The following is a 253,706-nucleotide window of genomic DNA, read 5'->3' as shown; positions in this document are numbered from 1 at the left end:
AACCATTGTCAGTAACTACAGTTGGTCGCTACATCTGTAAGTGCAATTTAAAACTCTGCTATGCAAAGCAAAAGCCATTTATCAACAACACCCAGAAACGCCGCCCCCAACAAGATGGACTGATGCAAAGTGCTAAAGTGTTCTGTGGTCTGACGAGTCCACATTTAAAATTGTTTTTGGAAACTGTGGACATTGTATCCTCCGGACCAAAGAGGAAAATAATCATCCGAATTGTTCTAAGCGCAAAGTTCAAAAGCCAGCATTTGTGATGGTATGGGGGTGTATTAGTGCCCAAGGCAAAGGTAACTTACACAACTGCTGCACCATTAATGCTGAAAGGTACATACAGGTTTTGGAGCAACATATGTTGCCATCCAAGCAACGATATCATGGACGCCCCTGCTTATTTCAGCAAGACAATGCCAAGCCACGTGTAACAACAGCATGGCTTCATAGTAAAAGAGTGCGGGTACTAAACTGGCCTGCCTGTAGTCCAGACCTGTCTCCAATTGAAAATGTGTGGCGCATTATGAAGCTTAAAATACCACAACGGAGACCCCCGGACTGTTGAACAACTTAAGCTGTACATCAAGTAAGAATTGGAAAGAATTCCACCTAAAAAGCTTCAAAAATGTGTCTCCTCAGTTCCCAAACGTTTACTGAGTGTCGTTAAAAGGAAAGACCATGTAACACAGTGGTAGAAATGCCCCTGTGCCAACTTTTTTGCAATGTGTTGCTGCCATTAAATTCTAAGTTAATGATTATTTGCAACAAAAAAAAAAGCTTATTAGTGCCAACATTAAATACCTTGTCTTTGCAGTCTATTCCATTTAATATAAGTTGAAAAGGATTTGCAAATTATTGTATTCTGTTTTTATTTACCATTTACACAACGTGCCAACTTCACTGGTTTTGGGTTTTGTATATATATATATATATATATATATATATATATATATATATATATATATATATATATATATATATATATATATATATATATATATATATATATATATATATGTATATATATATATATATATATATATATATATATATGTCATTAAATATATATATTTAATTATATGTATATAATTAAATATGTATATATATATATATATATATTTGCATATATATGTCAAATAATAGGATGTGTATATTATTATTATTGTGTACGCTGCATGTCTAGTTGGTAGGTGATGATGAAGTTTTGTTGGCATAGTGCTAAAAATAGTAAGTAGTGTACATCGCAATCACAGCCTTATTGTTCATCATTGTTGTTGTGCCTTCTTTATTTTATCGTCACATGACTGACAAGGCAGGAAGAAGGCAGCGACGTTGTCATGCTGGCGGTTTCCTTCGCCGTACGTAAACGACAAGGCGGGGTTTCAAATATGTTAGTTTCAGACCTCCTAGGACACCGTTTGCGTGGGCACAAAAGGCTGAAACGGCACATTGCTTCACCGTTTTCACTTAAAAAAGGTCCAAAATATTTTACTATTTAATGGGGAACTGCACTTTTTTAAAATTTTGCCTATCATTCACAATCATTATGAAAGACATGACCATTAATGCATTCTAAATATTAAATAAAGGTAAATAAAAGTCTGCTTACAGCGGAGCCAATGGGAGGTCCACTATAAAATCTGAAAACTAAAAAAAAGCGCCAACAATACTCCATTTACATTTGGTGACTTGAATATTAACAAGTATTAGTGATATTCTTATTATATTTCTAATAACAATATAGCGTTTGCTACCACAGACAAAACTATTTGTAGCGGCGACGTGATCACTTCCTGCGTGCCTATGTTTACATCATCGAGTGGTCTGCTGCTTCCTTGCTCCCTGTAACTTTATTGTAACACAAAAATCATGTATCTCACCTGGAAAGTAGATGGCTGAGAATATAATCCAACAAGTTGGGACACTTTGACAGCCGTTTCGGACCTGGAACTGGCGAGGACGACACGAAAAAACGCTTGGCTTTGGCAATTGCGCATTGTAAGCAGACTTTTGATCGCTTTTATTTTATATTTAATATACAAAAAAGCAAACAAAAAAAACATCCCTTGTCATATCTTTCAAAATGATTGTGAACGACAGGCACAATTACCCCAAAAGTGCAGTTCGCCTTTTTCAGAATAATTGTATCTAAGTTATCTCAAAACTTTGTGTTGTCATGAGTTCCCGGCGAGCAGACAAAAGCTGTCTTTGATCCGACCAAGCAAAAGGCTTGTAAAACTCCACTGTGTAGGATGGGAAGCAACATGAAGGTGTTCTGTTTCTTTCATGTATTGTAATCAACAGAAAGAGATTGTCTTGACCCAAGAACTACAAAGTGAAGAGGAAGCAGGACCTGACTCCCCTCCAGGGACCTCTTCTTTGAACTGCTTTACGACCTTTTCTTTCAATCAATCAATCAATGTTTATTTATATAGCCCTAAGTCACAAGTGTCTCAAAGGGCTACACAAGCCACAACGACATCCTCGGTACAGACCCCACATACGGGCAAGGAAAAACTCACCCCAGTGGGACGTCAGTGTGAATGACTATGAGAAACCTTGGAGAGGACCGCAAATGTGGGTAACCCCCCCCCCCCCCTGTAGGGGAGACTTTGAACTGTTTGTGGCCAAAGGCAGCACTTGTTTACGACCCACGTCCCTTAGAAACAGCTGTTGCCATGTAATCAGGGAAAGTCCAAATAAAAGAGGAGGTGTACAATCTTTCGCCAGAGCGGGATGAAGACTGTACAAGAGTACAGCCCAAACACGCTCTCCTCAATTGAGCCAAATTTAATTCTGTCTCTGTTTAATTCCTTGCTTCTTGTCTTGTCGACCCTAGAACATTGTTAGCCACAGCCAAACTGCAGACTTGAGCAGTGACAACGGCTGGATGGAGGCTGGATGGAGGCGTCAGCCACCGTCTGACCGCACCAGCCCGTGATGGTGCTCATCCTTTGTCTTGCAGGAAGGTCACAAAGAAGCGATTGATGGCAGCAACCCAAAGGTCTTTGAGCTAGGTCTCAGAAGCACTTGCTACATATTGATTGCACACACAACAAAGACAATGGTTTGTATGAATAACAAAACAGAAATTAAAGCTGCAACTGGGGGTTCATGCGTCAGGTCACATGCTTCCAATGCACCATCAAAGATCCAGAAAACCTCCGATCAGTTTGGAAGGACAACTGATCATTGGACCTCGAGGAGCACTCGTTGCCGCCATACAGGCGCCACCCACTACCAGTGGGTATCAATAGGTACTGACATTTCAACTGTTTCTTATCATAGCTTCATAGCTTCTTTAGCGCCGTGTGTAATGTTCTATATTCTCAATGGAACATTTAAAGTTTTGGTGTTGTTTACTGGCGTCATATTGCAGTCTACACGTATTTCTTATGTGTGACTGCCTGGTCACACTTATCATTACACCATGTACCAAATAAAATAGCTTCGAGGTTGGTAAGCACAACAAAAATTATTACGTAGTCCGAAAAAAACAGTAAGTTACCTGTGCGACGTCCACATCCAACCACCTGGCCAAAACCCCTTCACAATTTATGGTGGCCTATCAGTCCAGCACGTCTCATTTTGACCCTCATTTGGTCAAGGTCGTTAAAGTACGACCCCTGTTTTTGGCCTCAAAATGGTTGACGGAAACCAAGATGGCCGACTTCCTGTTTGTTTTCAAATATGGATTCTCTGGACTAATAAATTGCAAACAAATGTTGCCTACGCCATAAGATGTGAGTGTGGCCGATGATTCGCCACAAAACACGAACTGTTACTAACTCAGCTCCAGACGTTCAGATTTTGATCATTTTTTTTAGAAATTATGTTGATGATGCCCTGAAGTCCCTGATGGGTCAGTACCTGTTCATGGCCATTCAAAGTGGGCGGAGCCTGGCAGCGAAATCTGCCCCACGCCATTACTGCACTTTAGATGATCGGATCTTCTCCCTAAGGTCTGATCATGTCTACACGACAATTTCCACACTACAGTTGCCCCCTTGTGGTGAAAAATTATAACCATCATAACTGTCTTCCATATGCTCAGATCTTCCTGAAATGATGGTGGATAACGGTATTGGGCGGGATGAAACTGCTGCAGCGCCTTTATCACCCCCTTGTGGTGAAAAAAACTATAACAGTAATAACTTCCTTACACATGCGCCGAGCTTCCTGCAATTTTTGATGGTGGATCAGGGTGTTGGGTGGGACGCTACTGCTTGACTATTGTGCAGTCCTTATCACCCCCTTGTGGTGAAAAACCCTAGCAGTAATAACTTCCTTAAACATGCTCCAACCTTCCTGAAATGTTTGATGGTGGGTCAGGGTGTTGGGCGGGGCGCTACTGCTTGACTATTGCTGCGCCTTTATCACCCCTTTGTTGTGAAAAACTGTAAGAGTAATAACTTCTTTCCACATGCACCGAGCTTCATGAATTTTTGATGGTGGGTAGGGGTGTTGAGTGGGACGCAACTCTATGCCTACTTAGGATGATGTTTGATAAGAAATTATCGAGTTCGAGCCCATTATCGAATCCTCTTATCGAACCGATTCCTTATCGATTCTCTTATCGATTCCAGATAGGTTGTTGTATATGGAAAAAACCACAATATTTGGTTTAACAAAAGCTCACTTTTATTTTATAAGAAAAAAATAAAATAACATAAATAAATAAATATTGACTGTTACCCCCCTAAAAAAATTTAAAATTAAAATATTGACTGTTGTTACCCAAAGTATATTAAGTGGGATTTTTCAGAAAAACACATACAGTATATACAGTAACACAAAAACAACCTGTCTCAGTGATCACTGTAGGTCTATAAATAATAATATTAAATAAAATCAGTCCCTTGGGCACAAAACTGAAAATAAAACAGCTCTCCAAAAAGTGCACTTCTGCTATTGGAACACACTAACTACACACACTATGACACCAAGAACACCACAGTCATAAATCAACAATTCTTCTTCCCTTACATGAGAGCGAAGCCTGGCAATAATTGCATATTGCCTGTTTTGCCCTCACTATACGTGTTGAGGTTATACAGCTTGGCAGACAGCTAACAAACAATCCAAGACGCCTAATAAAGTTCCAAAGCAGATTAATCCATTTAGGATCTTTATTGTTGTTGATCTTGCTTTGTCTTTTCCTATCTTTACTTTTGTCTTGCACTGGACTGTTATTTTTTTTATTTTTTTTAACTGAAATACTCACAATGACAAATGTATAAGCTATGTGATTCAATTAACATACTGAAATGTAATACACAATATGTAAATATTAGCTTCACACAAATATACAGTACTATCATCAAACAAATACTTCTGAGTGTTGAAACTATTTCGATGGTGGAAATACACGACTGGCAGCCATTTTAGGCCCTCAAAACATCCATTGAAACAGTGCACAAAAATCGTTTTTCAATAGACATCTTACTATCAAATTGAAACACTTTCCACCTTAATATTGTGTTATATAAACAAGTTAAACAGTTTACTTACAGACTTATCTTTTCCGAGGCCTATAGGAGCTAACACAACTTGTCTACTTCTCAATTGTCTCAACCCGAAAGTGCCCAAACTAATGACGCGTAGTATTTTCATATCGCCACAAGGTGTCAGTAAGAGTCTACAATCAAATGGGCATAACATTGCGTCCCACGGGGCAATTCCTGTGGGAAGGGATTCGTTCTCAGGGATTCGAATAAAGAACCAACTCTTTTTCTTTACTATTGTGGTCTCGATAATGGGTACCGGTTCTCAAAAAGGGATTCGAGTCTGAGGACTCGGTTCTTTTCTTATCGAAAAACCGGTTGTGAGCATATCCCTAATGCCTACTGCAGGGCTTTTATTGCCCCTCAGTGGTAAAAAAAACTTCAACAGTAATAACTTCCTTACACCTGCTCCAAACTTTTCTGACATTTTTGATTTTGGGTCGGGGTGTTGGGTGGGACGCAACGGCATGACTACTGTGGCAGCATTATCGCCCCCTTGTGGTGAAAATGTATAACTGTCCTAACTTCCTTCCCTTTGCTCCAATCTTCCTGAAATTTTTGGTGGTGGGACAGAGCACTGGGAAGGACGTGACGGCATGCGTCATGCGTGACCATCGATTCACGTTAACCCCGCGGTGCAAGGAGGGGATGAGGTCCTGTTGGACGCTGCTTGCAGCTTTAATTTGCTTTCACATCCTAACCACCTGAGCCTCTGGGGGACCTACGATGGCTCTTGACCTCACTTAACCCTTCACCATCGATATATGTTGTGTGTGCAATTGCCGTAGAAACAGCTTGCTTGCATGAGAGCGCCTTGTTGCAACTCCCAGCTTAGCACATAACTCAAATCACAACAAACATCTAACAAACAAATGCCTCCTGACCTCTGAAGTCTGCAAGGCCCACAAACCAAAGTGCTGCACAGTTTGTGGAATAGGTCTTCATTTGGGGTCATGCACAACTTATATACTGTATATATTATATCAAACATGTGACGCGGACAGTCACATAATATGCTCCAATGCTTGCTTTCTTTTCCCCCCTTCAAAGTACTTGAGCACCGTGAGAACAGAGTGCCAACAGCCAGCAGCCCAAGACCGGTTCAAACCTGTACGGGTAAGACACTTCCTCTGGCAGGTGCATCATCAACCCAAATCCAGAAAAAGCTGGAAACCATATGTTGGGTCCTACTGACTGTTGAGTAGCCTTTAAGACTTACATAGGGGGAAGGAAACAAGGGCAACCTGGTGTTGCGTTTACAGTCCTAAAGAATAATCATCAAATTGCATTCCACAGTCTGGTGTAACATTAGTAAGGAAGTATGTTTGTAACATTAGTTTTATTTTCCAATAAGGTGGAAGACACACAGCTGTCCACACATGTGCCTGTCAAAAGCAGTATCTGTAGAGCTAACGATTATGCCGCATAATCAGTATTCATATTTTTCATCTATTTTCTATATAACTGAGCTGGAACCTATCCCAGCTCCATATAGGACACGTTGGCCTAAAAAAGGTTTTTGGGATGTGTAAGGAAGCTGGGCTACTGTGGAGAAAAACCATGCAAGAAGATGTAAACATGGAGGGACAAATGCATTATCAGTATCATGTTTCAAACCCCAAAATGTGCTCATTGTAGCCACTAATCTTTTCTTCCTCATATTGTTAAAAAAAATCAGCAGAAATATATTATTTATTTTTGTTTTGTCGGTTAAAGTTTTTAATGTATTGTGCTCCTGTGTTAAATTTGTGATCAATATGAATTTATTATATTTATTGAGTTTATTTATTTAATTTTTCGGTATCAAATGGTTCAAGTCGGCCACAAAACGTCTACAGTTTAAATGAGGATTTTTTTGGGGGGCAAATATTTTCTGTAAGAGTCTAAAAACAATGTGAACAAGTGTATTCTTTGTTGTATAGGTTGACTTTTTTTTCCCTTTTTTTTAATAGTAATGAGGATACAATGTTATGCAGAGGTGTACTTATAACAATTTTATAAACAACTAATACTATTTATAATCGCGGTGGGGTGTGGGGGGAGGTCGCAAAATGTTTTCTTCTTTATATGATGGCGAAGAGCAGTTTTCACTGCCAGGCTCCGCCCACTATGAATGGGTACAAAAAAATAAGGGAGTCATCATCATTTTCGGGAACCAATTCTGATTAAGATCTGAATTTGTCAAGACAAATTATTCAAGTTTTGTGTTAACATTTTGTGGCGAACCGTTCGATCAAAGTTTGGCTCCAGGCCACACCCACATCGTAGGACGTACGCAAATTTCCTTTACAGTCCTTCCTATCATCGACCATCTGTTTCATATCTTTCATTGCGGCTCATTTGGTCAAAGTCCCTTGAAGAACTTTGTTAAAATACGACCTGTTTTTATCCTGAAACTGCCTGACAGAAACCAAGATGGCTGACTTCCTGTTTACTTCCAAACATGGCTCCTTGGGACTTTTATGATAGACGTCTTCAGTGATTTTCGTGATGACACGTGAATATGGTAACAGGGTGTCATTTTTTCACATTTTTAAGGAGGCGCTACTGAGTCAAATTTAAAATATTAACATTTATCTGGACTTTTTGCTGCTCGGGCCCTACAAAGCTTCCAATTGTTATCAATTAAACATCCAATAATGTTGCATTGGATGGTTTAGAGTTCATAAATGTAGGAAAATAGAAATTCTATTCTTTACCCAGTTATATTTAATGCGTACATGTACAAAAATCCTACCAATAGTTAAACAATTTTGTTGCGTATGAGGTGGAAAAACTGTGTTCTGCTAACACGGAGGTCAGCAACCAGCGGCTCTATTTAGCGCCGCCCTAGTGGCTCCCTTGACCTCTTTCAGAGATGTGTGAAAATGGAAAAAGATGGAAAAAAAATAAATACATTTTGTTTTAATATAGTTCCTGTAGGAGGACAAACATGACACAAACCTTCCTAATTGTTAGAAATCCCACTGTTTATGTTATACATGCTTCACTGATGAGAGTATTTGGCAAGCACCGTTTTGTCCTACTAATTTCAGCGATCCTTGAACTCATCATAGTTCGTTTGCATGTACAAATTTCTCTGATGCTGCCACAAAAAGACGTGTTTTATGCCACTCCTTCTTTCTCATTTTGTCCACCAAACGTTTTATGCTGTGCATGAATGCACAAAGGTGAGCTTCGTTGATTTTATTGATTTGTTGGAGTGCTAATCGGGCACATTTGGTCACTGACTGCAAGCTAATCGATGCTAACATGCTATTAAGGCTAGCTGTGTGTACATATTGCATCATTATGCCTCATTTGTAGGTATATTTGAGCTCATTTAATTTCCTTTACTTATGTCCTCTGTGTATTTAATCTATATTTGCATGTCTCATGACACATTATCTGTATGTAATATTGGCTGCATTTCTGATAGTTGATAGTGTGCCATTTTGTTCCAGACGACAGCAAACGTTACCCTGCTTGCAAAGATTGTAATAAATCCTTTAGACTAAGACAGCCTGCCGTTTCCTTAAACTTGGACACACACATCTTTACCTTTGGCCATTCTGAGCGAGTAATTTCCAGAAGTTATCTCATCCTGTGAGAAGCCTCCATTTTACTAACAATTTCCAATGTTGCAAAAATGATACAACATTTCTGTCAACGAAGATTTACTTCAGCCTTTGATAGTAGGCTAATATAGTTAAAGTTAAAAGATAAAGTACCACTGACAGTCACACACTAGGTGTGGTGAAATTATTCTCTGCATTTGACCCATCCCTTTGTTCCAGCCCCTGGGAGGTGAGGGGAGCAGTGAGCAGCAGTGGTGGCCGCGCTCGGGAATCATTTTGGTGATTTAACCCCCAATTCCAACCCTTGATACTGAGTGTCAAGCAGGGAGGTAATGGGTCCCATTTTTATAGTATTTGGTATGACTCGGCCGGGGTTTGAACTCACAACCTACCGACCTCAGGGCAAGCAGGGAGGTAATGGGTCCCATTTTTGCTTTTTTTGGTGTTACTCGGCCGGGGTTTGAACTCACGACCTACTGATCTCAGGGCGGAAACTCTAACCACAGCTACCATAGACACTTACATCATGTGTTGCTTTCATTAGAACACTTATGCATGGCTTTTGATTTTTTGCGGCTCTAGACAGTTTTTTTATTTTTTTATTTTTGGTCCAATATGGTGGGGTCCCCAACCTTTTTTGCACCGGGGACCGGTTTAAAGTCGGCATTATTTTCACGGACCGGCTTTCCACGTGTGCCAGATAGCAAATAAGTGCATGAAAAATGACTACATTAAAAAAAATCACCATAATGTTGAATTAGTGCATTTAGTGGGAGCCCCTGGCCTTTTCCCTTTGCAAAAAAGCTTTCCATAGACTTTTGTATTTTACTCATTTTTTCTAGTAGTTGTAGTTTTTTTGGCTTTAGTATCTAATGGGTTATAGGTGATACAGTACATCACATTCAAGGACAAGAGCATGAATATACGTATATTATAAAGCTAGAAATACTTGCCAATAGATCCAATAGATTTCTGTGGGTTTCTATTTCCATTCTAAAAGTTATGTATTCATATTTTGTGCAATATTTCATACGTAGATACACTGTTAGCTTTTTTTGGTCCAATTTTCCATGTATAAATACATCTGTTATTGCAGGGGTGTCCAAACTTTTTCCACTGAGGGCCGCACGGAAAAATTAAAGCATGCGGGGGCCATTTTGATATTTTTCATTTTCAAACCATAACAAAATATATCGATTTTGTTTGTTTTTTACCTTTAGGGCTCCCGGGGACCATAAAGGGTCTAAGTCATTAAAATGTTAAAAACAAGTCAAATTATTATTATTTATATAATAAATGGGTTATACTTGTATAGCGCTTTTCTACCTTCAAAGCGCTTTGACAGTATTTCCACATTCACCCATTCACACACTGATGGCGGGAGCTGCCATGCAAGGCGCTAACCAGCACCCATCAGGAGCAAGGGTGAAGTGTCTTGCCCAAGGACACAATGGATGTGACTAGGATGGTAGAATGTGGGGATTGAACCCCAGTAACCAGCAACCCTCCGATTGCTGGCACGGCCACTCTACCAACTTCGCCACGCCGCCACGCTCACAGTAAATCAGCACAGTATATCAACTTCAGGTTGATATAAAGTTTAAAAAAACAAAAAGGTTTTATGCCTTTTCTGTCAAAGACAACTTAGTTTTTTATAATAAAACTGAAATATTCAGTATTCCCCCCACTGCCCAAAACATTCAGAAAGCAATGTTTGATGTGAAGTAATTAGAGCCTTAAAAATATCAATAGTGCAGGACACCATTGATTTTAATTCATTATTATTTTTGAGTAATCACAGTGAAAAGATCAATAAAATCCCATTAAATATATTTGGAATCCAAAAGGTGTCCCACTCAGAAAGTGATACATTTTTATTCGTTTTTTTTTTACTTTCAACACTTAAGTTACGAGCTCAACTTCAGATATATCTGTCGATTTTACGTTTGAACTATTATTTTGTTTGTTTTATGCTCTTTTGTCAAATAAAATGTTGATGTTTTTGTATGGCAACCACACAATATATGCAATATTTCCCACATAAAACATTTTAAAGTGAAATATTTGAAATAATTGGAGCCTTGAATAGGTCAATAATACATTATAACATTGATTTTTTTTTTTTTTTGGAGCAATGGCAAAAAAAAGAAAAAAGAATGATAGACAAAAGAAAAAAAAGCCTGCATGGTAGCTTTGTGTCAACATTGCAACTTTTTCTAGTTAGATTTAACCTCATTAAATGTTTTTTTAATCTCTGCAATAGCATTTCCAGAATGTGTGGCGGGCCGGTAAACAATTAGCTGCGGGCCGCAAATGGCCCCCGAGCTGCACTTTGGACACCCCATGTGTTATTGCTAACTCCTTGTGTAATAGGACAATGTGCAATAATACCAGCACTTTAACTTACTAGGCCAAAGGAGATGTGTATTTCCTTCCTTCAGCACAAGTATTATATGCAACAATTTAACCCTTCTCCATCTGCCTTATGCACTTTAACTACTATGGTCACTTTGTTCCTGATCCACCTTGATCTTAGGTCATCAACCTGCAAATGGAACCTAGCTTTTGGCTAAAATTTGGCACTTTTACATTTTTTTATGTTTATTAATATGCATTGTCCCATGTAACGAAGATGTGACAAATATAGCAAATGGCGACTTCCTATTAGGAGTTTTATAATACATCTATGAACAAGCTTATTGGTGTGTCTTGTGGGACTGTTGAAATTTAAGTAGGAGAAAATGCAGCCCGGTAGCAAATGTGTCACGGACCGGTCCCGGCCCCCGGACCGGTGGTTGGGGACCACTGCAATATGGCTCTTTCAACATTTTCGGTTGCCGATCCCCATGCTAACAGATTTACACTGTATGAACATTTTTTTTTAAAGGAATTTTACCTTTGCAACCTCATTATACTATTGGCTAAGTTCTATATACATAAATGTAAGTTCCTCAATACCCAACCTGTTTTTTTTGCCTTTAAAAAAGATTTACAACTAGAGATGTCCGATAATGGCTTTTTTGCCGATATCCGATATTCCGATATTGTCCAACTCCTAATTACCGATACCGATATCAACCGATACCGATATATACAGTCGTGGAATTAACACATTATTATGCCTAATTTTGTTGTGATGCCCCACTGGATGCATTAAACAATGTAACAACGTTTTTCAGAATAAATCAACTCAAGTTATGGAAAAAAATGGCAACATGGCACTGCCATATTTATTATTGAAGTCACAAAGTGCATTATTTTTTTTAACATGCCTCAAAACAGCAGCTTGGAATTTGGGACATGCTGGAGGTTGAGGTGGGCGGGGTTGATGTGAGTGGGGGGCTGGGGGGGGGGGGTTAGCGGGGGTGTATATTGTAGCGTCCCGGAAGAGTTAGTGCTGCAAGGGGTTCTGGGTATTTATTCTGTTGTGTTTGTTGTGTTACGGTGCAGATGTTCTCGAAATGTGTGTCATTCTTGTTTGGTGCGGGTTCGCAGTGTGGCGCATATTTGTAACAGTGTTAAAGTTGTATATACGGCCACCCTCAGTGTGACCTGTATGGCTGTCGACCAAGTATGCATTGCATTCACGTGTGTGTGTGTGTGTGTGTGTGTGTGCGTGTGCGTGTGTGTGTGTGTGTGTGTGTGTGTGTGTGTGTGAAAAGCCGTAGATATTATGCGATTGGGCCGGCATGCATAGGCGCTCTGTACTTCTCCCTGCGTCCGTGTACACAGCAGTGTTTTTAAAAGTCATAAATTTTACTTTTTGAAACCGATACCGATAATTTTGAAACCGATCATTTCCGATATTACATTTTAAAGCATTTATCGGACATCTCTTTTTAGAACTCTACGTTAAAACACTCTCTACCTCTAACAACCAAAAAGCTGTGAAAACAATGATGCTGTGTTCCAAATTTAAATGATTTACTGAACTTGTGTGAGCCTATGGCTTTGTACTTTGTTATATATATTATTATTTTTTTGCATTTTATTTTAGTTAGTTTATTGAGTTTACAACCCCCTGGCGCTGTTTTGTACTGTTTTTGTACTTAGTTTGATTATTATTATTTCTCAATTGTTTGTAAAAGTTGCAATTTATAATTACAGGTTTATAAAATAAAATTAAAAAAGCTAACAGGTGTCTGTCGATCCTCTTATTTACGTTTGAACTTGAACGCAGCAAGGTAGCAGGCGGCGGCTTCTTCAGGAAGTGGCCTTCGCTCGAGCAACCAATCAGAAGCGAGCAAAGCACAACAACGGCTCCATGTTGGATCAGCCTCCTTCCTTCACCCACCGGAGCTCCGTGTCGAGTACGCACATTTCCCCCAGGCTTTCTCCCCAAAACAGCTCGGCTCTGAAGGATGTAGCCGTACTACCACCAGAGCCACACCTGAATGCTGCGTTCGCACCGGAGCGTTTTGACAACTGTGGCATTAGCGGAGTGAAATGTGACATGCAGGCTGAGGAAGGAATAACTGTCCACGCCACACCGGCAGTAAGTACTTTACTTCTGTATGCATGATCATCGCAGCCTCACTCAATCGTGTATTGTAAATCAGCAAAGAATGCCTTAAAAGACTACAATAGTTTCCCTGCAACAAGTCACCTGACTTGTGTCCAACAAGACATCATTTGGGGGCACCGGGAGATGTCATGTGAGGGAAGAGTCAATCAGTTCTTGCAATTTCGGGTTTTAAAGTCTGTCCGGTTAGAAAGAAGACAAAAATTGGTCAACTATGTCTTGCCCCATAAGCCTGATTTTAATTTCTCGAATTAGTGATTGTACTGTTTAAAAAAATAATAAAAAAGATTACTCAATATGTCTGTATGTATTTTTTTATTTTTATTATTTACTATCTGTTTATATTATTTTATTCCATTCGTATTATTATTATTTTTAACTTGTTTTTTTTAATTTAATTGATTTATTTGGAAATATTATTATTTTGTTTTCTTGCTGTTTCTTTCTTTGGGGACGGGGGTGGCATCACTGGGATATAAACAAAAAACATATTTTGACATTTAGGGCAGACAACAAATATATGATGTATGTAAATATGATGTAATGGATAGGAAAGTATGATGCTATGATGATGTCAAAAATTAAATGAAAAAAAAAAGAAAGACAACCACTCTGGGTCACTTTATTGATTACCTCTAATGTACATGGATGGGTACATACTCACATTTTTTGATGCTTTACGTTTATATTGACTGCTGATTTCTAACATGTATTTAAATCCATCGCGAGTTATGCTAACTACTATATTGTAGCTGATAAACATTTTTTTTTTAGTAGCGATACCTGCCTTATTGTTACCAATGATGTTGAGACTTTGTCATGCCGCCATCATTCAATGCTGCGTTCACTTGACACCGGAATCTAGGAGACTGCAAATAGTTTCAAGACAGACACGAGGTGCATTTGTTTTCTAAACCCCCCTAAAATGGCTAAAGTTGTACACATCTGCCCTTTAGCACTTTGGAATAACTGGCGTCGTTGGATTTTGGTTTACAAATGAAGAGCTCGTCTGACGACCAACGAGCTACATCTCGTCCGAAAGGGCCCAAACAAAGAAGACGCGTGCACGTGAACGTCACATACGAAAGTATTGTGTGATGACACATTTTTAAGCGTCCTTGTTTTCATTGATGGAGACGATAAAAAAAAAGCACACACTTTTTTTTGGCCGTTATTACGTCTCGCGAAGACATGGGGTATGTTGCTTTTGTTTACATCTCTTATTCAAATCGATTTGTTTTAACTTGAAGTCAGTATTTATTTAATTTGGTGGTTAATAAGGACGAAATTGAAATTTCGTATCGCGGTTACTGTGGACAAAATCATTACGATTATCATTTGGTATTGTTGAATGTGCTCTTTTGATCAAGTTATTTTTTTGAATAACTCACTATTTTGCATGATTTGTGTTTCTTATGCTTCACTGATAGTGTTTAGTCTTAGTATTTTGTCAGTTTTTTGGGGGGGGCTAAGCTTTGTACTAGGGCTGGGCGATATGGCCTTTTTTTAATATCTCAATATTTTTAGGCCATATCGCGATACACAATATATATCTCGATATTTTGCCTTAGCCTTGAGTGAACACTTGATACATATAATCACAGCAGTATGATGATTCTATGTGTCTACATTAAAACATTCTTGTTCATACTGCATTAATATATGCTCATTTTAAACTTTCATGCAGAGAGGGAAACCACAACTAAGTCAATTGACCAAAACTGTATTTATTAAACTGTTATTAAGTAGTGGCACAAACATTCATGTCATTTCCAAAACAGAATGTGCAAAATTGTCAGTCATTTTAAAATAAGCTATTAGTGCACTTTTGTGCATGATGTCACTAAGATGCATACTTGCTAACCTTGAGACCTCCAATACCGGGAGGTGGGGGATAGGAGGTGGGGGGGGGGGGGGGGGGGGGGGCGTGGTTATTTACAGCTAGAATTCACCAACTCGAGTATTTCATATATATAGATTAAGATTAAAGTACCAATGATTGTCACACACACACTAGATGTGGTGAAATTTGTCCTCTGCATTTGACCCATCCCCTTGGGGAGCAGTGGGCAGCAGCGGCGCCGCGCCCGGGAATCATTTTGGTGATTTAACCCCCAACTCCCCCCAACCCTTGATGCTGAGTGCCAAGCAGGGAGGTAATGGGTCCCATTTTTATAGTCTTTGGTATGACTCGGATATATATATATATATATATATATATATATATATATATATATATATATATATATATATATATATATATATATATATATATATATATATATATATATATATATATATATATATATATATATATATATATATATATGTGTGTGTGTGTGTGTATGAAATACTTGACTTTCAGTGAATTCTAGCTATATATATATATTTATTTTATTTACAAAGAAAAAAGAAAAAAATACTTGAATTTCAGTGTTCCGGTGGCTATCCATTAGATGGCAGTATTTTCCTGTTTAACTTCTCCGTTCATGATGAGTATATCATTTCGGCCACCGTGTTCAATGGAGAAGTCTGTTCTACAGAATTTACAGGCAACATACACCTTCCCCTTCGAACTGTCCTGGATGAACTGAAATTCTTGTTTCCATTCGTTTTGGAACTTGCAAGCGTATTTCTTCATCTTGGTCGTCGACGGCGTCGCCATGTCTGTAATTTCCTCGTTCTTCTGCTTCGTCTCCTTGTTGTGTGCGCAGTTGTGCACTCTACTCTCTAAAAGTCCTAGATGTTATGACGTCATTGGGCAGGCAAGCTGTTTATATTGTGGGAAAGCGGACGTGAGAACAGGCTGTCCCCACTCTGTCTCAGGTCCGCATTGAGCTGGAGGGGGCGTGGCCTCCAGCTCCGGCTGAATACCGGGAGTTTGTCGGGAGAAAATCTCTGCCGGGAGGTTGTCGGGAGAGGCTAAAAACGTGAGGGTTGGCAAGTATGCTAAGATGACATACTAAACAACACTAAATTAAAGTGCACTTTTTGTACAGAACGCCACTACAATAGTTTAAAACAAATAAAGTGCACTTTTGTGCATGATGTCACACAAGATATTTCAATAAGTGTCAAATAAAAATGAGCTGCATAATAGGAAATCAAATAGTGTACGTCCTTCGCTATGTGGTAGGTTCCTGCAGACGTTATCTCCTTTTGTTGTTGACAATTTTTTTCTTGTTGATCTGGAAATGTTTGCCTCGGCATTTTGATGGTGTGGGCGTGTGGCACCGAACGGAGATGTTGACATGCGGAGTATAGCAGGTGACTTTTCAAATGATGCTACATATTAGCAGTAATGCTACTTTTTGTAGCAATGCTTTTTCCCCACACTTGACAAATTGCGGTTGTCTGTTCAACATATTCCCACTTGAAGCCAAACCACCGCCAGACGATGGACCCCCTGCTGTTTTTCTTGGGAATTAATTCTTCCTTCATTAGTTACCAGATTCGCACCTTCTTTCTCTCGTATTACCGCTCGCACCACTCCGCTAGCATCACAGCTAACGTTACCCATGCTGCTACCTCTCTGCTCCGCGAGGGCGTATACGTATGTGACGTATGACGTGACAGTATGTGACGTATGTAAGAAGGTGCGCTTGCTGTCTGTGAGAAGGACAGACAAGAAAGAGTGGGAAGAGCCTGTAGTGTAATGCCCGCAGCTAAAAGCAACTGCGTAAGAACGTATACTCGAATATCAGGATATAGTCATTTTCTATATTGCACAGAGACAAACCCGCGATATATCGAGTACCGTATTTCTTTGAATTTCCGCCGAGTATGCGCATGCCTAGAATTACAGACGGGTCAAACTCGTTTCGCAAAATAATTAGCACATGCTTAGCATTACCGCCGGCTCAGGATTAACGCCGGGTCAAACTTGTTTCGCTAAATATTATTTTTATTAGGGCATGTCTAGAATTTCCGCCTGGTCAAACTCGTTTCGCAAAATAATTAGCATATGCCTAGAATTTCCGCCGGGTCAAACTCGTCACGTCACGAGTGACACTTCCCCTGTCATCATTTTCAAAATGGAGGAGGCTGATTTCAATAATTTAAAGGCCTACTGAAACCCACTACTACCGACCACGCAGTCTGATAGTTTATATATCAATGATGAAATCTTAACATTGCAACACATGCCAATACGGCCTAACTTATAAAGTGCAATTTTAAATTTCCCGGCAAACTTCCGGCTGAAAACGTTTCGATATGATGACGTTTGCGCGTGACGTCAACAGTGGATGCGGAAGTATTCGGAGCCCATTGATTCCAATACAAAAAGCTCTGTTTTCATTTCAAAATTCCACAGTATTCTGGACATCTGTGTTGGTGAATCTTTTGCAATTTGTTTAATGAACAATGGAGACTGCAAAGAAGAAAGCTGTAGGTGCGATCGGTGTATTAGCGGCGGACTACAGCAACACAACCAGGAGCACTTTGAGGATAGCAAACGCGCTAGCCGAACGACCTCACCTTGACTTCCTCCGTCTCCGGGCCGCCAACCGCATCGGTGATCGGGTGAAGTCCTTCGTCGTACCGTCGATAGCTGGAACGCAGGTGAGCACGGGTCGTGATGAGCAGATGAGAGCTGGCGTAGGTGCAGAGCTAATGTTTTTAGCATAGCTCTGTCGAGGTTCCGTAGCTAAGTTAGCTTCAATGGCGTCGTTAGCAACAGCATTATTAAGCTTCGCCAAGCTGAAAAGCATTAACCGTTTATTTACATGTCCAGAGTTTGGTAGTATTGTTGATCTTCTGTCTATCCTTCCAGTCAGGGACTTATTTGTTTTGTTTCTATATGCAGTAAAGCCTGATGCTATCACGTTAGCTCAGTAGCTAAAGAGCTTCACCGATGTATTGTGGTGGAGATAAAAGTCACTGTGAATGTCTATTTCGCGTTCTCGACTCTCATTTTCAAGAGGATATAGTATCCGAGGTGGTTTAAAATACAAATCCGTGATCCACAATAGAAAAAGGAGAGAGTGTGGAATCCAATGAACCCTTTTACCTAAGTTACGGTCAGAGCGAAAAAAGATACGTTCTGCACTGCACGCTAGTCCTTCACTTTCACGTTCCTCATCCACGAATCTTTCATCCTCGCTCAAATTAATGGGGTAATCGTCGCTTTCTCGGTCCGAATCTCTCTCGCTGCTGGTGTAAACAATAGGAAAATATGAGCAGTCCTTCCTCCGGTGTCGTCACGCTACTTCCGGTAGGGGCAAGGCTTTTTTTATCAGAGACCAAAAGTTGCGAACTTTATCGTCGTTGTTCTATACTAAATCCTTTCAGCAAAAATATGGCAATATCGCGAAATGATCAAGTATGACACATAGAATGGATCTGCTATCCCCGTTTAAATAAAAAAAAATCATTTCAGTAGGCCTTTAAAATCGCATAAAGGGAAGAAGATAAAGAGCTATTCAGTAGGATTTAAGGTCCAAGCTATTGAATATGCTAAAAAGAACAGTAAGCAGCTATGTTTTATTAATATACCGTAGCTGCGTGTGTCAAATATGAGTCATTAAATGACTCCCGCCTCCTGGTGGTAGAGGGCACTAGTGATCCTTCTTGCGACTACTCGGCTGCAGAAGAAGTGACAACAAGCAGCAACAGTGAGCAGCGATCGTTTATTTTTTCCTCTCGCTTGCACTTTTAACATGGAAGATTCCATATCTAAAATAAAACAGTTTTCTAAACTGGACTTTCAATTGAAGCAGGAGGTAATAATTAAAGGAATATCTCCATCGAGACAGAGAGACTTTTAAAACTGAAGAAAGATAAGGAAGACTTCTATAAACAAGTTATCGATGCTTTTGGTCAGAAGGAGCTGCGCATGGACTTCATTTATAAGTAAAGGTAAGACCATAATAACGTTTTTTTTATTAAATGTGCTATTCATGATGGTATCCTTACATCACACTCAAAGCGCAGGCCTAAATTTACCGCATGCCTTTGGTAAACGCCGGAGTGAGAAGAGGTTTTAAAATAATTAGCGCATGCTTGCATTTACCGCATGCCTTTGGTAAGCGCCGGAGTGAGAAGAGGTTTTAAATTAATGACCGCCCGGCGGCAAATCAAGGAAATACGGTATATCGATATATCGCCCAGCCCTACTTTGTACTGTAACACTTATTTACAAATAAAATCTATTAACAAATAAAACCTATTAATATTATCCTACTCTGTTTAGCGAACACCTTGTTTCTTTTTTCTTATTTCTTTGCGTATTGAACAACGACTTTGTTCTAATAAAGCACAGTTTGTTGGTTCAATGTGCACAATTGAATATTGTAGTTGCTCAGACAGTAACGTGTCTAGAGAATGTAATCAAAGTTTATTTATATAGCCCTTTAATCACAAGTGCCTCAAGGGGCTTCACAAACCACAGTGACATCCTCGGATCTGAACCCACATCCAGGCAAGAAAAAAACTCAACCCAATGGGAACCATGAATAACCTTGGGAGGGGCCGCAGACGTGGGGACCCCCCTCTCTCTCGGGTGACTGATGTAATGGACGCCGAGTGGGTACGGTTCATAATGTGAGAGTCCAGTCCGTAGGGAGGTCAGCATGTAGACACGTCGGCAGCGCAGAGACGTCACCGACTGATGTGTATATAGAGCAGACCTGGGCAAATTAAGCCCCATTAAGCTTTTAAAGCTGGCCCGTCGGACATTCCTAAATCATTTTTTAGATCTTTAAGATGGAAACTGTAGCTGCCATTATGATGTGCAGTGATGTTTTCAAATTACCGTGGGTCTTGAACTATACAAAATATTTCAATGGTTGGAATCTGCGCTTTTGCATGATATACTAGTTACTATGGTAATCTACGCCACAGCAGCTCAGACGAGGCACCAAACAGTGTGGGTGGGGAGTGTTTCCACAGAGTGTTTCCAGAGCGGCCAGCCTGAAATGCAGGTGTCAGGGACAGACGCGGAAGGAGATTTTTACAACAAAGATCCAAAGCTTAGTGATGTATCAGATATATCAGATTGTAAGTGTTTGTTTTTTTTACCCTACGCGTTTATATTTCGCTGTTTGTAGCATTTTTGTTGCGTTTCGCTTGATTGTAAAATATGTTGATCGAGAGGGGGTGTGACGTTCATATGTTGTCAATATTCAGTGTTTTATGGTTCGTAGTTAATATTGTAAACCCCGCATTCTTTATTTTCATGTACTTTCTGGGTGTCTCATTCAGTAAAAAAATTAAATTTCCTTTCCGTTTTTTAAGGCGGTCTGTCATAATGTTTTTAGAATTCAATCAGACATTATTGTAAGGTTTTGTATTATTATAAAAATCTGATATACCAGCCCCCAGACACATTTTTTCTGTAAATGTGGCCCCCAAGTCAAAAGAATTGCCCAAAGTATTGGCCCACTGGTCCCGACTTGGAACGTTAAGCGCCTCCTTTTGTGGAAACTGATCCGTGGCCACCTGATAACCTCTACACGCAGATGACAGGGGCAGAGCAGAAAAAGAGAAGCAGCAGATCAACTGGTCTAAAAAGGGGTCTATTTAAAGCAAGGGTGTCAAACATACGGCCCGCAAACAAGTTTAACCCGGCGCCCACAAAATGAGTTTAAGTATAAAAACGAGCTGCAATTTTTTTAATGAAAGAAACTGCTCTTCTAAATATGTCCACTGAATGTTGCAATATAAATTCCAGTTCAACCCACAGCACACATCGCACTATTTAAAGATGACGTGTCAGCTGACTTTAAGCTGCCGCTTCTCCAATCAGCGCAGGTGCAAACAATCAGCTGCTCCTGTTGTGGCTGGCACAATACCTTTTTTTTAATTGTAAATTATCCACTCAACAGATAAAATAACAAAATGGTAAGATGCAAAGACTTAACATGAACATGAACATCATCTTTGTAGTTAGTTCCGTGCAGCACGCCACGATGTGCAACCTGAACTCCATTTGTAAAAATTTGTTTTTACGTTTGTTGTTTGTTCTATTTTATTTTAGGCTTAAATCTAATATTTTCACATTGGTTCAGTTTGTAGTTATGTTACCTTTTAATTTGGCTTTTATAGTGTCATCATGACAATTGTTTTCTTAATATATTATAATTGTAATATTTGAATGATGATGAATGAATGTGTTGTGGCAGTTGTGGATGTCATAATGCGACAGTTGAGGAAACATTTGGTGGCTTTTCCAAACATGTCTTTTTGAACTGCTATCATGAGAATGCTAAACAAGATTTGCTTAAAATTTAATGGCTTTGTAAAAACACAGAGACAAAATCTACGTTTATTGTTTTCTTTATGGTGTTTTGAAAACTGCACCAATTTTTTTCCTCAGAATTTTCAACTAACTTGAAGTGTTTTGCCAAGAGGATTATTTGTGATCTGTACAATTTCAGAATGTGCTTGTTCTATTTTTGGCCAAAGTAAGACAAAGAAATTGGCAATTTTGAAGGTGTATTTATTTTTTAACTATTATGCCATGATTTTACCAGTCCGATTCGCGTGGGAAGATTTTCCTCTATGCGGTTTGACACCCCTGATTAAAAAGGCTTATTTTGGAGAGCATTTTCCGTCATATATACATTCGTATCTGCGTTAATAGAACCCAGTTGTAGCTGAGATGTGTTATCTTTAATCTCCTTTCTAATGAGTTACATTTTTTTTAGTAAAGACTTGCATACATAGGTCACCAGCTGAGTGGGTGGAGCTACTGGGGGAAGTCCCTTGTTGGGTTAGCAATGCTACTTTAAAAAATGTTTAGGATCTTTTTTATTGAGGAGAATGAGATTGGAGTAATAATTTGTTTTAGCCAGCTAGCGAGTGAGGGAAGGGTGGATTGCGAGATCGACAGGCGGATCAGTGCGGCGTACCATTCGTGGTTTAACAGAACATATATACCATGCTTTTTTAAAAATGTTTTGAATCCTCCATTCATTTTCTACCTGGAGCCTATCACATATTTTCTTTGCTAATGGCCATAATGCAATAGTTTAAAACAAAAACAATCAAACACACTAAGGTGTGTTATTGTTTGTGTTATGGCGCCGTCTTTTGGATGAGTTCTCTCACTACAGGTGCTGCAGTGTCTTTCCATCTAATCCTTTCAACTGGAAGTAGAAGGGCCGTTCAGTCTTCTATCCGTCCATAGCGATCCTACTCGTATGGATTCTCCATTCGTCAGTCCAAGTAACTGAGTTTTACAATATAACTTAAATTGTTTATACTTACTAAAGCGTCCCATATGTGATGTCAGTAGAGTGTTGTCATGCATATTTGTCTGCGCTATCGTGATGTAATGAAGCTGGCGTCGTTAGCATTGGCTAATATGCTAACATGTTTACAAGTGTCTGTGTTAGTATTATTATGGTAACTTACAATGGCATTCGTTTTGTATTGTTTCAGTTTCACAAATTCCTCAGTAAATTCACGAAAACGTCACCGTGGACTTAAAGAGCCTGTTTAGCTCATATATGACGATGACTTCTGTTTTGTTCGATCAGCCGTTTTACTGCCGTGTTACAGACACCATTTGGAAACAAATTATGTAAATAAACATTTACAAAATCTGTCTGTGTAAACATTTAATTTCACAATGTATATATATCTGCGACTTATAATCTGGTGCGGCTAATATATGTAAACATTTAGTGGGTACTGTTTATATACCAGTGCGCTCTTTAGTCTGGAAAATACGGCACATATTTTAAAGTAAAATGATTAAAAAAAACATGATTGATAGTAGGGCTGGGCGATATGGCCTTTTATTAATATCTCAATATTTTTAGGCCATGTCACGATACATGATATATATTTCGATAGTTTGCCTTAGCCTTGAATGAACACTTGATGCATATAATCACAGCAGTATGATGATTCTATGTGTCTACATTAAAACATTCTTGTTTATACTGCATTAATATATGCTAATTTTAAACTTTCATGCAGAGAGGGAAATCACAACTAAGTCAATTTCCCAAAACTGTATTTATTAAACAGTTATTAAGCAGTGGCACAAACATGAATGTAATTTCAAAACAGAAAGTGCAAGATTGTCAGAGACATTTTAAAACAGGCTATTAGTGCACTTTTGTGCATGATGTCACTAAGACGAGGTATCACTACAACACTAAATTAAAGTGCACTTTTTGTACAGAACGCCACTACAATAGTTTAAAACAAATAAAGTGCACTTTTGATATTTCAATAACTGTAAAATAAAAATTAGCTGCATAATAGGAAATCTAATACTGTATGTCATTCGCTATGTGGTAGGTTACTGCGGACGTTATCTCCTGTTTTTGACTATTTTTTTCATCTGGTGTTGATGTGGAAATGGTGTTGATGTGCAGGTTGCTTCGGCATTTTGTTGGCGTGGCACCGGCCGAGATGTTCACATGTGGAGTTTCAAGCACTCTTCATTCTTTAGCGGGTGACTTTTCAAATGATGCTAGTAGTGCTGCTACTTTTTGTAGCAACGCTTTTGCCGCATACTTGACATATTACGGTTGTCTGTTCAACATCTTCCCGCTTGAAGCCAAACCACCGCCAGACAATGAACCCCGTGCTGTTTTTCTTGGGAATTAATTCTTCCTCCATTTGTTACCAGATTTGCACCTTCTCTCATTACCACTTGCATCGCTACGCTTGCACCTGCCACAGAAGTTAGCTGCCACAGCTAACTTTACCTATGGTACATTCCTCTCTGCTCGGCGAGGGCGTGTAACGTTGCACGCGCGACAGTATGTGACGTATGTAAAAAGGTGCGCTTGTTTTATCTCTCTGTGAGAAGGAGAGACAAAGAGTGAGAAACGCCTGTCGTCTAATGCCTGCAGCTAAAAACAACGGCGTGAGAACGTATACTCGAATACTCACGATATAGTCATTTTCTATATCGCACAGAGACAAACCCGCGATATATTGAGTATATTCGATATATCACCCAGCCCTAATTGATAGCGGCACTTCGATAATCTCCCGGACAGACTGGCGCTAGCTCGCTAGCTTAAATTTGAACATGAATAGGCATTAACATCTTTCCCCATTACGAAAGGACATACCTAAATGTAAACTTGTCTGAGCAACTATCTTACCAGAGTGATTTATATATACTCGGAGGAATGTAATTGGAGTTGTTTTTACGGTGCGTTCAAGGACCGCTGAATACAGTAGGGTGCCACAACACCCACCAGAACATTTATCAAGCATAAGATACCCACAACATGCAAAATAGTGGACTTTCTAGCAGTGGGTCTAGCTATTTCAGTTATTTAAAAAACTAAAGAATTCAGTGTCTGTCATACTTGCCAACCTTGTGACCTCCAATATCGGGAGGTGGGGGGTGGCGGGGGGTGGCGGGGGGCGTGGTTGGGGGCGTGGTTATTTACAGCTAGAATTCACCAACTTGAGTATTTCATATATATATATATATATATATATATATATATACAGTATATATATATATATATATGTATGAAATACTTGACTTTCAGTGAATTCTAGCTATATATATATATATATATATATATATATATATATATATATATATATATATATATATATATATATATATATATATATATATATATATATATATATATATATATATATATATATATATATATATATATATATATATATATATATTTATTTATTTTATTATACATATAAATAAAATAAATACTTGAATTTCAGTGTTCCGGTGGCTATCCAGTAGATGGCAGTATTGTCCTGTTTAACTTCTCCGTTCATGATGAGTATATCATTTCGGCCACCGTGTTCAATGGAGAAGTCTGTTCTACAAAATTTACAGGCAACATACATACCCCTTCCCCTTCGAACTGTCCTGGATGAACTGAAATTCTTGTTTCCATTCATTTTGGAACTTGCAAGCGTATTTCTTCAACTTGCTCGTCGACGGCGTCGCCATGTCTGTAATTTCCTCGTTCTTCTGCTTCATCTCCTTGTTGTGTGCGCAGTTGTGCACTCTACTCTCTAAAAGCCCTAGATGTTATGACGTTATTGGGCAGGCAAGCTGTTTATATTGTGGGAAAGCGGACGTGAGAACAGGCTGTTCCCACTCAGGTCCGCATTGAGCTGGAGGGGGCGTGGCCTCCAGCTCCGGCTGCATACCGGGAGTTTGTCGGGAGAAAATCTCTGCCGGGAGGTTATCGGGAGAGGCGCTGAAAAACATGATATTGCCAACCCTCCCGCTAAAAACGGGAGGGTTGGCAAGTATGGTGTCTGTATAAGTACTTTTTGAGCGCATTCAACAGTACCCCGATAGTCATGATAACCATGGTCATTTTGCTCACGATAACCGTGATTTGAAATGTTTGCTGAATCTCTCTTATTAGCTGACCACTCACAAAGCTAATGCGTGTGCATTTTGTATTATTTTATCACTCAATACTTCTTTACTAAATTTTAGAAAATGTAGAAAACGCTTGACAAGAACAAGATGACGTAATGTCGATTATTTATTGACATTTTCACACATTGTACTTACAGCTTGAATAAGTGACTTGATTTTAGTGGAGGAGCAATGGCCCTTCACCCTCTTGTGGATTTAAAGCTGACAGCTTTAACTTTCTGACCTGGTTTTTACCTTTTTCCCCCCCTATAAGATAAGACTAACAAAAACAGAAGCGTGCTGAACAGGAAGGATTATCATGTTTGAACGTAAGTAACATTGCACTTTACAAAGATGTCAGTTGAAACCAGCAGTGTAAATAACATCCATTGCAGTACCACACATATCTGCAGCATTCTGGGAATTGAAATGAAATAGAAAATGATTTGTTCCAAAGTCCAACCTTCACCGTCATAGAACCTTTATGAACTATGGAGGATAGAGGTCTTCATCAGGGGTCCGCAACCACCAAAGTCATGACACTTTTGGTTGATTAAAATCTTTTTCCCAATATATATATTTTTATTTTTCCATGCAGTTTTTCCACATAAACCTTAAATACCCATGAACATTGATCCAACATACTGTATTATAGGATCTATTTAAGTAACCATAAAAAAACAATCTCTGTTGGTTTAAAGCAGGATAAAAGAAATCCACAAATTGGTGGGGTACCTACTGTAGCGTTGGGATGTAACGACTATAGATTTTGACTGTACGATATAGTCTGAGTAATAATCAGGGTTTCATTATCATGCATTGATTAATTTCGCTACAAAAAATGTATAAAATCACATAGACATTCTTTAGAGATTTTGATGTGTTATTTAATATTGTCAGATACAACACTAATCAAATAACATAATAACAGTACAAAATAATGAATATAAACAAAGTATTAGTAAATAATTGTTTAAAATAATAATTGTATTAATAATATAAAACTAATCAACTTAAGTATTAGTGGCATCAATTGTCATTCGTGCCTATTTATTAAATTTTAATAATTGTTATGCTGTGTTAAAAATAAATTAAATGCACATTATTGGATCTTATGGTATAGTGCTGTTATTTTACCAGCTCCTGGTGTTATTTAATGTTTTTACACTAACTGTATGAACATGCAATGCCTATCTATAGTTTATTCAACACAGACAGGAAGAGGCAATCTCAAATATTTTATGGTCACAGAATGACAGGAGTAGCAGTTGCTGATGGATTACACTGACTTTACTCATCGCTAAGCTACTGATTGTGACATGTTTATATTTAACTAAATTCTTCATGAATTCAACATCTTCATGAATATGATATACTGTATATATGTATATATATATATATATATATATACAGGTATATATATATATATATATATATATATATATATATATATATATATATATATATATATATATATATATATATATATATATATATATATATATATATATATATATACACTATATATATACTATATATATATATATATATTATATATACATATATATGTATATGTATATATATATATGTATGTGTGTGTATATATATACAGTATATGTATATATATAAACACACATACATATATATATACAAACCCTGTTTCCATATGAGTTGGGAAATTGTGTTAGATGTAAATATAAACGGAATACAATGATTTGCAAATCCTTTTCAACTCATATTCAGTTGAATATGCTACAAAAACAACATATTTGATGTTCAAACTGATAAACTTTTTTTTTTTTGCAAATCATTAACTTTAGAATTTGATGCTAGCAACACGTGCCAAAGAAGTTGGGAAAGGTGGCAATAAATACTGATAAAGTTGAGGAATGCTCATCAAACACTTATTTGGAACATCCCACAGGTGAACAGGCAAATTGGGAACAGGTGGGTGCCATGATTGGGTATAAAAGTAGATTCCATGAAATGCTCAGTCATTCACAAACAAGGATGGGGCGAGGGTCACCACTTTGTCAACAAATGCGTGAGCAAATTGTTGAACAGTTTAAGAACAACATTTCTCAACCAGCTATTGCAAGGAATTTACGGATTTCACCATCTACGGTCCGTAATATCATCAAAGGGTTCAGAGAATCTGGAGAAATCACTGCACGTAAGCAGCTAAGCCCGTGACCTTCGATCTCTCAGGCTGTACTGCATCAACAAGCAACATCAGTGTGTAGAGGATATCACCACACGGGCTCAGGAACACTTCAGAAACCCACTGTCAGTAACTACAGTTGGTCGCTACATCTGTAAGTGCAAGTTAAAACTCTCCTATGCAAGGTGAAAACCGTTTATCAACAACACCCAGTAACGGCGTCGGCTTCGCTGGGCCTGAGCTCATCTAAGATGGACTGATACAAAGTGGAAAAGTGTTCTGTGGTCTGACAAGTCCACATTTCAAATTGTTTTTGGAAACTGTGGACGTTGTGTCTTCCGGACCAAAGAGGAAAAGAACCATCCAGCTTGTTCTAGGCGCAAAGTTGAAAAGCCAGCATCTGTGATGGTATGGGGGTGTATTAGTGCCCAAGACATGGGTAACTTACACATCTGTGAAGGCGCCATTAATGCTGAAAGGTACATACAGGTTTTGGAGCAACATATGTTGCCATCCAAGACCCAGACCCCCGGACTGTTGAACAACTTAAGCTGTACATCAAGCAAGAATGGGAAAGAATTCCACCTGAGAAGCTTAAAAAATGTGTCTCCTCAGTTCCCAAACGTTTAATGAGTGTTGTTAAAAGGAAAGGCCATGTAACACAGTGGTGAACATGCCCTTTCCCAACTACTTTGGCACGTGTTGCAGCCATTAAATTCTAAGTTAATTATTATTTGCAAAAAAATAAAAATAAAGTTTATGAGTTTGAACATCAAATATCTTGTCTTTGTAGTGCATTCAATTGAATATGGGTTGAAAAGGATTTGCAAATCATCGTATTCCGTTTATATTTACATCTAACACAATTTCCCAACTCATATGGAAACGGGGTTTGTATGTATTTATGTATGTGTATATATATATGTATGTGTGTATATATATATATATATATATATATATATATATATATATATATATATATATATATATATATATATATATATATATATATATATATATATATATATATATATATATATATACACACATACATACATGTATATATATGTATGTATATATATATATATATATGTATGTATGTATATGTATTAGAGATGCGCGGATAGGCAATTATTTCATCCGCAACCGCATCACGAAAGTCGTCATCCACCCGAACCAACATTTTATAAAAAACCACAACCGCCCGCCACCCGGGCGGTATTTATCATTATTATAATATTATTGTCATTTCCATTAAGAAAGTGTTGACTATTGTTGCCAGGAGTGCGTTCCTCACACTTTGTGTGCGCAGTTGCAGCAAGCTTGCTTTGATGCTTTTAAGAAGTTAAAAAAATGTTTTAGAAAGACAAGGCCTATATTTTCGTTAGGTAAAAAAAAAATGTTCTGAATTTATTTCAATGAATATTAACTTGTTAACGTTAAAGTGCTCAAATAGGGACGAGGGCGGGGTGCACAGTGAAACAGTGAACAATTTTGCGACAAAGATGAACCTTTATTGATTGATCTGCAGCCATGACAAAATATCAGACAATCTCCATTGTCAACGACAGGCAGAAAAATAAAGATGAACACATAGCCTGTGTTGTAGGCATAGGCATAGGCTCATACGTTTTTAAGTTGAAATAAAAAAAAAATAAAAAAATGTGCCTATAAGCCTTAGGCTGTCAATCATGCGCACACACTTAAATTATACAACAACATATGTATGTCATCCCTATTTAAACAAAAATAAATTAAATAAATAATAATAATAGAATTATAATGAAAATAGACGGTCACGACAAACAAAGCAGGCTAAATGGCCTTACATTGTAGCCAATCGGAGATGCGCTTCACTTGAAAGCGAGGCCAAATAATTAACACACAGTAGTATATCTCCAATAGGAAAAAAAACACAATAAACAACGCAATTACCTTAATTCCTTTGCATTGTAGTGCGCCCAAACACGTAACCATCAAAATTATTCAGCTGACCGAACTCAATATAGGTTAGACATGGGCTTATTTGGTATAGCATAGGTAACGTAGACTAATTCGTTTAACATATCCAACCGTATGTCTACTTACTTTTTTTTTTAGCACCATGCAGGAATAAAATGGCATCTACAGTGCCAGGATTCATGCAGGCGAGAGCGCCTGGCCTCTAAAATGCGCCCTGCTGCGCTGAAGGAGCGCTCACTTGCGGCACTCAATTGTTGCTGAGACACATAGGATTCTCTTTATACATTTACTATGTTTATATATTTCCGAATTGGTTCAACCGCCATCCGCCCGAATCTATTTAAAATCTATTTTTTTCGTCATTCATCCGCCCGACCCGCAAGAATTTGCCATGTTATTGAATATTGAATATTCAATAACATGGCAAATTCTTGCATCCAGCACACCTTACAACAGTGGTAACAAAAGATGCAACCTATGCTTAAAAGAGAAACTGTTTATCATATACCGTCCAGAGTTGTCATCCCTCAACAAACGCAGCGAAGTTGTATCAGCATGCCGTCACAGAAGGAAACACCTCCTAGGTAACACATGAGCCAATCACCACGCCCCCATGCCTGCCTGTACCCACCCGCTCTGTGCCCTATATAAACCATGGTATGTGAATGCTTCCATTAAAATCTCCTGAGGATTGAGGAAACCCCTCATGAAACAGGCCTGTAGAGATGAAATAGTCTTGTGATTTTTTTCCCACACATACATATTACGCTCTACCACGGTATCGAGCACTATTTTTTGGATAATCTAATTAAGACATATATATATATGTATGTATATATATATATATATATATATATATATATATATATATATATATATATATATATATATATATATATATATATATATATATATATATACATATATATATTATATGTATATATGTATGTATGTGTGTATGTATATATATATATATATATATATATATATATTTATATATTTATATATACATATATATGTATATATGTATGTATGTGTGTATATATATATATGTATGTATGTGTGTATATATATATATATATATACATATATATATGTATGTATGTATGTATGTATGTGTATATATATATATATATATATATATATATATATATATATATATATATATATATATATATATATATATATATATATATATATATATATATATAGTTGCTGCCATTTTTCCTCAAGTCTAACGGGGCTAGTGCGCATACGCCGGTGCTGCGTTACCGTTTTCAGGAAGTAAGTAGTGTTGCCTAAAATGCATAATATATATTACGTTTTTTTTGGTAATTAAAAATTGTAATGGTATTACTAACCGCCTGGTATTTTATATATATATATATATGTGTGTTTATGAAGTCATTTGAAAAGTAGCTCGTCTGTTAAAAAAGTGTTGGCATGTAGTAGAGCCTTTGCAATTAAATAACTGACATTTTTAATTATGGTTATTGTTTAAAAGTACAACCAGTTATTTTTACATCCCAAATGTTGCGTAGTATACTGTAAATAGGGCATTGCCTTGGGCAACATATAAAAAAGGGAAAGGTGGCCTTTGTTATTCTTTAGTAAGTTGCCCTTCTTAATGTTTTGATGATGTTTGAAAATAATAAGTAGGTCTAATAAGAGCGCTAAGTTCATTGAATGCCATTTCTTCTGTTGCAGTAATGTTCACAGTTACCGAGTTTGCGTCCTTGAATGACGTACAGCCGACATACCGAATCCTGAAGCCATGGTGGGACGTCTTCATGGACTACCTGAGCCTGGTCATGCTGATGCTGGCCCTGTTCGCCATGACCATGCAGATTACCAAAGACCAAGTAGCTTGCCTGCCTTTATTGGAGGAACCGCGTCAGGTAAAGGACTCCCCCCTCATACATGAAGTTGCAACCGCAGCGGTGTCCACCATTGCTTTGGGCTCCCAAGACCGCAGACAAGCAAACACATACAAAAATTCGCCATCTGCTTCTGGGATCAACACCAATCTGGACTTTCAGCAGTATATGTTTATCAACCAAATATGTTATCATCTTGCCTTGCCCTGGTATTCCAAATACTTCCCTTACCTCATCCTCATCAACACTATCATCCTGATGGTCAGCAGCAACTTCTGGTTCAAATTTCCAAAGACCAGCTCAAAAATTGAGCATTTTGTCTCAATCCTGTGTCGATGTTTTGAGTCTCCTTGGACAACAAAGGCTGTGTCCGAAACGGCCTGCGAAGACTCTGAGGAGAACAAGCATAGGTTGAGCGGCACTTCTTTTGCACATAAGGCGTCTTCAGAGGGGACGGAGGATAATTCAAACGCCCCCGCCAGCTCCACTGTGCACGAAGGGGTTGTCTCTGCTGATATGCCAATTGCAGAAGCCCCTATCAGTAGTATGCCAATCTTGGATAAAAAGGACGGAGAGCAGGCCAAAGCCTTGTTCGAGAAAGTGAGGAAGTTCCGCGCTCACGTGGAGGACGACGATTTCATTTACAGGTTTTACGCAGCGCAGACTATTTTCAAAACGGTCACGTTCATGACCATGATTTCCTACACGTCAAGCTTCTTGGTTCAAATTGAGTTCATACACATCTGTGAGGTGGACGTCAAAACCTTGGTAGGGTACGAAAGGTTTTTTTGTACGCATAACATGGCGTTCATGTTGGACAAGATGCTCATTTGCTACATAGCTCTGATGATCCTGTATGGGATAGTGTGCCTCTACTCTCTCTTCTGGGTATTCCGAGGACCTCTGAATGAGTATTCTTTTGAGAAGGTCAGGGAAGAGAGCAGCTTCAGTGACATTCCCGATGTCAAAAATGATTTTGCATTCCTCCTTCACATGGTTGACGAATATGATCAGCTCTACTCCAAACGCTTTGGCGTCTACCTGTCAGAGGTAAGCGAGAACAAGCTGAGGGAGATTAGCCTCAATCACGAGTGGACCTTCAAAAAAGCCAGAAAGTGCGTGACGCGTAACGCACAAGACCAGCAGGAGCTGCATCTTAAGAATCTCTTCGGTCTACCGAATGTGGTTTTCGACCTCACAGACTTGGAGGTGCTGAAGCTGGAAAAGATCCCTGAGGTGAGATTCTCTGCTAAGGTGTCTCAGATGACCAGCCTGAGGGAGCTCCATCTCTACGAGTGTCCGGCCAAAGTGGAGCAGACCGGTTTTGCGTTCCTCAGGGACCATCTATACTCTCTGCATGTCAGCTTCACGGACGTCGCTGAGATCCCGACATGGGTCTACTTGCTCAGGAACCTGCGAGAGCTTAACCTCATCGGGAACTTGATCTCGGACAGCAACAGGACGGTTGGTCTGGAGTCTATGCGGGACTTGAAGCACTTAAAGACGTTACATCTGAAGAACAACCTCACCAAATTACCCACAAACATTGCAGATGTGTCGCAGCACCTTATTAAGTTAGTGGTGCACAATGACGGCACTAAACTCCTGGTGCTCAACAGTCTTAAAAAGATGATCAACCTCATCGAACTAGAGCTGCTTAGTTGCGAGTTGGAGAGGATTCCTCACGCCATTTTCAGCTTGGTCAACCTGCAGGAGCTTGATCTGAAATCCAACAACATCCGAAACATAGGGGAGATCGTCAGCTTCCAGCACCTCAAGAGGCTAACGTGTCTCAAACTGTGGCACAACAAAATAACCGCAATCCCCGCATCCATCGGCCTAGTAAAGTCTTTGGAGTCTCTCCACCTCTCGCACAACAAACTGGAGACCCTGCCCGAGGCCTTGTTTAAGCTCCCTAAACTCCGACATTTGGATGTGGACCACAACCTCATCACGATCTTCCCGCAGGATGTGGGTCTCCTGCTGGACCTGCAGCATCTGGACATCACTTCCAACAAGCTGGAGGTATTGCCCAAGAATTTGTTCAAGTGCACCAAGCTGAGGGTGTTATGCGTGGGCCACAACGCCCTTACAGACCTGCCAGAATCCGTGGGCGAGCTGGTTCAGCTCACTCATCTGGAGCTGAAAGACAACTGTCTCAACAGGCTGCCTTCACAGCTGGGCAACTGCCGCCGGCTGCGCAGAAGCGGCCTGCTCGTGGAGGACCACATCTACGAGACGCTACCTGTGGAAGTTAAAGAGAGCATCAGCCGAGACTACAACCTGGCCAGTACAAGTGTCTTATAGCACCGTAATGGGATGGCTTGCGGCAGTTTTGTGGCGATAAGTAGTCCTTTCACGACCATTGTTTTTTACGATAGCTACACAAATTATTGCACATTTTATTATTTCAAAGGCTTGTTTTAGTTGCTCACTGTATGTAAAAAGAAAATGAATGTGCACCTGGTGTTTTATAACCGTAACATTGTTAGCTTGAAACCAAACCTGTGTGAATCACTTTTAAAATGTAGAGCCTCTCAGGTATATTTATATACTGCGTCATGTTGTTCACAGTGGAACTCAAAAAAACAACACTTTTCCATTTTGTTCTGCACACACAATTGAAGAATGTTTTCCCTTTTTTCACTCCCTATTTGTCAGGATTCAGGATTTGTTTGGTGGCATCGATATCCTAGGAAAGTAATTTCAGAATTCACTAAAGATGAATGTTATAGAAATGGTCGTTTATTTGTACGTTGAGGCCAGTGAACGTCTTCCTTGACTGGCAAAACATTAGGACTCAAGCAGTAAAATGTAAACCCATGTACTAGACGTGTCTTAGATTAAAGGACTAATAGTGCTAGAAGAATGAACTTGAATGGTAAACCTGTACGCCTTTTATGTCTTTTAGTGTCTGTTTATATGTATTGTTGGTCGATGTATTCTTCTTCAGAGCTGCTAACAAGTTCAAATCTTTTATGGCTCAATAAAATACTTTTCATAAGTATTTATTGTCAGTTCTAGGATAACAGGTGAGCTTGAAGGAACGTTTTCCATGTACGATTGTGAAGCCACATTTAAAGTACATTTTAGTTATAAAGCGCTTTTTACAGATAAAAATCACAAAGTGCTGTACATAACATAGGTCAATTGAAACAACAAGTGCAACATCATAAAAAGGATGAAAAAGTGTTTTTTTAAAAGAGCCTACAGCAGACCTGGGGATTCTGCGGCCCGCGGGCCACATCCGGCCCATTGTGCGTCCCTGTCCGGCCAATCATAAATTACAAAATAAATTTGAAAAAGTATCTATGTCGAGTGTGCAATACAATGGTGCTGCTTTTGTTTTGAAAAGCGTTATTTGTATTACTTCCGTGTGGACGTATGCGCGTGCGTGATTGTGAGTGAATGTGAACAGCTGCAATCACAAATTACAAAATAAAGTTGAAAAAACATTTATGTCGAGCGTGCAATACAACTGTGCTGCTTTTATTTTGAAAAGTGTTATTTATGGGCGTATGTCCGTGTGTAACCTGTGAGTGAAGGTGCACAGCGACAAGTGATGCACGGTTTACACCCGAGACGCTAAAAACAGAAAAGTTGATGATGAATGCTGTGTTTCCAACTAGACATGGACTGCCAAGCAACGTTCCCTCTCAGGTGCGCGCATGCGCAATTGCGCACTGCTCAAGCGTCCTCTGCGCACAGCAAATATATGCCGCGCACCAAATCAAATCCCATCTGAATTCTAAACAAAATAAACACATTTATTCTGTGTAATTTTGCAATGCAACTTTGAGTGACAGTGACAACAAGCGGCCCTAACGGTGTTCGTCAACACCGTTCAATTGAACACCGTTCAATTATAGTAACGTCTATCGAAATGCTTCGAGGCCAGGAATTATATCAATCACTTTATTGAGCAAAACTGTTTATATTCGGCCATAACCACACCAAAAACATGAGTAAAACACTTCTATCTCGAAAAACTAGTCATTTTCTGCCGTACAAACCAGGCCAAAACCAACTTGTCATCTGTCACCAACACGCATACCACTAAGCCACTGGTGCGTTTATCGCCACACAAAAAGTCGGACAACTCAAACACCACACAAAGTTACACTATGACTCCTCAGTCATATGTGTGCTTATTTTACTGTCATTTATTATTAATGTTAATTTATTTATATTAATCATGGAATGCTGTTATTAGAGAAAGTTACAGGAATGCACACTTCATCCTATGCTTACATTTCATTGTGCAACATGAGGATGTTTAAGGGGAACTAAATGTGATCTCTGAAAGGGGTACAAATGATTTCCAAAGCAGTGCTTTTGGTATAAAGTTAAGTTTGGTTAAATGAAAGTATTATTATTAATTATTATTATTATTATTATTTATCTTACGGTATATATAAAAAATAATATTGAGCAAAATTTTATTGAAATATTGTCGATGTGGCCCTCCAGCAGTGCTCGGGTTGCTCATGCGGCCCCCGGAAAAAATTAATTGCCCACGCCTGGTCTACAGCATCAAGCTCACAGAGGGACTTGTGCAAGTCATTCCAGATTCTGGGGGCTACAGCCTGGAATGCCACCTCTCCCCGTGTTTAAAAATGAGTTTCTGGGATCCTTAGGAGACCTGGGCCTGAAGACGGAAGGCTGAACCCTGAAGTGTAGGGGCACAACAAATCAGCGATGTACTGAGGGGTCCAACCATGCTACGCACAGTATGTTGGGACTAAAATCTTAAACTCTATGTGGAATTTGACCGGAAGCCACAACGAGGGTAATGGGGGCTGCTCTGGGTGCACCCGTCAAAAGTCTGGCAGCCGCATTCTGTACAGTCTCTTTAGAGTTGACTTGTTGAAATAAGTGACAACATAGTTACAATGATCAACGTGAGACAAGATGAACAAGTGAATGATCATTTTGAGATCTGATTTCGACCAAAAACCTTTCACTTTAGAGATATTTCTCAGGTGATAGAAACCGTTTTGTTCAGTTGACGACAGTGACGCCCCAAGGACAATCCCAAGGTTTCTGAGGTTGGTTTTAACAGATGCACTTAGGGGGGGGGGGGGTGTATTTTAAAAAAAATATTTATTTTTATTTTTTTACATAAATAAATACAATCATGTGTGCTTACGGACTGTATCCCTGCAGACTGTATTGATCTATATTGATATATAATGTATATATTGTGTTTTTTATGTTGATTTCATTTTAAAAAACTTTTTTTTTTTTTTTTTTTTTTAAAATTACTTGTGCGGCCCGGTACCAATCGGTCCGCGGACCGGTACCGGGCTGCGGCCCGGTGGTTGTGGACCACTGACCTAGAACACCGATGATCAGGGGGATCTTTTAATCGGGAGCAATGATCAGAGTTTCCAATTTTGCAAGAATTTTGAAGACAACCAGTTTTTGATACAGGATACACATTGCCACAGCAGTTTTTAATTTAGTTATAGTCCACACATGTCAAAATCAAGGCCCAGGGGCCAGATCTGGCCCGACACGTCATTTAACATGGCCCGCGAAAGCCTGGGAATAATGTGCGTACTTCATCTTTCTTATTAAATGTTTTCATTGTTTCCATTTTGACGGGAAAAAAATGTAATACAGGAAATTTCATAGGTTTTAAACTTTGATATTATCTTTGGGCACCTTGTCATTCGATTCCGGGTGAGGATTTGAGTCATAAATGATACTCAATTCAACACAATTCTCGATTCAAACTGATTTTTGCAATGTATTATTTGGTATAATAATAACACCTTAATAAAACATCGTAGAGGTTACAAAACCTCCTTTTTGGATGCTGACGTATCACATATACCAAGTAATTAAATTGTTTTTTAAAAATAATTTGTCAAAAAAAATAAAACATTTCGATTTTTGAAAATTATTAATCAATTTACAATCAAGATGAATAAGAATCGTGATTAAAAAATATTATTTAGCACCCGTAATTATTGTATACCGTATTATAAATATAACAATAAATACTTAAATATATGCTTATCATCTTGACTTACAATTTCAAAGCAAGTTATCCATCAATTGTATGTACACAAATCAAATAACCAAATGCATAAGCAATTGTGCAATAATATAATGAGGCGATTATACTTTTATATTTTTACATCCATTGTTACAAGCGGCACTTTCAGGGCAGCCATGACTGCGATGTGGCCCTCAATGAAAATAAGTTTGGCACCCCTGTTGTAGTCAGTCTTTTGACGAAAATTGTGTTTTAGTTTTAGTCATATTTTAGTAATCTAAATCAAATTAGTTTTAGTTGACTAAATTCCTCAACATTTTAGGCAACGAAAATTACAGTACCTTTTGTCGACTAAAATACAAAGTATAACGGTTAAAATATAAATGATAAATGGGTTATACTTGTATAGCGCTTTTCTACCTTCAAGGTACTCAAAGCGCTTTGACAGTATTTCCACATTTACCCATTCACACACTGATGGCAGGAGCTGCCATGCAAGGCGCTAACCAGCAGCCATCAGAGGCAAAGGGTGAAGTGTCTTGCCCAAGGACACAACGGACGTGACTAGGAAGGTAGAAGGTGGGAATTGAACCCCAGTAACCAGCAACACTCCAATTGCTGGCACAGCCACTCTATCAACTTTGCCACGCCGTCCCGACATCTTCTAAATATCTTTGAAGATGTCTTGAAACCACTTTTATTAGGGTTATTACAGAACATCCATCCATCCATTTTCTACCGCTTATCCCTTTTGGGGTCGCGGGGGGTGCTGGAGCCTATCTCAGCTACAATCGGGCGGAAGGCGGGGTACACCCTGGACAAGTCGCCACCTCATCGCAGGGCCAACACAGATAGACAGACAACATTCACACTCACATTCACACACTAGGGCCAATTTGGTGTTGCCAATCAACCTATCCCCAGGTGCATGTCTTTGGAGGTGGGAGGAAGCCGGAGTACCAGGAGGGAACCCACGCAGTCACGGGGAGAACATGCAAAATTCACACAAAGATCCCGAACACAGGATCGAACCCAGGACCTTCGTATTGTGAGGCAGACACACTAACCCCTCATATATCTCAAAACTAAATTCACAAGACATACACTACATGAATATTTCAATAAGTATATTTTACACTAACTTTACTTTGCTTGTTGAACTGGAGCCTGCGGGTACACCCTGGCCTGGTCGCCAGCCAATCACGAGGCGCGTAGACCAAACAAAAGTAACCACGTATGAACTTTTTAACCAACCTAACAAGCGAACCATTGACTTTGAGGCCAACATGAGGTCAAGGCTGGTAAAACATGATTCATTAAGAAATATTCAACTGGGAGCGTGCACAAGTATAACCAATGCCATCTGGACAATTATTTACATGAATGAGGATCAATACAAGAGGAATTCCTAATGGAAATGGAATAAGTTTATTTAGTTCAGCGTGAGAACAAATAACTAATTTTTATTTTAACCTGTTGGTAAATGCAAAAATTCAACTGCATCTTAAAACATGCCGAGGGTTATGGGTCCACAGTCGTAGACTCCGAAAAGTGTAATCTGAACTACAAAGGAGGAGTTTGTCCCTGAAAACATCCTCTACCCAAATTAAAAACCCTTAATCATGCTGCTGCTCCATCTTTGCACAGGTGAAATTATTTTTGACATATGCGGTTATTGATATTAAGCTGCAAAATAAATATTATCCATCCATTCATTTTCTACCGCTTGTCTATTTCTGGGTTGGGGTTGGAGCCTATCCCAGCTGCATTGGATATATACATACAGTCAGGGGCGTCACTAGCTTTTAAGGACAAGGGGGGGGGGGCTTAGCAGAGGTGAGACCAAGTCATTGTTTTGCAAGTCACAAGTAAGTCTCAAGTCTTTGCCCTCAAGTCTCGAGTCAAGTCCCGAGTCAAGACAGGCAAGTCCCAAGTCAAGTCCAAAGTCAAGACTGGAAAGTCTCAAGTCAAGTCCCAAGTCCTGCATTTTAAGTTTCGAGTCCTTTCAAGTCCTTTTAACCACAGACTAATATATTTACACAGATTGTGTATGCTTTTAAAACGCTGTATTTATTTATTAAAACAAGTGCATTTAGAATTGCAGGGACTGTATCCCTGCAGACTGTATTGATCTATATTGATATATAATGTAGGAACCAAAAATATTAATAACAGAAAGAAACAACCCTTTTGTGCGAATGAGTGTGAATGAGTGTAAATGGGGGAGGGAGGTTTTTGGGGTTGGTGCACTAATTGTAAGTGTATCTTGTGTTTTTTATGTTGATTTAATAAAAAAAAAAAATAGTAATAATAATTTTTTGTATTTTTTTATTTCTTGTGCGGCCCGGTACCAATCGATCCACGGACCGGTACCGGACCGCGGCCCGGTGGTTGGGGACCACTGTGTTAAAGTATTTGGCAGAGGTTTTTATCCAAAGCGACATACATAAAAAATACATATAAAACAATCACTGTAAACATGATCATTTAAGGGAAGAATGTAATACAAAATATCAATACAAAGTGTCAAGACATAATAAACTCTGCTGTTGCAGCAACAGAGATACAGTCTATAAGATATATAGATATCTAATGTATTCATACATTGTTTATGTAGAATATACGCATGTTTATATAACCTAATCATATTGTTTCTTCAATTTAAAAATAGCTGACTGTTTTCCCCCCTTCTCTGGGATTATATTCCCAGTTTTGATCTCGGACATCTGGTCACTTATAGCATATAAGAATATTTTATTACTGTTAAACTATTAATAATAAAACACGCCAAAACATGTGTCCTTTATCATAACTACACGTATGACAAAAAAGCGCGTGAAAATCAGTGGTATTCAGTGAGGTAAAATGAATTAAATGCGCTGACAGTTCATTGCTCCTGCCAAATGAATTGCACTGAGTGGAGAGGATCACCACTCCAAGATGGCGGCCCCGCGTCTCGTCCGCGCCAGTAGGCAGTAGCGGTCGATGCTGCGTACCCTTATAAGATGTCTATGGTTATAACGTTAGCAGTGAGTTTACAGCCTCACTGATTTAAATACACAGCAAATAAAAGTCACGTTACTTAGCCAATAAACGTTAGCTTACATTCAAAACGTACCGTTCTGTTTGCAACTTCAAATGTCGAACGAAGTTGGAAGTTGTTGCAATTCGTTTTTTGTTGACCAAGTCGTAGTTTTAATACCCGAACGAAACTATATTTGACGTAATTTTTCCTCACTGGCGCGTTGTTTGAGAGCTATTCTTCGTTGGTTGTTCTGCAATTTGATTGGATGAATGCCGTGGGATGAAAACAATGTGGATCTACTTTGATTGGCTGTTGTACTGACAGACACACACGCTGAGAGAGCGCACACTCCCTGACAGACACACACGCGTACACTTTGGAAGATACGGAGTGCTCCCGAATAACTTTTTAATCGTTGGGTTTTGGGGAAAGTAGCAAGTCTTGTCAAGTCAAAAGGCTCAAGTCCAAGTGAAGTCACAAGTCATTGATGTTCAAGTCCAAGTCGAGTTGCAAGTCTCTTTACATTTTGTCAAGTCGAGTCTAAAGTCATCAAATTCATGACTCGAGTCTGACTCGATCCAAGTCACGTGACTCGAGTCCACACCTCTGGGGCTTAGCCCCCAGGAGATGCACAGGATGCGAGCGAACTTAGCGCACAAGCACAAAACTTCACAAACGGCTAACAAAGACTTAGAAGTTATTCATTGTTATTATTTAAAAAAATGCAAGGGACGAAATGAAATGCTCCCCGGGACGATGGCTTTTAACCATTTTTTTTCTTTTTCTTTTTATGTTTTTATTCATTTTACATTTAATATTAAATGTCTTGGTTTTTCCTCCCTCTGAAAATCCTATGAAATGTTTAACAAGCCAGGCGTGGCGAAGTTGGTAGAGTGGCAGTGCCAGCAATCGGAGGGTTACTGGTTACTGGGGTTCAATCCCCACCTTCTACCATCCTAGTCACGTCTGTTGTGTCCTTGGGCAAGACACTTCACCCTTGCTCCTGATGGCTGCTGGTTAGCGCCTTGCATGGCAGCTCCCGCCATCAGTGTGTGAATGTGTGAATGTGGAAATACTGTCAAAGCGCTTTGAGTACCTTGAAGGTAGAAAAGCGCTATACAAGTATAACCCATTTATCATTTATTTATCCTATAAATAGTCGCTCGCATCCTGTGCATCTCCTGGGGGCTAAGCCCCCCTGTCCTTAAAAGCTAGTGACGCCCCTGGTCCCAGCCTTATTCCAAAATGTAATATATTAATTGTTGTCCCCAAAATTACACACACAATACCCCACAATGACGACGTGAAAATGTTTTTGTTTTTTTTGCTAATTTATTACCAATAAAAAAATGGCATGGCCATAAATATTAACAGCCTTTGCTTATTACTTAGTTGATGCACCTTTGGCAGCAATGTTCACACTGTCATTATGGGGTATTGTCTGTAGAATTTTGAGGACAAAAACGTATTTATTTCATTTTGGAATAAGGATGTAACAACAACATGTGGAAAAACTGAAACGCTTTGAAAACTTTCCGGATGCACTGTATTTAAGTAAACACGGACTGAAAATCCTCTACCGACATAAATCTTTCGGAGTTAATTTTGTTTTAACATCTGGTTACAAATGACCAGACACATGTCTGCCAGCTGTATTTACGTTCAGCAGGAGAGAGGAGACATGAAAAAATGTAAACAAACGGACGCCATATTGGATGCTTTACCGCTCAAGTCAAATCCGGAAGTGGCTGTAGTCACGTGGTTGCAACCCAGGGTTCCCTCTTCCGTCGTGTGATCCACTTGATTTTCTCCCTCTTATTTTGTAGCTGCACTGTAAGGTTAATTAACGATGAATCGGCAAGCGCACGAAAGAGGAACCACAAAGGTTGTTCGAGTAGGACTAAAAACAGGAACCACAGAGGTTGTTCGAGTCGGACAACGCAAAGAGGAACTGTCTCACAGGTAATAATGTACCGTCGGAACCATTATCCAGTTACTATTAACCTACGTTTTTTCGACCATATTTTAAATAATACCACTTTTCCTAACTAACTCGTACTTGTGTTTGATGTAATGTGAGCAGATCACTGAAGTGCTTGTGTTTGTAGCTTCGCGGCTAACGCTACTTATCTTCGCTAGCTTGAAACTGTTGATGAAACGACACCCACCGTGAATATCTCAACGCATTGTGACGTTATAGCTGTTGTTGTGACATTTTCTTGGTTTTTATTCATGCCTATAATGTGTAGTTTTCTTGACAGAGTACCCCTCGACTTGAAAGAAGGCGCGGTACACATTGCAGCTGCTGGGAGAAACGCAGGTAACGGTTTGTCCACGCCGTCCCGATACGTGCACGACGTAAATACTGTGGGTTAATTTGGCGTAAAACTGAACCTTTTTCGGGGGGCTAACGAACCCTCTAGGGGTGAAGATGTGATATGACACAATTATAGTAATAAAGGTAAATAACTCCTGAGTGAATGTATAAGACCAAGGGCAGTTGAAATGAGGAGCTCTTGTACACTATATTGCCAAAAGTATTTGGCCACCTGCCTTGACTCACATATGAACTTGAAGTGCCATCCCATTCCTAACCCATAGGGTTCAATATGATGCCGGTCCACCTTTTGCAGCTATTACAGCTTCAACTCTTCTGGGAAGGCTGTCCACAAGGTTGCGGAGTGTGTTTATAGGAATTTTTGACCATTCTTCCAAAAGCGCATTAGTGAGGTCACACACTGATTTTGGTTGAGAAGGCCTGGCTCTCAGTCTCCGTTCTAATTCATCCCAAAGGTGTTCTATCGGGTTGAGGTCAGGACTCTGTGCAGGACAGTCAAGTTAATCCGCACCAGACTCAGTCATCCATGTCTTTATGGACCTTGCTTTGTGCACAGTCATGTTGGAAGAGGAAGGGACCTGCTCCAAACTGTTCCCACAAGGTTGGGAGCAAGGAATTGTCCAAAATGTTTTGGTATGCTGGAGAATTTAAAGTTCCTTTCACTGGAACTAAGGGGCCAAGCCCAACTCCTGAAAAACAACCCCACACCATAATTCCTCCACCAAATTTCACACTGCAGTCCGAAATGTACCATTCTGTACCAAAAAGCGTGATTCATCACTCCAGAGATCGCGTCTCCACTGCTCTAGAGTCCAGTGGCGACGTGCGTTACACCACTGAATCCGACGCTTTGCATTGGACTTGGTGCAGCTGCTCGGCCATGGAAACCCATTCCATGAAGCTCTCTGCGTACTGTACGTGGGCTAATTGGAAGGTCACATGAAGTTTGGAGCTCTATAGCAACTGACTGTGCAGAAAGTCTTTGCGCTATGCACTTCAGCATCCGCTGACCCCTCTCTGTCAGTTTACGTGGCCTACCACTCTGTGGCTGAGTTGCTGTTGCTCCCAAACTCTTCCATTTTCTTATAATAAAGTCGACAGTTGACTTTGGAATATTTAGGAGCGAGGAAATTTCACGACTGGATTTGTTGCACAGGTGGCATCCTATGACAGTTCCACGCTGGAAATCACTGAGCTCCTGAGAGCGGCCCATTCTTTCACAAATGTTTGTAGAAACAGTCTCCATGCCTAAATGCTTGATTTTATACACCTGTGGCCAGGCCAAGTGAATAGGACACCTGATTCTGATCATTTGGATGGGTGGCAAAATACTTTTGGCAATATAGTGTATGTCTGGGTCTTTTAACTGGACAACACAACATGTACACAACCTGAAGCACAGTATTTTTAAAGTACTAGTATAGTGCAAAAAATCGAGTTGCCTCTATATTCAAGCTATTATCATCTATATATGATTTCATGTACAAAACCCAAAACCAGTCAAGTTGGCACGTTGTATAATTCGTAAATGAAAACAGAATACAAGGATTTGCAAATCCTTTTCACCTTATATTCAATTGAATAGACTGCAAAGACAAGATATTTATTATTCGAACTGAGAAACTTTTTTTTTTTTGCAAATCATCATTAACTTAGAATTTAATGGCAGCAACACATTGCAAACAAGTAGGCACAGGGGCATTTTTACCACTGTGTTACATGGCTTTTCCTTTTAACAACACTCAGTAAACGTTTGGGAACTGAGGAGACACATTTTTGAAGCATTTCAAGTGGAATTCTTTCCCATTCTTCCTTGATGTACAGCTTAAGTTGTTCAACAGTCTGGGGTCCCCGTTTTGGCATTTTAGGCTTCATATTGTGCCACACATTTTCAATGGGAGACAGGTCTTACTATGAAGCCACGCTGTTGTAACACGTGGCTTGGCATTGTCTTGCTGAAATAAGCAGGGGAGTCCGTGATAACGTTGCTTGGATGGCAACATATGTTGCTCCAAAACCTGTATGTACCTCTCAGCATTAATGGTGCCTTCACATTTGTGTATGTTACCCATGCCTTGGGCACTAAAACACCCCCATACCATCACAGATGCTGGCTTTTGAACTTTGGGCCTATAATCCGGATGTTTTTTTTCCTCTTTGGTTCATGGAAGGTGATTTTATACCCATTCATGGCACCCACCTGTTCCCAATTATCCTGTTCACCTGTGGGATGTTCCAAATAAGTGTTTGATGCGCATTCCTCAACTTTATCAGTCTTGTTTGCCACTTGTGCCAACTTTTTTGAAACATGTTGCAGGCATCGAATTCCAAATGAGCTAATATTTGCAAAAAATAATGTTTTCCAGTTTGAACGTTAAGTATCCTGTCTTTGCAGTCTATTTAATTGAATATAGGTTGAGAAGTATTTACAAATTATTATATTTTGTTTTTATTTACGATTTACACAACGTGCCAACTTCACTGGTTTTGGGGTTTCTATGTATCATATATATCTGGAAAAAGAAAGATGATTCAGAACCTTCTATTTTTGAGCCTATTTTTTGTGTTGTTCTAATGCAAACAAAAGAAATAAACATGTGAATACCAAAGCATTTGTAACTTCAACAATTTTCTGGGAGAAGTGGGGCATTATCTGACAGAAATGCAGGGGTGCCAATATTTTTGGCCATGACTGTACGACTTCGAATGCATAAAATAAAGAAAATGTCTTACATAGGGATTGTAAATAATAAACAGCACATCTCTTTCCAATGTTTGTGTATTTCCAGTATGACTGATCTTCTGATACAGTCAGAATGCAGACGAGTTCCTACCGTGATGTCATCCCACCCTGTATTTACAGTAATTGACAAAGACATTCGGAGTAGAATATTTAAAATGGCAGACTAAAATTGAGGAATTGTGTGATGTTTAGATGTTGCCAAAAGGGAAATGTTTTCTGAGATTTTTGTTATATTATTTGACATGATGTTAATAAATTATCTACTAAAAGAATTTGTGTTACATTACATGGTACATGTAAGTGTCAAGAAGACAACCAAAAGAGACTGGAGGATGAGAATAAACCTAAATGTAAAATATTGTGTAGAAATGCTCCCATTTACAGAAAATGTAGTCTTGATTTCCCCCCAAAAATTTGGGGACTTGCGTAGCAGCACTTCGTGGCAACTTTCCTCTTTTTTTACGTCAGTTTGACTTTTTTTCCCCTCACATCCCATATCTTTATTTGTAAAATTCTGTTTTTTCCATAGAAGAGCTGATCTTAACTAGCCAATATTTCGCTTGTGATATGTTTTTGTCACATATAGCCAATTTGCTACAATCACAATCCCAAATAAAAACATTTGTAAGTCTTATTTTGTCGTCTTAATATCTCTCTGAAAAATGGATAAGTATGAATGAAAAAACAACGTTAATGTCCAATCAGTTAAGATAACGTGTTCTTCGTTATTTCTGTTTAGCACGAGCCTCTGAGAAATGGAAGTCTTCGTTCCAACCAGCAGACGGTAAAAATCCTGAAGTTGATTTCCAAGAAAATAGCAGGTATGTAGAAATGTATATCTATACAATACATACTGTATGTGGATTATACAGACAGTTGTGCTTAGGGATGATGTTCGAAACCGGTTCTCCCGATTGTTCGATGAGAAAAGAACTGATTCCATGGATTCTAATCCCTTTTTGAGAACCGGTTCCCGTTATCGAAGCCACTATGCCGTATTTTCGCGACCATAGGGTGCACCGTATTAAAACGCGCCGTGTCAGTTACGGGTGCGATTTCTGTATTTAAGGCACAGCGTAGTTTTGGGCGCAGGCATGGTTAAACATACGCTAGCTTAAAACATGGACGCTGTTTTAAAAAGGCAGCAGGAGCAAAGCTGAGTTGGGTTGTACTTTATTGAAGTATTTATCAATGTACTCACATTATTTTTTGATCGATCCTCATCCACACATCCATCAAAGTCCTCATCTTCTGTGTCCGAAATGAACAGCTGGGCAAATTATCCATCAAACACGCCAGATTCGCTCTCCTCATTTTCAAAGTTAGTCTCGTTGTCCATTAGCATAGCAAGCTAGCACAACAGTAAAAGCCGACTTCTCTTGCCCCGTTGTGCGTATGAATTGGCTACCGTGCTGGTCCCCTTCTTCTCCACAGTGTGCTTCACCGGGATGTCGAAAGTGAGCGGCACCTCGTCCATGTTGGTGATGTTTGTCGGCACATAGCAGCACTATATGCTTACTGGGGGCGTGCTAGCGTCCTCTCTCACCTGAAACCTTCACCCTATAGTGGCCGCATGCTGTCCTCAGTCACGTCCGCTTTTCCTCCATATAAACAGCGTGCCGGCCCAGTCACATAACATCTATGGCTTTTGGAACTCAGTGCACACACAACAACCTATCTGGATTCGATAAGGAATCGGTTCGATAAGAGGATTCGATAATGGGCTCGAACTCGATAATTTCTTAACAAACATCATCCCTAGTTGTGTTTACTTAAAATAAACACATTTTAACTAAATTAAATTGCATATAGAAGGCTTTTGTAGTTGTTTAGCTTCTCCCAGCAGGCCCCAGTTATTTACACCGGATGCCCTTCCTAACACAACCCTCCTGTTTATTTGGATTTGATGCCGGCGCTGGAGAGCTCCAATTGCTGGCAATTAAACCTGCACCAACGCCAGTGTAGATGATGGGGGCTATTAATGCTTGTAAAAATCTTATATCAACCATTGACACTTATTTCATAGTTCTGGACCTAAAAATTGTGTCTACAGGTAAAATGACCTCCAAATTAGACACAGTCGTGAATTTAGAATTCAAGTTGAGCCTAAACAGAGATGCCACAAGGGAGATTGGAACCTTTGGTCTCCTGACTGGGCCTGCTTTGTAGGATACTGTCTAATAAAAGTGTTTTACTGCATTGTTCCAGCCCACAGCACATGAATGCCAATGTTTTGAGAGAAAATGACACTAACAGTCATCCTTCCTCTGTCACCTGCAGGGGTGAACTGTATGACCCCTTTGACCAGAAGACATATGAATCGGTCAATGACAGCTTCCAACCTGAGCAGGCTAACAGCCTGGAGCAACACCAACGCTTGTCCCCGGGCAGGACCTGCCGTGACGCGCCCCCATGGGAGTTAAGGCGGCCCCTTGACCTACACGGCGAGGGCAGTCCTGTTGACGGACTGCCCAAATGGCGGCACTACTTCCCGGACAAAGAATCACTGGAGCCACCAGCGTATGGATCCATCAACAGAGCTGTCAGGCTTGGCGACAATTCATCGGGTCTAGAGTTGCCTGCACGCTATGGAGGAGAGAGGACTCATGGAGATGAAAGGATGACATGGCCAGAGCAGAGAAGCACGGTATATCATCGGTGTCAAAAATGGTTCTGTTTACAGTCAGTGTGAGCATGATAAGACAACACATGACATATTGTAACGGTGATAATAATGGATTAGATTTATATAGCCCTTTTCAAGACACTCAATGCACTTCACAGAGAAGTGAGAACCCATCAATCATTCATTCACTCACATTCCCACCTGGTGGTGATAAGCTACATTGGTAGCCACAGCTGCCCTAGGGTAGACTGACGGAAGCGTGGCTGCCAGTTTGCGCCTACGGCCCCTCCGACCACCACCCATCATTCATTCACCAGTGTGAGCAGCACTGGGGGCAAGGGTGAAGTGTCCTGCCCAAGGAGGGGAGCGAACCTGCAACCCTCAAGTTTCTGGCAGGGCTGCTCTACCCACCAAGCCATGCCGCCATCCACGATGCAGATCAATTAAGTTTTCCACCATTATTCAGCTTTCACCCTTTAGACCATGGGTGTTGACTGCATATATATATTTATATATATAAATGTATGTGTATATGTATATATATATATATGTGTATATATATAATATTACTCAAACTTGTTTCGGGGCTCCAACATAAATAGAAGAAAAAAGTTAAGACCATGGTTGAGAGCACCGAAACAAGCTCGCTAGTTAGCTAACCATCCGGCTAGCTTACTTGTTGTCGCCTCCGCTTGCTCTGCGAGCCACAACGTTGACAGATGTCCTCTTTGCTGCTAATCATTGGATAATTACAATCCGAACACTGTTAATTCCGAACCGGTTGTAGTTCTAGAGTATTTATTAGTAACCAGCGAGAAGGTAGTTTTTGACGTGACGGATTTTAAACAGAGGTCACGACACCGGGGGTATATTACCCGAAGGGGCGCGGCTTAAGGGTAGAGATGCCAAATGAGAAACCATTTCCGAGTTCTTTGTATACATGTTATACAAACCCCGTTTCCATATGAGTTGGGAAATTGTGTTAGATGTAAATATAAACGGAATACAATGATTTGCAAATCATTTTCAACCCATATTCAGTTGAATATGCTACAAAGACAACATAATCGATGTTCAAACTGATAAAAAAATGTTTTCTTGCAAATAATCATTAACTTTAGAATTTGATGCCAGCAACACGTGACAAAGAAGTTGGGAAAGGTGGCAATAAATACTGATAAAGTTGAGGAATGCTCATTAAACACTTATTTGGAACATCCCACAGGTGAACAGGCAAATTGGGAACAAGTGGGTGCCATGATTGGGTATAAAAGTAGATTCCATGAAATGCTCAGTCATTCACAAACAAGGATGGGGCGAGGGTCACCACTTTGTCAACAAATACGTGAGCAAATTGTTGAACAGTATAAGAAAAACCTTTCTCAACCAGCTATTGCAAGGAATTTAGGGATTTTACCATCTACGGTCTGTAATATCATCAAAGGGTTCAGAGAATCTGGAGAAATCACTACACGTAAGCAGCTAAGCCCGTGACCTTCGATCCCTCAGGCTGTACTGCATCAACAAGCGACATCAGTGTGTAAATGATATCACCACATGGGCTCAGGAACACTTCAGAAACCCACTGTCAGTAACTACAGTTGGTCGCAACATCTGTAAGTGCAAGTTAAAACTCTCCTATGCAAGGCAAAAACCGTTTATCAACAACACCCAGAAACGCCGTCGGCTTCGCTAGGCCTGAGCTCATCTAAGATGGACTGATACAAAGTGGCAAAGTGTTCTGTGGTCTGACGAGTCCACATTTCAAATTGTTTTTGCAAACTGTGAATGTCGTGTCCTCCGGACCAAAGAGGAAAAGAACCATCCGGATTGTTATAGGCGCAAAGTTGAAAAGCCAGCATCTGTGATGGTATGGGGGTGTATTTGTGCCCAAGACATGGGTAACTTACACATCTGTGAAGGCGCCATTAATGCTGAAAGGTACATACAGGTTTTGGAGCAACATATGTTGCCATCCAAGCAACGTTACCATGGACGCCCCTGCTTATTTCAGCAAGACAATGCCAAGCCACGTGTTACATCAACGTGGCTTCATAGTAAAAGAGTGTGAGTACTAGACTGGCCTGCCTGTAGTCCAGACCTGTCTCCCATTGAAAATGTGTGGCACATTATGAAGCCTAAAATACCACAACGGAGACCCCCGGACTGTTGAACAACTTAAGCTGTACATCAAGCAAGAATGGGAAAGAATTCCACTTCAAAAATGTGTTTCCTCAGTTCCCAAACGTTTACTGAGTGTTGTTAAAAGGAAAGGCCATGTAACACAGTGGTGAACATGCCCTTTCCCAACTACTTTGGCACGTGTTGCAGCCATGAAATTCTAAGTTAATTATTATTTGCAAAAGTTTGAGTTTGAACATCAAATATCTTGTCTTTGTAGTGCATTCAATTGAATATGGGTTTAAAAGGATTCGCAAATCATTGTATTCCGTTTATATTTACATCTAACACAATTTCCCAACTCATATGGAAACGGGGTTTGTAGAATTTTACATTACATTTTCAGTAGTAAAAATGTCAGTAAATGAACTACTAATGAAGCTAAAAACGATGTAGTACATTACATGTGACGTGTCAAAAAAACAGCCAAAAGAGGTTGGTTGATGAGGATAAATCTAAAGTTAAAATATAGTGTAAAAATGTACCCACAATAAAAAAAATAAAAAGTCGTCTTGATTTAAAAAAATATATATTTCAGGGTTTGCGTGGCAGCACTTTGGGCTGATAGAAATCTTCCTCTTCTTTTTCTCAATTTTCCTATTTTTTCTTCCTCAATGGGTGCTTACATCCCTAGATTTAAACGAGTGTACTCAGTGGACTAGTGGTTAGGGTGTCCGCCCTGAGATCGGTAGGTTGTGAGTTCAAACCCCGGCCGAGTCATACCAAAGACTATAAAAATGGGACCCATTACCTCCCTGCTTGGCACTCAGCATCAAGGGTTGCAATTGGGGGTTAAATCACCAAAAATGATTCCTGGGCGCGGCACAGCTGCTGCCCACTGTTCCCCTCACCTCCCAGGGGGTGAACAAGGGGATGGGTCAAATGCAGAGGACAAATTTCACCCTACCTAGTGTGTGTGTGACAATCATTGGTACCGTACTTTAACTTAACTTAATTTTGAATTATGTGTTGTGCTTGGACATTTTTTATAATATCCACAATGTTCAGTGAGCTAGTTGTTTTGTGTGACCCTGTGTGTCATCTTTTTGTGTTAGTTTATCTGCGCGGTGAATGCGAAAAGTTGTTTGGATGGCATGTATAAAAATGCTGTGCACTTCAAAGTGCAATTTAAGGTCATTAACCTGAATTACTCATGATGTCCATAAGGTAGCGGCAAAGATGCATCAATTATTCTGTCAGATATTTAAAATTAAGTTACTGCCACCCCGCGGGCCAGAGTCCTTAATAAACTTGTGACGTCTCGTGAGCCAAAATGAATACGCTGGTGGGCCGCACTTGTCCTGCAGGCCATAGTTTGGACACCCTTGCTTCAGACCCTTTTATGGTTCATGTACTGATACTACAGTGGAACCTTGATTCCCAAACGTAATGGTTCGTAAATCGAAAAGTTCTTATCGTGGAGCAAAGTTTTGCATAAATAATTAAATAATGTGAACATGAATATTTGTTTCTAGCCTCGACAAAATCTCTATTTTAGTAAGATAATGCAGACTTTGATGACACTATAATGTATTATCAAACAAATATATCGAGGGGGTGATGGATGAACAATCTCTTTATCAAAACAACAAGGCACGCTGATCTGTCAATGCACACACAAAAGTCCATTTGGTGCTCTAAAAACATTTAACAACCATGTTGCTACAATATTTACAGTCAAAAGGTCTTTAAGTTGATACCCGTAAATGTTTCTGGCATGCACACTACAAAAGAGGGCAAACGCATTCAAGGCAGAGTTTTGATATGGAGGAAAGAGAGAGAGAGAGTGGAGGTGGCAGGGAGGAAGGGCAGCGTGTTACTTTTCTGAAGGAGAGTCCCTTTCTTCTGGGGTTTTGTTCTTTTTTCTCTCCTCTCTAAGACTACTGTAATTCCAAGGCGATTCCCTTCATTCCAGGCTGGTTTGTTGGCGTTTTTGGACCAATATTGAGTGAGCAAAATACAGTAGACAAAGCTTGGTGAATGGCGGGAAAAGAAGCACTGAGATGTGGCGACCGAGTAATGGACATCCTAAATAGGATGTGGCGTAAGGGGGCTGCGCTTCTCCAAAATGGCCACGCCCTGTGTGTACTGTATTGCGGCATGGAAAATAAATAAATGAATGAATGTAGCTTTCGCAAACAGAGGCATGTTTGGCACATTCTAAAAGTTGGCAAACGGGGGTTCGTAAATGGAGGTTCCAGTGTGCTCTGAACCAATTACTGCCTCTTCTCCTCTGCAGATAGTCTCACGTGTAAGACTGTCCTCACCCAAGTTGCAGCCAGACCATCAAAAGGTGGCGCCTGTTGAAGAAGGTAAAAAAACTCTTATTTTCAGTATGATGTTTACACATGAACATGATGTACAGATTGTCATTATTAGATCACAGATGCCCCAATGAACACCTGAACTCAGTTAACTTTGGTGTCTATGAGAGCAAATCATCCCCCAAAAAATTGTCTGTAGGCAACTGCCTGTTGCAGTTTTTGTAATAACCCCACAAGATGGCAGTTGCTGCATTTGAAGTACAAAACCCAAAACCAGTGAAGTTGGCACGTTGTGTAATTCGTAAATAAAAACAGAATACAATGATTTGCAAATCCTTTTCAACTTATATTCAATTGAATAGACTGCAAATACAAGAACTGACAAGACCAAATTTTTAAGCTTTTAGGTGGAATTCTTTCCCATTCTTGCTTGATGTACAGCTTAAGTTGTTCAACAGTCCGGGGTCTCCGTTGTGGTATTTTAAGCTTCATAAGGCGCCACACATTTTCAATGGGAGACAGGTCTGGACTACACGCAGGCCAGCCTAGTGCCCGCACTCTTTTACTATGAAGCCACGCTGTTGTAACACGTGGCTTGGCATTGTCTTGCTGAAATAAGCAGGGGCGTCCATGATAACGTTGCTTGGATGGCAACATATTTTGCTCCAAAACCTGTATGTAAGTTACCCAAGCCTTGGGCACTAATACACCCCCATATCATCACAGATGCTGGCTTTTGAACTTTGCGCCTAGAACAATCCGGATGGTTCTTTTCCTCTTTGTTCCGGAGGACACAACGTCCACAGTTTCCAAAAACTATTTGAAATTTGGACTCGTCAGACCACAGAACACTTTAACACTTTGTATCAGTCCATCTTAGATGAGTTGGGGCCCAGCGAAGCCGGCAGCGTTTCTGGGTGTTGTTGATAAATGGCTTTTGCTTTGCATAGTAGAGTTTTAACTTGCACTTACAGATGTAGCGACCAACTTTAGTTACAGACAGTGGTTTTCTGAAGTGTTCCTGAGCCCATGTGGTGATATCCTTTACACACTGATGTTGTTTTTTGATGCAGTACCACCTGAGGGATTGAAGGTCATGGGCATTCAATGTTGGTTTTCAGCCTTGCTGCTTACATACAGTGATTTTTCCAGATTCTCTGAACCTTTTGATGATTTTACGGACGGTACATGGTGAAATCCCTAAATTGCTTGCAATGGCTGGTTGAGAAATTTTGTTTTTAAACAATTTGTTTAGGCATTTGTTCACAAAGTGGTGACCCTCACCCCATCCTTGTTTGTGAATGACTGAGCATTTCATGGAAGCTGCTTTTATACCCAATCATGTCACTCACGTGTTCCCAATTAGCCTGTTCACCTGTGGGATGTTCCAAATAAGTGTTTGATTAGCATTCCTCAACTTTCTCAGTCTTTTTTGCCACTTGTGCCAGCTTTTTTTTAAAACATGTTGCAGGCATCAAATTCCAAATGAGCAGATATTTGCAAAAAATTACAGTTTTCCAGTTCGAACGTTAATGGATGACCATGTGTCCAAAGAGAGCTAGGTTTTCCTTTCCACCCTCCTATATACACCAAATCATTAACATTTAAAGGATTAAGGTGTCTCTCTCTTAATTGATTGATTGATTGATTGAGACTTTTATTAGTAGGTTGCACAGTGAAGTACATATTCCGTACAATTGACCACTAAATGGTAACACCCGAATAAGTTTTTCAACTTGTTTAAGTCGGGGTCCCCTTAAATTGATTCATGATACAGATATATACTATCATATATACTGTCATCATAATACAGTCATCACACAAGATAATCACATTGAATTATTTACATTATTTATAATCAGGGGTGTGGAGGGGGTGGGGGGTAAGATATGGACAGCAAGTAGTGGACATATAGAGAGAGAGAGAGAAAGAGAGCGAGAGAGAGAGAGAGAGAGAGATCAGAAGGCATAAGAAAAAGTATCTGCATTTGATTGTTTACATTTGATGATTAGCAATCCGGGGAGGGTGTTAGTTTAGGGTTGTAGCTGCCTGGAGGTGAACTTTTAGTGCGGTTTTGAAGGAGGATAGAGATGCCCTTTGTTTTATACCTGTTGGGAGCGCATTCCACATTGATGTGGCATAGAAAGAGAATGAGTTAAGACCTTTGTTAGTTCGGAATCTGGGTTTAACGTGGATAGTGGAGCTCCCCCTGGTGTTGTGGTTATTAACGTCATACTTGATGATAGGCGAACACACGTCTAAAGCTCTAAGTATATCTTGTGGCGTATTCCAGAGATCAATACCACGACCAAAATGGTTGAATCTCTGTATAAACAACATTTGTCAAGTGTCAAAGAACTTAAAGTTAGAACCATTTGCATACAACACAACCACATGTTAAGGAGAGGAGAGAACACAAAGAAGCTCATACAAATAATAACAGAAGAAGAGATGGTTTGACAAAAACAGTATCTTTCAATCCTACTAAAACTAAAATAATGTTATTCACTAACTGTATGAAAGAAAGTCAGAAATACAAATAGATGGAGTAGATGTGACGATTCTTATGATTTGACATGTGTGAGTAAACAATATCTCTCTAATTATCGCCTGCTTTTAACTTTTCGCAGTTTAGGTAAATAAATGTAGTAATATGTGGTAACCTAATACTTAAATCACGCGATCTAAACTAAAATAACACCCATGGAAGATGTATACTTGGAGGACTGTGTATTATAGGGGGAGTTAGCTGTCTAATGTGTTTCAGAGAGTCTGAAGCTCTTGCATCCACTACCTTAGGACACTGTGGGCCTGATTTACTATGGTCCAAATACCATGCAGTAAACATCGCGTGCAATCTTTAAAATAGTTTGTATTATTAGAGGGTGTATTGTGTGCGATTTTCTCACACTGCGTGTGCAATTGAAGAGTGGGACCACTTCATTTACTGTATTTTTTGGACCTTAGGGCGCACCGGATTATACGGCGCACTCCCGATAAGCGGGTCATTATAAGGCGCATTTAAGGGGTCATATCATGATTTATTTTTTTTACTACATATAAAAGACCTCAATGTGGTCTACATAACATGTCATGGTGGTTTTTGGTCAAAATGTTGCGTAGATTATGTTTTACAGACCATCTTCAAGCTGCTTTCGGACCGTCTCTTCAGGATGTGCCGTTTTGTGGGCGTCTTATTTACATGCCTCCACTTCGACAGTGTCTTTTCCCCGTCATCTTTGTTGTACCGGTAGTTTTTAGCGCTTCCATTGTGAGTCTACTGACAGATATACAGTCATGGTCAAAAGTTTACATACACGTGTAAAGAACATAATGTCATGGATGTCTTGAGTTTCCAATAATTTCTACAACTCTTATTTTTTTGTGATAGAGTGATTTAAGCACATACTTGTTTGTCACAAAAAAACATTCATGAAGTTGGGTTTTTTTATGAATTTATTATGGGTCTACTGAAAATGTGACCAAATCTGCTGGGTCAAAAGTGTACATACAGCAATGTTAATATTTGGTTACATGTCCCTTGGCAAGTTTCACTGCAATAAGGCGCTTTTGGTAGCCATCCACAAGCTTCTGGCAAGCTTCTGGTTGAATTTTTGACCACTCCTCTTGACAAAATTGGTGCAGTTCAGCTAAATTTGTTGGTTTTCTGACATGGACTTTTTTCTTCAGCATTGTCCACACGTTTAAGTCAGGACTTTGGGAAGGCCATTCTAAAACCTTAATTCTAGCCTGATTTAGCCATTCCTTTACCACTTTGACGTCTGTTTGGGGTCATTGTCCTGTTAGAACACCCAACTGCGCCCAAGACCCAACCTCTGGACTGATGATTTTAGGTTGTTCTGATGAATTTTGAGGTAAACCTCCTTTTTCATTGTCCCATTTAAAGCACCAGTTCCATTGGCAGCAAAACAGGCCAGGAGCATAATACTACCACCACCATGCTTGACGGTAGGTACGGTGTTCCTGGGATTAAAGGCCTCACCTTTTCTCCTCCAAACATATTGCTGGGTATTGTGGCCTAACAGTTCAATTTTTGTTTCATCTGACATCACATGGACGAAGATAAGACCTAATGGAGGAAAGTTCTGTGGTCAGATGAAACAAAAATTGAGCTGTTTGGCCACAATACCCAGCAATATGTTTGAAGGAGAAAAGGTGAGGCCTTTAATCCCAGGAACACCAGTGACCAAATATTAACATTGCTGTATGTATACTTTTGACCCAGCAGATTTGGTTACATTTTCAGTAGACCCATAATAAATTCATAAAAGAACCAAACTTCAAGAATGTTTTTTGTGACCAACAAGTATGTGCTTCAATCACTCAACCACAAAAAAATAAGAGTTGTAGAAAGTATTGGAAACGCAAGACAGCCATGACATTATGTTCTTTACAAGTGTATGTAAACTTTTGTTAACGACTGTATGAACAGTGTATATGATATGTTGAGTTTATTGTCTTCTTATGCTCTCACAAATGTATCAAATGTTCTTACCTTTTGTCAAACTCGTTTTCATTTTGGGCCACATCAAAATTATGGCTGCCATCAGAGGGCTGCTTATAACAGTGAATAATGTATGAATTTGCCTCTGGATTTCATTATTATTTATATAAATGGTTTTAAGTAGATTGTCGATTTTACGGTAAAAACTTTACATTTACAACATTTTACTGTAAAATACTGTTTTTTATTTTATTTTTTACAAGGGGCGGTATAGCTCGGTTGGTAGAGTGGCCGTGCCAGCAACTTGAGGGTTCCAGGTTCAATCCCCTCTTCCGCCATCCTAGTCACTGCCGTTGTGTCCTTGGGCAAGACACTTTACCCACCGGCTCCCAGTGCCACCCACACTGGTTTAAATGTAACTTAGATATTGGGTTTCACTATGTAAAGCGCTTTGAGTCACTAGAGAAAAAGCGCTATATAAATATAATTCACTTCACTTCACTTCACAACATTTTACGGTCAATGGAAACACTGTACCACTGTTTTTTTTGTGTTTTTTTTTTTAATGGAAAAAGCATACAGCTTAGTTACCAGAATTTTTGTGTTAAATTTACATTGCAGAGGTAGAATAATTTAAAATAACCTTTTGTATATAATGTAAACATAAATAATGCCTCAAAACAGGTTAAGTAAATTTAAACAAAAAACAGCAGACAGACTGCACAGCTGTTTTGTGCTTTGTAGTGTCGATATGGGCTTGTAGATCTTTATTTGCCACAGATATATACGTTCCTGCTTTGCACAAAGTGCATTCTGCTTCCCATGTGTCACGGCCAGGACGAAAACACGGATACCTTTTCCGCAAATCATCCATGAAGTTGCATTTACGTTTCGACATCTCTCTTGTGTCCTGACTCTCTCGCTCTCTGTCTCTGCCCCTCCCCCACGAATGCTGCTGCGTGTGCTGGCCTCCGCAATTTGTTTCGTTTTTAACCCGTTCTTAACCCTGAACGAACATTGAAAATACATGCAACCCTAACTCAAAATGCCGGACATTTGAGGCATTTAAGAAACCCCGCCCGGACAGCCCCGCAAAAGAGGACATGTCCGGGAAAAGAGGAGGTATGGTCAGTCTAGCTAAACACCTTTCTGCTCACCACACCGCAGTAACACTGACTCCATGCGCTCTGAATATGCACTGCTGATTGGCTGTTACATGCGCTCTGAATATGCACTGCTGATTGGCTGTTACATGCGCTCTGAATATGCACTGCTGATTGGCTGTTACCGCTCTGTGTGTAACCAATCATGGTTCTGTGGGTGGGACAATGCTGGGTGCTGCAGAGATGTACTGACAGAGGCAGAGACAGAACTAAGCTGAGCAGCTTGTTAAGACTTTAGTTGAGGCGGTGGCTCTTTGTTGTTAAGCGCTGTGGGAAACCCTGAGATGAGAGGAGATGTGGCCGTGGTCCATATAATTTTTCGAGGGGCAATAAGAGCCTCGGCTCCTGTGAAATTCCTGCTCTGATTATGGCTATCATAATTAGCAACCCTGTTTGGAACATCCCTGGTTGTAATTTTTGGCTCGTGTGTGTCTCCTTTGGATCCAAATGTCATCACGAGTGTTTGCTTTGTCTGTCCTTCATAGAAGAGGAAGACAGCGCACCTTCAAGTAGTATGAAAAGGTCAAAGACCAAGTCCGTACAAATGGATCAGTGAGTTTCACTTTGATAGTATCTCTCCAAATGACTTGTGAAAGTGAAAAAAGCAACAGGATTTGAAGGACAAAAGCCTAATAATAAAAAATGTGATCAAATTGTGTCTTGAAGGATAACCATCAACTGTGACCTTTGCGACATTCAAGTGAGCAACGGGCAGGAGCTGGAGGAGCACTTGGAGAGCAAACTTCACTGGGACCTAATGGCACACATCCAGCTGCATAATCATTATGACGATATCATTATGGCCTTCCTGCAGGTAAACCAGTCACTCCCTTTAGAAGACCAAAGTCAGTCTGACTTTTCTTGGAATGTTGCCTATCATTCACAATCCTTATGTAAGACAAGAACACATATTGTTTTTCTTTTTTTATGCATTCTAACTAGTAAATGCTGGCAAAAATAGCTAACAATGGAGTCGCTCTATTCCGCCTCTAATAGACCTGGGTAATTATTTTTACTCGGGGGCCACATTGGTTGGTGTGTGTGTGTGTTTGTGTGTGTTGTCACACAATCATCAGTCACTCCTCTGTTATACAGAAATATCCTGCTGATATCAAACTGACAGTGTCATGTTAAAGATCAGAACTGAAAAAATAAGACCAGTAAATTTTGTCACACAATTATCAGTCAGTCACTCCTCTCACACAATCATCAGTCAGTCACTGTGTATATGAGGACAGACTGGCTGATGATTGTCATCACAATACAAACACTCACAATACGACTGATAGAATGCTAAAAATATTATGACAGACCACCACCAAAAATTTTATGGAATTCTACAGCCGTTTTGCTGAGTAAAAGAATGTACATAAAAATAAATAATGTGGTGTTTGTAATATTAACTATGAATGATAAAACACTGAATATGGAGAACATATGAACGCCTCTCGTCTTTACTTCTCAGACGATTGTCTGGAGATCGATCTTTTACAGATTTGCAACAAACATGGCGAAACATGAACTCAACAGACAAAAAACACCCACAGATCCATATAATAATAATCCATATAATAACATTTTGCTGCAAAACAGAACTTGGTTGTTGAAATCTGCTTTCGTGTCCCTGACACTCACATTCCAGGCTGGCTGCTGTAATCAAACCCCGCTCACTCTGCTTCTTGCCTCGTCTGCATGGAACTGCTCGGCGTAGATTACCGTGATAACCAGTATTTCACTCAAAAGCGCAGTTTAGATGGGGAAGTTTTTAAAAAATAATTTGGATACGTCTGGCGGGCCGGATTGAAAAGCTTAACGGGCCGTAATTTGCCCAGATCTGCAAAGAGGATATAGTCTGTTATGTGAGAAGAATAATGATAGTAATAATAATAATAATGAATTTACATGTATATAGTGTTTTTCTATCAACTAGACACTCAAAGCGCTCACAGAGATCCATTTTGCGTCTTCACTAATATGCAGAACATATGCTGTTCATTAACACGCCCACAATACTGGGAAAAGATACAAGTATAATTATTTAGCACACACGATGTGATTTATCAACACTCATCACCGTTTTGGGAGCACTAATTGGCGTTTTATTTAGCACATGTGAGAAGTACGTGTAAACTGACAGTTCCACAAATGCGCTGCACAGACAGATGATGGACAGGCTAGAATCCTTCGTCCAATGTGTGTGTGTCAATATTTTGGACTGCCAGAAATAAAAAATATTAGACATACTGTCTTTTCAGCAACATCATTTAATAATTTTACAGCTGCTAGAGGACTTAAAGGCCTACTGAAACCCACTACTACCGACCACGCAGTCTGATAGTTTATATATCAATGATGAAATCTTAACATTGCAACACATGCCAATACGGCCGGGTTAACTTATAAAGTACAATTTTAAATTTCCCGCGAAACTTCCGGTTGAAAACGTCTATGTATGATGACGTTTGCGCGTGACGTCAATGGTTGAAACGGAAGTATTCGGACACATTGTATCCCAATACAAACAGCTCCGTTTTCATCGCAAAATTACACAGTATTCTGGACATCTGTGTTGGTGAATCTTTTGCAATTTGTTTAATGAACAATGGAGACTGCAAAGAAGAAAGCTGTAGGTGGGATCGGTGTATTAGCGGCTGGCTGCAGCAACACAACCAGGAGGACTTTGAGTTGGATAGCAGACGCGCTATCCGACGCTAGCCGCCGACCGCATCGATGATCGGGTGAAGTCCTTCGTCGCGCCGTCGATCGCTGGAACGCAGGTGAGCACGTGTGTTGATGAGCAGATGAGGGCTGGCGTAGTTGGAGCGCTAATGTTTTTATCATAGCTCTGACGAGGTTCCGTAGCTAAGTTAGCTTCAATGGCGTCGTTAGCAACAGCATTGCTAGGCTTTGACAGGTGGCACAGCATTAACCGTGTAGTTACAGGTCCAGTGTTTGGTTCGGTGTCTCCTGATAGTAGTATTGTTGATCTTCTGTCCATCCTTCCAGTGATAAAAGTCACTGTGAATGTCCATTTCGCGTTCTCGATTCTCATTTTCAAGAGGATATAGTATCCGAGGTGGTTTAAAATACAAATCCGTGATGCACAATAGAAAAAGGAGAAAGTGTGGAATCCAATGATCATCCTCGCTCAAATTAATGGGGTAATCGTCGCTTTCTCGGTCCGAATCGCTCTTGCTGCTGGTGTAAACAATGGGGAAATGTGAGGAGCCTTTCAACCTGCGACGTCACGCTACTTCCGGTATAGGCAAGGCTTTTTTTATCAGCGACCAAAAGTTGCGAACTTTATCGTCGATGTTCTCTTCTAAATCCTTTCAGCAAAAATATGGCAATATCGCGAAATGATCAAGTATGACACATAGAATGGATCTGCTATCCCCGTTTGAATTAAAAAAAATCATTTCAGTAGGCCTTTAAGGGGCTGATTAAAACAAATTAAATTGATACGTTTTGGAGTCATTCAGTATTTTTTAATGATGTTCGTTTTTTCCCACACAGAATATATATTGTTAAAATATTTCTTTTATAAAAAAACTTATTTGAGTATTTTTATGCGTCTTGAGACAGAGTAAGTGCAGCCTCTCTTCCATGAACATTGGCCGTAAAAAAACATGTTGTCAATGTAGACGCACTGGATGGCTGCTTATAAAATGTCCATAAAAAGTGGTAGATGTCTGCTGCATGTTTGAAAACATAGCAAACACCACAGATAGGAGCATGATAATATGAATGTGCAGTAAATGAGTGTCTCCATGGTGATGCCCCGTATAATTCACACAAAGTCCTCCGCTATATAAGTCACATACATGCCCACTAATGACACACGCTAGTTTATATTTTGGACACATGGTATTTGGATTAGAGATGTCCGATAATGTCTTTTTTAACGATATCCGATATTGTCCAACTCTTAACTACCGATTCCGATATCAACCGATACCGATATATACAGTCGTGGAATTAACACATTATTATGCCTAATTTTGTTGTGATGCCCCGCTGGATGCATTAAACAATGTAACTTTACCATGAATTGATTAACATGGACCCCGACTTAGACAAGTTGAAAAACTTATTTGGGTGTTACCATTTAGTGGTCAATTGTACGGAATATGTACTGTACTGTGCAATTTACTAATACAAGTTTCAATCAATCAATCAAAAACAAGGTTTTCCAAAATAGGAGAACAGCTTCAACTCCAGTTATGGAAAAAAGTGCCAACATGGCACTGCCATATTTATTATTGAAGTCACAAAGTGCATTATTTTTTTTAACATCCCTCAAAACGGCAGCTTGGAATTTGGGACATGCTCTACCTGAGATAATCCTAATACCCACTACAACTATGGGAAATACTATACTTTGACTTTCACAAAGTGCATTATTTTTAATTTTTTTTAAACATGCCTCAAAACAACAGCTACAAAAACAATGAAGGCACACAGCTTCAGTCCAGAGTATACTAGAGCATACTTGCCAATTATTATTCGGGAGATGTGGGCGGGGGGGGTTGGTGGTAGCGGGGGGTGTATATTGTAGTGTCCCGGAAGAGTTAGCGCTGCAAGGGGTTCTGGGTATTTTTTCTGTTGTGTTTATGTTGTGTTACGGTGCGGATGTTCTCCCGAAATGTGTTTGTCATTCTTGTTTGGTGTGGGTTCACAGTATGGCGCATATTTGTAACAATGTTAAAGTTGTTTATACGGCTACCCTAAGTGTGACCTGTATGGCTGTTGACCAAGTATGATTGCATTCACTTGTGTGTGTGTGTGTGTAGAAGCAGCATATATTATGTGACTGGGCCGGCACGCTGTTTGTATGGAGGAAAAGCGGACGTGACGACAGGTTGTAGAGAACGCTAAAGGCAGTGCCTTAACGCCCCCAATAATATTGTCCGGGTGGAAATCGGGAGAATGGTTGCCCCGGGAGATTTTCGGGAGGGGCACAGAAATTCGGGAGTCTCCCGGGAATATCGGGAGGTTGAAACCGATACCGATAATGTCCGATACTGCATTTTAAAGCATTATCGGCCGATAATATTGGCAGGCCAATATTATCGGACATCTCTAATTTGGATCTTAGTGAATCAGGCCCATAATGATGTTCTTTTTGGTTTGGAGAGAGACCTTCTCCTCAGGAGGGTGTGAAACCACTCTATGGGGACGGCGTGGCAAAGTTGGTAGAGTGGCCGTGCCAGCAATCGGAAGGTTGCTGGTTACTTGGGTTCAATCCCCACCTTCTACCATCCTAGTCACGTCCGTTGTGTCCTTGGGCAAGACACTTCATCCTTGCTCCTGATGGCTGCTGGTTAGCGCCTTGCATGGCAGCTCCCGCCATCAGTGTGTGAATGGGTGAATGTGGAAATACTGTCAAAGCGCTTTGAGTACCTTGAAGGTAGAAAAGCGCTATACAAGTATAACCCATTTATCATTATAACAGCTGAACAAGTTCTCGTCTACACCACAAGTCCCATCAGGGTGGCCATACATGGAGCAGGATGTTATCACCTGGTCTGCACCACACTCAGTGGAAGCCATACCCCAGTTATGCATGGTTGGGGGGAAGAACGGCAGTTGGAAGGCGGTGAGACCTGACCCAAGTAACTTCTCGGTGGTGATGTGCTGACCTCTGCGATAAAAGCATGGAGTCTGGAAGAGGTTTCACGTTCCATTTGTAATCCGCCCAGTTTGCTACCATGGCCCTTAAGGTGCAATGTCTGCTCCCACGTAGATGACAACTGATGGGATGTTCGTATTTCCCCGTTTAGATGAAAGATTAATCTTAATCCTCATGAAGATTCGTGTCTTACTCGCCATCTCCAGGTCTAGTTCAAGTTGACCAACTTCTGGGTTTATGGCTACATGGTTCTTTTCCTCTTTGTTCCGGAGGACACGACGTCCACAGTTTCCAAAAACAATTTGAAATGTGGACTCGTCAGCCCACAGAACACTAACACTTTGCATCAGTCCATCTTAGATGAGCTCGGACCCAGCGAAGCCGGCGGCGTTTCTGGGTGTTGTTGATAAATGGCTTTCGCTTTGCATAGTAGAGTTTTAACGGGCACTTACAGATGTAGCGACCAACTGTAGTTACTGACAGTGGTTTTCTGAAGTGTTCCTGAGCCCATGTGGTGATATCCTTTACACACTGATGTCGTTTTTTGATGCAGTACCGCCTGAGGGATTGAAGGTCACGGGCATTCAATGTTGGTTTTCAGCCTGTGATTTCTCCAGATTCTCTGAACCTTTTGATGATATTACGGACCGTAGATTGGGAAATCCCTAAATTCCTTGCAATAGCTCGTTGAGAAATGTTGTTCTTAAACTGTTGAACAATTTGCTCACGCATTTGTTCACAAAGTGGTGACCCTCGCCCCATCCTTGTTTGTGAATGACTGAGCATTTCACGGAAGTTGCTTTTATACCCAATCATGGCACCACCTGTTTCCAATTAGCCTGTTCACCTGTGGGATGTTCCAAATAAGTGTTTAATGAGCATTCCTCAATTTTCTCAGTTGTTTTTGCCACTTCAAGTAATTGTTTGAAAAATGTTCGTGTTTTGACATGAATTTAAAAGATGTTGGGGTCTTTTTTAAATTCATTTAAATTATGCATAATTTACTGCAGTTGATACAAATTAAAAAGTAAGATTACTCAGATTTGTTTTTATATAGTTTAACAGTGGGGGTGTCTGGATCCGATATTGATATTGGACAGCTAGTATTGGATGATGTTGACTTGCATCTAGCTGAGATATTAGTTCTGACACACACAATTGTAGTGTGTTTACTTGTGCAAACATTATTTAACATCTAAATGTCTTCCAGTAAGCACACAAGTTTGATCTTATTTTTTGTTTTACTAAAGTTATTTACAACAGATAAACATGCTAGACTACTAGGAGCTAAGCACATATTAGCACACAAGCTAGACATGGGTAATAATTGTCCATAATTGAACAATATTGCAGTGTTAAAGGTGACATTTGTCATTATAAAGGAGTATCAAATCATTATAGTTGCATATTACACATACAAAGTGTCTAAGGCAGAAGCTTATTAGAAAGTATCCAGTAAAGCCTTCAACTTCCTGCGTCGGGCCTGAAGGTAATGGACTAGTATGACCGCTAGATGTCGCCAAAATATAAATTAAGCAATTTATTTTGGCGAGCAGGAGGTGTTTGATCTCTGTGACAGATGTTTGCTCACATTCAAGAACAAATACTGTAATCTTACATAGCATTAATTCTTTATTTGAATATTACACACAATCATAGTTTTTAAGTATATTTTTAAAATCGATTGCCCAATGGTTTGCCAATTTGTGACAGAAAATTTGGAATCAAAAGCTGCAGTGTAAACTTGCACCTGAACAAACTCATTGCTTTGCATCCAACAAAAGGAACATAAATTAATGTCATAGCTCACACTGACCTCCCTTTTTGGTATTCCCTGATTGGAGGTGTAACCTGTCACATAAGGACACGACTCCCTGGGACAACGAAAAGTGAAACCCGATTAAACCGCAAAGGTTGCTGCAGTGGAAAAAGAGTATGAGAGTGTCAACCAAAACTGAGCATTATTACCATTTGTAGAGACAAAATTACTTTTAAAGTTTTTGAATTGGAATATTGACGTACTTAATGTTGTGACAGATGATCCATGTTGTATTAAGTATATAATATTTACAGTGCATCTAGAAAGTATTCACTGCGCTTCACTTTTTCCACATTTTGTTATGTTACAGCCTTAGCCCAAAATTGAATTAATTCATTTGTGTCCTCAAAATTCTACACACAATACCCCATAATGACAATGTGAAGTTTTTTTTTTAATTTTGCAAATGTATTTACAATTTAAAAATGACCTGTACATAAATATTCAAAGCCTTTGCTCAATACTTAGTTGATGCACCTTCGGCAGCAATTCCAGCCTCAAGTATTTTCGAATACAATGCCACAAGCTTGGCACACCTATCTTTGGGCACTTTCAACCATTCCTCTTTGCAGCACCTCTCAAGCTTCATCAGGTTGGATGGGAGGGTTTTCATCCAGGATGTCTCTGTACATTGCTGCACTCATCTGTGGGAGGTGACCAAGAACCCCACGGTCACTCTGTCAGAGCATTCCTCTGTGGAGAGAGGAGAACCTTCCAGAAGGACACCGCCAATCAGGCCTGTATGTTAGAGTGGCAAGACGGAAGCCATATCTTAGTCAAAGGTTTGCCAAAATGCACCTAAAAGACTCTCAGACCATGAGAAACTCAATTCTCTGATTTGATGAGACAAAGATTGAAGTCTTTGGCGTGAATGTTTGGAGGAAACCATGCACCGCTCATCACCAGGCAAATACCATCCCTACAGTGAAGCATGGTGGTGTCAGCACCATGCTGTGGAGATGGTTTTCAGCGGCAAGAACTGGGAGACTAGTCAGGATAGAGGGAAATATGAGTGCAGCAATGTACAGAGACAGCCTGGATGAAAACCCTCCCATCCAGCCTGATGAAGCTTGAGAGGTGTTGCAAAGAGGAATGGTTGAAAGTGCCCAAAGAAAGGTGTGCCAAGCTTGTGGCATCGTGTTCAAAAATACTTAAGGCTGGAATTTCTGCCAAAGGTGCATCAACAAAGTATTGAGCAAAGGCTTTCAATTTATAAATAGTTGATTTATATAGGCTAGTAAGGTAAAGTTTTGTACCTGACAAGTTTCGGCTATCTTGCTTCTGCAGCCTTCCTCAGAGGTGTCACGTGATGTTAGTGTGACGTCATCTGTGACGTGTTATATGGATTGTTCCATCCCACCTGAGGTGGTGGGATGGCGGTGTCCCCTGGTGTGCGTCGGGGGTAGGGCGGGGCGCCCCCTGTCGTCCGGATGTCCACCAAACGGCCGGGGGCGGCCCTGCAGGACTGTGTCCCAGGTGTGGGATAGTTGGTAGGCTCCCTCGTCCCTGTTGACAGTCTTTGGGGCCCGCTTCCTGATTTCAACCGCCTCTTTGATCCACCGATGGAATTTGTTGCTTTCCATTCTAATTACCTTGGCTGCCTCCCAGTTCATTAGATGGTTTTCCCTCTTGCAGTGGTCTGAAATGGCTGATTTCAGATTTTCCTGCGTTGCTTTCATTCTCGTTGCACGGGTGAGCGTTCCAGATGTTTCCTTTTCACATTCTTTCTGGTGTTCCTTTTTTCGTGTGCTGAACTGTCGACCTGTCTCTCCTATGTATGTTTTATTGCATGTTAGGCAAGGGATCTCATATATCACATCACACTTTTTCTCAGGGGGGATCTCATCCTTAGCGTGTACTAGGATTTGGCGAAGCTTGATGTGCGGCTTCACTGGTGTGCTGATGTGGTGTTTCCTCATCGCTCGCTGTATGCGTTCTGTGACACCCCTGACGTATGGGAGGGTGACCATGCCCAGGTTCTCAGGCCTAGAACCTTTCTTCTTTTTTTCCTCCTTGTTGTTCCTTTGGACCTCTCGTTTGCCTTTGTTTATGGCCCAGTTTGGGTAGTTGCAGGCTTTGAGCGCCTGTTTTATATGGTCCTCCTCCTTTTCTCTGTCATGGTTGTCTGTGATCACCTTGGTGCGATCATATAGGGTGCGGACTACTGACAATTTGTGTGCTGTGGGGTGCTCTGATGTCCATAGTAAATATTGATCTGTGTGTGTGGGTTTTCTGTATATTGTTATCTTGATGCTTCCATCCTCAGTGTGCTTGATTTTCATGTCCAGGAACGCGATGGATCTGTGCTCTTCCTCTTCATGAGTAAACTTTATGTTTCCCGTCTCATCTATGGTGTTTAAGTGGTCTGTGAGTCTTTGTGTGTGGCCGGTCTTAATTTTCTCCAGGATGTCATCCACATAGCGCCTCCAGAGGGACAGTCTACATCCTTCGGGAGCGGTGGCTATGGCTTTGGCCTCCAGGTCCTCCATGAAGAAACCACTCATGATGGCTGAGAGGGGGTCCCCCATGGCAAAACCCTCCTTCTGTCTGTATATGGTCCCTCTGAACAGGAAATATGTAGACTTGGCTACGAATGATAACAACTGGACTGTGTCTTCAACTGTTAGGTTTGTTCGTTTCCGGAGTGTTGAATCTGCTTTCAGGCGGTTCTGTACTATGTTTATTGTGACGTCCACTGGTGTTTTTGTGAATAGGGAGACTACGTCGTGAGATATGAGTATCTCGTCTGATTCTACTTTTACAGTGCTTAATTCTTGTGCCAGCTGCTTTGAGTTTTTGCAGTGTTGCTTCGTCTGGCCTAGGAGAGGTTTTATTATCTCGACTAGGGCTTTCGAAAGGTTGTATGTAACTGAGCCTATACTGTCAACAATTGGGCGGAGTGGAACGTCTTTTTTATGTATTTTGGGGGTGCCGTATATTCTAGGGGTGATACTGGCTGTCGGTACTAAAAAACTGTAGTTGTCCTTGTCTATTTTTCCCTCGTCCACTAATGGTTTTAGTAGAGTCTTCAGTTTTTTCTTTTTGTCTTCTGTCGGGTCCTTTTTTACAACTTCATATGTGTCTTTATCCTCCAGCATAGCTATCATTTGGTTTTCATATTGTTTTGTGTCCATAATGACTGTTGTCCTTCCTTTATCTGCAGGTAGTATTTTGATGGTTTTGTCTTTGGCTATTGACTGTATAGCTTTCCATTCTTCCCTACTGGTGTTTTTGTGTGTTATTTTGGCAGTCTTCAGTATCCCTGCTACCTCGTTGCGCAAAACCCGCTTTGTCGCCTTGATTTGTTAATTTATGACATGCTATCTCTGTTGCTACGATGAATTCTTCGTATGGGATGTTTATTGGGGTTGTGGCAAAGTTAAGACCGCGAGACAACACCTTGTTTTCCGTTACTGTTAATTTGCGTTGTGAAAGGTTACATACCCATTTTTCTCTTTTTTCCGTGTGTTCCTCCTCCTTTTTCGCTGAGGTTAGCTTCTCAAGTTTTCTGATGTGACGGTATTTTGTTGTCTTGAATTCCTTCTCGTGCTCACGTTGTAGGTGTTCATTCATTATTCGTTCGGTTTCCGTGTCCAGGGGGAAACGTTGTTTAAATCCACTCCTTTTTTCGGTTAACTGCTCTTCTATGTTGTTGATCTTATTCACCGTGCATCGTATTCTTTCTCTCACCAAGGCATTCCGTGCTTTTCTTACAATTCGTTCCGCGTTCATCGTCGGAATTGGGTTTTTGATCCCCAAGCTTGTTGGAACAACTCTTTCATCTCGGCAACGTAATGTGAATCTCAGGTGGTTGCGGAAGCGGGCCAGTTTGTGTTCCAGTTGTTCCAAACAACGGAATTCTTTGACACTGCACTGTCCATGACTTATACGTAATATGTTAAAGAGGTTCATTTAGCCTACTAATGTGTATTTATAAATAGTTGATTTATATAGGCTAGTAAGGTAAAGTTTTGTACCTGACAAGTTTCGGCTATCTTGCTTCTGCAGCCTTCCTCAGAGGTGTCACGTGATGTTAGTGTGACGTCATCTGTGACACCTCAGGTGGGATGGAACAATCCATATAACACGTCACAGATGACGTCACACTAACATCACGTGACACCTCTGAGGAAGGCTGCAGAAGCAAGATAGCCGAAACTTGTCAGGTACAAAACTTTACCTTACTAGCCTATATAAATCAACTATTTATAAATACACATTAGTAGGCTAAATGAACCTCTTTAACATAAAAGGCTTTCAATACTTATGTACATGACATTTTTGAGTTTTTTATTTTTAATAGATTTGCAAATATTTCTAAAATAAATGTTTTCACATTGTAATTATGGGGAATTGTGTGTATAATTTTGAGGAAAAAAATTAACGTCTTCTATTTTGGAATAATAAGATACCAAAATGTGGGGAAAAAATTAAATGCTGTGAATACATTCAGGTTGCACTGTAAATTAAATCTAACACAAATCTGAAATATATCAGTGTTAGGTTGTGAGTGAATAAAAACAGTTTTAGTCATCTGTTGACACTTTGTCTTCTGGGCAACACTAAGGCACACCTCTGGTGCCTCCAGCGGGCGCACAGTCCCACGAGACGCTACCAGCCAATCTGTCTTTGTTGTTCTGGTTTTTGCTGTGGGCACAGGTGCCCACAGCAAATAGTAATGAACGTCACTCAAATACTTTCTGGCTAAATGTATTTTTTGTTTTCATTTTGACGGCCAAAAAAGACTCCTATAATGCGTGGGAGTCTTTAGGGTTCATGGTTCAATTGTGATTCTTGGGATGACTGTTCAATCCTCCATTCAACACTATTCTGGTAATGTATCATTTGGTATGTAAATTATGGTAAACCTCTTGGGAAAAAAAAGGCTACAAAAAGCTCTTTTGGCCTAAAAGATTTATTTTTCCAATTGTATTGACAAAACTCTGAGACTGTTGATGCATCTAATGAAGGAACATGGAGCAAGTCCCACCTAATTAAGTAAAGTCCCACCTAATTAAGTAAAGTCCCACCTAATCCCACTTTTACAAAATTTAGGACAGAAATGTACAAACCAACTGAGAAGACCTACAAATACAATATTTAGTAAATACAACACTAAAAAACGACAAAACATTTACAAAAGCAACAGTATCTCTAATAATGAAAATATAATTACTAGTTGTTTCATGTTTTATTCCAAAAAATGATTCTTTTAAAAAAAAAATATATATATATATATATATATTATATATATATATATATTTTGGCCACACAATTATTTTTTTTAATAGATTCTGGAAAATTATAAATCGATTTAGAATCGGTTCAATTAAAAATCACAATTTGGATGCGAATCGATTTTTCTTTTGAGCACCCCTACTGTGTCTTTGAAACTGAAGTGAGATAAGTGCAGGGGTGGGCAATTAATTTTTACCGGGGGCCGCATGAGCAACCCGAGCACTACTGGAGGGCCACATCGACAATATTTCAATTAAATTTTGCTCAATAATATTTTTGATATATACCGTAAGATTAAAAAATATATATATAATAATAATAATAATAATTAATAATAATAATAATACTTTCATTTAACCTAACTTAACTTTATACCAAAAGCACTGCTTTGGAAATCATTTGTACCCCTTTCAGAGATCACATTTAGTTCCACTTAAACATCCTCATGTTGCACAATGAAATGTAAGCATAGGATGAAGTGTGCATTCCTGTAACTTTCTCTAGTAACAGCATGCCATGATTAATATCAATAAATTAACATTAATAATAAATGACAGTAAAATAAGCACACACATGACTGAGGAGTCATAGTGTAACTTTATGTGGTGTTTGAGTTGTCCGACCTTTTGTGTGACAATAAACGCACCAATGGTTTAGTGGTATGCGTGTTGGTGACAGATGACAAGTTGGTTTTGGCCTGGTTTGTACGGCAGAAAATGACTAGTTTTTCGAGATACAAGTGTTTTACTCATGTTTTTGGTGTGGTTGTGGCCATATATAAACAGTTTTGCTCAAAAATGATCGATATAATTCCTGTCCTCGAAGCATCTCGATAGACGTTACAATAATTGAACGGTGTTCAATTAAACGGTGTTGACGAACACCGTTAGGGCCGCTTCTTGTCACTGTCACTCAGAGTTGCATTGCAAAATTACACAGAATAAATGTGTTTATTTTATTTAGAATTCAGATGGGTTTGATTTGGTGCGCGGCATATATTTGCTGTGTGCAGAGGACGCTTGAGCAGTGCGCAATTGCGCAGGCGCGCACCTTAGACGGAACGTTGCTTGGCAGTCCATGTCTTGTTGAAAACACGCCCTTCGTCATCAACTTTTCTCTTTTTAGCGTCTCGGGTGTAAACCGTGCATCACTTGTCGCTGTGCACTTTCACTCACAGGTTACACACGGACATACGCCCATAAATAAGACTTTTCAAAATAAAAGCAGCACAGTTGTATTGCGCGCACGACATAGATGTTTTTTCAACTTTATTTTGTAATTTGTGATTGCAGCTGTTCACATTCACTCACAATCACGCACGCACATACGTCCACACGGAAGTAATACAAATAACGCTTTTAAAAACAAAAGCAGCACCGTTGTATTGCACACTCGACATAGATACTTTTTTAAATGTATTTTGTAATTTATGATTGGCCTCACGCGGGCCGGTCAGGGACGCACAAAGGGCCGGATGTGGCCCGCGGGCCGCAGAATGCCCAGGTCTGGATAAGTGCATGTAGAACCATTGTCAAACATTCTTGGGTTTATCAAAATGAGATAAGTGCATGTAGAACCATTGTCAAGCATTCTGTGTTTGTTGCATTTTTATTGCATTTCGCTTGATTGTAAAATATCTCGATCGAGTGGGGGTGTGACGTTTATATATAGTCAATATTCAGTGTTTTATCGTTCATAGTTAATATTGTAAATCACAAATTTACACGTACATTTTGGGTGTCTCATTCAGTAAAAAAATGTAAAATTCCATTCCGTTTTTTTAAGGCTGTCTGCCATAGCGTTTTTAGCATTCAATCAGACATTATTGTATTAGTGTTCCTAAAATAGATATACCAGCCCCCAGAGACATTTTTTCTCTAAATGTGGCCCCCTGAGTCAAAATAATTTCCCAGGCCTGGTGTAACATTTTAAACAGTTTAAGGGGCAAAGTGTATAACATTGTCACCGCTTCGAAGGACCTGACGCCTGCAGACCAAAGTGTCTTGTGTGATTTGACAAGTGTGTCCAGTTGTGGCCCAGGAGTGTGAGGGTCCTGGTAATGTTCTGGTCCTATGTTCTCATGTTGCAGGACATCTTGCTGTACAAAAGCATAAAGTGCAGCCCGCCCGTGGATGACCGCGATCTTCCAGGTAACCAAGATGTCTTCATGGAAAGTCCACGCACGCTACCTGCACAACAGTCTTTGCATCATCATCATCATCTTCATCATCAGCTCTGCAGGAGAAGGAGCACATGACCAAGGTGGCGTTGTTCCACTGCGCCGCGTGTCAGCTGCTCCTACCCACGACGACGGAGGCGGTGCAGAATCACATGAGGTCTGCGGAACACCTGGCCAGGGCGAAGGTAGCGTTCGTGTGCTCGCTGTGTGCGGCCTCCGTCTGACGTGGACTTGTTTGACTTCTCCCAGGAGTTTGGAGCGCAGCAGAAACATGCGTCACTTGACAGGGCCGAGACCATCATGAAGGAGCTGCAGCCTCAGTTTGACGACTTCCTCAAGGTATTCTCCATCGGCTAAACGTCCACATCATGTCCGACCAGGCCCTCATCTGAAAGAACACATGTGCTATTTCCTTTCTTCTTCTTCTAAATATATTTCACTGAATAATTCTACTTTTCCTCCAGAAAACAATGCAAAATCATTACAAATTAACATTTAACATCACCTTGTGTTGAAGACTCTTGCTGGCCATGAATTTAGTGTTTATCACCTTTTTATCCAAATCAAGAGTTATATTTATATAGCACTTTTTCTCTAGTGACTCAAACCTGTACCCATTATCTACATGTAAGCTATGTGGCTGAAGTGTCTTGCCCAAGGACACAATGGCAGTGACTAGGATGCCAGAAGCTGGATTCGAACCGGTAACCCTAAAGTTTCTGGCTGGCCATTCTACCATCTGAGCCACGCCTAGAGATGGGCCAGACTTTGTTGGCATCGCCCGAATATGGCTGGTCTTACCAGGCACCGATTCACCCTAAAACCCAGCAGTGCCACGTTTGGCTAGCTGGGTTGCTCGTGACGTCACGTCACTCGGGATGTTTTAACGAGGCATGTAATGATTAACGATATTAGTAGTAACTAATTAGTAAAACTCCCCACAGTTAGTATTAGCGTTTAAAAAGTGATCGGAAAAAACGTGATTGATAACTGCACTTTGATAAACACAAGGACTGACTGGACTTAAATGCTAACATGAAAACAAGAGACATTAATGTCTCTCCCCATTAAGAAAGGACATAGCCCAATGTAAACTGACAACACATTAATGTCTGAATAACTAAGATGTTCAACAGTGCACATTAAAGTCATGGCACAAAATGATTGGAGGGGTTTTACGCAGCGTTCAAGGACCGCTGAATAGAGTAGGACAACCAAATCTTAGAACGCCCAGTAGAAATTAATAATAATAGATTTAAATTTTCAAAGCACTTTTCATTCAAATACATCTTCAAGTGCTAGAGCACAAAGTAATATTTAAAGGCCTACTGAAATGAATTTTTTTTATTCTAACGGGGATAGCAGATCCATTCTATGTGTCATACTTGATCATTTCGCGATATTGCCATATTTTTGCTGAAAGGATTTAGTAGAGAACATCGACGATAAAGTTTGCAACTTTTGGTCGCTGATAAAAAAAAAGCCTTGCCTATACCGGAAGTAGCGTGACGTCGCAGGTTGAAAGGCTCCTCACATTTCCCCATTGTTTACACCAGCAGCAAGAGCGATTCGGACCGAGAAAGCGACGATTACCCCATTAATTTGAGCGAGGATGAAAGATTCGTGGATGAGGAACGTGAGAGTGAAGGACTAGAGTGCAGTGCAGGACGTATCTTTTTTCGCTCTGACCATAACTTAGGTAAAAGGGCTCATTGGATTCCACACTTTCTCCTTTTTCTATTGTGCATCATGGATTTGTATTTTAAACCACCTCGGATACTATATCCTCTTGAAAATGAGAATCGAGAACGCGAAATGGACATTCACAGTGACTTTTATCACTGGAAGGATGGACAGAAGATCAACAATACTACTATCAGGAGACACCGAACCAAACACTGGACCTGTAACTACACGGTTAATGCTGTGCCACCTGTCAAAGCCTAGCAATGCTGTTGCTAACGACGCCATTGAAGCTAACTTAGCTACGGAACCTCGTCAGAGCTATGATAAAAACATTAGCGCTCCAACTACGCCAGCCCTCATCTGCTCATCAACACACGTGCTCACCTGCGTTCCAGCGATCGACGGCGCGACGAAGGACTTCACCCGATCATCGATGCGGTCGGCGGCTAGCGTCGGAAGCGCGTCTGCTATCCAACTCAAAGTCCTCCTGGTTGTGTTGCTGCAGCCAGCCGCTAATACACCGATCCCACCTACAGCTTTCTTCTTTGCAGTCTCCATTGTTCATTAAACAAATTGCAAAAGATTCACCAACACAGATATCCAGAATACTGTGGAATTTTGCGATTAAAACAGAGCTGTTTGTATTGGGATACAATGTGTCCGAATACTTCCGTTTCAACCATTGACGTCACGCGCAAACGTCATCATACATAGACGTTTTCAACCGGAAGTTTCGCGGGAAATTTAAAATTGCACTTTATAAGTTAACCCGGCCGTATTGGCATGTGTTGTAATGTTAAGATTTCATCATTGATATATAAACTATCAGACTGCGTGGTCGGTAGTAGTGGGTTTCAGTAGGCCTTTAAAACAGTAAAAGACAGATGAAATACTAAGACTGAAACACTTTCAGTGAAGCACAAGAAACACAAAACATGCAAACTAGTGACTTTTCTGTCTCTATTTTAGTTCTTAAAACAATTGATTTGTTTTAAGTACTTTAATACTGTGATTATAATAATGGTGCTAATTTTTGGTCATAATAACTGTGATATAAAATGTTTATATCTTTACATCCCGAACTCTAACACTTGGTGAGCACTCCAGCAGCACTGAGAGCAAACTCTCTACTGCCTCTAGGTAATGTAACAATTTCCAATGCCAACAGAGAAACTAACTCAGAAATGTAATTAATAAAACAATATATAACAAGTTAACTGGACAGAAGTTATTATCAGCTCATTTTTAAATGTTACAATTAAACATTTGATTTGATCATTAAAAATAATGCATATATATTTACACACACAAAAATACCGAAGATTCAAATGTAAAAAGTATCCATCGCCCCGGAGTGCTTGCACTTCCAACTTTCTTTGACACCATTGGTGGCTCTTTTTCCAGAACTATAGTGGCAACCTGTGCTGAGGTCCAAGGGGGGTGACCTACACTATATCACTTATATACATTATCCACACTGTTGGACTCAGGCGAACTATTGATAACGCCACAATGATACACAATACTTTGTTGCATGCATGCGACTACTTCAGACTGTGGACCAAAAGTCTTCCGTACAAAAACTGAGGTACCACTTTATTTGCATTGTGACATTTCAACACACAATAAACAAAAATAAATGTACGTTAAGTATTTAGAGCCTTTGCTCAATACTTAGTTGATGCACCTTTGGGAGCAATTCCAGCCTCAAGTCTTTTTGAATACGATGCCACAAGCTTGGCACACCTATCTTTGGACACATTCAACCATTTGTGTTTTTATTTTTAATTGCTTTTATTTACAATAAATTTGCAATTCAAAAATAACAACTTTTCACATTGTCATTATGGGGTATTGTGTGTCAAATTTTGAGGACAGAAATGAATTTATTCCATTTTGGAATAAGGCAGGAACATAAGAAAATGTGGGGGCGGGAAATACTTTCTGGACACACTGTAGGTGTTCCTTCCCCATGTAAAAAAAAACATGGTCTTTTTCAGGGGTTTGGCAAGCTGGACTGAAGACCCCCAAACATCTGCTGCTGTCTGCCACAAGTTTGCCGTGGACTTGACTAACTTTCACCATCACACGCATTTTGAAGCTTTTCAGGTATTTTTTTAAACAATTAAAGCAGATTGTTCTTACTCAGAAGCTGAAATGTTCTTATTGTAGAACGTGTGTGTGTGTGTGTGTGTTGTATTTCAACCCTTCTTGAAACCTCAACAAGGAAAAGTACCTTACACATGAGGACCGGTGAAGAAGTTAGGAATTAAATTACGGAAAACCATTGCATTTGGTGGTGAAATCTATCAAAATTAGGGTGGTCCCAAAAAGGAGGGATTTTTCAAATTGACTGTGTGTCTGTTTTAAAAGTGCTCCTCCTTTGGTCAACATATGAAATAACAAGTATGTGTAAACATTTGAAGTGCTCCCCCTCTGGCCAACATATGTAACAAGTGTGTGTAAGAAATTGAAATGCGCCCCCTTTGGCCAAAATTAATTAAAATAAAATAACATGTATATAGAGACATACTGTAATAACTTGAAGGAATTAATGAAAATTCAAAAACAATTACAAACAAAAAATTCAAAAACATTTTTTTTTTACCATAACCTTACCTTTTTTATATTTGCATAGTATGTATATATTATTAATGTTGTAAATACAAATCTTTATATATCTAGAAAGGGTGGTCCTAAAAAGGTAGGCATTTTTCGGAGGTCTCAAGAAGGTAACAAATACAAGGATGTGTGTGTGAGACACACGGGAGAAAAATCAACTTGTGCATTTATTTTAATTTTGAACACAAACGTTTTAAACATTGTATTTGTGATATAATACATTTGAAATCAAGTTATTGAAAAAGTGTCATTGTTAAATGTTGTAGACAAGGATGAAGGGAGTGGCTAGTAGTTGTTGTTTACCATTTGACAGTAGAACCTGTAAAGTGAAACACACCCATTGAATAGTTTTGGCCATCAATGTGAAAATATGCCTCCAAAATCAAAACATTGCTTTTGAAGTGGTCATCATGCAGAACGTTACATCATTCCATTGTTGTCATTTTACTAAGCAAGATTAAAGGAGCCATATGTAATAATGTGGCCAGAAATGGTACTGCAATCAAAGTCAAAATTCTGTAGTCCCCGGCTTCTCTCCCTGACTGCGGTTGCGAGATACGTAGCCGAATCCAGCTCGATGGACTGGGCTACTCCAAGGAACTTGAAACTTCCACTGCCTCTTACTAGGGGGTTGAGGTGCTGCGACCATAATAGCTGAACAGACACGCGTTCTGTCAATAACAAATCTCTAACCATCACATTTTACACATAAATTAGGCTATTTTGAATAAGTGAAGTGAATTACATTTATATAGCGCTTTTTCTCAAGTGACTCAAAGCGCTTTACATAGTGAAACCCAATATCTAAGTTACATTTAAACCAGTGTGGGTGGCACTGGGAGCAGGTGGGTAAAGTGTCTTGCCCAAGGACACAACGGCAGTGACTAGGATGGCGGAAGCGGGGATCGAACCTGCAACCCTCAAGTTGCTGGCACGGCTGCTCTACCAACCGAGCTATACCGCCCCCAAGAAGAAGTATGTCATGCCTGCATACAATACAACAAATATCAATCATATGGTTATTGTCAGTACTTTAAGAAAACAAAAGACTAAAAAAAACTACAACCAACGCTAGCAATGGTTGTACTGGTGAAAATAAGTAGAGCATGCTTAGCAGCCTAATGTACGCTCAACACTAAAGAGGATACATTTTACCGAGGTATGCCTTTAGGCTACAGCAGGGGTCACCAACCTTTTTGAAACCAAGAGCTACTTCTTGGGTACTGATTAATGCGAAGGGCTACCAGTTTGATACACACTTAAATAAATTGCCAGAAATAGCCAATTTGCTCAATTTTCTTGTTATTATTAATAATTAATGATATTTATCTTTGTGGAAACACTGATAATCTTAATGATTTGTCACAATAAATATATATAGAAGCAGATAAATATCAATATGCAACACTTTATTTTTATATTTTCTCTAAGTGCACATTTTTCAAATTGAACATTTTCAAATGATCACTTCTAAGAGTCTTGTGAAATCACAATATCCCATTTTAACTAGCTAGCCACTAACATGTTTTAACAAATCATGAATTACTTTGCACCATGTTTGTACAAATAATAACTCATGTAAAATACAAAAGTCAACTCTCAAATTTTTAAATCATGTCACACTTTGAACTGGACACTAAATCTGTTGTCTGTTTCTTTGTCAGTTAGTGAAGACCAAGTCTTTAAAATATTTTCTTGGATTTTCAAATCCAAATCAGTTTTGTCTCTCTTAGAATTAAAAATGTCGAGCAAAGCGACACCAGCTTGCTAGTAAATAAATCAAATTTAAAAAATAGAGGCAGCTCACTGGTAAGTGCTGCTATTTGAGCTATTTTTAGAACAGGCCAGCGGGCTACTCATCTGGTCCTTACGGGCTACCTGGTGCCCGCGGGCACCGCGTTGGTGACCCCTGGGCTACACGAATGAGGAATTGTTTTATCATGTGATTTGGCTGTCTCCATACCTTTCACATTGCCATGATGCCAGCCGTGCTAATGTTGGAACCCATTTCCTCAGCGTATCAGCATATTGAGAAGGAAATAGGCACTGACACTACCCATATCCACATAGGTTTTATTTGTCGAAAATATATTTTGCCCTGGCAGTTGGATGACACATCGACATACAGGCTAATGTCGACGTGTCATTGACCGGGCTAGCATGCTAAGCATTACACTAGGAGCTGAGCACCATCACACTAAGCATTCGTTGCACGAACATACTAGCTTTGTTAGACAAGATCATAGACTGTATATAACAATATAGTTTACAAATGAAAGGTCCATTTCCATTTATTGCAAGTAATAATAAAACCTAAATGCCTGAGGAGGAAATGATCAAGTTTGGCTTCAGATGAAAAAATCGTCTCCATCTTTCAAAGGCATCCCCGATACAAATCCTTGTTTTGTTTCTGGCTTTGTCATGAATAAGTTGAGAATGGGAACGAGGCATTTTAGATTTACTAAGGTCTGACATGTTTAGTAACTTTACCAGTGGCAGTAGCTCGACAAAGATGAACCTGGATGTGACACATTCGGACTTTCTAATTGGTCAAACGGTGGATGGCGGGGCATCGAAATGAAAACAATATTTCGGGGCTGTAAATCTAATTTTGAAATGAGCATATCCCGGCTGAACTACTGTTATCATTTATAGAGGTTTTGGAAAAGAACATGATTTATTAATGCCTTTCGACATATCAGGGCCATTTAATGACGACTTGACATGAAATTATTACATATGACTCCTTTATATAGCCTATTTAAAACTAACTTTACTATATATACTGTAAACTTTTTATACATGAAGTAAGTCATGAAATGGATTGTTTTCTACTTCAAAGGTTCCACTCGATCGTTGAAAACAGAACCAAAAAATAAAATATTTAGTATAAGTTTTTATTTTTGTCATGTTGGATACTAAGTGTGCATGAAGATGGGGTAGAAGAAAGCAGGTTTTCATACAAGTGCTCCTAACTTAGAAGAAAAGGTTGATTGGATTCCGAGTCTGAGGTAAAGGTTGTCTTCCTTACTGCAGTGGAACTCTTCTTCCACGGGGGGGAAATATCCAAAAATCATTGTCAAAAGTCTCCATGTATACGGCAATCTGAAAGATGCAGGTTGTACTTTTGGCCTGTACGTCCTAAAAAAAAGTGAAAAAACATCCCATGTACATAAAGCAAAGTTCAGGTTGTGTTCAGGAGGTGGCAATGAGAGTGTTCTCCTGGTCGCTCTTGACGCCAGCCAAGTCTGCGGAGGGGGATATGGCCTCGACCATACCCAGCCCAGTGTGAGGGACTCCAGTGTTCATGATGTGTCTCTGGAGGTGCTTCACCCAGTCCTCCTGGACCGACAAAGGACCCTGGAAGACCAGGTCACAGAACCTGCAAGGAGAAGATGTCACCATGTGGTCAAACGGCACCCGCGCTCACCCGCCATGAAGACGTTACCTGCACGTGAGTCTGTACATATCCTCGGGTGTTTGGGTCAACGGCAGCGTCTTCTTCTTGGAGCTCTGCCGTAAACGCTGCCTCCTCGCTTTGCAGTCAAACGCTGAAAGACAATTAGTGGGAGGACTTTGTTCATGTGTATCTTCAGCTCAGACCTTCTTGCTTCTAATCTATGCTTCCTTCCTGCCGTCGTCCAAAAGCAAACATATTAGGCTTAGCCCCCTAATTGGATATTGTTCTGGGAGCCACCTTTCCAGAATGCTAAGGACCGGACTTCCTCCTTCACTATTAGCCCAATTTTGTTTATTCTGGAAACGCAGCGTCCTCTACAGTAGAAATTGTATTATTTTCTCCGTTACAGGAGCGCTCTGCTATTTTTAGGGACCTTCTGCAAAAAAGCTACTGTGAATTACAGACTATAAGTAGCTTTGATTGATTGATTGAGACTTTTATTAGTAGATTGCAAAGTACACAGTACATATTCCGTACAATTGACCACTAAATGGTAACACCCGAATAAGTTTTTCAATTTGTTTAAGTCGGGGTCCACGTTAATCAATTCATGGTCCTTTTTTTTTACACTTTGAACCCTGCGGCTCATAAAACAGTGAAGATAATTTATGGATTTTTTTAATAATACAAAAAGCTAAAACAAAACAAAACAAAACAAGCAAATGCATTAAAAGTATGTTTTATTGTTTGTGCTGTGGTGCCATCTTTTGGACAAGTTTGCTCACTGCAGGTGCTGCAGTGTCCTCCCATTTACTGCTTTCAACGAGCACTAGAAGTGACGTCTGGTCTTCCAATCGTCCATAGCGTTGCTACTTGTAATGATTCTTCATTCATCACGCCAAGCAACGTTTGTAAGTTTTACAATATAACTAAAACAAGTCATACTTACTAAGCCGTTCCATGTGTGACGTCTGCAGGAGTGTTTTCATGCATATTTGTACGTGCTATCGTTACGTAATGAAGCTAGCGTCGTTAGCATGAGCTAATATACTAACACGTTTAAGAGTGTCTGTTTTAGTATTATTAACTTACAATGGAATTATTTTTGTATTGTTTCAGTTTCACAAATTCTGAGTTATTGAGTCGGTTTAGCTGATTGTAGAGCTAGCTTGTGCAGCTAGTGGGTCCATGACCATGACTTCTGTTTTGTTTGATCAGCCATTTTACTGCCATGTTACAGACACCGTTTGGAAACAATTAAGGTAAGTAAATACCTTAATAACAGTGATTCTCAAAATGTGGTACGTTATGCCAAAGACCCACTTAAAATTATATTCCAACACAGTGTTACTGTTCAAACTGTGTGTAATGTTACAGTGGCCTAAAATATGAAATGTACTTTGCCTTGTTTTTAATGACTACTTAGGCCTACTTTATTTAATAATGGTCATTGAAGAGGCAAGTGTTTTCTGAGGTGCTATTTTGAAAAGAACCACTGATCTACAATTACAGTGTTGGGATTGTAACCATCCAAACATGATGAGCAGCAACGTGGACAGCGACAAGTAAGTAAGCTAGCTAGATGGTTAAAGTTAAAGTACCAATGATTGTCACACACACACTAGGTGTGGTGAAATTTGTCCTCTGCATTTGACCCATCCCCTTGTTCACCCCCTGGGAGGTGACAAACTAGCGAGCTTGTTAACCATGGATCATAAATCGTCTCCTGGTTCTGCAACTCAGTGCTGAGTTTAGGCAAGAGGACCAGTGAGTACCCGTAGCTGAGGCCAGTGTTCAACAAAGTGTGCTTATTTATTTTTATTAAAATATTTCATTTTAAAAACACTAAAGTTACATGTTGACTGATTTCCGCGTTTCACATGTTGGCATTTTGTTGTTTTTTCTTCTCTACCTGCTCACTTTTACCACACTTCAAACCCCAGCGCTTTATACAACGCTGCAGGTCATTTATAGATTTTTTTTTCAGGTTTACGAGCTTCACATGCGGCCAACAATTTTAGCCTGGTCACATCAGACCGATGAAACTGAGACGTTCAGTCAACCATTTACTGTACCGTGTGATGGACGCCATCAGGGAGAGAGGAAACCACAAAATGCACACGACTCAGCCCCAAAGCCGAAGACAATCGGCCCAGTCATGGAAAAAGGAAACGGGGCCCCCAAAAGGCCAGACTATAGCGCAGAGGAGGACTTTAGCGGTTTCAGCGCTCAGGAGGGAAAGGATGAAGACCACGCTCAATAGTCTTTCCGGTAGGCAATATTGTTCTGTTACATTTGTCAATGAAAACATTTCATCTTTCAATGTAACAACATGTGGCAATTAGACTTGTGTGGTCAACATAAGTACAAAATAACATTTGTCCAAATATTTGTGGCTTATAGGTGCTCGGAAATTATGTTACCGTATTTTTCGAACCATTAGGCGTACCTTATTATAAGGCGCATTAAAGGCAGGGTTTTTCCTGCGTTCAAAATTGCGTGGCGGCCGCCTCCAGCTAATTTTGTGTCAATGAGAGGTCCTATACGCCACCCATTAAATCCGATAAAAAACATCCAAAAACTGCCAACTAGTGCTGCAACTAACAACTAATTTGATAATCGATTAATATGTCGATTATTACTTCGATTAATCGATTAATAATCGGATAAAAGAGACAAACTACATTTCTATTCTTTCCAGTATTTTATTGAAGAAAAAAAACCAGCATACTGACACAATACTTATTTTGATTATTGTTTCTCAGCTGTTTGTAAATGTTACAGTTTATAAATAAAGGTTTATTTAAAAAAAAAGCCTCTACGCATAGCTTAGATCCAACGAATCGATGACTAAATTAATCGCCAACTATTTTTATAATCGAGTAGTTGTTGCAGCCCTACTGCCAACAATACTCCATTTACATTTGGTGACTTGAATATTCACAAGTATTAGTGATATTGTTATTATAAGTGCTAACGCAGACAAACTATTTATAGCCAGCATTGTGATTACTTCCTGTGTGCCTATGTTTACATCATCGAGTGATCTGCTGCTTCCTTGCTCACTGTAAATTTATTCTGGATCATAAATCATGCCTCTCACCTGGACAGTAGATGGCTGAGAATATAATCCGACAAGTTGGGACACTTTGACAGCCAATTTAGACCCGGCATTGGCAAGAAAAACACGAAAATACGCTTGGTTCCACCCCCCTTTACTTGGTGAGGATTATGAGTCATTCTTCATCAAAATAGGAATATATGAACATCCTAGCAGTCTGCATCCTAATGACAGCAGACCTTGTACAGTAAGTGATGTTTTATTATGTTTGTTGGCTCTCATGAAGTTTGCAGTGAGTAATAATCAGTGATGTTGTTAAAAAAGAAAGCGAAAGTTGCGATGCGTTTTTGAAATGCCGAAAATGATCAAAATAGGTAAATAATAAATGTTACTAGATTACATATATTACTTAAGGTACATCATGTATATAAAACCCTAATAGAGGTGTTTGGATGTTTTTTAAGGGATTTATAGGCAGAATAGAACGACTCACATAGGCTCCATTTTTACTGACTTTTGATCGCATCTATTTAAAATTTAAAATGCATTAAAAAATGTATCCGTCATGTCTTTCATAATGATTGTGAACCATATGCACAATTTTTAAAAAAAGTACAGTTTCCCTTTAATTGAGCGACATGCTTGTGTTGATATTCAGAATTCGGGTGTTGATGAATGCACTTGGCCATGATTTTGTTTTCATAAATTACACTTATTAGAAGAGTTGAAATATTTTCCTGTCATTAAAAAAGGGTCTATGGCCCAGCTGAAATACATACTAAGCAGCTAGCAACACAAACATAGACATCAATGGAGGGAGAGAGAGAATGGAAAATAACTATTTTAGTCAACTGTAGATAACAGGGTTTTTCCTGCGTTCAAAATAAATTTGTGCCGCCCCCGCCAGGGCGATTGATATCGCTCAACACAGCATAAAGCTCCGGCTGTGTTGATTGATGTGCCTCTGCGGCAGCTACGTATTTTAACTGCAGTTGCAGCGTTGCGCCACTATAGAGGCGCTATAAAGACAGCAGTGCACCGAAAAGACCTGAAGCAACTACCGAAGAAGAAACAGATCGAATGGCGTTTTTTCCCACTACTTGGTGCACAACGTTGACAAGTGGATTTCTGCCATACAGAGCGATCACTAAACTCCTACAGAACACTCCAGACTGTTCTGTGAACATTTGGTCTCTGGTAAGTGAACACAGCTAGTAGTGTTAGCTTTGTTTCCAACCTTTTCTGACTAATTATAATAGATCGATTGACTGAAGAATTTATTAGAAGTTCGCATAGGATCAGGTAGTTTCATGACGATACAGATTGACTGGTACAAGGTCAACTAAAAGGAGTTACCCCAAGAAAGCATAAGAAGCATGTCGAGTTTATTTTTTTAAAAAAGTTTCCTCCGTGTCAGAGTAACGTTTGTTTTTTAGCATTGCCGGTATGTCAGACAAAATCAGCCACAACTTAAAAAAGCGATTTCGCGAGGAGGAAAGTCAAGAGTCCAGGTGGAACAGAGCAGAGAAATGAACATAACAGGCAGTTAAAATGTAATACTTCATGGTGGTGACAACATGGAAATTTTTGTCCACAGAGCGCTGAAAGGTTGATTCAAAATCATCTGAGTGTCTCAAGCAAAAGTGGCCCCACCACTAGGGTTGGGTATCGAGTATCGATTGGAACCGGGACTAACTTTCCGATTCTCCCGGAATCGTTCAAAAGTTTAAATTTCGATTCCTAGTTTCGATACCCAGTCCGCCGACCGGAAAAAAAGAGTAAGTCCGCCGACCGGAAGAAGAAGCCGCTGAACACCAACGAAGAAGCGCCCACCGCCATTTTGTCCACAAGCGATGCTGAGATCATTATCCATGCGTTCGTTACATCTCGTCTCGATTACTGTAACCTTTTATTTTCGGGCCTCCCTATGTCTAGCATTAAAAGATTACAGATGGTACAAAATGCGGCTGCTAGACTTTTGACAAAAACAAGAAAGTTTGATCATATTACGCCTATACTGGCTCACTTGCACTGGCTTCCTGTGCACCTAAGATGCGACTTTAAGGTTTTACTACTTACGTATAAAATACTACACGGTCTAGCTCCTGCCTATCTTGCCGATTGTATTGTACCATATGTCCCGGCAAGAAATCTGCGAGGCAGCTAACAAATTAGCCTGCATATTTTTTCATAGACAATTTACAAGCTGCTAGCCAGGCTCCGCGATGTGCTCAGCGTACTCCGTTCACCATAGCGGCAATGGGGAAGATGTCGGTGCCACAGATGGAAGAGTGCCACAGAAAGGTCACTGCACACATAGTCAAAAGACTGCATCCCTTTTCAGAGGTGGAATCTCCAACATTTAGGTTAGTTAAGCAATAACGTTAGAGCTAAGCTAATTGATACTGGGCTAAACAGTAACAGCAACATTACATGTTTGTTTGTTTGCAGGGATATGGTGAAAACTCTCAACCCAAAATACATACCACCTTCCAGGAACCACGTGTCAAACACATTGATCCCGGCAAGGTACAAGAAGAATCGGAATCGAAACAAAGAATTGGAATCGTTCGAATTCAAACGATACCCAACCCTACCCACCACACAAGCTATGAGCCCATCATTCTCTTATGCAAGCGCTTAGGCCACAGGTGTCAAACTCAAGGACCAGATCTGGCCCGCAAACACCTGGAAATGATTTGTGTCAATAAAGTACTGTATTTTCCGCACTGTAAGGCGCATCTAAAAACCTCCAATTTTCTCAAAAGCTGACAGTGCGCCTTATAATCCGGTGCGCCTTATATATGGACCAATATTGAGCCACAACAGGTCTCGCAACTACGGTAAGCAGCCGCCGACTTCATTTTCCCCGTAGAACAGTGGTTCTTAACCTTGTTGGAGGTACCGAACCCCACCAGTTTCATATGCGCATTCACCGAACCCTTCTTTAGTAAAGAATTTTTTTTTATTTTTTTCAGATTCAAGACAAAAGTTATGTTTTTTTTAATGGTGAACAAAATGAACTGTGCATGAACATCACCTTGTTCAAAGAACAAAACCAACACAGTGCATGAACTCACAACAAATTACACACCTGCAAATTAGAACGGAAAATTAGAGGGAACACACTGCAAAAAGTCAGTGTTCAAAAACAAGAAAAAAAACCACAAAAATTAGTGGTATTTTATTTGAACTAAGCAAAATTATCTGCCAATAGAACAAGAAAATTCGGCTTGTCAAGACTTTCCAAAACAAGTAAAATTAGCTAACCTCAATGAACCCACAAATACCTTAAAATAAATATATATTCTCACTAATAACAAGTGCACTTTTCTTGGTAGAAAAAAAAAGAGACCTTTTTGCTCAATATGTTGAAAAATATTCTTAAATTAAGTAAATGCTAGTGCCATTATCTTGACATAATGATATGCGCTCGGCATCATGATTTTTTTTCATGCTTGAAGTGAGAAATTATTACTTTAAAAAAGTAGTTTTATACTTGTGAGTGTTAATGACACAGCTTTGCAACAGTTGATATTCTAGTTTCAAGCATGTTTTACTCAATATAGGTCATAAAATCTCAGCAACAAGCTGTAATATCTTACTGAGGTCATTTAGGACCAAAACCCTTAAAACAACTAAAATTAACATAAAATCTGCTTAGTGAGAAGAATTATCTTATCAGACAGAAAATAGGCAAATATAACCCTTATTTGAGATATTTCATCTTACTTGGATTTCAGTTTTTGCAGTGCATTGTTTGGGGGTATCCATAATACGCCGATAGGGAGAAGTTTTTATCTACACGAGTCGGGTGTGTCTTGACCTCTGCGGTGGAGGCTCCGCCGAACCCCTAGGGTTCGATCAAACCCAGGTTAAGAACCACTGCCGTAGAAGAAGAAGTGCGCGGTGCATGCTGGGATATATGAGGAAGGCAGGAATTGTCACTGAACTGATAGACAACAGCAGCGACACTGACTCGATTAATGACGACTTCGATGAGACGGAGCCTGGCATGTTGGATGCCTTATCCGCTCAACTGTTTAATTCGGACACTGAAGAAGAAGAATTGGAGGGATTTGTGGATGAGGAATAACTTGATAGAGTGAGCTTTACATGTTTATTTTGTGTGTTGTGTGACATTAACGTTTGAGCAACATTGAGTTATTGATATATTGTTATTGCTCTGCAGTATTTCGAGTGTTACTATATTGTGATTGCAGTAACGTTTGATTTACCGTAACAGTATCACTGTTTTTTACGTGTTTATTGAATCAGGGAAAAGTTCCCCTCCACTATGTGATATAAATGTTGCACTACATGTTATACCTTGCTGTTGTTAAAAGATAAACAAAACACCACGTCACTGACTTTACCTCGGGGAAAATAATAAAACAGCGGTTTATTCATTTCGGGAGTGAACAGAGTTGTCAGAACGCTGGTTTGTAATCTACTAATAAAGTTTGACTGACCTATTTGACTATTTTGTTGACATTCCCTTTAGCGCAGCTCCATCTAATGGATGCATAACGTAACCCCAGCCTCTACAGTAGCGTCTATTCTATGCGCCTTATAATGCGGTGCGCCTTATATATGAACAAAGTTTAAAAATATGCCATTCATTGAAGGTGCGCCTTATAGTGCGGAAAATACGGTACTTAATATTTTCTCACTAAATGTAATAGATTTTTTTCATTTTGACAGAAAAAAATATATATCCCGCTTGAAATTGCATACCTTTTTAAACTTTAACAATATCCAATATTGCAACAAATATTAAAGTATATTATAATACTTTCCAAACTTTTTGTCTAAATAAAAATAAATACCTAGATATCTTCTTGACTTATGATTTTACAGCAAACTACCCATCAAATTAATAAAAATGACAAATGTTAGTGTTCTTTACAGCATATTACTGTAAATTGAAAAAAATATATTTTGCGTAAAAATTCTGGCGCATGATCAGGATTGTATCACCTCTGCCTCGATTTGAGCCAGAAAAAACCCTGATTAAAAGGGGTCATATTATAATTTATTTTCTACATTTAAAAGACCTCAATGTGGTCCACATAACACATACTTGCCAACCTTGATCTGCAGTTAAGCACGATGCTATCACGTTAGCTCCGAAGCTAAAGTGCTTCACCGATGTATTGTTGTGGAGATAAAAGTCACTGTGAATGTCCATTTCGCGTTCTCGACTCTCATTTTCAAGAGGATATAGTATCCGAGGTGGTTTAAAATACAAATCCGTGATCCACAATAGAAAAAGGAGAAAGTGTGGAATCCAATGAGCCCTTGTACCTAAGTTACGGTCAGAGCGAAAAAAGATACACCCTGGCGTCCTGCACTGCACTCTAATCCTTCACTCTCACTTTCCTCATCCACAAATCTTTCATCCTCGCTCAAATTAATGGGGTAATCGTCGCTTTCTCGGTCCGAATCGCTCTCGCTGCTGGTGTAAAAAATGTGCAGATGTGAGGAGCTCTTCAACCTGTGACGTCATGCTACTTCCGGTACAGGCAAAGCTTTTTTATCAGCGACCAAAAGTTGCGAACTTTATCATCGATGTTCTCTACTAAATCCTTTCAGCAAAAATATGGCAATATCGCGAAATGATCAAGTATGACACATAGAATGGATCTGCTATCCCCGTTTAAATAAGAAAATCTCATTTCAGTAGGCCTTTAACTTACAATGGCATTCTTTTTGTATTGTTTCAGTTTCGCAAATTCCTCAGTAAATTCACCAAAACGTCACTGATTGGAGAGCCAGCTTGTGCAGCTAGTGGCTCCATGACGATGACTTCTGTGTTGTTTGATCATCTGTTTTACTGCCGTGTAGACACCGTTTGGAAACAATTAAGGTATGTAAATAAACATTTATAAAATATTTCTGTGTAAATAACTAATTTCACAACGTAAATGGAATTTTAAACAATTCTAAAATTTAGTGGGTACTGATTATATTCCGGTGCGCATTATAGCGCATGACGTTAAAGTGCATCCGGCAGTGGAGGCTCCTCTATGGGGTCTTAGGGCACTAGGAGGTTAACCCCTTTACTACTGTTACCCCAGGTGGTCCTTGGCAAAGGCCTAGTACCTGACTGCCCCCTAGCCAGGGATACGGTGAAGACCTCAACGGTGGAGCAGGCGGAAAACGGTAGATGTAAGAACCACCACAACGGCTGCGATGGCGGAAGAAGGCCCCCCCCCCACATCCATGTGGGCCCAGTTATGGGGAAATAACAACCCAAGACAACGGTGGAACAGGCGGAGGATGACTGCTAACCCTATGGAGCGTAACCGGCTGGGATGGCGGATGAAGGCTGCAGCACAAAAGGGTCCCCAGTCGCCTTGGACTCCATGCCACTGGACCCTGACCCGATTCTGTCAAGAATCGTGTGGTGACTGTCTATGCACCAGTCTCCCCACGTTAAACAAAGTCACGCACAGGCATCCTCCATAAAAGGATACACCCCTACCAGGAGGATCGTCATACTCGCTTCGAGTGACCGCAGATGATGATGATGAGTCCGGAAAATGCGGTACAACGTACAACTGCTGCCCACTGCTCCCCTCACCTCCCAAGGGGTGATCAAGGGTGATGGGTCAAATGCAGAGAATAATTTCGCCACACCTAGTGTGTGTGTGACAATCATGGGTACCGTATTTTCCGCACTATAAGGCGCACCGGATTATAAGGTGCACCTTCAATGAATGGCATATTTTTCAACTTTATTCATATATAAGGCGCACCGCATTATAAGGCGCATAGAATAGACGCTACAGTAGAGGCTGGGGTTACGTTATGCATCCATTAGATGGAGCTGCGCTAATGGGAATGTCAACACAACAGTCAGATAGGTCAGTCTAACTTCATAAATAGATTACAAACCAGCGTTCTGACAACTCTGTTCACTCCCAAAATGAATGAACAGCTGTTTTATTATTTTCCCCGAGGTAAAGTCAGTGACGTGGTGTTTTGTTTATCTTTTAACAACAGCAAAGTGTAACATGTAGTGCAACATTTATATCACACAGTGGAGGGGAACTTTTCCGATTCAATAAACACGTAAAAAACAGTGATACTGTTACGGTAAATCAAACTTTAGTGCAATTACAATATAGCAACACTCGAAATAGTGCAGAGCAATAACAATATATCAATAACTCAACGTTGCTCAAACGTTAATGTCACGCAACACTAGGGATGATACTCAAAACCGGTTTTCCCGGTTGTTCGATAAGAAAAGAACCGAGTCCGACTCGAATCCCTTTATGAGAACCGGTACCCGTTATCGAGACCACTATAGTAAAGAAAAAGAGTTGGTTCTTTATTCGAATCCCTAGGAATGAATCCCGTGCCGACCAGAAATGCTCCGTGTGACATCACAAGAAATGATGTCACGTAGCTCAGTCATTAGGCGCAGATAGCGAAAGCAGGAAAAAAATGGACCGGAAAAAGCGCTCCAAGGTGTAATAAAGTTCAAAACAAAAGGTACACTACCGTTCAAAAGTTTGGGGTCACCCAAACAATTTTGTGGAATAGCCTTCATTTCTAAGAACAAGAATAGACTGTCGAGTTTCAGATGAAAGTTCTCTTTTTTCTGGCCATTTTGAGCGTTTAATTGACCCCACAAATGTAATGCTCCAGAAACTCAATCTGCTTCAAGGAAGGTCAGTTTTGTAGCTTCTGTAACGAGCTAAACTGTTTTCAGATGTGTGAACATGATTGCACAAGGGTTTTCTAATCATCAATTAGCCTTCTGAGCCAATGAGCAAACACATTGTACCATTAGAACACTGGAGTGATAGTTGCTGGAAATGGGCCTCTATACACCTATGTAGATATTGCACCAAAAACCAGACATTTGCAGCTAGAATAGTCATTTACCACATTAGCAATGTATAGAGTGTATTTCTTTAAAGTTAAGACTAGTTTAAAGTTATCTTCATTGAAAAGTACAGTGCTTTTCCTTCAAAAATAAGGACATTTCAGTGTGACCCCAAACTTTTGAACGGTAGTGTATGATCCAATGAATAACTTTACTGAGAGATTTGAGCAGGGTACAAACACATGACGAACACTTTTACGACCAACCGGAAACATAGTAACCAGGCTAGCAACGCACCTCCTTTATGGCAGCTGTCGCAACGTTCTTAAAGCAACCGCAGCACATACTGTACATATATTTACAACACATCTCCCTTTTTTAACTTTTGTTTTTCTTTCCTTGTAAACAAAACAAAATCACACTGTATATGTGTTGTCTGTCTAATTATAAATAATGCAGACGAGGTGTGTTGGCTGAGTTCTTGACGTTTACTTTCACAGCGTGCTCATAACCTCATTCTTAGCTCCCGGGTGGCGACATGCAACAACACTTTTCGGGGCTACCGCGCATGCTCGTCACTCCCGTTGCATGCTGGGTAGTGTAGTTGTTATATTCCCTAGCTCAGGGGTCGGCAACCCGCGGCTCCGGAGCCGCATGCGGCTCTTTGACCACTCTGATGCGGCTCAGCTGCATACTTGCCGACCCTTCCAATTTTCCCAGGAGACTCACGGATCTCAGTGCCTCTATTAGAAATCTCCCAGGGCAAATATTCACAAATTTTCACCCTAACAACTAATTTAAGGACGTGCCGTGTTGGCACTGCATTTATTATCCTCTATAACCTGATCAAACAGCGTGCCAGCCCGGCCACATGTTGTATGAAGAGTTCACCTACACACGTAGGAGACATCAAGGCATACTTCATCAACAGCCACACAGCTTACACTGACGGTGACCGTATAAAACAACTTTAACACTGTTACGTTACAAATATGCGCCACACTTTGAACCCACACCAAAAAAGAATGACAAACACATTTCTGGAGAACATCCGCACCGTAACACAACATAAACACAACAAAACAAATACCCAGAATCCCATGCAGCCCTAACTCTTCCGGTCTACACTATACACCCCCGCTACCACCAACCCCCCCCACCCCCACACATCAATCCCCCTCCCCACCCCCCTCCGTGTGTCGGTTGAGGTGGGCGGGGTTTGGTGGTAGCGGGGGTGTATAGTGTAGACCGGAAGAGTTAGGGCTGCATGGGATTCTGGGTATTCGTTCTGTTGTGTTTATGTTGTGTTACGGTGCAGATGTTCTCCATAAGTTTGTTTGTCATTCTTTTTTGGTGTGGGTTCACAGTGTGGCGCATATTTGTAACGTAACAGTATTAAAGTTTTTTTATACGGCTACCGTCAGTGTAAGCTGTGTGGCTGTTGAGCTAGTATGCCTTGCTGTCACCTTCGTGCTCAAGCAGAAGATTCAATCAACATGTGGCTGTGCGGGTACGCTGTTTGAGCAGGCTGCAGAGGGCGCTTCAGGCAACGCCATCACGTCCTGACCTTCGGGTGTGTCCCGGAAAACTTGGGTGTGTCGACAAGCATGACGCTGTCAAGCGCCATTCTTGTAAAACTCGCGGGCCGCACTAACATTAAATTGTCATGTTAAGGTGCGGGCCGGGGCGCGTGTCTGAGACCCCTGGTTTAAACATAGCACAAAGCAAAAAAAAGATCTGTATGCAGTATTATTTCATTTTAAATTTCAAAAGAGTTTTGTGGCTCCCATTGTTATCTTTAATTTGTGAAACTCGTCAAAATGGCTCTTTGAGTGATAAAGGTTGCCGACCCCTGCCCTAGCTCATAACATCACATATTTCCACCTATAAAGAAATAATGTTAACTCAATAAAGTGTATTTCTTTTTTTAGCTTTCACTTTTCATTTTTTAGCATTGTAACCACATTTGCAAACAACTTTTCTCTTCATAGAATTTTATTTCAATAAAGAAATAAAGAGCAAAAATGCCAAAGCATCATAACAGTTATGTCAAATAGCAGCAGAAGTGCACTTTTTGGAGAGCTGTGTTATTTTAAGTTTTGTGCCCAAGGGACTGATTTTATTTATTTATTTTTTATTATTTATACACCTATAGTGATCACAGGTTGTTTTTGTGTTACTGTATATATTTGTTTTTCTGAAAAATCCCACTTAATATACTTTGGGTAACAACAGTCAATATTTATTTATTTTATTTTATTTTTTTAGGGGGGTAACAGTCAATTTATTTATTAGATTTTTTTTTTTTCTTATATAATAAAAGTGAGCTTTTGTTAAACCAAATATTGTGTGTTTTTTTTCCATATACAACAACCTATCTGGAATCGATAAGGAATCGGTTCGATAAGAGGATTCGATAATAGGCTCGAACTCGATAATTTCTTATCAAACATCATCCCTAGACAACACAACACACAAAATAAACATGTAAAGCTCACTTTATGAAGTTATTCCTCATCCACAAATCCCTCGAATTCTTCTTCTTCAGTGTCAGAATTAAACAGTTGGGCGGATACGGCATCCAACATGGCATCCGTCTCGTCGAAGTCGTCATTAATCGAGTCAGTGTCGCTGCTGCTCTATTCCCGTGTTCTACTGCGTGACTGATCGTCTTAAGTTTAAACTCTGCGTCGTAAGCGTGTCTCTTAATAGGAGCCATTTTTGGGGTCTTTACATAAACAAACAAATGGAAATAAAACGGCACGCCTCGCGCAGTCATATATCCCAGCATGCACCGCAACGCTTCTTCTTCTTCTACGGGGGAAAATGAAGTCGGCGGCTGCTTACCGTAGTTGCGAGACCTGTTGTGGCTCAATATTGGTCCATATATAAGGCGCACCAGATTATAAGGCGCATTGTCAGCTTTTGACAAAATTGGAGGTTTTTAGGTGCGCCTTATAGTGCGGAAAATACGGTACTTTAACTTTAATTAGGCGTACCGGTTATAAGGCGCACAGTTGATTTTTGAAAAAAGGAAAATATTTTAAATGTGTTTTATATATAGGGTAATCATATTTTTTAAATGTGCAACTTACGGCACTCTGCGCAGCCCTGAGTTCCAGAGTAACATGCTCTACGTGTTTGAAAGGCACTTACTGTTTCCTTCTAGTGAGGCGGTTTTTTTCCGCTTCACACATGCTCGCACATGATTGGACAGGCTCACGCCACTGTGGAAACTTGCGTTGCAGTGGACACACGCTTTCCTGTTGAATTCACCTTTCTCTGCAAGAGGAATAAACAATCACACATCAAAGTCAGTCACCACAACACAGAGTTGCTGCTGCACTACCCATCATGTCTGGGGAACAGCTGTTGGAGTTCAGGTGTGCACACATTCTATGCTTTACCTGCCCGTTACTTGTGTTGTTGTTCTTTCCACAGCCTTTGAGGACTACTGCTGCCGGCTGAGTGTTGCCCAAATAAAGAGGGGACTGTCATGCTCTTGCACTAGTCAAAGTTTGAGCAAGATGGCGGCCACTGACTGCAAGGTCAATCAGCTAAGTGCCCAACAGCAACTCGTAGATTGTCCCTGTTCACTTATGATTCTCTCATCTCTCCCCCAATCAACCGCTTCATCCTGTCTTCTGTCCCTCATTTACTCTCACTTTGCTCCAGTGGTGTCCAAATGTTTCCAGCGAGAGCCACTTACAAAAAACAGAAGGATGCGTCGTCCATTTTGATCCATTGTGTGCATAAAAGAGGCTCAAATTAATCCACGGTATACCGGTACTGGTATAGTATCGCTGTACTAAAGAATCAAAAACGGTACTATACTCTATTTGAAAAGTACCGGTCCCCGGGCATGACGGTGCGTCGTGACATTGCTGGTTTTACGAACAGAGGAGCATGTTCGGCAGCGCACAATCACAGAGTACTTACAAGCAGACACAGTGTGTAGACAGAAAAGGGAGAACGGACGCATTTTGGCCTAAAAACTAAAGATAAAGGTGAAGTTATAACACTGAAACGCCCTCAGGAAGAGGTGCTTTAAGACATGGCCAGCTAGCTAGCAGCTAACATCCATTCGCAGTCGTCAGTGTTTTAGCTACTTCTAAATCACTAATCCTCGCCTCGATGGCGACAAATAAAGTACGTTTCTTACAAGTATCATCCCTGCAGGACGAGGAATAGCTAAACATGCTTCACTACACACTGTAGGAGGATACAATAGCTCACTGGCGTCACAATGTAAACCAACACCATTGGTAGATCTACACCTAACATCCACTGTAATGATACCAAGCACAATAGCGTATCAAGTCGATACTATGATTACATCAATATTTTCTATCGTCACAATCTTTTTTCCTTTTTTTAAAAATTCATTTTATGTTTATAAAGTCAAGAAATATGTTCTTAGACCAGTGGTTCTTAACCTTGTTGGAGGTACCGAACCCCACCAGTTTCATTTGCGCATTCACCGAACCCTTCTTTAGTGAAAAATAAAATGTTTTTTTTTTCAAATTCAAGACAAAGTTATATGTTTTTGGTAACACTTTAGTATGGGGAACATATTCTAAGTAACAAAGACTTAATTTAGAGTTTTTTGGACACTAGGGGAACATATTCTAAGTAACAAAGACTTAATTTAGAGTTATTTGGTTAGGGTTAGAGCCAGGGTTAGAGGGTTAGGGTTATAATAAGGCCATGGCGAATAAGGCATTAATAAGTATCATTTACTTAATAATGACTAGTTAAGAGCCAATATGTTACTAATTTGCATGTTAATAAGCAACTAATTAATGGTGAATATGTTCCCCATACTAAAGTGTTACCATGTTTTTTTACTTGTGCACAAAATGAACCGTGCATGAACATCACCTTGTTCAAACAACAAAACCAACACTCACTACAAATTACACACCTGCAAATCAGTGTGACTTCTGCTATTGCCGTATCCGTAACACGCCAAAAGGGAGAAGTTTTTATTTACACGATGAGTCGGGTGTGTCTTGACCTCCGTCGAACCCCTGAGCCCGACTCACCGAACCCCTAGGGTTCGATCGAACCCAGGTTAAGAAGCACTGTCTTAGACATATGAGGACTTTGAATATGACCAATGTATGATCATGTAACTACTTGGTATCGGATCGATACCTAAATTTGTGATATCATCTAAAACTAATGTAAAGTATCAACAACACAAGAATAAGTGATTATTACATTTGAACAGAAGTGTAGATAGAACATGTTGAAACGGAAAATAAGCTGATATTAACAGTAAATGAACAAGTGGATTAAGAATACATTTTTACAGCTTGTCCTTCATAATTTTTACAAAATAGAATGATAAATGACACAATATGTTACTGCATACGTCAGCAGACTAATTAGGGGCCTTTGTTTGCTTACGTAATACTAAAGACAAGTTGTCTAGTATGTTCACTATTTTATTTGAGGACAAAATTGTTCTTTGATTGCAATAAAAAAACATGTTTAATGTACCGTAAGATTTTTAGTTCAAATCAAGCCAATATTGCAATTTGTTTGTGGTCCCCCTTATTTAGAAAAGTACCAAAAAATATCGAAATACATTTTGGTACCGGTACTAAAATATTGGTATCGGGACAACCCTAGTGTAGATCACTACATACTAATATTTCTCAACTAAACCTCCACATAAAGGAGCGCCGTCCTAGACTTGTCCTAAAGTGCCTCGGGATAACTTTTGTTGTCAATTGGCGCTGTACAAATATTTTTAACTTGTCGAGAATGGCAGCAAAAAAATTGTCGGTAATAACTCTTTGCAAATACAAACAGTCGGTACTTGCTTGGTGGATGCTTCTTTGGTATGGAGGTTGGTGACCCTCGCCCCATCCTTGTTTGTGAATGACTGAGCATTTCATGGAAGCTGCTTTCATACCCAACCATGGCACCCACCTGTTCCCAATTAGCCTGTTCACCTGTGGGATTTTCCAAATAAGTGTTTGATGAGCATTCCACAACTTTCTCAGTCGTTTATGCCACCTGTGCCAGCTTTTTTGAACATATTACAGGCATCAAATTCCAAATGAGCTAATATTTGCAAACAAATATCTTGTCTTTGCAGTCTATTCAAGTGAATATAGGTTGAAAAGGATTAGCAAATAATTTTATTCTGTTTTTATTTACCATTTACACAACGTGCCAACTTCACTGGTTTTGGGTATTGTAGATTAATATTTGCCCATTTCTAAAAATAATCGTACCCCCCTGGGAACCCTACTTGAGTGCTTACATGACGTCAAGGCCTGGTTGGCGCAGAACTTTTTAAAGCTAAACGAGGAAAAAACTGAAGTTGTGCTGCTGAGCAAAAGTGATTCTCTGCTGGACTTGGACTTTCTTAAGAACTCTGTACGTCCCACAGCCACCAGCCTTGGGAGTCATCATAGACCATGGTTTTAAATTTGACAAACAAATCAACGTCGTTGTTAAATCAAGTTTTTATCACCTTCAGCTTTTATCAAAGATTCAATCTTTGTTATCTTTTAAACAATTTGAACAGGTCATGCAGGTTTTTATCTCATCAGGTCTGGACTACTATAATGCACTTGACACTGGAATAAGTCCAAATGCACGGTCACGCTTACAGTTGGTCCAGAACTCTGTGGCACGACTTTTAACAGGAACCAAATAATTCTCGCTTCTGTGCATTGGCTTCCTGTTCGTTTTAGAAATGATTATAAAATGTTACTGTTTGTTTTCAAAATTTTGAATGGACTGGCCCCAAAGTACATCACTGACCTCATCTACATTTATGCTCGCGCATTGAGGGCCAGTTCCAACATGTGGGGCCTAAAACGAGGCTTAAAACTACAGAAGACAGGGCCTTCTCTGTTGTGGGCCCTAAACTTTGGAATGTTCTACCCCTTCATGTCAGAATGGCCCCTACTGTTGAATGTTTTAAGTCTCGTCTTAAAACCCACTTTTATTCTCTGGCTTTTAAATCGGTGTGAGTCTTGTGGTCCTCTGTGTTTTTTATTGCTTTATTCTATTATATTGATGTCTTTTACTATTTTATTCTATTATTTGTTTGTTTATTGTTTACTTGTTTCATTTTAAATACTTGTAATTTCATTACTTTTATTGTTTTTTTTTAATGTGCAGACAGTTTTGTTGTTAATAGTGCTGTATAAATGAAGGGGATTGGATTGCATAGTTGTGGAATAGTAATACAACTGGAAATTATGAACTATGTTACCGCATACTTCCACAGCTAAATTAGGAGCTTTTGTATCCTGTTTTGGATTGGTTCTATTAAACCAAATAATATCCTCACATACAGCAGTGTTTCCCACACATTCATTTATTTGTGGCGGCCCGCCACGAAAGAATAACGTCCGCCACAAATAAAAAATAAATTATTATTATTTATTTATTTTTTTTGTCCTTTCCAGCTTCTCAGGCAAATCATATAGTTGATGTAGATGCCCATATAGGCTGTTCAGATTTACTTTACAAAAGAGAAGTGTAGGATACTTCTCTTGTTGCCTTATTTGTATTTGACCACTACTGTTTTCTGTTTATTTGTTACTGACTGTGGCAGGACACCTCTGCCTCTGTTTCACTTTATGTTGCTGGTAAATAATATGGTTGTAGTAGTAGGCTAAAGTTAAATTATTTAGTATGCACTAATTAAAGGGGCAGAGCTTTAAGAGACATTTTAGCTTTTATATTTCATAAGATATATTTTTTGTAAGAACCAAAATTAATAAATATATTTCAGGGAATAACTTATTGTTCAAATCTGTATATAAATATGTACATAAAGTATTGTAATTATATTGTAAAATGGATGGATGGATGGATGGATGGACGTTTAAAACAAAACTGTTATTATTAATTAGTAAGTATACATTTTTTGAGCCTTTTTAGAGAAAATCATATTATTGTAGTAAATTATGCAAATTAATCGATGTCATGGTGACCATGCCCATAGCCACGCCCCCACCGCCACAGGTATCTTGGCAGTTTATGGGAAACACTGTACAGTTATGGTAAAAAATATTGGCACCCCTGCATTTCTGTCAGATAATGCACCACTTCTCCCAGAAAATTGTTGAAATTACAAATGCTTTGGTAGTCACATGTTTATTTCTTTTGTTTGCATTAGATGCATTGGAACAACACACACTAAAAAAAAGCCAAATCTGATATTATTTTACACAGAACTCCAAAAATGGACTGGACAAAATTACTGGCACCTTTTCAAAATTGTAAGAAATATTTCTTAGCATGTGATGCGCCTTTATTTTCTAATTAAACTCACCTGTAGCAAGTAACAGGTGCTGGCAATATAGAAATCACACTTGCAGCCAGTTAAAATGGAGAAAAGTTGACTCAACCTTTGTGTTGTGTGTACCACACTGCACATGGAGAAAAGAAAGAAGAGCATAGAACTCTCAGAAGATTTGAGAACGAAGATTGCGGAAAAGCATGGACAATCTCCAGGCTACAAGTCAATCTCCAGAGATCTAAAGGTTCCTGTGTCTACTGTGCGCAATGTCATCAAGAAGTTTAAAGCCCATGGCACTGTAACTAACCTCCCTGGGTGTGGACGGAAGAGAAAAATTGATGAAAGATTGCAACGAAGAATGAGGCTGTAGAGTTCTGAAATGGCCATCAATGAGTCTAGATCTAAATCTTATAGAACATCTGTGGAGAGATCTAAAAACAGCAGTTGGGAGAAGGCACCCTTCAAATGTGAGAGACCTGAAGCAGTTTGCAAAAGAAGAGAGGTCCAAAATTCCAGTACCAAGGTGTAAGAAACTCATTGATGGTTACAGGAAGCCATTGATTTCAGTATTTTTTTCCAAAGGGTGTGCTCCTAAATATTAAGTTGAGGGTGCCAATAATTTTCTCCAGTCCATTTTTGGAGTTCTGTGTAAAATATAATACAATATATAATAATAAACAAACATGTGAATTAGGGGTGTAACGGTACACAAAAATTTCGGTTCGGTACGTACCTCGGTTTAGAGGTCACGGTTTGGTTCATTTTCGGTACAGTAAGAAAACAACAAAATATAAATTTTTAGGTTATTTATTTACCAAACAATGGCATAACTTACATATACACACAGGGTCCATTGCTAGGGTTAATTAGGTCAACATACAGTATATAAAATAAAAACTAAATAAGATAAGGCTCAGAATGGTTTCTTAACAAAACTTTTCTACATATAAAGTGCTTTTTTTGATTGATTGATTGAGACTTTTATTAGTAGATTGCACAGTACAGTACATATTCCGTACAATTGACCACTAAATGGTAACCCCCGAAAAAGTTTTTCAACTTGTTTAAGTCGGGCTCCACGTTAATCAACATTAAACTGCCTCAAGTTGTTGCTCAGATTAAATAAAATGACAAAACTTTTCTTCTACATATAAAAAGTGCAACATTAAACAGTTTCAAGTCAACTCAGCCTCAGATTAACTTTTCTTCCCCCCCCAGCCTGGCTAACAATGGCAGTAAGAGTATTATGGGCTCATTGTTCTTCCACCATAGAAGTGGGTCAAAATCTAGTTTTTAATGCAATATGGACTTATATCTGCTGCTATAAAAACATTTGTTATTGCTTTAGCCCTGCCTGATTTGCCGAGGAGAGGCTGCTTGAATGCGGTGGTGACGCTTCAAATGAGTTATGAGAGTAGCGTATGTGTGTGTGTGGCCCTTTAATATGTGACAGCATGTGAGGTGAGTGTGTGGGCGAGCGATGTGAGGGAGCGGTAGCATGAGTGCGGGGAGTGGCTAATGTTTTGTTGGATTGGCTGTGTGCAAGACCTCAATAAAGCCACGATTAGCAACTAATCGCCGGACTCGTCATTTACCCTGGAGTCCGGAGCTGTGGAGACCCACTGCCGGGTAGAGTGAAGGGTGTTGCCCCTGAGAATACATCGGCCCTGGAGGAGTGTCTCCCCTGCGCTCCTCGGCTACGGTCTGGGAGCCGGAAGCAGGAAAGGTGCAACATATGTTTGACGTTTTGTCAGAAGCAGCTGCTGAACAATGTCGGCAAACCTCCGTTATCCATTGTTATATCGTGCAGCCAAAGTGTTCCCAAATGGGAGATCTTAATGAGGCAGGAGGGTCTTCCAGCTCTGGCTTTTACATGTTGTCTTAGCCCGGTCGCTGCTAGCATGTGTACTCGTTCGGTACACCTCCGAACCGAACCGAAACCCCCGTACCGAAACGGTTCTATACAAATACACGTACCGTTACACCCCTAATGTGAATACAAAAGCATTTGTAATTTCAACAATTTTCTGGGAGAAGTGGTGCAATATTTGACAGAAATGCCAATATTTTTGGCCATGACTGTATATCATTATTGCAAGAGGCTGCAAGACATATTTGAGACTTTTGTCAAAAAGTGTCCTCAGAGTCCTAACCATTTGTTGTTACATAAACATCACTATATATTCCAAATCAAACACACACAAAAACGTGATAAAGATTAAAAAAAACATCCACAAATCACATTTTTATGGCGACTTGGATGCGGTCACTTACCCGACACAGGGACTGGCAGTGAAGCGGCCACTTTTGGTCCAGGACTGTGTTCGCTGTTTGAGGAGACCGCTACAGGAGACCTGGATACATGTAGAACTCCCTTGGGTTTGGAGTCTTCCTGGCACTTTCTCTTCTTCAGAATTCCTATCAATGCGGTGGTGTCGGAAAGAGAATGTCTGTCATCAAACTTGGTCTGTATTCGCCTTTTGTCATCGTCCGTTTCCAGGAATGAAAACACAGGCAGGTGTTTGGGTTTGACATCCTCGCACACGCTTGAGTCCAAGTTAATCTGAAGGTTTTCAAAGGAGGCTGGCGTGAAGCGACCAGCTCCCTGATGGAAATGGTTTTGTTTTTTTCCGAGAATCTCAACGGCCCTCAGGTACTCCTTTTTGTTACGCATCAACTCCTTGAACGCGATTAATGGGGATCTGTTCTTTGATAAGTAGCCTCTACCAATCTTCTTGAGGTGGCCACGTACGTGGTTGGACTGTCCTTTCCTATTGTTAAAAAAGTCCCCACATAACGGACAGGAATGAAGACCTGGGTCCTCAGAATCTGGCGGCAATTGCAACACTGCAAAACAACACAAAGAAAGTCAGCATTAAACTGTTTCATCCAGTAGAACATTCAAAAAGTTCAAGTCCGTTCAATCACAACGAGGTGATGGCATCATAAAATGTACCAGTTTCCTGTAGACTATCACTATAAAACTATTTTCTCTTAGGTCTAGAGATTTATATGCAAACCCCACTAGCAAATCAGAGCTTTTCTTCCTGTCACTCACACACACCACAGACCCACTCCGATAAAATAACCCACCACCACTAACGGGCCCCGGACTGCCGCAAGGAGAAGAGAAAGACGAAGACTGCTCACTGATCTCTCTGGTAGGCTAGTGAAGGGATTATACTTGTATACTTTTCTACCTTCAAGTCAATGCTGTGGCTTTTGTTACATTCGTCCAGAGGTGGGTGTGGCTTATATTTTGGTGCGCTCAATAGCCCGGAAATTACAGTACTCAAATCTTCTCACTAATCACAACAATGCTGTTTTATCACCCAGCAGCTAAAAAAAAAGAATATATAACCAGTACCTGTTTTCAGTTTCCGGAACGTTGTGATCTTCTGTGGGATTTTGGGCTTGCGGTCTTTACAAGCCACTTGCTCAGGAGTCAGAACATGGCGCGCTCTATAGGTCAGTCCAACCCTGTGAAGATGTCCTCTCACGTGATTGGACAACCCCACTCCCGACTTGAAGACTGCAGAACAGTAGGGACAGCTCTTTTGATCCAGTTCCAACTCGGCCGTGTCTTCTGCTATGGATTCTTGCAAAGCCACCGGATGAGAGTCGTACACTTCTGTTTCGATGCACTCTTCTTTAATGGTAGGTTCACTGTACTTCTGCTCGTCATTCTTCGTTTCCTCAAAAATATGTTTTGATGCCTGCATAGCATCATGTATCGACATACTTCTGCTGTAGGTATAAATTAAATTGTGATTCTCTGGATTGACACCATCGTCATCCGAATCTTTAAGACGGAAAGTGTCTTTTCTGTCATATTCGTCTGCGTCTCCTTGGTTTAGTCTCTTTGGGCTTGGCGAAGGTTTTGGCGAGATGAAACGTGAGTCTTGGTCCGGCGTGTTGCGATATGGGGTTGACATCTTTCTTTTAGATGGCGACTTCTTGATCGGCGATTGAGCTGGGTTGCAATTGGGAACTCTATCAGCGTAATGGGACGATCCTGTGAGGCCATTTGAAGATAATGTCGTATCTTCCTTAACGGTAGGGGGCGCTACCTGATCAGAACCTTCATTTTCATAGTTGGAAGCAGTTACAGATTTAGTCTTCTTCACATGATTTTGCCGGGACAGCAAAACATTAATGGATTTGTCCAGTTTGGATTCAGTTAGTTCAGAATTGAAACCGCTCCTGATCTTGTTACCTTTAAATAAATCAGATATGTCGTTTGACTCGGCAGGCCTTTTTGAGGAGACTTGATTTTTAATCATAATTTTTGATGTTAGCTCTGCATCTTGTATCGATGTGCAAAAAGGAATGTGCTGCTTTTCGAATGGTTGTGCATTGTTCTCAGCATACCGCGCAAATTCATATTCCTCATACTCTTGCTGATGGCGACGCACCAAGTGATTTTTAAAAACTGTTTTGCTAAAAGTTTTATAAGGACAAATGTTACAGGAGAGGGTTTGAGAGTTATTGCCCCAGATTTGCTTGCTGTAAACTGTTTTTGCTGTATGCTGTATGAGACTGTGTCTGCGAAGATCGTAGCTGTTCTCAGTCCTGTAGCTACATTTGTCGCATTTAAACTTTCTCTTATCGTGGGTTTTTGCATGTTGAACAAACGTGTTGGGGCAGTTTGTAACGAATGGACACTGCGGGCAGAAAAGTTTTGTGTTTTTCTCCTCGTTGTTCTTGTCCGTGCATCCTTTGAGTTTGCCGGGTAGCCGTGATCTATTTTCATGGTGTACGGTCATGTGCTCGATAAGAAGATTACTTTGTCTGAAAGAATCTCCACATTCTCCACAGGTAAAAGTCTTTGGCGAAAGATTTGGTGGCTTTTCGTGAGTTTTCATATGACGCTGCAAATGGGACTTCTTGAAAACGAGCTTACATTTTGGGCATGGGTAAAAGGACGCTTTCTCCTCTGAATGAGAATTTGGTGTGAGCCTGTCCTTCAACAATGAAAGGCCACAGCTTGGGTTGTCTTCATGCGACTGTCTTTCCGGTACATTGCGAAGAACTTGCTTGATGGCTTTCATGGTTCCGTTGGGATAACTCAGAACATTTACTGTCTTGGATGTCTGCAGCTTGGAAAAAGTCCTTGACTGTTTGACATCTTTAAGAGGAATGGAGCCCACTTGGTCTTCTGTATGAGAATAATCCTCAGATGACTTGTGATTCAAATCAGGGTGCATGTCCTCTGAGGGGTCCGCCATGGCAACCATGTCCATTTTCCGTTTTCTTCTTCCCTTGCTGTTTAGAGAGTGTAATACCTCTATAGGTTCCTCACTTGAGGAATCATTGTGTTTCTCCAAGAGAAACTGCATAAACTCTTTATGAGGATCCCATTGGACATCACTGGGGCTGCTGAAATCATCTGATGAGTTTTCTGGAGATTCCACATCAAAACCCCAAATTTCTGCAGTATCTATTTCCTGCACTGTTTTCAACTGGGTTATGCTTTTCCCCTCATCTTTCTCTATGAGCATACTGTTGAGTTCATCAGCCTGTGTGGCCTCATGTAAAGAAAGTCCATTGCCTAAGCCAACAGGAGACAACATGTCTGTGTTTGACAGAACATCTAGGACACTGGATTGCTTCAGAGTCAGACTGTGAAAAGAGTCATTGCCAGAGGTTGATTCTTCCGCCATTTTCACTGATTCTTGCAGAAGGACGAGGGCGTTAATGTCCGGATCTGCATCTTTGTCATCTCCATCAACACCAGTCAGACATACATTTCAGCTGCCATGACCTAAAGAAGGTAAAAGAGGTAATATTTTTCAGTTTAGTTTTTTTTTGGAGCAAAACCTGTATGACTGCAGTGATGAGACAGTAACACATTTCATGAGCAATGTTCAGTGGTTCACATTAGAAGGTTCTGGGTTTGAAGTAGCTCAGGTGGCTGTTTGCATGTTGTGTGTGAGGGGAGTTGTATGGGTTTTTTCTGGGTTTCCCTTCCAGAGTCCAAAAACATTCTACATACATACTTTGTCGGTTGGTGGTTCTTTGATCAAATTTAGCATAGGTAATGTTTTACAGACCGTTTGAGCCGCTCTCTGACCGTCTCTTCAGGATGTGCCGTTTTGTGGGCGGTCTTATTTACGTGGCTCCACTTGGACTGCATCTTCTCCCCGCCCATTTTGTTGTAGTTTTTAGCGCTTCCATAGCGAGTTTTATTTTTATTGGTTTGATTTCAAATTTTCGGGACTTATGCAGATCCCAAACAAACAACAGCAGGTACTAATAGGTAAGAAATTTGGTTTTGCATAATAGGGCCCCTTTACGACAGCCATAGATCGACACAATCTGCACCTCTAGTTTACAACTAAACAAACAACTATACAGTCATCCATTTTCTTCCGCTTATCTGAAGTCTGCAGCCTAAGCAGAGGAGCCCAGACTTCCCTCTCCCCAGCCACTTTGTCCAACTCCTTCGGGGGGATCCTGAGGCGTTTCCAAGCCAGCTGGGAGACAGTCTCTACACCATGTCCAGGTTCATCCCCGTGGTCTCCTTCACCTACCCAAGAAAGCGTTCGGGGGGCATTCTGACAAGATGCCCGAACCACCTCATCTGGCTCCTCTCGATGTGGAGACGCAGCGACTTTTCTCTGAGCTCCTTCCAAATGACAGAGTTTCTAACCCTATGTCTAAGGGAGAGCCCCGTCACCAGACAGAGGAAACTCATTTCGGCCGCTTGTACCCGTGATCTTGTCCTTTTGGTCATAACCCAAAGCTCATGACCATAGGTGAGGATAGGGACATAGATCTACCAGTAAATTGAGAGCTTTGCCTTCCGGCTTAGCTCCTTCTTCACCACGACGGACCGATACAGGGTCCGCATCACTGCAGATGCTGCACCGATCCGCCGGTCCATCTCACGATTCACTCTTCCCTCACTCATGAACAAGATCCTGAGGTACTTTAACTCCTCCACTTGGGGCAGGATCTCCTCCCCAACCCGGAGATGGCACTCCACCCTTTTTACGGGCGAGAACCATGGACTCGGACTTGGAAGCACTGATAGTCATCTCAGTCACTTCACACTCGGCTGTGACCCGATCCAGAGAGAGTTGAAGATCCTGGCCAGATGAAGCCAGCAGGACCACATCATCCGCAAAAAGCAGAGACCTAATCCTGCAGCCACCAAACCAAATCCCCTCAAAGCCCTGACTGTGCCTAAAAATTCGGTCCATAAAAGTTGTAAACAGAATCGGTGACAAAGGGCAGCCCTCCACAGGACTTCCCGAAGGACACGGTCAAATACCTTCTCAAAGTCCACAAAACACATGCAGACTGGTTGGGAAAACTCCCATGCACCCTTAAGAATATTGCTGAAAATATGGAGTTAGTCCACAGTTCCACAACCGGGACGAAAACCCTTATTGTTGGTGTGCACCAGCAGGTTCTGAGATTACCGACCACCTTGCGGCTACAGCTCTGATCGGCTGCCTCGACAATAGAGGCACGGAACATGGTCCACTTGGACTCAATATCCAGCACATCCCTTGTAACATGTTCGAAGTTCTCCCATGTTGGGAATTTAAACTGTCTCCGACGGAAGACTTTGCCAGCCGTTCCTAGTAAACCCTCATGGGTTTGGGCCAGCATCCTCCCCCACTATCGGAGCTGAAGGCTGAAAGCTTCGCCCCTCTCTTGTGTCCAAAACATGAGACCGCAAATCCGATGATACGACCACAAAGTCGATCGAACTGCGACCTAGGGTGTACATTTGAACATGATGTTTGTTATAGACCAGGGGTGACCACAGTTTTTCTGCAGGCGAGCTACTTTTCAATTGACCAAGTCGAGGGGATCTACCTCATTCATATATATCATTTATATGCATTTATTTTTGAAAGAGACGTTTTTGTTAACAAGTTAAAGGTGTTTAATGATAATACAAGCATGTTTAACACATATAGATTCCTTTCTTTCATGAAGACAAGAAAATAAGTTGGTGTATTACCTGATTCTGATGACTTGCATTGATTGAAATCAGACAGTGGTGATGATAACGTCCACATTTTCAAATGGAGAGAAAAAAATACTACATGAAAGTGGTTGGTTTTTGGCATTTTATTTGTCCAGCTTCCATACTCGTTTTTACACACTTTACAAGAAATATATTGACGGCAAACTCCGTGTCTTGCTAGCTTGTGCACGCCAGCTTTCTGAGACTCTTATTTTGTTTGCGCAGGCAGGATGAAGCAGTGCTTTTATTGTGAAGATAGGAACTGTGCAGTCGGTCTTTAGAGTTTTGACGGCAGGTACGGCGTGAGAGTCTGTTGAAATAAAAAGTGTTTCTCAACTAATTTTTTCTTAATAATCTCACAAGACCCTCGAGTGCCGTGAATGTCAATAAAGTGACGTATTGGTAAAGATTAATGAGCGCTCATCTTTAGGTCTATTTTTTTTATTTTTATCCCTGGCTGGCGAGCACTGACACATCCTCCGCGATCGACCGGTAGCTCGCGATCGACTGGTAGCTCGCGATCGACGTAATGGGCACCCCTTTTATAGACAATCTGTGACGAGCACAAAAGTCCAATAACAAAACACCACTCTGGTTCAGATCAGGGCGTCCGTTCCTCCCAATCACGCCTCTCCAGGTCTCAGTCGTTGACAATGTGAGCATTGAAGTCCCCCAGCAGAGCAAGGGAATCACCTGAGGGAGCACTCTCCAGTACTCCCTCGAAGGACTCCAAAAAGGGCAGGTACTCTGAACTGCTGTTTGGTGTGTAAGCACAAACGGTCAGAACCTGTCCCAACACTTATAGGCGGAGGGAAGCTACCATTTGGTCCACCGTGTTAAACTCCAACGTACAGGCTCTGAGCCGCGAGGGCAACAAGAGGTAAGAGCCTCTCACTGCTGGCAACGCCAGAGTGGAAGAGAGTCCAGCCTCTATCGAGAGGACTGGTTTCAGAGCCCTTGCTGTGCGTCAAAGTGAGACCGACTAGATCCAAATGGAACTTCTCTACCTAGCGCACCAGTTCAGGCTCCTTACCCCCGCGAAGTGACGTTCCACGTCCCAAGAGCTAGGTTCTGCAGCCGAGGATCGGACCGCCAAGTGACCTGCCTTCGACTGCCGCCCAACTCACAAAGCACCCGACTGGGACAGGCCCATTCACCAAGTTCTCGCTATCGAGCCCCACCCCCAGGCCTACCTTATGTTGCCACTAGTGGTTTAACCAAACAAATCTGTTCTAAAACAGTCTAGATTTTTCAAAATTACTAAGTTTATGTAATTTTTTACCAACCCAAATATGCCTCAACACGTACACGCAGGAAGCGTGTGCACACATACAAAAGAAGTCCAAGAGAAGCAATGAACAATTGCAGTCATGTTGTTGTTATGATAGAATATACATTCGTGACAGCAAATGCCAACTATCCAAATTGCTATTATTAGCTAACAACAGCTAAAGCTAATGCGCGTGCTTGTGTTACGTACATAACTAGTTATGTCATTACGTCCTAGAAGAGGGCGGGATATAACGCTTAAAACACAGTGGAAAGTTAGCGCCCTCTACGCATCTGTGTAAATGTTGCAAACAGCCCCTTTAACCATAGAGCCAGGGCCCATTGTTGGGCCGCGAGAGAATCCTAGAGGCCCGTCCAAATAACACATACTTGCCAACCTTGAGACCTGAGGTGGGGGTGGGGGGCTTGGTCGGGGGTGGGGGGCGTGGTTATTTACAGCTAGAACTCACCAACACGAGTATTTCATATACATATATATATATATATATATATATATATATATATATATATATATATATATATATTCTTACATAAAAGAAATACTTGAATTTCAGTGTTCCGGTGGCTATCCATTAGATGGCAGTATTGTCCTGTTTAACTTCTCCGTTCATGATGAGTATATCATTTCGGCCACCGTGTTCAATGGAGAAGTCTGTTCTACATATTTACAGGCAACATACACCTTCCCCTTCGAACTGTCCTGGATGAACTGAAATTCTTGTTTCCATTCGTTTGAATTCGTTAGGCAAGCTGTTTATATTGTGGGAAAGCGGACGTGACAACAGGCTGTCCCCACTCAGTCTCAGGTCCGCATTGAGCTGGAGGGGGCGTGGCCTCCAGCTCCGGCTGAATACCGGGAGTTTGTCGGGAGAAAATCTCTGCCGGGAGGTTGTCGGGAGAGGCGCTGAATACCGGGATTCTCCCGCTAAAAACGGGAGGGTTGGCAAGTATGAAATAACAGCTGTGGTCCGTATGTTGTAATACACTTGTCCACCACTTGTGGCAGTAATGGCAAAATCAAACAAACAGAAGAAGTCAGGAGCTAAAGTCAGAGAAGTGCAAAAATGACGGCTAAAGTAGTGAAGCTGTTTTTTCATTTGCTCTTTAATTTTATTGACAGTTTTAAGAAACATAATCATTATTAATTTAGTTTATTTCAGCACTACATAATTGTTATAAATGTATTTTTCGCCGGTTATCTATGAGTCTCTTCAGAATCAGAATCAGAAATACTTTATTAATCCCCGAGGGGAAATTAAAATTTTCAGCACAATCCCATTCAAGATCAGACAAACATTACAGGGAGACAGAACAGGATCGCTGACGGGTCTGCTAACTTATGCAGTATATTTGGTTAGTGCTTTTAATTTGACATGGTTGTTAAATTAAAAAAGTAGATGGGAGGGGACCGTCTGTAGTGGAAAAGTTGGGCCCCGAAGACAAAAAGGTTCAGAACCCCTGTTTTACAGTAATAGTGAGCACACTTGTCATGTACATGAACACATTAAAACCAGTTTGTATGCACCCATTGGTGTTTGTGTCTATAATGCAAGGGTTAAGATGAAGTTATTCAAGCGTTAGTGGTTCAATAATACATCATAGATGTCATTTGCTTAGAGGTTTCATTAAAAACAACTATTTAGGAAGGGCACAAGTAGCTATATAAGTGTCACAACAAGGGAGTGCATTCAACGTTCAAAACAATAACACACCAGAGACAAAACTGAGGGGTCAAAGACAATAATGCATGTTGACAATCGCCTGTGAATTGAGTGTAAAACTTTCGCCGGTGTAGTTTACAAATGTAAACCCGGCTGACATTTGTATGGAGCGGTCTTGATCATTGTTTGGTAATATTTTTGCCATTATTATTAGCATGTGTTGTTGGATGCTGCTCTCATGAGCTGCAGACCATTCCAACAAGGTTGTTCCATACCAAAGAAAACCCATTACCCGGGCTGAACTGGAGCCAATGACAAACACCACTCACAAGATTCGACACGGGTGGCAATATAATGTTAAAAAAACCCCAGCACACATTACCTCCAAAAGGTGCAGATGGAGACTGGACGCGAGGAAAACGGAGCATTTGATAATTTCTGACTTTCGTCGTCCATCTACTTCACAGTCGCCATTTTCCGTGGCGGTCTGGTGTGGCACAGATCATTTATTTTCTTAATGGCCAACCGGGCGTACATGTGCTCGTAGAGACCCGAAACCAACACAACGGACATGAGGAGACCTTCGATACGCCAACAACTTGTGCTTAAGCTGCGAATCAAAGTTATTGTCGAGGTGGATTTAACCACGTAATGTTAGGAGTCCAAGTATGCACCCCCGCGGAGATCTCAGAATGGTACGTTCCACATAGGAGGCATAAAAAGGAGTTAATGAACGCTTCCTTTAGGTGGCAGATTTTTGATGGCTCCATGGTGAATAACCGTCGTAAACTAGTTTAATTGGTATTTAAATTAAATTACCAGCTGTGGTTTAAAAAAACTGCAGGACACAATGATTTGGGTATAGAAACTTCGCTGAAGAACACAGACGCGATGTTACCATTAAGCCCCCATGGCTGCCTTCGCATTGCTCTTTGTTGCACCGCCAACGTGTTCAACAGCGATATGGTCTCTAAATTAATCAGGGGACACAAAAGTATGGATGTAAATTTGTGTATTTATTACGAAAGATTGTTTGACACTGGAAATTGTGAAACTGGATTTTTTGCGTTTATATTTTTTGAACTGAATTTTTTTTTTACATCGAATCATGCTGACAATATAATTGAGTTTTTTTTTTATCAGTTTGTTGAAAACAGTGTTTTTAAAATTCAGTGTGTGAAAATTCCCTGTAATAAAATCCAGTGCATAAATATATGACTTGCTTCAAAACTAATTTCCGGTTGACTCGGGTCACGCGACTTCAAACTTAACATGTCATTGGCTGCTTCATAAAACATGATCGCTCCAATCTCAATTTACCGGAAGTGGGTCTTGAGTTTTAAAGCAACAAATAGTTCTTCACTGAATTTTTTTTCACACTGAATTTTAAAACACGGTATTTTAAATACACATGTTGCTCACACATTTTTATCCAATGAAATTGGCAGCATAAAATTTAAAAAATCCAGTGCACAAAATTTAATTTAAAAAATGTAGTTACATAAATTCAGAGTCCAATAAATCTTTTGCAATAAAGACAAAAATTCACTTCCACATAAACAAGTCTCAACAAAAATAATCAGTGGACCCCAAAGGTGTCATTATTTTGTCATGACAAGCGGTAGGAAATGGATGGATCGGCTAAACTTTCTGCATAATAATCGGTTAAACGTGAAAGGAGGCTCTGGATATGCCTGATTTTCTCCCCTCACTACATTAAAAATGACATTATTATTACCACAATAATATCGCCATTATATTTAATAAAAGTGCAATTACTGACGTTAAAATGAGTAATGTGCAGACATAATGAGTTTGGTAGTGATTTGAAGTTGTGTTTTATCCAAAACTGGCAATGAGAGAGACTACTAAAAATCCCCATGGTCAGATTTAATGACTATGCAATGGCCGAATTGTATTAGCAATGTAACAATTTGAAAGTAATGAGCAAAGGTGGGTACTCAGAAAAAGATAAAAGTAGTAGTTGAAAATGTATTATGAGTCTAATTTAACTAATATATTTTTAAAAATGCTATATGTAGGGCATTCATAAGGCTATGATATTAGCTTAGCTCTCATGCTAACCATTAGCAATGCTAAATAGTTAATTTGTTCCTCAACAAACTGATTTTGTAACAGAATAAATACAACGTTTTAAAAAAAATGAGAATTTAACATTTGCAATGACATTGAGAGAAACTAAAGCACAAAAGTGTCTGATTTGAACATCCAATGTTAAAAAATGCAACTAATGGAAAATGTGTGGGCATCATTTGCTGAACTGAATCCATGCCGGTAAATGTGACCCAGACACATTTACAAGCACATACTGTTTATATCAGTATATTTGCCTTCTTAATGCACAAAGAGAAATATTTGGAGCACAGACTAGTGCAATTCCAACAGCTATGGCTAAAATCAGTAGGGTTCTAATTATCTGCATGGAAAAGTAGTCAATATTGCTAAAACCACGGGTACAGAAGAATAAAACATCATTTCTCAATGCCTATGTGATCTTGAAAAGCAAAATACTATAGTTCATGTGTTTAATTTCAACGTTATTATTAACTGGTAGTGACACCCCTTAAATCGACAATGAATGAGACATTCAACTCAGATGACTACACCTTGTCCTTGGACAATCTATTTTTTGTGAAACCCACTGTCCACACAATGTAAGTACAAAGAAAATGCACTGAAACATGTTCTCATCACTCTAAGTTTAGTTACCATTTTGGGTTGCCATCAACAGAAAGCCACTACATGGGGAGGCCGATCCATGGCAGCTGAAAGCACCTCCGTCTCTTTCACAGATTCCAGCCACTCAGGTTATGCAGGAAGAGGCTGAGTCGTTGGCTGCCCTGTACAGTATGTCATGTTCTGGATTAAGGGGTAATTCCTTTTCACTTAATTTGCATAAAACTGTATAAAATCATACTAAATTGACGCACAAACATTCCTGCTTGATTAGGCTTGAAAGCTTTTTACTTTCCATAAAAAACATAACATCAATACAAACCTCATGTCAAACTCTCCTTTACAATTCACAGGTTTCCCACTAAAACAAGGATCAGCTGGCATTTTCCGCAGGTTACACGGCGCTGAGAAAGACAACGAGGACATCCAAGATGGCAGCTGCAGTACTGTCGGATACAATGGCCTTTGGGGAGGTGAAGGCTTTGACGCCATAGCTGAAGATGAAAGTCTGCCGGACGCTGATCAAGGATCCATCGGCATTAAATATTTATCTGTGGGCAATAGTAAAGATTCACCTCTGCGGAGAAGGCAAGTGGCAGTGCATATTAATTCCACAATTCAAAATTACATCCTCCTTCCAATGCACATATTGGCAAATGTGTTACTTTTGGGGAATGGGGATTTTTTTTGACTGTTTTGATTTATTAATGTATTTGCTACTGCAATAGCTGGGTTGTATATGACGTCACGTCCGTCTTTCGATGGTCGAGCAGCTTGAGCGTAGCATTAAAACAAGTGAGAGTGAGTGTAGAGTTTAGTTAGGTTGCAATCAAGTGACCTAGAGGCACTTCCAGGTTTCAGGCGATGGTCTAGAGCAGACCTGGGCAATTTAAGGCCCGGGGGCTGTAGCTGCCATTATGATGTGCAGCGATGTTTTCAAATGACCGTAAGTCTTGAATTATACAAAGTATTTGAATGGTTGGAATCTGCACTTTTGCATGATATACTAGTTACTAGGGGTGTAACGGTACACAAAAATTTCGGTTCGGTACGTACCTCGGTTTAGAGGTCACGGTTCGGTTCATTTTCGGTACAGTAAGAAAACAACAAAATATACATTTTTTGGTTATTTATTTACCAAATTTGTAAACAATGGCATAACATACATATACACACAGGGTCCATTGTCAGGGTTAATGTGGTCAACATATATAAAATAAAAACTAAATAAGATAAGGCTCAAAATGGTTTCTTAACAAAACCTTTCTACGTATAAAGTGCTTTTTTTGATTGATTGATTTAGACTTTTATTAGTAGATTGCTCAGTACAGTACATATTCCATACATTTGTCCACTAAATGGTAACACCCGAATAAGTTTTTCAACTTGTTTAAGTCGGGGTCCACGTTAATCAACATTAAACTGCCTCAAGTTGTTGCTCAGATTAAATAAAATGACAAAACTTTTCTTTTACATATAAAAAGTGCAACATTAAACAGTTTCAAGTCAACTCAGCCTTAGATTAACTTATCTTCCCCCCCCCCATTCTGGCTAACTTGGCAGTAAGAGGATATATGGGCTTATTGTTCTTCCACCATAGAAGTGGGTCAAAATCTAGTTTCTAATGCAATATGGTCTTAAATCTGCTGCTATAAAAACATTTGTTATTGCTTTAGCCCTGCCTGACTTGCCGAGGAGAGGCTGCTTGAATGCGGTGGTGACGCTTCAAATGGGTTAGCATGTTTGACGTGTTGTCAGAAGCAGCTGCTGAACAATGTCGGCAAACCTCCGTCCTCCATTGTTGTATCGCGCAGCTTAAGTGTTCCCAAACGGGAGATCTTAACAAGGCATGAGGGTCTTCCAGCTCTGGCTTTTACATGTTGTCGTAGCCCGGTCGCTGCTAGCATGCCGTGTGTTGTGCCTCGGTGTGCATTGTTTACACAACGTGCGGTACGCTACTTAATATGTCCGTGTGGAAACTCATTCGGTACACCTCCGAACCGAACCGAAACCCCCGTACCGAAACGGTTCAATACAAATACACGTACCGTTACACCCCTACTAGTTACTATGGTAATCTAAGTCACAGCAGCTTAGACGAGGCACCAAACAGTGTGGGTGGGGAGCGTTTCCACAGAGTGTTTACAGAGTGGCCAGCCTGAAATGTGGGTGTCAGGGACAGACTCGGAAGGAGATTTTTACAGCAAAGTTCTAAAGCTTAGTGATATATCAGATGTATCAGATAGTAAGTGTTTTGTTTTTTTACCCTTCATGTTTATATTTCGCTGTGTTTGTTGCATTTTTGTTGCGTTTCGCTGTAAAATATGTCGATCGAGAGGGGTAGTGACGTTCATATGTTGTCAATATTCAGTGTTTTATCGTTCATAGTTAATATTGTAAATCCCACATTCTTTATTTTCACGTACATTCTGGGTGTCTCATTCAGTAAAAAAAAATTAAATTTCATTCCGTTTTTTAAGGCGGTCTGTCATAACGTTTTTAGCATTCAATCAGACATTATTGTGATGTTTTCTATTAGTGTTCCTAAAAATCAGATATGCCGGCCCCCAGACACATTTTTTTCTTAAAATTTGGCCCCCCGAGTCAAAATAATTGCCCAGGCCTGGTCTAGAGCCCCCTTAGATTACTGTTTATTTCCCTGCATCAGTGCAGATTTTGGCGTATTTTGAAAGGTTTAGAGGCAAATATAAAAGTGATCATAAAAAAATATTTAGAGTAGAGTGGATTTATCTGCTCACTGGCTCAACATACTGTAGCTAGTTAGCGCGCTGTGATCAATGCGCCGCTAAAAATAGGACCTTCCTGATAGCGCTTACAATGACAATATCTCTAATACTTGGCTGATATTCAGGTCTTAGGCTGTTTTGTTAAAGGGCTTTATGAGCGGAATAGTCTACTCCCATTAGCTGCATTGTTAGCCATCTCGTACTTTCCGTATTTTACAAGTTAGAATGCATCAAATAAGGGAAAACATATGTGTTCTTGTCTTACGTAAGGGTTGTGAATGAAATTCCCCCAAAAAGTGCAGTTCCCCTTTTGAGATGGAGCCTGTTTCAGATTACTTTGGGGGAAAGATGTACACCTTGGACTGGTCACCAGTAGAGATGTCCGATAATGGCTTTTTTGCCGATATCCGATATTCCGATATTGTCAAACTCTTAATTACCGATTCCGATATCAACCGATACGATATATACAGTCGTGGAATTAACACATTATGCCTAATTTTGTTGTGATGCCCCGCTGGATGCATTAAACAATGTAACAAGGTTTTCCAAAATAAATCAACTCAAGTTATGGAAAAAAATGCCAACATGGCACTGCCATATTTATTATTGAAGTCACAAAGTGCTTTTTTTTTTTTTAACATGCCTCAAAACAGCAGCTTGGAATTTGGGACATGCTCTCCCTGAGAGAGCATGAGGAGGTTGAGGTGGGCGGGGTTGGTGGGGGCTGGGGGTGTATATTGTATCGTCCCGGAAGAGTTAGTGCTGCAAGGGGTTCTGGGTATTTGTTCTGTTGTGTTTATGTTGTGTTACGGTGCGGATGTTCTGCTGAAATGTGTTTGTCATTCTTGTTTGGTGTGGGTTCACAGTGTGGCACATATTTGTAACAGTGTTAAAGTTGTTTATACCTTCACCCTCAGTGTGACCTGTATGCATTCCATTCCCTTGTGTTTGTGAAAAGCCGTAGATATTATGTGATTGGGCCGGCACACAAAGGCAGTGCCTTTAAGGTTTATTGGCGCTCTGTACTTCTCCCTACGTCCGTGTACCACTCCGTACAGCGGCGTTTTAAAAAGTCATAAATTTTACTCTTTGATACCGATACCGATAATTTCCGATATTACATTTTAAAGCATTTATCGGCCGATAATATCGGACTGCCGATATTATCGGACATCTTTAGTCACCAGTCAATCACAGGGCACATATAGACAACTACAAAATCATTCACTATTGCGATTCTCTGTTTTTGGACTACGGCCGGAAACCTGGCTATTTCTGGATTTACATGTAGAAAATATAAAAAACACATAATTTGTATATGCCTAGTTATTTTTGCATTCATGAAGAGGCAACCTTTTCCAGGTTACTACTCTTGCACGAGGCCTGCTGTCAAATAACGTTTAAACTCAAGGTGACAAAATAGTATTTCTCTTCTCTGGTCCCTCCTACAACAGCTTGTTCACGGTTCCTGTGCTGAGCAGCGGAGGTGACACGTCCAACCCAAACGACCTCTGTAGCAGCGGTAGCAGCGGTCGCCAGACAACATCCAGACCTCAAACTTTCCCCCCTGTGGTTACCATGGTAACAGCGCCCCCGCCTCCTCATCAGCCACCGCGGGTGACATTTAGCCAGGCCGCTCCTCCTTCCCCCTTGAAGCCACCCATCCTCCCCCCGCCCCTGGGCCCGTCTGCATGGAGTCTCAACCCCCCCCAGCAGGCGGCATATGCAGAAGTGAAGGGCACAAAGAGAGCCTTGGTAACGGCCATGACGCCTCAGCCGCTCCATATTCAAGGTGCTGCACTGCAATGACACACACACACTCTACAAAAACACTGTAGCCCTGTATCGCTGTCGAGCATGTTAGTGCAGTGAGAACAATAAGCCTTTGGTGTGACGAAGTGGTTGGAGGTGAGCTTCCCTCGTTGACTTCATGGTTGTAATACCACACACTGGCCACACGGTGGCAGAAAAGAACACTAGAGAGCAGAGCTGTGTATAGAGTGAGTATGGCCAACTTGCTTTCAAAGTTGGGACCAAACTTGGCACCATGTAGTCATGTGAAGGGCTTTTGACCAATCAGACTGACTCCTAAATCAAGGGTGTCCAAACACAGTAAAATTAAAGATGCGGGGGCCCACACAGTAAAATTAAAGATGCGGGGGCCATTTTTAAAAAAAACGATACAATATATATATTTTTTTAACCTTTAAGGCTCCTCTCAGGTTTGGTCCCGGGGACCTGGAAGGTGTCTCAGTCATAAAAATGTTTTTAACAATTTATATATATTTTTTTCCTAACGCCTACATCTCTAGGCAAGGCAAGGCAAGGCAACTTTATTTGTATAGCACTTTTCATACACAAGGCAGACTCAAAGTGTTTCACAGCACAACATGTGGTACAACAAGTGAAATGAAAGAAAATAAAAGCAAAATTAAAATGAAAATAAAAACATTGCGGACGTTAAAAGATAAAAAGATTTAGCTGAACGCTAAGGTGAACATAAAAGTTTTCAGTCTAGTTTTAAAAGTAGTCAGAGTTGGGGAAAGTCTGACATCTTCAGGAAGGTTATTCCAGCTATTTGTTGCATAGTGACTGAATGATGCTCTCCCTTGATTTGAGTTTACTCTTGGAACCGCTAACAGATTGGTCTCAGAAGATCTTAGTGATCTAGAGGGCTTATATAGTGGGAGCACATCGGTGATATACTTCGGCCCTAGACCATGTAGTGATTTATATGTGAGCAGGAGGATTTTTAAATCAATTCTCTGATGTACAGGGAGCCAATGTAAGGATTTAAGAATTGGTGTAATGTGCTCACATTTTTTGGTCTTTGTTAGAACTTTAGCAGCAGCGTTCTGAACAAGCTGTAGCTGCCTGACAGTTTTTTCTAAGTCTTGAGCTGATCTCTAGATCAATGCCAAGTCTATATGTCAATATAAAGTTTAAAAAAAAGTTTTTATGTTGTTTGTGTGGAGTTTGCATGTCCTCTTTGTGACTGCGTGGGTTCCCTACGGGTACTCTGGCTTCCTCCCACCTCCAAAGACATGCACCTGGGGATAGGTTGATTGGCAACACTAAATTGGCCCTAGTGTATGAATGTGAGGGCAGTACAGGGGTTAGTGCAATACGAAGGTCCTGAATAGTCCTGGGTTCAATCCCGGGCTCGGGATCTTTCTGTGTGGAGTTTGCATGTTCTCCCCGTGACTGCGTGGGTTCCCTCCGGGTACTCCGGCTTCCTCCCACCTCCAAAAACATGCACCTGGGCATAGGTTGATTGGCAACACTAAATTGGCCCTAGTGTATGAATGTGAGTGTGAATGTTGTCTGTCTATCTGTGTTGGCCCTGTGATGAGGTGGCGACTTGTCCAGGGTGTACTCCGCCTTCCGCCCGAATGCAGCTGAGATAGGCTCCAGCACCCCCCGCGACCCCAAAAGGGACAAGCGGTAGAAAATAGATGGATGGATGGATGGTGTGAATGTGAGTGTGAATGTTGTCTGTCTTATCTGTGTTGGCCCTGCGATGAGGTGGCGACTTGTCCAGGGTGTACCCCGCCTTCCGCCCGATTGTAGCTGAGATAGGCTCCAGCGCCCCCCGCTGGGAATAAGCGGTAGAAAATGGATGGGATGGATGACCTTTTTGTCAAAACCCTGTTTTTAAAGGCAAAATGCGCAATATATTCTCCCCCCCAAAAAATTTCCAAAGTGGAATATTTGATGCAAAGTATTTGGAACCCTAAATGGGTCAATAATTCATAACGTTGATTTTAATTCATAAATTTTTAGAGCAATGACCGTTTAAAGAAAAAAAATCCCACTAATGTTATTGGGGATCCAAAAGGGCATAAAAGTGTTCATTTCCTCTCTCTAGATCAGGGGTCGGCAACCCAAAATGTTGAAAGAGCCATATTGGACCAAAAAAACAAAAAAAAATCTGTCTGGAGCCACAAAAAATTAAAAACCTTCTATAAATTATATAATGAAGTCAACACAGGATATAAGTGTTTATATTAGCCTACTATCAAAATGACTTTAAAAGTCTTATATACGTGTTATAATAAAGGCAACATATGATTTAAGTGGCTATATTAGCCTACTATCAAAATGACTATGTGTCGCAGGCTGACACAAATCTTTGTTGGCAGAAATGTTGAAATGTAATATTTATTCTACACGTTTTTACAACATTGGAAAACATTAGTAAAACGCAGGCTTCTCAGGGGGTGAGATAACTCCTCTAAATTACTGCCTTAGAATGGCCAAAGGTATAGATATGTGTGTCCAAGTTATAGGAAACGGCAGGTTGTCTTCTAATGGATTTATAACAATCTATGCAAGCTGGGTTACGCTTGCTGTGGTCTATAACGGCACACAAACTACTATCAGAAATGCAGGCAATATTACATACAGATAATGTGTCATGAGAAATGCAGATATAAATTAAATACACAGAGGACATAGGAAATTAATTGAGCTCAAATATACCTACAAGTGAGGCATAATGATGCAATACGTACATACAGCTAGCCTAAATTAGCTTGCAGTCATGCACTGACCAAATATGGTTGATAAGCACTCCACACAAGTCAATAACATCAACAAAGTTCACCTTTGTGCATTCACACACAGTATAAAAAGATTGGTGAACAACATGAGACAAAGAATGAGTGGCATAAAATATGGCTTTCTCTGGCATCATTGAAGAAAGTTATACATGTAAACAAACTACGGTGAGTTCAAGGACAGCCACAATTAGTAGGACAAAACGGCGGTCGCCAAATACTCTCATCAGGGAATCATGTTTAATATAAACATTGGGATTTCTACCAATTAGGGAGGTTTGTGTCATGTTGTCATCCTACAGAAACCCCATTAAAACAAAAATATAGTTTTCCCCCATCTTTTTCTATTTTTATACATTTTTGAAAAAGCTCCAGTGAGCCACTAGGGCGGCTCTAAGCCGCAGGTCGCAGACCCCGCTCTTGAATAACTTGAAATAAGTCAAATATAAGTTGCTGTTTTTTTCGTTTTATGCCGTTTGTCAAATAAAACTTTCTTTTATACGGCAAACACAAATATGCTATATTTTCCCCCCAAAATATATTGAAAAGGGGAATTTTTGAAAAAAACGGCCTGCATCAGGTTTGTGTTTTCATTGTCAACATTGCATCTTTTTCTCGTTACATTTGACCTGTTTGCTCTTTTATTCTACTTCTGGTTATTTTTTTGTTAGCATTTGTTGAATGTGCCCCGGGCCGTTAAAAATCAGCTGCAGGCCGCAAATGGCACCCAGGCCACACTTTGGACACCCCTGTCTTAAATGATTGGTCAAAAGCACCATGTTTGGTCCCAACATTGAAAGCCGGTTGGCCATACTCTCTCTGTATAGAGAGCGAACTAAAGTTGACATTTGGACGCTTGGAATGTGTGCTTTCCAGGGCCTTCGGGATCGGACATTTTGCGGCCAGTCTCTGAAATCCGTATCCTTTTTCAGTGAGAAGAAAAATTATAACAACATCTGAATTAACTTGTAGGATTTCACAAATATTTCCTGAAGTGTGCTGGCACAGCTGCTAAGTTCAGACCTGTCTTTAGCGAGTTCCCCTTTTTCAACTATGTCCAGTCCAAAGCTCTCGATGATGTAAGTAGTTTTACCGTCTTGTATCACCTGGAAGGCTAATTTTATTTTGAGAGGGGTATCTTTTTTGGTCCATAGGTTCTTTATACGGACACAAACTTTGTTGCATGTGCCCCGACTGGATCTGGTAAAACAGTACTGTTTGAACTGGCCATCATTCACCTGCTGATGGAGACCTCAGAGCCCTGGAGGGACGTCAAAGCTGTTTATAGTAAGCTTCCATTTGACAATTGTCCAAAAAGAACTGTGCTTGTGTGGGACAATTAGCGTTCTCTCTTGAAACACTTCCATCCATCCATCTTATTCCGCTTATCCGAGGTCGGGTTGCGGGGGCAGCAGCCTAAGCAGGCAAGCCCAGACTTCCCTCTCCCCATCCATTTCGTCCAGCTTCTCCTGGGGGATCCCGAGGCGTTCCCAGGCCAGCCGGGAGACATAGTCTTCCCAACGTGTCCTGGGTCTTCCCTGTGGCCTCCTACCGGTCGGACGTGCCCTAAACACCTCCCTAGGGAGGCGTTCGGGTGGCATTCTTACCAGATGCCCGAACCATCTCATTTGGCTCCTCTCAATGTGGAGGAGCAGCGGCTTTACTTTGTGCTCCTCCCGGATGACAGAGCTTCTCACCCTATCTCTAAGGGAGAGCCCGCCACCCGGCGGAGGAAGCTCATTTCGACCGCTTGTACCCGTGATCTTGTCCTTTTGGTCATAACCCAAAGCTCATGACCATAGGTGAGGATGGGAACGTAGATGGGCCGGTAAATTGAGAGCTTTGCCTTCCGGCTCAGCTCCTTCTTCACCACAACGGATCGATACAGCGTCCGCATTACTGAAGACACCACACCAATCCGCCTGTCGACCTCACGATCCACTCTTCCCTCACTCGTGAACAAGACTCCGAGGTACTTGAACTCCTCCACTTGGGGCAAGATCTCCTCCCCAACCCGGAGATGGCACTCCACACTTTTCCGGGCGAGAACCACTTGTCATAGGTAATAAATAATATAGACTTTTCTTAAAAGAACATCATAGATTTGATTGTGGACTGGTAAATAACCAATGTTGACTTTGTGCTTCTTTCTCTGCAACATCAATGTTTATCTAAAACTTCACTTCTGACAAATTCATCTAATGTGAGCTCAAGTCCATTCTAAGGATTTCACAGGATTGAATATCACCAGAAAAGTGTGTGACATGAAATATGTAAGGCTCAAATGTATGTCCATACTGTAAATGTCAAAAGTAGCCAGCCTACGCTTGCCCTTCTAGTCAACTCTTTAGACAAGTGAAGGAAAGAAAGATGATGAATTTTGAATGAACTTACTATTCCGCCTTTTTTGTCTGATCTTTTCTCCCTAATTTTTCAGTTGATTCAAACCACTCTCCTTCTAAATGTTCGGCTTATTCATGGCACGGGTGCTGGCAGTTTTTTCATTCTTCAAAAAATTCTTGCATTTCCAGCAATTTCACATTTTCCGGAATTTTTTTTCCATTTAAAATGAATGTTAACATTAAATCAATTGCTAGCATGCTAACCTTATCACATTAGCATTTTTTGGCTAACTTCTGTAGGTATACACTTCAGAGTCATACATTTTGTGACTTAACACATGCTTATGGTTAACTTTTTAAACTATTTTTGCAGATATACACTCAGAGCCGTATATTTTAGTGCTTGACACGTGCTAACTGTTAGCATGTTGACGTTAACATGCAAGCAGGGTAACATTATCATGCTAACTTTTTTGACACATTTTGTAGGAATATACTGTATTTTGATACTTGACGCATGTCTACTGTTAGGATGCTAACAATTGTTAGCATTTTTGTCAGGTTCAATCACTGATGACATCTATTAAACAAGACAAGAAGCAAGGAATTAAACAGAGACAGAATTAAATTTGGCTCAATTGAGGAGAGACGTCTGGGCTGTACTCTTGTACAGTCTCCATCACGCTCTGGCGAAAGATTGTACGCCTCCTCTTTTTTTTGGACTTTCCCTGATTACATGGCGACAGCTGTTTCTAAGGGACCGGGGTCGTAAACAGCCATTACAACAGTTCAAAGAAAAGGTCGTAAAACAGTTCACAGAAAAGGTCCCTGGAGGGGAGTCAGGTCCTGCTTCCTCTTCGCTTTGTAGATCTCGGGTCAAGACAGTATCTTTCTGTGGATTACAATACATGAAAGAAACAGAACACCTTCATGATGCTTCCCATCCTACACAGTGGAGTTTTACAAGCCTTCTTCTTGGTATGATCAAAGACAGCTTTTGTCCTCTCGCCGGGAACTCATGGCAACACAAAGTTTTGTGATAACTTAGATACAATTATTCTAACATTGTTAGCTTTTGAAACTTTTTTATTGCAGGTATACACCTTAAGAGTCATACATTTTGGGTACTTGATTGGCAACGTTCCATGCTGGCTTTTGTCGCTCATTTTGCAGGTATACACGTGAAGTTGTTTTTTTGTTACCTGGCGCGCTATCTGGCTAGTCTGCTACCTGTTAGTGTTATGGTTTGACTTCAGCTTTTCAGTATTCGAACACAATTTCTACTGAAATAGCTTTTTGTAGTTTTTTATGCTTATGGTTAGTGTGGTAACATTGGTTAGCATGTTAGCTGTTTAATCTATTTTTGCAGATATACACCTCAGAGCTATATATTTTGATGCTGACGTTTACATGTAAGCAGGGTAACATTATCATGCTAGCTCTTTTGATGAATTTTGTAGGTATACACCTCAGAGTCATATACTGTAACAATGGTTAGCATATTAGCTTTTTTTAAACCTTTTTGCAGGTATACACCACAAGAGTCATACATTTTGGTACTTGATGAATGCTAACTTTTGGAAATATTCCATTCTAGCTTTTGTAGCTCATTTTGCAGGTATACACCTAAAAGTTGTATTTTTTGTTTGACATTGTTGACGTTAACTGGCTAGCGTGCTACCTGCGTTACCGTTTGGCTTCCGATTTTCAGCATTCAAACACAATTTCTACAGAAATAGCTTTTTCCAGTTTTCTATACAATCAACATTGACTTTTTCTGCTTGCCAGTGGCTCCCATCAAAGCTCTCTGCAGTCAGTGCTTTGAGAGCTGGACGAAGAAGTTTGGTCCTCTGGGGCTCAACTGCAAGGAGCTGACGGGCGACACGGAGATAGATGACTTCTTTGAAATTCAGGACTCCCACATCATTCTCACCACCCCAGTGTGTGACAGCAATGCAACATAAAAGACACAAGTACCATACATGATATAAGGAGGATCTATTTGTCCCACAGGAAAAATGGGACAGCATGACAAGAAAGTGGAGGGATAATTGTCTGCTGCAGTTGGTCAGACTCTTCCTTATAGATGAGGTCAGCGTATTTATCCCACCTTTAAAAAAGATAAATACATGTGCTAATGGGATGCTGTTCATTTGAATGCTAGAAAATGTGTTTTTATAGGTTCATGTCGTCAAGGATGCAACTCGTGGTGCCACTCTGGAAGTGGTGGTTAGCAGAATGAAGGCTGTGCATGCATACAGGAAGGCCCAGAACCCAGACACAGAGCTCTCCATGAGGTTTGTGGCTGTGTCAGCCACTATACCCAATATTACGGATGTAAGAACATAATGAATAAAATATGTATATATATATACAATATGTAGCATGTGACTAATCCCTTCCTATTATCTCCTAGATAGCAGACTGGCTCTCCAGTGACACGGGTCCAGCGACGTGTTTGGAGTTAGATGAGAGCTACCGCCCGGTGAAGCTGAGGAAAGTGGTGTTGGGATTCCCCTGCAGCACAAACCAAACCGAGTTCAAGTTCGATTTGTCTCTCAACTATAAGATGGCCAATGTTATACAGACGTATTCTGACCAGAAGCCCGCTCTAGTGGTGAGTCAGATTATTATTTTCATGTAATATACACTATATCCTGACTACTTGCGCTTCAGAATTTGCGACCCCACGCATATTTCTTTCCAGTGCTTTAAATGAAAGATCATTCCTTTTTTAATGGTATCTATCCATCTATCCATTTTCTACTGCTTGTCCCTTTCGGGGTCGCGGGGGGTGCTGGAGCCTATCTCAGCTGCATTTGGGCGGAAGGCGCAGTACACCCTGGACAAGTTGTCACCTCATCACAGGGCCAACACTGATAGACAAACAACATTCACACTCACATTCACACACTAGGGCCAATTAACTTGACTAAAAAGTGCGTTGATGGCGCCATCTGCTGTGGAAAAATAGTGCTGCAGCAGGTAATCTAGCACAGGGTGATGCATTCAACATGTTCTAGATCAGGGGTCTCAGACACGCCACCAATTGCGGCCCGCGAGACGTTATTTTGCGGCCCGCACCTTAATAGGAAAATTTAATGTTAGTGCGGAGAGTTTTATATGAATGGCGCTTGACAGCGTCATACTTGCCAACCCTCTCGATTTTTCCGGGAGACTCCCGAATTTCAGGGCAACCATTCTCTCGAATGTCTGCCGAACAACAATATTAAGGGTGTGCCGTGATGGCACTGCCTTTAGCGCCCTCTACAACCTGTACAAACAGCCTGCCGTCCCAGTCACATGTTGTATTTAGCTGGGTTCAATTCCCACCTTCCACCATCCTAGTCACATCCGTTGTGTCCTTGGGCAAGACACTTCACCCTTTGCCTCTGATGGCTGTTGGTTAGCGCTTTGCATGGCAGCTCCCGCCATCAGTGTGTGAATGTGTGTGTGAATGGGTAAATGTGGAAATACTGTCAAAGCGCTTTGAGTACCTTGAAGGTAGAAAAGCGCTATACAAGTATAACCCATTTATCATTTATTCTGTACACACAGGTGAGTGACTGCAAGACATACTTGATCAACAGCCACACAGGTCACACTGAGGGTGTCCGTATAAACAACTTTAAGACTGTTACAAATATGCACCACACTGTGAACCCACACCAAACAAGAATGACAAACACATTTCAGGAAAACATCCGCACCGTAACACAACATAAACACAACAGAACAAATACCCAGAATCCCATGCAGCCCTAACTCTTCCAGGCTACAATATACACCCCGCTACCACCAAACACCCCCCCGTGCATCGGTTGAGGTGGGCGGGGTGGGAAGATATGTATTTTCTGCAAGGTGTCCTGGGTATTTGTTCTGTTGTGTTTATGTTGTGTTACGGTGCGGATGTTCTCCGAAATGTGTTTGTCATTCTTGTTTGGTGTGGGTTCACGTGTGGCGCATATTTGTAACAGTGATAAAGTTGTTTATACAGCCACCCTCAGTGTGACCTGTATCGCTGTTGATCAAGTATGTCTTGCAGTCACTTACGTATGTCTGCAGAAGCCGCATAGAACATGTGACTGGGCCGGCACGCTGTTTGTATGGTGAAAAAGCGGACGCGACGACAGGTTGTAGAGGACGTTAAAGGCAGTGCTATCACGGCACGCCCTTAATATTATTGTCCGGGTGAAAATCGGGACAAATTCGGGAGAATGGTTGCCCCGGGAGATTGTCGGGAGGAGCACTGAAATTTGGGAGTCTCCCGGAAAAATCGGGAGGGTTGGCAAGTATGTTGCTAGGGCGGGATAGCCATTCAAAGAAGGTGAATTCATTAAAAAGTGCATGTTAGATTTTTTTAAGAAATCTTTTCTTGCGGCCCAGCCTCTGCATCCAGTGGCCCCCAGGTAAATTGAGTTTGAGACCCCTGATCTAGAATAAACTTAAAGGGAGCAAGGAAGCCAGGAACCAGCAGACCAATCGATGATGTAAATATAGGACGCAGGAAGTGATCATCAAAATAGTTTGTCTTTGTTAGCACTTATAATAACAATATCACTAATACTTATTAATATTCAAGTCACCAAATGTAAATGTAATATTGTTGGTGCTTTTTGAATGGTTATTTATTGAGTTTTATGGCCAGAATGATGGAGCTCCCATTGGCTCCGCTGTAAGCAGACTTTTATTTACGTTTATTTGTTATTTAGAATGCATTAAAAAAAAATTGTCCGTTGTGCTGTCTTTCATAATGATTGTGAACGGTAGGCAAAATTTAAAAAAAAAGTGCAGTTCCCTTTTAAGAAAGTAAATTACAAAACAATTAGCTAAATATTCTTTTTTTTTTGCAGGTCAAATGTAGTGACTTTTTTAATCCAGCAGATGGCGGATGACCGTTATGAAACACTATTACAGTATCAGCGCATTGTCAATACGTATATTGAGTGTTCCAGACACTCATTGAGGTGTCAGTAACCCATCACTGCTGTGTACTATATTATTAATTTGTTGCTTAATATACAAAACTAAATAATTGTATCGTATTAGAGAATCAAAAATATGCAATTTTAGGGACGTGCCCATCATTTGCTTTTTTTTTCTATTTGTGAGGGGTTTTGGGATGTGACCCCAGTAAATAGTAGGGATATACTATATTGTGCAATGTAGAACAAATATTGTCTTGTTTTGTAAGGTGAAGTACCATCCTCTTTTGTAGTTTTGCTCCACTAGGAAAGGAACCCAGCAGTCAGCTGAAGTTCTGGCTAAGGACACACGGTTTATTATGGCATTTGAACACAAGCAAAGGTGCATACATACTCTACTGAAACGACACATTCATGCATACAACAACTCTTGAAGATATGTATTTTCTTAAGTTAACCTCATTACTTGACCTTCTTGACCCACAGGTTGAAAAAATATGCAGAGGCCATTGTAGATTCAAAATTGAGAGGTGAGTTTTTTCGATCAGGTGAAAGCTATGTAGAGTTTATACTTGGCTTCCAGTTAATGAAAATCTGTTGAAACAAAACAACAAATTTGAAGACTTTACGTGACAGTTTTCTTACAAATATCCTATCAGCAACTTCAAATTTGCGCAGAGACTAGTAAATGTATATTACATTTAAATCTATAATTTTCTCAGGATGAATTATCTGTGGTCCACAGTAGTTTTGGCATGAAAAAGTCTGTTTATTATAACAATGTTTTTCATATATTCGGTGTGCAGATCTTGTGATGCTTGGAGTCGGGTACCACCACGCTGGTGTTGACGTGTCTGACCGAAAACTGATAGAAAAAACCTTTGCTCTGGGAGACCTGCCTGTCCTTTGTAAGACAGAGTGTGAATAGTAACTTATGTAACTCCACCATATTGTAATGAATAATTCATCTACATTGTTTTGAATATGACTTCAGAAGCAGTGAAAATGACATTGACAGTCTTTTCCGCTCAATGTATCGCAAACACCAGGGGTGTCCAAACGTTTTCCACTGAGGGTCACACACTGAAAAATGAAAGCATGCGGGGGCCATTTTGAGATTTTCTTTTTCAAAACCAATACAATACTAATTGTAGACCTTAGGGCTCCCAGGGACCCAAAGTATTTCAGTCATTAAAGTGTTAAAAAGAAGTCAGGTGATAATATTTGTTTTACTTTCAACGCTTAAATATCTAAAGATCAACTCCAGATCTAGCCATTGACATAAAAATTAAATTTTTGTTATGTTTTATGCTTTTTTTGTGTTGATGAAAACCCAGATTTAAAGACAAAAACATGCAATATTTCCCTAAAAAATGTTAATGGTGGAATATTTAATGTACAGTAATTGGAGCACTGCATAGGTCAATAACTCATAACAACATTAATTTTACTTCTTCTTTTTTTTGACCAATGAAAGTAAAAATGAAAATCTGCCCCAAAATTTCAGGGATCCTAAAAAAAAGCCTCATAAAAGTGTTAAAAAAGCTCATAGATCAATTAAATTTATTTTTACTTTCAAAGCTTGAATCTCGAGATATACATATGATATGTATATACCAGTGGCGGGCCGTGCATATCCCACCTAGGCCTTCAGTGACCTCCGACTTCACTGATTACCTCTCAAAATACCATAATTGATGTCACCACATGATCATTGCTGGAGAAATACTATACAGGAACACATTTACACCCTACTGGGCATTGAATCACATCAACAGTATACAAAACGGGATATTTTCTGGTGCATTTAAAAATCTATTAAAAGGTATCAGCAATTAAAACATCTACCGTAAATTTCTCTGCGTGGCTTATGCAACTTCCGGTCAATAAAGTTTGATTCAAAGTACACACTTCTCAAAGATATATTAACTGCCCCGACCACATGGTGGCGACAAATACACATGTAACAATGTTAATTAAATGACAAACTAACAACAAGAGTTTACAACTTTTAGTTGTAACAGAACAGCTACTGTCAACAACTTGTGATCTGATTGGCTATCGCAACTGTCTCTCAACTCTGTGTTCTCAAATTAATCCGCTAACGGTCCCGATGAGTATCCAATCACAGGACGCGTAAATGTCTCGTTCAACGTGAGGCCATCTAAAAGGCCTTACTGACAACAACTCGTGATCTGATTGGCTATCACAACTGTCTATCGCCTGTATGTCCCCGTTCGCTTACAGTGCATGGACGCCAGCATTGTTGATTCTGAAAGCGTCTGGCAGATTTCGTACTGCATTGTAACATAAGCTAGCTGAATTCTGATTGGATACAAACTATAACAACAACAGCACTGGAATGAGCATAATATGACATGGAGAGAATATCAACATTTTAGATATTTAGGGAAAGTAAATAAAAAAATAATTTTATCTTTAATTATGATCATGATTTCTGTTTATGTTAGGCCAGCAGAGAAGGCCTTGTATATGACGGCACACCAATGGTATATACAGTATATACGTATATGTATGTATATACTGTGTGTATATATATATATATATATATATATATATATATATATATATATATATATATATATATATATATATATATATATATATGTATGTGTGGGGGAAAAAATCACAAGACTATTTCATCTCTACAGGCCTGTTTCATCCTGAGGATTGAGGAAACCCCTCATGAAACAGGCCTGTAGAGATGAAATAGTCTTGTGATTTTTTCCCCCACACATACATATTACGCTCTACCACGGTATCGAGCACTATTTTTTTGGATAATCTAACTAAGACATATATATATATATATATATATATATATATATATATATATATATATATATATATGTTTTTATATTGTTTTACTTTCTTTTTTATTCAAGAAAATGTTTTTAATTTATTTATCTTATTTTATTTGATTCATTTTTTTTTTAAAAGTACCTTATCTTCACCATACCTGGTTGTCCAAATTAGGCATAATAATGTGTTAATTCCACGACTGTATATATCGGTTGATATCGGTATCGGTTGATATATATATGTATATGTATATGTATATATATATATATATATATATATATATATATATATATATATATACATATACATATATATATATATATATATATATATATATATATATATATGTATATGTATATATATATATATATATATATATATATATACATATACATATACATATACATATATATATATATATATATATATATATATATATATATATATATATATATATATATAAAAATAGACACATACATACATCACATACATACAGTATATATATATATATATATATATATATATATATATATATATGTATGTGTATGTATATATATATATGTATATATATACAGTGTTCCCTCCCTACTACACGGTTCACTTTGCGCGGCCTCTTTTTACACAGATTTTTTTGTGTGTAAATGTTTACAGTGTTGCATGCTTTTTTTTACAGCGTATGAATGCACATTGTGTTCTGTGTCCTGATTCGCTAAGGGACTGTAGACCATTGTCAATCATTATTCTTCACGCCATGTGTCCTGTACAATACAGAATGCGTTCAGCTGTTTGACGCGTGCATACAGTACTGTAAATATATATATATATACTACTGGGGACTTCAACGCTCATGTTGGCAGCGACAGTGAAACCTGGAGAGGCGTGATTGGGAAGAATGGCCGCCCGGATCTGAACCCGAGCGGTGTTTTGTTATTGGACTTTTGTGCCCGTCACAGATTGTCCATAACAAACACTATGTTCAAACATAAGGGTGTCCATATGTGCACTTGGCATCAGGACACCCTAGGCCGCAGTTCCATGATCGACTTTGTAGTTGTGTCGTCAGATTTGCGGCCTCATGTTTTGGACACTCGGGTGAAGAGAAGGGCGGAGCTTTCTACCGATCACCACCTGGTGGTGAGTTGGCTGCGATGGTGGGGGAGGATGCCGGACAGACCTGGCAGGCCCAAACACATTGTGAGGGTTTGCTGGGAACGTCTGGCAGAGTCTCCTGTCAGAGAGAGTTTCAATTCCCACCTCCGGAAGAACTTTGAACATGTCACGAGGGAGGTGCTGGACATTGAGTCCAAATGGACCATGTTCTCTATTGTCGAGGCGGCTGATTGGAGCTGTGGGCGCAAGGTAGTTGGTGCCTGTCGTGGCGGTAATCCTAAAACCCGTTGGTGGACACCGGCGGTGAGGGATGCCGTCAAGCTGAAGAAGGAGTCCTATCGGGTTCTTTTGGCTCATAGGACTCCTGAGGCAGTGGACGGGTACCGACAGGCCAAGCGGTGTGTGGCTTCGGCGGTCGCGGAGGCAAAAACTCGGACATGGGAGGAGTTCGGGGAAGCCATGGAAAACGACTTCTGGACCACCATCCGCCGCCTCAGGAAAGGGAAGCAGTGCACTATCAACACCGTGTATGGTAAGGATGGTGTTCTGCTGACCTCGACTGCGGATATTGTGGATTGGTGGAGGGAATACTTCGAAGACCTCCTCAATCCCACCAACACGTCTTCCTATGAGGAAGCAGTGCCTGGGGGATCTGTGGTGGGCTCTCCTATTTCTGGGGCTGAGGTTGCTGAGGTAGTTAAAAAGCTCCTCGGTGGCAAGATCCGCCCAGAGTTCCTTAAGGCTCTGGATGCTGTGGGGCTGTCTTGGTTGACAAGACTCTGCAGCATCGCGTGGACATCGGGGGCGGTACTTCTGGATTGGCAGACCGGGGTGGTGGTTCCTCTCTTTAAGAAGGGGAACCGGAGGGTGTGTTCTAACTATCGTGGGATCACACTCCTCAGCCTTCCCGGTAAGGTCTATTCAGGTATACTGGAAAGGAGGCTACGCCGGATAGTCGAACCTCGGATTCAGGAGGAACAGTGTGGTTTTCGTCCTGGTCGTGGAACTGTGGACCAGCTCTATACTCTCGGCAGGGTCCTTGAGGGTGCATGGGAGTTTGTCCAACCAGTCTACATGTGTTTTGTGGACTTGGAGAAGGCATTCGACCGTGTCCCTCGGGAAGTCCTGTGGGGAGTGCTCAGAGAGTATGGGGTAACGGACTGTCTGATTGTGGCGGTCCGCTCCCTGTATGATCAGTGCCAGAGTTTGGTCCGCATTGCCGGCTGTAAGTCGGACACGTTTCCAGTGAGGGTTGGACTCCGCCAAGGCTGCCCTTTGTCACCGATTCTGTTCATAACTTTTATGGACAGAATTTCTAGGCGCACTCAAGGCGTTTAGGGTAGAGATGTCCGATAATATCGGTCTGCCGATATTATCGGCCGATAAATGCGTTAAATGTAATATCGGAAATTATCTGTATCGTTTTTTTTATTATCAGTATAGTTTTATTTTTTTTATTTTTTTATTTATTTTTTTATTTTTTATTAAATCCACATAAAAAACACAAGATACACTTACAATTAGTGCACCAACCCAAAAAACCTCCCTCCCCCATTTACACTCATTCACACTCATTCACACAAAAGGGTTGTTTCTTTCTGTTATTAATATTCTGGTTCCTACATTATATATCAATATATATCAATACAGTCTGCAAGGGATACAGTCCGTAAGCAAACATGATTGTGCGTTCTGCTGGTCCACTAATAATACTAACCTTTAACAGTTAATTTTACAAATTTTCATTAATTACTAGTTTCTATGTAACTGTTTTTATATTGTTTTACTTTCTTTTTTATTCAAGAAAATGTTTTTAATTTATTTATCTTATTTTATTTGATTCATTTTTTTTTTTAAAGTACCTTATCTTCACCATACCTGGTTGTCCAAATTAGGCATAATAATGTGTTAATTCCACGACTGTATATATCGGTTGATATCGGTATCGGTTGATATCGGTATCGGTAATTAAAGAGTTGGACAATATCGGCATATCGGATATTGGCAAAAAGCCATTATCGGACATCCCTAGTTGAGGGGATCTGGTTTGGTGGCTGCAGGATTAGGTCTCTGCTTTTTGCAGATGATGTGGTCCTGATAGATTCATCTGGCCAGGATCTTCAGCTCTCACTGGATCGGTTCGCAGCTGAGTGTGAAGCGACTGGGATGAGAATCAGCACCTCCAAGTCCGAGTCCATGGTTCTCGCCCGGAAAAGGGTGGAGTGCCATCTCCGGGTTGCGGAGGAGACCCTGCCCCAAGTGGAGGAGTTCAAGTACCTCGGAGTCTTGTTCACGAGTGAGGGAAGAGTGGATCGTGAGATCGACAGGCGGATCGGTGCGGCGTCTTCAGTAATGCGGACGCTGTATCGATCCGATGTGGTGAAGAAGGAGCTGAGCCGGAAGGCAAAGCTCTCAATTTACTGGTCGATCTACGTTCCCATCCTTACCTATGGTCATGAGCTTTGGGTTATGACTGAAAGGACAAGATCACGGGTACAAGCGGCCGAAATGAGTTTCCTCCGCCGGGTGGCGGGGCTCTCCCTTAGAGATAGGGTGAGAAGCTCTGCCATCCGGGGGGAGCTCAAAGTAAAGCCGCTGCTCCTCCACATCGAGAGGAGCCAGATGAGGTGGTTCGGGCATCTGTTCAGGATGCCACCCGAACGCCTCCCTAGGGAGGTGTTTAGGGCACGTCCGACTGGCAGAGGCCACGGGGAAGACCCAGGACACGTTGGGAAGACTATGTCTCCCGGCTGGCCTGGGAATGCCTCGGGATCCCCCGGGAGGAGCTGGACAAAGTGGCTGGGGAGAGGGAAGTCTGGGTTTCCCTGCTTAGGCTGCTGCCCCCGCGACCCGACCTCGGATAAGCAGAAGAAGATAGATGGATGGATATATATATATATATATATATATATATATATATATATATATATATATATATATATATATATATATATATATATATATATATATATATATATATATATATATATATATATATATATATATGTATTACTGTCGTGGTCAAACGTTTACATACACTTGTAAAGAACATAATGTCATGGCTGTCTTGAGTTTCCAATAATTTCTACAACTCTTATTTATTTGTGATAGAGTGATTGGAGCACATACATTCATGAAGTTTGGTTCTTTTATGAATTTATCATGAGTCTACTGAAAATGTGATCAAATCCTTTGGGCCAAAAGTATACATACAGCAACATACATTATCAATTTTGGTGACGTAGAAACGTTACAATCGAATCAAATTAGCTTCATGGCATGGCCTCTTAACTTCATGTGAGTGATTATGATTGACGACACCTGTTGACTTCTCTGAGCCCATTTGAATAGGGCTCATGTGATGTGTGCTGAAATAAAGAGTGTTTCTCACCTTGCTGCTGGCCATTTTTTCTTAATGCTGAGCTCGCAGCAGCTAGCGCCATCTCACAAGATCCTCGGGTGCTGTGAATGTCAATCAAGTGACGTCATAGTGAAGATTGATGATCGCTAACTTTAAGAACTATTTTTTTAATGCCTGGCTGGCAATAGACTGACATAACCTCTGCGATCGACCTAATGGACAAACCTGCTCTAGATCAACTTCAGAGCTATCCGTCAATAAAAAGTTTATATTTTCTTTTTATTGTTCTATGCTCTTTTTGTCAAGATACAAACAAATAGATAATAAAATGTTTTTTATTGCAAAAACACAAAACATAGAGTATTTTCCCCATTTGATGTGAAATAATTTGAGCTCTAATTAGGTCAATAGGGGCAGCGTGGCTCGGTTGATAGAGCGTGCCAGCAACTTGAGGGTCGCAGGTTCGATCCCAGCTTCCACCATCCTAGTCACTGCCATCGTGTCCTTGGGCTTTACCTACCTGCTCCCAGTGCCACCCACACTGGTTTAAATGTAACTTAAATAACTATGTAAAGCACTTTGAGTCACTAGAGAAAAGCGCTATATAAATATAATTCACTTCACACACTTGAATAATTCATAACAACTTTGATTTTCATTTATTATTATTTTTGAACAATGACAATTTTCAAGTAAAAAGCAGCTTGCATGGCAGCTTTGTGTTATTAGTGTTTGTTAGTTTTCATGTTTTTTTTGTAAGAGTATTTTTTAAATCTGCCGCGGGCTGTAAACACATTAGCTGCGGGCCGCAAATGGCCCCCGGGCCGCACTTTGGACACCCCTGGCATTCGCTGTGTAATTGGCAGATTACATTTTGATATTACCTGACACAAACTGCTGAGGTGGTGGCTGTATTTCAGCTTTCATTTCTATGGTATCGGCTTTGACAACTGACTCGGTGTGTGTTTTCTGATCCTGTAGTTACCACGCGCACTCTGGCCATGGGAGTGAACCTGCCAGCTCATTTAGTGGTGATCAAGTCCACCATGCAGTATTCTGCAGGCTCCTGTGAAGAGTACTGTGAGGCTGACCTGCTGCAAATGATAGGCCGAGCTGGAAGACCACAGGTAATGTGACCAACATCTGTTCCAGTGGTGTGGCGTCTCTGCTGGCCTAACATAACTAGAAATCATGATCATAATTAAAGATACAATTATTTTTAATTTACTTTCCCTAAATATCTAAGCGTATTCATATTCTCCTTCATGTCATATTATGCTCCTTCCAGTGCTGTTGTTTTTAGTTTTAGTTTGTATCCAATCAAAACTCAGCTAGCTTATGTTGCCATGCTGTACGAAATCTGCCCAAGGCTTTCAGAATCAACAATGCGGGCGTCTGTGCGCTGTAAGGGAACGGGGACATACAGTTGATAGACAGTTGCGATAGCCAATCAGAGTATGAGAGTATCCATTCACAAGTTTCAATTTAGCAGGAAGTGTTGCGTCGTAGCTATACCAGGATAGCAGAGAAGGAGTACAAAACGTCGATTAGGTGGCAGATATATATTTGTAAGGCCATTTTCAAGAAGGATATTTAGAGAGATACTACATCTTGTGAGACGATCTCGGCCGACCCCGGAAGCTAGCTCAGCTGTTCTGGCGATGAAATGGGGAAATGCCCGCCATTTCCACTCGAATAAGCCGACGACGGTGGGTACCACTGGCTTATACGGCGTCGAATAGGTGCTACAAATTGTGAGTTCAAATATTTTATTTTTTCACTTTTAATATCTTTTTTGCAATTTAGATTTTGACAGTACCACATGAGATATGTTTTAATTGCTGATGCGTTTTAATTTATTTTTAAATGTGACAGAAAATAACCCATTTTGTACACTGTTGATGTGATCCAATGCCCAGTAGGGCGTAAATGTGTTCCCGTATAGTATTTCTCCAGCAATGGTGATGTGGTGACATAAATGATGGTATTTTGAGAGGTAATCATAGAAGTCGGACATCACTGAGGGCCTACGTGGGAAACGCACGGCCTGCCACTGATCTGTTCAGATATTCATCGTACTACAACCCTGCTTCTCAATACTTCATCTTTTTGTTGTGGAAGTTTGACACGTCGGCCACAGCAGTGATCATGACCAAGATGCAAACCAAAGACAAGTATTTGAAAGTGATGAACGGGGTGGAAACTATCGAAAGCAGGTGTTGCCTCCCTTCTTGACTAAAGTGCTACATGTGACGGAACTACATCTCGTGCTAAAGGTGATTTGTGACAGTTTGCACAGTCATCTGGTGGAGCACCTCAACGCTGAGATAGTTCTGCAAACCATCTGTGACGTCAACATGGCCCTGGACTGGATACGCTCCACCTTCCTCTACATCCGAGCACTGAAGAATCCAACATATTATGGTCAGCATTCCAAGCGCGAAGTCTCTGGGGATTTTTAAAGTTGTTGAATTGACTAATATGTAGCCTTGAATAACTAAATCTTAGGTTAGGTTTATTTTGAACATGTATAAAGTTTCGCTACGATACATCAGATACACTTGCTTTTTTTTGCATACAAATGTATGCAAAAAAAAGCAAGTGTATGTGATGTATTGTGCATCTTAATTCTCATTTCAGGCTTTTCTGCTGACTTAGACAGATGTGGAATTGAAGCAAAACTTCTAGGTGGGCTTTTACTTTGTTTGGAAATTAGGAATGTTTTATTGCACTACTCTCTATAGAGTTTAAAATCAATGTATTCTCTCCTTTTGTAGAACTCTGTCTGAAGAATCTCAACTCTCTGTCCACTATTGGTTTGATCAGTATGGATGAAGACGTCAACATTAAACCGACAGGTAGAGATAACTATGAGGAGTTTTCTTTTTTCTGACCTATACATGTGGTTACAAGTTGGGATACTTGTGTTAAACAGTACACAAGTGTCAAATCATGAGGTTCATGCATTTGGACGTGAGGCTGCAGGTTTTGGATGCCACTGAATGTGGTGTTGTGCAGTTTTTATTTAACAGTTGGCCATTAAATGAGAAGGGGGGATGTGTTCGAAAGGGCACATGATTTCGCAATGCATTGTGGGTGCCGCGTAGCTGTACTGTACCCACGGTAATGTGAATGAGAGCAATAAACCCCACCTGGACCCACTCCAGTTCGCCTACCAGCCTCGACTGGGAGTGGAGGACGCGGTCCTGAACCAAGCCCACACCCACCTAGACAAGCCTGCGAGCAGTGTGAGGGTAATTTTTTTTAACTTCTCCAGTTCTTTCGATAACATACAGCCCGGGCTACTGGGTGTGAAGTTAGAGACGATGCAGGTGGAGGCCCCCTTGGTGTCCTGGGTTGTTGATTACTTGACTTACAGACCACAGTACGTGCGACTGCAGGACTGTGTGTCTGACAGACAAGTCAGCAACAACGGGGCCCCACAGGGCACAGTCCTTTTCCTCCTTCCTCTTCACCAGCTACACCACCGATTTCCACTATCAGTCAGAGTCCTGCAACCTGCAGAAGTTTTCTGATGACTCTGCGATAGTGGGGTGCATTAAAGATGGTGATGATGAGGAATACAGGGCACTGGTGGAGGGCTTTGTCACATGGTGTGGAAAGAACCACCTCCAGCTCAATGTGACGAAGATCAAGGAGCTGGTTGTGGACCTGGGAAGGAGAGGAGTACTCCGGCGAACCCTGTTTCCATCAGGAGGGGTCGATGTGGACATGGTTGAGGATTATAAATACCTCGGAGTACACATCGACAACAAGCTGAATGGGTCAAAACACGCTGTGGCACTCTACAAGAAGGGTCAGAGCCGCCTCTACTTCCTCAGGAGGCTAGGATCTTTCAACGTCTGTACAAAGATGATGAAGATGTTCTACGAGTCGGTGTTGGCGGGCGCCTTCTTGTACGCCGTGGCCTGCTGGGGCAGCGGACTGAGAGCGGGGGACGCATACAGGCTGGACAAGCTGGTAAAGAAGGCCAGTAACGTGGTGGGAGTGGAGCTAGACTCTTTGGCGGTGGTGTCAGAGAGGAGAAGTCTAGCAAAGCTCCTAGCCATTATGGACAACACCTCCCACCCACTACACTCAGACCTGGCGGAGAGAATGAGCACGTTCAGTGGAAGGCTCAGACTCCCAAAATGCAACACGGAGCGACAAAAAAACAAGCCTGTTATTGCATTTAAATTATTGTATCATTGTGCTACTGCTCCAAAAGTACTACTCATTCATTTTTGTGCTTACCCAAGACTAAAAGTAAATAGACACTATGCTTTTGTCCAAAATACTGTATGTTGTCTGTCGTCCCCAGCTAGGTTGGCTAATGCTAACATCCTACTAAGTGCTTTGATTCAAACTTACTAGTGAGAAAATGCTGTGAACACACCAACATGTGCCAGGTGATGGCGTTAAAAGTCATGTTTGATGTTCTCACGGCTGCTATTCAGGCTATTCATAGTCCTTTATTAGCTCACCAACCCTAGTTCCTTAGGCAATACTTTCACGCTGTAAATGAGACAGATCTCGCCAAATCCTCTTTTTCCTGAAGCGATCATGATCATGTTTTGAACTTGTTAAAAAGAAATTACAAAAGTAATGCACTTTAGGGGAACTGCGCTTTTTTTTTCGGTCACAATCATTATGAAAGACATTCTAAAAATTAAATAAAGGTAAATAAAAGTCTGCTTACAGTGGAGCCAATGGGTGGTCCACTATTCCGCCCATAAAATCCAATAAATAACCATTAAAAAGTATTAGTGATATTGTTATTATAAGTGCTAACACAGACAAACTATAGTGGGTACGTGATCACTTCCTGTGTGCCTATGTTTACATCATCGAGCGGTCTGCTGCTTACTCGTTTCCTTGCTCCCTGTACGTTTATTGTAGATCATAAATCATGCCTCTCACCTGAAAAGTAGATGGCTGAGGATATAATCCGACAAGTTGGGACACTTTGACCGGCATTTAGGACCTGGAACTGGCATAACACCATTGTCTTTAATTCATTATTACTTTTTGAGAAATTACAGTTTCAAAAAAAAAATCCACTAATTAAAGTATTAAAAATAGATTCTACCTTTTTTTTTTTACTTTCAAGGCTTCTAGTCTCTATATCAACTTCAGTTGTAGCATAGTTAATTTTGTATTATTATATATTTTTGTTTTTTTGTTTTATGCTCTTATTGTCTAAGAAAAATGTGTTTTTTATATGGCAAAAACACAGAGTATGCAATATTTTCCATGAACATTTTTTCAATGTGTAATATTTGATGTGAAGTAATTGAAGCTTGGAGTAGGTCAATAATTCATAACACCATTGTCTTTAATTTATTATTACTTTTTGAGCAGTGACAGTTAAAAAAACAAAAAAACATTTCACCTGTTTGCTCTTTTATTCCACTTTTTAAGTAGTATTTTAAGTAGTATTTTCATAATGTGCCGCGGGCCGTTAAAAAATGAACTGGGGCTGCAAATTGCCCCCGGGCCACACTTTAGACACACCTGATTTAATCCTTTTGCAATTGACAATTGTTAGGAGGTCTGTGCTTCCAGGATACTCCTGTTTGTTCGTATGTTTTCCCAGAGGCTGGCAGGTTGATGGCAAGGTTTTATGTTGCCTTTGACACCATGCGGCAGTTCAGAAAAGTGTCTGGCACTGAGAACCTGTCTGACCTGGTAGGTTCAATCAATCAATCAATTCTGAAAACTGAATCAATTGTCATTGTCATAATAACACTTAACTCATACATGTCAACGAGGTTACCTGGGCTTGTTGAGCAGTATTGCACTGGGACCATAAATGTCTATCTATACAGATTGATCTGGTGTCAAAGAGCAAAGAGTTCAGTGACATCCAGTTGAGGGTGAATGAGAAGAGATCCTTGAATATGCTGAACTATGACAAGAACAGGGTTACTATCAGGTCAGACTCTATCATCTAAAAGTTAATTTTGGGTGCCTTGTGCAAATAAACCCACATCCCAAATGTATTTTCCAGGTTTCCGATGGAAGGAAAGATCAAAAGCAGTGATATGAAAGTGAATTGGTAGGTGGGTTTCTTTTCAGTGAAACAAATTGTGTCTTCTTATTAATTTTTAATATACCCTATGCTTTTTTTTTTCTTCGCAGCTTAATTCAAGCTCAGCTGGGTTCTATCCCACTTCAAGAGTTTAGCCTCACACAGGACACGGCAAAAATCTTCAGGACTGGAATGCGAATAAGCAAGTGTATGTCGAACCACAACTGAGTCTGGGCTGTGGAAACATACTCTTACGTTGATTGTGTTTGGACTCTCATCAGGTCTTTTTGAATTCCTGAGTCAGCATTCCAAGATTGGGTTCAATGCTTTGCTGAACTCTCTGATTCTGGCCAAATGTTTCAGAGCCAAGCTCTGGGAGAATTCGCCGATGGTTTCAAAACAGCTTGACAAGATAGGTGGGGAGGATGTCAACATGCAAAACATCAGTCAAAGGTGAAGATTTAATGATAAGACTGTCACACTGATTTCAGGTCAGATGCTTTCAACAGCAATGGTGAACGCTGGACTCACCACATTCAGCAAGATCGAGCAAACCAATCCAAGAGAGATCGAGCTGGTCAGTCTCTTTTAACAGCCCCACAAAATACAATATATTGCTCTACCATTTGTTCTCAGATTTTTTTACAACACGGAATCAAATTCCCCAAGGAAAATTTATTTTTCTTCCCTTGCTCAAGGGCATCTGGTCAGTAGTAAGGAAGAATAGAATCATCCTCTGCAATGACAAGTTGCAGTTTTTTTCTGTAGGTGAATTTTGAGCCAAGACCCTTTCATCAAAAAGCCTAAATCCTTAGTTCATTTGAAACTAAACTGTAGAAACCCTCCATCCACCCATCCATGTACAGTGTTCCCTTGCTACAACACGGTTCACTTTACACAGCCTCGCTGTAACACCGATTTTTTGTGTGTGTGTAAATTTTTACAGTGTTGCATGCTTTTTGTTTTACGGCATATACTGTAAATGCGCATTGTGTTCTGCGTCCTGATTTGCTAAAGGACTGTAGACCATTGTCAATCAATCTTCTTCATGCCATGTGTCCTGTACTGTACAGAATGTGTACTATGGGTGGTTGGATATAATCCTGAACAAGTTTTTAATATGGATGAGACAGGCTTATTTTGGAAACGAATGCCCTCTTGCACCTTTATAATGCAGGACAAAGCCAAAAGCACAGGATTTATGGCCCAAAAAGATTGTGTGACTCTGGTTATGTGTGGAAATGCTGCGGGCTTTATGATAAAGTGATATGATTCCTAAAAACGTATTACTCCTACCCGGGTTCGGTTTACATTGAAGAGACCAGCAAAAAGAGCTATCAGGAAAAACTAAAGGAGGGGGAATCTGCTTCTACATAAACGAAGGCTGGTGCACAGATGTTACTGTTCTCTGTAAATACTGCAGCCCGAACTTGTAGTCACTTTTTCTGAACTGTAAGCCATTTTACTCCCCGCGGGAAATCTCTTCATTCATTCTGGTCGGAGTTTATATTAACCCCAGAGTGAGTGAAGCGCTGCAAACTCTCGCTGATCAGGTAAACTCTGCAGAACACAAGTATCCGGACTCGGTGATCATTATTTTGGGCGACTTTAAAGGTCTACTGAAACCCACTACTACCGACCACGCAGTCTGATAGTTTATATATCAATGATGAAATCTTAACATTGCAACACATGCCAATACGATTAGTAAAGTGCAATTTTAAATTTCCCCCAAAATATTCTGCTGAAAACGTCTCGGTATGATGACGTTTGCGCGTGACGTCACGGATTGTGCGGACATATTGGGAGACCATTGTGGCCCAATACAAACAGCTCTGTTTTCATTGCAAAATTCCACAGTATTCTGGACATCTGTGTTGGTGAATCTTTTACAATTTGTTTAATGAACAATGAAGACAGCAAAGAAGAAAGCTGTAGGTGGGATCGGTGTATTAGCGGCTGGCTGCAGCAACACAACCAGGAGGACTTTGAGTAGGATAGCAGCAGTTCCAAACATTTGATCGCTGGCCCGTACGTGCGTGCCGCTATGTGCATGTCACGTACGTAACTTTGGGGAAATATATGTACTGTATGAACTTTACGGAGGTGAACGGTACTTTGGGCTGTGGGATTGAGTGTGTTGTGCGGGTGTTTGAGTTGTATTGGTGGGTTATATGGACGGGAGGGGGGAGGTGTTTGTTATGCGGATTAATTTGTGGCATATTAAATATAAGCCTGGTTGTGTTGTGGCTAATAGAGTATATATATGTCTTGTGTTTATTTACTGTTTTAGTCATTCGCAGCTGAATATCAGGTCCCACCTGCCTCTCACAGCATCTTCCCTATCTGAATCGCTTCCACTGCCTTCTAATCCTTCACTCTCACTTTCCTCATCCACAAATCTTTCATCCTCGCTCAAATTAATGGGGTAATCATCGCTTTCTCGGTCCGAATCGCTCTCGCTGCTGGTGGCCGTGATTGTAAACAATGTGCAGATGTGAGGCGCTCCACAACCTGTGACGTCACGCTACTTCCGGTACAGGCAAGGTTTTTTTATCAGCGACCAAAAGTTGCTAACTTTATCGTCGATGTTCTCTACTAAATCCTTTCAGCAAAAATATGGCAATATCGCAAAATGATCAAGTATGACACATAGAATGGACCTGCTATCCCCGTTTAAAAAAGAACATTTCATTTCAGTAGGCCTTTAACAGAGCTAAATTAAACCACAAACTTCCGAAATACAGACGGCACATTAAATGTCCCACCAGAGACAATAACACACTAGATCACTGCTACACAGCTCTTAGAGGGGCATACCACTCTGTCCCATACTTGCCAACCTTGAGACATCAGAATTAGGGAGACATTCAAAAGGCCCGCTGGGATCATATATATAATATACCGGTGTATATAAAAAAATATATATATATATATATTTAGAGAGCAATTTTCACTGACAGCAGCCACAAAATTACTTTACAAGAGAAGTGTAAATACAAAATACATACTTTATCCGTGTTTCTGCTTGTGCTTTCATCACACATCAGACCAAAGGGTTGGTTTTGGCACAGTTCGATCGCTTCCTTGTCCAATTCCTGGGGCAATGGCACCTATCAAATACACAGTAATGAAAACACAGTTTTTCTACTAACTGTACTGTACTTGCTGCTTGCTTGAAAAAATTATAATAATATTTAACAATTTAATCTTAAAATACGGGACGACTCCGTATTTTAAGGGACGGGTGGCAACCCTATACACTCACCTTTTAGTATTTGAGTAGCCTTTGTTCTGCCATTTGCATACTGGCGAGCGATCTCTCAATCCGGGAACATATCCTTCACGGATTTGTTGAAAACATCCGCAAATGAGAACGGGATATTGCTTGTGGCTATCAGCATAGCCATCTTTGTCTCGGCATAAGTTACACCCTCGGGTGTCCATTTAGCGAGGTGGCCCATAATACTGGGCTGTGACCGGTGCTGCGTTACCGCAGCCTTGTGCTTCTCTGACCGTTCATGAGTGACTATATCCGTTCGGCTACCGTGTTCAATAGAGAAGTCTGATCTACAAAATTTGCAGGCAGCATACCCCTTCCCCTTCGAGCTGTCCTGAATGAACTGAAATTCTTTTTTCCAATCATTTTGGAACTTGCAAGCATACTTCTTCTTCTTACTCGTCGTCGCCATGTCTCTTCTTCTGCTTCGTCTTCTTCTTCTTCTGTTCTGATTGCCGCGCTTGACTTCGAGATGTAACCGTTATTATTGTCCGTCCGGAAACGGCGCCCAGTGAAGGATGGTGTAGCAATATTGTTGTCCGGGTGGAAATCGGTAGAAATTCGTGAGAATGGTGGCCCCGGGAGATTTTCAGGACGGTCACTGAAATTCGTGACTCTCCCGGGAAAATCGGGAGGGTTGGCAAGTATGCTTTGTCCCTTGTGCGGCTCTTGGCTGCTCTGATCACAACTTGATCCATCTCATCCCAACTTACAAACAAAAATTAAAATCTACAAAGCCTGCATTCAGAACAGTAAATAAATGGACAAATGTGGCGGAGGAAGAGTTACAGGACTGCTTTGACTGTACAGACTGGAGTGTGTTTGAGGATGCCACAAGTGACTTGGATGAGGTCACAGACACTGTGACATCTTACATTAGTTTCTGTGAGGAAGTATGTGTGCCAAAAAAGACTTTCCGCACCTTCAACAACAACAAACCATGGTTCACAGCAAAACTGAGCCCGCTGCGTCAGGCAAAGGAGGAGGCATACAGAGAGGGAGACAGGTCTCTGTACATAACACTCAGGAACACTTTGAATAAGAAAATCAGAGCTGAGAGGCTGAAATTCTAATTTTCAGCAAACAACTCATCTTCATTGTGGAAAAAGCCTCCAAGAAATGACCACCTACAAAAGACCATCAACCAATGTTGATGCTAATTATGGCCTTGCTAAGGAGCTGAATAGCTTCTATTGTCGTTTTGATAAAGGGCCATCTACACCCTCCCCCACTACAGTCCAGCTGCAATCACCTCCACTCACCTTGCTACCCCTACCCCGCCCGACACACAATTCACACTAATAATACATGAGGAAGATGTTTGCCGCCTCTTTCAGAGACAGTACATCTGAAAGGCACCAGGACCTGACAGAGTCACACCTTCCTGTCTCAGGACCTGTGCTGTCCAACTAGCACCTGTCTTCACACAGATATTCAACAGATCAATGGAGCTGTGCGAAGTCTCCTCATGCTTCAAAAACTCCACCATCATTCCAGTCCCTAAGAAAGCCTCCATCACTGAACCGAATGACTACAGACCTGTGGCCTTGACTTGAGTCGTCATGAAGTCCTTTGAACGGTTAGTGCTGTCCCATCTTAAAAGCACCATAGGCCACCAGCTGAACCCCCTGCAGTTTGCCTACAGAGCAAACAGGTCGGTGGATGATGGGACTGCACTTCATCCTGCAACATCTTGACCAACCAGGGACATATGCCAGGATACTGTTTGTTGACTTCATCTCAGCGTTCAACACCATCATACCTGAAATCCTCACCGCCAAACTCTCCCACCTCGCTGTGCCCCCTGCTTGATCTCCAGCTTCCTGACAAACAGGAACCAGCATGTGCGGTTGAAAGACATACATAGATAGATGGTACTTTATTGATTCCTTCAGGAGAGTTCCCTCAGGAAAATTAAAATTCCAGCACCAGTGTACAGATTTGAGATAGAATTTAAAAAGTAAATAATGGAGGTATAAATGGAAATTAAATAGAAAATATAACAATAAGAATACAAATAAAAAGTTACAATAAGAAAAAAAATACAACAGTATTAGGAGTTGTACAATCTGATGGCGTGTGGGACAAAGGAGTTTTTGAGTCTATTAGTCCTGCACTTGGCCCTGTGATGAGGTGGCGACTTGTCCAGGGTGTACCCCGCCTTCCGCCCGAATGCAGCTGAGATAGGCTCCAGCACCCCCCGTGACCCCAAAAGGGACAAGCGGTATAAAATGGATGGATGGATAGTCCTGCACTTGGGATGAAGCAGTCTAAGCACTGAACAGGCTCCTCTGGCTACTGATAATGGTATGCAGAGGGTGACTGACATCATCCATGATGCTCAGTAGTTTTTCCACAGTCTTCTTCTTTGCCACCTTCACCAGAGAGTCACATCACATCTGGAACAAGGTCAATCAACACTGAAGCACCACAGGGGTGCGTCCTTTCTCCACTGCTCTTCTACCTATACACAAATGACTGCACTTCCAAGGATCCAGCTGGAAAACTCTTGAAATTTGCAGATGACACCACTGTCATTGGGCTCATTCAGAATGGTTACGAGTCTGCATATCGGCAGGAGGTTGAGAGGCTGGTGCTTTGGTGTAGTCAACACAACTTTGAGCTGAATACTCTAAAGATGGGGGAGATGGCTGTGGACTTCAGGAAACACCCCTCAGTGCTGCCTCCCCTCACAATATCCAATAGCCCAGTGTCAATGGTGAACTCTTTCAAGTTCTTGAGAACCATCATCTCCAAGGATTTGAAGTGGGAGACAAACATCAGCTCCATCCTCAAAAAGGCTCAGCAGAGGATGTACTTCCTACGGCAACCTAGCAAATATGGCCTACCACAAGAGCTGTTAGTCATATTCTACACTGCTACAGTTGAATCCATTCTCTGCTCATCCATTACTGCCTGGTTTGGGGGAACCACAACTAAGGACAGATGCAGACTACAGCGCACAGTCAGATCAGCGGAAAAGATCATTGGTGCCCCCCTGTCCCCCCTACAGGACTTGTACTCCAGCAGGACCAGGCAGAGGGCAGAGAACATCACCAAAGAGCCCACACACCCGGCATACACTGTCTTCAACCCCCAGACGATACCGATCCCTGCACACAAAAACTACTATACACAAGAACAGCTTCTTTCCCACTGCCATCACTCTCCTGAACAGTAGATAAGGTGGACAGCACAATCTGATCTGTTCCCAAGCACAGCCAGACTTTACTGACACTACTGACTTTATCACTCATGCATCCTGCATATTACAGATTTATTGCAGATCACAAGCTTATTGCACATTTCAGACCGTGCGCCTGGCTTTTTTGCACTACTCATTCTCTACACTTTTTGTCACTATATATTTATCTTGTGTACTGTATATATTTGTACTTTGCATCAAATATTTTAAAGTCTTACTTGTATATAATGTTGATAGGTGACTAGTATACTGTATGTCTTGCTGTAAAGTATGCACCTAGAGTACTTGCTTGCTCAGTGAATGTATACTTGTCTATTTGTTGTATGTTTAGAGAGCTAACAACTGCCGAAGACAAATTCCTTGTAAATGCAAGTATACTTGGCCAAATAAACCTGATTCTGATTCTGATTCTATTTATAGGTAAAAAAAAAAAAATCCCACAGCCCTAAAAAACAGGTTTTGATGTTTGGTTTCATTCTTTAATACAGTAGTGTACTGTAGTTGTTTTTTTTTTAAATCCACAAAGGTTTGAACTTTGAGGGTGTTTAAACAAGAGAAATGTGAGAAAATGTTAAAACCTGTCTGACAAAAGTTTATAATGTGTGTGGTTAGGGGTTTTACAGACTTCAAAAAAATATATAAGAAACGAAAAAACATATACTGTACAGTACTGTAAACAAAAAAAACATATAATTAAAAAAAACAACCTGTAAATGAAAAAACATATAGTGTAAATGAAAAAAATATAATGAACGAAAACACATAAACATTTAAAAAAATAAAATCAACTTCTACTGCACGGATTTTACTTAAAGCGGGTATTTTTTGGAACGTAATCGCAGCGTTAAACAAGGGAACACTGTATATAAAAATAGCCGTTGTATGGATAATGAAAACAATGATTCAAATGTAATTAGTGAAGTTTATGACAAATGAGGTGCAAGTGTGGTGGCACGTCCTTGATAATGTGTGTAGCATTCTGCTGATGTTGCAGCTGTGTGTGTGCTGAGGTAAATAGACAGTGCTTGCATTGCAGGCAAGCAGAGTGGCGCAGCGGAAGCGTGCTGGGCCCATAACCCAGAGGTCGATGGATCGAAACCATCCTCTGCTAGTTTTTTGCTTTTACTGAGAATTCAAACGAGGCCATACTTATAGTACTGGACTTTGTCGTAGTTCCCCCCTTATCTGTTTTTTTTAAAAATTTGGTTCTCTTTGGTTCTCTCACCTACTCAGTGGCCTAGTGGTTAGAGTGTCCGCCCTGAGATCGGTAGGTTGTGAGTTCAAACCCCGGCCGAGTCATACCAAAGACTATAAAAAAATGGGACCCATTACCTCCCTGCTTGGCACTCAGCATCAAGGGTTGGAATTGGGGGTTGAATCACCAAAATGATTCCCGGGCGCGGCACCGCTGCTGCTCACTGCTCCCCTCACCTCCCAGGGGGTGAACAAGGGGATGGGTCAAATGCAGAGGACAAATTTCACCACACCTAGTGTGTGTGTGACAATCATTGGTACTTTAACTTTAACTTTAACTTTAAGTGTCTTCTGTCGTGAATTGGTAATACAGGACTAAATGTCATTGAATCTTTTGGCCCCAAAGGCCTGTGTGTGTACTGTGCATTCGAGCTATGGACCATTTGCTTATCCCAGCACTTCTTGTCTGCAGCAATAATGCCATTTCTCTCACTTGTGGACTATTTCCAGTCTTATGTGGAGCCTTTCTGATTATATATTTTGCCACAGTCATTCATTACTTCAAAGAGGGGCGATCGTATTAATCTAATGCTGCTGCATACTGAAATGTTTTGGATTTACTTGACTATTTACAGTCTTGATTGATTCGCTCGGTTTAAATATTTTGTGCAAAGATGCCGCTATCATTAATTTTCGCGAAAACAGTGATCAAATTAATTAAATCTGTTTTTTTAGCCCTAAAATACTAAACATTTGAAGACTTCTCTTTTTAGTAAAGCTTTTAGTTGATGAACCTTTTAACTATCATTTTTACTCCACTTTTTATCCTTTTTATGATGTCGCCCCTATTGTTTTAATTGAATTGCTGTTTTAATTCACCTATGTTTTGTACAGCGCTTTGTGATTTTATCTGTGAAAACGCTTTATAAATAAAATGTACTTACTAAAGGGCTGGCCAGAAATATCTGTTTCTCAGAGCCATACTCAGTTGTTATACACTTTTCCACCACTTGTGGCAGTAATGACAATCTCAAACAAACAGAAGTGGTCTAGAAGTAAAGTCAAAGTTTAAGCGCAAAAATTATGACTAGAGTGGTGAAGCTGTATTTTCATTTGCACTTAAGTTATATTGACATTTTATGTAAGAAACACAGTCATTATTGATTTAGTTTATTTATTTTAGTGCAACACAAATGTATGTAAATGTATTTTTCATCAGTTATTTATGAGTTCCTTCTTATGCAGTATTTTTAGTTAGTCGGATCTAAGTTAAATATGTACTCACACTTGTCCATACAGTCGATATATCTCGTTCTACCACAGTTTATTCAGGGGTCAGTGTGAGGGAGAGCCTCCCCAGGAAGGGAAAAAAACAACAACACATTTTGCAAACTTGCTAAGGTAACTTCAATTATACTTAAGTCAATTGAACTTTAGTTTTGGTTCCTCAGGTGAGAGATTATAAACAGTGCATACAGTCTGTGGTGAGCAGAAAATGCCACAAAATATGGTGCAACAAATGCCATTTTTCATCAGTAGAGTAGGCCCCAAATGGATGCACAGATAAAGGTATACACAGTAGTGTCAATTTAGATATTTATCAATTGAAAATAATATTAAGACCCTTTTTCTTACAATGTAGACCGTCAGTATGACACATCATTATTATAGTATTTAAAATACTTCCTTGTGGTCTACATAACATGTAATGGTGGTTCTTTGGTCAAAATGTTGCATATATTATGTTATGCAGACCATCTTCAAGTTGCTTTCTGATGGTTCTTTTCAGAACGCCGCCTTTTGTGGGCGTTTCTAATTTATGTGCCTCCACTTTGACCGCGTCTTCTCCACACCATCTTTGTTGTAGTTTTTATCGCTTCCATATGGAGTCTACTGACAGATATAAGTTATATATATACGCTACTTCATATTAGAGATGGCAACATGTGCATGTACGAGCCAGTCTGCCCCACAACAAGAAGATAGAGAGAAAAAAGAAGCTTATTAACTCCAATGCAGACTACAATGGCGGACGGGCACAAGGTACACTGGGTCTTCTACCATGAATGGATAATTTGCTGATGTCACACACTACAAAAACGTCACAAAAGGAGCAAATTCCGAACAGCTCGTTTGGCGAAAGTAGGAAGAAAGGCAAGATTATTTTATAAATATCTCCGCAATGCCTTCACAGTTTGATTTCACATTTTGGGAATTTATGTGGATCCCAAATACACAACCGCAGGTACCAATAGGTAAGAAAAGTCGATCCTCTTTAAATCCAAGTCAAGAAATAACCCTCCCATCAATGTTTTGAAATCTGTATCATTTATTCACAATATGTTAAACAGTTGTTGATGAAGGTAAATACTCAATAATAGACCTAAATATCCTTTTTTTCAGATACTTAACAGACATCCACCATTTGGAAACCTAATTAAAGAATTTGTCCTGCACCTGCCAAAGTATGAGGTCACTTTGGAGCAGGTAAAAACCTTTTTCATTTGCCCGGACTGCAATGCAGAATTTATTTAGCGGTTGCACCCCCCTTATTTTCAGGCTTTCGCCCAAATGAACGTTGTCTTTTGCAGCTGCAGAGGTATAGCTGCAGTACAGCTGAGATCATTGTGACGGTGAACCTCAAAAACCAAGCGCAGCTCCTGTCTAGGAGAACAGCTCCGGAAAACCATTACGTGTCTCTGATAATAGGAGACTCTGACAACAATTGTGTCTTCCGGCATAAATTCACGTAAGGATGAAAAAGCCTCTTTTATAAAACATTTGGCTTTGTTGTAATTTTGCCAACCAATTGATTTTGCTTAATTACTGCGCATCCAGAAAATAGACACTTTTTCCACATTTTGTTATGTTACAGTCTTATTTCAAAATGGACTAAATTAATTTTGTCCTCAAAATTCTACACACAATACCCCATAATGACAATGTGAAAATGTTTATTTTAAATGTTTGCAAATGTATTAAAAATAAAAAGTATTGACAGCTCAATACTTAGCTGATGCACCTATGGGAGAAATTCCAGCCTCAAGTCTTTTTGAATACGATGCCACAAGCTTGGCACACCTATCTTTGGGCACTAGCAACCATTCCTCTTTGCAGCACCTCTCAAGCTCCATCAGGTTGGATGGGAAGGTTTTCATCCAGGATGTCTCTGTACATTGTTGCATTCATCTTAGTCTAGTCAGGGAGGTGACCAAGACCATGGTCACTCTGTCAGAGCTACAGCATTCCTCTGTGGAGAGAGGAGAACCTTCGAGAGGGACAATCCACCAATCAGGCCTGTATGGTAGAGTGGCCAGACGGAAGCCATTTCTTAGTCAAAAGTTTGCCAAAATGCACCTGAAAGACTCTCAGACCATGAGAAACTAAATTCTCTGGTTTGACGAGACAAAGATTGAAGTCTTTGGCGGGAATGCCAGGCATCATGTTTGGAGGAAACCAGGCACCGCTCATCACTAGGCCAATACCATCCCTACAGTGGTGGCAGCATCATGCTGTGGGGATGGTTTTCAGTGGCAGGAACTGGGTGAGAAGTCAGGATAGAGGGAAAGATGAATGCAACAATGTACAGAGACATCCTGGATGAAAACCTTCCCATCCAAGCTGATAGAGCTTGAGAGGTGCTGCAAAGAGGAATGGTTGAAAGTGCCCAAAGATAGGTGTGCCAAGCTTGTGGCATCATATTCAAAAAGGCTTCAGGCTGGAATTGCTGCCAAAGGTGCATCAACTAAGTATTGAGAATAGTCTGTCAATACTTATGTACATGTAATTTTCATTATTTTATTTTTATGTAATTCATAATTAAAAACAACTTTTCACATTGTCATTTTGGGGTATTGTCTGTAGAATTTTTATGTATTCCATTTGGAATAAGGCTGTAACATAACAAAATGTGGAAAAAGTGAAACGCTGTGAATACTTTCGGATGCACTGTATTTACTGAAATTAAGTACAAACAGATTGCTATTTATTAAGTAATCAATAGTGTTTATTTTCCAGTGACCTTATGCTGTTGAAGTGCAGTTCCTGGTCAAAGAAGATCGAGGTGGCAAAGGCTTTAAAGGGAGATGAGATCAGTGTTAATCTCATTAGTTCAGAATATGGTAAGTATACGATAAGAAAAACAATACAATGGTCCTCAGTGTCAGCTTTGTTTCAGTTGTTCCAGATTGTCTTTTCAGCATTCTTCTCTTTTACAGTTGGCCTAGACATCCAGCAGACATTCGATGTGTACTACTCTGGAGCCCACAGCCTTGAAACTGATCATCTGTACAACACGTCTCATGATTCTGCTGGACCAAGGCCACAGCAGACAGCACCAAATAAAGCAGTGCCTGTGAGGGGAAAGGCCACATCCTCCAAAGAGCAAGGTGCCACACGCGTGGTTTTATATTATCAATACATGACAATGTTATTTCAACCCTTTTCTTAACCAGTTTTAATGCAACCGCAGATAGTGGCAATGGTAATAAAAGACAGTGTAACCACCTCTGCAAGAATAAGGAGCAGTGTGGCCATGACTGCTGTAAGTATAATCATCGACCCCTCAGTGTGTGTGTGTCAGTGTGATTGTACATTACAGAGCATCCTTCATCTTCTCCCAAGGTAAAACAGGTGTGGTGAGAAAGAGGCTGAACAACCGAGTGGCTGGGTCTGGGTTTTCCTCACATTTGAGGGATCTGAAGAGTCGGTATGACACACTTTCGCCCACGCCTGTCAAACGACTCAAGGTGAGACGACAGATGAGGATGTAATGTAAACCTACCGTATTTTCCGGACGGAAGGGCGCATCGGATTATAAGGCGCACTGCCGATGAGCGGGTTTAGTCAGGTCTATTTTCATACAAAAGGCGCACCAGATTATAGGGCAAATTAAAGGGGTCATTTTATTATTATTTTTTTGTAAATGGAAAACACTTCCTTGTGGTCTACATAACATGTAATGGTGGTTCTTTGGTCAAAATGTTGCATAGATGATGTTTTACAGATCATCTTCAAGCCGCTTTCTGACAGTCGCTTCAGGATGCGCCGTTTTGTGGGCGGTCTTATTTATGTGGCTCACCTTCGGCAGCGTCTTTTCTCCGTCATCTTTGTTGTAGAGGAGTAGCGTGCAAGAACGGGAGTGGAAGACGTGTCAAAAGATGGAGCTAACTGTTTTAATGACATTCAGACTTTGCTTAAATCAATAACAGAGCAGCATCTTCTCATCCGTGGCTCACTAGTGCAACAACAATGCTGGAAATGTGTCCCGTCAAAAACCGTCCAACCGGAACTTTCTAATAACTAAAGTACCTTCTAATAACTAAAGTACCGGTATGTTTTAGCGCTTTCATGGCGAGTTTACTGACAGATATAAGTAAATAACTTTACACTACTTTATATTACAAATGGCAACAGCGGAGGATGAATGTTCCATAACAAGCAGATAGAGAAAAAGAAGAAGCTTATTGACTACGGTGTCTTCACGGACTACAAAGGCGGATGCGCGCAAATTTTCAGGACTAATGCAGATCCCAAATACAGATCAGCAGGTACCCAAAAGGTAAGAAAAGTTGCTTTTGTATAATATTGCGAAACAAAACGCCAGATAATATGTCTTACCTTATACACACACCATAATAATACTTGTATGTTGAAGCACAGTACAATCCATCAAGTGGTGCGACTTCATAGCTTACCAAAGTCATACTAAAACATTTTGATAGTTTTTTAAGCGCCATGTGTAATGTTCTATATTTTCAACGGAACATATAACATTTTTGTGTTGTTTACTTGAGTCATATTGCAGTCTACACATATCTCTTATGCGTGACTGCCATAATATTGCAGTCTACACGTATCTCTTTTGTGTGACTGGTCAAACCTATCATTTCACTATGTACCAAATAAAATAGCTTCGAGGTCGGTAAGCACAACCAAAATTATTCCATACATTAGGCGCACCGGGTTATAAGGCGCACTGTCGAGTTTTGAGAAAATTAAAGGGTTTCAAGTGCACCTGGGAGTCCGAAAAATACGGTAACACTGTGCACGGGATTGAAATATTTCACTGGCTAACATTAAAAACCTTGATAGTGTGGTGTTGTGTTTGAATATTTTTTTTCTCATTAGATGAAAATGAATGAGGAGTCTCCAGGTGTCAACATGCAGCAGTTTGCATACAATGCTAAAAAAGTACACTCTCTATCCAGGTGATTCCTGCTAGCTTGGTGAAATAAAGTGTCAGAAGTTGTACTTTATTTGTTTACATTGTGTTTTTAAGCAATGGCGGATACCACGATGCTCCCACTGAGACGACGCATCTCCCAAGAGAAAATTGTTCTCAACGTTTTCAGCAGGACGACGGTACAGTCTCCCCTTCAAAATTCCTCACATCCGTATCGTTGCGTGGTTAAATATATGTTTTATGTTCGCAACTTTTTGAGATGCCGTTATAGATGCGCACAGAACAATGGAGAAGGCAGTCCACGCTGATGTTGCAGCTCGTTACCATCAAGGTTAAACACTCTCCATATATTCAGCCCAAAAAGCACAAAACCTCCAATCAATCATTTGTTTTGAATTATTTTCAAGGTTCCAGCAGCTGGAGAAATGTTGGATACGATGCTGCTGTGAGTCAAACCTCCAAAGTGCTCTTGAACTCAATTAACTCCAATTCTATCTCATAGAGACCCTGGCATCAAGGCCATCGCAGCGACAACGAGACACTGTCACAAATACCAAATGTCAGCTTTGATCTTGGAAATGATTGGGACGACTGGAGCGACTTTGATGACGAGAACCTGGTTCGTGCCAGCGACACATCACAGAGTCTACCTGTATATGGCCCTGCCGCAAGTCATCAACTGGCTGAATGCAACACAACAGGTAGCCATTTACTTTCATTTATAGTTACAGGTAGGTAAAGTGGAAATTAATGTGTAGATGGATCTGTTTATACACTTAGGTAAAGGAAAACTATGATTATTTGAGTCTACATTTAAAACACTTCCGTGGGTGTCACATTTAACACCACGAGTTTAATAAAGTATCTGTTCCATATGGTGCCTCCATCTCAATAGTCAATATCTGTCAGCATAACTGCTGAACTTTGCTTATATCTTGTGGACATCATGAGCAATGCAGATCATTAACAATAATTTACACTGTATTATCATTGCACAGCATTTTTATACATGACCCAATCCAAACAGCCTTTCCCACTCATGGCAAAAATAAACTAACACACAAAGTCAACACACATGGTCACACATAACACCACCTGCTCACTGAACGTAGTAGATATTATGAAAAATGTCAACGCGCTACACATAAATCAAAGTTAAACCCATTTAAATCCCCTGCAATGCATGGTGGGAAAAATGCAAAACACTCTCCAAACTTCTCCATGTTAGCTGCTTGATATTTCTGATTGATTACAAAACTTTAAGGAAGTCGTCACAAAAGTAAACAAGGTAGGAGTCAAACTTTTACATACTCTTAATATCCAATTATAATAATTATTAATTATATAGTCATTATCATGATAATATGTATGTACACATACATATGTATAAGCTATATATATATATATATATATATATATATATATATATATATATATATATATATATATATATATATATATATATATATATATATATATATATATATATATATATATATATATATATATATATATATATATATAGTAACTTTACATGCAGTCAGCTTCAAAAGGTTTGGACTCCCATGGTCTATATATTATGTATTGGATATGTTTTGGTGTGCATTTTGCTCTATAGTCACGTTCTTGACAAGTTTCGAAGTGGCGTCATATCTGGCTATGGAAATGTAATTTTTATTATTGAATTAATCCAAGGGAATTTTTGGGAATAATAATAATTTTTATTATAATCATTAGAATTCCAAGTATAACCCCTAGCATGTATTCAGTATTTAATTTGAGTATATTTAAGAGACTTGGCTGAAGAATGACATTGTTTCAAATTGCTACTGTCCCTCTAAGAGTGTGTGGGCTGATTGCTTCATTCGGGCCAGTTGGAGTTAAATGTTTCATGTTTGTCACAATTAAGAGAGTCTCGTGGTTTTTCTGACTAAAAATTGTAGGGTTCGTCAGTAAAAACTTCAAATATTTCCTTGGTAAGAGGAGCTGACGGCTGACAGTAAAGTTTCAAGTTTGAGTTGAGTTGAGTTGAGTTTGAGTTTATTTCGAACATGCATGCATACAACATGATACATCACAATTTCCAGTTTCTCTTTTCAACATGTTCGAAAAGGAGTAGGACGAAGCAGAGCTTATTTAATCCTACCCCTTTTCTTTTACATAGCAGTTGCTAAAACTTTTGTTCACTTCCTGTTGTCAATTTATTCACAATATACTCCATGAGTAATCACAATAAAAATAAATAACTAATAATTGGTGAAGTAAGTTATATTTCATATGATGAGATAAGTAAGATTATTTTGAGAATGAAGGAATGGATGGATGGATAAATTCAGAATGTTTATCATGGTTCTTTTTCTTTGTACTTTGTAAACACTTTAAGTTTGAAGAGTTTCTTGAAGTGGATCATATTAGTACATTGTTTGATTGCTTTGCTTAATCCATTCCATAATTTCATTACGCATACTGATATACTGAAGGTCTTAAGTGTTGTACGTGCGTACAAATGTTTTAAATAAATTTTTTCTCTAAGATTATATTGCTCCTCTTTTTTTGAGAAGAATTGTTGTATATTATTGGGTAGCAGGTTATTGTTTGCTCTGTGTACAATTTTAGCTGTTTACCAGTTGCATTGCTGTACATTTATTTAAACTGAAATAAAACGTACATCAATTTTTTTGTTGTGACAGGCAATACTGCTCACAGTATTCCCCATTCCATGTCAAACAAACTCAAAAACAACATCCCAGTCCACTTGTAGTTCATGTAATACACGGTCAGAAAAAGCGCGAAACTCCCTTAATTGTGCCAAACAAGCCACATCTACCCACACCTGGCCCGAATGCAGCAATCAGCCCACAATCTCAGAGGTACAGTACCAATTTCAAAACTGATATTTCAGCCAAGTACCTTTAATAAACAAATTAAATACTGAACTTATGCTCGGGGGTTACCAAACATAAATACTGGATTGATTCAGTCATAAAAAAATACATTCCCATAACCAGACATGGCGCCTACACTTAGTGTGTGGATTGCAAATTAAACACCTCAAGGCCTACCCTCTCCAAAAGTATCATAATTTATATTTTACAAATGTACACTGTTAATGATAAATCTTGAAGATGAACATCACTGCTATTTTGTTTTTCAGACACGGTCAAAAACACATTTCAAAAACAGTATGTATATTCGTAGATCACACCTGCCCACTTTCCGATCGATACGGAGCCGGATGTAAATAAGCAGCATTTACCAACATTGGTCTCACTGCATGTTGGTGCTATTGTGCACATGCCATGATTAGATGATGTGGGCCATCAAACCAAGCAGTAATGTCGCAATGGCGCTGTTTTTTACGTTGGAGTTTAGCGGCTACTAGCCAATGTTTTCTACTTTAAACAGTCTGTTGTAAGATGTCATGGTCAAATAACACAAAAATATTATTGTTTTATAGACATCAGAGCAGGCTGGCAGGGCATGAGACGAGAAGGAATGACACACGGGGCTGCAGCACAGATAGCTGAGGCGAGAAGAGGGGCCATGCAGGCAGAGAGAATTTACTAGGAGTTCCAAATGTCACAAATGGCCAATTGTAAAAATAAATACACTGAAAAACACAATGTTCAGAGGCAAACAAAACAAGCTCACAACCAATTGCATGAACCTTATGATTTCATGTTTTGGCATTGTTTAACATGAATTTTATCTAACATTGTAACAACAAGCAGCACGGTGTAACAGAGGTTAGTGCGTGTGCCTCACAATAAGGAGGTCTTGGCCTCGATCCCCGGGCTCGGGGTCTTTCTGTGTGGCGTTTGCATGTTCTTCTTGTGACTGCGTGGGTTCCCTCCGGGTACTCCGGCTTCCTCCCGCCTCCAAAGACATGCACCTGGGGATAGGTTGCTTGGCAACACTAAATGGTCCCTAGTGTGTGAATGTGAGTGTGAATTTTGTGTATCTGTGTTGGCCCTGCCATGAGGTGGACAATTGTCCAGGGTGTACCCTGCCTTCCGCCTGAGTGCAGCTGGGATAGGCTCCAGCACCCCTGCAGCCCCGAGAGGGACAAGTGGTAGAAAATGGATGGATGGACCGTAACAAGCGGTAGAAAATGGATGGATGGACCGTAACAACATTTTTCTATTTTTCTGACTTGTAAATTATCACTATCACCTCTACAATAATGCACACACAATAAAGCAAGAATGAAATATACATTGCATGTGCAGGTTTCATTGCTACATCACCACGTGGAACCACTGCCAGGCACCCACTAAGGTATTTTTTATGTTGTGTTTTTTATGGGGAACAAAAGCCTAGCAGCTAAAATAATTTTTTATTTGTTCAATTTCACAGGTCCATTTCCAGGCCTGTATTAGACCAACTTCATCCTGGACCCTCACCTATCACAAGCAGACATGACAACCAGACAAGGGTGGGTTCATGCCAAGGTGTAGTAGATGCTCTGCATACAATAATAAACATGTGCAATAATCATTTTATTGCATGTAAATTGATAATGTTAAAACAAGTTTGAACAAATTGACAACCATAATAAACTCAACCGTATTAAAATACAGTCAGGACATATACAGAATATGCTAGTTGCTTTAATGGGTTGGCTAAGTGGTTTGAATGAGCTTTTTTACTTCATTTTGCACCATTAAAAAAAATATCACAAGAGAGATACAGTAATTTGACTATTTGTCCAAATTGATTTTGACATTGATCTCTCCAGTTATATTTATTGGTAACTCTAACAACACTTTTCAGAATATTTTAAATGTAAGCAAAATAGTGGCTCTTAATGGTGCGGACTACAGATGTCCGATAATGGCTTTTTTGCCGATATCCGATATTCCGATATTGTCAAACTCTTAATTACCAATTCCAATATCAGTCGATACCGATATATACAGTCGTGGAATTAACACATTATTATACCTAATTTTGTTGTGATGCCCCGCTGGATGCATTAAACAATGTAACAAGGTTTTCCAAAATAAATCAACTCAAGTTATGGAAAAAAATGCCAGCATGGCACTGCCATATTTATTATTGAAGTCACAAAGTGCATTATTTTTTTTAACATGCCTCAAAACAGCAGCTTGGAATTTGGGACATGCTCTCCCTGAGAGCATGAGGAGGTTGAGGTGGGCGGGGTTGGGGGGAGGGGGGTAGGGCGTAGCGGGGGGTGTATATTGTAGCGTCCCGGAAGAGTTAGTGCTGCAAGGGGTTCTGGGTATTTGTTCTGTTGTGTTTATGTTGTGTTACGGTGCGGATGTTCTCCCGAAATGTGTTTGTCATTCTTGTTTTGTGTGGATTCACAGTGTGGCGCATATTTGTAACAGTGTTAAAGTTGTTTATAAGGCCACCCTCAGTGTGACATGTATGGCTGTTGACCTAGTATGCCTTGCATTCACTTGTGTGTGTGAAAAGCCGTAGATATTATGTGATTGGGCCGGCACGCAAAGGCAGTGCTTTTAAGGTTTATTGCCGCTCTGTACTTCTCCCTACGTCCGTGTACCACTCCGTACAGAGGCGTTTTAAAAAGTCATACATTTTACATTTTGAAACCGATACCGATAATTTCCGATATTACATTTTAAAGCATTTATCGGCCGATAATATCGGCAGTCCGATAATATCGGACATCTCTAGTGCGGACCTTAACCCCGATAAATCTAAATTTTCCTTGATATAATTGAAACATTTCTGTTCATTTGCAGAATCCAAACATGTTAAGTGAAGGGATGACAATAAGAGCACCAGAACGAAAAACCTCAAACTGTGTGGTTCCACAAGCTCAGCGATTTGATTTCTTCACAACGATTGATGCCACTGTGCAGGCTGACAGCAGCAGGTAGAGGCTAATTTAATTGCAATGTTTATACACTGAGTGCCATGACAAATTGATTATTTTCCCTTTTCCACCCTCTATTTTCAGCAGCAAAGAAGAGGAAGCGTTGATTGGGATATTTGATGGTATATTTTAGAAGATCTGGATGATTAGCTTACCGGCACATAAATGTCCTTAAAACACACACAGACGTTACGAGCTGTTTGAAAAACGTTTTGGTATATTGTTGATGTTTTTGTGTCGGGTTGGTTCCTCATCTCAGTGCTAGCTTATTTCTTCAATACTGGACTAGTCAATATGTATTCCATTTAAACAGCTACGGACAGTTTATTGGCTTTGTGCATGATGTTAAATAAAAATGCAAGGCGCATCTATTGGAGTGCAAATGTTTACTTTTCAAGAAGCGCACAACAGAAAGCAGTGTCTGCATCATATCTATTAAAACCTTTTAAGACGAGGCATTGTTTTGCAATATCATTCATTTGAGCTTTTATCAAATATTTTGCTGTTCCAAAGATAGGTATGCTTAGTTTTGAGTAAAGTAAGTAAGTACATTTTGTTTACTTAGCACTTCTCTCTTGGATAAAATACAAACAGTAATGCAAAAAGTCGGATAGGTATTAAACAAACAATACTGTACATTCTCTAAAGAATACATATCGGACTAAGCATTAATAACTTGTATTTGATACAATACACGTGTGACATTTGCGAATGAGTCAAGTCTTTTGAACGACTCTTTTAAGTGTACGATGGGAACCGATTCGTAGTTACGAGCCGTTTGTTTGCGAGGCATTCCAATATACATTTCCCGGGCATGTTGTAAAGTAGTTTAGATGTAAACACCAGGTTGAGTAGTATAATTTGGCATTCGCTTTTTTGTCTTGTCAGACATTATTTGTATCTATCATTTCTATATTTTTGCGTACTACAGTTTTTTCCCCCCCAGAAATAGTGATCTCATTGTCATGCATATGAGATAGGATATGGAATAGACTTAGACTTCGACTTAGACAAACTTTAATGATCCACAAGGGAAATTGTTCCACACAGTAGCTCAGTTATAAAGGATGGAAAGGAGAATGCACACAAGGGCACCAAAAGAGGGCGAAAACAAAAGGTATAAAGTAGACTAAAAATGTACCATAGTAGCAATATAAAACATAACATATATGTAATATTTACATATTATATATACAGTATATAATATATACTGATATATTATATTATATATATATATATATATATATATATATATATATATATATATATATATATATGTCTTAATTAGATTATCCAAAAAATAGTGCTCGATACCGTGGTAGAGCGTAATATGTATGTGTGGGAAAAAAATCACAAGACTATTTCATCTCTACAGGCCCTCATGAAACAGGCCTGTAGAGATGAAATAGTCTTGTGATTTTTTTCCCACACATACATATATATATATATATATATATATATATATATATATATATATATATATATATATATATATATATATATATATATATATATATATATATATATACATATATATATATATATATACACTAACAGTCAAAAGTTTGGGGTCACATTGAAATGTCCTTATTTTTGAAGGAAAAGCACTGTACTTTTCAATAAGGATAACTTTAAACTAGTCTTAACTTTAAAGAAATACACTCTATATATTGCTAATGTGATAAATGACTATTCTAGCTGCAAATGTCTGGTTTTTGGTGCAATATCTACGTTTTCAGCAGCACATCGCCGTCGTTCGCGTGGTAGCAGAGGATGGTTTCCTCCCGTCCGCCGTCTTTCTCCGTGTCTCTCTCTTGATGTTCACATCTCTCGCCCTCTTATACGGTCCGAGAGGGTGATTGCACTGTCCACAGCTGCGTGCTCCACGCACCTTATGCTGATTGCGGCGTAGCTCCCAGCTTGCCGCTCCCTCGTCCACGCCTCCTCGCCGCCATCTTGGAGCAGGCGCCTTCGGTCCGCCGGCCCCGCCTCCCCACACACGGTTACCCCCGAGACGCTAAAAAGAGAAAAGTTGATGACGAATGCCGTGTTTTCAACAAGACATGGACTGCCAAGTATTTCTTTACAGAAATTGAAGGTAAAGCCGTGTGCTTAATTTGTGGTACACAGCTTGCTGTGTTTAAAGAATATAATTTGAATCGCCACTACATGACGAAGCACGAGGAAAAATACCGGAATCCGTCCGATGAAGAGCGCGCAAGGGAGGCTGATGCGTTGATGGTAAAACTGCAAACCCAACAAGGACTTGTCGCCATATTTCACACCCCCAGAATGCAGCCGTCAGGACAAGTTTCGTCATTTCTCACAAAATCGCCAGAAAAAGTAAGACGTTTTCTGACAGAGAGTTTATTAAGGAGTGCTTATTGGACTGGGTTGCGCTGATATGCCCGGAAACTTGGAGCTTCAGTTAAAGAACAGAACGGCCGACTTTGACTGTTTTTCGCTGGCTTTGGATGAGAGCTGCAATGTATGTGACACCGCCCAGCTGCTCATCTTCTTACGTGGGATAACTGCTGACTTTCAAATCACGGAGTAGCTGGCAGCCATGCAGTCAATTAAAAGGGACAACCACAGGTAATGACTTGTTCACACAGGTAAATGCGTGTTTGGACATGTTAGGACTGAAATGGGACAAGCTGGCAGGTGTGACAACAGATGGTTGTCCAAATCTGACGGGGAAAAATGTTGGACTTTTAAAGAGGATGCAGGATAAACTTTAAATTAACCCTGTGCAGAAATTGACATTTTTACATTGTATTATACATCAGGAAGTGTAGTGTAAGACAGTGTTAAAAATAAAACCATCAAAAGCAATCTGCTTTTGTATAAAGTTAAGTTAGGTTAAATGAAAGTATTATTATTATTATTAATTATTATTATTATTTATCTTACGGTATATCAAAAATAATATTGAGCAAAATTTAATTGAAATATTGTCGATGTGGCCCTCCAGCAGTGCTCGGGTTGCTCATGCGGCCCCCGGTAAAAATTAATTGCCCACTCCTGCTGTAAGTGAACGGGGACATACAGGTGATAGACAGTTGCGATAGCCAATCAGATCACGAGTTGTTGTCAGTAAGGCCTTCTAGATGGCCTCACGTTGAACGTGACATTTACGCGTCCTGTGATTGGATACTCAATGGGACCGTTAGCGGATGAATTTGAGAACACAAAGAGTTGAGAGACTGTTGCGATAGCCAATCAAATCACAAGTTGTTGACAGTAGCTGTTCTGTTACAACTAAACGTTGTAAACTCTTGTTGTTAAAGTGTGTCATGCTTGTCATTTAATTAACATTGTTACATGTGTATTTGTCACCATCATATGGTCAGGGCAGTTGATATATCTTTGATAAGTGTGTACTTTGAATCAAACTTTATTGACCGGAAGTTCCATAAGACAAGCAGATAAATTTACGGTATATGTTTTATGAATCAAAGTTTATTTATATAGCCCCTAATCACAAGTGTCTCCAAGGGCTGCACAAGCCACAATATGATACACTAAATAAGGGAACTTCCCCAAAATAAACTAATTTTAATGTTTATAAGCTAGGGTGAAGAAGTAGTGTTGACTATTTAACTCTGAAACGGTGGCTATAATTACTAACATATGAGGTATACAGTCCCATGTTGAGTGTACATTTTAATAAGGTACACTTATTTAAAAAAAACTTCAATTTGTGATTAATCGCAATTATTGTTGGGTAACTATGGACAAAATGTGATTAAATATTTTAATCGTTTGACAGCCCGAGAATAAACACAATGCTCGCTTCTTTTGTGCACATGAAGTAAATATTCAAATAATATATTATATTTTTTTCCAAATAGTAATGAAACTTGTCTAAAATCAGAATGTGCAGGTTTGATGATTTGTTTACTAGTCAAAAGCTTTTTTGTCAATAAACACAACTGTCAATGCGACTATAATTATTATTAAAACATTTTAAAAAACACCTTTAGACACAACTGTTAAGGTGTCAAATATAACTTTTAGAATGCATTAAAAAAAAAACATGAGAAAAAAACTACAGAATATTATGTTGTGTTTTTTTCCTATGTTGTGTTTTTCTTGTTTTACGTAAGGTAACAACAACCTATTTTCTAACATAAGAAAAACATAACACAAAAAAACATAACATAAGAAAAAACATAAAGTAACATAATAAACATAAGATAACGTAATAAAAACATATTTTAATTGCTGATGCGTTAAAATTTATTTTTAAATGCGCCAGAAAATAACCTGTTTTGTATACTGTTGATGTGATTCAATCCGCAGTAGGGTGTAAATGTGTTCCTGTATAGTATTTCTCCAGCAATGGTCATGTGGTGACATCAATTATGGTATTTTGAGAGGTAATCATTGAAGTCAAAGATCACTGAAGGCCTAGGTGGGAAACGCACGCCCCGCCACTGCTTAAACCTCAGGTGGACTTTGTAATGGCAGGGTACTCGTCTATTAGATGTGACAGGAAACATAGTCAACATGGTGGTGGCTGTTTAACATTTGTAAAAGATACACTGGCATACAAAAAAGGAAATGGCTCCAGTGACTATGAATGTACAGTAATTAAAGTATGTAGCCCTAGAGGAGATATTAAATAGTACATTTTTATAACCTATGCAAGAAGCTCACACAATAAACATTTGACAACATTTCTGCAGAGATAGATACTGTAGAAGGGAATTATGGTGTGGTGATTTTAATGCCCACAACACATTGGGGGAATTGACCATACAGACATGAATAGTGAAGTAGTAGAAGAGATGATGGAGGAAAGATAATGTGTGTGTATGAATGATGGTAGAGCTACGAGAATAGATGCTGCGAGGAACCGAGGATCGTGCTTAGATTTAACACTTGATAAAACTGGTAATGTGTGGGGATGTGGAAAGGTGTACAGGCCGATACAAATATGATATTTAATGCTACAGTCCAATGGGTTATGGAAATAATAAAAAATGCAAAGAGGAATACTTGGACACAATTTTGCTCATCTATCGGTGCGTAGATGCAACTAAGAGAAGTGTGGACAATGGTTAGGAAAATGATCGGGAAGACGCAATGTGTGAAAATACAGATACTTGTTCATGGAAATGACTTCGCTGTCACAAATCAATAAATCAATCAATGTTTATTTATATAGCCCTAAATCACGAGTGTCTCAAAGGGCTGCACAAGCCACAATGACATTCGGCTCAGATCCCACATCAGGGCAAGGAAAAACTCAACCCAATGGGACAATGAGAAACGTTGGAGGGGAACCCCCGCCACTCTTAGCGACCGGTGCAATGGACGTCGAGTGGATCAAGTATAATACTGTGAGAGTCTAGTCCATAGTGGATCTAACATAATAGTGTGAGAGTCCAGTTCATAGTGGATCTAACATAATAGTGAGAGTCCAGTCCATAGTGGGGCCAGCAGGAGACCATCCCGAGCGGAGACAGGTCAGCAGCGCAGAGACGTCCCCAACCGATGCACAGGCGAGCGGTCCACCCGGGTCCCGACTTTGGACAGCCAGCGCTTCATTCGTGGCCACCGAACCTGTGCCCCAGAGCAGAGCAGAAAAGAAACGGCAGATCAACTGGGCTAAAAGGGGGGTCTATTTAAAGGCTAGAGTATACAAATGAGTTTTAAGATGGGACTTAAATGCTTCTACTGAGGTAGCATCTCTAACTGTTACCGGGAGGGCATTCCAGAGTACTGGAGCCCGAATAGAAAACGCTCTATAGCCCACAGACTTGTTTTGGGCTCTGGGAATCACTAATTAGCCGGAGTTCTTTGAACGCAGATTTCTTGCCTGGAATAAGTAAAAGGCAGACTTACTTGGGAAGAAGTTTGCAGATATACATTGTGGTGCTCATTTGGACCCAACCCACAACCAGCACAAAGAGGAAATACTCAGAAATAATGCAGAAAAGTCCAGAAAAAGGCCTAGAGAGGGAACTCCACTCGACAATGGATTTTACCATACATGAACTTTAAAAAGTCTTGCACGGAAGTGAGCTTTCAGCACCAGGACAAGATCAGTTATGCACGTTGAAACATCTACCTGAAGAAGCAACGATTGTTGTACTTGTTTCATAAGATATGGAGTGAAGGAGGAATGCCAGCCAGTTGGAAAAGTGCCCGGATTTTACCATTTAGTAAGCCAGGCAAAGACACAGCAGATGCAGGAAATGATCGGCCAATAGCACTAACTTCTCACCTAGCCAAATGGATGTTAAAAGTAATTGTTAACAGGTTATCATATTATCTAGAACAAAGGATTGTAGTTATTGTTGTTGAAAATGTGCAGTGTTTGGAGTGCAGGAAATACAGGCTGCAGCTGAAGACGCTAAGGGACAAACTGTACAGTCTAGGTAGGCCACGGCCTAGTCTATAAAATTCGCTACACCTCCCTGATACCGAAGTACATGTCAAACTACTTCCATAACGTAAATGACCGCCATAACCACAACACCCGGGGGAGCTCCACAAACCACATTAAACCTAGATTCCGATCTAACAAAGGTCTTAACTCCTTCTCCTTCTATGCCACATCAATGTGGAATGCATTTCCAACAGGTGTAAAAAAAGTGCATCTCTACCCTCCTTCAAAACCGCACTAAAAGAACACCTCCAGGCAACTACAACCCTAGACTAACACCCTCCCCCCACCACATCCCACCTCCCCGGATTGTAATTAATCAAATGTAAATAATCAAATGTATATACTTGTACCTACTCATTGGCCTAGTGGTACCTACTCAGTGGCCTAGTGGTTAGAGCAGGGGTGTCCAAACTTTTTCCACTGAGGGCCGCACACTGAAAAATCAAAGCAAGCGGGGGGCCATTTTCATATTTTTTATTTTAAAAACCAATACAATAAATGTATAAAACATATACATTTAGGCCTCCACTCAAATGGTTTTGCTAAAAAAAAATATATAAAAAATGTGTCATTATTTAGTATTATTATTATTATTCAAAGTTTAAATCTCTAGATCAACATTACGTCTATCTGTCAATATAACGTTTTTAAACATTTAAGTTGTCTGCCCTTTTTGTCAAAGAGAACCCTGTTTCTTTTATGGAAAAAACATCAAATATGCAATATTTTCCCCCAATGAAATTTTCAAGTGGAATATTTGAGATTATACAATAATTGGAGCCTTAAAAAGGTCAATAACTCATAACAACATTGATTTTACTTCATTATTATTTTTTGAGCAATGACACACACAAAAAAAATTCCACTAAAATTTTTTAACATCAAAGTGTTAAAAAGTATATTATAAATTTTTTATACTGTTTACTTTTAACACAATAATCTCAAGATCAGCTTCAGGTCTATCCGTCAATTATAAGTTTTATTGTTGTTTGTGTTTTTTATATGGCAAACACAAAATATGCAACATTTTCCCCAAAAAATATCTCAAAGTGGAATATTTAATGTGACATAATTGGAGCCTTGAAAAGGTCAATAGTTCATAATGACAGTGATTTTGATTAATTATTATGTTTTAAAGAAAGAAACAGCCTGCATGGCAGCTTTGTGTTATTAGAGTAAACATTGCAACATTTTCTTGTTACATTACACCTGTTTGCTGTTTTATACCACTTTTTATGTTTTAAATTTTTTTTAATCGTATTTTTAGAATGTGCCGTGGGGCCGTTAAAAAAATTCTTGCGGGCCGCATTTTGGACGCCCTTGGGTTAGAGTGTCCGCCCTGAGATCGGTAGGTTGTGAGTTCAAACCCCGGCCGAGTCATACCAAAGACTATAAAAATGGGACCCATTACCTCCCTGCTTGGCACTCAGAATCAAGGGTTGGAATTGGGGGTTAAATCACCAAAAATGATTCCCGGGCGCTGCACCGCTGCTGCCCACTGCTGCCCACTGCTCCCCTCACTTCCCAGGGGGTGATCAAGGGGATGGGTCAAATGCAGAGGACAAATTTCACCACACCTAGTGTGTGTGTGACAATCATTGGTACTTTAACTTTAACTTTATGCTTTCTGAGCTCACTATGTTCACTGCTCGCTGTACATATCCTACGAAGTCAGACCTACACTGTTTCAATGTCCATTTCTCAGATGATATAATTGTTGATGACTGAAGTGCTGATACCAACCAAACCTAACCCCCCCCCCCCCCCCTCCACATTCCACCCCCCGGATTGTAAATAATGTGAATAATTCAATGTATATACTCTGATGATTAACTTGTGTGATGACTGTATTATGCTGATATTATATATTTATACCATGAATTGATTAAAGTGGACCCCGACTTAAACAAGTTGAAAAACTTGTTGGGGTGTTACCATTTAGTGGTCAATTGTACGGAATATGTACTGTACTGTGCAATCTACTAATAAAACTCTCAATCAATCAATCAAGTTTAAAGGCTATTTTAGTGAAGGGGGAAAACACTAAAGAATGTATCAAGGCTCAAATGGGATCTCTTAAGATCACATGTTTAATACTTAAAGTGTAGGTTTTTCTGTATTTTTTCCCTATGTGTGGTTTAGTTTAAATACATATTTGATATGTATGTATATACCAACATAGTCTGTAACTAAGTACTCCCACTGAGGATACACACTCCAGTACATTAGGTGGCGCTATGCACCTATAACGTTGGTTGCGACCCGCCGTACATTAAAGAAGAAGAAAAGCGTTCATGTTCGCATTGTTCTCGCGGTATTGCTTACCTCTCGCGAGATTCGGCCGACGTCATTTTTAGCGCGGAGTTTGTTGGCGGAAAGGCGTCAAACTGGTCAAATGTTTTGGACTCTTTGTATTTTAGCCTATTGTATCGCGTTTTGTCTGTAAAAAGTGTATTAACCACTTTTCCCCCAGCCCCCGAACATTTTCTCGAAACTTCAAAGAGTTAATGATCCAGGTGAATACTTTTCAGACAGCCGTTGACGTCGAACAAATGCGGTGAGTGTTTCGAGTTTCCTTGTTTTGCCTAAGCTGTTCACATTCCATGACGGAACTTCGCAAGTAGTAACGTTAGCATATATTTAATTTTGGACAAAAATATTCATTTTAACCTTGCATGGTTTGCAGTTTCGATCGAGATGGTTACTTTCACACTCACTGTTTAGAGCAGTCAATGTTGTCCTTGTCAACTCATTTGTCGTGTTTGTTGTCAAGATGGAGTCTCCTGTCTGCACTGAAACCTTCCCAATAGACGGATGTGTCAAATCTACCAGCAAGAAGAGTAAAACCTCAAGTGAGTTGAAGTTTTTATGACTTAAGTATGCAATGCAGCTGACCAGAACATTCACTAAATCAGCTTGTAACAGCAAATAATAAATGAATTTGCCTATACCTTGTATTATTTTGTCCCTACACTGTAAAAAAAAAAACTGTAGATTTCACACTAAAAAAACTGGCAACTAAGTTACCAAAACTTAAGTGGTAAAGTGTTTTCACAACATATTTTACTGCAAATGGAAAAGCAGTACCTCTGTTTTTAGGGGGAAAACTGGCAGTTTAGTCGCCAGAATTTTAATGTAGAATATATTATGGTTTTTACAACTTATTAATGTAAATGGAAAACAGTACCTTTTGTTGTTATTTTTTAAATTCAGGCAACAGAGCTGCCAGTTTTTTACCGTTAAGAAAAAGTAGTACCATTTTGTCATTTCCAGTATTACACCGTATAAACAACAACCATAGATTTTACGGTAGAAAAACAGCTCAGTTGACAGTTTTTCCCCGTAAAAAGCAGTGGTCAAGTTTTTTCAATTTACTGTAATACGCTGTAAAACCGCCATAAATTTGACTGAAATCTATTGTCATTTGTGTTTCAAGTGTACAGTTTGATGGATAACTTGCTTTAAAATCGTAAGTCAAGCAGAAAATCGAATTTAAAACATTTGTATGCTTGTACAACACTTAAAACCTTTAGCATATCTGTATGTGGAATTAAACTATGGAATGGATTATCCATCCATCCATTTCCTACCGCTTGTCCCTTTTGGGGCCGCGGGGGGTGCTGAAGCCTATCTCAGCTGCATTTGGGCGGAAGGCGGGGTACACACCCTGGACAAGTCGCCACCTCATCACAGGGCCAACACAGATAGAACAATTTAGTTTAATAGCCTTGTTCAAGGCCGGTGATTCTCAAACTGTGGTACGCATACCAGTGGTACGCCAAATAATCACTTAATTTAATATTCAAACACATTCTTACGGTTCAAACTGTGTGTAATGTTAGTGGCCAAAATATTAAATATCAAAGGCTCCTAATTTAGCTTATGACATATGCCGTTACATATTGTGTCATTTTCCATTCTATTATTTTGACAAAATTATTAAAGACAAGTGGTAGAAAATGAATTATGAATCTATTTGTTCATTTACTGTTAATATCTGCTTACTTTCTCTTTTAACATGAACCAAAGAAATCAAACAAAGCACCAATACGATTCAGTTTAAGAGACTGTTCCAACTGCAAGTGTTCACAAAGTACACAGAAAAAAAATTATGACGGACATCTTGAACCCTTTTTTTTTATTGAGACAAAGATTAATTATGAATGTAATATTTGTTTGCTTACTTTGGTATATTATTTATTATTTATATGTTCACTGTTCTGTTACAGACAAATGTATGCTATGCTTGTACAACACTTAAAACCTTTAGCATATCTGTATGTGGAATTAAACTATGGAATGGATTAACCAAAGAAATCAAACAAAGCACCAATATGATTCAGTTTAAGAGACTGTTCAAACTACAAGTGTTCACAAAGTACACAGAAAAAAAATTATGACGGACATCTTGAACCCTTTTTTTTCTTTTATTTTCTTTTTTTTTTATTGAGACAAAGATTATTTATGAATTTAATATTTGTTTGCTTACTTTGGTATATTATTTATTATTTATTTGTTCACTGTTCTGTTACAGAGAACAAGGAAATTGGATAAAATTGCTGTGGTATGAAAAGGGGTAAGATTAAATAAGCTCTGCTTCTTCCTACTCCTTTTCAGGGGGAAGTATAATATAATTTTTGATGTAATATTAGATGATTTAAAAGTTTTAAAAATATGCAATTCCATACAGTAAATATGTATTTTTTGTCAAAACTAAAAAAACTAATACATTTAGCAAGAACAGATAAGGTACTTTATAATGCACATTATTTCCAGGCGCTCGAGGGCCATATAAAATTATGTTGGAAAAGTGTCGTTTGAATAACAAAGAAAATATTTATCTATAAATATATCTTGAGAGATCGTTGACAAAATAAACATGGACCTGTGCACTAAATCTCTTCCAAAAAAGAAGCACATCAGCAAATAAGCAGTCAGGGTTGAAATTGACATGAACATGCCAGCTCTTTAGCACGTTTACACCCTTTAAATAATACTGTATGTTACATATTAATATTGTATATATTGCCGTCTTTGATCATTTTTCATGTTTTTCTCCAGGGAGTGTAGAGTCTGACATTGAATCGCTCTACAAAGCTGTTCCTCAGCTTGCCAAGACTTTTCGCATCATTGACAAAATTGGAGAAGGTACACGGTTGATAGTATTTCCAAATTAATGACACATTGCTTTGTTTTAGAAAGTATCACGCTTTTAATTACTGTATAACAGTGTTATTTAACTTGCGGCCCATGGGCCAAATTAGTTCTGTTAATGACACCATACTGTCTACTGAATTCAGTTCAGAGCTTAGGAGAGACTTTAATTTTTAAAAATGTCAACAAACTCCTAAAACACAATCTTGGTGTATAGAGGAACTTGGACCAATGTGAACACAGATTCTTGAATTTACATTGTATTCTCTTAAAGGCCAGCATCTACTGCTGTGGACACTTTTATTTAGCTTACCAGGGCTATATCTTCTGAAATATACAGTATAACTGACAAAAGAAATAAAGTGGAAACAAAGTATTCCTCTACAGAGAATGCTGGTTGTCAAAATAGGAGTAATTGTGATTTAAGGAGCTTTGCTTGACCCTTACCTTACTTGACTGTGTGAGCAAACTAAATAAACCTGAGCAAATGCACCACGGTTCTTGTAAATGGAACCAATCATGATCACAGATCACGCGATGATGTGAACATAGGCACACATGAAGTGATCACGGCGCCGCTTTAAATAGTTTGTCTGCGATAGCACCTATAATAACAATATCACCAATACTTGTTCATATTCAAGTCACCAAATGTAAAAGGAGTATTGTTGGTGCTTTTTGAATGGTTATTTATTGGATTTTTTGGACAAAATAGAGGAGCTCCCATTGGCTGTGCTGTAAGCGGACTTTTATTTACGTTTATTTAATATTTAGAATGCTTTAAAAAAAAAATCCATCCGTCATCATGTCTTTCATAATGATTGTGAATGATACAGTAGGCACAATTCCAAAAAAAAGTGCAGTTTGCCTTTAAAGTTGTGTTGGGGCTTTATATTATTGTGTTGTGTTATTTGTAGCTGAAAGCTGTTGTGTTGTAAATAATGCTACTGTCTTGTGGCATTTGCATTTGTTGTGACCTTTCTCAGCCTCCATAGCTATCTGACATTTTTGTTTTGATTACCGGGTACGTCAAAGTAGGGCTGGGCGATATGGCCATTTTTTAATATCTCGATATTTTTAGGCCATGTCACGATACACGATATACCTGTATATCTCGATTTTATGCCTTAGCCTTGAATGAACACTTGATGCATCTAATCACACCAGTATGATGATTCTATGTGTCTACATTAAAACATTCTTGTTCATACTGCATTAAAGGCCTACTGAAATGAATTTTTTTTATTTAAACGGGGATAGCAGATCTATTCTATGTGTCATACTTGATCATTTCGCGATATTGCCATATTTTTGCTGAAAGGATTTAATATAGAACAACGACGATAAAGATCGCAACTTTTGGTATCTGATAAAAAAAAAGGCTTGCCCCTACTGGAAGTAGCGTGACGTAGTCAATTGAACATATACGCAAAGTTCCCTATTGTTTACAATGATGGCCGCATGAAGTGAGAGAGATTCGGACCGAGAAAGCGACAATTTCCCCATTAATTTGAGCGAGGATGAAAGATTTGTGGATGAGTAAAGTGCAAGTGAAGGACTAGTGGGGAGTTGAAGCTATTCAGATAGGGAAGATGCTGTGAGAGCCGGGGGTGACCTGATATTCAGCTGGGAATGACTACAACAGTAAATAAACACAAGACATATACATACTCTATTAGCCACAACACAACCAGGCTTATATTTAATATGCCACAAATTAATCCTGCATAAAAACACCTACGTGTTTGTTATGCTAGCTCCTAGCTCCTCTGCTAGCTCCTAGCTCCATAGAACGCGCCAATACAATTCAAACACCTGATCAACACACACAATCACTCAGCCCAAAAGACCGTTCACCTAACCCAAGGTTCATAAAGCTTATATATTTTTTTAAAGTTACGTACGTGACGCGCACATACGGTCAAGCTATCAAATGTTTAGCAGCCAAGGCTGCATATTCACGGTACCTGATATTCAGCTGGGAATGACTACAACAGTAAATAAACACAAGACATATATATACTCTATAAGCCACAACACAACCAGGCTTATATTTAATATGCCACAAATTAATCCTGCATAAAAACACCTACGTGTTTGTTATGCTAGCTCCTAGCTCCTCTGCTAGCTCCTAGCTCCATAGAACACGCCAATACAATTCAAACACCTGATCAACACACACAATCACTCAGCCCAAAAGACAGTTCACCTAACCCAAGGTTCATAAAGCTTATATATTTTTAAAAAGTTACGTACGTGACGCGCACATACGGTCAAGCTATCAAATGTTTAGCAGCCAAGGCTGCATACTCACCGTACCTGGTATTCAGCTGGGAATGACTAAAACAGTAAATAAACACAAGACATATATTTACTCTATTAGCCACAACAGAACCAGGCTTATATTTAATATGACACAAATTAATCCTGCATAAAAACACCTACGTCTTTGTTATGCTAACTCCTAGCTCCTATGCTAGCTCCTAGCTCCATAGAACACGCCAATACAATTCAAACACCTGATCAACACACACAATCACTCAGCCCAAAAGACCGTTCACCTAACCCAAGGTTCATAAAGCTTATATATTTTAAAAAAGTTACGTAGATACGCAAAAAAAAAGTTGTGCACATACGGTCAAGCGATCAAATGTTTAGAAGCCAAAGCTGCATACTCACGGTAGCACGTCTGCGTCTTTGTCATCCAAATCAAAGTAATCCTGGTAAGAGTCTGTGTTGTCCCAGTTCTCTACAGGCGTCTGTGTATCAAAGTCAAAAGTCCTCCTGGTTAGAGTCTCTGTTATCCGAGTTCTTCCATCTTGACTGCATCTTTCGGGAATGTAAACAAAGACGCGCCGGCTGTGTACTGTTGTTGCTGACTTCATTCGAAAAATACGTCCGTTTCGCACCGACAACTTTCTTCTTTGCTTGCTCAGCTTCTTTCTCCATAATGCAATGAACATAATTGCAACAGATTCACGAACACAGATGTCCAGAATACTGTGGAATTATGAAATGAAAACAGAGCTTTTTCGTATTGGCTTCAATGTGGAAGGCATACCCGTGTTCCCCGGGCTACGTCACGCGCATACGTCATCCTCAGAGGCGTTTCGAACCGGAAGTTTAGCGGCAAATTTAAAATGTCACTTTATAAGTTAACCCGGCCGTATTGGCATGTGTTATAATGTTAAGATTTCATCATTGATATATAAACTATCAGACTGTGTGGTCGGTAGTATTGGGTTTCAGTAGGCCTTTAATATATGCTCATTTTAAACTTTCATGCAGAGAGGGAAATCACAACTAAGTGAATTGACCAAAACTGTATTTATTAAACAGTTATTAAGCAGTGGCACAAACATTCATGTCATTTCCAAAACAGAAAGTGCAAGATTGTCAGAGACATTTTAAAACAAGCTATTAGTGCATTTTGTGCATGATGTCACTAAGATGACATATCAAAACAACACTAAATTAAAGTGCACTTTTTGTACAGAACGCCACTACAATAGTTTAAAACAAATAAAGTGCACTTTTGTGCATGATGTCACACAAGATATTTCAATAACTGTCAAATAAAAATGAGCTGCATAATAGGAAATCAAATAGTGTATGTCCTTCACTATGTGGTAGGTTCCTGCGGATGTTATCTCCTTCTGTTGTTGACAATTTTTTTCATACGGTGTTAATGTGGAAATGGTTGCCTCAGCATTTTGTTGGTGTGGCACCGAACGGAGACGTTTCAAGCACCCTTCATTCTCTAGTGAGCGACTTTTCAAATGATGCTACATATTAGCAGTAATGCTACTTTTGTAGCAACGCTTTTGCCCCACACTTTACAAATTACGGTTGTCTGTTCGACATCTTCCCACTTGAAGCCAAACCACCGCCAGACGATGGACCCCGTGCTGTTTTTCTTGGGAATTAATTCTTCCTTCATTTTTTACCAGATTCGCACCTTCTTTCTCTCGTATTACCACTCGCACCACAGCTAACGTTACTCATGCCGCTACCTCTCTGCTCCGCGAGGGCGTATACGTATTTGACGTATGTAAGAAGGTGCGCTTGTTTTATGTCTCTGTGAGAAGGAGAGACAAGAAAGAGTGAGAAGAGCCTGTAGTGTAATGCCCGCAGCTAAAAGCAACTGCGTGAGAACGTAACTCGAATATCACAATATAGTCATTTTCTATATCGCACAAAGACAAACCAGCGATATATCGAGTATATCGATATATCGCCCAGCCCTACGTCACAGGTGGCAAAATAGACTCAACATTTAATCCAATGTTTTCCTTTTTCTAATATCGATAAATCAATTGACTCATTTTTAAAACGATCTTGGTGCCATACCTATCTTCTGAAAGTAAACTTGCTGAGCAGAGATCGATATACTTGACATTTAGGAATATAAATCGATGTATTGATCGGTGGTTACACTACAACGTAAAGTATAACAATGAGTCAAGCGACAACTCTTACCTCAAAACACTCTTAAGCTGAGTTACCACTGTATTTGACAAAATGCAATTGAATATATTTTAACTTACATTAAAAATATATAATCTATTTATCTCTTATGTTTGAACAATGTGGCACAATGTTGTTTTCAGTCCTTGATGCGTGTTTGTGTGCACAACTAGGTACATTCAGCTCCGTCTACCTCGGTGAGGCTCGGATGCGAGACGGCAGCAGAGACATGTTTGCCCTCAAGCACCTCATCCCAATTAGCCACCCGACTCGCATCGCTGCCGAACTCCAGTGTCTCACTGTTGTGGGGTTTGTTAACTACTATTGTTACAGTTCTTATTCTCTCTCCTGAAATGATCTTGAACCCGAAGAACACATCACAGTCACTGTTGTCTTTTCAGTGGCAGGGAGAATGTGATGGGCGTGGAGTACTGCTTCAGGAAGGAGGACCATGTCGTGATTGTAATGCCTTACATGGAACACCAAGCAATAATAGTAAGAAACACACTCAGACATGTACAACTTGCGTAGAGGTGTTACTATCTTTCGCTTACCACTCAATGGAATCATCCAAGTTGCATAAGTGGCCATGACACATTTGCAAGAAGTGAGGAAAAAAACACAAAAAGTAAAAACTTTCTTTTGTCGCTTTTTTGCATAGTTTTTTTTTAAATGTCACAATTACTTATTTTAATGCTACCAGTAAGTACCTTTAGATTGGGGCGGGGCCACAGCAGCATTCACTACTCTGGGAGAATAACCATCAATACATACTTTCATGACGAAGTCGTGTCTTCACTAGATTTATTGCTCGTTTCTTTTTTGAAGTATCTAGCGGGGTATGATTACTTGCTAAATTATCCTCCGAAGTTGCTAAATTACACCCATTCCTCCTAAAGGGCCTTCTTCTCACTAGGTGTGCTAGAATATTATTATGAGCGAGGGCAAACGGGTAGCTGATGTTTGGGAAGTACTGGCAAGTGCAAACATTATGTGCTTCAATGTAATTTGTCAAGTATGTACAACACTAATCTTGGTTAGAGATTGCCAGTAAAATCTATATTGCAATATATATTATAGAATTCTGAGATAAATAGATATATTTAACCAGGAAAGTCTCATTGATATTTAAAAAAATATGTTTTCAATGGGCAGCAAAATATACAGTTACATACAAATACCGTATTTTTCGGACTATAAGGCGCATTTGTGAGGAAAAAGACACGCATTTTAAATGACTCTGCAATCAGTGGGGCCCCTCAGTACATCACAGACTTGTTATCCCCCTACTCTAAAGGGCGCAGCCTCTGGTCTTCAGGCCAGGGTCTTCTAAAGATCCCGAAAACTCGTTTTCAAACCTGTGGAGACCTGGCATACCAGGCTATAGCTCCCAGACTCTGGAACAATTTGCACCAGTCCCTCCGTGATCTTGACTGTGTTGAAACTTTTAAGAAACATTTGAAAACTTCTCTTTTTAGTAAAGCTTTTAGTTAATGCACCTTTTAACTATCATTTTGAATCACCTTTGTATCCTTTTTATGATGTTGCCCATGTTGTTTTAAATTGAATTGTTGTTTTACTTTACCTATGTTTTGTACAGCGCTTTGTGATTTTATCTGTGAAAAGCGCTATATAAATATATAAATAAAATTTACTTACCTACCGGTACTTAAAATCCTTTCATTTTCTCAAAACTCGACAGTGCGCCTTATAACCCGGTGCGCCTATTGTACGGAATAATTTTGGTTGTGCCTACCGACCTCAAAGCTATTTTATTTGGTACATGGTGAAATGATAAGTGTCACCAGTAGATGGCAGTCACACATAAGAGATATGTGTAGACTGCAGTATGATGTATGATGGCAGTCAGACATAAGAGATACATGTAGACTGCAATATGACTCAAGTAAACAACACCAAAATTGTATGTATTCCATTGAAAATATAGAACATTACACACGGCGCTCAACAATCTTATCAACATTTTTTAGTATGACTTTGGTAAGTTATGAAGCCGCACCGCTTGATGGATTGTACTGTGCTTCAACATAGGAGTATTATTATGGTGTAAGACATATTATCTGGCGTTTTGTTTTGCAATGTTATGCATAAGCAACTTTTCTTACCTTCTGGTACCTGCTGATCTGTATTTGGGATCTGCATTAGTCCTGAAAATTTGCACGCGTCCGCCTTTGTAGTCTGTGACGACGCTGTAGTCGATAAGGTTTTTCTTTTTCTCTATTTTGTTATGGGACATTCATCCTCCGCTAATGCCATTTCTAATATAAAGTACCGGTAGTGTAAAGTTCTTACTTAAATCTGTCAGTAAACTCGCCATGAAAGAGCTAAAGTGTAGTGCGTTTACATTATTCACCCAAGGAACTATAGTTATTAGAGAGTTCTGATCGGATGTTTTTCCAAGGGACACATTTCCGAATGAGAAGATGCTGCTCTGTTGTTGATTTAAGTAAAGTCTGAATGTCATTAAAACGGTTAGCTCCATCTTTTGACACTTCTTCCACTCCCGTCCTTGCGTGTTACAACGCTAAAACAAAGATGACGGAGAAAAAACGCTGCCGAAAGTGAGCCCCGTAAATAAGATCAGCCACAAAACGGCGCATCCTGAAGCGACTGTCAGAAAGCTGCTTGAAGATGATCTGTAAAATATAATCTATGCAACGTTTTGACCAAAGAACCACCATTACATGTTATGTAGACCACAAGGAAGTGTTTTCCATTTAGAAAAAAAAATTTTTTACCCCTTTAATGCGCCCTATTATCCAGTGCGCCTTTTGTATGAAAATAGACCTGACTGGACCCGCTCATCGGCAGTGCGCCTTATAATTTGGTGCGCCCTTTGGTCCGTAAAATACGGTACATGTCATACACATTAAGAAAAACTTTTACCATTTAAAAACACCTTTTAATCTGGATTTAAAAGCATTTAATGAAATAAATCCAGTTATTTTCCAGTCTTTTTGCAACATGTTCTATGTAAAAGGAGCAGAGTAAAGAAAAGCCCTGTCTCCCAGTTCTGTGCTGGCAAAAATGATCATTCAAACGCAAACCATAAGATCAAACACTCCTCCATGTGCTTAAGTTACAAATGTAGGAGGGAAGTAGACCAAGCATGGCCTTCTAAGTAAAAGTATAGCAATGAGCCAGCCTCCTGGAGGACAAAAAAGGCCATCCCACTCGAGAATACAGCTCACAGTGAACCTCAGAGAAGCATGATGTACAGTGTCAATCCCATGTAGACATTGAGCAGAGGCATTCATGTACAACAGGTCTCCATGGTCTATATGACAATCAGAAATATAATAACACATGAAAACAATAGGGAAACACAAAAGGATGACACAAGAGCACAGAGCTCCTGCCAACAGCGGCCACTACAGCGGCGCCATCTTAAAAAAAAACATCCAAATATACTATTTGGTATTTAAGTGATAATAGAACCATTTCAAAAACGGGTTACAAGGGCTCCTAATCGGCTGCTGATGTATGCGGTAACATCTTGTATCATTTCCTGTTGTATTATTTTCTCAAACCTGTTATTAATCTACTTGCTAATTTACTGCTAATAGTTTGTTACTTAACATGGTTTTATTTACTCTTCTTTATTCACTGAGTTTGTAGATGACAACAAATATGGTATAAAATTTAAATCTAACTAGTGTAGTATCGACCATGACCTTTTAAGTAATCGTAACTGTCCATATTTGTATCGATTTACCCACCTTTGTTTACATTCAAGAGCTCTAGCTTGCAGTTAACATATCCTCCTACGGTGTGTAGTGTAGCATGTTTAGATATTCCTCGTCTTTCTTACTTGTGAGATACTTAGTTCATTTGTCGCGATTAAGGTGAGGCTTGAGGACCTAGAAGCGGCTTTGCACTGTGGCGGCGCATTAGCCACTAGCAAGGACGCTCCATTGCGTTGAGAATGCGTTTGTTTGCATGTAGCTGTCAAATTTGCTGGACAGAGGTAGGTTGTGTCATCAACATGCATTATCGCGATATAACAATAGTATTAAAAGCTACTAGCCAACACTTCATTATGTCCTATTTCTTAAAAGAGAGGAACCAAATGAGGTGGTTCGGGCATCTGGTCAAAAAATGCCCCCCGAACGCCTCCGTGTGGAAGTGTTTAGGGCTGGGCGATATGGCCTTTTATTAATATCACAATATTTTTAGGCCATGTGACGATACACGATATATATCTCGATATTTTGCCTTAGCCTTGAATGAACACTTGATCCATATAATAACACCAGTATGATGATTCTATGTGTCTACATTAAAACATTCTTGTTCATACTGCATTAATATATGCTCATTTTAAACTTTCAGGCAGAGAAGGAAATCACAACTAAGTCAATTTAGCAAAACTGTATTTATTAAACAGTTATTAAGCAGTGGCACAAACATTCATGTCATTTCCAAAACAGAAAGTGCAAGATTATCAGAGACATTTTAAAACAAACTATAAGTGCACTTTTGTGCATGATGTCACTAAGATGACATATCAAAACAACACTAAATTAAAGTGCACTTTTTGTACAGAACGCCACTACAATAGTTTAAAACATATAAAGTGCACTTTTGTGCATGATGTCACACAAGATATTTCAATAACTGTCAAATAAAAATAAGCTGCATAATAGGAAATCAAATAGTGTATGTCCTTCGCTATGTGGTAGGTTCCTGCGGACGTTATCTCCTTCTGTTGTTGACTATTTTTTTCATACAGTGTTGATGTGGAAATGGTTGCTTGGGCATTTTGTTGGGTGTGGCACCGGCCGAGATGTTGACATGCAGAGTTTCAAGCACTCTTCATTCTCTAGCGGGTGACTTTTCAAATGGTGCTACATATTAGCAGTGGTGCTACTTTTTGTAGCAACGCTTTTGCCGCATACTTGTAAAACATCTTCCCACTTCAAGCCAAACCACCGCCAGACGATGGACCCCGTGCTGTTTTTCTTGGGAATTAATTTTTCCTTCATTTGTTACCAGATTCGCACCTTCTTTCTCTCGTATTACCACTCGCACCGCTACGTTAGCACCTGCCACTGCTAACGTTACCCATTCCACTACCTCTCTGCTCGGCGAGGGCGTAGGACGTTGCACACGCGTCAGTATGTGACGTATGTAAGAAGGTGCGCTTGTTTTATGTCTCTGTGAGAAGCAGAGACAAGAAAGAGTGAGAAACGCCTGTAGTGTAATGCCCGCAGGTAAAAGCAACTGCGTGAGGACGTATACTCGAAAATCACTATATAGTCATTTTCTATATCGCACAGAGACAAACCCGCGATATATCGAGTATATTCGATATATCGCCCAGCCCTAGTCTGACCAGTAGGAGGACAAGGTGGAGAGACTATGTCTCCCAGCTGGCCTGGGAACGCCTCTGGATCCCCCGGGAAGAGCTGAATGAAGTAGCTGGGGAGAGGGAAGTCTGGGCTTCTCCGCTTAGGCTGCTGCCACCGCGACCCGTCTTCGGATAAGCAGAATAAGATAGTTGGGTGGATTGTTGGCCAAATGTATATAATTTATACTGTCTACATCAGTGTTTTTCTACCTTTTCTGAGCCAAGGCACATTTTTTTCATTGAAAAAATCTCGAGGCACACCATAAGCAGACAACATAAAAAAATGAAACTCAGCAGCCGATATTGACAATAAAAAGTTGTTCTCACAATTTTTGGATATGAATTCAAACCATAACCAAGCAGGCATCACTATAGCTCTTGTCTCAAAGTAGTTGTACTGTCACGACCTGTCACATCACGCCGCGACTTATTTGGAGTTTTTTGGTGTTTTCCTGTGTGTAGTGTTTTAGTTCTTGTCTTGCTCTCCTATTTTGTCGTTGATTGTCATGTCGGATGTACTTTGTGGACGCCGTCTGCTGCTTCACACGCTGTAAGTCTTTGCTGTCGTCCAGCATTCTGTTTTGGTTTACTTTGCAGCCTGTTCAATTTTAGCTTCGTATAGCATAGCCATCCCTAAACTTCAATTCCTTTTTTTAGCGGCACTTGCCTTTTGTTTATTTTTGATTTAAGCATTAGATACCTTTTTACCTGCATGCTGCCTCCCGCTGTCGTCTGCATATTGTGATCACGACAAACCATGTTCCCGACATCTACAAATGAATGATGGGTTCTAAGGCTGCAGCTAACGATTATTTTTCTATTGATTAATCTATAGATTATTTTTTCCGATTAATCGGTTAATCTATAGATTATTTTTTTCGATTAATCTATAGATTATTTTTCCTTTTACCGATTATTTTTTTATTTAAAATGAAGATGAAAAAATAAATGTAGGCCAGTTTTTTCAAAAGGCATGGCTTTTATTTACAAAAAAAAAGTATGGCCACTCAGTCAACATTGACAACAACATGACAAAATATTCTGTAACAATGTAAACATTTAAAACTTTTAACATTTAACAAAATTAAAAGTAGCTTATTTGCTTTTTAATGTGCAAATATAAAAGTAAACATCCAGTGCAAGTCTTAATATTCTGCAATAGTATAAGCATTTCAAAAGTAAAAGTATTGCTTATTTTGCTTTAAAATGTGCAAAAATAAAGATAAACATCCAATACAAAAAAGTGCAAAACGAAATATTCTGTAACAACAGTGTAAACATTTCAACAAAAGTGAAAGTATTGCTTATTTGCTAAAATGTGCAAAAATAAAGATAAACATCCAATACAAAAAAGTGCCAATCTAAATATTCTGGAGCACTGTAAACATTAAGTATTGCTTTTAAAATGTGCAAAATAAACATCCAGTCCAACACAGTACACAATAACCAATTCTACTCATTCCAGTGAGTGACTAACAGTTGTAATGAAGAAAGGTTAGCATGTCTACATGCTCTGGGGTGAGCCTGCTTCTTTTCTTGTTTACAATATTCCCAGCAGCTGAAAATAGGCACTCAGAAGGGGTCGATGGGGCTAGAACTGAGAGGTAATTAGCCTTCACCTCAAGCCAGGACTGCGAGTGAGCTGAGCTGCAGTTTAAGTTTCTAGAATGTCAACGGGCTCATAGTGATGTTACTAGTAGTTGACTGGGAGGTGTTTATTATCATTTGGGGAGAGTATGCTGCCTGATGCTCACCTGCTAAACACCTATCTGCTCGACGCTGAAGCGCTGACTACATGCGCTCTGAATACGCACTGCTGATTGGCTGGTAACGTTTTGAATACGCACTGCTGATTGGCTGTCAACGCTTTCTGTGTACCAATCAGATGGTTGTGTGGGTGGGACAATGCTGGGTGCTGAGACAGAGGCAGAAGGAGCAAAGCAGCTTGTTAAGACTATAGCTTAGAAACTCGTTCGGTACACCCCCGTACCGAACCGAAAGCCCCGTACCGAAACGGTTCAATACAAAACACGTACCGTTACACCCCTAGCAGATACAAATGACACATTCATGTTTTTGTGTAATGATGACAACGTATATTCACGCGGACGATTGACTAGTTGATGGTTGATGGTTTTCTTTTCAAATGTTCGTTCATAGCCGTTGTGCTGCTATGATAGGCCATTTCCGCTCAACACAGTGTACATACAACAACATTATTAGGCCGTGTATTGAAATACTCCCACACTTTTGACGACTTTTGGCGTGATTTTTCCCCCTCGCTCCCATCGTCTGCTTTGCGCTTCGCCATGACGGTAGTGTGACGTAAATATGCGACGCGTCGACGCACAAAAACGGCGTCGACGTATTTACGTAACCGATGACGTCGACGCGTCGTTTCAGCCTTAATGGGTTCCCACTTCTCTGTGAGCGCTTTGAGTATATAATAATAGAAAAGCGCGATATAAAATCTAATCCATTATTATTATTATTATTATTATAAAGCAATTAGCTACCTGCTGCCACCTACTGATATTGAAGAGTAATACACGGTTACTCTGTTGAGCTCTAGACAGCACAGACAACAACGGCACATTTGCGGATTATAATCACTGGTTTGCAAAAAATAATTTTAACCCAATTAGGTGAAATTACATAATCTCCCACGGCACACCAGACAATATCTCACAGTACACTAGTGTGCCGCGGCACAGTGGTTGGAAAAACACTGGTCTACATCCCTGTTTCTTAACCATAGGGCCCATTTGTAAGCCGCCAAAAAATATCTGTGGTCCATGTGGGCCACAGCGGTACTCAGTTGTATTACACGTTTCCACCACTTGTGGCAGTAATGACAATATCAAACAGAAGAATTCTGGAGCTAAAGTCATAGTTTCTTAAACGCACAATTTATGACTAAAGTGGTGAAGCTGTAGTTTCATTTGCACTTTAATTTTATTGACAGTTTATTTAAGAAACATTTACATTATTATTTAAATTAGAATGTATTTATTTTAGCACTGCATAATTAAATCTACGTTTATTTGTATCAGTCTTTTTGCAGTATATTTGGTTAGAATGTATTTTTGTAATCAGCCTGACCTAAGCCATGACAATGCTATTTGTGATGAATACATGCTTTCATGTCATTTGACAAGTAGGTTAGATTAAAATTAAGAGTGGGATTACTAATTCAGTGTTAATATTTGAGTAGGGAAATGTTGGGCCCCGAGGTCAAAAAGGTTAGGAATCCCTGGTCTCTATTGTGCAACCCTGATACTGATTTATAATGAACATATTGTTTTACTGAATAGAAAGGCATCATTTTCCATAGCACTCTTCCACTTTATCTCTTTTAGTTTTATATTCAATGCAGCTGTGAGATTGTGTTCTTCTTGTGTTAACTAGGATGTCATCGGGTTGTTGAGCTTTGAAGAGGTCCGTCTGTACATCTACCACCTGCTAAAAGCCCTACGGCACATCCACCAGTTCGGTGTCATTCACCGGGACATCAAACCAAACAACTTTCTCTACAACAGAAAAGCTAAGACGTAAGTTGTCGCACAGCCAAAAGGATGAAATGGAGGGACATGCTGTACTTTGTTGATGTGTGTGCAGGTTTGCCCTGGTGGACTTTGGCCTCGCTCAAGGAACAGCAGACACTCAGATCAAACTGCTTAAGGTGGTCAGACAGAAGCCATCGCAGCCAAGAGCTGGAAGTTCCACAGAGAGACGAGACAAAGCCCCACCTAAACCTTCCTCTTCCGCCACAGCCCCACACCAATCCACAGCTCACCCACCTTTCTCCTCCTCCTCTCCCCCCATAACCACACCGGCCACTCGGAAAGCATTGATTAAAAAGTCACGATCCATCGCTGGCACAGCAGGCGCCTCTACTTCTCGCACAAAGCCCACAAAGGTGTCTTCTTTGGTGATTTGGGATACTGTCGCCGTGTTTGTCATTTCGTCTGTACTTTTCCTTAATCATGTTTGTTTGCGTTAGGATTTATTGGGAATACGTAAAGCACAGAGGCCGGTGTTTAGCGAGAGGAACCTGAACAGCTGCACTTCAGCCGCCTCTACCACCAAGCAGGCAAATAAGACAGAAGTAAGAGTATTTTCTACACCTCAAACTGCAACAAGCGTCATAAATGTTTTTAAAAAATCCATGTGTTTTCTCTTGCCTTCAACTTGTAAAGTCTGTGAGACCAGGGGACCTGTCAAATCGAAGGTTCCCTTCAGCTCGAGGAGGTCCAGCTAGTGTCAGAACACAGAAACCTCAACGAACCGCCCAGCAGACTTTCACCTGCTCCTGCTTCCAGACGGACCGTGTCTGCAACGTTTGCCTGGCCAGGTTTGGCCAGTTGTGTTTGTTTGTGGCGGCAGCGTTCTGTTTTATGACACCCCTTGACTTGCTCTTCTTGTGCTTCAAAGAAAGCAGCAAGTGGCTCCCAGGGCGGGAACACCAGGCTTTCGAGCTCCAGAGGTCCTCACCAAGTGTCCAAACCAAGGAACTGGTGAGTGGGTTGTAAAAAATGTTTTTAAATACCGTATATTACCAAATAGTAGCCCGGGCGTTTATTTCACAAAATCGAATTAGGAGACAGGCGTTTAAAAGAAGCAGGCGGATATTTGCACAAGGCTTTTTTTTTTATTTTTGCACCAGCCTACACCAGGCCATTATTTGGTTACAATGGTTTCTGTCCAGTATTTTTTTTTCATACAAAAAACTTTAAATGTAAAAGCTATTGTAAACATACAAACAAAAAAACAAGAGATCAGCATGAGGTAGGCTATCAAAAGACAAGAGATCAACAAGGCCTCAACATGGCAGTAGTGCAACAATTGTCAATTGGAATACCAATACTAAAAATAAATAAACTTTTTAAATAAAGCAGCCTACCGGGAAAAATAAAATTATGGTACCAAGTACCAGAGGTGTGGACTCGAGTCACATGACTTGGACTCGAGTCAGACTCGAGTCATGAATTTGATGACTTTAGACTCGACTTGACAAAATGTAAAGAGACTTGCAACTCGACTTAGACTTTAACATCAATGACTTGTGACTTCACTTGGACTTGAGCCTTTTGACTTGACATGACTTGCTACTTTCCCCAAATCCCAAAGCTTAAAAAGTTATTTGGGAGCGCTCCGTAGCTTTCATTTTGTACGTGTCTGTCTGTCTATCAACGTGTGTGCTGCTTGTCAGCTGGTGTGCTCTCAGTACAACAGCCAATCAAATTAGTTTTACGTTGTTTTCATCACACAGCATTCATCCAATCAAATTGCAGGACAACCACCGAACATGAGTTGTCAAACAATGCGGCAGTGAGAAACAATTATGCCAAAGTTGGCTTCGTTCGGGTATAAAAACTACGACTTGGTCAACAAAAAACGATTTGCGTATGCAAATCACGCAGTTCGAATATTACAGACGGAGACGCAACAACTTCCAACTTCGTTCGACATTTGAAGTTGCCCAAAGAAGGGTAAGTTTTGAATGTAAGATAACGTTTATTGGCTAAGTAACATGACTTTTATTTGCTGTGTAGTTAAATCAGTGAGGCTGTAAACTCACTGCTAACGTTATAACCATAGACATGTTTTAAGGGTACGCAGCATCGAGCGCTACTGCTTACTGGCGCAGACGAGACGCGGGTCCGCCATCTTGGAGTGGTGATCCGCTCCACTCAGTGCAATTCATTTGTCAGGAGCAATGAACTGTCAGCGCATTTAATTCATTTTACCTCACTGAATACCACTGATTTTCACGCGCTTTTTTGTCATACGTGTAGCTATGATAACGGACACATGTTTTATTATTCATAGTTTGCTTAACAGTAATAGAATATTCTTATACGCTATAAGTGACCAGACGTCCGAGATCAAAACTGGGAATATAATCCCAGAGAAGGGGGAAAAAACGGTAAACTATTTTTAAATTGAAGAAACAATATGATTAGGTTATATATACATGCGTATATCCTACATAAACAATGTATGAATACATTAGATATCTATATATCTTAGGGACCTATAGACTGTAACTCTGTTGCTGCAGCAGCAGAGAGTTTATTCTGTCTTGACACTTTGTATTGATATTTTGTATTACATTCTTCCCTTAAATGATCATGTTTACAGTGATTGTTATGTATGTATTTTTTATGTATGTCGCTTTGGATAAAAGCGTCTGCCAAATACTTAAACATATATAAACACCTGAAACTCTTCATATCAGCTAAAACCACCAATTTGTTTCACTGGATTCAGAATAAAACCAAATGCTGTTTTACCCAACAATGTTAGTATTTGAATATTGTTACTTGAAGACTTATTCCTGGTTACAATTATACTGTTAAGAAAGTATTGTCTTATATTTTGCCTAAAATGAGAATGCATCATAATCAGTGGCGGCTGGTGAATTTTGTTTTAGGTGGGGCTGAAAGTTTGTAAACCAAACCCCTGTAGGGGCGTCATCCTCCCCCAGAAGATTTATTTGTGATTTTCACATACAAATATTGAAGATCTTTGCTCCTTCTCAACTCTGTGGTAATATTATTTTCATAAAATACAACCAATAGTATGTTAATGTTTGTTTTTGCAAATGTGTTTATTCTGTAAAGGAATGAGTTAAATGTTTAAAATTGCTTAAACTATTAAAATTACTGTTAATAGTGCTATTATGAATTGCAATGTCAGCACTATTTTTTTTCTTGCAATTTCAAATGCACTTGTTTTAATAAATAAATACAGCGTTTTAAAAGCATACACAATCTGTGTAAAAATATTAGTCTGTGGTTAAAAGGACTTGAAAGGACTCGAAACTCAAAATGCAGGACTTGGGACTCGACTTGAGACTTTCCAGTCTTGACTTTGGACTTGACTCGGGACTTGCCTGTCTTGACTCGGGACTTGACTCGAGACTTGAGGGCAAAGACTTGAGACTTACTTGTGACTTGCAAAGCAATGACTTGGTCCCACCTCTGCCAAGTACTCAAGTATAATACCCACCATCAAAACAGAACAATAATACTGTCACTTAAATAAAATAAAGGCTACAATACTCCAAGTTTTAAATAAAGCAGCATACAGGAAAAATAAAATTATGGTACCAAGTACTCCATAAAACCATCAAAACAATAATACTGCAGCAAATGCAACCCCAGTAGCATTTTAAACTAAATTATGAAAATAACAGCCCATGGGCGGCTATTTGGACATAGGCGGTTATTAGGAAGAGGCGGTTAATTCACAAAATGGGGTCAGACCCTGGGCGGCTATTAGGACATGGGCAGTTATTTACCCAAGGGCGTTTATTTGGTAATATACGGTACTAGGGTTTTGCTGTTTTTTTTTTTTACATTTTTATATTTTTTTCATCCAACAATGTGTGCCAACAAAACTGGAGCTGCGGGCAGCACTTTGGACACCCCTGTGTTAATATGTTTTTTTGCATGGTCAGATTGTTCTTAGGTTTAAAAGGCATGCAAAAACTGTATGCAAGACATGCAATTTTTCCATCAAAATTGAAAGAACAAGTATGTTTAGTAAGAAAGATGAAGTGCTTACCGTATTTTCTGGACCATAGGGCGCACCGGATTCTAAGGCGCACTGCCGATGAATTTTTTTGTATATAGGGCGCATTAAAGGGGTCATATTATTTAAAAAATATTCTAAATGTAAAAGACTTCCTTGTGGTCTACATAACATGTAATGGTGGTTCTTTGGTCAAAATGTTGCATAGATGATGTTTTACAAATCATCTTCAAGCCGCTTTCTGACAGTCGCTTCAGGATGCGCTGTTTTGTGGGCGGTCTTATTTACGTGGCTCACCTTTGGCAGCGTCTTTTCTCCGTCATCTTTGTTGTAGCGTGCAAGGACGGGAGTGGAAGAAGTGTCAAAAGATGGAGCTAACTGTTTTAATGACATTCAGACTTTAATTAAATCAACAACGGAGCAGCATCTTCTCATCCGTGTCTCACTAGTGCAATAACATTGCCGGAAATTTGTCCCGTGAAAAACCGTCCGGCTGGAACTCTCTAATAACTAAAGTTCCATGGGTGAATAATGTAAACTCACTACACCGGTATGTTTTAGTGCTTCCATGGCGAGTTTACTGACGGATATATGTAAGAACTTTACACTACTTTATATTACAAATGGCAACAGCGGAGGATGAATGTTCCATAACAAGAATATAGAGGAAAAAGAAGAAGCTTACCAACTACAAAAGCGGAAGCGCGCAAATTTTCAGGACTTATGCAGATCCCAAATACAGATCAGCAGGTACCAGAAGGTAAGAAAAGCTGCTTTTGCATAATATTGCAAAACAAAACGCCAGATAATGTCTTACCTAGGGTTGGGTATCGAGTATCGATTGGAACCGGGACTAACTTTCCGATTCTCCCGGAATCGTTCAAATGTTTAAATTTCGATTCCTAGTTTCGATACCCAGTCCGCCGACCGGAAAAAAAGAATAAGTCCGCCGACCGGAAGAAGAAGCAACACTAACGAAGAAGCGCCCACCGCCGGAAGTGTTAGCATAGCCGAGCCTATGTAGCCGAGCGAGTCAGTCAAGCATGGATAGCGGGCGTCGGCGGTCGAAGTGTGGCTTTATTTTACTAAAAAAAATAAAATATCGGCGAAATGTAACACGTGCGACAGGACTGTTTCGTGCTTAGGAGGGTGCACGTCGAACATGATGAAGCACCTCCGAGCACAAATAAATGCGTGTCCCGTCTCCGACGCGCTGCGCCGACCGTCCTCCTGTGCCTCTTCCTCTGGCTTCGACGCCCAGCCTGCATTGCAGTCCGAATCCGGTAAGTAAAACAATATATATGCAATAAATAATGTGTTTTGCGCCAACGTCGAGGCAGTTAACAAATTAGCCCGCGTATTTTTTCATAGACAATTTACAAGCTGCTAGCCAGGCTCCGCGATGTGCTCAGCGTACTCCGTTCACCGTAGCGGCAATGGGGAAAATGTCTGTGCCACAGACGGAAGAGTGCCACAGAAAGGTCACTGCACACACAGTCAAAAGACTGCATCCCTTTTCAGAGGTGGAATCTCCAACATTTAGGTTAGTTAAGCAATAACGTTAGAGCTAAGCTAATTGATACTGGGCTAAACAGTAACAGCAACATTACATGTTTGTTTATGTTTGCAGGGATATGGTGAAAACTCTCAACCCAAAATACATACCACCTTCCAGGGACTACCTGTCAAACACATTGATCCCGGCATGGTACAAGAAGAATCGGAATCGAGAATAGTCAGGAATCGGAATCGTTCGAATTCAAACGATACCCAACCCTAGTCTTACCTCATACACACAGCATAATAATACTCATATGTTGAAGCACAGTACAATCCATCAAGCGGTGCGGCTTCATAGCTTTCCAAAGTCGTACTAACACATTTTGATAGATTTTTGAGCGCCGTGTGTAATGTTCTATATTTACAATGGAACATATCAAATTTTGGTGGTGTTTACTTGAGTCACATTGCAGTCTACACGTATCTCTTATGTGTGAGTGCCATCTACTGGTCACACTTATCATTACACCATGTACCAAATATAATAGCTTCCAGGTCGGTAAGCACAACTAAAATGATTCCGTACATTAAGCGCACTGTCGAGTTTTGAGAAAATGAAAGGATTTTAAGTGCGCCCTATAGTCCGAAAAATACAGTAGTAAGAAAGATGAATTGCTAGTTAATGCACATAATTTCCAGGCATCCGCAGGCCACATAAAACGAGGTGGCGGGCCAGGTCTGGTCCCCGGGCCTAGAGTCTTACACATGTTCTATAGAGTTTGAAATGGATTATTTGAGCACAAATCATTGGATTACAAAATAAAACTGGTAATCCTTCACTGTGTCATGCTGCACTCAGCCATCGACGTGTGGTCAGCGGGCGTCATCCTGCTCTCGCTGCTAAGCGGACGCTACCCTTTCTTCAAAGCCAGCGACGACATGATCGCTCTCGCTCAGATCATGACAATACGAGGCTCCAGAGAGACCGGACGCGCGGCTAAAGCGTTCGGTGCGTATGAACATCTGTAATCGCATAGTCAAGATGACGACTTGGTTGAAAACTTGTGTGATGAACTTCCTGTCCAGGCAAGGCGGTGCTGTGCAGTCGGGAGCTTCCTCGGCTGGATCTCCGGGAGCTCTGTGAGACGCTGAGGGGGCGGAGACCATTACCGGATGATGAAGTCCCGCCAGTCACAGATTGTAAAGACACAGACATAGATGGCACGGGTAAGACTCCTGCACCGCTCCCAAAAGGCCAGGATCCAACACCAGGGGAGAAACCCTGGTCAGGGCTGCATGATGAGCGGGGATGGGACAGGGTACCCGATGAGGCCTACGACTTGCTGGACCGGCTGTTAGATCTCAACCCCAATAGCAGAATTACAGCGGCTCTGGCCTTGCAGCACCCACTGTTCAAAGGCCTGTAAAGCAATTCTACTTTGGTGTTGGTCTGTTTCTTATTGGTACCATTGTATGAGTGTCAGTCAATTTTGTGTGTAAATGCAGCTGTATAATTTATTACTACGCAGGAAACATTGTTTTACTCCTAATAAAGTTGAAAATTATTTTAAAAAATTGCCGAGCTGGCCTTGTCATGTATACAGTAGATCTGCACAATCTGGGGGTTTTATATTCCAAGACCATGTGTAAACCAGGGGTTCTTAACCTTTTTGGCTTCAGGGCCCAATTTTTCCACTACAGAAGGTCCTGAGGCCCACTCAAATATTAACACTGAATTCCCCTGGTAATCTTACTCTTGATTTTTATTCATATTTAATCATTGTATCTGACCTACCTACAGTTCAGAATACACCTCGCCAACAGTGACGTGCAGTCAGGGGAGGCAGGTGAGGCGGGGCCTCACGTGCCATCATGGAAAGTATCCAGTGATTATACTATAAAGTTATTTTCCATTTAACTTCACCAGTTTTAGATTATTTTTATTCAAAATCGCTGAATTTTCACATTTGCCGTTCAAATACTGAGAAGAGACTTGCTGTGATCAGCAGCCAGTTGAGGCACATCGCTCAGTTGTGCCTCAACATGGATTGCGGACTTGGCTAACTGCTGGTCTGCTGTGCAGTGAGACCGTATTGCTATATGAACTATATTATACATTTCCATAGTTTAGTTAGCTGAGGTATATAATCTCTATATTCTCACTTCTCTGTGGAGCGCTTTGAGTGTCTAGAAAAGCGCTATATAAATCTAATCCATTATAATATACAGTGTATTTTGTCAACAACTGTGTGTGTGTAATGTATTTCTTGTGCTGAGCAATCATAAAACGGTTGCGAAGACGCACTGGCTGAGGCTCGCAGTAATCCCGCCTCCTGGTGGTAGAGTGCACCTGACGGGAGTGTTATATCAACTAAAGCCCACACTTAAACTTTCCACGTGCAAGATTGAATCTATTCAAAAAGAAGCCAAAAAGTGCAAAAACAATAATGTTCATGTTGGAGGAGTTGTGAATGACTGCTGGGCCACAACATTAGGTACACCTGCAGACTGCAGCATGGATTTCATATTTCATTCATTCACAACTCCTCCAACACGAACATTATTGTTTTTGCACTTTTTGGCTTCTTATTAAATAACTTTTTTATATAGATTCAATCTTGCACGTGGAAAGTTTAAGTGTGGGCTTTAGTTGATATAACACTCCCGTCAGGGGGTGCATTCTATGGCGGGGGTACATTATCCAGCACAACAGCGGCGCATGGACTTCATTTATAAGTAAAGGTAAGACCATAATAACGTTTTTTTTATTAAATGTGCTTTTTTTGTGTGCTACAGTTTGTATGTGTAAAGTTAAGTTAAAGTACCAATGATTGTCACACACACACTAGGTGTAATGAAATTTGTCCTCTGCATTTGACCCATCCCTTGATCACCCCCTGGGAGGTGAGGGGAGCAGTGGGCAGCAGCAGCAGCGCCGCGCCCGGGAATAATTGTTGGTGATTTAACCCCCAATTCCAGCCCTTGATGCTGAGTGCCAAGCAGGGAAGAATGCTGGTATGAGCTTTTAAACATAACCCGTTAACTGCTGCCAATCAAATGGTGAATAAGATACTCTTTAGGGTTCATATGTTTGTAAATCTGACTGTGATGAAGTCAGTGCCTCACCAGCCATGAACCTCACCGCACGTCACTGCTCGCCAAATGATATGAAAGCATGTCTTTATCACAAAGACTATTTTAAGGCTTAGGTCAAGGCCTGTGATTATTAGTGATTTTGAAATCAGCCTGACCGTCAGGCTGATTTCACAATCAATACCAATCAAATTTACTGCAAAAGGGACTCATAAAAACTGATGAAAAATACATGTACATAGAATTATGCGGTAGTAAAATGATTTCTAACTAAACTGTTAATTAAATTTAAGTACAAATGAAAGTACAGCTTTACCACTTTAGTCATAACTTTTGCACTTAAACTTCTCTTAAGATTTTAGCTCCAGACTTCTTCTGTCTGTTTGAGATTGTCATTACTGCCACAAGTGGTGGAAAAGTGTATTACAACCGTGTACCGCTCACAGCTGAGAAACAGATATTTATGGTTAAGAAACACTGGTGTAAATGATGTACTCAACCATAACTAGCTCTAAAATTGCCTATTTTTGATACTCTAAATCAGTGGTTCTCAAACTTGTTTCACCAAGTACCACCTCAGAAAGTACCACCATAATGACCAACATTAAAATACAGTAGTAAAACTACTTTCCACTTTTCCACCACTATGTTGTGGCAGTAATGACAATACTAAACAAAAGTCATAGGGAAGTTTCTTAAGCGCAATAACTATGACTAAGTTGGTGAAGCTGTATTTTCATTTGCAGTTTTGTTATGACACATTTAGTTAGAATTTATCATATTACCGTACTGTGTAATAGTATGTAATTTTATTGACAAGGTTTTAAACAGTAAGTAGTTTAGATATAATTATTGAATATCAATCCATCCATCCATTTTCTACCGCTTGTCCCTTTCGGGGTCGTGGGGGGTGCAGCTGCATTCGGGCGGAAGGCGGGGTACACCCTAGACAAGTCGCCACCTCATCACAGGGCCAACACAGATAGACAGACAACATTCACACACTAGGGACAATTTAGTGTTGCCAATCAACCTATCCCCAGGTGCATGTCTTTGGAGGTGGGAGGAAGCCGGAGTACCCGGAGGGAACCCACGCAGTCACGGGAAGAACATGCAAACTCCACACAGAAAGATCCCGAGCCCGGGATTCTACTTAGGACCTTCGTATTGTGAGGCACATGCACTAACCCTTGTTCCACCGTGCTGGGGGCTCACCTACTCCTGCTTCACCGGGTAAGTGAAAAAAACAATTATTTTTGAATATCAAGAGTAAGATTACTAATTCAGTGTTATTTGAGTGGGCCTCAGGCTCTTTTGTAGTGGAAAAGTTTGGTCCGGGGGTCAAAAAGGTTAACTTCTGCATTAAAATGTATAACATGCATGTAAACACATCCTCAATTCAGTTGTAAACATGAACAACTACAGGTAAACAGTTTTATACTTACAGAACATACCATCTTGTCTAAGTATCTTCCTGCAGGAAAATGTGGCTGTGTTGATATTTTACTGCAGTCAAACTACTTTTTAAGTTACCTCTGTTGAAAAAAGGAACAATTTAAAGCAGAGAAAAGGAATTTAGGAATAAGTAGGGTCACAAAGGTCTAGTGTGCATGGATAAATGACACATACCGACTGAAATGTTCATAATTTAATTATTTATTAGTAAACGTTTTAAAAGAATCAGTCTTGTAACTAAGGAGAAAATAAGGGCAGGTATTGCATGACCTTCTGACATGATTTATCATGTTTGACTGCCCTTTAGGTGAAAACAAAACAAGTTTTTGACCAGCCAGATGTCCGTGAAGTCTAAATTGCAGCCTTCACGTCGGTGAGTTCTTCTGTTCGTGCCAGCACACTCTCCATCATGTCAAAGGTGTGCAGGGCTGAATGGAGAGCCTGGTAGGGGAATGTCAGCAATCAGTATAATCATCTTTCTAGTACAGGCGTGTCAAAGTCAATGCCTGCAAGGCCGGATGAAGGATCTATGATAGAGATGTCCGATAATGGCTTTTTTGGCGATATCCGATATTCCGATATTGTCCAACTCTTAATTACCGACTACGATATCAACCGATACTGATATATACAGTCGTGGAATTAACACATTATTATGCCTAATTTTGTTGTGATGCCCCGCTGGATGCATTAAACAATGTAACAAGGTTTTCCAAAATAAATCAACTCAAGTTATAGAAAAAAATACCAACATGGCACTGCCATATTTATTATTGAAGTCACAAAGTGCTTTTTTTTTTTTAAACATGTCTCAAAACAGCCGCTTGGAATTTGGGACATGCTCTCCCTGGGGGGCGTCCCGGAAGAGTTAGTGCTGCAAGGGGTTCTGGGTATTTGTTCTGTTGTGTTTATGCTGTGTTACGGTGCGGATGTTCTCCCGAAATGTGTTTGTCATTCTTGTTTGGTGTGGGTTCACAGTGTGGCGCATATTTGTAACAGTGTTAAAGTTGTTTATACGGTAGAGATGCGCGGATTGCGGACACAACCGCGGACTCCGCGGATAATCCGCGTGTCGGGCGGATGCATGACGAAAAAAATAGATTTTAAATAGATTTGGGCGGGTGGCGGTTGAACCAATTCAGAAGAAAAAAAATACATAGTTAAATGTTGTTACCCACATACGAAAAACGAGCAGCACTCTTTGAAACAGGCAATTATTCATCAGGCACTGCTGCAGCTGTCATGCCAAATTTCTTCCCCCCTACAAACCCCCCCCCCCCCCCTTTACTTCCGGGGCTGCGTCCAATAAGGTCACAAAGTTTCCGGGGGTCCTTAACCCGCACGCGACTGTCCTGTTTCGCGCCTGTACAAAAAAAACAATCGATTTCTTCAGATTCCAGCAGCTGTCAAAGACGAAGTATCCTTCCAGCGACGGGCAGTCAAAGCCGAAGTGCTGTCGATCGCTGTCAATGACGTAAGAGGAAACATGACCACGGAAGTAAATGGGGGGGGGTTTTGTAGGGGGAAGAAATTTGGCGTGACACAGCACACCACAAAACAACACAACAGGAGAAGAATAAAAAAATGGCAACGCCGGCTGCAAACGTGGTACGCGACAAACTAAAAAAGGGAATACTAAAGACCAGGGAAAAAAATAATAATAGTCAACACTTTCTTAATGGAAATGACAATAATATTATAATAATGATAAATAATAGCCTCTATTGTGTGGCCAAGAGATATTAATGCGAGGCACGCATTGAATGTCTCTGCTGCATTGGATCAGTCTCCTTTCTTTAACAGGAATGCCTTGCATCGTCTATATTAGATATATAACAACGGGTGGGTGGCGGGTGGTTGTGGTTTTGATAAAATGTTAGTTCGGGTGGATGACGACTTTTGTGATGCGGTTGCGGATGAAATAATTGCCTATCCGCGCATCTCTATTATACGGCCACCCTCAGTGTGACCTGTATTGGTGCTCTGTACTTCTCCCTACGTCCGTGTACCACTCCGTACAGCGGCGTTTTAAAAAGTCATACATTTTACTTTCTGAAACCGATACCGATAATTTCCGATATTACATTTTAAAGCATTTATCGGCCGATAATATCGGGCTGCCGATATTATCGGACATCTCTAATCTATGATGATATATGATTAGTATTAGAAGCGGACCGCAGGCCACAGCCGCCTGCTGCTGTTTTGCACGCACCAATACTCCATTAGTGTTGGCGCTAGGAATTTTCAAAATGGGGTCCCAGGGACCCCATCGAGTCATAAAAATGGGGTCCCACTTTTTTGTAACCGTTTTGAAAACAAATGTATGCATTATCTTGCTAAATCTCACATTCTATATTGTGTTTTGGAAAAAGGTTGTCAAACATTAATTCATTAAAAAAATAATACAAAAGAAAACACATTTTTATGCATACCGTATTTACATGTATTCAGTTATAAACATTCATTCACTTTCTTCTTTCCTTCATGGATCTAAACTTTACTGCTGCCTGTATTTTTGGTAATATTTTCAGAATGTGTTTGTTCTATTTCTGGCCAAAGTAAGACAAAGAAAACAACCTGAAGTTGTCTTTATTTTTTAGTTTTAATGCCATGATTTTAATAGTCCGGCGGCCCGCGTGTGCACAGATTTTCCTCCAATCGGCCCCTGAGCTGAAATGAGTTTGACACCCCTGCTTTAGTGCAATCTTTAAAAAGTCCCTCACCTGAATCTGAGATTCTGGGGTCATGTTTGGCAGCTTCTCGTCACCGACAGAAACAGAAATGACAGATGTCTCTGTGGAGAGGAACGTGTTAAAAAAATTGAATGTTGAGAAGAGCTTGTGTGTGGTGGTCTCACCTTGGGCATTTCTCCTCTTCTTCTCCATGGTGGTGCTGAGCTCCCTCTCGTAGTGAGCTCTGGACATGTTGATCCCCACACGGAGGGGCTTCATGAAGCCCTCTTGTATTTTATGTAGCTCTGTCCAGATCCCTGTCTAGTAGATGAAGAACATGAGTGACATATGCCAATAAAGTAGGCTGACCATTATCTGAAATCCCAAAAAGAGGACACATATATGCGTGCCAAGGCGGGCAGCATGCCAAGGCCGGGACTAGGTGAAAATTTGCCAATGATACTCGAACTTGCTTTATAAATAATATATTTATTTAAATAAAGAATTTTTGTCCTCTGTTGACAGCAGTGTTGGCGCTAGGAATTTTCAAAATCCATCAAGTCATAAAAATGGGGTCCCAGAGTAAATTTTTGGGGTCCCACTTTTTTGTAAGCGTTTTGAAAAAAAAAAGATAAACGTATGCATTATCCTGTTATATCTCACATTATATATTGTGTTTTGGAAAAGGTTGTCATAAATTAATTCATTAAAAATAGCAGGGGGTGTATATTGTAGCGTCCCGGAAGAGTTAGTGCTGCAAGGGGTATTGGGTATTTGTTCTGTTGTGTTTATGTTGTGTTACGGTGCGGATGTTCTCCCCAAATGTGTTTGTCATTCTTGTTTGGTGTGGGTTCACAGTGTGGCGCATATTTGTAACAGTGTTAAAAGTTGTTTATACGCCACCCTCAGTGTGACCTGTATGGCTGTTCACCAAGTATGGATTGCATTCACTTGTGTGTGTGAAAAGCCGTAGATATTATGTGATTGGGCCGGCACGCAAAGGTAGTGCCTTTAAGGTTTATTGGCGCTCTGTACTTCTCCCTACGTCCGTGTACACAGCGGCGTTTTAAAAAGTCATACATTTTACTTTCTGAAACCGATAACGATAATTTTGAAACAGATACCGATAATTTCCAAATATTACATTTTAAAGCATTTATCGGCCGATAATATCGGCAGTCCGATATTATCGGACATCCCTACTTTCCACCATTTTCTTCCATGCGCTGCAAATGCTTCCTGCATTTATGGCGAGAGGAGCGTGCACATGCCGCACAACAGCGCATGTTTACACTCTTCAATGAAAATAAATGTGTAATTAAGAAGTGGTGTGTTCAACATGGCGCCCTGTCACGTGAGGGGCTTTTGATCCATCGTTTATGAGATCGTTGGTAACCGAGTGACTCCATACTCTCTCTATGCATGACTCTGCACTAATCAACTACTACATGGGTTTAGCATGAATGACAGGTCATGAAGATATACGATACCCTTGGTGGGATACGCTCTTTATCTGGAGCAAGTGCTCGTTCACGAGCTTGACAAGTTGACTGATAGAAATAAACATCAGTCAGCTTTGACCTCATTATCAAACGTAGCAGAAGGTGCTAAACTAAAATATCTACTACTGCTTTTTGCTAATGAATTCATGTCTGTTGTTTATATGTGCGATACACACTATATTGCCAAAAGTATTTGGCCACCTGCCTTTACTCACATATGAACTTAAAGTGCCATCCCATGGAATTGTCCAAAATGTTTTGCTATCCTGGAGCATTTAAAGTTCCTTTCACTGGAACTAAGGGGCCAAGCCCAACTCCTGAAAAACAACCCCACACCATAATTCCTCCTCCACCAAATTTCACACTCGGCACAATGTAGTCCAAAATGTAGCGTTCTCCTGGCAACCTCCAAACCCAGACTGGTCCATCAGATTGCCAGATGGAAAAGTGTGATTCATCACTCCAGAGAAGGTGTCTCCACTGCTCTAGAGTCCAGTGGCGACGTGCTTTACACCACTGCATCCCACGCTTTGCATTGGACTTGGTGATCTGTGGCTTAGATGCAGCTGCTCGGCCATGGAAACCCATTCCATGAAGCTCTCTGCGTACTGTATGTGGGCTAATTGGAAGGTCACATGAAGTTTGGAGTTTTGTATCAACTGACTGTGCAGAAAGTCTTTGCACTATCCGCTGACACCTCTCTGTCAGTTTTCATGGCCTACCACTTGGTGGCTGAGTTGCTGTTGTTCCAAAACTCTTCACTTTTCTTATAATAAAGTTGACTTTGGAATATTTAGGAACAAGGAAATTTCACGACTGGATTTGTTGCACAGGTGGCATCCTATGACAGTTCCACGCTGGAAATCACTGAGAGCGGCTCATTCTTTCACAAATGTTTGTAGAAACAGTCTCCATGCCTAAATGCTTGATTTTATACACCAGGCCAAGTGATTAGGACACCTGCTTCTCATCATTTGAATGGGTGGCCAAATACTTTTGGCAATATAGTGTATGTTGATGCTTTGACAGGATATGGTGGATTTGAGTACATTTGGGTCGCAGGAAGGAACTTTTTGAGGGCGGCTTAGGCAGTGATGTGGTGAATTAAGAACGACGTTTACCTTGTTGTCAGTCACTTTGTCTCTTATCAGGAGGTAACGCAGCAGGTTCAGACACTCCATCAGTCTGTTTGCACACACGCACTTCATCTTATTTAACAAATACACAGTCCTCCAACACACAACAGTTCAATGTCCTTTTTTATACAGCGCACAAGGAAAGTATTCACAGCACTTCACTTGTTCCACATTTTATGTTACGGACCTTATTCCAAAATGGAGTACATTAATTTTTGCCCTCAAAATACACACAATACCACATGATGACAATGTGAAAAGGTTTTATTTTTAAAGGCCTACTGAAACCCACTACTACCGACCACGCAGTCTGATAGTTTATACATCAATGATGAACTCTTAACATTGCAACACATGCCAATACGGCCGGGTTAGCTTACTAAAGTGCAATTTTAAATTTCCCGTGAAATATCCTGCTGAAAACGTCTCGGTATGATGACGTTTGCGCGTAACGTCACGGATTGTAGCGGACATTTTGGGACACCATTGTGGCCAGCTATTAAGTCGTCGGTTTTCATCGCAAAATTCCAAAGTATTCTGGACATCTGTGTTGGTGAATCTTTTGCAATTTGTTTAATGAACAATGGAGATAGCAAAGAAGAAAGCTGTAGGTGGGAAGCGGTGTATTAGCGGCCGGCTGCAGCAACACAAACACGTAGCCGGTGTTTCATTGTTTACATTCCCGAACGATGACAGTCAAGCTTTACCATTGGCCTGTGGAGAACTGGGACAACAGAGACTCTTACCAGGAGGACTTTGAGTTGGATACGCATGCTTGTGGAGAACTGGGACAACAGAGACTCTTACCAGGAGGATTTTGAGTTGGATATGCGCTACCGTGAGTACGCTGCTGCGGCTTCCAAACAGTTGATCGCTTGCCCGTACGTGCGTGCCGCTATGTGCATGTCACGTACGTAACTTTGGGGAAATATATGTGCTGTATGAACTTTGGGGAGGTGAACGGTACTTTGGGCTGTGGGATTGAGTGTGTTGTGCGGGTGTTTGAGTTGTATTGGCGGGTTATATGGACGGGAGGGGGGAGGTGTTTGTTATGCGGGATTAATTTGTGGCATATTAAATATAAGCCTGGTTGTGTTGTGGCTAATAGAGTATATATATGTCTTGTGTTTATTTACTGTTTTAGTCATTCCCAGCTGAATATCAGGTCCCACCCGCCTCTCACAGCATCTTCCCTATCTGAATCGCTTCCACTGCCCTCTAATCCTTCACTCTCACTTTCCTCATCCACAAATCTTTCATCCTCGCTCAAATTAATGGGGTAATCGTTGCTTTCTTGGTCCGAATCGCTCTCGCTGCTGGTGGCCATGATTGTAAACAATGTGCAGATGTGAGGAGCTCCACAACCTGTGACGTCACGCTACTTCTGGTACAGGCAAGGCTTTTTTATCAGCGACCAAAAGTTGCGAACTTTATCGTCAATGTTCTCTACTAAATCCTTTCAGCAAAAATATGGCAATATCGCGAAATGATCAAGTATGACACATAGAATGGACCTGCTATCCCCGTTTGAATAAGAAAATCTCATTTCAGTAGGCCTTTAAATTTTGCTAATTTATTACAAATAAAAATCCAAGAAATCACATATGTTCTCAGCCTTTGTTCAATACTTAGTTGATGCACCTTTGGCAGCAATTCCAGCCTTAAGTCTTTTTGAATACGATGCCACAAGCTTGGCACACCTATCTTTGAGCACTTTCAACCATTTCATCCAGGATGTCTCAGTTCATTGCTGCATTCATCTTTCCCTCTATCCTGACTAGTCGCCCAGTTCCTGACACTAAAAACCATCCCCACAGCATGATGCTGCCACCACCATGCTTCACTGTAGGGATGGTATTGGCCTGGTGATGAGCGGTGCCTGGTTTCCTCCAAACATGATGTCTGGCATTCACGCCAAAGACTTCAATCTTTGACTCATTAGACCAGAGAATTTAGTTTCTCATGGTCTGAGAGTCTTTCAGGTGCATTTTGGCTAACTTTTTAACTGAGAAATGGCTTTCGTCTGGCCACTGATTGGTGGATTGTCCTTCCGGAAGGTTCTCCTCTCTCCACATAGGAATGCTGTAGTTCTGTCAGAGTGACCATGGTCTTGGTCACCAACCTGACTAAACTAAGATGAATGCAGCAATGTACAGAGACATCCTGGATGAAAACTAACTGGGAGACTAGTCAGGATAAAGGGAAAGATGAATGCAGCAATGTACAGAGACATCCTGGATGAAAACTAACTGGGAGACTAGTCAGGATAAAGGGAAAGATGAATGCAGCAATGTACAGAGACATCCCAGATGAAAACTAACTGGGACACTAGTCAGGATAGAGGGAAAAAATGAATGCAGTAATGTACAGAGACATCCTGGATGAAAACCAACACTTCCCATCCAACCCGATGGAGATTGAGAAGTGCTGCAAAGAGGAATGATTGAAAGTGCTCAAAGATAGGTGTGCCAAGCTTGTGGCATCGTATTCAAAAATACTTGAGGCTGGAATTTGTGCCGAAGGTGCATCAACTAAGTATTGAGCAAAGGCTGTCAATACTTATGTACATGTCATTTTTTGTTTGAATACATTTGCACAATTTGATAATTAAAAAAAAACCTTCACATTGTCGTTAAGGGGTATTGTGTGTAGAATTTTGAGGACAAAAGTACCGGTAATGCATTCTATTGTGGAATAACATAAAGTGAAGGGCTGTGAATACTTTGTATATACAGCCACTGCTTCATCTTGATGCCTATTTCCATGTGAGGGTTTACCTGTCCAGGTACTGCAGGAGGTCAGTCTCGGGGCCGTCCGGGAGGGTGAAGACCGAGCGCAGCAGGGGAAGCAGATGAACGCCCGCAAACCAGCTGTTAGCGTTGTCCGGCTATGAAGACAAGCAGGCGAGTATAAGCGAGGGCAAACACTCACCCTGACGTTTACGGCGGCACTTCACCCGTAGAGCGCCGTCGATCTGAGTTCGGATGTTTTTGATGACGTAGCCTTCCACTCCTGAGTGACTGCTGATCTTCAGCATGAACCTGAAACACGGCCCAGCGGTTAGACCACGTGCCACTCTAAAGTACTTCTCCAGACGGCAAGGTGGAACCCACTTGAAAAAATGGTACTTGGCCTCAGGATCGAATTTATCAATGCTCAGCTGGAACACCTTCAGACCTTTGCTCCTCTGTGGTGGAAGATCATGTTATATGTTCATGTCATCACACTCACAACAATAATAATGCTTCATTTGGATGGAGTGCAGCTGGGATAGGCTCCAGCCCCCTCACAGGGCAATGTGGAAATAACACATTACTGAAACTACTATAAAACAGTATTAAATACTTATAAAGATGGATTCATCTCGAAATGAAATCATTACTTTATTAAGTGTTGACCATTATTGGAATGAACATCAAAGAGTGACATCTGCTGGCTAAAGTGGGGCACTGCTTGTAGCTCAAATTAATATTAAATTACGTTATTAGGCACACAAATACAATGAAGATCTACAAAACCCAAAACCAGGGAAGTTGGCACGTAGTGTAATTCATAAAACAAAAACAGAATACAATGATTTGCAAATCCTTTTCAACTTGTATTCAATTGAATAGACTGCAAATACAAGATATGTAATGTTCCAACTGAGAAACAACATTTTTTTTGCAAATAATCATTAACTTAGAATTGAATGGCAGCAACACATTGCAAAAAAGTTGTCACAGGGGCATGTTCACCACTGTGTTACATGGCCTTTCCTTTTAACAACACTCTGTAAACGTTTGGGAACTGAGGAGACCAATTTTTGAAGCTTTTCAGGTGGAATTCTTTCCCATTCTTGCTTGATGTACAGCTTAAGTTGTTCAACAGTCCGGGGGTCTCCGTTGTGCTATTTTAGGCTTCATAATGCGCCACACATTTTCAATGGGAGACAGGTCTGGACTACAGGCAGGCCAGTCTAGTACCCGCACTCTTTTACTATGAAGCCACGTTGATGTAACACGTGGCTTGGCATTGTCTTGCTGAAATAAGCAGGGGCGTCCATGATAACATCGCTTGGATGGCAACATATGTTGCTCCAAAACCTGTATGTACCTTTCAGCATTAATGGTGCCTTCACAGATGTGTAAGTTACCATGCCTTGGGCACTAATACACCCCCATACTAGAGATGTCCGATAATATCGGCATGCCGATATTATCAGCCGATAAATGCTTTCAAATTTAATATCGGAAATTATCGGTATCGGTTTTTTCATTATCGGTATCGTTTTTTTTATTTTTTATTAAATCAACATAAAAAACACAAGATACACTTACAATTAGTGCACCAACCCAAAAAACCTCCCTCCCCCAACCCACACAAAAGGGTTGTTTCTTTCTGTTATTAATATTCTGGTTCCTACATAATATATATCAATACAGTCTGCAAGGGATACAGTCCGTAAGCACACATGATTGTGCGTGCTGCTGGTCCACTAATAGTACTAACCTTTAACAGTTAATTTTACTCATTTTCATTAATTACTAGTTTCTATGTAACTGTTTTTATATTGTTTTACTTTATTTTTTTATTCAAGAAAATGTTTTTAATTTATTTATCTTATTTTATTTCATTAATTTTGAAAAAAAGGACCTTATCTTCACCATACCTGGTTGTCCAAATTAGGCACAATAATGTGTTAATCCCACGACTGTATATATCGGTATCGGTAATTAAGAGTTGGACAATATCGGAATATCGGATATCGGCAAAAAAGCCATTATCGGACATCCCTACCTCATACCATCACAGATGCTGGCTTTTGAACTTTGCGCCTATACCAGTCCAGATGGTTCTTTTCCTCTTTGTTCCGGAGGACACAACGTCCACAGTTTCCAAAAACAATTTGAAATGTGGACTCGTCAGACCACAGAACACTTTTCCACTTTGTATCAGTCCATCTTAGATGAGCATGGGCCCAGCGAAGCCGGCGGTGTTTCTGGGTGTTGTTGATAAATTGCTTTGGCTTTGCATAGTAGAGTTTTAACTTGCACTTACAGATGTAGCGACCAACTGTAGTTACTGATTGTGGTTTTCTGAAATGTTCCTGAGCCCCTGTGGTGATATCCTTTACACACTGATGTCACTTTTACCTGAGGGATCGAAGGTCACACGCATTCAATGTTGGTATTTGGCCTTTCTCCAAATTCTCTGAATCTTTTGACCTAAATTCCTTGCAATAGCTTGTAGAGAAATGTTGTTCTTAAACTGTTGGACAATTTGCTCACGCATTTGTTGACAAAGTGGTGACCCTCGCCCCGTCCTTGTTTGTGAATGACTGAGCATTTCATGGAAGCTGCTTTTATACCCAATCATGGCACCCACATGTTCCCAATTAGCCTGTTCACCTGTGGGATGTTCCAAATAAGTGTTTGATGAGCATTCCTCAACTTTATAAGTCTTTTTTGCCACTCGTGCCAGCTTTTTTTTAAAACCTTAAATTCCAAATTAGCTAATATTTGCAAAAAATAAAGTTTACCACTTCAAACATTAAGTATATTTTCTTTACAGTCTATTCAATTGAATATAAATTGAAAAGGATTTGCAAATCATTGTATTCTGTTTTTGTTTTATGAATTACACAATGTGCCAACTTCACTGGTTTCTCTGACAACTGAAAGCAAAATAATTCAACATATTGTCCTCGATCAATCAGACTTGTGCAAAACTGAATTCAATTGCGAATGCTTCCCAAATACCAACTCAATTAAAATATTTTTTACATTTAATTTGAATTGAGGTTGCAAACAGAAAGTAAAATTGAAATTCCAATTAGATATTGTTGGTGTATTCCAGAATCAACTACTCCCACATTTCCAAACGGTTCCTAACATTTAGCACTCTGTCACGCCAGGCGCTAGCATGCTAACTGTTAACATGTTCTCATTTTGGCTAATTCTGTAGGTATAAAACCAAAAGTCATGGATATAATTCAAAGAAAATAAAAAATTGCTAGCATACTAAATATTGGCATGTTAGCCAATTTTGTAAGCATGGATAAAAAGACAATATCAATGCTAAAAAGGCATGGATATTGTTTATGTTACTTTACGTTCTACTGCTAGCATGCGACGTGTTAACATGTCAGCGTTTTAACCAAATTTGGAGGTCTAAAAAAAAAAAGGCATGGACATTATTTGGTGTTATTCTGCTAGTATGCTAAGTGTTAGAATATCAGTATTTTAACCAATTTTGGAGGTCTAAAACTAAAAAGGTATGAATATTGTTATAGTACTTGTCGTTAATCTGCTAGCATGCTAAGTGTTAGCATGTATTAACCAATTTTGTTGGTCTAAAACTAAAAAGGCAGTGTTTCCCACACATTCATTTATTTGTGGCGGCCCGCCACAAAAGAATTACGTCCGCCACAAATAGATTTTTTGACCTTTTTTTTTTGTCCTGTCCAGCTTCTCAGGTAAATCATATAGTTGATGTAAATGCCCATATAGGCTGTTCAGATTTACTTTACAAAAGAGAAGTGTAGGATACTTCTCTTGTTGCCTTATTTGTATTTGACCACTACTGTTTTCTGTTTATTTGTTACTGACTGACATAGGACTCCTGAGGCAGCGGACAGGTACAGACAGGCCAAGCGGTGTGCGGCTTCAGCGGTCGCGGAGGCAAAAACTCGGACATGGGAGGAGTTCGGGGAAGCCATGGAAAACAACTTCCGGACGGCTTCGAAGCGATTCTGGACCACCATCCGCCGCCTCAGGAAGGGGAAGCAGTGCACTATCAACACCGTGTATGGTGAGGATGGTGTTCTTCTGACCTCGACTGCGGTTGTTGTGGATCGGTGGAGGGAATACTTCGAAGACCTCCTCAATCCCACCAACACGTCTTCCTATGAGGAAGCAGTGCCTGGGGAATCTGTGGTGGGCTCTCCTATTTCTGGGGCTGAGGTTGCTGAGGTAGTTAAAAATCTCCTCGGTGGCAAGGCCCCGGGGGTGGATGAGATCCGCCCGGAGTTCCTTAAGGCTCTGGATGCTGTGGGGCTGTCTTGGTTGACAAGACTCTGCAGCATCGCGTGGACATCGGGGGCGGTACCTCTGGATTGGCAGACCGGGGTGGTGGTTCCTCTCTTTAAGAAGGGGAACCGGAGGGTGTGTTCTAACTATCGTGGGATCACACTCCTCAGCCTTCCCGGTAAGGTCTATTCAGGTGTGCTGGAGAGGAGGCTACGCCGGATAGTCGAACCTCGGATTCAGGAGGAACAGTGTGGTTTTCGTCCTGGTCGTGGAACTGTGGACCAGCTCTATACTCTCTGCAGGGTCCTTGAGGGTGCATGGGAGTTTGCCCAACCAGTCTACATGTGTTTTGTGGACTTGGAGAAGGCATTCGACCGTGTCCCTCGGGAAGTCCTGTGGGGAGTGCTCAGAGAGTATGGGGTATCGGACTGTCTGATTGTGGCGGTCCGCTCCCTGTATGATCAGTGTCAGAGCTTGGTCCGCATTGCCGGCAGTAAGTCGGACACGTTTCCAGGGAGGGTTGGACTCCGCCAAGGCTGCCCTTTGTCACCGATTCTGTTCATAACTTTTATGGACAGAATTTCTAGGCGCAGTCAAGGCGTTGAGGGGATCCGGTTTGGTGGCTGCAGGATTAGGTCTCTGCTTTTAGCAGATGATGTGGTCCTGATGGCTTCATCTGGCCAGGATCTTCAGCTCTCACTGGATCGGTTCGCAGCTGAGTGTGAAGCGACTGGGATGAGAATCAGCACCTCCAAGTCCGAGTCCATGGTTCTCGCCCGGAAAAGGGTGGAGTGCCATCTCCGGGTTGGGGAGGAGATCTTGCCCTAAGTGGAGGAGTTCAAGTACCTCGGAGTCTTGTTCACGAGTGAGGGAAGAGTGGATCGTGAGATCGACAGGCGGATCGGTGCGGCGTCTTCAGTAATGCGGACGCTGTATCGGTCTGTTGTGGTGAAGAAGGAGCTGAGCCGCAAGGCAAAGCTCTCAATCTACCGGTCGATCTACGTTCCCATCCTCACCTATGGTCATGAGCTTTGGGTTATGACCGAAAGGACAAAATCACGGGTACAAGCGGCCGAAATGAGTTTCCTCCGCCGGGTGGCGGGTCTCTCCCTTAGAGATAGGGTGAGAAGCTCTGTCATCCGGGAGGAGCTCAAAGTAAAGCCACTGCTCCTCCACATCGAGAGGAGCCAGATGAGGTGGTTCGGGCATCTGGTCAGGATGCCACCCGAACGCCTCCCTAGGGAGGTGTTTAGGGCACGTCCGACCGGTAAGAGGCCACGGGGAAAATAGAAAAAGATTAAGAAAAAATGTATACTTTTTGTTTTAATATATTTTCTGTAGGAGAACAAACATGACACAAACCTTCCAAATTGTTAGAAATTCCACTGTTTATACTTAACATGCTTCACTGATGAGAATATTTTGCAGGCACCGTTTTGTCCCACTAATTTCAGCGATCCTTGAACTCATCGTAGTTTGTTTACATGTATAACTTTCTCCGATGCTGCCACAGGAAGACTTGTTTCATGCCACTCCTACTTTGTCTAATTTTGTCCACCAAACGTTTTATGCTGTGCGTGAATGCACAAAGGTGAGCTTTGTTGATTTTATTGATTTGCTGGAGTGCTAATCAGGCATATTTGGTCAATCCTTGAGTGCAAGCTAATCCATGCTATTTAAGCTAGCTGTATGTACATATTGCATCATTATGCCTCATTTGTAGGTATATTTGAGCTCATTTAATTTCCTTTACTTACGTCCTCTGTGTATTTGATTTATATTTGCATGTCTCAAGACACATTATCTGTGTGTAATACTGACTGCATTTCAGATAGTTGTTAGTGTGCCATGTTGTTCCAGACCACAGCAAACATTAACCAGCTTGCAAAGATTGTAATAAATCCATTAAAAGAAGACAGCGTGACGTTTCCTTTAACTTGGACACACACATCTATACCTTTGGCCATTCTGAGACAGTCATTTTCAAAAGTTATCTATCCTGTGAGAAACCTCCATTTTACTAAGGATTTCCAATGTTGCAAAAATGTGTAGAATAAAAATTAAAAAACAACATTTCTGTCAACAAAGATTTGTGTCAGCCTTTGATAGTAGGTTAATATAATTAATATAGACACTTACATCATGTGTTGCCTTCATTATAACACTTTATATAAGCCTTTGAATTTTTGGCAGCTCCAGACTGATTTTTTGTTTTGTTTTATGGTCCAATATGGCTCTTTCAACATTTTGGGTTGCCGACCGCTGGTCTAAAGCTAAAAAGCATGGATAATATTTGGCGCTATTATGCTAAGTGTTAGCATTTTTAGGCAATTTGTTTTTACAGTATGTCTGAAACTAAGAGAAAATGATATTGTTACCGAGTGCTATCTTGCTAGTATGCTAACATTTAACATGCATTTTAATTCCCCCAGAATGCTTTACTTTATCCAAGTCTTTTAAATGGAAGGAGTGTGTGTTTATTTTTAGTATTCATATTAGTATTTTATATTAGGAATGATGTGGACTAGATGCTCTTTTATGGGATCTTATTAAAAGGTGCAGGTCTACCTAAGAAAGTTGTAGTGGAAGAAAATAATACCAATATCACAAACTTTAGTATGCTGTTTTTTGACGATGACTTACCAAATCGCGTCTTGGACATATCGTCATGACTTTCGTTAAGGTCTGAAACAAAAACAGTGTCCAAGTAAGGCACTTATTGTGAAAAGCCAAAGTAAAGAAAAAGGCTTATACAAAAAGTTTACCCGTGGAACCGCCAGGAAGGTTTTGATTTCCAGCAGGTCTGCAGGCAGACTGCCATCATCCACACGCACGAGACTCTTCTCATAAAGCTCCTGTGGCACAGTGGAACATGAACATGTGATTACTACGTCTGCATCGTCAGGATATGGCTCAGCCTTGATTTTTTATACCAAAAGTGACAAAAACATCCACTTGACTTACCAATCCTTTCTGAATCCTGGGCTCTTCAGTTCTGACAATTACATCAAAATGACGTTAGGAGACAATTACAAGAACCACATCGTAGTTGAACAATGGAACCTGTTGTGCTGTATTATATACATACAGTCAGAGGTGGGTAGAGTAGCCAGAAATTGTACTCAAGTAAGAGTACTGTTACTTTAGAGATTTATTACTCAAGTAAAAGTAAGCAGTAGTCACCCAAATATTTACTTGAGTAAAAGTAAATAGTATGTTGTGAAAAAACTACTCAAGTACTGAGTAAGTGACGAGTAACCTGTTCGTTTAATGATGACGGCAACAAATATAAAATAGCAATGAGCAAATTCAGAGCCAGGAATATCTCTTAAGCAACTAAAACAATAACATATATTAAATAATAATACATTAACATAAAAAAAATTAAGGCAAATTGAGCCACAATAACTTAACAGCACCATAGGCTCAGTAGGCAGAGATTACAAAGGAAAATAACAAGTTAGCCTTTACGCAAACCATAAACTGATAGGTGTGGGCTGCACCTGGGAACACACTGATTGGTGTTTCTATGCATGCGTGTGCGTCTCTGTCTGTCTATGAGGCTGCAGTACGTTAATAAATGTCCCCACACGATGTACATTTGACAGTGATTCATAGCAGGGAAGCTAACATCAGCCTACGGTGACAGCCAAAAAATCTACTAACGATACACCATAATGACAATGTAAAAAAAATTGTTTTGAAATATTAGCAAATGTATTAATACTTTAAAAAATTACATGTACTTAAGTATTCAGACCCTTAACTTAATACTTAGTTAATGCATCTTTGGCAGCAATTCCAGCCTCAAGTTTTTTTAAGACAATACCACAACCTTGGCACACCTATCTTTGGGCACTTTTAACCATTCCTCTTTGCAGCACCTCTCAACCTCCATCAGGTTGGATGCGAAGGTTTTCATCCAGGATGTCTCTGTACATTGCTGCATTTATCTTAGTCTAGTCAGGGAGGTGACCAAGACCATGGTCACTCTGTCAGAGCTACAGCATTCCTCTAAAGAGAGGAAAACCGTCCAGAACGACAATCCACCAATCAGTGGCCAGATGGAAGCCATTTCTTAGTCAAAGGTTTTCCAGAATGCACCTGAAAGACTCTCAGACCATGAGAAACTAAATCCTCTGGTCTAATGAGACAAAGATTGAAGTCTTTGGCGTGAATGTTTGGAGAAAACCAGGCACCGCTCATCACCAGGCCAATACCATCCCTACAGTGAAGCATGGTGGTGGCAGCATCATGCTGTGGGGATGCTTCTCATTGGCAGGAACTGGGAGACGAGTCAGGATAGAGGGAAAGATGAACGCAACAATGTACAGAGACATTCTGGATGAAAACCTTCCCATCCAAGCTGATGGAGCTTGAGAGGTGCTGCAAAGAGGAATGGTTGAAAGTGCCCAAAGATAGGTGTGCCAAGCTTGTGGCATCGTATTCAAAAAGACTTGAGGCTGGAATTTCTGCCAAAGGTGCATCAACTAAGTAATTAGTAATAAATTAACCAAATAAAAATAAAAAATAAATACATTTATAGTTTATTATGATGCATTGTGTGTGGAACTGTGAAGAGGACACAAATAAATGTATTTCATTTTGGAATAAGGCTGTAAGATAACAAAATATGGAACAGGTGAAGCCCTGTGATTACTTTTAGGATGCACTGTAATATTTGTACACACACCACTTCATGTTGTGCGTATGTGTTGTGAGCAGTTCACCTGGACAGCAGGATGAAGATGTGCTCCATATTGCAACGGAGACAAAACACGGGACTGCAAGAAGTAAGAACAATTCAGAATATCACCAAAGATCAGGCGGTTTGAAGGCACCGTCCTTACTTAAAGACACAGGGGATGGTGTCCACAGCCAGGTGATGGACGAACACCAGGTGAGCCAAGCTGGCCAGGGACTCTTTGGGGTAACGCACTTCCTCCTCTAAAAAGCCGGACTCTTTGCGTTTGGACAGAGGCCGATACACGAGGCGCGGCACGGACTCGCCGATAGTGTTGAGGTTGTTCTGCAGGAGGCACAGGAGCACACTGGGCTGTAAAGTCACACCTGCAAATATAGCGCATTTTCCGGACCATAGGGCGCACCGGATTATAAGGCGCACCGCCGATGAGCGTGTCTAGTCGGGTATTTTTTCATATATAAGGCGCACCAGATTACAGGGCGCATTAAAGGGGTCATATTATTATTTATTTTTTCTAGATGGAAAACACTTCCTTGTGGTCTACATAACATGTAATGGTGGTTCTTTGGTCAAAATGTTGCATAGATGATGTTTTACACATCATCTTTCTGACCGTCATTTCAGGATGCGCCGTTTTGTGGGCGGTCTTATTTACGTGGCTCACCTTCGGCAGGGTCTTTTCTCCATCATCTTTGTTAGGACGGGAGTGGAAGAAGTGTCAAAAGATGGAGCTAACTGTTTTAATGACAATCATACTTTACTTCAATCAATAATGGAGCAGCATCTCCCCATCCGGAAACAATAACAACGTGTCCCGTGAAAAACCGTCCGACCGGAACTTTCTAATAACTAAAGTTCCTTGGGTGAATAATGTAAACTCACTACACCGGTATGTTTTAGCGCTTTTATGGCGAGTTTACTGACAGATATAAGTAAGAACTTTACACTACTTTATATTAGAAATGGCAACAGTGGAGGATGAATGTCCCATAACAAGAAGATAGAGAAAAAGAAGAAGCTTATCGAATACGGACTACAAAGGCGTACTCGCGCAAATTTTCAGGACTTATGCAGATCCTAAATACAGATCAGCAGGTACCAGAAGGTAAGAAAAGTTGCATTTGCATAATATTGCGAAACAAAACGCCAGATAATATGTCTTACCTCATACACACACCATAATAATACTCCTTTGTTGAAGCACAGTACAATCCTTCATAGTTTACCAAAGTCGTACTAAAACATTTTGATAGATTTTTGAGCGCTGTGTGTAATGTTCTATATTTTCAATGGAACATATAACATTTTGGTGTTGTTTACCTGAGTCATATTACAGTCTACATGTATCTCTTATGTGTGACTGCCATCTACTGGTCACACTTATCATTTCACCATGTACCAAATACAATAGCTTCGAGGTCGGTAAGCACAACCAAAATTATTCCGTTCATTAGGTGCACCGGGTTATAAGGCGCACCGTCGATTTTTGAGAAAATGAAAGTATTTTAAGTGCGCCTTATAGTCCGAAAAATACGGTAAGCAACTCACTGAATGCTAAATGAGGGACGGACGTCCTGGAGATGAGAGCTCGTAACCATTCTCCAATCAAATTGCTCTGTTGTCATCCTCTATGGTAGTGATGTGCTGATTGATACTGAAATATTTATACCGCTGATACCAGTTCCTTATGCTTTAATATCAAATGCAAATATTGATACTTTAGTCATTGAAGATAATGTATATGATTATCAGGATCACATCGCAAGGTAACTAAATCTTTAAGATCTTGTCTAAATCAGTGTTTCTTAACCATAGGGCCCCGTACAGAGTCGCCAAAAATGTGTTTCTCAGCAGTGGTCCGTATGGGCTGCAATGGTACTCAGTTGTAATACACTTTCCCACCACTTGTGGCAGTAATGACAATCTCAAATAGAAGAAGTCTTGAGCTAAAGTCATGGAGAAGTTTCTTAAGCAGCAACACCTAATATACACAACTTTTTACATTTTACCATAAACATGAGGTCTATTTGCACAAACCGATACCAACCGAACTTATACACGGTATCAGATCAGAAAGAAAATCAGTGGTATCGCACATCACTACTCCATGCTGCTCAAAGGCACTGGGGCAGTGATTCCCAACCTATAATGATATCACGAGCACATCAATTAAATGTTCTTTCACTTGATGGTAGAAGGTAAACAATCAACCTGTTTATCACCAACATGCATTTTTATTTGGATGTTTATATATCTTAAAACAATGTGTCTTTGCTCAATAAAAGTTGTGGAACATTACACTAAAGGACATAGAAGACAATATTTTTATCTCTAGAATATTAAGGGTTTAATGTTATTATCTAAACGAAGCAAAGTTTGCTGCCAAATTACCCCAAGTGAGTCGGAGCTTTTCATCCTGCCACTCACACACACATTACCTGGAGAGATGCAGAAACACGCGAAAAAAATAAAGTGTCGAAAAAGTTAATCCGGATCAGCTCCAAACTGTAAAGACTTGTTCCTTAACCTATTACCAACATTTCCTGAAAGATTGCTGAAAAACTGCCCATAACTTTTTGAGCTAACTATAGCGGAATGAAAGAAACAACGTGAAGCCTTTGTTTGTTATCCACTGTCTTTGTCTCTGCGGGTGGAAGCGGGGACACTAGCATACACACGCAGAAGTTGAGGCTCGTATCGTAAACCTGGTGGAAATTAGAAGTGTTTCTTTACTATAGGGCCAATCTTGGGCCGCAAACGCCCCCTAGAGGTTCGCCAGAAATATCTGTTTCTCAGCTGTGGTCACTCACTACGTTTCCATGCACTATATTAGTCTGATTTCTCTAATAGTTAGTTTTTATGTATTTTCACACCGACGTGTGAAGTCCAAGTGTCCATGCACTTTCTCTAAAGCAACTATTGCTCATACGCCATGTGCCTCCCGTACACTGGAAGGCGCTATTTCCTTTTAGCACGGTAAAATTAATTACTGTTTCTGTTGACCTATGACGTCACCCTAGCCATTTGCGGATCATTATAACTTGTTTTAATTGATGTCCGCTGTAATATTGACACAGATGACAAATATAACGTCTTTAACGGTTATGTTGATGTTAAATAGCAGACAAGAGTTTTTTCAAAGGAATTTTCGGACAAAAATCATGAAAACAAAACTTTTGAATGTCTTAAAGTTCATTCAGAGGCTCTGTGGATCAAAGGAAGGAGTTTTAAATGTGAAGGAAAAGACCGTTGGTGCCCCGACTGATACTGTTCCAGATGAAGGTTGCTATTATTCTGGACTATCTTGCCAGTTGTGTGGAAAGTGAATCAATTGGCTTGAACAAATGCAGTGTGAAGAGGTTTGTGTACTTTATTATTCACCTTTAATATACCTGCTTCATTATCTTTCATCTCACTTGTATTTTGTTTGGGAGTCCTAATTAACATTCTACATTTCTTAGCTACCTTCTTAAATAAATCTCAGTTTCTTATTACTCCCATCGATACACTTTTAAAAACGTTCTGTTCTTTTAATGTGTGACACAAATAAAAAGTGTCTCCTCTTCATGACAATTGATATGTTTTTATGGAATGGTATCTGCTTCTGGGTTGTATCCCGCATGTTGAGACTGGCGCACACACACCCTCCACAGATCTGGTTTCCAATCGCATAATCCAGGTGTGTTAGTCTGACTTTTCAAAAACCGTACATGATCGGATTAAAGTGTTTCCATGGGTTGTAGGCAGGCCTGGCCCTAACCAATCTGGCGCCCTAGGCAAGATTTTAGGTGGCGCCCTCCCCACATCGGCAGTGAAGTGTATATACTCACAAGAAACCGAATAGCTTTGTCTTTGACCTTTTTTTTTACTTAAAGAAAGCAAATTAACATATTATATGAGAATGTTATGTTATGATTATCTTTAACCGAATCACAGCAGTGCTCAAATTAAAAAACAGCATTCCCTCTCATGTGATATTGCTTAATTAACATTAATGATGTGCACTTTAACAACTAGGCTTACAATTATACCTAATATATAAAGGGGTGGAAAAGTGACTATTACCTGCAGGGCAAACATTAGCTAACCAGAAGGCAGTAACAATGTAAACAAAAAACACCTGCTTAAAAGATCTAATACAAATGTCCCTGAGGAATGTAAGGTGGGAGTACTGTAATTACCTAACGTTACATTATTATTTTCCATAACAATTTAGCCCCCTCCACAATATTAACCCGACGTTAAAACAGAACTAGCTATTTATTGATTAGCAATTGCCGAATCATGTAACATTAGCTTAATGCTAAAAAGCCAGGTCACTATCACATTCTGTAACAGACAAATAATTTCATGTAGGCTAACGTTACCTACCTGCTACCTCTGTCTTTTTCTCGTTTCTCCTCCTCTTCTTTTCTATTTTTTCTTCCCTGGGCACCTGACAGTTTTGGCCGTTTTGACATCTTGTGTTGATTTTTTGATGTGGTAAGAGTCATGATACGGGAAGGGAGGGGGCGCACCGTGCGGGGGGATGGGGGGGGGCGTAATGTTGTAACAAATAGTATTTCTATTAAATAAGCTTTACTTTGCATTTTAATTAACGTGGGATTATTTTTTGTATTTAAAAATAATAGTAACAACTTTTTATTTATTTTTTTTCTCCAACATTTGTGGCACTGGCTTGGCGCCCCCTGATGGATGGCGCCCTTAGCATTTGCCTATACGGCCTATGCCACGGGCCGGCCCTGGTTGTAGGAGTGTTATTTAGAGCCGAACTATCTTAAAAATCGGACTAAATTTGTACATGGACGCGTACTGACTATGGGCCGCAGCAGCACTCAGTTGTAATACACTTTTCCACCACTTAAGGCAGTAATGACAAAATCAAACAAACAGAAGAAGTCTCCAGCTAAAGTCATAAAGAAGTTTCTCCAGCACAAAAATTATAACTAAAGTGATGAACCTGTATTTTTATTTGGACTTTAATTTTTTTTTTACAGTTTGCAATATTAATTTAGTGTATTTATTTTAACACAACATAATTATATTTGAATGTACTTTTCGTCAGTAATGTATGAGCCCCTTCATATGCAGTATATTTGGTTGGTACTTATTTTTCTAATCACCCTGACCTAAGCCTAAGGTTTATGGGTTTAATAAATATAATCTTTGTGATGAACACATGCTTTCATATCATTTGACAAGGTAGTAAACTGTGAGTAAGTTCAGTATAATTATTGAATATGATTAAAATAGAGTAAGATGACTAATTCAGTGTTAATATTTGAGTGTAATGGAAAAGTTGGGTCAAGAGTTCAAAAAGGTTAAGAACCCCTGACTTAGTAAAAAGCCCCAGTCTGATCAATTGTTCCTTATCCCATTTTGGACACTTCCTGAACGTTTCATTAAAATCCTCCCATAACTTTTTGAGTTATGTTGCTAACCAACAAACAATTCCCAGTGATTATTTCATTCAGGCCAACCAGTTTGATCTTTGTCTTTAAAATGTTTCCAAAAAATGAGTTTTGAAAAAGTCTTATTTTCAGGTCAGTACAGTGTTGACATGATATCGGGAGCACTACTGTGCACTTCATCTTACTAAAGATGAAGTGCCTTACTAAAACAAGTAAAGTACGTGTGTATCTGTGTTCGAGAACAGAGAACTACTGTCGAGTCAACCAGTGAAGTGAAGTAAATTATATTTATATAGCTCTTTTCTCTAGTGACTCAAAGCGCTTTTACATAGTGAAACCGAATATCTAAGTTACATTTAAACCAGTGTGGGTGGCACTGGGAGCAGGTGGGTAAAGTGCCCAAGGACACAACGGCAGTGACTAGGGTGGTGGAAGCGGGGATCGAACCTGGAACCCTCAAGATGCTGGCACGGCCACTCTACCAACCGGGCTATATCGCCCCACAGTGATGATGTCATGGAGGGCCGACAGAACTGAGGAAGTTGAGAACAGGATAGCAAACGTGTTTTCTGAGGAACACAGTGGGACTCGCGCAGGGTATTAAAAACACGACAAGACTGAGTCTTTCAACGCAATGGGACGCAGAAAAGTGGACAAGTTTGTTAGGTTGTCAGAAACTGAATCTGACTAAAAGTGAAACGGTGTGCGAAATCTGTATTTTCAATTGACGTTAAAAAGTTAGTCATACCAGAATCTCTGTGGCAAAATTCCTGAGCGGAGAAAAAGTCAGCGTGTCTGGATCATTGAGCTGTACCTCCAGAAGAGGGCGACTCAGAGCGCTCATACAGCTGCAAAACAGAAACAACCATAAGATCAGACACTCGTACAATTGGAACATTAGGTGAAAATTAGCGGAACCTAAACTTTCTCACTTACAACTTCAGTAGCTCCACCCCCAGCTCTTCTTTATCCAATAACACCCCTTCAGTTGTGGCCAAAACCTTCTTGCCGTTCAAGCGCTCACTGGGCTTGCCGTTACCGATAAATGTGTCATGTTGGGCCTCTTGAACGAAGGGCTTGACGAAGGTTGTTAGCGCAGCGCAGCAACGGCCAAGCGAGAAGTTGTCCTCCTCCTCTTGCTCCTTGGTGTGCGGCACAGGCAGTTTGGCGAGCTGGTCCAGGGCAGAGGACAACGCCATACCTAAAGATGGCGCCTTACGGCTGCCCAGACGCAGCAGGACTGACCGCAAGAAGAAATTAGTTAGTGACACGGAGAATCTGCCACAAGGCTGTCCAAAGTTTTTCCACTGAAAAATCAAAGCATGTGGGGGCCATTTTGATAGTTTACATTTTCAAAACCAATACTATATACATGTATATATTTACCTTTAGGGCTCAGGATTCTAAGAAACATTACTGTCATATTGAGTAAAAAACAAATGTTTGTGTTTGCAAACCTTACAAAAGCACATGTTTCTAGTAAAACTCACAAAGAAACATTATTTCAGGCATTATTAGACATATTGCATGTTTGGTTTAGGAGTTATGCTTGAAACATTTTTTTTATTGCTTCAAACACATTTTCTCAGGATTCTAAGAACATTACTGTCATATTGAGTAAAAAACTAATGTTTGTGTTTGTAAACCTTACAAAAGCACATGTTTCTAGTCAAACTAACAAAGATACATTAATTCAGCCATTATTAGACATATTGCATGTTTAGCTTAGGAGTTATGCTTGAAACATTTTTGTATTGCTTCAAACTAATTTTCTCAGGATTCTAAGAACATTACTGTCATATTGAGTAAAAAAACTAATTGTTGTTTGCAAACCTCACAAAAGCACATGTTTCTAGTAAAACTCGCAAAGTTACATTAATTCAGGCATTATTAGACATATTGTATGTTTGGTTTAGGAGTTATGCTTGAATATTTTTTTATTGCTTCAAACACATTGTCTCAGGATTCTAAGAACATTACTGTCATATTGAGTAAAAAAAACAATGTTTGTGTTTGCAAAACTTACAAAAGCACATGTTTCTAGTAAAACTCACAAAGATACATTAATTCAGGCATTATTAGACATATTGCATGTTTAGCTTAGGAGTTATGCTTGAAACATTTTTTATTGCTTCAAACTAATTTTCTCAGGATTCTAAGAACATTACTGTCATATTGAGTAAAAAAAACTAATTTTTTTTGTGTTTGCAAACCTTACAAAAGCACATGTTTCTAGTAAAACTCACAAAGATACATTAATTCAGGCCTTATTAGACATATTGCATGTTTGGTTTAGGAGTTATGCTTGAAACATTTTTTTATTGCTTCAAACACCTTTTTTCAGGATTCTAAGAACATTACTGTCATATTGAGTAAAAAACTAATGTTTGTGTTTGCAAACCTTACAAAAGCACATGTTTCTAGTCAAACTAACAAAGATACATTAATTCAGCCATTATTAGACATATTGCATGTTTAGCTTAGGAGTTATGCTTGAAACATTTTTTTATTACTTCAAACTAATTTTCTCAGGATGCTAAGAACATTACTGTCATATTGAGTAAAAAAAACTAATTTTTGTGTTTGCAAACCTTACAAAAGCACATGTTTCTAGTAAAACTAACAAAGATACATTAATTCAGGCATTATTAGACATATTGCATGTTTAGCTTAGGAGTTATGCTTGAAACATTTTTTTATTGCTTCAAACACATTTTCTCAGGATTCTAAGAACATTACTGTCATATTGAGTAAAAAACAAATGTTTGTGTTTGCAAACCTTACAAAAGCACATGTTTCTAGTAAAACTCACAAAGATACATTAATTCAGGCCTTATTAGACATATTGCATGTTTGGTTTAGGAGTTATGCTTGAATATTTTTTTATTGCTTCCAACACATTTTCTCAGGATTCTAAGAACATTACTGTCGTATTGAGTAAAAAACTAATGTTTGTGTTTGCAAACCTTACAAAAGCACATGTTTCTAGTAAAACTAACAAAGATACATTAATTCAGGCCTTATTAGACATATTGCATGTTTAGTTTAGGAGTTATGCTTGAAACTATTTTTAATTGCTTCAAACACATTTTCTAAAGATTCTAAGAACATAACTGTCATATTGAGTAAAAAAAAATGTTTGTGTTTGCAAACCCTCAAGTTAGATCCTGGGGACCCAGAAGGGTCTCAGTCATAAAAAATGTTAAAAATAAGTAATTTTTCTTTAATTCAACGCTTGGATCTCTAGATCAACTTCAGGTCTATCTCTTCATAAAAAGTTTGTTTTAATTCTTTGTTTTTTGGCAAAAACACAAAATATGCAAACATTTTTCCCAAAAATAATGTCAAAGCGGAATATTTTATGTAAAGTAATTGGAGCCTTAAAAAGGTCAATAGTTAATAACAACATTGATTTTAAGTCAATATGATTTTTTTAACAATGACAGTTTAAAAAAAATCCCCCACTCATAAACGTGTTCAAAATAAGTCTCTAGAATATATCAACTTAACTGACGATTATTAGTTAATTTTTTTATGCTCATTTAGCCAAACCTAACTTAGTTTTTTATATGGCAAACACAAAATATGCAATGGTTTCCAAAAAAAAAATTCAAAGTAGAATATTTGCTGTAAAGTCAGCATATGAGCGTTGCATAGGTCAATAATTCATAACAGCATTGGTTGTGATTCATTATTATTTTTTGAGTAATGACAGCTTCAATGAAAAAACAGCCTGCATGGCAGCTTTGTGTTATTAGTCAACTTTTCAACTTGTTCCCGTTACATTTCACCTGTTTGCTCTTTTATTCCACATTTTTTTCTTTTAATAGTATTCAAAATGAGCTATGGGCCACACTATGGACACCCCTGATCAAGTCTAGATGATGACTCTCCAAACCTTTTTGTAGAGGCTTCAACAGTAGATTGAGGCTTTCTGCTATGGCGACAGGTTCCTCCTGCTCCAGTTGCTCCAAAAGGCCAATCAGCAACTCTTTTGGTCTGCAGGCCTAAGAAGGACAAACATCTGTGAAATACTTGGAGAAGTAAAGGAAGAAGAAAAACAGGTAAAAACCTCAAGGAGGTGATTGAAAATGGCCAGGCATTGAAGCAGATTCTTGTCTTCCTTCTTCCATAGAACCTGAACCAGGGGAGGCAGCAGGTTCCATCCCATGCATCGCACTATGTCCTACAGGATAGCAGTTACATAAGTAAGTGAGTACAGCACAGAATTTATTTAGATGACCCAACTCAAACAACCTTTCCCGCTCATGGCAGCAAACTGCAACCAACAAGTATATATGTATGTAAAGTATATATATATATATACATATATATATATACACAGTACATATATGTATGTATGTATATGTTTATGTGAATATATATATATGTATATATATATGTATATATATATATATATATATATATATATATATATATATATATATATATATATATATGTGTGTGTATATATATATATATATATGTGTATATATATATATATACGTGTATATAAATATATATGTGTGTGTGTATTTGTGTATTTATATATGTGTGTGTGTGTTAATGTATATATATATATGTGTGTATGTGTATATATATATATATACACATACATACATACATGTGTGTATGTATATATATAATATGATATACATAAATTTGTATATACAGTATGTGGATATATGTGATTGTGTGTATATATGTATGTATATATGTATGTACTGTTGTACAGTATATATATGCATGTGTCCTGGGTATGACTCAAAACTGCATCCGGTGATGAGGCTTCAGTTCGGGAGTTCTGGAGTTTTGGGGAAGGTGGAGTTACCCCTCAGTCATCATTGCTCCCAGGTCCACTCTGACCCGGGGTGGTAGTACCTGTCAGGGTCCCAGCTATGGGTTGAATAGCATTTCAAAGACCTCAACGGTGGAAGTGGCGGAGGATGACACTGCATGTCACAACGGCACTGAAGGCGGATGAAGGCTGCAACAGAGGGTGGTCTCCAGTCGTCATGGATCCATGCCACTGGATCAAGGCCCCTCTCTGCCAAGGACCGTGTGGTGGCTGCAGGCGCATCAGTCTCCCCACGCTAAAAGACGTCACGCGCAGGCGCCCTCCCGAATGGGAATCTATCCATTCTGAGGACAGTCATACTCGACTACGAATGACTGCCGATGATGATATGCATGTGTATATATGCATTATATATACACAGTACATATACGTTTATGTATGTATGTTTTGTTGAATATATTTGTGTATATATATATGTGAGTGAGTGAGTGAATGTGTGTGTGTGTATACATATATATAATGTTTATTTGTGTATATGTATGTATAATTTATATTTATATATACATTTATATATAATGTGTGTGTATATGCAGTTAGCTTTTGGCCCCTGGCCAATTTTTTTAGGCCAATGTGGTCCCCAATCCAAAATGTTTTGACACCCCTGGTGTAAACAATCATGGCGTTGATGGACCAGACTTCTTTACTTTACAAATAGCCTGCAAACACTGCGCGAGTAAGGAAAAAAAGCACCAAACTTCCAGCATTAATGCCTTGAAAGCCCATGAAGCTACCCAAAGTCAGCCACAAAGAAAAGCTGTTGACTGCTCTCATCGGTGCTGCGTCCGAAAAGTGCAAAAAGCCCGTCAGAGATGACCTTTTTTTTTCCTGATGAAATGATGGCACCGGACAGAACCAACAGGGTCATTCGCACGCTCAGGTGGGCATGATGGCAGGGGAGACGTGTGTATGTCTGAGCAGGCTAAGCTGTCAATAGGGATGTAACGATAAAAACGGTAACAATGATAAACTCCCGACAGTTAATATTTGCGTTTTGAATTCCTGTTAGTTGAAAACCTGTGATAACTCCACTTTGATAAACTCACAGACTGACTGGCGCCAGCTTGCTAGCATAAATGCTAACATGAGAACAAGAGACATTGTCTTTCACCATTAAGAAACGACATACCCCAATCTAAACTTACATAAACACATTACTGTCAAAGCAAACATGGAAACTCCAAGCTGTGCTCTCTTTGAACAGTTATTGTTCGAAAATTTGTAGGAATATGAGACCGAGGTTTTATTACAGCGCTTTAAAAGACCGCCGAACAGAGTAGGACGCCAAAACGCCAGCCAGAAAGAAAGAATGAATAATAATAATAGATTTTATTTCTTACACAGTTTTCATTTAAGCAAATCTTTACGTGCTACAGTTCACCCCAATATTTAGAAAAATAAAAGCTTAGCCATTAAAACAGATAAAAATAAGACAAACACTACCAATGAAGCATGAGGAAAACAATGCACAGTCGTGGGTTTTATAACTAGTTTTTAAAATAAACAAAATAACTGGGTCAAGGATGCCTATTTTTTAAATAACACAACTACTAAGCAAGTTATACAATCCCTTGTATTGTCACATCTTGACTACTGCCCAGTAATCTGGTCTAATGCATCTAAACAAGAACTAAATAAAATCCAATTTACCCAAAACAGAGCTGCCAGACTAGCTCTCCATTGCTCATTTAGGACCGGCATTGAGATAATGCATAATGAATTGTCATGGATGAGAGTTGGTGAAAGACTAGCGTGTAGTTTGATTCTATTTTTAAAAACAATCTATACATACCATAAACCTTCATATCTGTATTCTCAGCTGTTGCTTGCTAGTGAAAGTCACAACTATGGTACCAGGCTAGCCCTAAGAGGTGCTCTCACCCGTCTTAAACCCAAAAGTGATGTTTTGAAAAAGACTTATGTATAGGGCAATCACTTACTGGAATCGATTTCCACAATATCTGGTATCAATCACCAGCATAGTGGGTTTTAAGAATAGACTAAGAGGAGAAGTATTGCGGAAAGAGATTATTCTAGATTGTACCTAATGTCATGACTGTTTTTATTGACTATTGACTATTTTATTGATTATGGGACAAGCAGTAGAAAATGGTGGATGGTAGTTTTTCGTCACTTATTGTTTGTCTTTGGTACACTAATGTGTATATTTTAGGCTATTGGTTCTTTGTTTTATTTTTGCAAAAATATATACCGGTATATCTATTTTTATATTGCTCTTTTTATCTTCGGTATGAACATTATTATGTAAACTCGAAGTTATTATTTTTTGGTTCTTTGTTGTTGCTATTTTTGTATTACAACATTTTATTATTTGATCATGTTGTACTGCATTTTAATCTTTTGTTTTGTGATTGTGTGATGTTTTTGCCTGGACCCCAGGAAGAATAGTCTCCACTGCGGTGTAGACTAATGGGGATCCTTAATAAACTAATAAACTAATTTAGGTGTGTGTGTATAAGTATTTTTTTAACACATTCAACAATACCTCGATAATAATAACTGTGATAATTTTAGTCACAATAATATGACATTTTCATATCGCTGTAACCTTTTTATAGCTGATCAGTGGAAGAGGCACTGACACTGCGTGGATCTACGCTAGAGTTATTTTCCAACTCACTTACGTAAAAAACACGTAAGCAAATACGCCGCAGCGTCAATTCCGGTCTTTCAACAATCGCCATTTCTTCAGAATCAAAATATATCTTATGTATAACCCATTATTTGTGCACTGGTGACTAACTAGTGATGCACCGACAATTTGGCCATCGGAAAAAGACTTTGCTCGCCGAAACCAGAGTTGTGATGACTTATCAACTGGTGGTGTCTTTCCCTGCGCACACCAGTGACGTAGCTCGACTAAAGTTGACAAAAAAGTCGCAGTCGGGTCGCATTTCCGTTTGATGTCACATTTGAAAAGATCAGATTTTAAATCGGATTTGGACGACCTCCTGATGTGGCCTGAATCTGATGCCAAAAGATTAGATTTGAAGCACTTTGAGCGTTTAGACTGGCGACAAAAACCTGCTCTGTCACTTGAGGGCAAGCAAATCTGATTTAGTCTGCAGTGTAAACGGGGCCTTTGGTGCACTGTTAGGTGGCAATGTACCATATTTTCCGGACTATAAGGCGCACTGAAAACATTTTTTTTTTCCTCAAAACTTGACTCGCCTAATGTACGGATTAATTCTGGTTTTGCTTACCCACCTCGAAGCAATTGTATTTGGTACATAAGTGTGACAAGTAGATGGCAGTCAAACATAAGAGATACGTGTAGTCTGCACTATGATGGCAATATGACTCAAGAAAACAACACCAACATTTTATATGTTCCATTGAAATTATAGAACATTACACACGGCGCTCAAAATTCTATCAAAATGTTTTAGTACGCATTTGGTAAGCTATGAAGCCACACCGCTTGATGTGCTTCAACATACGAGTATTTTTATGGTGTGTGTATACGGTAAGACATATTATCTGGAGTTTTGTTTCGCAATATTGTGAAAAAGCAACTTTTCTTGCCTTCTGGTACCTGCTGATGTGTATTTGGGATCTGCATAAATCTGGAAAAATTGCGCGGGTCCGCCTTTGTAGTCCTTCTTCTTTTTCTCTATCTGCTGTTGCCATTTCTAATATAAAGTACCGTATTTTTCGGACTATAAGTCGCAGTTTTTTTCATAGTTTGGCCGGGGGTGCGACTTATACTCAGGAGCGATTTATGTGTGAAATTATTAACACATTACCGTAAAATATCAAATAATATTATTTAGCTCATTCACGTAAGAGACTAGACGTATAAGATTTCATCAGATTTAGCGATTAGGAGTGACAGATTGTTTGGTAAACGTATAGCATGTTCTATATATTATAGTTAATTGAATGACTCTTACCATAATATGTTACGTTAACATACCAGGCACATTCTCAGTTGGTTATTTATGCCTCATATAACGTACACTTATTCAGCCTGTTGTTCACTACTCTTTATTTATTTTAAATTGCCTTTCAAATGTTTATTCTTGGTGTTGGGTTTTATCAAATACATTTCCCCCAAAAATGCGACTTATACTCCAGTGCGACTTATATATGTTTTTTTCCTTCTTTTTTATGAATTTTCGGCAGGTGCGACTTATACTCCGAAAAATACGGTAGTGTAAAGTTCTTACTTATATCTGTCAGTAAACTCGCCATGAAAGTGCTAAAATATACCGCTGTAGTGAGTTTACATTATTCACCCAATGAACTTTAGTTATTAGAGAGTTCCGGTCAGACAGTTGTTGTTTCCGGATGAGAAGATGCTGCTCCGTTATTGATTGAAGTAAAGTCTGAATGTCATTAAAACAGTTAGCTCCATCTTTTGACACTTCTTCCACGCTACACCGCTACAACAAAGATGACGGGGAGAAGACGCTGCCGAAGGTGAGCCACGTAAATAAGACCGCCCACAAAACGGCGCATCCGGAAGCGACTGTCAGAAAGCGGTTTGAAGATGATCTGTAAAACATCATCTATGCAACATTTTGACCAAAGAACCAACATTACATGTTATGTAGACCACAAGGAAACGTTTTCAATTTAGAAAAAAAAAAATAATAGTATGACTCATTTAATGCGCCCTATAATCCGGTGCGCCTTATATATGAAAAAAGATCAAAAATAGACCATTCATCGGCAGTGCGCCTTATAATCCGGTGCGCCCTATGGTCCGGAAAAAAACGGTAATTGTATGTGGATTCTTATGTTGGCAGTCTTTGAATCAGGATCAGAACGAAACAGCAACTGTGTGTTTCCTGCATTTGCCACAAGATACAATTAAGTTATCTGTATAGGCCTTAAAAAAACAGGAAAGAAAATATTGTGCATCCCTACAATTAACAAGACAAGACATTGTGCCGTTTACCAGATTCTTGTCATCCAGGACTATACTGAGCACTTGAGCGCTGTTTCCTTCCTCGATGCATGTTCGCCCAGCGGTCATGAAGACGTCGTGGTCCTCAGTGGAGTACTGGTCAGTGGAGAGGGCTTGCTGGGTGACCGACACACAAAAAGGGCATCAAGTTAAAATGGCAAGTCCCTAATAATTGTGCCGCCCAAAGTGCCATAGGGACACTGCATTGTAGCAGTTGACTTGTGTAAGAATTCATTTAATTCACAGGCTAATAGTATATTTAATCAACACTCCTTTGATGAAATGAAATTGTAGGCTTTGAATGAACTCACACATCTCTGGACCACATCACTGAACTGATCTAGAGCCATTCTGTTTCTCTTCACGCAGCAGTCCTGAGAAAGAATAAACACAAAGTTAGACCTGGCTAAAGAAAAAGTTGTGCAAGACAGGCCAATTAAGCAACAACATCACTGGAATCGAACGAGTGAAAGCTAGCTTTGTTCCAGTCTAAAATTAGCTTAGCCACTAGACAGTTAAGAAAACATTTTAAAATACATCCTAAGTTTAAAAATGCATTCCCCAATACTTACGTATTTATGTAATCATACAAAAATTCTATACAGAAACAATTGTGGCTTCATTCTAAAAGACCACACGAGATGGTGAGACGTCCGGGTTCGAGTTTTGCCGCTTCTGGCTTGCCGTAGATAAATGACGTCATGGGTCAAAGTTGACATCCTACCAAACAGAAACAACATGGAGTCGGAGGAGAGAAGAATTGTCTCTAAAGCGGCTAAAAAAGGTAACTTCTTGAATTAAAAAAAAACTCTAAAGTACGCCAACTCCTCGTTTAACGTATTGCTGTTTGTCGTCGCAGGTGGAAAACAGAAGAAAGCGCAAAACGTTGAAGAGGAAGCCATAAGGTGTGTGGAGACATGTGTTACTTCCTTATTTAAACTTACTGTAAAGCAGGGGTGTCAAACTCATTTTAGTTCAGGGGCTGCATGGAGGAAAATCTATTCCTTAGTGGGCCGGAATGGTAAAATCATTGCTTGATAACATAAAGATAAAGACATCTCCAGGTTGTTTACTTTGTTTTACTTTGACCAAAAAAAAGAACAAGCACATTATGAAAACGTACAAATCACAAATAATCATCTGGACAAATCCTTTCAAGTTTGTTGAAAATTCTGAGGAAATTGGTGCAGTTTCAACAACACAATGAGCTTAGACTTCGTCTCAGTGTATCTACAAAGCCAGGAATAAACTTTAAATCAGTCTTCTGGGGTACCTCCTGGTACCCCAACACCTCCAAAACCCTCAAATCTAGACTCCAAACATCCCAGAACAAGCTAGTCAGGTTACTTCTAAACCTCCACCCCAGATCCCACCTCACTCCTACCCACTTCTCCAAAGTGGGCTGGCTCAGGGTGGAGGACAGAGTAAAACAACTTGCACTGAGCCTAGTCTATAAAATCCGCTACACCTCCCTGATACCGAAGTACATGTCAAACTACTTCCATAACGTAAATGACCGCCATAACCACAACACCAGGGGGAGCTCCACAAACCATGTTAAACCTAGATTCTGATCTAACAAAGGTCTTAACTCATTCTCCTGCTATGCCACATCAATATGGAATGCACTCCCAACAGGTGTAAAAGAAAGTGCATCTCTATCCTCCTTCAAAACCGCACTAAAAGAACACCTCCAGGCAACTACAGCCCTAGACTAAAACCCTCCCCCCACCACATCCCACCTCCCCGGATTGTAATTAATCAAATGTAAAAAATCTAATGTACATACTTGTTCTTATGCTTTCTGAGCTCACTATGTTCACTGCTCGCTGTACATATCCTACGAAGTCAGACCTACACTGTTTCATTGTCCATTTCTCAGATGATATAATTGTTGATGACTGAAGTGCTGATACCAACCAAACCTAACCCCCCTGCCTGAACCCCCTCCACATCCCACCCCCCGGATTGTAAATAATGTAAATAATTCAATGTATATACTCTGATGATTAACTTGTGTGATGACTGTATTATGCTGATAGTATATATTTGTACCATGAATTGATTAACGTGGACCCCGACTTAAACAAGTTGAAAAACGTATTCGGGTGTTACCATTTAGTGGTCAATTTTACGGTCAATTGTCAATTGTCAATGTACATATGTACTGTACTGTGCAATCTACTAATAAAAGTCTCAATCAATCAATCTTTCTGGGATTGAACAAAAACACAACATGTAGACTCTTCGAGGTATCAAATACCTCCTTTGTCATGTCCACGTATCACTCCAGTGCTAACTCAACAAACCGTAAGAAACGGAGGTAAAAACAATTCAAAAGTCTTCTCGTTTTGGACAGAGACATTATGGGGGAGTAAGGGAGCCAAATAACGATGTGTTCGAAGCAGAAGACATAGGTTTTAAGTAGAGATGTCCGATAATGGCTTTTTTGCCGATATTCCGATATTGTCCAACTCTTAATTACCGATTCCGATATCAACCGATACCGATATATACAGTCGTGGAATTAACACATTATTATGCCTAATTTTGTTGTGATGCCCCGCTGGATGCATTAAACAATGTAACAAGGTTTTCCAAAATAAATCAACTCAAGTTATGGAAAAAAATGCCAACATGGCACTGCCATATTTATTATTGAAGTCACAAAGTGCTTTTTTTTTTTTTAACATGCCTCAAAACAGCAGCTTGGAATTTGGGACATGCTTTCCCTGAGAGAGCATGAGGAGGTTGAGGTGGGCTTGGTTGGGGGGGGCGGGGTTGAGGTGGGAGGTAGCGGGGGGTGTATATTGTAGGGCCCCGGAAGAGTTGGTGCTGCAAGGGGTTCTGGGTATTTGTTCTGTTGTGTTTATGTTGTGTTACGGTGCGGATGTTCCCCCGAAATGTGTTTGTCATTCTTGTTTGGTGTGGGTTCACAGTGTGGTGCATATTTGTAACAGTGTTAAAGTTGTTTATAAGGCCACCCTCAGTGTGACCTGTATGGCTGTTAACCAAGTATGCATTGCATTCACTTGTGTGTGTGAAAAGCCATAGGTATTATGTGATTGGGCCAGCACGCAAAGGCAGAGCCTTTAAGGTTTATTGGCACTCTGTACTTCTCCCTACGCCCGTGTACACAGCGGCATTTTAAAATGTCATAAATTTTGCTTTTTGAAACCGATACCGATAATTTCCGATATTACATTTTAAGGCATTTATCGGCCGATAATATCGGACATCTCTAGTTTTAAGTGTCATTTGGGTCGAGGGAGAGGAGCCGCAGCCACGCTTTACTTTGTACCTCTTGCTAGTCCTAACAGAATTGCTATTGTGACATCCAGCGGACACATTTAGAACACCAGTTTCTTTCATTTAAAAAAAATGCAGCTTATTTTATTACTTGGCAAACTCATCACGCGGACCGGATCAAACCTGTCAGGCCCGCGGGCCGTACGTTTGTCACCCCTGCTGTAAAGTGTTTGTTTGTGTTTGACTTGGTGGTGTTAATACTCATGTTTGACAGGAGAGAAGAGGTCAGAGAGAACCTCAGAGAGAGACTGGAGCTGGAAAAAAGAGCCCTGCAAGTAGTCGAGCGTCTTCTTGAGGACGTTGTTGCTGAGGACTTCTTGATTGACTGTGTGAGTTGACTTCCCCTGTTTGGGCCCTACATGACTTGGGGTATCATGTTTGCTGTTTCAAGTGACAATTGAGATAGTACTTCATACACATATTGAAGAAAATGAGAAAAGAAACGTCAGAAAAGGAGCAGGAAGACGCAAAGCTTATAATGTCCTCTTGCCCCATCACTAAGGCCATGTCCACAACACGGAGACTTTCAAAACACATATTTAGGGGTTCAAACAATCTCCATCCACACAAATGTAGTTTCAAAACTGTCTGTCTACACACAAACGCATACACCTGCTGTCATGCACATTTTGTCCAATCAGAAGCCTAAAAAAAGCAGCAACAGCTGACTTGGTGGCATTATTGTTATGTTTATTTTGATATATCTTAGACGTACAATGAGATGTACATTACCTTTAAAACCAGCCTGCAATTACACAGAGCCCCGGGAACATTATTAAAGAGTGAATGCACGCCTGTGCTGCTGAAACCCAAGACTCATAGAATTATAACGTGTTCAGCAACATGGTGATGTATTACATGTGCAGTGAAGTGTACATTATTTATAAAATCAACACGCACTAACGAGCCAAGGAAACCATTTTGCATGTTTAAGAGAATTATAAAGCAATTGAATCATGGACATAGTGATATGGTACATGTGTAATGAAGTGTATATTGTCTTTAACATCAGTACACACTACAAGGAGGACGCTATATTATGTTTTTTTTTAGTTGCTTGGTCGCTTTTTACGTGCGAGCACGGTCGTGCCCAGCTCTTTCTACAAAAATGGAAGCAAGACACGTCAGTTAACATCATGATTTGTCGTTAAACAAAGACCAAAAACATAGATCATGTTGCACCTTTCTTATGAAACAGCAAAAAGTCTTGCTTGTCATCGGGTGGAGGTTCCACAGCAATCGTATCCAAAACAGCTGACCGTCATTAGCGCCGGCGGCAGTGTCGCAAAGCCCATTTTGATGTGTCTTTTTTTATTAATGTTGAGTGAAAAGAGCAGCATGTTTACGTTCAAACATACAGTAAGTCCTCTTATAGTGTGTTTAAAGCCAGCAAGGCAGTGTTGCTGAGCTTGGAAATGACAGCGCACAACCGTGACGTCATCACAAGTCTCCGTTTTGTGCCAGCGTTTGCAAAATTATGCGCTTTTAAAGACAAAAGTATGCGTCTGCGTGTGGACAAGAGGCCTAAACGCAGAGATAAGTATGCGTTTATTAAGTATGTGTGTTCGTGTGGACATGGCCTAAGATATAATAATGATAATAATAATCGGTTACTTGATCAACAATACAGTTCATAATCACCTGATGTAACAATAATAAAATTCACAATGTTATAATTACATCCACATTTACTAAATCATCATTTCAGCAAATGTAATTTGTTTAAACATGCATTTAGGATATTTTCTCACCGATATTTCCTCCTCTTTGTTCTACCTATCAAAAACAGTTTTTTGAAATGTGTTTTTTAATTGTGTTATCACTCTGTTTGATTTCTTTATCCAATGGATTCCATTGAATCACCCCACAAACTGATATGCACATGCTTTTAAAAGTTGTGTTAACACAAGGTTGCTTTAAATTCAATTTAACCCGCAAGTGAAATTTTCCATCTGTATCTGTGAATATTTAATGGGATATTTGGTGGTTGTAAATTTTTTCAAGCTTTTGAATGTCATTTCTGCAATTTTAATTTTCACCAGATTTTTCTAATTTAATTATTTGTGATTTGTGTGTTCTCAATGGCCAATGTTGTGTATTATTCTCAGGGCTCGTTTTTAGTAATGTGCATAACCTTTTAAGGTGCTATTGTCAGTATTTCCCCAGATTTTAATTCAAATTAAAGGGGAACTGCACTTTTTTGGAAATGTTTGCCTGTCATTCGACTGGGATGAGAATCAGCACCTCCAAGTCCGAGTCCATGGTTCTTGCCCGGAAAAGGGTGGAGTGCTATCTCCGGGTTGGGGAGGAGACCCTTCCCCAAGTGGTGCAGTTCAAGCACCTCGGAGTCTTGTTCACGAGTAATAATAATAATAATAATAATATAGATTTTATTTGTAAAAAGCACTTTACATTGGGTAAACAACCTCAAAGTGCTAGTGTATTAAAAAAAAGATAATAAAGAATAAATAAAAATAAAAACTAGAACAGCCAAATAGTAAAACTAGTATGCATATATCTATAAAAAAAAAAGGCTTTTTTTAAAAGAAGGGTTCTTAAGCCTTTTTTAAAAGCATCCACAGTCTGTGGTGCCCTCAGGTGGTCAGGGAGAGCGTTCCACAGACTGGGAGCTGCGGAGCAGAAATCCCGGTCTCCCATTGTTCGTAGCTTTGTCCTCGGAGGTTGGAGGAGGTTAGCCTGTCCGTAGCGGAGGTGTTGTGTGGAGGATTTGGGGGTGAGTAGTTCTTTGAGGTAGAGGTGAGCATTTCCATGGAGGCACTGGTGGGTTAGTAGGGAGACTTTGAATTAAATCCTGAGTTGAACAGGAAGCCAGTGAAGGGATTTGAGAGTTGGTGTGATATGGTCATATTTCCGCACTCTGATCAGGATCCTAGCAGCACTATTCTGTGGGTGAGTGTGGGAAGAGTGGATCGTGAGATCGACAGGCGGATTGGTGCGGCGTCTTCAGTAATGCGGACGCTGTATCGATCCGTTGTGGTGAAGAAGGAGCTGAGCCGGAAGGCAAATCTCTCAATTTACCGGTCGATCTACGTTCCCATCCTCACCTATGGTCATGAGCTTTGGGTTATGACTGAAAGGACAAGATCACGGGTACAAGCGGCCGAAATGAGCTTCCTCCGCCGGGTGTCGGGGCTCTGCCTTAGAGATAGGGTGAGAAGCTCTGCCATCCGGGAGGAGCTCAAAGTAAAGCCGCTGCTCCTCCACATCGAGAGGAGCCAGATGAGGTGGTTCGGGCATCTGGTCAGGATGCCACCCGAACGCCTCCCTAGGGAGGTGTTTAGGGCACGTCCGACCGGTAGGAGGCCTGGGAACGCCTCGGGATCCCCCGGGAGGAGCTGGACGAAGTGTCTGGGGAGAGGGAAGTCTGGGCTTCCCTACTTAGGCTGCTTCCCCCGCGACCCGACCTCGGATAAGCGGAAGAGGATGGATGGATGGATGCCTATCATTCACAAACATTATGAGAGACAAGAACAAAACAGACATTACTGTTTTTTTAGGATTAGAAGCGAGCACAAAGGAAGAGTAAAACGTTGGAGGACACGGAAGCTGAGAGAGTGAGGTCGGCTTGACATGACTGTGTAAATGTGGAACTTGGAGCCAAGCTATGCCAACATAAATAGAATGCTTACCCAAAATCAATCCCAGCCAGCTGTACCAGACGAACAACTGTCCATGGAGTGAGTCACTTTAATATTGATCGTGATACACGCGGCACATCATGCGTGTTATTACAACTACAGTACATACACTGTCTGGCTAGCTGTGTACAAACAAAACATGAAATAATACTTAACAGATACTGTAATATGATTGTTCATGTTTTTCACTCAGTACAGATTGGTGTCTAATCGCATTTTGTTGTGTATTACAAACTCAAAAGCGATTCGGGTGCCTAAGTGTTCATTCTTACAATAACAATGTTGCTACAGTTTGGTTATTATACAGGTTACAGAACGTAAATGAAGTATTGTTGACGTTTTTTGAATGCATTTTTAAAATGATTTGGAGGTAGAATTGATTGCTAACATTAGCTGCATCTAGAACAAGCCGATTTGTATATGTTTGAAAGCAAAAAAATATATACAGTATCTTTTGTCTTCTTGTGCCTCATAAAGATTGTAGACGATAGGCAAAATTCCCCCAAAAAGTGCAGGTCCTCTTTAAGATATGACACTAAGAGTGTACAGTATAGAGTGGTCAAGGTTTTATGGTGAAATGTGATTTGTTTTTCCTAAAATGTCAATACTTTAGGCAATTTTGGCACATAGACATGTTTTTTAAAAGGTAATACCTATATTTTTCTCACAGGCCAGGTTTATCACCACCGTGAATTACAAAGATGCAGTGGAGGAAAGATCTATCACCAAGCTGTGTGGTTATCCTTTATGTCCAAATAAACTGGGAAAGGTATCAGCATCCTACTTATTCCTAATATGCTTGTGTTGTAGCTGTATGCATTTCTGTTTCTCATATCTGTTCACTTAACAGATCCCAAGTCAAAAGTACAAAATTTCTACCAAGCCCAATAAGGTGTATGACATCACAGAGCGCAAGGTGAGTGCTGCGACATGTCTCAACAGGACATATACACTTATTTGTTCTCCCTGGTTTCAGTGTTTTTGCAGTAACTTTTGCTATAAAGCCTCCAAAGAATTTGAGGTCCAGATATCAACGACACCACTTTGGCTCAGGGAGTATGAGAGGTAGGTCTGCCCAACTCCAACTAGAAATATTGCACACTTTCACACTTACTCTTCAATATGCAAGCTACTATCGGTAGTTCCTAAGGGCACGGTCGCAGCACACTTAGGGAAATGACAATTGGGATACTTACAATGCATCTGGGAAGTATTCACAGTGCTTCACTTGTTAAACATTTTGTTATGTTAGTCTTATGGAATAGTTAATAGAATAGTTAAATTTTTCCCTCAAAATTCTACACCATTATGAAACTGTGATTAATTTATTTTTAATTTTGCTAATTTATCAAATATAAAAAATGACATGTACATAAGTATTGACAGCCTTTGCTCAATACTTTGTTGATGCACCTTTGAAAGCAATCCCACCCTCAAGTCTTTTTGAATACGATGCCACAAGCTTGGCACACCTATTTTTTGGGCACTTTCAACCGTTCCTCTTTGCAGCACCTCTCAAGGTCCATCAGGTTGGATGCGAAGGTTTTCATCCAGGATGTCTCTGTACATTGCTGCATTCATCTTAGTCTAGTCAGGGAGGTGACCAAGACCATGGTCACTCTGTCTACAGCTACAGCATTCCTCTGTGGAGAGAGAAGAACCTTCCAGAAGGACAACCCACCAATCAGGCCTGTATGGTAGAGTGGCCAGATAGAAGCCATTTCTTAGTAAAAAAAGTTTGCCAAAATGCACCTGGAAGACTCTCAGACCATAAGAAACTAAATTCTCTGGTCTGAGACAAAGATTGAAGTCTTTGGTGTGAATGCCAGGTGTCATGTGTGGCGCCAGGCCAATACCATCCCTACAGTGAAGCATGGTGATGGCAGCATCATGCTGTGGGGAAGCTTTTTATAGGCAGGAACTGCGAGACGAGTCAGGATATAGGGAAAGATGAATGCTGCAATGTACAGAGACATCCTGGATGAAAACCAACACTTTTTATCCAACCTGATGGAGCTTGAGAGGTGCTGCAGAGAGGAATGGTTGAAAGTGCCCAAAGATAGGTGTGCCAACTTGTGACATTGTATTAAAAAATACTTGAGTCTGGAATTCCTGCCAAAGGGGCATAAACTAAGTATTGAATAAAGGCTGTCAATGCTAATGTACATCCATCCATCCATCTATTTTCTTCCGCTTATCTGAAGTTGAGTCGCGGGGGCAGCAGCCTAAGCAGGGAAACCCAGACTTCCCTCTCCCCAGCCACTTCGTCCAGCTACTCCCGGGGGATCCCAAGGCGTTCCCAGGCCAGCTGGGAGACATAGTCTTCCCAACGTGTCCTGGGTCTTCCCCGTGGCATCCTACCGGTCGGATGTGCCCTAAACACCTCTACCAGATGCCCGAACCACCTCATCTGGCTCCTCTTGATGTGGAAGAACTTTACTCTGAGCTCCTCCCAGATTACAGAGCTTCTCACCCTATGTCTAAGGGAGAGCCCCGCCACCCAATGGAGGAAACTCGTTTCGGCCGATTGTACTCGTGATCTTGTCCTTTTGGTCATAACCCAAAGCTCATGACCATAGGTGAGGATGGGAACGTAGATCGACCGATAAATTGAGAGCTTTGCCTTCCGGCTCAGCTCCTTCTTCAACACAACGAATCGATACAGCGTCCACATCACTGAAGACGCCGCAGTGATTTTTTATTTGTAATAAATTTGCAAAAAAACATTTAAAATCCTTTTCACATTGTCATTAAGTGGTATTGTGTGTAGAATTTTGAGGACAAAATGTGTTTATTCCACTTTGGAATAAGACTGTAGCATAGAGAAAATGTGCGAAAAGTGAAGCCCTCTGACTACTTTCCAGAAGCACTGTATCCACTTCCTGTTCTTCTTCTCTCCTTTGTGATTACCACATCGCGAGCATGCGAGTAAATCCCTCCCCTTCTTTGTAGCCAAGATAGCGACAATTGAAGGTGGTTAGGCTGCATACACACACACACACACCATTTGGAACATATCGGCTGCAACATCCATGTTCTGGTGGCACACTGCGATTTCCTGCACTTTGTAAATTTAACAATGCTCTCAAAATGCCAAATGTGAATATGGACGTGTGCGATTTGGTAATGCAAATAATAAAAGTTTCAGTCAAAAGACAAGAAAAAAGTCATGACAGCTTGACAAGTCATTTGAAGTCACAATACCTTATTTTAACAATTGTAAAGATTTGCGTTTGTACTATTAAAAAAAAAACAAATTTCCTGTGGATGTAAGCTATTTTCTTGTAATATTTTGATTTTTTTTCATATAATTACTTTTTTCTTGTAAATGTCTGTCTGTTTTCTCTTAATTTTAATAACGTCTCTCTCTCTTCTAATTCTGACTTTTTTCAGTGTGGCCTTTTTGTAGAAATGTGCACACTAATTACGTGACACATATTAATAACGGCGTTTTCTTGCAGCCCCCCAGACATACAGCTGATGAAGAAAGGGGACATGTACGTATTTGCTACAGCAGTAACATCATTTACAAATGTACTCTAACTTTCTCCAAATATCATCTCTTGTCCAGCGGGATTTCTGGTGAGGAGGTGAGGCTGACACAGAAGCGCCTCCAGGAGCAGGACGTTGAAGATCCAGAGAATGCTCAACCTGAGGACCCTCAGGATCGTTTCTTCTCAGACCACAGCAGCGATGGCGAGCTGGAGCAGGACTTCATTTCCAGTGTGGTGTCCCAGCAGCAGAAAGCCAGTGTGCACTGGGGGGACTTGCCCAAACGTACAAATGGAAACAAAGGAGAACGGGGTGTGGGTGCGGGGAGAAATACATTGAAAAGAGAGGAAGATGGAGAAGTGCAACAGTGTCATGGGTCTTCTGAAGAATCTGCACAGCAAATGCAGGAGGAAATCCGTGTGGAGGACGTGACTGAAAAGCCGAACTCATGCAGTCTGCACATTGCAGCATCCACCCAGGAAGGCCATGCAACTCCTCCTAACTCTTCTACAAGCACTGCATCGAGAGAATTTATGAATACAGACTGCAAAGCTCTGCCCAGTTTCAACATCATCCAGGTGGGGATGAGCAAGCGAGGGGCACAAGGGCTAAGAGATCTGGTGAAGAACCACACCCAGCCACCAGCAGCCAAACTGATTGGATGGAATCTCCTTGAATCCCTGAGTTTGACATTGAAGGAATGGCTGACTGATGAGACCCTGAAGTTCCTGCACCAGCTTGACTCTCCTCTAACCAGCGCAAAGGAAGAAGAGGAGAAACTAGATGAAGATGACCTTGTGGAGGGAGGTGGAGGAGAGGTTGTTGCAGAGGAGCTGAAGAGACCTACACTGCCGACTCCGGACTATGAGACGCTTAAGAAGGAAACGCAGCAACTGGGGCTAAAAGTCAAAGAGTTCTATAAGGGCTCATGTATTCCTCCTGAGAATGGCCATGAGGTGAGTGTTAGAGCACACACATCAGTTTAGAAGGGAATGGCCACAAGGGGGCGCCATATAAACAACATTCACCAACAACTTGGGGGTTGCAGGTTCCTAATCAGCCACTTTGCTCCCAGTGGCACCCACCCTGGTGTCTGAATGTGCAGGGCTCCCTTGAAAAGGACATTCTTAGTCTCAATGGGACTTTCCTGGGCAAATAAAAAAAAAAGTTGAGCTTTAAAACTAAGGATAAAAGTGGCGCTATTCAATCTTCTAGCTCGCGACTAACGTCCGTTCACACAGTGTTTAGCTACTTCTAAATCAGTAATCCTCGCCTCCATGGCAACAAAGTATGTTTCTTACAAGTAACGTTATCACTGGAGGACGAGGAATGGGTAAACATGCTTCACTACACACCGTAGGAGGACACAAAAGCTAACTGCTAATTTGCAAACTCGCGCTCTGAACGTAAGCTAGTGATGTGCGGATCGATACTGAAATATCCATACTGCAGATGCAAGAACTTTCTGCTCTAATATCGATTCTCAAATCAAATTATCGATACTTTTGATACTTTAGTAGTTGAGTTATTTGAGATCATGTGTATCATTACCAGGAACACTGTGTAAAAAAGTAACTAAACTTGTGAATGTCAAATGCTTTTGTTTTAAACATGTTCAGTATTTTCACCTTAACATGTTCATGAAACTGAATTGTGACTTACTATTTATCCTAATACTGGTTCTTATTCACTCTTTTTTTTATGCTTTGATTTTGTTACTTATTTCCTTTCTTTTTATGGTTTTATGGAAATCACCATTTCCATGTACTTTGTATGATTTTGTCTTCTGTTTTTTCTGTTGTATTAGCTTGGCCTTGTACTACAGCAATATACTTCAAAGTTTGAAATAGATAATTATATGTATTATATAAATAGATAATTAATAATATATAATCATATAATAATGTAGAAATAAAGAACAAATAGATGTATTCTTTGTGCTATGTTAATATTTGAAATAAAGAGCTCTTTATATTTTAGCACACATTAGGTACATTTTCACAACGTATTGGAATAGATCAGTATTGCCGATACCAGCCTTAATTTTTACTCAGTATCGGATCGCAAAGAAAATCAGTGGTATCGCACATCACTAGAGCCGTATATAGTCGATACTACAACGATTACATCAATATTTTTTATTTTCACAAAATATTTTGTCCTTTTTATTGTTTTATAAAGTCAGGAAATACGTCCTTGCACACATTAGAACTTTGAATATGACCAATGTATTATCCTGTAACTACTTGGTATCGGATCGATACCAACATTTTTAGTATTACCCAGAACTTATGTAAAGTATCAAACAACAGAAGAATGAGTGATTATTACATTTTAACAGAAGTGCAGATAGAACATGTTAAAAACAGAAAATTAGACAAATATTAACAGTAAATGAACAAGTAGATTAATAATTCATTTTCTACAGCTTGTCCCTCATAATTTTGGCAAAATAATAAGATAAGAAATGACACAATATGTTACTGCAGATAAATTAGGGGCCTTTGTTTGCTTACTTACTACTAAAAGACAAGTTGTCCAGTATAGTCACTATTACTTTAATGACAAAATTATTATTTTATTGCGGTAAGAAACATATGTTTATTGTACTATAAGATTTTCTGTTAAAATAAAGCCTAAATAAATGTTTTTGCGCTCCGCTTTAATTTGAAAAGTGTCAAAATACATTTTGTTACCTGGACAACTCTAGTTAGAGCGCGTATGTGTCAGAAAGGAAAACATCCTTCATCAGTAGCCACAGTTGTATCGATCAGTGAGCGCAAGGTGCACCAAAAAAGTCACTTGATGTGTTGTTCTCCCACCAGGCGGACCAGAGGAGCAACACACGTCTTCCGCTTGTGGACTCCAGAGCTCAACATCTCATCCAAAGGCGAATCACAGGGGAGAAGATTGCTAGCTGGTGTGTGTGTGCACAACCTTCCAGATTGTCTTGATCAATTAATATATGTGTGTTTTGGATCACTATTCCCCGGGTTTACACACCCTTTCAGAGTTTAATTTTGTCCCCCTGCAAGCGAACATGCAGTATTTATGTAACTGCTGCAAGTCTTACTTATTGATGCATGTTGAAAGTAGCGTAAAGGTGTCTGTCCTTCTCAATGTGCAGTCTCAAGAACATTGTGGGCCCCCTGAGTCTCACCTTGAGTGACATCAGCACTGACCTCAACAACCTGGTCAGGACATTCAGGTCAGTGCAGCACTTTGTGTTCTCCCTGCACACACACACATTGGACCTATTCATGTTGCACTGCCGCCAACTTGTCTGCTCATGCCATGCAAAGCAGTAAAATTAGACTCTTATTGAATTGACAAATTAAAAAATATACACTACCGTTCAAAAGTTCGGGGTCACATTGAAATGTCCTTATTTTTTAAGCTAAAGCACTGTACTTTTCAATGAAGATAACTTTAAACTAGTCTTAACTTTAAAGAAATACACTCTATACATTGCTAATGTGGTAAATGACTATTCTAGCTGCAAATGTCTTGTTTTTGGTGCAATATCTACATAGGTATATAGAGGCCCATTTCCAGCAACTATCACTCCAGTGTTCTAATGGTACAATGTGTTTGCTCATTGGCTCAAAGGCTAATTGATGATTAGAAAACCCTTGTGCAATCATGTTCACACATCTGTAAACAGTTTAGCTCGTTACAGAAGTTACAAAACTGACCTTCCTTTGAGCAGATTGAGTTTCTGGAGCATCACATTTGTGGGGTCAATTAAACACTCAAAATGGCCAGAAAAAGATAACTTTCATCTGAAACTCGACAGTCTATTCTTATTCTTAGAAATTAAGGCTATTCCACAAAATTGTTTGGGTGACCCCAAACTTTTGAACGGTAGTGTATATACCTTGTACTCATTTACCCCTTTGAAGCCTGAACCACTAAATAATGAAACTGAGGCTTTTAAAACACATTAAAAACACTTTTTTTAAATTTTTATAATAAATATAAATTTTCATAAATTACTTTCAATTTATATCATATTAGACCAGGCCTGGGCAATTATTTTGACTCGGAGTCTTCAGTAATGCGGACGCTGTATCGATCCGTTGTGGTGAAGAAGGAGCTGAGCCGGAAGGCAAAGCTCTCAATTTACCGGTCGATCTACGTTCCCATCCTCACCTATGGTCATGAGCTTTGGGTTATGACCGAAAGGACAAGATCACGGGTACAAGCGGCCGAAATGAGTGGCGGTGCTCTCCCTTAGAGATAGGGTGAGAAGCTCTGCCATCCGAGGGGAGCTCAAAGTAAAGCCGCTGCTCTTCCACATCGAGAGGAGACAGATGAGGTGGTTCGGGCATCTGATCAGGATGCCACCCGAACGCCTCCCTAGGGAGGTGTTTAGGGCAAGTCCGACCGGTAGGAGGCCACGGGGATGACCCAGGACACGTTGGGAAGACTACGCCTCGGGATCCCCCGGGAGGAGCTGGACGAAGTGGCTGGGGAGAGGAAAGTCTGGGCTTTCCTGCTTAGGCTGCTGCCCCCGCGACCCGACCTCGGATAAGCGGAGGAAGATGGCTGGATGGATGGGCCAAATTTAGAGAAAAAAATGTGTTGGGGAGCCGGTATATCTATTTTTAGGAACACTAATACAACATCTTACAATACTGTCTAATTGAATGTAAAGACCGCCTTAAAAACGGAATGGAATTTTACATTTTGTGACTGAATGAGACACCCAGAATGTACATGAAAATAATGTGGGATTTACAATATTAACTATAAAACACTGATTATTGACTACATATAACCGTCACACCACCTCTCGATCAACATATTTTACAATCAAGCGAAACACAACAAAAATGCAAGAAACACAGCGACATATGAACGAGAACGGTAAAAAAATCCCACCTACTATCTGATACATCACTAAGCTTTAGAACATTGTTGTAAAAATCCCTTTCCGCGTCTGTCCTCGACACCCGCGTTTTAGGCTGGCCGATCTGGAAACGCTCCCCACCCACAATGCTTGGTGCCTTGTCTGAGCTGCTGTGACTTAGATGACCATAGTAACTAATTAGATTACCATAGTACCTAGTATATCATGCAAAAGCGCAGATTCCAACCATTGAAATATTTTGTATAGTTCAAGACTTATGGTAATTTGAAAACATCACTGCACATCATAATGGCAGCTACAATTTCCATCTTAAAGCTTTAAAAAATTATTTGGGAATGTCCGGTGGGCCAGATTGAAAAGCTTAACGGGCCGCATGCGGCCCCCAGGCCTTAATTTGCCCAGGTCTGTATTAAACATAACTACTCACAAAATATTGTTTTTGTGTTGTTTTATAACAAGCCATAAAAATATAGTACATCTATCATTTTATTTCCAAACACAAAAAGAACATTTGTCATCATTATCTTTCCCCAGCTGCTCTACATCACTTGACGCCCCCTCCCACACACACACACACACACACACACACATACACACAGAGAGCGCACGGCGCGCCACTTCCTTGTCGCCTTTTCCGCAGCGCTCCAATAAAACACACTCAGATCTTCTCAGATTCTAGCCGATACTACATAAAAAATAACGTAAAATAACGCAGTAACGCATCATGTAGTAACGGAAACTGAGTTACTGAATATAAAAAATAACGTGTTATATTACTATTTACCGCCGAAAGTAACGGCGTTACAGTAACGCATTACTATGTAACGCGTTAGTCCCAACACTGATCAAGATACAGTATTTGTGTCTCATGGGTGACATGTTTATGTTTTACGTGTCTTTCAGCAAGCTGCTTAGATTTTGAGCTGATAGTGACATACCAATCTGGCTTAACATAAGACATCTCCAGGCGACTACACATAACTACTGCCGTGTCAAAGCCAAAAGCTGAGCAGAGCAGGGTCGGATGCACAGACTGTCGCACACGATCACATCACCTCGGCCACAGAGGACGTCGGAGCAAAATGGGGTGTTTTGACTGAAGCATGTCATGACACAGGACATGTTTTAACGTGTACACATTGCATGTGTATCCTCAAGTCATTAGGAATTAATGGAATTGCACACATGGACAACCACTCCCTTCCATTTGACAACATTGTGTGTTACTTAAGAACAGGTTTGCTAATAAACAGTGGCGGGCCGTGCGTTTCCCACCTAGGCCTTCAGTGACGTCCGACTTCAATGATTACCTTTCAAAATAACATGATTTATGTCCCCACATGACCATTGCTGGAGAAATACAGAAACACATTTACGCACTACTGGGCATTGAATCACCACATCAACATTGTACAAAACGGGTTATTTTCTGGCGCATTTAAAAATCACTTAACCCGCATCAGCAATTAAAACATATCTTATGTAGTACTGTCAAAATTAAAACTGCAAAAAACATATTAAACGTGAAAAAAATTAAGAAATAAAATATCTGAACTTACAATTAGTAGAACCTATTCGAGCTTCCGGAGTTGGGCGACATCGTCTCACAAGATGTATCCATCCATCCATTTTCTACCGCTTATCCCTTTCGGGGTCGCGGGGGGTGCTGGAGCCTATCTCAGCTACAATCGGGCGGTAGGCGGGGTACACCCTGGACAAGTTGCCACCTCATCGCAGGGCCAACAAAGAATTCAACACAGAAACACTGAATTCTGATTGAATAAAAACTCTATAACCTAAAAACAACAGCACTGGAAGGAGCATAATATAACATGAAGAGAATATGAATACTTGTAGATATTTAGGGAAAGTAAATAAAATACTTTTATCTTTAATTATGATCATAATTTCTGGTTATGTTAGGCCAGCAGAGGAGGCCTTGCTGGCCCCGACGGCACACCACTGCTATTAAATCCCCATGCCAGTGATTTAAGACAAGTCCAGCTTCCAGGAATTCTTGTTTGTGTGTGCCGAGAGGCCCCCGCTGACACCCTGCAGGCTAAAGGATATCCAGCGCTGACAGAAGGACATCCATCATTACACATATACAGCATGCCATGTTTTTGCTGCTGGCCCTGACCATGTCCAGTGTACAGCATTACGTCTACTCTCATTCAGGCTCACGTTTTTTGCACCTGCTAAGACATCGATGTATTATCATGTTGGGAATAACTTTGCCTTTTGTTATTATTTCTTATTCATGTTATTAAACCCCGCAGGTTGACCAACACCAACATCATCCATAAAACTCCAGTGTGGACCCTCATCGCTGTTGTGATTCTGCATCTGTAAGTGTGGCTTCCACACACACACACACACACACACACACTACACAAAACTAGGAGTGAGCGTAATAATACATGTATTTAAATACAGCTCAATAAAAAATAATCAATGAGTCCTTCATTTCCGTATTGCCAATCGAGGCACATTCCTAAAGATGTACTGGTTATTTCCCTTTACATATTATTAGTCATACTAATGGACTTGTGATAAGCCAACAGTGTTTTACATCCTGCATGAGCGTTTATTGCAGAGGTGTCCAAGGGCATCTTCTAAAAATGAAAGGAATGCAATGCCAATATTTCAACTAGTTCTTTATTCTATGACATTATATATAATTGTTTGATCAAGACAAAGTCAATAGAACACTGTTTGTTTTGTTTACGGTCAACTGCTCTTTGGAATCATTTGGTTTTTGCCTTCAAAGTCCTCCTGTGTCCAGGAAATTATTGCTTGAGTTCGTAAACATTGACCAAAACAACAAAACATTTTGAGAAAATGAAAATATCGACCTAATCGCTCCAGTATCGATCATGTTAATACTACCCTTACTGTCGACACCACCAATTTAAGGTTTGAGCCGACCCCCCGACCAAAGGTATTACATATTTATACTGACCTTTTTTAATCTGCACAATCATTAAGGCTACATTGTAAAAAGAAAAAAAAAAGTCAGATTTTACTGTAAAAACGTGGCAGCTCAGTCGCCATAAATGTAACGTAAAATCTTCATTTACAGTAATGCACTGTAAAAAGAGGGAACATAGATTTTATGGTAAAAAAAAAAAATGTGGCGGCTCAGTCACCAGGATTTTGCGTTTAAATACAATGATGCTGCTTATTTTTCAATATATAGTAATGCATTGTAAAAAAAAAAGAAAAAGAATTACAGTAAAAAAACTGTCAGCTTAGTCACCAAAATTTTAATGCAAAAACAGTGGTACAGTTTTTTCAATTACAATAATTTGGTGTAACAAGCTTTGTAAATTCTACAGTAAAAGTCTGGTGACTGAACTGCCAGTTTTTTTTTTTATTGTGAAATCTACCTTTTTTTTAAACAGGTTAAGTAGTTGCGTTTGAATTTGAGACCCCCTGCTCTATGGTCAATTTGTGACCTTTTTTGATGCTCTGTGGAGAAGGCTAATCCTGTTCACCATGCTTCGCCCACATCCTATAGTGAAAACCTAAACACTTCAAAATGTTACATCCTTCATGTGTCTGATCTGTCTGGGTAAAGTTTGAAAGCCATCGGATAAAATATCCAGGAGGAGCTGGTTACAGAACATCACCTGGAAATGGCGAAAATCTGCAGAAAATGACCTTTTTAAATGTTTAGAAGTTAAAAATGGATGAGTTGCATGTAAACTGAAATGGCACACACCTGTGTGACAATTTCGACTACCTTTTTGGCATGTTCTCAGTGTTTAGCATGTTTGTCCTCATCCTCCAGTGATAATGTTTAATCATTGTGACACTTCAAAATAAAGTTTATTTGCCTTAATGGAGGTGATTATCAGTTTAAGGGAGTTCCTCCACGCTGCGTAGGGAGACACACAATAGCTGCTAGCCGCTGGTCAGCCGGGGGACTAAAAATAAATAGTGTCAGCCTGAGAGGATACACGTTTATGATTAACATTAAAGGGGAACTGCACTTTTTTTGGAATGTTGCCCATCGTTCACAATCATTATGAGAGACAAGAAGACAAAAGTTTGTTTTTTTCCGCATTCTAACATGTAGAAATCTGTTCGTTCTAGGTGGCTAGCAATGCAGCTAATCGGAGAAATCAATTCTACCTCTAAATCACTTTTACAAAATGCATTCAAAAATTGTCAACAATACTTCATTTACGTTCTGTAACCTGTATAATAACCAAACTGTAGCAACATTGTTATTGTAAGTGTGATAACTGAGGAACTTTGATAGGACACCAATTTGTACTGAGTGAAAAACATGAACAATCATATTACAATGTGTATTTAAAACGTTGATGGTGAGTTTTGAAGTTGTTTTAGAGACTTTAAGGGCTACATCGGTGACTCCCAATAGCCCCATCTTTCAGTCGTTTTTATCATCTTTAAAATCGTAGAAAAAAGAAAAAAAAGTGTGTGTTCTTGTCTCTCATAATGATTGTGAACGGTAGGCAAAATTCCAAAAAAAAGTGCAGTTCTCCTTTAAAAGGCATTAATTGGCAATGGTGATGCTTTTTCACGAAAATTGTCCAATACTTATCGGAGGGCGATGGATCGGGACATCCCTGTTATTGATGAGATACATTAAATATTGCACTAATTTGGACAAATATAAGATGTTGGGGTGTTATGTCCAAAACCCAAAACCAGTGAAGTTGGCACGTTGTGTAATTCGTAAATAAAAACAGAATACAATGATTTGCAAATCCTTTTCAACTTATATTCAATTGAATAGACTGCAAACACAAGATATTTAAAGTTCGAACTGAGAAACTAATTTTTTTTTTGCAAATAATCATTAACTTAGAATTTATTGGCAGCAACACATTGCAAAAAAGTTGTCACAGGGCCATTTTTACCACTGTGTTACATGGCCTTTCCTTTTAACAACATCACTAAACGTTTGGGAACTGAGGAGACCAATTTTTTAAACTTTTCAGGTGGAATTCTTTCCCATTCTTGCTTGATGTACAGCTTAAGTTGTTCAACCGTCCGGGGTCTCTGTTGTGGTATTTTAGGCTTCATAATGTGCCAACCATTTTCAATGGGAGACAGGTCTGGACTACAGGCAGGCCAGTCTAGTACCCGCACTCTTTTACTATGAAGCCATGCTGTTGTAACACGTGGCTTTGCATTGTCTTGCTGAAATAAGCAGGGGCGTCCATGATAACGTTGCTTGGATGGCAACATATGTTGCTCTAAAACCTGTATGTACCTTTCAGCATTAATGGTGCCTTTACAAATATGTAAGTTACCCATGCCTTGGGCACTAATACACCCCCATACCATCACAGATGCTGGCTTTTCAACTTTGCGCCTAGTGTTTGATGAGCATTCCTCAACTTGCTCAGTATTTTTTGCCACTTGTGCCAGCTTTTTTGAAACATGTTGCAGGCATCAAATTCCAAATGAGCTAATATTTGCAAAAAATAACAAAGTTTTCCAGTTTGAACGTCAAGTATCTTGTCTTTGCAGTCTATTCAATTGAATGTAGGTTGAAAAGGATTTGCAAATCATTGTATTCTGTTTTTATTAACGATTTACACAACATGCCAACTTCACTGGTTTTGGGTTTTGTCGATAGCTTAGCATATATTGGATACATTGGATTGATTTTAACATCCAAATGTACCTTGTATCCTTTATGTTGTTCTGCATGCCTACAGTGGAGACAGTCTAGACATGCTGCATTTTGATGGACTGTTTTTGAACATTTGTTCTATGTCACTTAAGAATCACCTGTAATGTGCGTGTAACTGCAGCAACTTTTAGCCAAATAACTCATTTAACAAAAGCAAACAACTCGATCATTCGTTTGCTTGTGCGTTGGCGTCATGGGGCATTTGATATTGTGTCACCCACACCATATGGCGGGCGAGTATGCACACTATTGTGCACGTGGCCACGGCAGTTCACTATCAGTTCCGTGCTCCTCCCATTTGAGTACACACCGGAGCTTATCTCGGCCAGATTGTCCCCTAGCGAGATCCGTGATATAGGAGAGAAAACACACACACACACACTGTTGTCAACTTACACACACACATCCATGTTAAACTGGCACTCGGGGAAACTTTCACTTCATTGCATCTGGCTCTGATTTATCATTTGCATCAACATGCTTACTGAGCACCTATACAAAACAATGTGAGTGAGACTGTCATTCCATACTGATGTGTTGTATACACAATACTTGAATGATGTGTTGTATACACAATACTTGAATGATGTGTTGTTTACACAAAAATTGAATGATGTGTTGTTTACACAATACTTGAATGATGTGTTGTTTACACAATACTTGAATGATGTGTTGTTTACACAAAAATTTAATGATGTGTTGTTTACACAATACTTGAATGATGTGTTGTTTACACAGTACTTGAATGACCACATAAAACGAAAAGGAAAAACTGAACAAAATGTTGAGTGTATATGATTGTCCATCTGTTTTCCAATTTAGTGGGCTCTTTCCTACTTAATGGAGGATGACAGACAGACATAATTGTTATCCCGGGGCTGGACTGATCATTTGATGCCATAGTGCAAGAGTGCCCCAACTACGGCCAAGTATTTTGTAGCCCAAGTCAAAACGTTAGGACACCCCTACCATAGTGACCTAAACTGTAATAATACATTCCTCTATCCTGGCGTCAAAATACATGATAATTCTCCCTTGGGCCATGTGCCACCATTCTAAAAAGTCTGTATTTTGCTAAAGTTAAAGTTAAAGTACCAATGATTGCACACACAGGATTCAGGATCAGGATGTTTTATTATTGTCCATTCTTTAACATGTACAAGACACATAAGAACTGAAATAAAACGCACTAGATGTGGCGAAGTTATTCTTTGCATTTGACCCATCACCCTTGATCACCCCCTGGGAGGTGAGGGGAGCAGTGAGCAGCAGCGGTGGCCGCGGCCGGGAATAATTTTTGGTGATTTAACCCCCAATTCCAACCCCTTGATGCTGAGTGCCAAGCAGGGAGGTAATGGGTCCCATTTTTATAGTCTTTGGTATGACTCGGCCAGGGTTTGAACTCACAACCTACCGATCTCAGGGCGGACACTCTAACCACAAGGCCACTGAGTAGGTTCTGTTCTAAAAGGGTCTGTTTACTGTTTTTCAGTGTCACAATGCCAAATTGTTGATAGAAAAAATGGTTAAAACAATCAAATTCGTAGTGGCCAAAGGCTTTCTCACATTACTTCCACTGTAAACTTTATTTGAATGCTTATTTAAATGTAAATGCTATCGCCACTTTTGTCGTTTGAAAGTTTAAAGGAGAACTATGATGATTTTAAAGGCCTACTGAAATGATTTTTTTAAATTTAAACGGGGATAGCAGATCCATTCTATGTGTCATACTTGATCATTTCGCGATATTGCCATATTTTTGCTGAAAGGATTTAGTAGAGAACATCAACGATAAAATTCGCAACTTTTGGTCGCTGATAAAAAAAGCCTTGCCTGTACCGGAAGTAGCGTGACGTCGCAGGTTGAAGGGCTCCTCACATTTCCCCATTGTTTACACCAGCAGCGAGAGCGATTCGGACCGAGAAAGCGACGATTACCCCATTAATTTGAGACAGGATGAAAGATTCGTGGATGAGGAACGTTAGAGTGAAGGATTAGAGTGCAGTACGTATCTTTTTTCACTCTGACCGTAACTTAGGTAAAAGAGCTCATTGGATTCCACACTTTCTCCTTTTTCTATTGTGGATCACGGATTTGTATTTTAAACCACCTCGGATACTATATCCTCTTGAAAATGAGAGTCGAGAACGCGAAATGGACATTCACAGTGACTTTTATCTCCACGACAATACATCGGTGACGCACTTTAGCTACGGAGCTAACGTGATAGCATCGTGCTTAAATGCAGATAGAAACAAAAGAAATAAGCCCCTGACTGGAAGGATAGACAGAAGATCAACAATACTACTATCAGGAGACACCGAACCAAACACTGGACCTGTAACCACACGGTTAATGCTGTGCCGCCTGTCGAAGCCTAGCAATGCTGTTGCTAACGACGCCATTGAAGCTAACTTAGCTACGGTACCTCGTCAGAGCTATGCTAAAAACATTAGCTATCCACCTATGCTCATCAACACCCGTGCTCACCTGCGTTCCAGCGATTGACGGCGCGACGAAGGACTTCACCCGATCATAATTCAATGTGATTATCTTGTGTGATGACTGTATTATGATGATAGTATATATGATAGTATATATCTGTATCATGAATCAATTTAAGTGGACCCCGACTTAAACAAGTTGAAAAACTTATTCGGGTGTTACCATTTAGTGGTCAATTGTACGGAATATGTACTTCACTGTGCAACCTACTAATAAAAGTCTCAATCAATCAATCAATCAATCGATGCGGTCGGCGGCTAGCGTCGGATAGCGCGTCTGCTATCCGACTCAAAGTCCTCCTGGTTGTGTTGCTGCAGCCAGCCGCTAATACACCGATCCCACCTACAGCTTTCTTCTTTGCAGTCTCCATTGTTCATTAAACAAATTGCAAAAGATTCACCAACACAGATGTCCAGAATACTGTGGAATTTTGCGATGAAAGCAGAGCTTTTTTGTATTGGATACAATGTGTCCGAATACTTCCGCTTCAACCATCGACGTCACGCGCAAACGTCATCATACATAGACGTTTTCAACCGGAAGTTTCCCGGGAAATTTAAAATTGCACTTTATAAGTTAACCCGGCCGTATTGGCATGTGTTGCAATGTTAAAATGTCATCATTGATATATAAACTATCAGACTGCGTGGTCGGTACTAGTGGGTTTCAGTAGGCCTTTAATCTACCTTTAAAACACTTCCTTGTGGTCTACATACTTGTCATTGGATATGTTCGGTGTAAACAGTCACTTTTATAACCTGTTTTTTGAGGGTTTTCTTTCCATAATTTATCTTTTTAAAAATGTTTGACCTGACTATACAGAAGATGACCTACAAGCTGATTAGCAGATCCAGCAAGTAGCACTATTGCTAAGTGCTAAACAAAAAATACAAACCATTAACATAACAAAACAATCACATACTGTTCAATGGCTGCTCTCACTGGGATGCCGACTGATAGAATGTTGATGTCTTCCAGTTTAAATCAAGAAATAATCTTAATCCTTACTAAAGTAAAAGAAAAAGTTATTTCTTTCTCGCCATCTCTGGATTTAAATTGACTGTCAAAGTTTAACTACTTCTCAGTTCATGGCCACAACCTTCTACTCTACAAGTATGAGGCATTATTTATAACCTAGAACTAACTTTCACTAACTCAAAGGTGATGTAGCAGCTCAAAGGCTTAATATGTTAATATAGCAGCATAAGATAGTTAGCGCTCTGTAATCACGGCGCTGCTAAAAGTAGT

General features: G+C 40.1%; 7 protein-coding genes across 18 annotated transcripts in view; 5 read left to right on the top strand and 2 right to left on the bottom strand.

Annotated features, from left to right (window-relative positions):
- The first annotated feature begins 13,299 nt into the window (after window positions 1-13,299).
- On the top strand, window positions 13,300-34,927 carry lrrc8da (leucine rich repeat containing 8 VRAC subunit Da). Of its 2 annotated transcripts, XM_062022289.1 has the most exons (3): window positions 14,551-14,785; window positions 26,195-26,249; window positions 31,751-34,927. In XM_062022289.1, exons 2-3 carry the CDS (start codon window positions 26,240-26,242, stop codon window positions 34,225-34,227), a joined length of 2,487 nt encoding a protein of 828 aa, XP_061878273.1. In that variant the 5' UTR covers window positions 14,551-14,785; window positions 26,195-26,239; the 3' UTR covers window positions 34,228-34,927. The 2 variants fall into 2 exon arrangements, with proteins under 2 accessions (XP_061878274.1, XP_061878273.1); XM_062022290.1 differs by lacking the exons at window positions 14,551-14,785; window positions 26,195-26,249 and adding an exon at window positions 13,300-13,562.
- Window positions 34,928-42,676: 7,749 nt separating this feature from the next.
- LOC133630670 (DBIRD complex subunit ZNF326-like) lies at window positions 42,677-77,434 on the top strand. 3 transcript variants are annotated; one of them, XM_062022294.1, is made up of 11 exons: window positions 42,677-42,911; window positions 43,199-43,269; window positions 46,770-46,851; window positions 48,311-48,677; window positions 53,077-53,149; window positions 59,215-59,281; window positions 59,396-59,543; window positions 73,508-73,568; window positions 73,652-73,754; window positions 73,847-73,936; window positions 77,284-77,434. In XM_062022294.1, exons 1-10 carry the CDS (start codon window positions 42,799-42,801, stop codon window positions 73,899-73,901), a joined length of 1,140 nt encoding a protein of 379 aa, XP_061878278.1. In that variant the 5' UTR covers window positions 42,677-42,798; the 3' UTR covers window positions 73,902-73,936; window positions 77,284-77,434. The 3 variants fall into 3 exon arrangements, with proteins under 3 accessions (XP_061878278.1, XP_061878275.1, XP_061878277.1); XM_062022291.1 differs by having other exon boundaries at window positions 73,652-73,782; XM_062022293.1 differs by having other exon boundaries at window positions 42,679-42,911; window positions 43,211-43,269; window positions 73,652-73,782.
- A 620-nt stretch (window positions 77,435-78,054) lies between these two features.
- Window positions 78,055-106,242, bottom strand: znf644a (zinc finger protein 644a). Its single transcript, XM_062022288.1, is given in 6 exon segments — window positions 78,055-81,287; window positions 81,354-81,456; window positions 95,363-95,488; window positions 102,756-103,328; window positions 103,849-106,227; window positions 106,230-106,242. Coding segments are annotated over 6 exon segments (3,381 nt in total). The 3' UTR covers window positions 78,055-81,100.
- A 5,648-nt stretch (window positions 106,243-111,890) lies between these two features.
- hfm1 (helicase for meiosis 1) lies at window positions 111,891-162,189 on the top strand. Of its 6 annotated transcripts, none has more exons than XM_062022285.1 (41): window positions 111,891-112,111; window positions 113,992-114,091; window positions 114,169-114,308; window positions 114,467-114,701; window positions 118,318-118,655; window positions 122,299-122,340; window positions 122,431-122,501; window positions 122,577-122,709; window positions 125,553-125,704; window positions 125,778-125,855; window positions 125,946-126,101; window positions 126,181-126,381; window positions 128,983-129,071; window positions 129,176-129,219; window positions 129,496-129,597; window positions 136,965-137,110; window positions 138,105-138,199; window positions 138,274-138,407; window positions 138,624-138,671; window positions 138,761-138,841; window positions 141,580-141,671; window positions 141,812-141,918; window positions 141,994-142,041; window positions 142,125-142,222; window positions 142,296-142,430; window positions 142,506-142,591; window positions 152,097-152,180; window positions 152,285-152,442; window positions 153,711-153,814; window positions 153,911-154,081; window positions 154,165-154,236; window positions 154,317-154,441; window positions 155,823-155,902; window positions 155,974-156,056; window positions 156,137-156,208; window positions 156,285-156,322; window positions 156,380-156,578; window positions 160,107-160,155; window positions 160,234-160,312; window positions 161,607-161,740; window positions 161,825-162,189. In XM_062022285.1, the coding sequence occupies exons 2-41, from the start codon at window positions 114,012-114,014 to the stop codon at window positions 161,871-161,873; spliced, it is 4,428 nt and encodes a 1,475-aa protein (XP_061878269.1). In that variant the 5' UTR covers window positions 111,891-112,111; window positions 113,992-114,011; the 3' UTR covers window positions 161,874-162,189. The 6 variants fall into 6 exon arrangements, with proteins under 6 accessions (XP_061878269.1, XP_061878268.1, XP_061878267.1 ...); XM_062022284.1 differs by lacking the exon at window positions 111,891-112,111 and adding an exon at window positions 113,278-113,369 and having other exon boundaries at window positions 156,149-156,208; XM_062022283.1 differs by lacking the exon at window positions 111,891-112,111 and adding an exon at window positions 113,278-113,369 and having other exon boundaries at window positions 161,828-162,189.
- An 8,263-nt stretch (window positions 162,190-170,452) lies between these two features.
- Window positions 170,453-193,746, top strand: cdc7 (cell division cycle 7 homolog (S. cerevisiae)). Of its 3 annotated transcripts, none has more exons than XM_062023465.1 (12): window positions 170,453-170,697; window positions 170,914-170,992; window positions 173,202-173,288; window positions 177,935-178,070; window positions 178,163-178,256; window positions 186,541-186,683; window positions 186,751-186,814; window positions 187,136-187,240; window positions 187,332-187,486; window positions 187,567-187,649; window positions 193,031-193,180; window positions 193,258-193,746. In XM_062023465.1, exons 2-12 carry the CDS (start codon window positions 170,914-170,916, stop codon window positions 193,596-193,598), a joined length of 1,437 nt encoding a protein of 478 aa, XP_061879449.1. In that variant the 5' UTR covers window positions 170,453-170,697; the 3' UTR covers window positions 193,599-193,746. The 3 variants fall into 3 exon arrangements, with proteins under 3 accessions (XP_061879449.1, XP_061879448.1, XP_061879447.1); XM_062023464.1 differs by having other exon boundaries at window positions 186,751-187,051; XM_062023463.1 differs by having other exon boundaries at window positions 186,751-187,063.
- Window positions 193,747-196,909: 3,163 nt separating this feature from the next.
- On the bottom strand, window positions 196,910-229,666 carry glmna (glomulin, FKBP associated protein a). 2 transcript variants are annotated; one of them, XM_062022276.1, is made up of 19 exons: window positions 229,519-229,665; window positions 229,258-229,320; window positions 228,938-229,063; window positions 223,231-223,344; window positions 223,057-223,165; window positions 220,095-220,398; window positions 219,907-220,006; window positions 213,893-214,071; window positions 213,773-213,826; window positions 212,007-212,037; window positions 211,808-211,897; window positions 211,686-211,727; window positions 205,146-205,219; window positions 204,989-205,073; window positions 204,810-204,919; window positions 202,018-202,081; window positions 199,580-199,715; window positions 199,446-199,516; window positions 196,910-197,160 (listed from the first exon to the last, which is right to left on the bottom strand). In XM_062022276.1, the coding sequence occupies exons 2-19, from the start codon at window positions 229,294-229,296 to the stop codon at window positions 197,071-197,073; spliced, it is 1,818 nt and encodes a 605-aa protein (XP_061878260.1). In that variant the 5' UTR covers window positions 229,297-229,320; window positions 229,519-229,665; the 3' UTR covers window positions 196,910-197,070. The 2 variants fall into 2 exon arrangements, with proteins under 2 accessions (XP_061878260.1, XP_061878259.1); XM_062022275.1 differs by having other exon boundaries at window positions 199,446-199,715; window positions 229,519-229,666.
- Window positions 229,607-253,706, top strand: part of rpap2 (RNA polymerase II associated protein 2) — a 35,590-nt gene continuing 11,490 nt past the window's right edge. Inside the window, exons 1-11 of the mRNA XM_062022277.1 lie at window positions 229,607-229,730; window positions 229,806-229,851; window positions 232,470-232,584; window positions 236,585-236,683; window positions 236,765-236,830; window positions 236,891-236,979; window positions 239,376-239,411; window positions 239,486-240,362; window positions 242,232-242,326; window positions 242,534-242,614; window positions 246,559-246,627. Coding sequence (XP_061878261.1) covers window positions 229,640-229,730; window positions 229,806-229,851; window positions 232,470-232,584; window positions 236,585-236,683; window positions 236,765-236,830; window positions 236,891-236,979; window positions 239,376-239,411; window positions 239,486-240,362; window positions 242,232-242,326; window positions 242,534-242,614; window positions 246,559-246,627 — 1,664 coding nt within the window. The 5' untranslated portion in view covers window positions 229,607-229,639. The remainder of the gene's footprint in view (window positions 229,731-229,805; window positions 229,852-232,469; window positions 232,585-236,584; window positions 236,684-236,764; window positions 236,831-236,890; window positions 236,980-239,375; window positions 239,412-239,485; window positions 240,363-242,231; window positions 242,327-242,533; window positions 242,615-246,558; window positions 246,628-253,706) is intronic.

The sequence above is a fragment of the Entelurus aequoreus genome, linkage group LG16 (assembly GCF_033978785.1).
Source record: "Entelurus aequoreus isolate RoL-2023_Sb linkage group LG16, RoL_Eaeq_v1.1, whole genome shotgun sequence".
NCBI classification, from domain to species: domain Eukaryota; kingdom Metazoa; phylum Chordata; class Actinopteri; order Syngnathiformes; family Syngnathidae; genus Entelurus; species Entelurus aequoreus.
This window is presented reverse-complemented; position numbering and strand designations above follow the sequence as displayed.

Excerpts from the sequence above, each read along its gene's own strand:
- hfm1 (XM_062022282.1), top strand. Across the intron at positions 138,408-138,623 it reads GAAGAATCCAACATATTATG|GCTTTTCTGCTGACTTAGAC; the intron begins GTCAGCATTCCA and ends TTCTCATTTCAG. Across the intron at positions 141,919-141,993 it reads AAGAACAGGGTTACTATCAG|GTTTCCGATGGAAGGAAAGA; the intron begins GTCAGACTCTAT and ends TGTATTTTCCAG.
- cdc7 (XM_062023463.1), top strand. The coding sequence starts at position 170,914 with ATGGAGTCTCCTGTCTGCACTGAAACCTTCCCAATAGACGGATGTGTC. Across the intron at positions 170,993-173,201 it reads CAAGAAGAGTAAAACCTCAA|GGAGTGTAGAGTCTGACATT; the intron begins GTGAGTTGAAGT and ends GTTTTTCTCCAG. Across the intron at positions 178,071-178,162 it reads CAGTGTCTCACTGTTGTGGG|TGGCAGGGAGAATGTGATGG; the intron begins GTTTGTTAACTA and ends TTGTCTTTTCAG.
- glmna (XM_062022275.1), bottom strand. The coding sequence starts at position 229,296 with ATGGCTCTAGATCAGTTCAGTGATGTGGTCCAGAGATGT. Across the intron at positions 214,072-219,906 it reads ATTTTGCCACAGAGATTCTG|AACAACCTCAACACTATCGG; the intron begins GTATGACTAACT and ends TGCCTCCTGCAG. Across the intron at positions 212,038-213,772 it reads ATCTTCATCCTGCTGTCCAG|AACTGAAGAGCCCAGGATTC; the intron begins GTGAACTGCTCA and ends TGTAATTGTCAG.
- LOC133630670 (XM_062022291.1), top strand. The coding sequence starts at position 42,799 with ATGAATCGGCAAGCGCACGAAAGAGGAACCACAAAGGTTGTTCGAGTA. Across the intron at positions 59,544-73,507 it reads TCATTATGGCCTTCCTGCAG|GACATCTTGCTGTACAAAAG; the intron begins GTAAACCAGTCA and ends CTCATGTTGCAG. Across the intron at positions 73,937-77,283 it reads AGTTTGACGACTTCCTCAAG|GGGTTTGGCAAGCTGGACTG; the intron begins GTATTCTCCATC and ends GGTCTTTTTCAG.